The 243,793-nt window shown below is 39.2% G+C and overlaps 6 protein-coding genes, 2 long non-coding RNA genes and 1 pseudogene across 10 annotated transcripts; 3 read left to right on the top strand and 6 right to left on the bottom strand.

Annotated features, from left to right (window-relative positions):
• Positions 1-784: 784 nt before the first annotated feature.
• On the top strand, positions 785-15,305 carry LOC142102214 (cytochrome P450 2G1-like). Its single transcript, XM_075186927.1, has 9 exons — positions 785-997; positions 9,542-9,704; positions 9,864-10,013; positions 11,172-11,332; positions 11,819-11,995; positions 13,050-13,191; positions 13,378-13,562; positions 13,966-14,107; positions 14,978-15,305. The coding sequence occupies exons 1-9, from the start codon at positions 830-832 to the stop codon at positions 15,160-15,162; spliced, it is 1,473 nt and encodes a 490-aa protein (XP_075043028.1). The 5' UTR covers positions 785-829; the 3' UTR covers positions 15,163-15,305.
• Positions 15,306-19,768: 4,463 nt separating this feature from the next.
• Positions 19,769-66,429, bottom strand: LOC142102210 (uncharacterized). Of its 3 annotated transcripts, none has more exons than XM_075186921.1 (5): positions 66,240-66,429; positions 24,364-24,622; positions 22,602-22,635; positions 20,738-20,849; positions 19,769-20,661 (listed from the first exon to the last, which is right to left on the bottom strand). In XM_075186921.1, the coding sequence occupies exons 1-5, from the start codon at positions 66,319-66,321 to the stop codon at positions 20,366-20,368; spliced, it is 783 nt and encodes a 260-aa protein (XP_075043022.1). In that variant the 5' UTR covers positions 66,322-66,429; the 3' UTR covers positions 19,769-20,365. The 3 variants fall into 3 exon arrangements, with proteins under 3 accessions (XP_075043022.1, XP_075043025.1, XP_075043023.1); XM_075186924.1 differs by lacking the exon at positions 66,240-66,429 and adding an exon at positions 64,467-64,910; XM_075186922.1 differs by lacking the exon at positions 66,240-66,429 and adding an exon at positions 29,102-29,268 and having other exon boundaries at positions 19,771-20,661.
• On the top strand, positions 63,520-129,981 carry AXL (AXL receptor tyrosine kinase). Its single transcript, XM_075186920.1, has 20 exons — positions 63,520-64,016; positions 82,183-82,381; positions 84,412-84,506; positions 86,663-86,845; positions 94,228-94,308; positions 98,037-98,152; positions 104,040-104,235; positions 105,699-105,838; positions 107,333-107,477; positions 107,561-107,578; positions 108,364-108,499; positions 108,596-108,687; positions 113,392-113,487; positions 117,257-117,334; positions 118,066-118,158; positions 122,917-123,038; positions 124,244-124,353; positions 124,668-124,827; positions 125,059-125,195; positions 127,457-129,981. The coding sequence occupies exons 1-20, from the start codon at positions 63,923-63,925 to the stop codon at positions 127,866-127,868; spliced, it is 2,703 nt and encodes a 900-aa protein (XP_075043021.1). The 5' UTR covers positions 63,520-63,922; the 3' UTR covers positions 127,869-129,981.
• Positions 82,375-85,852, bottom strand: LOC142102212 (uncharacterized). The gene is made up of 4 exons (XR_012679225.1): positions 84,586-85,852; positions 84,336-84,499; positions 83,882-83,940; positions 82,375-82,835 (listed from the first exon to the last, which is right to left on the bottom strand). It is a non-coding gene; the product is annotated as an uncharacterized LOC142102212 (long non-coding RNA).
• Positions 129,982-130,558: 577 nt separating the features above from the next.
• On the top strand, positions 130,559-132,384 carry LOC142102211 (uncharacterized). Its single transcript, XR_012679224.1, has 2 exons — positions 130,559-130,861; positions 130,972-132,384. It is a non-coding gene; the product is annotated as an uncharacterized LOC142102211 (long non-coding RNA).
• Positions 132,385-147,226: 14,842 nt separating this feature from the next.
• On the bottom strand, positions 147,227-152,895 carry LOC142102208 (olfactomedin-4-like). Its single transcript, XM_075186919.1, has 5 exons — positions 152,785-152,895; positions 149,758-149,904; positions 149,240-149,452; positions 148,913-149,063; positions 147,227-148,309 (listed from the first exon to the last, which is right to left on the bottom strand). Exons 1-5 carry the CDS (start codon positions 152,839-152,841, stop codon positions 147,471-147,473), a joined length of 1,407 nt encoding a protein of 468 aa, XP_075043020.1. The 5' UTR covers positions 152,842-152,895; the 3' UTR covers positions 147,227-147,470.
• Positions 152,896-154,687: 1,792 nt separating this feature from the next.
• Positions 154,688-177,257, bottom strand: LOC142102206 (olfactomedin-4-like; annotated as a pseudogene).
• Positions 177,258-185,567: 8,310 nt separating this feature from the next.
• Positions 185,568-190,625, bottom strand: LOC142101498 (olfactomedin-4-like). The gene is made up of 5 exons (XM_075185953.1): positions 190,520-190,625; positions 189,238-189,384; positions 188,119-188,331; positions 187,786-187,936; positions 185,568-186,638 (listed from the first exon to the last, which is right to left on the bottom strand). Exons 1-5 carry the CDS (start codon positions 190,574-190,576, stop codon positions 185,800-185,802), a joined length of 1,407 nt encoding a protein of 468 aa, XP_075042054.1. The 5' UTR covers positions 190,577-190,625; the 3' UTR covers positions 185,568-185,799.
• Positions 190,626-227,526: 36,901 nt separating this feature from the next.
• On the bottom strand, positions 227,527-236,636 carry LOC142102205 (olfactomedin-4-like). The gene is made up of 5 exons (XM_075186918.1): positions 236,536-236,636; positions 235,768-235,941; positions 234,798-235,010; positions 233,751-233,901; positions 227,527-228,480 (listed from the first exon to the last, which is right to left on the bottom strand). Exons 1-5 carry the CDS (start codon positions 236,590-236,592, stop codon positions 227,687-227,689), a joined length of 1,389 nt encoding a protein of 462 aa, XP_075043019.1. The 5' UTR covers positions 236,593-236,636; the 3' UTR covers positions 227,527-227,686.
• Positions 236,637-243,793: the final 7,157 nt, after the last annotated feature.

The raw sequence follows: 243,793 nt of genomic DNA, 5'->3' as shown, positions 1-243,793 counted from the left end.
CATTATATGTAAATAGTGATATGTGCACCTTTTAGGGCTCATTCACACATATGAACTGACTAAAAAAGCAAGAAGACTAACATCTTATTAACAAGCACTTACATGATGCATATTTAATGCATTTTTCATGTTCTATTGATGCATTGCACTTTGACCAATAAAATCTATTGTACTGACAGCGTCGATTAACACATGAGAAATAGGCTAGGTCACATTCTAAAGTTTTAAACACGGTGTTAAAATTTTAGATCACAATTTTGGGAATAAATCCATAATAAACCATTCATTTTCTTTTTAATGTATTTTTCAGATGTTAGCATCATTAAAAGCGTGTCTTTAATATGGTTTTCAATCCCTTCACATAACCTTTTCTTTTTGTTTTGTAAACTTCAGAATGATTTACTAAAATTGGCAATAACTAATAATGAAATAAATAAAATTTTTAACAATTCCAGTGGTAAAAATGTTTAATTCACAAAACAGTGTAAAGATTGCTGCGATTAGCATGTTATTCAGGAAGAGTATTTGTGAATTCTGCTTACTATATATTTATATAGATTTATATGTTTAAATTAAACACCAATTCTGCACCTTTGTTGCTTCCCTCCTATGTCCTGGATAGTTTTATAATCAATAATGTAGATACTACAACTATTTCAAAAGTACATTCTTTGCCAAATGATTCATTGGAAAGACATTTTCTGTGTGATGACGGCTGATTACATGACCTATGGGTCGCACATTGGGATTACCTGAGGTCCTTGGCAGAGCACTATAAGAGAAATCCTAGTGCACAGCAGCAACACAGGTCTCCAAACTGAGAGTGACCATGTTTCTGCCTATTGCTGTTATCATTCTTGTCCTTCTTTGTCTGGTCTGCAAAGCATGGTTGAAAAAGGGCACAAAGGCCCTTCTGCCGCCCGGTCCACCTCCACTTCCACTGATTGGTAACATTCTCCAAATGAGACCTCAAAAGTTCCTGCTGTCACTCCAAAAGGTAAGAAAGTCATTTGGGCTAATCATTGCTACCAGGTATGAATACTATGGGAGATCCAATATAGGTATAAACAAAACATAAACAATTGTAGAGAGACTTTCATCTCACAATCCATACATACAGATGTTTTGTATCTGTGTGTCAGTTATTAAAAGTGCAGATATAGTATTAGATTTTATGGTAACTTCTGTTTGCATTGGGACTGTTAGGCTAATCGTCACTGTCCCAAATTGTAGAATGATTTAAAATAGGTGATATATATATATATATATATATATATATATATATATATATATATATATATATAAAAATAGTATGTTCCCTATAATATATATTTGCTAGAGAATGTATCTAAATACATATGTGTTCAGTACTTTACAATAATCTAAATATGTAACCTATTTCAATGAAAGCATTATACCGTATATCTGCATCTCAAATAAAATATAATATATGTAGTTAACGTATTTCATAGACACCGTAACCTTCTAAGGAGTCCACATGGAGTATATTGTACCAACATATAGATATAATAGTATTAAATTGTGTTACAATGGGAAATAAATGTGCATTGATTTAATTCAAAATAATTAAACTTTAATAAGGATTTATTTGTAAAATAGATATTACAATAAAGTAAAAATAAGAAGAAATAACAGACACACAAATTACTAAAAATGTAGGTTGTACTCAATCTTTTTAAAGCTAAAGAGTTTTTTTAGAATAATATCTTTCAGCATTTTTGTAGAATAGATAGTATTTTTACATTTGTAGTGAATGTCAATGAGTTTTATATTTTTAGCACAAATATAAAATATGTACTACTGCAAATTTTGCTTAAAACATAAAAAACATTAGGTGGCCATATTTTAACAAGCTCCCTGCTCTCCCATTCTAATTCCTTGCCATATGGACTGGGAGGTTCACAGTTCACTCCCAAAAACATTGAGGGGTACCTGGGGATATAAGCAGGTAAGTGAGGAACACCTTCTTCTGTGACTCCCTTTATCACATTACACTGGAGTCAAGATTTAAAGTATAGGGCGCCAATGGCATTGGCCATCTTGGGCCTAATTTACTATCCAAACTCATTGGAGCCCTTCACCTATGGATCTCAGCACCATTGCTGGGCCATTTGCAGTGTTTATCTGAATGGCGTTGAACGGTATCCTCTTGAGGTGTTCCATGCCCTGTTGAGCTTTCTATACTGCTATCATGTAGACACCTGGGGGTAAATGTATCATACTCCGGTTTGTACAAGTCGCCGGAAATCGGCGAGTTGACAGCTAAAATTTAAAGCGGCGCTGCCTTGTAAAGGCAAGTTTCCCTTTACAAGGCAGCGCTGCTTTAAATTTTAGCTGTCAACTCGCCGATTTCCGGCGACTTGTACAAACCAGAGTATGATACATTTACCCCCTGTACTTTTGTGGGAGTTACATAGTTACATATTTGATGAGATTGAAAAAAGACACCAGTCCATTAAGTTTAACCTATTATCTATCTCTTGCGATCCCTCACTTATATTTGAAATTGATCCAGATTAAGCAACCGCCAATCTTTTTCAATCAGGAAAATCACTCCAGATCCTATATTGCAGTTCTATTTCTCCCTGTATCCACTACTATCCTTCATTTTAATTAACGGTCATATCCCTGGATACACTTTTCAGCTAAAAATTTGTCTAGCCCTAGTCTTAAACATACCAATTCATTCTGCCATCACAACCTTCCTTAGCAGTGAATTCCATATTTTGACTGCCCTTACTGTAAAGAACCCCTTCCTTTGCTTGTTGTGAAACTTCCTGTCCTCTAACCGCGTGTCCTGTGTATAGTCCTTGGGGTAAAAAGTTCCCATGAATGTTCTCTGTATTGATCCTTAATGTATTTGTACATAGTAATCCTATCCCTCTTAGACGCCTCTTTTCTAAAGTAAACATGCATAAACTGACTAACCTTTTCTCATAACTTAATGACTTTATCAATTTTGTCGAAGGGTTGATTGGCCTCCTGGTTGTGCCCAGGAATCATTGCCCTCAGACCAGCTTTGCCACTGCTCTGCTACAAGAGGTAGAATTGCTGACTAAGTGAATGTCGGTGCTGTTAACCTGCTAAGGGAAATTTGTGAGTAATCACTTCTACGCACATCATCTAGCCACTGGTATTTATTCAGGTAGTTTGGCTATAGTTCATATTCAGGCTACATTTATGCCATCTATATGGTTACTGACTATTGGCTGCTAAATACATCGGTAGAATTAGCAGGGATCCTTGTTGGACAAGTGTATTCTATCTTGCAGCAAAATATGCTGCCTCATGGTATTTGGGAACTTAGAATTTAGTGAGCACGCACATCTTCCAACACCTGATGGTATCTACAGCACTAGTTTGTAGCTAACAGCTTGTAGCTAACAGTTACTATTGAGCTTTGGAATCTCATCCACAAGTGGAATCACTTTATTGCTCTAGCAATGCACCATCGTCCATTATACAGGCTGGTGCTACCATTATGGGAGCTTAAAACCTAAACCACTGAATGAGAGAGAATGGAATAACCGCACGGCACCTCCACATGGAGCACCGGCCACTGACATGAAGGAGAAGCAGTAAGAGGAGAGAGAAATATGCATATTTTTTTGTAGCTCACTAACTACAGCGCCACAAGGAAGCACCTTAGGTGTTGCTATTCTGTAAACAATTGTGCACTTATCATCTGTATGATAGAATTAGGGTCTTTTATTATCCCCTAATAGGGCAGTACTTATCATAATAACATAAAGCCCTAAGGATATTCTAAGAGTTACATACTTTGTACTGAGTTTTCTGTGTTAAATCTCAACCAACATTTACCACTGTCAGGACAGAGACAGATTATTATTTGAGGAGTTATAATAAGGGTAATTTTTCACCCTCCACTATTCTCCCAATAAGAGCAACACAGTTTAGCAGTTATATTGCTTTTTAATTGTTACATTCTGTTTTTTTCATCCCTTTGCATTTTTTAACTATTTCGCTAATTATGTGAAGTCTAAATAAAGATTGTATCTATACACATTTTTATGTGTTTTAATAATTATTAATAAAGTTACAAACCCATTCTATATACAAATTGTTAAATTTACTATAATATTAATTCCTTTGAGTGCCCCACTTTGCATATTTCTATCTCCTCTTATTGCTGTTATATTGTTCCTTATGCAAGGGTGCACCTTCTAAAGTGAAATATTATATATCCATAGTGTAAAATCAGTCACTCTAGACTGTACAATACCTTCACTGTCTAATGTGGGTTTCACCCAGTGCGGTACACAACCTTTTAGTTTTAATGAAGGAGAAGCAGCCAGCAGCTTCTTACATGTGCTGCTCCTTCATGTCAGTGCTATGATTGGAGTTTAGCGCATCCCTATGATGTCACAGCCAAGCACCACACTCTGAGTCTGAGGAGCAAAGGATGCTGCCCTCACCTCCCACCTACCAATGTAAGAAGCAGTGCGTGTGTGGGGGCGGGACGTCTGTTCTGGGGGGTGGGGGGGTGGGTTGTGGGCCCCCAGGGCTTGCACCAGTCCTGCCACTATATTATATTTTTATGCTTTGAGTATCTCACTAACTATCTCATTTAAAATTTGAAGTATATCTCTCACTCAACTGTCATATTGCTATCAACTAGTGTGCAACTTTGGAACTAGGGAGGATTTTACAGATCTATACTAACGCGAACATTCTCCACGACTGTCTAGAGTTTTAATTGTTACAATACTTAAATAACTTTACTTGATCTTATTGATTATATTGATTAATTTTTCTCAGCGCTAAAGAGGCGGCTAGCCAAGAGGTAATGCAATCTCTACACATTATCTGTTTGATCATTTACTAAGTGAAGTAGTTATTAATTATCTTGAATTCTTGTTATTTTAAAATGCAACCATTATATTTAGGGAATGTTAGTCGAGTCCCCAAACTGAGATCTCTGAAATATAGGTCCGAGCTAAATATTATAGTGACTTCTATAATAGCTGTATTTTATAACCTGATATCTTTCTGTCAATTAGAGGTCTTGTATCTACTAATAGTTAACTGGGAAGTCTCTGTCCTCCATACAAGTTACATAACGGAATCTGAGGCATGGACAGATGCCTGGATAAACACATGCAATCTAATCAACAATCTTCAACTTCTAAGATAAACAAAAGGCTAAATCTGTTCCCTCACCAAACCTCCCCCCTCCTCGATCAAAAAGGGAAAGTATCCCCTCTTTAGAACCCCAGCCTTCCAAATTATCTACGATACTACCTACATCAAAAGCCGAAGTGGTTCAAGAGTTGTCCAAAGCTATAATACCACAGATTGACAAAAAAATGAGTTTCGCAAATCACCAGTGACAAAGCATTATCAAAAATTGGTTCTAATAGTTCCACCCTAACACATTTGCAACAAAAGGTGAGTGATACTGAAGACAAGGTATGCTCAATACAAGACACTCTGGATAACCATATAAGCACTGTTCACTCAATGGTGGAAAAGGTTGTTGACCCCAAAAATGCTATCATAGGAACAATTTGAGATTCATAGAAATCATCATCATCATCATCATCATCATCATCATCACCATTTATTTATATCCCTGAATCTGCTAAGGGAACTCACATAATTGAGTACCTCACTAAAATTATTTGCAGAACCTTAGTGATACTGGATGAAATAAAAATTCCGCACATAGAGTCCACAGAATAGGTCCAGAAAAACCTTGTAAAACCATCCAGTCATAGCTAAATTCTTAGATTACAGAGCCAAGGATAAAACTCTATTAGCCTATCATGGAGTGTCCCAACTTACCATTGTTGACCAAAATTGTTTAATTTTTCAATTTGTTTATAGTTTCACAAAAAGGAGTTTTCAGAAGTCTGTAGTATGTTACACAAAAAAGAACAAATGTTTAACTTGGCTTTATCAAGATAAACTGAGAGTTTTGCTAGATTGTCAAACTGTATTCTTACACCTCTGACAGAGGAAAAAAGTATCTTCGCAATCATCTCTTGCCTCTAGGCTCAACCAACTATAATTAATCTGGCTAGGCTTACCATTGGTTCATAAATGCATACTTTTTCAAAAAAAGCTATATACTGAGATACAGGCAAATTTAAGTGAAGCACATATTTAAACACTAGAGATGTTCACTGACCCACGTGTTCTGGTCAAATTGGCTTTGGTTCTGCTTTTAGCTGTTTCTGTATTTTTGTATTAATTGCATACTTCTCTACTAAATAATGGTATCAAAAGGAGAGAAAATAGTCACGAGAAGAAGGACGAGCCAGTGGTGTCCCCTATCATGCCTTCTATTTAATTTAGAGATTGACCCACTTTTTAGGGTCCTCCAATCGTGGCCTACTTTGGAGGAAAATTTGGTGGTAATCAAGAAGAAAATCCTTTTTGCAGACGACGTCCTCCTTTACATTGCCATTTATTCTTCCTCATTATTGGTCATTTTAGAAAAAAATCTCAGTTTGGGTAAATATCGGGCCTTACCATAAATATAGAAAAGTTGACGGCTTTTCTCTTAAACTCTCACATAACTCGTTCCTCATGGGGTAATGATATCAGTTCGGATCACTAGGTCTGCATTTTTAGGTATATCATTTGATGAGCGCCCAGCATTATAAATTAATGTTATCAGCTTGCAATGGACACAAAATATAATTCACATATTTGGGAGCACAGATCCCTAATACCCTTTTCATCTTTACGATTGCAACATAATTCAGACAATCAAGAAATTGGAAAGAGAGTTGGGGAGTGGGGCAGTCTCCTCCTTTATTTTACTGGTAGAGCCAAGCTCATTAAAATGGTTTAATTTCAAAGAATCATGGACTTGCTACAATCACTCCCACTAATTCTTATGAATAGAGATGTTAAAACTGTTCTCTATTTAGACACTTTATATGGAACAAGAAAAGACCTTGCATCATTAAGAGGAAATTGCAGCAATCCAGATGCATTGGATGCATTAATTTTCCAGATAGTATATGTTACAACTATGCTGCTGCCCTTAGGTATCTCAGAGACTAGATACATGGACAGGAGATATAAACCTTACATTTTGTTTAATGTCTATAAATCAGTTTTTCTCTCATTGGTCTAAAACCTGGAGTTTCAGAATGGCACGGCATCCTATCCCTTTACTATATGGAAATCCAGGGGGATAAGCACAAAATTTTTACTTATTAACAAAGACACTAAAAAATTATTATCATTTCAGGAAGCGTCTAAAAAATGCTACAAACATCTCCTATTGCGTTTTACAAGCTCGATATTATGTCAGTAAAGTTTTTTTAATGTGTTTTTTAATTGAGATTCATTTGATTGACCCCTCCAATCGATAATACTTAAGCTATATCAATACATTATAATGCACTATGAGAGATAATAAATTATGAGGTAATCCACTCAGGACTAAATCATTGGGACTAAATTACTAATTTCAAGACTAAATTACTAAATTACTGATAAAATAAAATCTTACTCAAAACACTATTCAAATCATGCATATAGTTAACTTCCCATATATAAAATCGTATGTTCAATGTTCCATGTTTTCAGAACATATATTTATCTCCACACAAAATATTCACAATGGGATTATTGCTAAATGACAATTGCCTACATTGTGTTGAACCAGGGACAGACCTCCTTCACTGCTTATGGAGGTGTCTGATAATCAAACGCTTTTGGCTGCTAAGTTAACAGCATTCCAAAAATCATTTGGTGAATTATGTACCTTTTAATTCAGAATGGGGTATACTGGGAATACTCCTTCAGGGACAAAGAATTTCAAGGTGAAGAAGGCGCTTGTTTCTAGTGAGCACCAATCCACTAACTGATGGGGTCTGTTAGCTACAAGTTACAGTCTTGGAAGACATTATGCAACTGTAAAACAAAGTTAATGCAATATGTGTGTACATGTTTTCTGTGGCGATAGCTAACTAATGTGCATTTGTATATATGTGACAGGTCAGATTTATAGATTGTAGAGATGACCATGTCACCCCATTAAGGAATAGTGGGTAGTATAGTCCAAATTCACAGCTCTCAGGCATTCAGAAGGTTTCCAATTTCTTTCCACATATGTTGAAACAGCAAGTGAAATTCAAATCAATAAATGTAACCCTCACCTAATTTGAGTCTAACAAATTTATGTAGCATACATGCCAACATGAAAGTCCTTCAGCTTGACAGGGGGCGTGGACATGTCATGATAGGGGCGTGATCTACGCCTCCAGAGGGCTGTATAGCGCGCTGCCCTTTAGATGTCTCCCATGATTCCAACGTTCCAATCCGCAGGACAAACGTGTCCCTGGGTGGGACAGCGGAACAGAACCCTATAATGTTGACTGTCCCGCTGAAAACGGGACAGTTAGGAGATGTAGAAATAAATCATGTCCTTCTTTGTTCACTCTTCTAAATTCTTTTAAATTATCCACCATGTGAAAAATAAAAAACATATCTAGTGCAGAGTGTGCAGTGTATTATATTCACTATATGAATGAAATATATTGGGCCTGATTCATTAAGGAACGCAAAGTAAACGCAAATTGTGGTCTCTTAAACGGACAGAAAATGCAAGCAGGTATGCCTGTATTCAACAAGGAGAGGATCTCAAGAGTGGAATACAGGTATAAGCATACTTGCCAACTTTTCCTCGTTGGCTTGAGGGAAATCCTGGGGGAGGTGGGCGTGCGGGGGCAGGGCTTGATGAATTGCATCATTTTGGTCACACCCCTAAACGATTGTCACAATTTTGGCTAATTACAGCAGGGGGCGGGGCTAAGATGACTAAATATTTGCCGGGAGGTTGCCCTGCTCTCCCGGGTGTTCTCCCAGAAATGCGAGAGTCTCCCGGACATTCCGGGAGAGTAGACAACTATGCGCTAAAGAAAAGCAACTAATGATTCTCTAGAGAGTGAGATGTCTTTTACATTTCTGTCTCCATTACTGAAGTCATGTTGTCTTACCTGTCAGTCCTTGATTAAATCTTAGTCTCCATGAAAATGGCCACCTCCATTGGCATCAATACATGGACATAAGACACAATTTCTGAACTGTGTCATCATGCCACAGATGGCGAAGCCAACCACGTCTTGTACTGGCTCAGCATCAGGGAGAATGCCAGACTCTTCAGGGAGTGAGGGAGATCACCCCTATTTCAGGGAGTCTCCCTGACATTCAGGGAGAGTTGGCAAGTATGGGTATAAGTACGCTCTGCTACACAGCACTTGCCATATGCAAACACACACTGCAGGGTATACACAATGCGTGTGTATATATAAAGTCCCATCAGAACGTACAGATCAAGTATGAAATAAATTAACACCTATTAATAATATAATCATTAATAAAACAAACATTACACCTATCATTACGTTATTAAGTTGTTATATCGGGCAGATTCCAGGAGTATTAGATATCACTATGGTTTATTAGGACTTTAATAAAAAAATAAGTATGTTTCATATATAAACCTTGATTTCACCCACATGCCTGTTTATTTGTGCAGTGCCAGGAAAAATACGGCCCAGTGTACACTGTGTACTTTGGATCTAAGCCAGCAGTGATGCTTTGTGGATATGATATAGTGAAAGAGACCCTAATAGACCAGAAAGATGTGTTCAGTGGAAGAGGAAAGATGCCATTGGCTGAATATGTGCTGAAAGGATATGGTGAGATATGAAGTCATTTTGTTTATTTTATTTATTTTATTACTTATGTAATATATTGGTATATATTGTACATGTTTCCTATATAATGTGTATAATATACCTAATATATGAAATAGTCATATTTGAGACATCTATCTAGATGAGCATCTCTATTCCCAGGCATCACAGCCAGCAACGGAGAGCGCTGGAAACAAATGCGTCGTTTTGCACTTACCACCCTAAGGAATTTTGGGATGGGGAAGAGAAGCATTGAGGAGAGAATAGAGGAGGAGGCAAAGTTTCTTGTGGAGAAATTTGGAAAAACTGAAGGTACAGAAAGCCTTCATGGCTCATAGATTTGTTCTGCCTCACCCTGCAGTGGGAGGTATAGAGGCCAGGTCCAGTGGCGGATCCAGGGGGGGCGATCGCCCCCCCTACCAGGGGCTTGCTGCCGACAGCTGCACACTGTGCAGGTCCGTTCAGCAGTGACAGTATGCTGCCCGGCTGCTCTGATTGTGTTTTAAACACAATCAGAGCAGCGGGACAGCACACTTTCACTGCTGAACGGACCTGCACATACTGTGCAGCCACCGGCAGCCTTAGAACACAGAAAGGGGGCGGGGCCTAAATCGCCCCCCCCCCTAAAATCGCCCCGGGTAGGGCAAATGTCTGGGTCCGCCCCTGGCCAGGTCTCGCACCTCCCTTTTGTCTGTGTCACACTGCACTGTAAGTTCATGACTTCCAACATTCTACACTTCTGAAGTGCTACGCTGTCACCAACACACTCCCTGCCCCTGAAGAAACCTCTATTGCAAGAGCATCCTTTCAATGCTGCTATACTTTGCAGAGCATTGGTGAGCAACATTACGCTAGTCGGGACAAGAATCTTGACTGGTGGGACGGTCCACTAAGATTGGGACCGTCCCACCTAAAGTTGTGAGGCATTGACAGACTCCATGGGGTATATTTACTAAACGGGGGTTTGAAAAAGTGGAGATGTTGCCTATAGCAACCAATCAGACTCTAGCTTTCATTTATTTAGTGCAGTCTACAAAATGACAGCTAGAATCTGATTGGTTGCTATAGGCAACATCTCCACTTTTTCAAACCCGCAGTTTAGTAAATATACCCCCATGTCTCATAGCTCACAAAACTTTAGGACATGTTATATTCCTAGAATGAAGCATGTTCAATGCATTAATGCTTCAATTTAATGATTTTATTTGTAAAATGAAATGTATAAAACTCCTTATTTTTTTTTATTTTTTTACAATCTGGGCAAGCCCGCTCAAGCACATGCACAACTGCAATATTTTTTTGAATAAGTGATTTCTTTTTATCGTTGTCACAAGTGGTGATAGGAAACCGAAATCGGGGTTCTGTTCATAAACAAGCCCCCATTTCTCACAGCTCCTTTCTGTCTGTGTCACTATGACACCCTGTTGTTACCTGGTGTTACTCATATTAATATTTGGTGTCTGTTGATAGGGATGCCGTTTGACCCCACATTTCTCTTTGGCTGTGCCGTCTCCAACATCATCTGCTCTATTGTGTTTGGGAAGCAATTTGATTACACGGATGAGCAGTTTTTGTCTCTGCTGAAGAATATCAGTGGGACCCTGCGCTTCATGAACTCTACATGGGGTTTCGTGAGTATACTCTACCCAAGGCTACATTTATCAATTAAATATTATCAAATAAATATATAAGGAAACTAGGCATATAGGCAAATGTGTTATACAGAAGCATCATTTGTGACCTTAATATAAATCATAATTTGAAACACATTTTATTCATGTGAATAAACAAGAACAAAATTAAAAGAAATGTTATTTTTTATATACACCAGCCTGACTGACAATAAAATTAAAACGAGCAAATGTACATAGTGACTCAGCGCTGTAAGAACGGAGGAGGCACAAGGTCCTGTAGCCAAACACTGTAGCAACTCAAAACCAGAGCTATGCACTTCTGATGACCCAATTGATCTTGCTGTCCTGGATTAGTTAGAATCTGAAAGACGAGTTGTCACCCTGCCCCTTGGCTGGCCATTAATTGCACAGACAGCTTCTTTAATGTATTTCAAGAGATCTAATCTGCTATTTTAACTGAGATCAATTGACTTAATATTGTAGATTTTTTACAACTTCCATGGGTTCCTGCGCAATATCCCTGGTCCTCATCATGGTGGGATGCGCTGTTTGACAGACCTGAAAGCATTTATCCAGGAGAGGGTAAAAAAGAGTTTGGAGACCCTGGATATTCATTCTCCCCGGCACTTCATCGACTGTTTTCTGACTAAGATACAGCAGGTAAAATACAAATTGCCCTAATATTAAACATGTATCCTATGCATTAGCATCTAATAGGCCATTAGACATCTGTAATGTAAATTCATGGTTACTGCATAGACAGAGGACAGTGATGGAGCATTGCAGAGATACTGTGTAGTGAGAGACAGACAGTACAAGGGGAAGGTCAAGCAGTCATGGTATTGGGGGACACTGGGGGACATTTATTTAAACAGTCCTGCAGGCAGCTGTTTAGAAAAGACAGTGCTACAATCTGATTGGTTGGTATATCCAACACCACTTTTTCTATGCAGTTACCTGGAAAAAACTTTTACATTTCTACTTTTACATCCCCCACTAAAGCCTATATCAGCAGAGATTTTACTGAGGCTCCTCTACACCCAAACAGTAGTCATCTCAATGGGGAAAAGCAATCAGTCAGAAGTTTGTTTTTGCTCATTTTATAACTCATGGCAGATGGAATCTGATTGGTTGCTTTGGGCAACAACCATTTTTTCTACACTGCTCCCTGTAGAAAAGTTTCCATAAATGTCCCCTCATATGTTCCCGGCATCAAACTAACAATCTTGTTTATGTGTAGACATGTGTCATTGGTGATCCTTAGAATCAGTAGGAAGAAAGAGACATAGGGACTGTTTCAGAGTGGGAAACCAGTTTGCATAGCGAATATTGAGTGAAATCACTCTGTGCATGCTAAGAAAGTGGGCGCGCAGGTATACGCCAATGCAGATGTGCGCAATTCTGGCACTTAAGTCTGCTTGCGCCTGAAGAGGTGGGATGGGGGACTGAAAGGGCATTCTAACATTAGCCAAGTACAGTAATGGTGTGTTTCTGCAAATCCATATCCTGAAGGCCTGCAGAAAGATGCATATACGCCTGGTAGGAGGTATCTTATGTTACTGCTATAGAGCAGGTGGAAATACTCGCTGATGAGGATGACTTGTCGTAACACAGGCACATATTCTGCTGATGCGGATGCATAATTTACTTCCATTCTGCAACCAACTCTACATCGCCCCCCTGTGGTTAATATGTACGTGTCTTCTTTTCCCAGGATAAGCAAAATCCAGAAACAGAGTTTCACATGGAGAATCTTGTGGCATCTACATTAAACTTGTTCTTTGCTGGGACAGAGACCATCAGCACCACTCTTCGATATGGTTTCCTCATTCTACTCAAATATCCAGAAATACAAGGTACTGAAGATAATACCGGATTGGCATAATATTGATTGCATTGGAAGAAATGGTCTGTGTCTCATCACTAAAAACAGTTGACTATTTCAGAAATAAAGAACCACCCCGTATTGCTTTTTATCTTCTATATCCCCCTCCCCATAACAATAAGCTAATAAGTTAACGTCAAGTTCATTTATTGTTTAGGTAAAATCCAAAAGGAAATAGACCAGATAATAGGTGATAAGAGTCCATCGGCAGAAGACCGCAGCAGGATGCCTTATACTGAAGCTGTCATCCATGAGATCCAGAGATTCTGTGACATTGTCCCAACTGGACTGCCCCACTGCACAACAGAGGATACCTTTATCCGAGGCTACTTTATCCCCAAGGTTTGTATATCTGTGTCTGGAGAGAGTACAATCTATGTTTATGTCATGCAACATTGACCTTATAATCTAGAATAACAGTGCTCTGTTGATTAAAAACATATTCTCTGACAATGGATGGCTTGAGCTGTAGAGGAAAATACTAGAGAATAACAGTTGTATAAATGACAACTTGGGAAAACTGGGCATCGTGCCTCGGTGGTGTTACTAGTTCCTAGTAAATTGTTATGCTTCATTCTCATGAATATTACTTCTGCCTGGATTCGGTGCAGGTGATGGGTAAACTTGAAAAAAAAATGGAAGACACAAATACTCAAAAATTCTTATGATGAATAAAATTATATTTGGAATATATAATTCATTTAAGCGAATGTTCTAATATCCCTCCCTTCCCTTTGCAAATCAGGGCACAGAGGTGTTCCCCTTGCTGACAACTATACTGAAGGATCCTAAATACTTTCCGCAGCCAGAGGTGTTTTCCCCAGATCGGTTCTTGGATGATCGGGGGGCAATGAAGAAGAGCGAGGCTCTGCTACCATTCTCTGCGGGTACAGTGCACTTTGTGACATAAGTCTAGATAGGTTTTATTGATCAGATTCTGGGTTACGTCTCAAACGTTACTCCAGTAAGTCAAGTGTCATCAAAATTACTATGCATATAATATACATGTAGCTTTCTGTCAAGTTCTTCACGATGGAGCTACTACCACTCGTTTTCTATGAGAGATTGCCAACGACGCAAACACATAGAGACCAGACTCAAGGAAACAGGAGACAGACTTAGGAACAGTGTTTATTTGGATGGAAAAGGAGAGATTTTGGGGAAGAGAGAACTGAGCATTATCTAATAAACAACATAGTTATAAATAAATCTATAGGCTTCGAAGATTGTCACTTTGCAATCACATAACTGAAAATCTGCTCACATCCAAACAATTAATTATTCAATTAGTCTCAGTATAATATAATCAGTACAATCTAGTGCAATAAATAGAATATAACACTGTTCCCTATCCTGGGGTGGGCTGAGCAGGGATATATAAGTTCTGCTCCAATCCAATGCTCTAAATTCAATGCTTTTGGCCAACATCTAGCCTGGAATAGGTTGACAATTAAATTACTTTCCCTCTCTAGTTTCTTAGTGCCCTGGCCTTCACTTATACCTCCTTGCCCGTTGTACCTATTCTCAACTGGGTTGATAACTTACTGCACTTTATTTTAGAATCCCATGTACCACTTTGGTCCATGCTCTATGTACAGAGTTGCAGACAACACTTGATACAATGTTTAAACGAACGACAGGGGCAGCCCTGAGGGGTGAGCAGTTTTAGTACTTATACACTTTTAGATTCCACCATCTAAAGCAAATAAACCATTTCTGCTATGTTTACGCTCACTTTATTGCTACCTTCTTCTTAGGGAGGCGGGTGTGTCCAGGTGAAGGTCTAGCTCGCATGGAGCTGTTTCTGTTTCTCACAATACTCCTCCAGAAGTTCACCCTGACCACATTGGTGTCTCCAGAGGACTTGGACTTAAGCCCTGATATCAGCAGTACCGGACACCTCCCCCGCTACTACAAGATGTCTGCCATTCCTCGTCACTAGCAATTTATCACATTTCGCACTTCAACGTAAAGCACTTATTTTACTTGTGTTAATACAAGTTCTTGCCAATGTAGCCTTTGTTTTTTATTTTTATTGTTTTTTTGTGTGTATTGACTGAAAATAATAAACTATTTATTCATGCAGATGTTTGTTAGGTAATTATTTTAGGGAAATAGTAATTAGAGAAAACACATGAGTCAGAAGTTGAGAGAGATAGTAGTCAATAAAGGAGGACATTTGGGTTACTCTCTGTGGAATAAGTTATAACAATATTCTAACTAGATGTAAGTGTTTATGTTATTTTTAGAGGAATACTATATATAAAACAACAAAAAGACGTTATTTAGTAATACTGCTCAAAGGTGCACTAAAACCATAGCAACCAACCAGAATTAAGCTTTTATCTGTCTAGTGCATGCCAGACAATGAAAGCAAACATCTAATTGGTTGCTCCGGTTTTTGTGCAGATTTACAACTTTGAGCAATATTAGTAAATATCCCTAAAAGTGAAGTGATTAGTAAAAGTAGAGAAGGCAGAGAATTGCCCATTATTCATCTTACTTCTTTGATTTTCCTGGAGAAGGAATAGTTTGTAATAGTTGCCACAGGGTGGAAGGTTTGTCCGTGAAGGCCAATGGGGTTCTTTGCCAACATGATGGCCCTGTATAATTATCTAGAGGTGCAGACAGGATTGACCACTGGCATACTGTATATGTCTATGGATGGTACATGTCTTATATGTATATGGCAAGGACTGCTTCTGTAAACTGGGCATGAGTTGATGGATAGGGAATATTGAACACCGTGATGCATAGGTCCTATTGTAGGGGGTGTTGACATGCTTTGTGTAGCAATTATCTATTTATTCTGTCACTGAATTTCCCTTTCAAAATCTGGTAATCATATTTATGGCTAATAAAAAGACTTCCTAGTGGTAACATGTCATAATATGAGAAAAGTGAAAACATTTTGTTGAATTTCAGGTAATAAAAGACAATAACATATAGCAGTTGTGGTATAAGATGGTCCCTTAAAAAGAAAACTCATCATTGGATGTAAATTATATAACTGAAAAAAATGCAGCTCTGTATACTTGGCTAAATTGTATGCATGCTCTTTGTCCCAACACTGTAGACCAGTGATGCATAACACGCAGTCCTCAAAGCCATGGTTGCTGTCCGTGGGAAGCACAGCTGACACAAGGAGACCCAGGACACTGGGACAGAACTACTACTGTAGAACTTCAGTTCTAAAGTAGTAGTAGTAGGACCCCCTATTTGTGTCCAGCTTTGTACCGTGTCACACACTCTCACTGTGACTGTGAGGGATTACTCCTGAAACCACAGTGAGACCCAGCACTTATCAGTAAGTTCAGTCTGGCAGCAAATCAGACTGAATTAGCTTCACTCTGTTTTGCTAACAGAATGACTGCACAAGAGAGAATAAGGAGGACAATGGTGCAGGGTAATGTGTTGCTACAGGGGGAGAGGAGAAATGTGTTAATATGAAGAAGGGGGGAGGTTATGTATTACTACAGAGGTGAGGGGAAGGTATCAACCTCATTTATGCTTGTTCTGTTTTTATGTATACTTTATTATACCAACTGTTGGCGTCATACTTTTGTGGTGCCTTACATGTAAACAGTGATGATGATTGTTTTTACAGAAAGCTGGCATTTTTTTTTTTTAAATTGCTTAATCCCTCCTCAGTATCCCAAGTATTCTAGATAGTAGCTCATATACTAAATGTAAAAAAAAAATGAAGCCCTTGACAAAATTTCAGATATTTGACGGTATAGTTACAATAGCTATCGCAGTTAAGTGCGCACTTTTGTTCTCTGTTAACCATTTCAGACCAAAAAAGCTGATTGTATTGTCCTGTTATGAGATTATACACAAGACGTTACTGTAATTGGAACAAACCCTCCCTCATAATCATAACTTCATAACTTTGTTTAAAGAAGCTTTAAATAATAATTTAAGGGGCAGACATTGTCACGAATTCGACAAGGCCTTTAAATTCCTATGTTGCATATGAGTTAAACTAAAGAATTCAATTTTTGAAACAGAATCTTTACATTAACTTTCAGGCAGCAAAAGGCATCAAACTCTAAATTATGCCCATGGTATTTTGTCCAGTTTGTTGGTATAAACTAATTATAATAACTAATTAAATAATTTGAGCTTTTATGAACTTTTTCATAGACTCAGCATATTTTTATTTGTTCTGAATTTAATGGCCGAGCAACTAGTTGTTCTAGCTATGACAAGCAGAATGCAGGCTAATGTGAAAGCACTGTCTTCATACAAAGGATTAAATAATTTAGCTAGCACACTATATAATCATTGTTCTCACTCTTTGTAGGGGAGAATGATCACTGCATTTTGTATTGTTCTCTTATTGCATTATTATTATTAATCATTTCAGCAATCCATGCACTATTAATTGTGACTTTGTATTATACACGCATATGAGCAACTGACAAAGTGGGCATAAAGGTCCCTTAAGTGATATGCTATATACTTTTCTTGTCTTTGAGGGCAATAAAGCTGCTCAGATGTGAGCCCTGTAATTAGTACATATGTGTACATCCTGCCTGTGTTTGTTCCAGTGAGTAACAATGGCATGATGGAACTTGTAGTTACACAGCAGATGGAAAAACACGGTTTCCCTAAGCCCGCCATACGATTTAAATAATTCTTCAGACGTTGCTCCACAATGTAACAGTTCAGTCTATTTACCACAAGATGGCAGTAAGTATTTCATATCGGTTGTAAAGTAATACAATTTCAGCAACATTAGAAAACAGTAACAGTACCACTTATTCGCTGCTGCAATCAGGCATCACTCCTAAATGCACACCTTTCAACTAGCCCACCTATTCACTGCAATCAGGCATCACTCCCAAATGCATAAATCATAACTATCCCACCTATTCACTGCAACCAGGCATCATTCCTAAATGCACACTTCCTTACTTTCCCACTTATTCACTGCAATCAGGCATCAAGTTTAAATACACACCTGCCAACTATCCTACCTATTCACTACTATCAGGCATCACACCTCAATGCACACCTCTCAACTAAACCAATTATTCACTACAATCAGGCATCATTCCTAAATGCACACCTCCAAAACTATCCCACCCAGGGAAGGGCTGGAAAATGTTAGCCTGAGGGGGGCAAGACTCGTCTCAGCAGCCTATTTTAAAGGAAAAAAATGCAGGTGGCCCTGTGACCCAGCCACTATTAGCTCACTATGGAACGTGCCTGGGGGTGCAGATTCCCCTCTGCCCCCCAGCCCAGCCTGCCAGTGATCCCACCTATTCACGGCAATCAGGCATCATTGCTAAATGCATATCTTCCAACTATCCCACTTATTCACTACAATCAGGCATCATTCCTAAATGTACACCTCCCAACTATCCCAGCTATTCACTGCAATCAGGCATCACTCCTAAACAGGGCCATCTTTTCCATTGGGCACGATAGGCAGGTGCCCGGGGGCCCCACGGGCAAGGGGGCCCCATAGGCAGGGCTCCTAATTAGAATAAATAATCCTGCAAAAGAAAAAACCTGCAAAAAAAACCCTCCAAGGGTCACTGAGCAAGTACATCTATCTATCTCTATCTCTATATATTTATATCTATATCTGTATCTCTATACATCTATATCTATATATATATATATATATATATATATATATATGTAGGGGCCCCGGTGCACTGCTTTGCCCGGGGGCCCATAATGTTGTTAAGATGGCCCTGCTCCTAAATGCGCACCTCTCAACTATCCAACCTATTCACTACAATCAGGCATCACTCCTAAATTTACACCTCCCAACTATCCCACCTATTCACACAATCAGGCACCACTGCTAAATGCACGACTACTAACTATCCCACCTATTCACTCCAATCAGGCACCACTGCTAAATGCACCACTGCTAACTATCCCACCTATTCACACAATCAGGCATCATTGTTAACTGAATGTATATTTAAGCTGTCCTAATTAGATTGGACAGCACTGCCATCCCACATTTATCCTGGCTGCCAGCAGTTGGAAGGTATGTCCCACTCAGAAGGATGTTCTAATGGTGTTGGGAATTATGTAAATAGATTCTTTAATTTGCCTTGCTTCCTTTTGTGCTTTTTAGCCATGTTTTTGGTACGTGTTCATTTATATTACTTCGGGATACATTACAAATCTGCTCCCTGGATACAATTGCAACTGCAGAGCTCTGTCATAACCAGTAATATAAAGAAACAACTCTGCTTGATTATATAAACAGCACACAAGGAAGCCAAACAAATGATGAACTGTAGTTTGTAAAAGTTGTAGAGGATCATGTACAAGTGAATAGTGAAAGTCATCTGAATTCGAAAGGGGCCAATCTTATCACTGCAACTTATATTTGTAAAAGTTTTAAGGATCACAATGAAACTACATGCAATGAGTCTGGAACTGGTATGAAAGGGGTGAGAGAGATGTAAAGATTTACCTGTAACAAATTTAGAGAAGCGAAGAAACATTTTTATACTTCTTGTGCAGGATCCCTGGTTTGATTTTTCTTGATTTCAGTGTTGCCCTCTGAAGACCATCACACCAGCTCACACATACTCAGTATAAAATTCAGTTTATTGAGCAAATTGTAAAACTGAAGCCATTTTCCGCTGCTGCAATTTTCAAAAGTATACTTTTTAATCACATGTTATGATGCTGTTAAGATTCCTCAATCTAACAAATATAAACACGGTATCGGAATTAGGGGTTAATAAATAAAGGCCGTTGACTTTGTCCCACAATCACTTTGACAAATAGACCAAATTGTGTCACTATACTTTGATACAACACAAGTACTTTCTCACAAATACATCATAGAGCTCTAGAATAGTTTTATATACAGTAAGAGAGTATTATTATTATTATTATTATTATTATTATTATTATTGTAGATTTGTAAAGCGAGACAGTGCTCCCCAGCGCCGCACAGTAGAGAAAACAGAACATATATAAATCAAGGACATACAAGGTAGACAAAATAAATGATTACAGAGCATTGGCAGGGATAAGATGTCTTTGTTAGTGACCAGTGTCCCTTGACAAAGGATATCTGAAGCTCCTGACTAATATTTAGTGGGATTAGATTGACAGGAGGTCACAACAGTCTTGGTGTAGCAGTATAAAGCAGGAGATCTTTAAAAGGCAAATCCACCAAAATCTAAACCATTGAAATCCTGCTCCAAGCCTTCAAAATCCACGTCATACTGGCAGCCTTCTACATCCGCCGAGGGGTGGTATCCTAGCTCTCGGAAATCCGGGGGAGCAGGGTCAATAGAACGAGCACCATGACTTGAGGTGACCATGTAACCCAGAGTTGGACCTGCAGCGGCTCCCCCCATAAGAACACATGCCGTCTTCACCCCCCAGTGCAGCTGAGAACCATGACGGAGGCAGTGAGGTGGACACTTGTCCTTACAATGAGCTGCTCTACCTGTAGGAAACACAATTGAAATGATGGAAGATGCAGGGAGCAGACTCCCAGCCAAGGTATTACCCACCTTCCTTACCTTGAGTTTTGTCCTTGGTTTGACTTGAAACATCACTCCAGCAGCACCTCCGGATGGGGGACATATTGTGAAGTCTGCAACTGGTTGGGGAAAGCGGAGGCTGCGATAGGCTCTGAAGAAGATAGAATGAGGTTTGTGTTATGTGCATATAGTCTGATAGCAGCAAGTCAAAGGGGAAGGGGGGGATTCAATTAGCCGCAAAGTGTCTCCCGAACGTCCGTAAGACACTTCGCGGCAGAGATTTCATTGAAATCGCTCGTTTTTAATCGTACCTGGAACATGAGCAGAGATTTCTACTAGAATCGTTCAATGTGCATGACGCAATGTTCGTGCGCCACATCGCTGGCTGTTGCATTCCCCCCTAAAAGTGGATTCTAACTATAGAACCACAATTTGGATACCATGCTGACCTTGTCATTATCTAAGTTCTTTTAATAATTAATTTTGACTCTTTTTCCAATTACAACTCACACATAGGAGTATATTTACTAAGCTGCGGGTTTGAAAAAGTATAGATGTTGGCTATAGCAACCAATCAGATTCTAGCTGTCATTTTGTAGAATGTACTAAATAAGTGAAAGCTAGAATCTGATTGGTTGCTATAGGCAACATCTCCACTTTTTCAAATCTACAGTTTAGTAAATATACCCCATAGTCTGATTCATGATCATCCAATTTGTGGCGTGTCTTCAGTGAAATATCTCTATGTATGCCCAGAAATGGGCTATATGCCAATGAATACAATTGCATACAATTCATATCTGAATCCAAAAGACAATTATAACTATGACTTGAGAGGCGGAATGGGGAGGGAAATGGCTGACTAACGTAGGCCAAGTACTCTAAGGCTGTTTCAATGCAGATACAGCCAAAAAGTCCTGTGTTTGTTTAGCTTGGTTTCAGATGTATTTTTTGCAGCCACTCCAGGGCAGGTGTGAATGCCGACTGATAGGGATGACTGACATGACATAGGCCTTCATTAGAAAAATGACACACGTGTGAGACACTAGTTGTCACAGACCAACAATATGCAACAAAAATTTGCCATTAAAATGCATTGCATGTACCTTATGCATAGAAAGCATCTTTATTTAGGTAATGCAGGTAAATCAAAAATAATAATAAAAAATAATAACAGAAATATTTTATTTGAAAATAAATATATATATATATATATATATATATATATATATATATATATATATATATACGATTATACTGTTAAGAGATGTTACTTTATTTTATTTTATGATCAAATAAAAGTCTTATGTGTTGTGCAGTATATGCATGTGTGTATACTGGAGTCTGTTCTGTGTGTCTACATGTGGTCGAGTACTGTGTAGGCAGATCGAACTTTCACCCAGATTAAAATCAAAGCGTATTTGAGATGCGCCTGGATTTGAATATGGCGGAACTACGCCCCAAGTTGCATGCTCTGCTTAAAAATGCATCTAACATGTAAGTTACGTTCAGACATGTATCAGGCTGACCGTGTTTTTAATGGAGTCGGTGTAAGACAGGACTGGAAACAATAAAGATACATCTCTAGAATGTGTGTGTGTGTGTATATATATATATATATATATATATATATATATATATATATATATATATATATATATATATATATATATATTTTCAATATTCAGCATCACAAACATTTAAAGGGGACATATTTAATTAGGATTCGCGGCCGCACGGATCCCGATACCACAACATCTGTGCGCACCCCATAGGCTGCGCTCAGAAATCCGCGATGTTGCAGTACTGTAATGGCACTTTGTAGGCGCAGCCGCAGGTAATCTTGGCCGCGAATCCTAATTGAATATGCCCCTAAGTGTCTTATAAATGTGTTGTTACTGACCTCTTTCACTTTCCGGAGAATATTTATCCATTTGCTACAATAAAACAAAGTCAGATAAAAAAACAAAAAAACAAACCTAATAAGTAACAATTTGCTACAATAAAACAGAAACTAAAAAACAAAAAGCCACAAGTGTCTTTTTAACTGATACATAGCACACAAACACATGAACTCAGGGACTGGATCCAAACCCTTTCTAAAGATTAATGCAATCCCGACAATTAGCTTGATTGCCAAACATAAGGATTTATTTCCAAATTAGATACATACGGCCAGCTAATGCTCAGGTTAAGCAATCAGATCACATAAAGGGTTGTAAATACTGAGAGCAGATGTCCACATACACTGGCAGATCATGGATGTCTACTGCCAAATTTACTGTCATGCCCCAGTATAGTCATATGATTTCAATCTAATTTTAGTCTAATTTGGGGCAATTTGTTTGTCACATTTAGTTATATTGTTGTAACTATGACCAGCTTGTAATATAAAACAAACAAACAAACAAATACATATAAATACATATAAATGCTTATAAATGCAATGATTGCTGCCAGGCTGCCCATTAACTTCTTAAAATAGAAGTAAAGTCTTTAGTATAACTAAATTCAATTTATTTTTCGACAGGGTCCACCATTCAGCCAAACAGCTCTGTATATTTAAATCTGTGTTTAAACACATTAGGGCATTAGGGATAATTTATGAAGGTGCAAAATTTGCATCTTCCACAGTGCATATGCAAATGGTTGTCTTTGCTGAGTGCAGAAGAGGGACATGGGGGACTGTGGGGTATATTTACTAAACTGCAGGCTTGAAAAACTGGAAATGTTCAAACCAATCAAATTCTAGCTGTCATTTTGTAGAATGTACTAAATAAATAACTAGAATCTGATTTGTTGCTATAGGCAACATCTCCACCTTTTCAAACCCACAGTTTAGTAAATATACTCCTATGTCTGATTATTCACATATCCACATGCAACAACAAGATTTTTCTCAATGGGCGTTGTCTATTTAAATAAATTTGAAGGGTGGGAGATAGCACATTAAGGGGGATGTTCTCAGTTTAGAGCGCGTCCACAGAGAATGTTTCTGGCCGCAAAGGGCTTGAATTTTTTACACATCCTCGGAGCTAGTGGAAACCAGGCATTGAGTGGCCTATATGTTTAATGGGATGCTTTTTATATTTTCCAAAAACACTGTATACAGGAAAACGCAGTGCTAGATACATTTCGACCACTGTGTGAAAAACTTTCAAACCACAAAAGTGCCACATAATAAAGAAAAACAGAAAAGTTGGGATGAATGAAGGGGGTGGTCCTAAAGTCGTAGTAGGCAGCGAAACGTTTGCTCTTTTCACCTTGCGCAATTCCAGTGCAGCAAAAGTAAGAGCTGGCAGATGTTCTGGGAGCCTATGAAAGCGCCAGGTGGACATATAGGTGGACATATAGGTACATTTGCGCAAGCAGAATAAGCTCCACAGAGGCGCATGTTTTGCACTTTCGGAAATAACCATTTGTCTTTTTAAAATTTGGACTCCAATGTCTAAAGATTTTATTCATGACTGTCCAAGTTTATGTCATAAAAAAATCCTAAATTCCGACTACTTAAGCATCTTGTATTAGAGGGAGTAGGATTGCACACCTGTTTCCCTGCATGTGGAACCCATGTTTCCCTTGTTGTTGAAAAAGGGTGAGCCCTGTACAAAGCTATGGGGCGGATGTTCTTGATAAGGTAGGACTTGTGTCAGATATGTAGATACCTGCACTCCTGTGAATCCGGGGCCAACAGCATAAGTGTCCTCCCATCAAACAGAGAGATCCCTAAACAACTGTTCCTCTGTATCCCAACAGGCAGCTTGGGCATCTCCCCCATCTCAGTGCCCTCCAGTATTGCTTGGCAACGAGTGAGTAGAGGGATCTCTAGATCTGCAGAAGAATCAGGGTCACGGGACAGGAGAAGACTACCTTCCTGGGTAAGTTGAAGATATCGTTCCTTCCATTGCTTGAAAAGGAACCCACCTGAGGAACGTGAGAGAGAGAGAGGCAAGAAGCAGCGAATGTACAATATGGCATCTAACCGTTACTGGTTTACCTGCTCTCTAGCCTTTTTCTTCATCAACCCACCACCTTGCCCACTTCTGCTAAGGTGTCTCTCTGTCAATTCCAGTTTTCTCCTTTCAACCAACATATGGTGCATAGCTTCATAACTCAGATCACCTCCCCTTAGTAGTCTTCCCACTGATGCCACCCATCACACGCTGAATTAAACCCTAAGGTCCTGAGTCAATAAGAAGAGCAAAGCCTTAAAAAGGAGTAACTTTGCCCCTGGGCAAAACCATTTTCCATTTAAGGGGAGGTAAATTTAAAACGTGGGGACAGATTTATAGTTGGGATAGGGCATGTCCTATTTCAACTTTCAATTTCATTGTAAAAATAAAACTATCAACTATTTGTGTGCTAGATGAAAAAATGGCCAGCATTTAAATTATGTTTAAAATAATAAACTAATTTGCACTCTTTGCATCTTGACATGGTTTGTCCCGGAGAACATTTACTCTTTTTTTTGCCTTACTTTTCTTAATGACTCAGGCCCTAAGAGTAGATATCACATCATAAAGAAAAAACAATATTTATTTAAAAAGTATATACAGAATCCTTTACAAAGGATAGTGTTCCAATATAAAATTATAAATTAGTGTTATGGTGAAATGCAATGACAAGTGTTGCTGATGTACCCTGTAAATTACCCGGCATATATTTTGCAAAAAAAACAATGACTGAAACAAAATTGCTCCCTTGAAAACTGATCACTAACCCAATTATTTTTTAGTAATTTCATGGAAGAATTTTACCATTTTATGATGCACTTCTACTTATTCCTATGGATCATAGCACCTTCATACATTAATGAATGTGCCACCTTCAAAACAAATTAACCCATGCAAGTATACATAGAGACATTCCCAGGAAAAGGCCACTAAGTACCAGGTCTATGATGGCAACACATGGGGGGAACAGGAGTGTCCTCACCCTGCCAGTACAGTAGCATGAAAATACCTTTTCAGAATCTGGTACGTATTTGTCTACTTATGTCTCCGGTAGGGTGCTCCAAGTGCACAACCTGTGCAGTCTATCAGAGGGACCTTCTAGAAACTTATAAATATAAATTAGTCCCAAATCTAGTACTGACCGAATTCTAGTCACACATAGACTGCAATATCTGTGCAATTTATTAAAATATAAAAAGGACTCCCATCCTGATAATAATGCAATTGAACTCCTTGGGATCATTATAGGATTTCTTAGTAAAAGCAATTGAAAGATGACTCTAGGGGGTATAGTTACTAAACTAATGAACAGTAAAGTGAAAATGTCAGCACTCACCAATTATAAACAATTCATTTAGAACGCATAGTTTATATAGATATTATATGCATACAATATATTACTATATGTGTATTATATTGTATTTATTCAATTACCTAGCAAATTATTGTATACTGGTGGACATTTTGTTTTGTAATATTAAAAACACTAAACAGTTATAAAAAAAAGTTAAAATAACTATTACCAAATAATACAATGCTACAAAAGAATAAAATAAAGTCTAGGGCAATGGAACACTGCAAAAAAAATAGTAGCTCAGCAGTTGAGAAATCATCGATACTGTTTCACAAAATATATTAATAGACAGATTTGGTAGCAAAATTTTGCATGTTTTTGTGGAATATGGCGATAAGTGCTCCTAGTCCAAAACCAAACATACCACACAGCAGAATTGCTCATTAAACACAGTGTGGAATGACAATCTAGTGCAGGGGTAGGCAACCTGCGGCTCTCCAGGTGTTGTGAAACTACAAGTCCCTGCATGCTTTGCCAGTAGATAACCAGCAGATAGGTGGCAAGGCATGCTGGGACTTGTAGTTTCCCAACACCTGGAGAGCCGCAGGTTGCCTACCCCTGATCTAGTGGTATGAATAGGCCAATCCAGAACTCGAAAATTGTATTGTCTAAAAAATTGACCCTAGTCTGTGTCTGTGTGTGTCTCTCTGTCTCTGTGTCTGTCTGTGGGTGTGTGGGTGTGTTAGGGAATTTAGACTGTAAGCCCCAATGTGGCAGGGACTGATGTGAGTGAGTTGTACAGCGCTGCGGAATTAGTGGCGCTATAAAAATAAATGATGATGATGATGATTGACAGTTCTCTGCACTTCTCTAAAAAGGCCTTTGATGCCAAGAAACTCTATTTGTACCATAACTTGACACAACTTTGCTCATCTCTACTTAGCAGTAACGTCAGACGATGATTTTACTGGAGTTGTACAATGTAAACATGTTTGGAGAAAACATGTCTTTCCTAAGAATAAACTTTTGATAGGTAAATCCAACATTAGTCAGTTTGTCTTTAAAGGGACTTCCAATATTTAAATTTATTAGCTTGTACATAACCTCCTTTTCTAAGTACATTCCTGTTGGGTGAATGCCTAGTCCATTGTTTCAAGTCCAGCCAACTCATTCGGCACAATAAAATTTCTTCTTTATTAAAACTTACAACTCCTACTCCTCAACGACACCAAGTCTGTTTGTCTGTCTCTGTAATTATCTCATCCTACTCCACAACATCACCAAGTTCCTGTAGATATGATGGCCAATGACCACATCTATTTCTTATATTCAATCTGAGCCTTCAGATGTGCGCTGCGGATTACACAAAATTCCCAGAGCTCAGGAGCAGTTCCTATGGATTAAAACACAATTATATCTGTAGCAGTGACACTAATCTTCAGCAGCGCACACAATATGCCCAGGCACGGAACGGCAGCGGGGCTCGATACAGGATTATATGTCATATAACCATATAACATGGTGTGTCCTTCTGTTTACCTAGCAATCGACTATATGTCTTGAATAAGATTACAGCAGTGCTTAATGCAATATATGCAATATATTTCCCAAGGTATATTAGATAATTATAAGCACATATCAAAGAGCTATATAAGATATTGTATTTTTATATAATGTTCTCATTTGGAAGACTTGTTCCTCTACACAGAAGTCCACTTGCGAAGCGCAAAACAGCCGCTCTGAAGCACAAATAAAGTGTTGGACTCGATGTGTGCCTCTGTTTGCACAAGTGCATCTAGATTTTCACCGGACAATGTAACCAATTGCAGACTCCGCACACTGTCACAAGTTCCGCTGTTTAATCTGAAATTTAGATAAAGTTAGAGACTGATTTAAAGTTCAAACACAACAACACTAGGTAGACAGGGCCTTGTGTAGAGTTAGATGCAATTTCTGTCTAAAACGCAGATGGACATTACATCCCAAAAAAAGACACATCTTACGGGTATGCTGAGCTGGTCACATCTAAGCTGACGGTCATCACTATCAGGTTGTAACTTACATCAGTGATCAAGCACCCGCAAGCTTCCCACCTCCTGACCGCCGCATATGCGTCTGCGTCTCATTCTGCATAAATTGTATTTGCGTCAATATGTCCTTATACACCCCCTCCTTCCATCGTTCTGCCTCTTCAATCGTACAAGTGGCCGCAAGCACATATACAACTCAGTCTACATATGGCCACAAACCTAAATAGTATTTTGTGGGCATGCGCAGATGTACAAAAGAGTATTATACCCTGGCAACACAGTTTGCGTCCAACTTTACATGAGCCCCACAGTGGAGATTATTAATGAAAACTGGGCTCAGGATACTTTGCGAAAAAATAACTGTAACCCAAAGCTATCATTTATATGTTTACTATAATTATAAATCTTACTAGAAAATAACACGTGGAATCTGAATGGTTGCTATGGGTAACAACACCTTTTTTTTACATCTACTGGCGCACTAGTTTTCAGAAATGTCTACCAATAAATGTTCACATTGGACAGCATATTTAACATATCTAAAATTCATGAAAACACCATGTTTAAAAAAAGACAAGTACTAACAAATTCTATTTAACAGAGACACATCTTAACCACACAATAACATCATCAAGGGTTTTAGGTGCAACATTCTGTGACTTGTTCATATAAGATTGGTTCACGTGGTGGCACAACTAATAAAAAAGAATACACAAGGGGTGAATTTCTCTATTCATGTAAATGGTTTGGTTTGCAATTGCATTTTATCTCTGCCTGTTTGTGAGCTGTATGTTTTGTTTTTTATAGACACATAAGCATGCTCTATACTATACAAAATGTAATGCCTACATAATCTAGCTGTGTTGTAACCTAATGAGATATTAGGTTACATAAAAATACATTTCTATATGAATATGTTACCAGTGCGTCCCAAGATGTGGTTGCATAACAATTATATTATGATGTGTAGTGTGTAATACCCCAGCGATAGTCAACAACCAGATGTTTGTTATGTAACACATGCACTAGAAATACATGTGTCCCTAGTATTTCTATGCTATTAAATTACAGCCATGTGTATCACCCCATCATGTTTCTGTCTAACACGGTCCTCTTCCCCACTTACCATATTTTTTGAGGTAGCCTTGGTGTATGGGGGACGAATCCATATTTGATCAGATCTTCCATCAGAGACAGAGAAACAGATGGGAGTGGGGGGGAACGCAGGGATGCAGGAATGTGACTGATCTCTTAATCCCACTCGCATCCTATCAGAACATAAACACTCACTGACACAGTAATTCACATAAACACTACAGGCAGTGCTGCATTCACCCCAAAATCTGGCTCTGTCACTGGTAGACATTTCTCTCACCCTTCAAGTACATCTGACCCCAGGAAGGATTCAGCATTGTAATGTATCACTGCCATTATTATACAGTACTCTGGTCCCATTAAACATGTCACTGTCATTAAAACGCTCTGATCCTAGAGGGGACTGGCCCATTGCATATATCACTTTCACTGGTGCAAAAAAAATATTTTCCAAAGAGAGTTAACAGTTGTGAGATTACTATCTTGTTATAGCATTTCATAATTTTTTATGCTATATATTTTTAACACCTTTTTTAGAGATTTCTTTTATTTTTGACCTTTTTTTACTATTTTATTTATTACTTTATATACAGCTTAGGACAGTCGCTCAAAATTGGGATTGACCCACCAGATTCAAGATAGTTTTTAGACAGTCCTGATCTCATCTACTTGTTCTTGCAGTTTTGCGTACCAGCCCCTGCTTGTTTCTTAAGTTTGGTTGCTGCTTTCCTGAATTCTGGAATGTTAGGATCCTGTTTTGAAAATGGATAGGCACCGTACTATTCTTTTCCTGGAATAGCATTCACATTTAATAAATAGCCTACACCTACACCAGCCAGCACAACATTAAATAATGGTTATTCACATTTAATACATAGACACCATTTTGCATTAATAGCCCATATTACTAGTCACTAACATACCCACATTGCAATAATAGTCCCCATGTAACATTAGCACCCCCCACATAACATTAACCTCCCCACACCTTTCACCACATAACATTAACCTCCACACCAAGGGTGCTTTGTAAATTACCTCCAGGAAGGTCAATCACATGTAATTCTTGGGTTTGTACGGCAATGCAGTTTTTATATGATACCAATTATATTTATTTTATGTCCATTTCAGTTTGTGGCCACTAGATGGTGAACATACATAAGCTGAAAAACTCCTATGTGGCTGGAACATACAAATGGCAATTTAGCGCATAGGTGGTGATGTCATTAAAAGTACTGGAAATCCTACAATCCATCGCTCACTACTCTTAAAGCGCTGAGGACTTCAATAGTCATTCTCCGCTACCTATATGTATCAGAGATATTTACTGTTGTTCCATTGCTGTCGGAGAACTGGGTTCCTTAGAACAATTATTGTTCTCACAACTTGCAATAGCTGCCATGTTCAGCCGTGCTACTCAGTACTTGCATCCAGAGTCCCAGGTTCATGTTCAGGATTTTAACTATTGCCTATGTAGTTTGGAACTTTAACTATTTCTCTATATGGCCTATCTATTAGGCCTAAAGTTTGGACTTGTCTATAAACCATCTGAACTCTACATACCTGAAACCTCTTACATACATATATATATATAAGTTAACCCGTGCATGATACTCATGCATTCTAGTCAAATCAAGCTACTTAAGGTCTTAAAAAGGTTCTTGTCATGCATTTGGACCTAGCCCAGGCCTCCTCAGGGGAAGAGCGTTAGTTCCCGACGCAAGCGGCCTTTTTAATGTGTGTTCATGAGGTAAAATTACCTCACGAAAATTAGTTTGACCCCTCAACTCGTAAATTTAGCCTTTACTACCCCTCCCACGGGGGAAAGGGGGGATGATGAAAGTTAACTGACTTGACTATTCAAATCTTTTTGTCAAATAATGTCAGTATACCAAATTTCAGGTCCATTGGATGAGCCCTTTCTGAGAAAATAGTTTTTTCCACACACACACACACACACACACTAACGCACGCCTCTACACATGTGTGTTCATGTGTGTTCACGAAAATGAGTTTGAGCCCTACCAAATTTCAGCCCTTTTTGAATTTTTTTTCACACACACACACTAAGAATTTAGTAGGTCAGTGTATAACTCTGCCCAGCAGGTGGCGCTGCAACTTGTTTTTTTTTTTTTCACACACACACAGACAGACAGACGCCACTAAGCATTTATATATTAGATATATATATATATATATATATATATATATATATATATAAAACAGGTTTCAGGTATGTAGATTTATATATATATATATATATATATATATATATATATATATATATATATCAACGAGCATCAACTAAGTATTTGTGTTGCAGGCCATTTGGTGGTAAAGCTGATCACTATTTCAGAACAACGTCAGATATATGTATCTACTGTATATTACACATATACAGTTAACAATATACATAAGCTAGCTGTGAGACCTAATACTGAATATCAGTCGCCTCCAGCTACTGGGGTCAATTTCACAAGTAAAACAGTACATTGTGACAGAGACAGTAACCGGGAATGTCTGGTTCCTTGTCACTGATGATCTGGGGTTCATGATATATCAAGGCTCCTGATTCTCAAGGTTGTCCTATGATTTTGCCACTCCAAATGGGAATATATACATGCCTCTCCCAACATTCATAGTTGACAGCATTACTGGTAAATGTAGTTTCCCCAACAGTCAATAGCAGTGAATTGTTTCAGGACCTCAGGTGTTGTCTGGGGGTTTGCATGCTCAATTACACCCAATACAGAAGGAGTTACTCCCTTCCTGTGGAGAACTCTGAAATTATCAACTTGTGTATGGAGGGACCTATGACAAGGTTGAAGTTTGCAGATCCTGACTACCTCTATTATCATACACAAACTCATACAAAGCATATCAGGGTGTTTAGCCCTCTCTTTTAGCATGAGACCCCGCTGTACTAGGATCCATTATGTGAGAGGTCTTAGAGGCAAATGTAATGGTGAGAAAAAGCAAGAGACTTTATCAAGTTTTCTACCCCCTGACAATGGCTCTCTTTTGACACATACATTTTCTCGGAGGACTTCTTCTTTCTTAGGTGATTTAGCTAGCTCACCAAAACTTTTGTTCTCAACAGACATAGGTACATCGGGCCTGATTCATTAAGGATCTTAACTTGAGAAACTTCTTATTTAAGACTCCTGGACAAAACCATGTTACAATGCAAGGGGTGAAAATTAGTTTTCTGTTTTGCACATAAGTTAAATACTGACTGTTTTTTCATGTAGCACACAAATATCAACTTTAAATTTCAGTGTACAAATAAGCTATCAAGTATTTGTGTATTACATGCACAACAGAATACTAATTTGCACCCCTTGCATTGTAACATGGTTTTGTCCAGGAGACTGAAATAAGAAGTTTCTCAAGTTAAGATCCTTAATGAATCAGGCCCATCATCTTTCTCACTCAAAAATTTAGATTGTTCCATCTGCCACTGAAGAACATTTCAATTGTCACATGCCGGGCCTTCAAACACACTTAGCTGCTCCACACAGGCAGCTTCCCCAGTGTTAAGTGCTGCGACTCCCTGATTGCACCCGCCATCTTGCACGATTTCCCTTTTATCACCTCCCTGTCTCTTCTAATTGACTCTTTCTCCCCCCCACTGTATTTAAGGCACCTGACATAGTAGTCAGGTGCCTGTATTTCCTCGCTGTGCTGTTCAGTGTCACCTCCTCATGCTCAGTCTGTTGTCCAGTGTTACCCTCTCTGCAGTATATCATCGCTATTGGCTCTACTCGCTGTTCCATTGACTCATCACTGTCCTGTTCGTTGTGTCCTTACCTCCTTGCGGGGGTCCCTGGTGAAGACAGCCTGCCTCATTAGACTTTGTGCTTTTGGGTAAGAGTAGTGTCAATCAAGACATACCCGGGGGATCCAAAGTTGTCATCCGTACTACGTGACACCAATCACGCTAATACTAAACTTCAGAGGACTGAGTTCTATGTGTCTATGTGGTCTGCAACTTTTTCTTCTAGACTTTGGGCTATGCACAACTCTCTTAGAGAGGGTGTTGAATCTTGCTTCTTGGCTAAGTGGCAAAATGAGAGAATGGTAATTGGTTTTGATCTTTCTTTCTCTCTGGCTTTACTGCTTAAGCTGGAACCCTGTTCAGTTTCTCTACCACTAATGTGAATCTTCACACTGATAATACAGTTGCTTGTGCTTGCCAGGCACTTATAAATGTCTTTTCAGGACTCAATCAACACAACCATGGCCATGTGTTGCACATTATTTCTCTTTTCAGACCCTCCGGGAGCAACTTCAGCCAGTCCACGTCCTTCTCTCAACTTTTCTTTCTCCGTCTTTCAAATGTACTGTGGGTTTAGCTGGCACATCGTCAGAGGAGACCCGAAACATTTTTAAATTGGAGGCATTGCTTCCCTACCATACTTCAGGAAGTAAGAGAATTACTCTTGGTGCATTTATAGGCATGAATGGGGTGACTGTCGTGCCTGTTTGTCACGTACTGGTTACTAGCTGGTATTGGCACAGCCATGAGAGGAGGCGCAGAGCCTAACACACTCCTGGTATTCACCAGGAACCCCCGCAAGGTTTTTTGGGCTTTGCTGCAAGGGGGTACGCAGGTCGTGGTTCTCCAAGACGGCAACCAGCGTAGGAACAGAGTAGACGAAGGATAGTCAATCAACCGGCTCAGAACCAACGGACAGCAAGGTACAAAAGGAGAATCCAAAGAATAGTCAGAGATGGGCCAGATATCAGGAAACTGGAGCTGGAGGCAAGGCACAAGGCGAAATCCAAACAGAAGGTCAGAGGGAAGGCGGGTCAGAAGAATGTCAGGAACAGATGTAGGCAAATAGCTGGAGCAAGGTGAGAGCAATACCCTCTGGCACCCTAATGGTGCCAGAGGCTTCCTTAAATCCCCCTGTGTCTCCCCTGATAGGAAGCAGGGTTGCGTTGGTCAGGGACGCTGACCGCAGAGCGGAAGTTGTTAGGCGACCCTTTGCCTAGCAACGAGACGCGCCGGGGACCACACATGCGTGTGCATCAACCCGGAAGTAAGGGGAAGCGTCTCTTGGCTAAGCATTTACCCTTTCTCTTTCGACCAAGGGTCCCCAGTATGCTGATATGAGTCCTGTTGAATTTCTCCTTATTGATGGTAGGGGTGATGTGGTTCTTTCAGATCATGCAGATATTGCACAAGCCTGTAAGTAGACAACTCTTGAAATTTCTATTTTAGTTAGATTGAATTTGAGCTGGGAGGCTGTAGCATACGAAGAACCCCACCCACTTTGGCAACTGTTGAGGGAGGATATCTGGACTCTGGTTAGAAAGGCTTTAGCATATTGTGTGTAGATTGTACACTCTCATGAACAGGGTCCTCTTCCCTCATGTCCTTCTTCATCCACTTTTGTTATCACTGGTATGCCTATGTCTTCCCTCCACTTCTCAATCAAAGATTCTGATTCTGTTTGCTGCAGATTCTATACCGGTTAGAGGCTCAGGTAGTGTTGTTTCACTCAGTTTTATTTTCCCCTTTGCCCTGCCTTATGATATTGGGAGAGGTTATCCCCTTCCTACCTCCTTGGTGCTGGTTAATATCCTATGTCCATATTGTAGTGCTGTGCCTTTAATATCATAGTACTGATAATAATAATAATAATAATAATAATAATAATAATAATAATAATAATAATAATAATAATAATAGTGGTCTGTGACATAAAGTGTTGCTGATTTTACCCTTGGCAGGTTGAACTGTCATAAAGTCTATGCCCACGACTTCCAAGAGTCCAATGCTGGTAATGTGATCAGGGCCACTGACTTGTTAGGTAGAGTTTTTCTCAAGATATCATCTACAAGTCACAGTACTTTTCCCATTGTTGCATTTACTCCCAAAAGTAACCATGTAGAGCATGCAGGACAAAGTACTTAAATTTGGCTTGGAGAACAAGTTGTGTTCAAAATTCTTTTGTGTTTTAGATGGTCTCTAGGTGGAGGAGACTTCATCTGACTGATGCCCTGGAGTCCCCAACACAGTGAGACTCCTGATTTTGGATTCTGTCATGTGATAACATTGGTTGAGGCTGGCTTGGTGCTCTACCCTTGCAAACTCAATCACCATGTCTTGTTCCTATGTTGTCTTAGCCTGAAGGGAACAAGAAGGCCACAGAGTTGCTGTGAAGCATAGTTTCCCAGCAGTCAATAGCAGGACACCAGGAATTGCCTAGGGCTATGCTTGCCCAGTCGTATTCAATGCAGAATATGCACACAGGGCAGAAGGTGGTACACTGTGCTTGTTGCCAGTTGTAAAGCACTGTAGAGTATGCTGGAGCTATATAACTAAATGTAATAATAATTACAATAATAATACTCACATTCAATAATCGCATAATGTAAAACAAGTGGATGTATAACAAAGCCTGTTCATGGACCTAGCCTATACTGAACAAGGAGGACCCTGATCCCCCCTGAAAATGTCACTTACAGTACAAGTAGTTTGCAATAAACACACTGAGCATGTCTTAGGCATTTACTGTTTTTAGAGTTTTTTACATTTTTTTTATTTCAGTATTTGTAATCTTACTGTTACATTACACAGTTGTTAGTCTGTATATAAATGCAGCAAGTCCTCACATTAATTAATGCAACCATGGAAAATTCAGGGGACAGTTGGCATACCACCGTCAGAACATACACTGTGTACCGCTCTCTCTGGGGCTCAGAATGGGCCCCATGAGGTTTATGACATCGTGTTTACTGCTGGATGAGCTTATATCATTGGGACATGTCCCTGGCAACGTTTCTAGAAAGTATTACCTATGTGCCCCAATTAATACAGCCACGTAGATGAATCAAGTTTAGGACCTATATTCCGGAATGCATGAGACTTTGGGAGCTTCAATCAATTCCTAAAATATTCTAAATGGCATTCCTTTTCCTCCCAGTGAAACAAGGAAAAGGCACTTGGTGACAATGTCTTTTTGTCCCCATACTGGTTTTCCAAACTTTCTGGACAACAGCTAATAGATAAAAACAATGCATACCTACTTCCAAATCCAAACCCCTTTTGTCATTTGATTCTACAGCATCACTCCATCTGGATCCTTTTTTCCCTTCCTTATTCCATCCCTCCCATCTCTTCATTTTCTTTTTCTTTTTCCATATTCTACTACACTCCTTCCTCTCTCTTATACTTAGGCGGCCCGCCACGCCGCCCCCCCCTCCTTACTCTCCTCAATCTTACTTCTCTTTCTAAAATTATTGCTTCCCTTGAAAAATTGGGTCAACATCCTTATTAATGCTCTCTTCTAATAAGACGCTGTATGTTTTATTGCATATGTCTTCTTCAGATGTTTATAACACAGTGCTGTACAGAATGTTACTTTTGGTTGACCCTTGCAAAAAATGAAATCTTTAAAAAAAACAAAAAACAATGCATACCTATAAATAATATTTAAATATGTAGATGTTTGTTGAAAGTTTTGTGGACCTGAAAATAAAATAAAATAAAATTACTTTTCCATTCTCGTCATTATCATTTTCCACTTTAATCAGAAAATGCTACAAATGAAAGATCATATCATTTTTAATTACCTTTAGGCATGAATAAACCAGTTCTTTTATGCATATAAATCCCCCGCACAGAACAATAAGCCACAATTTTAGCTTTCAGAAGACACAGAATTCTTCTGGTTCTTCCCCAGAGAAACACTCCCTATGCACTTATGATAGAGGTGCTAAATTTGATACGAAAATTCACAAACTCACCAGAATTTGGGAACAATTAAAAGAAATGATAGAAAAATCAAACAGGTTAGACCATGTTGGTGCTGTTTCCATAATAGTAGGGCTGGTTCACACATGCTCAAACTTGAACACTTTGAAGCTTAAATTGATGCAGGCAGTGGTTGAAGTGGCCTGGCCTATGGTACTATGCCATACCACCACATCTCCTACTGCTTTCATTGTAACACTATCAGATTACATTTTTCATACCACCACTTCTAAATTTCCACTTCGACCACAGCTTACATCCAACCAACAGAGTTAGGCCCAGTAATTTTGGAAAGTTTTCAAATTCAGAGGTCCAAAGTACACATTCCGGGCCTGATTTTGATTTAGGAGCAAAGCAAATAAAAGAAGCAACTTTGCACCTGGGCAAAACCATGTTGCATTAGAGGGAAATTTAAAATGTAGTGACAGATTTATAGTTGGGATTTGGCAAGTCATAGATGAACTTTAATTTTAGTGCAAAAATAAAGCTATCAAGTATTTGTGTGCTACATGAACAACAGCCAGTATTTCCCTTGTGAGCAAAAAACTATGTCAATTTGTACCCCTTGCATTGTAAAATGGTTTGTCCAGGTGCAAAGTTGCTCTTTTTCTTTGCTTTGCTCCTAACTTAAAATCAGGCCCTCAGTGGGTTATACGAAAGGAGTGAGTATTGCAAAAACACAGGAGTTGCTGGAGAAGGGGTAATGTTTTATTGGAGACTTGAGTTATTTAAAATACCCATGGACACATATCACCTTATCACCTTATCACACTTCTATTTATCGCTTGCTTTTGTTTACAATTAGTTTACATTGAATACATGAACCTTCAAAGAGGAGACCATTGCAGAGGGTGCACAGGCTACAGCAGGGAGGTGACATAGCAAAACCAGAACTAAGAGCCCAAATGAGGCTTCAATGCGTTTTTGCTATGGGACTCAGAACTGTGTTACATCCCTTGCATGTACCATACTGTATGTTAAAATTAAATTGGCAGAGTATAAGCTAATGAAATAATATTTTCATCATTTATGAAAGTGCTTGATTATTGATCAAACTTATTCATATTTTTGGTAAACACTGATATAGATAGTATCACATGGGTGATTTGTGTTTAAGTGCAGCACTATATAGAGGCACACATAATATATGGATTCTCTGCCACCGCTATCTAGGTGTTGTGTGTTAGTATAACAAACATTCAATAAGCCAATACATTACTAGGTGCTAGTATATGGAGGAATTAGATGCTGCTTGACACTAAACAGTACTAGCATAGAGCCATCGCAATGTTCCATTTTGTAGGGGTTGTTTCTTACATACAATTCAGCTTTGCTCAAAAAGGGCTTTTGTTGCATGAGGAACGGGAGGAATTGGTGCCCATGCTGCATGGTAATTGATTGATTAATTTATTACCATGCATGTGCGGCATAACTCAGCCCTGTCTCCTCCTCCAGGCACACCCACCACCACCACCACCATGTGCGGCAATGTAAAGCAAACACAGGGAGTAAATACTTAGGCAAGAGTGGAAATGTTCCACCTTTTCCGCCATATTTGTTTTACTAGATAGACCTCTAGGGGGTAAATGTATCAAGCTGAGAGTTTCCGGCGGGTTTGAAAAGAGGAGCTGTTGCCTATAGCAACCAATCAGATTCTAGCTATCATTTTGTAGAATGTACTAAGTAATGACAACTAGAATCTGATTGGTTGCTATAGGCAACATCTCCACTTTTCAAGTCTGATGGAAACTCTGAGCTTGATACTTTTACCGTTAAGTCTGTACATTGCCCAATCTGTAATAGGCACATTTGATAGTCACTTATACAACGCAACATTTCTAATAAAGTATGTTATCCCAATGGAGTATATTGCACCCAGAGACATATTTTAGTTACACTAAATGCAGCTAATTGCAGAATTCAGTACTCTGAATATAAGATGTTACTGGTGTCTCAGTTTAGATTAGTTCATGGACTTCTGGGGGTTGATGGGCATTATAAGAATTGGGTGTAACTGTTGTTTTACGTCTTTCTGTGGTGACGTTCCCAGACTGGATTTCTGCTGACCCACCCAAATGACATAAGAGAGACCCTTGCAGAAAGTTAACTCTGTCCCAACAACCATTACACTTCTGACGGGAAACAGCTGTTTTCAAGAGCTGAGGTCACCACATTGTGAAAGTGGAGCCAGCGATAGTGCCCTGTCAATTTATTGGAGGAGACCCCATTCCAAAATTGAATATGTACTATCTTCTGTTATTTTGCACTAGTGTTCCACTTAAGAGGCTTATAAGAAGCCACCCTGGTCATAAACATTTACACCCTGCAACACTACACCAGATGGAGCTTTAAAAAGAAAAATTCTCATAAGGATATATTTACTAAACAGCGGGAATGAAAAAGTAGAGATATTGCCTATAGCAACTAGAGATGTTCACTGACCCCCTGTGTTCTGGATTTGGTTTTGGATCTGGATTAACTGTGTGTTTTAGTTTTGGTTTTGGATCCCTATTTTTTTTCTAAAATCACATAATGTTGCTTTTTTCCCCCCTACATTATTATTAACCTAAATAACACTAAATTCAAGTCATTTGCAGTCATTTTTGACCATCTCACAGGTCACAATATTATTTTCATACACTTTCGCACAAAGACTGCAGCGACCTGGCTGAATGGTAAGCAATAGAGCAATTTCACAAACACACGGCAGTTCCTAGCACATCTAGGAAACATTGCCACACAGCAGTGGCAGAAAAGAAAAGTGGTGCAAGATGGAAATTTCCTTGGGCCCTCCCAAACACCTTTATGTAAGATATTGAAAAGGACATGTACAGTTTAACAAATCAAGCACTCAAGCGACAAGCAGTGCCACTTTTGTGGCTGAAGTGTTTGGTTTGTTTGAGCCCCCACAAAACAAGCTAACAATAGCTTAGCTGCCTTAAGCCTAACAATGCTGTCAATGAACTTTAAATTATTAAACCATGTCTGATCGTGCTGCATCTTTAATCTCATTCTCCTCTGTGGATACCTCCCTGTCATCCCTGAAGAACTGCCAAATTTGTGTAGACACATGAATGGATATTACAACTGGAGTGGCATTAGATCTGTTTCAGATAGACTGTGACACAGAACATGTGGGCAGCATGGAAACTGTCATGTTGGAATATGCTGCATTGAACAGAGATTTAAACCAATATACAGACACAGTTGAGGAGGCCGTACTTAATTTAAAACGTGACCCACCGGATGAAATCCCAGATTTAAGAGAGCTTGTACACGAGAGATACACTGCGCTTCAGAAGAATAAAACAGAGGAGGCCCTGAGGCAGGACGATACATTTTAAAGTTTGAAGAACAGCTAAGAGAAATGAGAAAACAAATGGGTGTGTCACTGGCCCCTGCAGACTAAGATTTGGAAGATGATGATGAGCAGATCACCGTCACCCTGAGCACATGGCCGGTACAGTGAAACTGGGAATGAATCATGAAATCAGTTATGGTTCATTTGACCGCTCCACCCGTTCCTTGGATAATTGTGGTAATTCTACAGCTCATACATGGACAGAGTGAAGCAGGCGGTCATGTACAAGGAGCCCCTCAAAGGTGGGATAGGGATCCCAGATATCCCCACCATGCTGTGAGCCTTCTTTGTCTGTAACTGCATCCGCAGAACTCTTATTGAAAAGAACATTTGCTCTGCTGGGAAGTCCATGTCTTGCTTTTTCCTCCTGCCTCTTTGGAGGACTCTTGGTTGGGACAAGTGGCACAGCCTCTTCCCTTACAAGTGAACCACACCTTGGTTTTACCTGGATGTTGGACAATTTGTGAGAGAGCACCATCTGGAGGGACTTAAACCAGACTTGTGGAAGCCAAAAACTGTTCACAAGCTCATCAGAGCTAAAGACATTATGGAGTCTGTTCCAGGGCTCTCTGCTGCAACATCAAAACGCATGTGGGAGAATGTGGCCTCTAAGAAGCTAATAGACACAAAGACATTGCATGGATGACTATCCAGGTGGGTCTGCCTCTCAGGACATTCATGCACTCTCGGAACCTGTGCCGATATATCCACTGTCCCTTCTGCATCACCAGAAGGGAAACAGCACAGCGTATTTTTTGGGACTGCCCCACTGCACAGGCACTGTTGCAGTGGGGCACATGAACTTAAAGGACAGTGTGCCCAGATCTTGCGTTTCATACCATTCAGTATTTTATGGATTATTTCCTGGGACCCATATCATTGGGGCAATCCAGGAGGCCTGGCGCCTTATGAACTGCTTTAAGGATGCTATTTGGCTTGCCAGGAATTGCCTCATCTTGAAAAAGGAGAAGATGACCATCTAGGACTGTCGCAGGCTGATCCACAGCCTGCTAAGAGACTATAACACCATTGACAGTCCTGAGGAAGACGAAAATTATTTATCTGTCTCCCTCCTCTCCTTCTCCCCCTATGTGTCTGTTCATTCAATATTACTTTGGGCTTGTGTCTCCCCCTTCCTTACCCGCTCCAAACCATCCCCCCATCACTGTTTGAAGTTTTTGTTGAATGTCTTGCCTTAACTTATGCACCCTTCCCTATATTTGTGTCTGTCTCAATTAAGCTTCGGTCTTCTGTGTACTGCTGTGAATCCATTTTGATAACACAGTACAATGTGACTGCAGATTTAGACCAAGACTGCCAGTCCTATTATTTGTATTTCAGCAATGACAATTGCAATGAAGCAATGGAGCTCTCCTGAATGTCACTGGAGACTTTGAAGAACACTGCTACCCCTCCTTTTTCTGTTCTACCTATGACGCTGCCCAACTGCACTAGAGACTACCCCTTCTGTGTCCCTCTGTGAAATGGTGCTGGATCGCCGTGGAGGGCGGTACTTATAGAATCCAGTACCGCGAGATCCAACAACGTAACAATGATGCTTTGCCTCGTTTTCAATTTCGAGGGTGCGCAAAAGTATCGAGCCGGCTCGGTACTCAGATCTGTTAAGTTCGGGTATTCAGTTCCTGGGGAACCGAGCCTGAGCATCTCTGATAGCATCCAATCAGATTCTTACTGTCGTTTTGTAGACTGTACTAAATAAATGATAGCTAGAATCTGATTGGTTGCTATTGGCAACATCTCCATTTTTTTCAAACCCGTAGTTTAGTAAATATACCCCATAGTGTCTGGTACCTATTGCCAATGTAAATGTCCCTTTGTTTTGTCACACATCAAAACCATTTAGTTTAAAGTCATAAATGTACTATTATTATTCCTAAAGAAGCAACCTTAAAGGGTTTGTCTATTTTTGCAACAACCCGACTAGTTTTTTTGCAGCATCCCCTCCCCATGTGGCTAATAGGGGAGTCTCTCCACTGGAACCATTAAGATAACTGTAACCAGGGCTCACCAAAGTCATAACGTGCCATATTACACTCCGTAACACAATACTTCTCAGGGATTGATTTATCAAATGGCAAAAAGCTCTAGTGCGATAGAGCTTCTTTTCACTTCACCGTATACATGAAAGTGTTATCACCCAATGGTCAGAATAAAGGCTGGAGATGCCTATCTGGCAATTACATGGCGGTACTTGTGCCCCTGCAATACCTGTTCTATTATCGTCATCTCCTAATTTGTTGGGACTTTTCTAGTTTTGTTTTGTTTTTTAATATGTACTGACCACCGTTTGTTTCAAAAGAGAATTCCAACAATATCACCGGTAGGAGGGTAGTGTTCTAGAGCCTAGACGCATTCTCCTTTACGGTGAATTTAAATATACAGCAGATCACAAGGTGTGAGGCACGGTAACCTCCCCAGCAGCAGTTCTGAGATACAGAAGTTAATTTAGATGTCAAGCTCCAGAGTTGCTAAACATAATTTAAAATCCCAATGACATAATATCAGATTTAATTTATTTTGGTCCAGCTATATTTATTTTATATGTGAATGTTTTTATACACGAGTCAAATAAAAGTTATGTTTTATTAGCATTAGAAACGTGATTGGTGTACACACAAAATTCTGTTCTGTTTTCATAAAGAGACTACTTGGTATTATAATGGCATATGGAGGAATGAGTGGGATATATTAATTTTGCATGACACCCAGTACAAATGTTGTGCCAGTGTCATGCAGAATGAGTGACATAGCCTTTTGGTACTGATCTGAAAATTAAGTGGTGACTTGGGTCAATTATTATTTACTTTTTACACATTGATTATATGGGGGCTGGAGGAACTTATTCTAAATTCTATCTGCACTCCAGCACTCCTGGATCTCTTGTAATAAGGAGCAGATGCTAGCTTGCATGCCAGCTAGAATTAGATCACTACTTTTACTGTGGTGAAGACTTATATCACATCTTCTTAGCACCCACCTGGCCCCCCTTACAGGAAGCAGTCCTCATTGGGGAAAACAACGTAATCATGTAATGCTGTCTGCTTGTAATCAACTTATTATATCACTAAAGCACAGGCAGCACAGTGGCCTAGTGGTTAGCACTTCTGCCTCACAGCACTGGGGTCATGAGTTCGATTCCCGACCATGGCCTTATCTGTGTGAGTTTGTATGTTCTCCCTGTGTTTGCGTGGGCTTCCTCCGGGTGCTCCGGTTTCCTCCCACACTCCAAAAACAACATGTGTGTGTGTGTGTATGTTAGGGGATTTAGACTGTAAGCTCCAATGGGGCAGGGACTGATGTGAGTGAGTTCTCTATGCATCGCTGTGGAATTAGTGGCGCTATATAAATAAATGATGATGATGATGAATGAATTTGGTTCTGGGCACAGCGCTACTACTATGCACTGTCAATAACAGCCCAATTCCAGTGCCATGGTTGAGGAGGGACCTACCAGTAGATGCAAGGAACCGTTTTTTTCACGCAAAGAATTAAAGAGCATATTTTATGCATGACAACTGGCTTTGAATCCAACTTTAAATTAGCTCACTCATTTACTGTTATAGGTACCCTAAAATGCTATGCATTAGGTCAGTGATGGGTAACCTCATCTTGTTTGAAGGCCACATCTGTGGCCCGCCCATCCTTCAAAGTGGAGTGAAAAGGAAGTAGTGAGACCACACTGCTCTCTCTCTTCCTCCGTTATCTGGCATTATCTTCTACATTGTACAGAGAAGGTCACATGACATGAAATTCAGCTGCCCCACTTCCTCTGGGATCTCAGGCTTTCTCTAGTATGTAAGGTGTTGTATTACATTACCAGCAGTGCACATGGAAATACACTTACATGTAGAGGCAAAACAGGTCCCTATTAAAAGTATAGCGCAAAACCCAATATTTGCCAGCTCTTTTGTGGACGGGAGTGAATTGGTATGCCCTCATCCAAAGAGCATACTCCAGAAAATGCACTCTATCTACACCTTTATTTCACTTAAATGTTCTCATGTCTACATTGCTCCAAAAATCAAAGTGCACCAGCACCCACTCTGTACACTAGGAATGTCTACACTACACCCATAACCCCCCATTTGCCTGTTCAAACTGCTGCCCCTGTCCAAGTATTTCCAATGAAAATCATATATACTTTATGTATAGTATATACCCTCCATGTATATGTAACACTGCACTGCACCCCCTGTATGAACATATGCAGTGATGTATCCCTTATTTCTGGTTGCATGACTGTGATGTCATCAATCAGATTGAAAGCCACTGCATTACATATTGACGACTACAATATGTGTTAAAAAGAAACTGGTGTGAGGGTGGAGAGCCGAACAATAATGTGCAGGAGGAGCCATGGAGTATGAAGGAGAAATGTTTGTAGTGCGGAGGACAGAGTTTAGAGGGAGAGAAAGGGATGACCTCCATCTGCACTAAAGACTCTTTAGACCATGGATTTATGTCAATGAGAGGCCTGAAAGAGGAAGATCTTTAGCATTAAGCATGAGTGACAGATGATGGAGTTTGACAGAAGGGAGTAAAGAAATTCTAACTATTCATCATCATCATCATTTATTTATATAGCGCCACTAATTCCACAGCGCTGTACAGAGAACTCATTCACATCAGTCCCTGCCCCATTGGAGCTTACAGTCTAAATTCCCTAATATATACACACACTCACACAAAGACAGACAGAGAGGGAGACAAACTATTGACAAGGGGTTTGAACGAAACAGGTAGTTCTATTAGGAGGGAGTATGGAGGTTCGTAGGAAGACTGATGAAGAAGCGAGGCATACAGTAAGAATGTCCTAAAATGAAGCCCATCTCTGTCACTCCGACATTCTCCATTTGTTCCTAGAGTATTCTTGTGATCTGTCTCCCAGTAATTGTTCAGTACTTTTAGATAAATGTTTAAGGACAGGGTGTTGAAAAGATGGACTGTCCACTCCAAACCCCAGCATGTGGGTTGTCCATTGAAATAAATTGGACAACTACTCTTCAGAGATTATAAAGCAGTGATGGGCAAGAGGCTGCCCTTCGAGCCTTCACTTACAGCCCCCAGCTCGTTCCTCATATCCAGTTTTTATTGTTTGCTTTATGCCCTGCTGAGCATCCCTCACAGTCCCAACTGAAGTTTGAATGGCCATAATACAGAAAATAAGCCTGAACTTGACCTTATTATTTGCCTGTAGTAGCCGCGTTCTACATAACATGATTTCCTCCACCCAGTGCTGGGAGATCACATGGTACCAACAGCACATCTGAGAGCACAGAAGGAGGCATGTGCAGTCTGTACTACATGATCTTCATTCTTCCTTTCTTCATTAAAGAAATCTATGGAATATGTAGGCAATCCCTCTTATCCAATAGAGCTGCCCAGATGTTGTCTATTTTTGGTTTATTCTAAAGATATTTGCTATTATAGGGCACGAAACAAACTATACAGGTTGACGGATGAAAACCTCTCACTATTGTGCCTGTCCCAGCCTTACACTTCTGGTCACTCAGAGACACAATACATTTTCAGACATGCTTGTAACACTTATTTACCTTACAGTAAAATGTCTGCTGATATGTTATTATAGGTATTTTTCTTAGACTAAATGTATTGTTTTAACTTTTCATTCACTCCGATTTTGGATAATGTGTGACCCTTATGAGGGTGAGAGGGTAGAGAAATGCACACATAATTATTGCTTCACTCTGAGATGCTTTTAAAAGAACTTGCTAGGTGAACACACTTGTTGCTTGCAATATTATCATACATGTCAACTTTCAAAACTTCCCGGGGGATAAGTCATGTGACAGGGGGTAGGAGGGGGCCCCGTCCCCACTGTACAATGCCGAATTTCACAGCCCAAATCCCCAATAGTGGGGGTTTGCCTACTCTTCCGGGAGTGCAGGAGGACTCCCCGAAATTCGGGAACCTCCCGGGAATTCCGAGAGAGTAGGCAAGTATGAATATTATTATAGTGTGCGATCATACAAAGAGAGATCTTACCTCTTAGTCCATACTGTAATTCATATACCACAATTCTGCATTTATTTTAAAAAATTCCAATCTTTCTCCTGCTCTTACTTATCTCCCCCCCTTACTGCTGCACACCTCGTGACTGAGGCCTTATTTGGGAGGACGAGTATTAGATATTTCTTTGGCTTGTGTGAGCCAAAATACTTGACTGTTTACCCTAGTAACTGATTCCCAGCGGAAGAGAATGACGTATGATAGTAGGAATCTGTTCCTACGACCTATATGCATAACACAATATGTAAGGTGTGATAGGAGACCAGCAACAGTACTGACTAGATGTATACATGTCTTGTAGTAGTGTGTGTACTGGTACTGGACTATGTGTATACATGTCACAGTGTAGTGGTGTCTATATCGGCCTGGACTGTGTGTGTTAACATGATGCTGTGTAGTAGTGTATATTTTGGATCAAGGCTGTGTGTGTAGTTCATATCATGGTGCAGTACTGACTGTACCACAACTACAGCAGGGGCAAACACAGGATTTGTAGAGGGGGGTTTCCACACCACGTCACCAGTGGGCGTGACCAGCATGCATGGGGGCGTGGCTATAATATTAGACAGTGCTTGGCTGCTGTCCAACTCTTCCTATCCCTATAATATACATGGGCAATGCTGCATGCACTACTGTTAGGTGCACGTAGCTCTCCCTTTTCAAGCGGGGGCAGGCACCAGCCACCTCAATTATACAGTGCCCAGGCTTGGAGGGGGGTTTCCAGGCACTAGGAACCACCGCCTCCCTCGGTTTGCCTATGTACAGGGGCAAGCTGGGCTGGGGGGCAGGAGTCATTTGCTCCCTGAGCCAGTACCATAGTGGGCTACCTTGTGTTGGGTCACCTGCATTTATTTCTTTTAAAATGCTCCTACTAGGCTGCTGAGTCGAGTTTTGCCTCCCCAGGCTAAAATTTGCCAGCCCTGCCCTGCACACCTAGGTAGTATCTGTACTGTACACGTGCTGTGACTTCATTCTATGGTGTGCTAGTGAGTATGGTGACTTACTCCGCCTATGTGTATATAAAGGATTAATGGACTTCTCTATATTTTTTTGTATATTGTACTTGGACCCAGCCTCAGTCCTTCCCATGCACGGACACACAATGTGTTATTTTCCCAGCGTATCGCTCTCTCTCTCCCCGCGTGGCCCCCTGCTCCTTTATCTCAGCCTCTTGTTCTTGTACTATCCCATCATACTGAGGAATTTCTAGGTCACAGATCTGTGCATCTTCTGTTTTTCTGTGTTCTGATACGTTCTGTTATTCGGCTTATACACCAGGCTTTACTCTGTATGCGATTTGCCCTCCTCTTTGTCTACGTGCTCTCTCATCCATCTCTTTCATTTTTATGACACATTTTATGTGGACCCTCTACATTGTGTCATTACATCCGCTGCATTTCTTTACTTTATTGCCCCTCTCTCACTAGTTGCTCAATTTCCTTTTGTTTGTTTTTATAGCTTATTCCCCTGCATACGCTGAAGTTTCCTGTTCAGATTGCATAGTATCACTTACTTTATTCTGTATGCAATTCTCAGGGGGCAAATGTACTAAGCATCGGTTTCTGCAAGTCGACAGATATCGGCGACTTTGCAGAGGAAATTTAAAACGACAATTGCTTTCAAGGCAAGTTTTGCCTTGAAAGCCATTGCCGCTTTACATTTCCCCTGCAAAGTCGCCAATATCCGGCGTATTGCAGAAACCAATGCTAAATACATTTACCCCTCAGTATCTGTTGTTATTTATTTGCAATCATGGTCTCAGGACTTGTAGGTTTGTCCCTGATTATTTTCTGTATTTTAATGAGATCCTAGAACAACTTTTGTTGATTACTGAATATAGTATTCAATATCTGTTCCTATCTTCTATGCCATGTAAACATTTATTACAGACATGTATGTGTAGTGTCTGCATAGAGTGTTTCACATACCAGAAGTTGAAGTGGAAATTTAGAAGTGGCGGTATGAAAGCTTATGAAAAATGTAATGGGAGTGTAAGTGAGTGGTATTTGATAGTGTTACAATGAAGGCAGTAGAGAAGTGGCGGTATGGCATACCACCGTAGACTCCCCCACTTCCACCACTGCCACATACAATATACATGTTCAACTGCCCAACCTCAAAGTTATTCTGGAAATAGATTTCAGATATTTTCAAAAATAAATAGTCACAGTACCACTATTTATCAAAGGTTGATAAGCCCTTTCGCAGGAGAAAACTGGGTTTTCATCAGCAATAGAACTTATTTTCCCTATATATTACTATCTTTGCTGGCTATCACAGTCTCCATAGAGCAAACGTAGTTTTAGAGCAAAAGTTAACATCACTATATTTTTATGCATAAGACGTTTTTTTTAAAAAAAAAAAATACTGTATTGCATTTTTGTATAGTAATAGAGCTTCTATTGCCCGGGAAGCTGATTCCCGCATACGCATAGTAACAGAGACTGGCCAGGCAAAGTTTAATATGAATTCTTAATTTTCTTGGGCACCTTTTTTATTCTCAACTGCCTAGGTGATATGTTTTGAAAAATGGTGCTGAAAGTTCATTTTTAACCGACGTGATTAAAAAAAAAGTGCTTACCGCCACAGTGAAAAAATTTCTTATTATTAGAAACAGTTGTTTTTCTTCATGCATTGTTGCACAGTACCTATTATTTAACACTATATGCTGGCTTAAATTCTTAGTATATGTTATTATTCTGCAAATATAGACACTCTGGAACAGACTCATGAAGGCACGCAATGGGCTAGATTTGCTAAGCTGCGGGTTTGAAAAAGTGGGGATGTTGCCTATAGCAACCAATCAGATTCTAGCTTTCATTTATTTAGTACCTTCTATAAAATGATAGCTAGAATCTGATTGGTTGCTGTAAGTAACATCCCCACTTTTTCAAACCCGCAGCTTAGTAAATCTAGCCCAATGTGTTTTTAGAACGCATGTAATTGGGTATTGCGCATTCCTGAACTCAACAAGGAATGAATCGGAAGATATGTGCACTGATTAAATCGGGTATAGGTCTGCACAGCTCTAATACATAAGACACTTTCAAAATCCATGTCATCTAACCTTAATGATAAAACAGTTTTAAAATATATATTTTTTTTCCCCTGTAAATTACATTTATTAGGATGGTCATAATATCTACTGAACATAAAGTAAATATTTACAGTTGTTCCTGATTGCAAACACATGTTATGGCATGTATCCGACTGTCATCACTAGTAATCAGGACTTAGACTAGACCTGTGCCTGGCGCAAGAGATAGGACTGAAAAACAAATACCTGACAGGAGCGCAGAGCTTGAATAGGACGCTGCTACGTGCGCTTGAGATCGGCACGCCCGTACTGTATATTGACTACGGCAAAACACCCATTGAAAGCGTAGGCTGTAGTATGTATCCTTTGCGTTGGAAAAGTAAGTTAGCGTTGCAGCATTCGGTGGCATATGGTCTGGTTCTGGGCATTCCTAGAGTGATTTTGCGGATGATACGCAGAAAATCGCGGTTTACGGCCCTTGATGAATAAGGCCCTCTGTATCATACATAAAAAGTGTCACTAGAATAATAAGAAGAAATAGGGAGACTTTCAGGAAATGTTCCTTGGGAACCAAAGGGATGTGGCCAAAGGGATCAGTCTGGAAGTGGTTGTTCGGTGACAGCAGAATCCTGTTCCATGCTGTAAATCCTCCAGTGTGAGAGATATAGACTCATAAAACACCCATTGAAAATATTAAACAAAATAATCTCATGCATCTCTCCATTCAGTTTGTGATTTACATTCCATGCTATAGCTAGATCATTTCCCCTCTCCACACAATGTACTTAATATAGCAGATAGAATAGTGCCTATTTTTCTAAATGTAAATTTTCCGCATGAGCATCAGATAATTTTATTTGTACAGAATTAGCTGCATCATTATAACTAGTTAGTATTTTTGTGACCATAAAAGTCTGAGATCCACAAGGGACTGTACTTTAGGTATGTAGCTATCCAGATATTTGACCTGTGTCTCATCTTGAAATGGATGTTTGTGTTTGAATGCCGCAGCTAATTCATCCCACCAGTGAAAATAAGATTAAGTGCAACCTAGTGGGTGCAGCAGCTGCCTTCAATGGAACAAATCTACTATTCAGTGACAGGGTGGTCTTTGTTCTGGCTATTGTTGATGATGAGTGTGCCTCAATAATGTACAGCAGCTCCTGAGAGTCCTTCATGGTACCTAAATCATCCTATCGCTCTGTCCTTCCAAACTGTCCTTTTTGGTGTAATGATTTACCCTAAATTGATATAAAACAGTATTTATCTTATAACGTATTAGTGTTAATTGTTGTAGCTTTATACAGTTAAAAAAAAATCTTATTGGCTTATTTATGTAAGTTTATATTGCAGGGATAAATGATTGATAGTTATTTCTGCTCAGACAACAGATGCTGCTCTGTGTAATTAAAAAAAGTAAAACATAAACAGATGGGCAGAACTATGTTGATTGTTCAACACTTTATTAAATATAAAGTCAAATCTTCTTGTCATATATATTGAAGATTATGGATTAATATTGTCTAAAAAGTACTTCAGGGTTGGACTACAAATCATGTAGCTATCAGGGTTCCACACGAGGGGTCAGGGCTTTACGATACAAATCCTAGGGTTCGTACAGTTTAGTGCTACCCTAGAAGGGCACGGAGTCTAACAAGCAGACGGTGTTCACCAGGAACCGCCGCAAGACAGTATGGTCTAAGCTGAGTCTGACTCGTAAGCCACGGCCCCCGCTAAGAGTACTGAGCGAAACCCTTTGGGGAGGTCAGGTGAGAAGGAATGGTAGAGGGAATAGTCAGCACCGCTGAAGAATAGATAAAATACAGGAACAGCTGAGGGAGCGTCAGATCTGCAGTCTAGCCGGTTATGAAGTGGAGAGAATCGGCCTTGAGACAACTGTAGAGGGTGAGCTCTGCAGGCAGATAGAGTAGCACACAGGTACAGCGGATGGAGCGTCAGCTCAGCAGTCTAGTAGAATAGAACACAGGTACAATGGATTGAGCATCAGCTCTGCGGTCTAATAGAATAGTATACAGGTACAACGGATGGAGCGTCAGCTCTGCAGTCTAGCCGGTCACTTAAAGAAAGCCACGTCTAGCACCAAAGGGTGATTAACAGAACAGGCACTGGATGTCCAGGGGAGGTGCCTTTTAAACTTGGTGCCAAATAGTCTGGCCACTGGGAGAGCAGCCAATGGTTTTATATGCAGCGGGTCAGCGCAGACCCGAATCCAAGATGGCCCGGGACGGAGTGGACCGCCGGAGAAAGGTAAGTCTGCCAGGGGTCGGGTGCGCCGCCCGATCACCTTGCGAGTGACAGCAGCCAATCAGCAATTAGTTGTCTATCTGTCAAGTAAAGGGTAGATAATGAAAGCAAAGATCTGATTGGTTGAAATGGTTTCAGTGAAAATGTGAGCCTTTGTCATATTTAATTTTTGCTATTGGTCAGTTGACAGTTTTTTTTTTTAAATATCAGCTCCACCAAACATAAGTAATTAAAACAAAGGACAGCAATAATTTTTAAACAAATATTTTGTTTTTGTAGGACGTGTTATAAAATTTGCTATGTTGTACATGGACTGTTGCCATTTTTACATAAGTGTAGTATGCATAGAAATGCTTTTCTTTGACCAAAGTCATTGTCTGTGTTCCAACCCATGCACGTCCAGGTACGATGAGTCATACGAGACGCGTGTGAACCACGCAGCTGGTTCATCCCCTTCATTTCACCCTGAGGTCAATCTTGGCCTTTGTCTATTGTGTTTCCTCTGACCCCTTTCCCATATTTCACCTGCATGTCACAGAAACAGGTTCAGCACATATTTCACAGTTCCTGTCTGAACATTTCCTGAGAAAGTTCACTAAAAACTTCATGTATTAGTAACTCAATGTCAGCTCCAAAATTCTCACCATCATCCAGGAATATCTCTTCATTATTTAGTTTATTCATGCTAAATTCCCCCCACCCTCTCTACAGCCCTCCCCCTATGATGTAAAAGTGTGGAATCCCCATGTTCATTCAGATCCACAGACACCTCAGCTCCCATGATTCTCTGCACTCACATAGGGACAGACCAAGATTTTTTCTTAAGGGAGAGGGGCCAATTTAGTGTCCCACCCCCTCTTTCCTTTCTAGCAGGTGATCTCTGATTGTGTTTAAAACACAATCAATCAGAGGTGCTAGTCAGGATTCTCTGTCTGCCTCTCAGCCGATGTGGACATGTATATGGTGCCCCAATCGCCTTCCCCCACCTGGATCCGCATTGTGCTCACACCTGTAGAAATTCTAATTGAATCGACTCTGTGGGTGGAAGTTTACATTGAATTGTCCACTAATTGCAATTACTAATGACCTGTTTCTTCCCTTACCATGGCACAGTTTCAGGTGGGGGTTATGGGACCCCACCATTCAATGTATTTATAGGATATTTAGATAAATCTGGGACCTCGGCTATTCAGCTTTGGCTCTAACAGATCTTTTTATTATAGGGAGAAAACCAATTTCATCTCCCTATCTGTCAAGGGATTACCGCCGGCTAACACACAGAGAAGAGTTTCACTGTTTGTTTTTCCTTGAAAAACCATCCCCATCCTTAGGAAGGATTGTGGTGGTTACATATACTGCTGAAATCCTCATATCACTATCACCATCTCAGGATGACCATCGCAGAAGAAGTTACATTAAAGAAATGCTTTATTTAATGAAACAAAGCATTTTCTCAAAGCATAATGACACCATTACTATATTATTTTTACTATCTATTTTTTAACATTTGTAAATCATTTTATTTATTTTCTTCTCAAGGGGAACCGGAAACCCAAGTGAAATCTGGGTCACACATGCTCGGTGATGACCCCTCTTACCAGTATCACAGGGGTGCAGAGGATCACAGCTCAACAACACAAATATTTTTTTCAGAAAGTAAGTGACAGCGCACATGATGTATGTCTCACTTCCATGGCTCACTCTTATTGATAACAGCTTAGCCCTAAAGCCCTTGTGTCTGTCAAAATAGTCCTGTCAAATGAGTCTGAAGCATCCTAGAATCTTAAGTCCTTAATGTGCCAGAATGTGCCACCCAAACTGTCCCCGACCCATTAGCTGGTTAAGAGATCAAATACTTGAGATGCCTTGTCACTTACTGCTAGGACAGAGACTCCGCAGCACCTCTGGGGATAGGATCAAAGTTTATTCCATTCTCCAGGCATCATTCACACCCCTTGTTATAGGGTTAGTTATGTTGTTGTAACCTTCTGGGTCAAGAGGTTAGTTTTCTTTACTGACAGAATCTGCCCAAAGAAAAGCCAAACACAGTATCAGATTTAATAGTTCCCTCCTTAACATGCATGTAGAGTGCAGCCCATGGTGTAAACTGAAGGACATTATCAGCCTAAACTCATATTGCAGATGATTTACAGGGACAATTTGCTGTGAGCCAGTGCGCAAAATACCAAGGGGCACATTTATCAATCTTTTCATAAAGTGAAAAATAGTTTTCAATCCTTATCGCATGGATAAGGATTGAACTATTTCTCAAATTTATGAAAAACGGATCACAGAAACAGCAGTTCCGATAAACTGCTGTTTCTGTGATAAAAAAAATCACACTTACCCCCCTCTTAGGGACGCGCTGTCTCAGGATCTCCTCCAGGTTTTCTTCGTTTCTCTTGATCCTTCAATTGCGCATGTGCATTTCGAAGAACTGCACATGCGCACAAAGATCCCCTCTCTGTCTCTGCAACTATCGTTGCAGAGAGCGAGCGGTGAGTGACAGGGAGGGATCATGTGATCCCTCCACACATGCGCTGTCCAGCTCTGCTCTTCGGAGCAAAGCTGACAGCATTGGATTTTTTCAATTATGATAATGTACGCCAGCTTCAGCTTCGAAAAAAATGTTTTTTCTGAACTTGTTAGATTGCGGTTGGGAGCAGTCACCATACTTTTGAATGGTGACTGCTTGCAAAAACGAAGAGGAATGCAAAGCAGCAGATATCCACGATATCTGCTGCGATGCCCCCTTCTTAAATATGCGAGTGTCACGGAGGGACCTGGATCTCACGGTAAGTGCAAATGTCCTCGGTTCTGACTAGATGGTCCTTGGTGCACTAAGATTTCTCCAGGGTTAGGGCTTGACCTACGCATTAATGGGGATAGCTGTTTTCGCTGGCGATAACACAGTTTCCACTAGCTATTACAATTATGCTATATATTATATATTGCTAAGATAACAATTGTTAAGCAGCAAAAAAAAAAATCTTTTCACCGTGATAGGTTTTCTCCAAAAGTTAGCAGCATCTCAGGATAGCATTGTCTGTAGGAAAGGGCTAAATGCTTTTTTTTTTTGTTTCTTTCTTTTTTAAAGTGGGCGGTATGGTGGCTCACTGGTTAGCACTTCTGCCTCACAGCACTGGGGTCATGAGTTCAATTCCCCAACATGGCCTTATCTGTGTGGAGTTTGTATGTTCTCCCCGTGTTTGCGTGGGTTTCCTCCGGGTGCTCCGGTTTCCTCCCACACTCCAAAAAAACATACTGGTAGGTTAATTGGCTGCTAACAAATTGACCCTAGTCTATCTGTGTGTGTGTGTGTGTGTGTGTGTGTGTGTGTGTGTGTGTGTCTGTCTGTCTGTCTGTCTGTCTCTGTGTGTGTTAGGGAATTTAGACTGTAAGCCCCAATGGGGCAGGGACTGATGTGAGTGAGTTCTCTGTAGAGCGGAATTAGTGGCGCTATATAAATAAATGATAATGATGATGATGAAGTGCAGGCCATATTTCATGCTTCTCCTCATACTCATATTCTCTGACACTGAACTCACAGAAGGAGCAGAGCCTTAGAAGCGATAGAATCCAGTTCTGTGAGCACCCCAAGTAATTCTGCTGTCATAGGCACAAACTATGTATATGAGTGCCATTTTTTAGTCATATGAAGGGGTAACGTGAGTACCCTCAATCATTTTTAAAATCTGGCTCCTATCAATAGAACAATGTTATCACTGCGTAAAAGTATGATTTTTATTCACTATCAGCGTAGTAGAGCCTCACATTTATTTTATATAACCTTCATTTTTATTTGCTGAGGATTATGTAATTACACCCATGTTAGCACTTTGATGTGACAGAGGAATGTTCCCCAGTAGGGTAGCTGGGCAGAGAAAGACCCAAAGCCCTTCATGCAGACCCATTAACTTTTACAATAGATCACCCAATAACAAAAAAAAAAAACCTTTTAGGAGCCTAAAATTAACTGCCAAGCACTAAAACAAACCACAGTGAGAACTATCACCGCTATCACTTCTCCAGTAATGTTGGGCAAAAGCTTTCAGTGTAGAATGAAGTGAATTTGCCAAGACAGAAACCGATCTCCTAAGTTGTTTTAGTGAGTTCTTATTGATAAATTAGGGGGGGGGGGATATCTTTTATATCACTGCAAAAGTCGCCAATAGAAAATTTTTATTTATTGCTGTAGTGGGAAGAATTGATAAATAGGCCCCCTAAATTTCAAAGCTAAAAGAATTAGAAAATGTATAGATTTAATTTGCAGAATAAAAGAAGTTGTACTATGCAGTTGACTGGCACAATAGAGGTGTGCAGCAATGTGCGGCACTTAGCAATGTTGCAAAGCCATCACCCTCTGTAGAGGGTTCCCAACACTCTGATTGACAGATAGGGCTGGTTATTACTCTGATTGGTCGGCACAGTCCACAAATCAGAGTGCCATACAGCCAAACTTCCTCTCCAGTACACAGAATGACAGCTAGGGACAGCAAGTACAGTTAAATATTCTTTTATTTTACGTATTCTTGATTTATACTTTGCTTAGTAGACAACAATAGTCAATAATAACAATTTACAAGGAATCAAGATAGGGAATTTAGACTGTAAGCTCCAATGGGGCAAGAACTGATGTGAATGAGTTCTCTGTACAGCGCTGTGGAATCAGTGGCGCTAGATAAATAAATGGTGATGATGATGATGATGATGATGAATCAATATAGCAATTCAGCAATATAAAAACAAAACAGTTATTAGCGTAAATGAATAACAAATACAAAATAATATAGGTGAAAAACATCTAGACAAGGGAAGGTGGGATATGGGGAAAAAAGAGGGGAGAAAGTGCATAACAAATTGTGGAAGGTATATCAAGAAATCAAAGCGTGTACAATTATGGAATAAACATATATGGGTATCTCATAAATTGGATAATAATTTGAAAGGATATGTATCAAGTCATCACTATGGAAATGTTTTCAGTGTGATAGGAGGGCTCAGGTTAGTAGTGTATGGTATTCATCAGTTTCTTTAAATTTCAACCGGTTAAACCAAGTAGCTATAAACTGTATTGACAGGTAAATATTCTATCGGGGTCTGCATAATCCCAGCGCCAGAGAGTTGCCAGCAGAGATTTGGTGGTCTGCATTGTTAATGTTGAGCTGCTTTGGTGATATTTTTACATAAATGCAAGAAATAAGTGATAATAAAAAATCTAACTTATCGCTCTGTTAATAAATATTCTTATAAGGTCTATAACCTGTCTCTCTATCAGCAGTGTTACTATTTCTTTGTTTTTTTCTTATTGCCTAGGAGCAATATATTATTTTTCCCTTTTACCTTGCAGGCACTCAAAGGAACAAGAAGTGACTTATAAATTCTTGAACTCTCTCTCTCTCTTTTGTTTTATTAGCTGTTTCTTGGCTCTGCAGTATTTGCCTCAGAGCACTATATAGTTTTCCTTTACGCCTCACAGGTGATTAAAGGTACAGGATGAACATACAAAGTCCCCACTTACATCTCACTATGTTGTAGCTGTATGATGCTGAACGTTCCTAAAGACCACCACTTCACTGTAGCGCAGATCCCCCAGCACCCCACACATTACACATCACAGCTACAATTTACATGTTGTACTCTGCATCATCACCAGACATTTGTCACCTGATTCATCAAGGAAGTCAAATTAAATGTGTTTGGCGTTTATTTTTCTTATTTGTTTAAAAATGCAGACATAGGCATACACACGTTCGTACTCAAAAAGGAGCGGATCTTAAGATATATCTCTTGATGAACATGGGCCTAGGTCAGCTCTCCTCTATAATGTTTGTTTTGTCGCTACCAATAAACATTGCCCAATGCGATTATTGTGGTTCCAATGCACAAAGAGATTTAAAGGCAAAATATAGCAGGATTTACAGCAAACCATGATAATGAATAAAAGATATAACATAATACAGGAAAGCATAAACCGAATACATTACATTATGCAAGTGCGTCCTGGGCCCAGGTCCATATTCAGCCTCGTAGTCAGGAAGAGAGAGCTTTACACTGGCCCAGGGAGCTTATATGCAGTTTGAAGTAACATAAACAGTGATGATGTCACAAATATACACAGATAACACTAAGAGAGGATTTCGTTGGTCCAGGGTTAACAATGGTCCAGTAGACTGCTGGTCATAGGTCAGTAAATTTGATCTTCTCCCAAAGGACGGGGCAACTCAGGCCAACTGTTGCCTACGTGTTTTCCCACCGAATAACCAGTTTAAACTGACCCTTAAACAAAGTGCTTTTGAGTATTAATCTCATGCCATTCATAACTTGTGATCTCGGTATGCGATCGTTTATCTATTAACACCGAACTTTAGCTAGTAAAATATAGATTAATATGAGAGCAAACTCCACACATTTCAGTTGATCTAAGCCCTACTTACCCTTACTGTAGTAATATCTATGTATAAATAATCTCTAATACATTTTACTAATAAATTAATGTGGATTGAAACCTTAATAAATGTGTACTATTTACAAGTGTAAGTCTGAATGTAAATGTGTGTGTTGTTAATCCGAACATTTGCGTCATTACACATTTGGCGTAGTAATCGCAATCTCATGGTAGACCAATATTAAATAATTTAGCAGACTTCATCCAGTTATTTGACTGTCACACCTCTAACAGAATACACTGCAGGATACGCCCAATACATATGTGGAATATAAAGTCACAAAAAAACTTACAAAAAAAACCAACTATTCAATTAGGTCACCTGTTAATAATATAGTGAATAATAACAAAACATTTCCCTCCCCCCATAATATATATTTATTAGGATGTTATTAATGTCTACTGTACACAAAATACATTTTTACAGTTGCTCCAGATTGCAAACACATGTTATAGCATACAAACACAGCCGTCATCACTAGTAATCTGCACTTACACCTTCCCTGTAGCTGGAGCAAGTGATACGACTCAAAATCACTTACCTTAGAGATGCCCAAAGCTTGACTAGGACGCTTCTGCATGTGCTCAAGCCTGGCACGCCCTTACTGTACATACGCCCAGTCCCCTCCCCATTCTGCCCCTGGAACTCTGCAATTCTGCTCCAAGATGAATTGGACATTGTTGCGTTCTCTGGTGTATGGGTCATTTCTGGCCATGCACAGAGCGATTTTACATAAAATACGGCACGTATCAGCATATACATGCCTAAATGAATCAGGCCCTTGGTATCTGCATTGTTAAGCCAAAAGAGATTTTAGGGTCCCCCTTCTATAGCAGTCTCCAAAATAGCATTGCCATCGTATTGTGGTTACTAAGATACCCTATTTATTGTATTGGTCACTAACATGTTATAAAACAGTCACCGCATTTCTCCCAACTTGGAACATGATGTGGACATGGCCATACCCTTGTGGACATGTCTTCTACTTTTGAAGCTTTAGGCTGTCTGCTATTCCCCTCTCCTTCCCTCCTAGCACTCTTCTATTGCCGCATGCATATCTTCCAATTTCGAGTGGCATCCGTTCATTGCAGAGCATCGGTAAATGGGACATACCTCCCTACTTTATCACCTGTAGAACAAACATGTCCCAATTGGGATGGTTTGGGCAGAGCCCTCAAATCAGGTCTGTCTCACCTAGATCGGGAATGTTGTTAGGTATGGTCACCAGAATGCCTTCTGTATTGTATATTAGACACTTTAATACTCTTTGTATTGAATAGAGGTTACTAATACTGAATATCAGTCACTAGAATGCCAAGTGTACTGTATATTGTTGCCCACTGTATTATAAATTTATTATTAGCATAAGAATGGGATTGAATAATGGTATACCTGTCTGCATCTCACAGAAATAACAGTTTTCATATAGCGATAAAGCCACATCCATATATGCAATGGTCGAGGTGTGAATATAGGAGTGACGGTATTATTATTATTATTTATTTATTTATTTAGGCACCACAGATTCCATAGCACCGGATACAGAAGCAAGTAAAAAATAGATGGGGTAATACATATAAATTGCACAGATGAATGTGAGTAATGCTATGGAGACTCAAACAGAATGCAGCAAAAGACATGAAGGGATGAACAAGGAAGTCAGACAGTAGACAGACACGGGACAATAGGTAGAGAGGACCCTGCCCGCAAGTGCTTACATTTTAGAGGGAAGGGTGGTGAGAGGCAGCAGGACCATCTGGGAAGAGATGGAGATGGCAGACGAGGAAGAGAAGGTGATGGATAGAATGGTTAGGAGGTGGTAGAATAGGCGAGCTTGAAAATGTGACTTTTTAGTGAGCATTTGAAGGACTTAAGGTTGGGGGAGAGAGGAGTGAGACAGGGTAGAGAGTTCCAAAGATTTGGAACAGCAAGGCAGGTGTTTTTGAGGCAAGCATGGGAGGAGGTATTGGGAGGTGAGTTGAGGCGGAGGTCAGAGGCAGAGCAGAATGGCCAGGTAGATATGTACCTCGAGAAGGTCAGAAATGTAATGGGGAGAAGTGTTGGTAAGGACATTGTACGTGAGGGTAAGAAGCTTGAACTGAATTCTGAAACGGATAGAGAGCCAATAAAGGGATTTGCGCTGAGGGAAAGTGGAAGAGGTGCGTAGGGAGAGGAAGATGAGCCTAGCATTCAGTATGGATTGAAGGTCAGAAATGTGAGAGTTAGTAAGTCCAGTGAGGAGGAGGTTGCAATAGTCGAGACAAGAAATGATGAGTGAATGGATCAGGATTTTGGTTGCTTCCTGAAAGAGAAAGGGATGGATTTTCGTGATGTTACGGAGGAGGAAGTATGGAAATTTAAATGTGGCAGTATAGAAAATAAGTCAATGGAATAGTTTTACAATGAAGACAGTAGAAGTGGCGTGTCGAAGTCGTATAATTGGATGAACGAAAGTATATTGGTTAATATTGTTTTGCCGTGCGATTGCGATCTGTACGCCACTTAACACAGATCCGTACACCACGTAACACGTGGCATGGTGCGATCGCACGGTAAAATACGTACGCACACACTCGCATTACAACATTTAGTTATTTATATAATTCATATTCATATTGGTTCCGTTACACTGTAATTTATGAGCAGATAGTATTTGGTTTATTATTAGTCTATATATATTATGATTATATGTACACTTCAGTGATATTCAAGGTTCAGGTTATAGGAAAGGTATCATGCCTAGTATCATATTAAAACCCTATTCATCAGCAGCTGTCCGGTTCCATCGCCGAAGAGATCGCATATTGCATACTCTAGTTATTGATGTTAGGGAATAAACCTTTGTATGATGCTGGCTATGAAATGCTAATTTACTAAGATGTAACTGGAGCATTGGCGGGAAGAAAGGAGCTCATCCCCTGGAGAGACGACCCCCACCTTTGGATTCCTTAGATTGAATCAGCCTATGACCTGTTTAGCCTGGACCCATCTGATGTCTGGACCTATAGAAGCAAGCCACGTCATTTGCATTGTTCTCTGTAACACTAAATGTGTATATATGATCATAGCTGCGCACCCAGTTCTCAGTCTTCACTGACCGCAGTATTCTAACAGATATACTGTTCACTGGGTCCCGTGGGTGCGCAGCGAGTGCATACGATAGCAGCGGTATGTATTTATCTTTTGGTATTGGCTGTACTGCACTGTATCATAATATAATAATGTATTGAATTGTTGACTATTTACATCTGCTAAAATAAATCACTTTGTGCTTTAGAAACACAATACAATCGCTTGGGTAATGCTTATTTGAAAACGATAGAATTACTTTAATAGGCGGTATGGCAAACCACCGTATATCAGACAATTTCAATGAATGTATACACAGTGCACCAAGTGGGGTGGTATGTGCAGGTATGATATACCGGCACTTCTTCTTCTCACTTCCTTTGAAGCTGCTCACATGCTTGGTAGCGCAAACACATTCACCGCCACCGGCCCAGGCTTTGAGAATTGCACATGACAGGCATTTAAGCTTTCAAGCGCTGTGAGCCCTTTGTGACGTCCTTAGGCCTCCGTGCCAGCCCTGCAGAGCAGAGGAGAAAGGAAGGGGAAGAGACTCAGATAAATGCAATTGCATGCAATTCATGTCCGAACCCAATTGACACTTACAACTGTCTACGACTTGAAGAATGGGAAGGTGCGGATGTATGTAGGCAATGTACTGTTAGAGCGTGCCAAGGGTGTTCTGATGCAGATACCGCTGATTCCAGTCCTGAGTGTTTCGTAAGTATGCTTGTTTCAGTCATATCATTTGCACCAGCTACAGGGCAGGTGTAAGTGGCGACTGATAGTGATAACTGTCACATGATGGTCGTTGTGTTAAAAACTGCACGTAAATAGCACAGAGAGACAATACAAATGCATTATATGTACAGTCTGCATTAAAAACATTTTGCATTATGCATTTAATGTATTTTTATCAATGATTATAGAATTGTTTTATTTTATAAAATGTTTTTTTTTATGCATTCTGATGTGACCTTCTATTACACATATGCATGTGTGTATCCTGCACTCTGTTGTGTCTGTTAATATTGACATGTAATATTCAGGCACAGCATACTTACACCCAGATTCAAATTGAGACGCATCTCGGGTTTGAACATGGGCGATAATACACTCAAGTTCCTTACTTTTTTTTTAAGCAGAATTTGCGTCTAACTTGCGTTCAAATTTGATTCAATCCCTATGTAACTTTCTTATTACTGTGTTGTCACAAATAGATGTACCGTAAATGTGGAAAGGTAATGATTATAGGTATATACTGTGCATCATTTTGTATGGGAGTAGTGGATCCTTTCCAGAAACGTCATTCAAAAGTCTTTAATAGCGTCCAGTCTATCTCCGTGTATTGATGATGACCTATATACCTATATATGCAGTTTATACTTAGGTTCTAGAATTCCTTTACTCTCCTCTACTCGTGCAGAGGTAATAAGCTACGTGCCACACACTCACGTGGCAGCACAACAGTAATAACGCTACATAATCGTCAGTCAACCACCTTTTTGAATAATACAAGGGGCGAATGCAGGATTTGTATAGAGGGGTTTCCACGCTACGATGCCAATGGGCGTGACCAGCATGCATGGGGGCGTGACTATACTTTTAGACAGTGCTTGGCTGCTCTCCAATTCTTCCTATTCCCATCATATACACAGGCAATTCCTATCCTCATCATATACACGGGGCAAGTCACCTCAAGCATATAGTGCCCCAAGTTGGGAGGGGGTTTCCAGACACTAGAAACCCCCTTCGGTTTGCCTATGGAATATGCGCATGAGTGAGCCGGCTAGGCTGTTCCAGTTCCACTAATTCAAAAAAAGCAACAAAATAATTGTAATAAAACAGATTTAAATATTTAAAAAATAGACAAAAAATGCTTATGTTCTTGCCATCTCAGGACAAGGGAACAAGAACAAGTATTGCGGCGGTACATGTACAGCAGTGATGATTGTTAAATAGACTACCCGGCTCAACCATGTGCATATCCCCAGAGATTGGAGCGGCAAAACGTAAGTTAACCCTTACCACTCTGGACAAGTATCAGCTGCTGCAAAACAGATTTTTTGTTTTTTGTTAGAAACCGCGCCAGTAACCGATTTTTTTACCGCTGCGAAAAGATACAAAATTATCCTTATGGCCGCTTGTTAATAAATAAGTACTTTTCTCCTACCATTTAACTAAAGACCAGAGTGTGCTCCATAATGTATACCATATAAGCCAGACAACTGTGATATGCCTTGTGCAAAGCACAGCTGTCCCACTGTACAGTGCATAAGACACATTGGTGTTAGTATAAGTAGGATCCTATAGTCCTCTGATCTTCTCTGAATTACTAATCCCTCCCCTCTTCTGTACTATGAGCTCCTACACAGGAATGCTCCCCCTCCGCTATTGTACAAAGTCTTACAGTGGGTGTGTGAGTCACAAATGAAGAGGCAGACTAAAGGGCTCTGAGACAATCCTCCCCTCTAACTCACCCACCCCATCTAACCGTGCACTCCCCAACTCACTTTTCACAACACTTCCACACAGATTTTCTCTCTCTTTGCTGAAAGTTACCTTTTCAAAGTTCTTTTTTTTGTACTATTTATACTCTTGAAAGCTGGATTTATTTGACACTGTGCTGTATGTTTGGGATGTTTATTTTCTATTTACCATCTACTGGATCTGATTACTTAGTGTGAGAATTACCCACTCGTTTTGGAGTGTTTTGGGATAGCAATAACAAACTGGAATTTTGGGGATATTTGTATTGTTAATGGTTTAATTTACAGATTTTTTGGAAAATAGTTTTTGAGGAGTTTGATTTTTTTTGGGCTCAGATGAAGAGTTAACATCTCAAGTGCCGTCTGGAAATGTGGAGTGGAGAACATCTTGTCACCAGGATGGGAACAATGTTTTGGGTGCTGGTTCTCCTGGGAATACTGGGAGCTGTATTAGCAGAGAATGGTGAGTACAAACAAAACCATTGTCTACCGATTATCAGAGCAAAGACAGAGACACAATGAAAAGAATGTGTAGTCTGAGACCTAGACAGACAAGAGAGACAACTTCACCTCCAAATACACAAACCTCCAACCTCTTCCTACTACATGGACAACAGAACACAGATCTGCCACCTGCTTCTAAAATAAGACATCTCCACTTATTGCACAGAAATCTGGAGACAGACAGACATACATAGACATTAGGGGGTCAATGTATTAACCTGCGGTTTTTGCAAGTCGCCGATATTTAATGACTTTGCACGGCAAATTTCAAACGGCTATATCTTTAAAGGCAAAACTTGCCTTTAAAGACTTTGCTGTTTTTAATTTGCCCTGCAAAGTCGCTGAATATTGGCGACTTGCAAAAACAGCAGTTTTATACATTTACCCGCAGGTCACACAGTCCACTTACCTTCATTTGATACATCAGCACACAGATTTCTCATCTCCTCCTAATGCACAGGTATCAGGACACAGACCTCTCACCTCCTCTAATACACAGACATAATAACACAGTCCTCATACTGCCTCCTTATAGACAGACATCATACCACAGACTGCGCACCTCCTCCTTATACACAACAATCAGGACACATATCTCTCACCTCCTTCTAATATGTAAACATAAGACACAAACCTCTCATCTCCTCTTAATACACAGGCATCAGGGAACAGACCTATCACATTTTCCTAATATATAGATATCAGTGCACAGTTCATTCACCTCTTCCTAATACACAGACATCAGGATACAGACCTCTCACCTACTCCTAATACACAAACATCAGAACACAGTCCGCTCACTTCTTCCTAATACACAGATATGAGAAAGAATTCTCACCTACTCCTAATACACAGGCATCAGGATAGAGACCTCTCACCTGCTCCTTATACACATACATCAGGAAAAGAGTCTTACCACCTCCTAAAACACAGACATAAAGATAGACACCTCTCACCTCTCTCTCATATACATGCTCAAGACACAGGGTCCAATTTATCACAATCACTTATTGACGTCATACTCTGCTCCGCTAACACTGGCCCAGAGCGGAAAGATTTAACTTACCGCTTTGCCGGACCAGTTTCTGCAGTAATGCGCATGCTTGAGTCGAGCATGGTGAGCTTGTGCACACATAGTAGGGGTAAAAGCCCAAATTTGGGCTTTCAGTTCCACTAATGTGGAAAAAAAATAATGAAAAGTTTTAAAACAGATTACAAATATTTTAAACAGAAAAATACTTTTAAAAATTGACCTTTGTAAAAATGTTTTATTCCTTGTAATAAAGCATTTTTTAATTCATTTTTCTTCTGATACATTTAATGTCATGATGCTTGTTAAATCAGCTTCCCCATATAAGGGCATGGGGTAGCTATCACAAGCAGGAGAATCTTACCGCTGGCTGGAGTTATTGACAGTGATAGCAGAGCAAAAACTCACTTTCGCTGGCAATAGGGCTTTTCTCCCAATGAGGCTCACCTCCTCCTTATACACAGACATCAAGACACAGGGTTATATTTACTAAACTGTGGGTTTGAAAAGTGGAGATGTTGCCTATAGCAACCAATCAAACTCTAGCTGTCATTTTGTAGAATGCGCTAAATAAATGAAAGCTAGAATCTGATTGGTTGCTATGGGCAACATCTCCACTTTTTAAAACTCGCAGTTTAGAAATTATACCCACAGACTTCTCATCTTCTCCTAAGACACAAATATAAGGACACAGAACTCTTACCCTCTCCCAATACACAGACATCAGGATACAGATCGCTCACCTCTTTTTTACTACACAGACAGAAAAACACTGAATGAGTAATGTAATGTCGCTCATTCAGGGGTTTTAATGTCCCCGCATTGCACCCACACCAGGAGCGCACTGAGGATTTTTAAGGGGGGGTTTCCCCTCCACCCCCAAAAAAAAAAAAGAGAGAGTTTCGGCAGCACTGTACTACACAGCAGCAGTGGCGCTGTCAAAGAAGCGTCCACGGCGGTGCTGTATAGTACACTGCCGCTATGTAGGGCACTTTTTTAGTGGAGGGGAGGGGTTTCTGAAGACCCAGAAACCCCCCCTGTGTGCGCCCCTGCACACTAAGCACTGGCCGCTAACATGGAGGAGCATGTAAGTGATGTTATTGCCCAGCCCCATTCTCCGAGACTTAAGGGAGCAGAAGATATTGACCTTACCTCCCGACAATCTCTGGAGTGAATGGAAGGGGGCGCTGCCTATGGCTGCAACACTCCTTACACCAGCTCTGTATCCAGACATCAGGATTCAGACACACATTCTCCTTATACATAAACATAAGGATACAGGCCTCTGGCATCATCCTAATACACAGTCATCAGCATAATTGACTTCTCCCCTCCTCCTAATACATAGAGATCAGGATACAGACCAGTGGCGGATCCAGCCTAGACTGTTAGAAAGGGGCGGAGCCTGAAACCCCCCCCCCCCCCCTAAACTGCCCCGGGTACAGTAGTTTTCTAGATCCGCCCCTGCCTCCTCCTAATACAAAAACATCAAGACATAAACCAACTTTTCCACCAGCATAAGACCTCTCACCTGCTAATACCTAATGCAAAGACATCCGGTGAGAGAACTCTCACTTTCTCCTCATACTCAGAAAGCAGTACAGTAACCTCTCATCATCTCCTTATACACAGTCAGCAGGACACAGACCTCACACCTCCTCCTTATACACAAACATTATGAAGAACAAGATTAACACAGCTCAGCACATCAACATATCTGCAATGAGACTACTTTTAGAGCAAGTTTATGGTTAAGTCTGTGCATCAGGTGTGCACTGTTATTGATCTCAAAAGAACAAGATAAGTGAAAATGTCACTGCAAAGCACAGCCTAGTATCACATTTGGCTGCTTCCATTATTAAATTAAATGTTTACAGTTTTTCTCCAATTATACTGCTTGATTGACCCTTATTTTTTAACAAAACTCCTAAAAGTAAAGGGACAGAGTTTGCCTGTATTACATATGACAGAACCTCCCGCAGAACCCCTGATACCTGAATCTGGGATGCCAGTGTGGGCTCATGTGCTGGAGCACTCAGTACAGCCATACCTCTTCATTAGAGCTCCATTTCGCTGCAGCCAAATTAGATGACCTAAAGGGCCTTTTGCAAAAAAAAGTCAATTAGTGCTGCAATTTGCCACAAATATATAGCCGGGGCAGCCCCAGCAATATTGTCTGTGAGTGGTAAGAGATAAGTTAACATTTCTCCGGACCAGCCTGTGTGAGCTGGAAAAACAGCATCAACAGCTGGGCAGCATGGTGGCATAGTGGTTAGCACTTCTCCCTCACAGCACTGAGATCTTGAGTTCAATTCCCTACCATGGCCTTATCTGTGAGGAGTTTGTATGTTCTCCCCGTGCTTGCGTGGGTTTCCTCCGGGTGCTTTGGTTTCCTCACACACTACAAAAAACATACTAGTAGATTAATTGGCTGCTAACAAATTGACCCTAGTCTGTCTGTGTGTGCGTATATTAGGGAATTTATTATATATATATGGCATATGGCATTTATTATATATATATGGCATAGTATAATAATATATTAGGGCAGCACAGTGGCGTAGTGGTTAGCACGTCTGCCTCACAGCATTGGGGGTCATGAGTTCAATTCCCGACCATGGCCTTATCTGTGTGGAGTTTGTATGTTCTCCCTGTGTCTGCGTGGGTTTCCTCCAGGTGCTCCGGTTTCCTCCCACACTCCAAAAACATACTGGTAGGTTAATTGGCTGCAATAAAAAAAATAAAAAAATTGACCCTAGTCTCTCCCTCTCTGTCTGTCTGTGTGTGTGAGTGTGTGTCTATAGTAGGGAATTTAGACTGTGAGCTCCAATGGGGCAGGGACTGATGTGAATGAGTTCTCTGTACAGCGCTGCGGAATTAGTGGCGCTATATAAATAAATGATGATGATGATGATGATGATTATATAAATAAATGGGGATGATGATGATGATGATGAACAGCATCGTCATTAGGGCTTTTGACCCATTGATAAATCAGCCCATTAAGCTCAAACTGAATCCTAGCTTCAGCTAACACTGTAGGGAGTTCTGGGTAAGGGAAGCTCATGTTAAGGACAGGTTGAACAAAAGATGACAACTCCATGTACATACATATATTTATGTGTGTATATTTATGCACATTGGGTCTTATTTGCATCATATTTGTGCCCAAATGAAGCAAGGAACTTAGCTTAAATGATTTGAAAGTACTAATGTCCACCCTGCTGTTCCCTACAACAATAGGAACGCAATGTTCACTGTTTTATGCCATGGGTACAGATCACCGCAAGGAACCAACCATGTCCATTGCAAATTATGCACACCAGATTTATTCACCAAATCTGTTAAAATTGGACGCACTCTCTGCAAATTAGTGCTGTTAATGACAGAAGACTTGTGCTGTGTTTGCAGCTAGTAAATCACTTTTACTGTAACATTGTAGGCAACACACAGATTATTTTCATGGCCATAGTCAGCTCTTGTCTATACTTTGCTGCAATGTTTACATTGTAGCTTGTAACAAAAGATCTTGCCCAGCACATTCTTTTGATAGACGAGGGAGTGGGGGGCGTTGAGCCTTGAAATAGATTGTAACATTTCTACAGAGAACATGTGTCACCTTGTTTGTCGTGTAAGTAAACACATAGGAATATTGGAAACATTTATTTACTAAAAGAACTTCAAATGTGCAGTAACCATTAGTGATCAATAAGAGAATTAGCTTTGATCGATCTGATGCCTGTCAGACAATAAAGACAGATGTATGATTGGTTACTGTGTTAAACATATTTGCACTCTGATAGTAAGTTACCCTCATGGATACTCTAAACAATGTACACCTGTTTCTTAAACAATAGATGTTTCCTTTTTGCCTATGTTCAAAGCTGTGTTCAGCAAGTTTCATATGTCACCTAACTAGTTGGAACAGTGTATCATTTTACACAGCTATGTGATTGTTATCCATGCAACAAATTGATAGGTCTCTTGAGCGCAAGGTTTAGGGAACACAGACTGACTGCCACTTGGGCTATACTGTATGTGTAAGAGATAATGAGGCATGCATTTAATTTTGTCACTGTAAATCTTTAAATGTACATCAATTACCAGCTCTTTGGGGCTTGGGAAGTTATTTCAGTTATTTCAGACCTGCAGTTTCTCCTAAACTTCCTTACTGGTGGCTAAGTAGTTAGCACTTCTGCCTCACAGCGCTGGGGTCGTGAGTTCAATTCCCGTCCATGACCTTATCTGTGTGGAGTTTGTATGTTCTCCTCGTGTTTGCGTGGGTTGCCTCTGGGTGCTCTGGTTTCCTCCCACACTCCAAAAACATACTAGTAGGTTAATTGGCTGCTCTCAAATTGACCCTAGTGTGTGTGTGTGTGTGTGTGTGTGTGCGCGTGCACGCTATGGAATTTAGACTGGGACAGCACTGTGGCTCAGTGGTTAGCACTTCTGCCTCACAGCGCTGGGGTCATGAGTTCAATTCCCGTCCATGACCTTATCTGTGAGGAGTTTGTATGTTCTCCCCGTGTTTGTGTGGGTTTCCTCCGGGTGCTCCGGTTTCCTCCCACACTCCAAAAACATACTGGTAGGTTAATTGGCTTCTATCAAAATTGACCCTAGTCTGTCTTTCACTGTCTATCTCTGTCTGTGTGTATATGTTAGGGAATTTAGACTGTAAGCGCCAATGGGGCAGGGACTGATGCTAATGAGTTCTCTGTACAGCGCTGCGGAATTAGTGGCGCTATACAATAAGCCTGGTGTTTTGAAAGTAAACATTAATAAGGTTTATTTAATGGAATACAAACAAGTATACTAGTAGGTTGATTGGCTTCTATTAAATTGAGCTTATTCTCTCTCGGTCTGTGTATGTTAAGGAATTTAGACTGTAAGCTCCAATGGGGCTGGGACTGATGTGAGTGAGTTCTTTGTACAGAGCAACGGAAATATTGGCGCTATATAAATAGCTGCTGCTGATGATGATGGAGTAATGTGAAATGGTGATTGACGACAGTATTAAAACATGAAGCTTTGAAGAGGGTGGAGCCTTCATTCTTCCAATCAGATTCTGTCGCTCCTGGGGCTAAACACCGCCCCCTTCTATAAAAAGCTCTCCCGTTTTAATTCTGTCAGAACCAGCCTTTGTCTGTTAGCAACACTTGTGTGTACTATTCCTTGTACACTGAAAACCTCATTCACTATCAGAAAAGGGGCTCTGTTTTCTGCGTTGTTCTCTCAGCCCAGTCCTGGTAGAATGTTGGCATTATAAGATCATGCACTTTTTTATTTTAGTCTAAACCTTATAGTTAGAAATACAGATTTTAGCTGTACATGTAGGGAGGATAGTTGATTTACACAGTGAGGACCATTTATATAACAGTTCTAAAATGGTGCTTCTAAAATCAATGCTACGTTTGTAAAGTTTTTTATGCAAATTTTTATGAAAAGTCCACCATAAACCTTGCACTTTTTCTATGTCAGTTCTGTTATAAGAAATGGCTACAAACTTTACTGTTTTCTATTTAATAAAATAAATCATTGTGTGTTGCCAATCTGGTACCCATTGTTGTCCCCGGATTTTTATGCGATATGATAACCCAATTATTATAATGAATCTGAGAGCAATAGAGCCAGATCCATGTATGCAAACTGGTTTCGGAAATGTATATTGGTCCTTAGTTTTGCCATATCTGCACTTTGACGAAGCAAGGAAATAAATTATGCACTCCACATAGGTAAGTTACATCCCCCATCCTCTGACGTCCACCCAATTATCAATACAAAATGCACCAAAATTCATGCTCAGTTCTATAAATATAGGTGCATGCATGGCATATATGTGATGTGATGTCATCACTGGCTTGTGTTGCTTATTCTGTGGCTGATAAATATCCCTTACTGTAACATTGCCGGGACACACAGTATATTTTCATGGTCATCTGCTTTTTCTCTCTTTGTTTTATGATACATTTAATGGTTGCATTGTAATAGCTGAGTTCTGTGTGTTCCTCAAAGCATAGCTCACATTGCTGGCTGTGGCCTATATCTCTATAGCAGGTCAAGTTTACCCTGAAGTTAAAAGTCTTACTGCTTCCCCCATAGGGCCCTTGGAAGTTTTTTTTGCAACATTCATATCTACCATAAACAGCCATAAACTAAATTGTATGGATTGTTTTTAAAGGGATCAGCTTGAAGATGCGAGTCTGTAAGAATTATATTTCTCTTTCCATGTTAAACTTTGACAGCATTGCTTTAGATAATCTTTAGTCATTTTATGTATTGAAATCATTAGTCTGATTGAATCATTCTGCTGGCATTAATCTGAGTCACTCTCCAGTGCTTCTACAACACTGTGGAATGCCAAAGTTTAGGGGAACTCCAACCAACTTCATACAGTAGACTTTTTGTACCTTATTGGGTTTTGGAATGTTCCTCTAACTTTCTAATTTGTAAAGAGGAAGTCATTGTACTCTCTGATGGTGAAAACAACTATATGAAAAACAATTGCTGAAAAATAATGAATTCATAGGCAGAAAACTGCACATTTATCAGAGGACCAGGGTGAAATTGTTTTAGGGTATTTTTATCACATTGGTGCTTATTGTAATTTTAGTTTACAGATCCATATTCAACATGTATATGTGTACTATGTATCTGCAAAAAAAATACTTGTGACATAAAAAGACAAAACAAACAAACATTTGTTTGCTAACTAAACCTTGCCATTCTCTGTGACAACTGGATCAGAAGCGCATTCGGGTGGCGACTGCATAGATGGTTAGATGCAGTGATGGTCCCATGAGATGTTAATCGGTCTCAAAATGTCACTGAAAGCTGCTTGGAGTCCAGTGACAATGGTATATGCTGCCATCAATGTGACTTGGGACTCAGGGACCAACCTTGCTGCGTTCATGTCCAGCATAGTCATACCACAGCCTCTTATGTTGCATTTACTAGCAATTTTCCGTAATGCAGTAGTATATAATATGCATACGATTAAGAGAGGTTAGCAGTTGGAGATTTGCACGGTGGCTAAGTGGTTAGCACTCCTGCCTCATTGCGCAGGGGTCATAAGTTCAATTCCTGACCATGGCCTTATCTGTGCGGAGTTTGTATGTTCTCCCCGTGTTTGCGTGGGTTTCCTTCGGGTGCTCCGGTTTCCTCCCACACTCCAAAAACATACTAGTATTTTAATTGGCTGCTATCAAAATTGACCCTAGTCTCTCTCTCTGTCTGTGTATATGTTAGGAAATTTAGACTGTAAGCTCCAATGGGGCAGGGACTGATGTGAGTGAGTTCTCTGTACAACACTGCGAAATCAGTGGCGCTATATAAATAAATGGTGATGATGATGATGATGATATGAGGCCGACATGGGGCAACCTATGATTCCAGGGGACAAAGAAGTAAACTGGAAATTATATTCTTTCTGTATTGTAATAGAGGGTGTATTGCATTTCCATAGATAGTGTAGATATATTATGTAAATAGGGAAATAGTGGCCATACAATATAGTAAGATAATAAGTCCATTCCTTTATAAAAGTTACAGCTTGGCAATTTATTATTTTAGAGAATTTTGTGAGGGAACAGGAGCCAGTGTAAGGCTGGGTAAACACTACAGAAAATTTCTCCCAATGCGATATCTTAACGATTTTACCAATGTAAAAAAAATAAAAAGTCCCGATCAGCATGCCGATTCATTTGTACACATTAAAGACCTTTTACAAGATTTACCTTCAGATCTGTGCTCTTCATCTGTCATAACCATCGGCTGAAAACATCATTCCATCATTAAATGAGATTTTTAGTTCGGTTTAAAAATCAAATGAAATGATACAATGTGCTTTGGTGCAATAATCGTTCATTGTTGGAGTATACACATTACACATCGGGTGAAAACCCTGTAGTTTGTACCCAGCCTATGGCTCGGCAGAGAGGGGAGGCAGATGTGGAGCGGTGAGAGAGGAAGATAAGTCTAGCAGCAGCATTAAGTATAGATAGAAGAGGAGCGAGATTGGAACGGGGGAGGCCAGTAAGGAGAAGGCTGCAATGGTCGAGGCGACAAATGATTGGTGAGTGGATAAGAGTTTTGGTATCATCCTTGGAGTGGAAGGGTCTGATATGAGCGTTCTTGCAGAGCTGGAAGTGAGAGGATTGGGCAAGAGATTGAATGTGGAAGGTGAAAAAGAGGGAGGAGTCAAGAATGACAACCAGGCAGCGGCGTTGGAGAACAGAGGAGATAGTGGTATTGTCAACAGTCATAGAGAAGTCGGGTGGAGAGGAGACTCAAGATGGAGGGAAGAAAATGAGTTCAATTTTGGCCAGGTTGAGTTTGAGAGCAATGTTTATTTGTAGCTATTAAAGTGTAAGTAAAACTGATTTAAATGTGCAAGAGTTACTTCTCATTTTATAAATAATTTATTAATTTGCTATATTTTAGCTCCAAACTCTTTGTGATACAGTTTCCGGTTTTATTTGTAGAGTATGCACTAAAATAACTCAAAACTGACTCTCTAATTTGGGAGACCCTTATCCTGAATGCCTAAACCCTGTGTTGCCTTTTAGCTTATCCTGTGCATAGTTGGAATCTTTTAACATCACTGAAATATGCCAGATTCATCTGTAGTGGCCCATCACTTATTCATTATACTGTATTATATATAATGATATTGTTGCATCCCGATTTTTGCATGCACAAAGTTCTGAGAAGTAATATCTCAAGCCTAAATAACACCATATAAGTTCCAAGACATGTTACTGTACTGTAAGGGCATCTGTCCTGTAGACACATTGGAGGTGATCATTTTGTGAACTCATCTAATAGTCATGAGAATGCAGCCACTATGAATAAAGATGTTGTGATTCTGAATATTTGGTAATACCATACATGCCAAAGTTTTAAGATACAGGGGAGAAGTCATGTGACATGGGGTAGTAGGATAGTAGGTGGGGGCGTGGTGACATTGTCACGACACCATAGCCCGCCCACTATAAAAAGCCGAAATTTACGGCATTGAATGGAGGGGGCGGAGCTTAATGACACAATTAAGCCCCGCCCCCTCTATTCACTGCAAATGCGGGAGTTTTGCCTACTCCTCCTGGAGTCCGTGAGGACTCCCTGAAATTCGGGAGCCTCCCGGGAATTCCGGGAGAGTAGGCAAGTATGGGTAATACGAAGGGCCTCAGTGAGGCCACTGATTGCTAGTTAATTGACTGACTGCAGTTTGGGAATGTTGAGAAGTATGGGATTATAAAATAGTCGTCAGGGAACCTCACCTAATAGCTACAATGGGGAATTCAAACTAGTGATGGGTTGTCCGAAAGTGTACCGCTTAAAAAAACCAGATTATGTTACAAAACAAGAAAGCACTTGAGAACTGATGAACTTTGAAAAAAAAAACAAGGGCTTTTGTAATTGACTGTCTTGCTATACTGTATACTGTCTTGCTATACTGTATACTGTAGTTTAAAAACAGCCGATGAGCCATATAATTCCTAAATCTGCTCTAGATGTAGATATGTTACTTCTGAACTACGTTGTAGTGAGCAGCTAGTTAATCTGGACAAATTTAATGAAGCCTGGAGGTCACTTTATTCTTGGCATGTTTTGGGTTCTACAAGGGAATTTTCCACTTGTGCCATGAGAGGCAAAGTACAAGAATCACAAAGTAAGATCTTGAGAACTGGCTGATTGTTTTATTAAAGAATATATTTAACAGAATTTTCCATCTTATTTTGTAACATATTTTCAGTTGATTACATTAAAATGGACCACTCATTTACATTTAAACACTCATTGGTGTCTTTTAAACACAGAATCAAGATTTTAGTAGTTGACTTTGTGCTAAAAACTTAAAAACTTGTGCAGTTGCCATTTCTTTCCTCCCCCGAAGCAAAAACCATCTTTCTTTTTAGAGTCCCAGAATTGTTGGTGCCTTTGTTTTCGCTTATTTGCCTGCTGTGCAACTGAAAGTAGGGGAGGGCTGCTAGTAAAGACAATAGAAGAGGCAGTTTCTGGCTAGTGGCTAACATGATAATGATACAATATTTGAAAATTATAAATCTTGGTGAAAGGTACAATCAAAAGTTTTCAGTGGTTATTTGATGCCAGTGCAGTTGATTTGTTTATGTTAATTTATATTTTTACCTTTTTACTCCCTTTTAATGATTAGAAAATGATGAACATTTAAATAAAAACTCCTATTTTAGTGTAAACTATATATTTAACATACTCTTAAGTTGGCCTCGCATCCATCTATGGCAAAATTTGTGTAGCAGTCCGACGATGCTTCTTTAGCCTTCCAATCAACCGCTCTCCTTTCAAAAGAATGTGTCGGTCTGGCGCATGCTCAGAAAAGTCCTCCCCTCTGGGGGTTTCAGATGGGGTGAGTTGACCCAGCATTGGCCCCCACATCCCCACCTCTGGTCTCCATAGTAACTGCACACCCTGTAGTGCTGCCACTGGCTCAGGTCAATCGGTCATCCACCAGATATTTGACAGATTTGGCAAAATCTTTTCAAAGTCAACTGATTTAACAATCAAACTAGATCTGCCATAGCGGCAAGCAACTTCCGTGTTCTGGTCGGCCCCTCGCACTATACATGTGCCGATGTATGTCATTGTCCAACCAGATTTTCTATCTTGTACATATAGTTCTGATCTGTTTGGATTGGATTTTGATTGAAAGATCATCTGTTTGGGCTTGCATGCTACAACCAGGGCCATCTTAATAACATTATGGGCCTCCGGGCAAAACAGTGCACCAGGGCCCCTACCTTGCACCCCCTTCTTCTCTCCTTTTCTCTTATTCTGTGTCTTCTGCTTTTTTGAATTCTTCTTTGATCCATCGTGGCTCTTTCATGCTGCGCTCCTCAATGAAAATGTCGGACGTGACGTCATCACGCCCGACATCCAGTGCGAGAGCAGCACGGAGGAGGGGAACAGGGAGGGAGCCGGATCGCCACCTGACCGCAAAAGGTAAGTTTGTTTTTTTGCAGTATTTTTTTTTTTGCAGCATTATTTATTCTAATTAATTATTCTAATTAAGAGCCCTGCCTATAGGGCCCCCTTGTCAGTAGGGCCCCCGGGCACCTGCCCATCGTGCCCAGTGGAAAAGATGGCCCTGGCTACAACTCATCAAATCAAGCAGACTGGCTATTTCAAGGGTTCTTTTTATTAACTGAGCACCCTGCTCATGTCCTTCACTTTTTGTGCTATGCTCTTTAAGATTTGTACCTAAACATGGACACCTATGGGCCGATCTACCTTCTCAGCCCGATACCAAGAAACTCGATCAGTGTCCAGTTTGACTATCTGTAGATCCAGATGACTTCCCGTGCAACTGTGGTCCATTAGTGGTGACCTCACACACAGTCCCACAGCGGTGTCTTCTTCCAACCAGGTTTTCCATCAGCCCATAAATGATCTGATCATTTTTTTTATTGAATTTTCAATATTTTGCCCATACTTTGCTGTAAAATAAAACTGATAGCACAATCCTGGATGACAATATTGCAGAGTTTGTGAGCAGCATAATAGCTAGTTTGCATTCAATATATTCTCAAGCTCCAAATCAAACTGATAACACTACACTGATAATTGTTACACTGTTCTGTTTAATAAGATTAAGTATCTAGTCAGTGATAATTACAATAATACTCTATTGAATGTTAATATATGCCCATTTACGTTATAGTGAACATGTTGCTGTGTATAGCAAAGCAAGTTTCTGCTTCCACTATGTTAATTTTTGCCGGCAGTTTACAAGTAATATGTAGAAATTACAAGGAAAACTAGAGACAATGCAATTCCATTGTGTGGTGAGTGAGTCAGTAGGTCTTTGGCAAGACACACAAAGCTAGTGCATCAGGAAGCCCATTTATCGTTAGAGAGACAAGATTGATTTACTCATAATGCATTATCGGTCAAAGGCTCAGTCTTCCATCACAGTGTTACCCTAGGACAATGGGATCTCTCTACACAATGGAGGTTATTTGCAAAGTTCAACAGATAACTCTGGTTCTGCACTATTTCATTGCCCAGTGAACTTCAAGCAGCATGTCTACTTCTCTGCTCTTTGGAGATATTGGCGCAAAGTGGAAGTGCACCTTGGCTTGCAGACAGGCAGAACAAATGCCATATTAAAGTCCGATCTCTTACCACTTTAGAACCAGCCCTTTAATTACATAAACATTTTTCTCCTAAAATACTACATGCTTATCTACTCTCCCAAAATGTCTGGGTGACTACCAAATTTTAGGAAGTCCTCTCTGGAGTTTAGACCATCCGTCCAGATCTCATTTTGCTTAATTGTGAAGTGGGCAACCTTGATGCGATTCATGTCATCAAGCCCCACCTCCGCTGTGTAGGATGCCTGATAATGCAACTTGCAAGTGGGCCCAACCCCAGCTGCATGATGATACAAATTGGGTCATTGCACCACTTCGGCCGTCTATCCAAAAAGTAAGCAAACATGGGGTGGGTGAATGGGTGTTAGTATGGGGACCTCAATTCTGCAATTTGCTGAGAATTGCCTCATTTTGGGCCCACCCTCCCACAATGCTGCATTTCACTATGGGGAAGGCAAAATGAAGCAATTTGCAGCACCCGCCCCCTGGGACCTCCCTTCCAAGATTATTAAAGTGGGCAAGTACAGATACGTTTCACTGCAGAATTGCAAAAGGGGTGTGCAATGTGTGTCCCATTATAAGTTTTGGACGAGACCCAATCTCAACCAGCTCTGAGCTGATGCAAAAATCAAGTGTTTTTGTGCATTGGAAATAGTTGTGTGTCCTTCTGCAAAGGATTGTCCTAAAAAAGCTCTTTCTCCTTTTATTTAATTTTAATAATCTTGCTCCACAAAACAAAATAATGTCTTTGCACCGCTCTGCAGAATGCGGGAGACCTATGTGCCTATTGAAGTGTATTTGCATGTAGTCCTATTGAAGGGTAATTGCCTGGATCCTTATAGTTGCACACATCTGATAAAATATCCAATATTGATCCTAATGGATGTATGCAGCTATGGTGGCAATTGCCAGTGAGAAATTCGCTTCCTGGCTCCAATTGGGCTATTTATGTTTTGGAATAATTTATGGTCTCTTCAGACATGATTGCAATTGTTTCATGGATGCATGGTAAGGCGAACATCTGATTCTCTAACCTTATCTCTATTCACACTCCCTCCCACCCACTGCGATCGTCCAATGATCGTCGCCTCTCTTCCCCTCTGATTACCTCCTCTCACGCACGTATCCAAGACTTCTCCCGCGCCGCTCCCCTCCATTGGAACAAGCTCCCCCGCTCCATCAGAACTTCCCCTAATCTGTCCTCTTTCAAACGAACATTAAAAACCCACCTTTTCCTTAAAGCCTTCCAGTCTCATGCCTAAACTCCCACCCGTCGGCTACCTCTCTTTCTCATCCCTTCTTCCCTTCTCCCCCTTCCTCGACTCCGTCTCCGTTTCTCCCGTCTCTCCGTCTCATCCATGTGTCTGTCTGTCTTCCCCTCCCTTTAGATTGTTCGCTCCTTTGAGCAGGGCTCTCCTACCTCCTGTTTCCATCACTTTTAACTGCGCTCTCCAGCTACTCTGCTCACCTCCTCTCAGTCCCTCTGCCCTCTGTCTCCTCTCGCTTCTCTCCGCTCCCCTCAGTGACTCTCAACCTGTCATCCGTGCCCACCCTCTTGGGCCATAGTAACCTGCCTATACTCACTTTTCCCCTCCCTCCCTCTCTTTCATGCTGTGCCTGAGCCCCCAGAGTTATAGTGCTTACTGTTACTTGTACTGTGCTGTTTCACCTTGTACTGTGCCATTGTTTGTCCTTGTACGGCGCTATGGATACTTTGTGGCGCCCTATAAATAAAAATTAATAATAATAATAATAATTCAGCCGAGATTTGGAAAGATATAACCAAGGAGCCGCAAGTTTCCGCTATAAGCGTTTCTGTGTTTTCCTACATGGGAGTGATTGTATCAGCTTCTTCATGCATTCAGAACCTTTACTTGACTGTGAATCCTTTATTTCATTTTATAAATTGAAGGACGCTTCTTTTCAGTTCTAATCGCCTAATACTATAGGACTCACGAAGACGTTGGCTGCTATCTGCTCATTAGTATCCCTTGCTCTCAGCAGTTTTATTCCAATTATCTTATTTTATTTAGGTTTTCCATTCTATGTGGGATTTTCTGCACTTCCACCTGAAGAACTTAGCTGTGCCTTACACATGCCGGCGGGCTGTGGGGTAATAGTACTGATATTATTTTTAAAATTGGTTTAACATTTATTCAAACATTGTGGGTGGTTTCCTTCTAACCTTGTACAGCAATTGTATATTGTAATATATATAATGGTACTAATAAATGATGTTTTTTAATCATAGCATTAAATACAAGAAGAATAGAGGTTTATGATTTTTATGTTTGTAGAAGTAAAGGTGTTTCTGGCTTTAGCGCTGTATATTTTTCTATTTTGAGTTTAGGGAGTTTCTATCCTGTCCATTTAATTCTGATATGTTTGTTTTGGATTTTGATTGGCTGGCCATCCAATTGGCTATGCATGCTATTACATCAATCATTTGGTACAAATCAACCAAACTTACTGGTATCATTTGTGCATGTATAGTCACCTGGAGGGTTCTTTTCAATATTTGCCTGGGTCCTTCACTTTTTAAGGTACGCTCTATATATTGTATCTAAACTTGGCAACATATTGGCCAACCTGCTTATCAGCCTGGCACCAAGCAACAGAATGTCCAGTTTGGCAAAAGATGGATTTGAATGACTTCTGACATAACAGTGGTCTGTTAGTGTTGTCGGAAGATAACCGCACAAACAGGCCTATAAGGTCTTCTTCTGACCAGAATTCAACATGCCTAAAATTGATCTGATTGTTTTTGATCACACGAGCTAATTGCATGACATTCATCATCATCATCATCATCATCATCATTTATATATACATTGCTAACAATGCTGCCCAATGTGTTTGTTTTCAATGTTTTCTTACGCTTCAATTCAAACTCAGTATGCTTTGTACACGGACCACCCCTAATAGCAGCATTTAACCAAAGTCACTTTTAACTTCTCCATGTGGAAAGCTATTTGTCCTACCACTTAGGAGTTCCAGTCTCTGTAGTAAGCTAGCTGCCTTCTAATTTCTTTACATTTCATAGTATATCTTGTTTAAGTCCAGTACTAATAATGACTACACTGCTCTGAATAATAATATCCTACCTTAGTCCTGATTTTGGTGAAACTATCCTAATTCTTGGACTCCTTAGGGAGTGGGTGCCTAATGGAAACTGACCGCAGCTTTGGCATAATGTGGATGTAGTTGGGAAAATCAGGGTTTGTGCAAATCGAGTTAATACTGATTATATATGTGGAAATGTTCCCCCTAATGGGAAATATAAGACTATTAGAAGTTAGTGAGAAAGCTGTCACACAGTTTTGGCAGTGTAATATCTGATTGAGTTAAATATGATAGAGGAAGACAGGAATGAAGAAGAGAAGCTGAGGGTATTGTTTAAATACAGTGAAGAACTGTGAGGAACATTATCTCGTCCACTCTCAGACATAAAGTGATCATTCCAAATGTGGACACCATAGTGGAATAGATTGTCCTTATCCATGACTAGTGAGTGGCAGAGTGTAGCACAATTAAAGATTATACTGCAAACAATCTATACATGGATAATGATTGTCCTGCAAATAACCTATACAGTCTGTTTAATACTATTAAGTAACTAGACAGTGTTAATTAAATTACATGCTGTAATATTGATTTATGTTCATCTACTACATGATACTAAATGTGCTGCTTTGTGTAGTAAAGAAAAAATAATATAAATCATATTTGTAAATAATTTGCAATAAAGAAATGGAAATGGAATAATGAGAAGTAACTGCTTCTGCTGTGCACATTACTGCCAAAAGTTAGCCGGTAATATAGAGAAATATCAAGGAAAACTATGCTCAATGCATTTGCACTGTTTGTTGAGTGAGTCAGTAGATCTTTGGCAAGACACACAAAGCTAGTGCATGAGGAAGCCCATTCATCATTAGAGAGAAAGGAATGATTTAACCACAGAGCGTTATCGGTCAAAGGGTCAGTATTTCATCACAGGGTTACCCTGAGACAAAGGAATCTTTACACACAACAGAGGTTATTTATGAAACACTCTGGAAGTGCTATGGAAGCTGCATTAATTTTGCTTTTGTACCGGAGAATGGTTTGCCCAGCGAGCTTCAAGGTGTGTGTCAACCTCTCTGCTCTTTGGAGATGAACTAGATGTGAGACATACAAGTTGAGAAGACATTATTATTTATTTGACATTTAGGGGGAATTCAATTGGCCACATTACTTGAAAAAGTAATGCGGCCTGCACACTTTTACTGTTAAAAGTGCACGTAAATAGCGTTATTACGGTAGTTTTAATGCCGGCTTTTGCCGGGTTAATATTACCGTAATAACGGTAATACGTTTAACGCAGCGGTACTTCGGGGGGAATTGAATTCCCCCTTATTATTTATTTGAATGTAACGCAGTTCTTCAATGGATATGGCTGTATCTAGAGATTAGTGGCATGTTATATCCCATGTACCTAAAAAATGAATAACTTTCTGCTTTGAAAGTAAAGCCAAACATTTTATTAATATTTACAGGACAGCCAAGAAGTTGAAATCATAACAAATCCCTTTAAGAAAAATAAGTTTTATCTTCATCCTGTGGTCAAATCTTTTTTTTATTTGATTGTATTTTGAATGAAACATCTAAAATGTCACACAGGTGAATTAAACAGATATGTTCATTTCTGGCTTATAAATAATGTAAAAAAATACAGAGGCTCTATCATCTTAAAGTAATTGTGAAAAACATAGAATAAGTGACATTAATGTCAGAGAAGAACATGGAGTAAGGATCACTGGGCTGAGTGATCATGAGATTTTATCCATAAATGCTGTTACCCTAAGATCTCTAAATTCCCTGATATTTCTCAATTCTCAGATATAAAGACACATGATGCAAATTATTTCTGGGTAGCACTGGGTCAATATCACAATGGATCTAGCTAACTACATGATTTTTTGCCGTAGACATTTCTTTCACGCTGAACCCGTCCAACATCACCTCTTCACTCGGGAAGGACATTGTGATTCGGTGCACTGTGAGTGGTGACGGCGAGATGCCAGATATAGAATGGCTAAAAGATGGGGAGTCTTTGGACATTGCTGATATCAACCAATTCCAAATGCCACATGGAGATGACACCTGGTTAGTCATCAGTGAACTCAGGTTAGTAAAGTTCTTCAGCTATATCCATTGTCATTGGGCAGTCATCTATCATGGGTCCTTGAGCAACCTACCACGCTATTTGAAATTTCTCAGCTGCATTCCTAACTTGTGTGACCGTACATTAGAGGTGGCCACACGCACTGGCTAAATCAGACCAATTGAGTGGGTATGGTTCTACTGACCACTAATGATGGGTGAGAAAAACTGAAATCCATCTGAATATCAATGGTTCCCAGCTGAAATTGCAGTTAGAATGTAACTATGACTACTTTGTGTTTATGGTCCTGTGCTGACCTAGTAATGGAGTTCATTGGTATCCAGCTGTTGGCCTATCCAATTTGGTGATTAGGATGGACGGACACATCTTAACATGTGTGGCTACCAGAGGTTCTCATCCTTCATTGAATCAATCAAGGAAAGCAAAAAATTGTCTGGTGGGGATGAAGAACGGCATCTGAAAATAAGCAGTAGTTAAAAGAGCATATGACAAATATCAATACTACAAATAACTAAATGTCTTGTCACCATCATGCACTGTATACTACGAGGACATTCTGTAATCCCAACAGGAATGTAAGGTCTTAACATATCTAGTTGTGGAGAATTTCATTAATGTAAACATGAATGGTCTGAGCAGAATGTAGGAGGGACATAGATTTCAGACAAATAGAAGTGTAGAGCAAGAGATCAGAACAGAAAGTGGAAGGAAAATGAAGTAAGAATATAGGAAGTCATATCCATTAGTAATTGTGGCCGGACAGCGTTGACATTACGCTTATGTTCTATCCTGTTTTGCATTCCTGTAATAATCCTGCATACACAACTGTGACACTAGAGTTTACTCTGTCATCTTTGCTATGTATGTGTCAGTCACTGGCACACAACTCTGTCACTACACTGCCAGCTGTATTACAGCTTCATCTTGGCCTCCAGCTCTAGTATCCCTATTCTAACCTATACCACCACTATACCTGTTCTGTCATTGCCATGCAGGGCCGGATTAAGGGAATGGAGGCCCCCAATGTGAGACACCCGCCGCCCCCCGTACCCCGTGAGGGCCCCCCCCAAGCGCTTACCTGTCACTGTAGTCCTCCGTCCCCGGCGCGCTGTAAGCTCCTTACTGAGGAGATCTCGTGAGAGTTCACTCGCGAGATCTCCTCAGTAAGCAGATTACTGAGCGCCGGGGACGGAGGACTACAGTGACAGTGCTCAGCAGCATTGATCGGGCTGGGGGCGCCCCCGCCCCCGGACCGATCAATAATGCTGCTGAGGACTTTGAAGGGTCCCCTGGATGCCCGAGGCCCCTGGGCTATAGCCCAGTTAGACCTCGGGTTAATCCGGCCCTGTTGCCATGTCAGGATGGCAATAGCAGATTAAAATTCTTAAAAAAAATGCCTTATTCTGTTAATAAAGCCACTGAGGGCTATTTATCAAATGTCTATGAATCTATCTTCGGCAAAAACCCTACATATCAAGGGGTTTTCTGGCAGTAATATTTACCAGCTCTCACCGGCGAAAGCTTCCCCATGCAAAGCACAAGCACCGCTGCAATCCATCTTCTAAGAAAGTAAAATGAATAAAAATTATCAATTTAAATAACGTATATTTTTCAATTGGGAACACTTTTTTAAATTTAAATATATATTTTTTATTTTTTTTAATACTTTTTTAAAATGTTTTTACTACATGTAACTGAAAACCCAGATCTGGGCTTTCATTTGTACTGTGTATGTGTGCAGCGGCCAGCCCAGGTCACCTATACACATATGCCCTGAGACTGCCCCTGCGAATCGGTGAGTCAAAACCAAAGCAGATATCTAGCCTGTCCTGCAGCTCTTTCTACTATTCTTGTTCTAATTCCACCCCCAACTCACACACTGCACTGTCACTACCCCTCTATCTGACACTGCCCCCCCCCAAGAAAAACCACACACAGCTCAGTCTGTCACTATACCTTCATCCTCCTTGAAAGTATTGACATCACAAATTGCTTTTAACCAATGCCATTTCCCCTTTCCATCTCTTCGCAGTATCCATTCAGTACAGTTGTCAGACTCAGGCTGGTATCAGTGTTTGGTCACGGAGAAGGACATCTTTTCTGATGCGGCATACCTAAAACTGGAAGGTAAGATGGGATTTATGTACAATAAAACACATACGTGCAATTGTAACACCCCTGGGGTCAGGTGTTAAGAGGATTGTACCTGGTCCCTGGATGCTCTTCTTTCGGTCACAGTAGGGCAGTGGACAGAGAACCCTCAAGCCCCCAAAACAAGTAGGACAACAAATGAATGAATTAGCGTCAGATTTATTATGCAGAAACAATACGTCACTAAATAATTTCTGGACAAAGAATAATTAGCAACAAGTACAATCTGAATACAGTTTTCACAGGCCTGAGCTAATAGAGGTGTCAGTCATTATAGAGGTGTATAGTGCATTTAACTTGGAGTTGCTATGGCCAACACTATCGGGCCATACTTTAGAATAACTATGGCAATATTCCTATATGCCAATACTTCTATAACGTGCACAGTTTGTTTACAACGAAGCTTCACAATACTGGGCTTTTTATACCCGTCATGTGACCAGAGACTCAGCAGCGTTCTGCGATGTGGCCGTTTTTACTCTAACCCTAGAATATATGAGGCCACATAAACTGTTTCAGAATACAGTAATACAGTTCTTGTCCCAAATATCATAAAGAACATTCATTTCAAGCAATACAACACAGGCAGATGATATCACAGTCAATGACTCCCCTTTAAATAAGTCCATCCTCAGCAGTGCTAATTAGCATAAATGTTTTCACTGGCCAGAGTTTATGTATGTGTACCCAGTTAGAACAGGACAGGAGGCACACAATTATAATGACAGTCTTGTAACTTCAGTACAGCGATCAAAAACAGCAGTTACTGCCTCAGGCATCGCACAATGCAGAGTGTTGTCGGGGCTACTATCACTGTGCTTTAATCTGAACATGCAGGAGAAAAGTCAGGAATGATGTTGTGCCTTTGCTAGTATATTCAGGTTATTATTGGCTAAATGATGCTCTAGATACAAGTTTACTATCAGAGTGGGCACTGGTAATTAAATCTGTAATTCTGGCATATCTGGGGGTCATGCTGCGTGTAACAGTAGGAGGTTGGGTAATGCTTTTCACTTGTTAAGCAAATGTCTCTGTAAATCTACATCACAGTTCTTAAAATTTAGGATATACTGTGTAGTGAGTGAGAATACACAGTCAGTTTGATGACACAGACCTGTTTCCTGTTGTGTAGATGGTTTTCAGCTACATCTTCATTATCAGTGGTTTCAGCTCTTGTGTTTAGTGACAGCCTCTCTGTAGCCACTATAGACACAGTATTATGACTGGCAACACATCTTAGCCCTCTGCAGCAGTTTAACACTCACACTTGCCTCACTTTCCTCACAACGGCATAGCACAAAAATGTGTCTCTTTTAACAAAATGTTTGGTCAGTACTCACTCACTCTCTTAAGGCTCCTCCTCTCAACAGTCTCTGTCACATAAAACCCTTTCCAGCAGCCTTGGTTTTCCCTGGGTCCTATAGTGTCTCATATATTACATTGTGTGACACAGTCCTGTTAAACGTGGTCCTAATGCCCTGCAGTTTCTGGCTGTCACACAATCAACATATGAAAAATGTTTTAGACTTCCTGCACTATAAACTTCTTTGGTGATTCTACTGAAAGGAAATTGATGGAGTCAGTCAGAGTTCTCTATTTATCATTGGTGGCTAGTGGCCGGCAGTAAGTATCATTTTGTATCGCTGCATAATACAGCGATACAAAATTTACTGCTGCTTGTATTTACGAAGGGTGGATCTGACCCGTGTGTGACTATTGCACATGCATGGCTAAGCTCAAGCATGTACATAGTGATGGGACCTGGCGATTGATCCATTGTGCCTTCAGCACGATATAGTCCGTAGAACTGCATCAAAAAGGCTAATGTCATCTTCAGATAGCGTTATTTTTTTTAAGACTGGCAGTAAAAAGCAAAAGCTATTCAGCAATAGTTTAAATGGGTCACATTGCATTCCCCATATATATAAAAGTAATCCTGACATCTTTTCATGTTGGATCAACTTGTCTTAAATGAAACTATTGAAAGCAAATAAACTAAACTCAAACTATTAACATTTAATAATTTGATAACCTGTTTTTTTTGGTGGATTAGAACAAAGTTTAATGTTCTCCAGTATGTGCATGTATCAGTGTGCGGTAAGCATGATATTATTATACCTTGTTACACACAGGTCTGCCGATCTTTACCGATGAGCCGCAGGACATGCACATGAACCCCAATTTGCACTTTAACCTCAGCTGTGACGCACAAGGACCCCCTCACCCTGTGCGCATGATATGGCTGCAAGACGGGGTCTCGCTGAACTCCCTGGATGATGAATTGGCATTAACGCCTTCGCTGCTTCAAGTGAGAGGTGAGAGGCCTGTCTACCGGTGCTTATTATCAGTATAAGGTACAGAGGCTTGTCAGACATCCTTCTCCTGGTCTTCTCGCAGATTGATTGTACAGCGTTAGTTCTTTATCTTGGAATACTGCTCAATACTTCTTCTCTTGTGTATTATGAAACATACAAAAACAGTTCAGTAGGTTTATGTTGTCAGTTACCTTTTGAGCAGATCAGTCTGTCTAATATGTAAAAGGAAACAGCCAACACCCACCCAACAAAAGTTGTCCATGATTTAATGCAACAGTCGGTGAATATAAACCTGATACATAGGAAGATCACCTCTTTGCAAATATCTTGTTTACATTGAAATAAAAGTAAACATCTTATAATGTGTGCAGCATACCACGTTTTACAGGGGGTTGAGGGCATAGCAAATAATCAATAAAAATAGGGAAGAAAATAGGGAATACAATGCTCCAACTAGCACGCCAGGGAGCAGGACTGCGACTGATCAATCAGGGCAGTGAAGTGAATCCTGCGGCACTTACACATACAATGGCAGTGGCAGAGCTGCGTGTTTACTGGTGAAAGACCACACAGCTAGATTCAAGCTATGGTTAAAATACTTGTGGCTGTTGATAGATTCATTTTAATTTCTCACCTGACACTGCATGCAGAATAGTGTATTAACATTATTAATGTGTTTTAGTAGATGTGTAAGTAAACAAAGCTGTTTCATTTTTGAATATTAATAGTTCTTTTATAGTTATTAGGCTCAATAAATATATTCATAATAATAGGCGGCTTTCAACAATTATCTGGTTATAATTAAAAAAACCTTTTTTGATTTCGGAGAGTGAACAGAATATATACTTTTGTGTTTTTTAATATAACATTGAGTCATTTGCCACCCACAAGCAGTGGTAGATTACCATTTTGCTGGATACCTCTTATAGAACAGCCCAGGAGAACCCATTCCAATCAAAACCCATATCCATTCCAATCAAAACCCATATCCATTCCAATCAAAACCCATTCCCATTCCAATCAAAACCACTTCATCCCGCTAACTCCTCCGGTACCATCTAGGATCCCTGTAACGGGGTTGAAGAGTTGTTACCACTTTTAATTATATTTTATTATTGTCAAATACCTCATAAAGTCTACCGCCAGAGATTGCCGGCCAATCTCTTCGCCAGCGGAAGCCCCTGATAGAGAGGTACCTTATCTCCGGCGGAAAAACAAAAACATTTTAGCCGGAGCTAGGGCTTTTCTCTAGTTAATTAATAGACCCCATAATATACCACTCTCAAAATGTAGTATGCAAATATAATAATTGTATTCAAGTATCGCAGATATTTCAGTGTGACTACTGCCTGTCTTGTCGGTGTGGTGCACAGATGACTCTATAGGACCAGAATCTTGTATTATTATCATGTAGTGATATCTTTAATATATGACCTGTTGAGAGGGTCTAGTAACTTATCTATAGTGATGTTAGCAATTAGGATCATCAGGCTGGACCGGAGACTGAGCTCTTTCCTCTTACCCCCTTATTACTTCAGCCCATTTTATGACTGTGTTCCAGGGACTTTTCCATTCTCATCCTGTTTCTAGATCTCTTATATCTCTTTGTTTTCTCTGGGAAATTCAAAATTTCCACTGACATCTGTCTTAAAAGACTAAAGGAAGCTGAAAGTTTGCAGAGTTGGCAAATGGGAGGGAGTAAGAAAGAAATATAAACCAGAAGCACATTGCCTGCCGGGGAAGGGGGGGGGGGCGGGTTGAGACCTACAGAGATCCCCAAAACTCAATGAGCAGCCTTATTTTGATGAACAATGTTTACAAATAGCAATACCACATGGATCAGTCCTTCTCATCCCTTCTGTGTATTAATAACAATAGCATCGGCTCTTTTTAGGACCATATAGTGTATTTATATAAAAACACATGACAAGACAGGAGGTTCATCAGGTAAGCCCCTCTGTTAATCACAGACAATAATGTAGACCAGAAGTATTATATAAAATGCAAGATATGATGGGAGTTCTTTTCCATAAAGACGTCAGTGGGGTGACCACAAAGCAGCTGTGTTGTTGTCTCTATTGCTCTGTCTAGGGAGGGGGGCAAACCTAGGTCTGATCAGTCCCAGATGCTTCAATCCCTTCATAGCACATCTGGCAAAAAATTGGAGATCTGGTGGCCAGCTGACAGAGGAGAGGGGGGGCAGGCGGAAAGGGGGGTTTCTGACCATTTTGCCCAGGAACATGTGTGTATGATAGTCTTATGTCCACTACCAGTGATAGAAGGCATGTGTCCGCGATGAGTCTTGTGTGTTAACTCTCTCCTAGTCTCTGGCATTTAAATCCCCCATAAACCCCCCCTTCCCACACTTAGCTTCCCCATGTCCCACCCCTTACTCATTGTCTGTTTCACATTCCTTTCTCTGTGGTATTTTCAATCTCACGCTCTTTGGGCACATAGTTATTAAAAGCATTTCCTTCCAGCTAAATTTACACAAAACCAATTAATGCAATTAAAAGGCTAAAAACAATTAGTTTAACCCATAACCTTCCTAATATTAATAACCATTGCAGCTCAACGCCCTGGCATGTACTTGTACACACAGTGCAGGTTCAATCAATACATCTTCTATAGTGTGACCTGTATTTGCACAGCCAAGGTACACTACATCTGATATTACACTGTTACATGTCTTAATGTTACATACGCTCAGTACCAGTGCAGAAGCTACATTTAATGTTATACACAGGCCATGTTATACACACATCCCAACTCCAGTGCACACACTTCTACATTGTTATACACATGGCCTAGGTATGACCCTACTCCACCCATAGTTGGCAACAATAGTTCCCAAACTATGCTGCTAAGCCGGTGTTTCTGAGCACACCACCAGCGAATCTGTCTCTACAATCCCCATCATGTCATGTTTCCTGAATTTTATTATAACATATGTTTTTGGCATTTTAAATATGCCTCTTCAATAAATACAAACTTATAAGGACCTTCAAATATGGAATGGTGATACAAATTGCATCAAAGAGGCAGAAAAAAGAGAACATTATTGTACAGTTGGTCAGTGTTGAAAAATAAGAACATTTCCAGTTACTGTCTCTAGAAATTAGGAACAGTTGCCAAGTATGGTACACCCTGACATATATACACTAAGCCAAGTTACAGTGAAGGCACTAGTACACCCTGACATGTATACACTAAGCCAAGTTACAGTGAAGGCACTACTACAACCTGACATGTATACAGTGCAGGCACTACTACACCCTGACATGTATGCAGTGCAGGCACTACTACACCCTGACATGTATACAGTGCAGGCACTACTACACCCTGACATGTATACAGTGCAGGCACGACTACACCCTGACATGTATACAGTGCAGGCACTACTACACCCTGACATGTATACAGTGCAGGCACTACTACAACCTGACATGTATACAGTGCAGGCACTACTACACCCTGACATGTATACAGTGCAGGCACTACTACACCCTGACATGTATACAGTGCAGGTACTACTACACCCTGACATGTATACAGTGCAGGCACTACTACACCCTGACATGTATACAGTGCAGGCACTACTACACCCTGACATGTATACAGTGCAGGCACTACTACACCCTGACATGTATACAGTGCAGGCACTACTACAACCTGACATGTATACAGTGCAGGCACTACTACACCCTGACATGTATACAGTGCAGGCACTACTACACCCTGACATGTATACAGTACAGGCACTACTACACCCTGACATGTATACAGTGCAGGCACTACTACACCCTGACATGTATGCAGTGCAGGCACTACTACACCCTGACATGTATACAGTGCAGGCACTACTACAACCTGACATGTATACAGTGCAGGCACTACTACACCCTGACATGTATACAGTGCAGGCACTACTACACCCTGACATGTATACAGTGCAGGTACTAGTATACTGTGATATGTACACAGCCCTGGTTCAGTACAGATGCTGTGTGAGGTTGATGCTAATGTAAAATGTCTATTTAAGGGCTCTACTTATTAAAAGGTGAAAATCCCCTTCTCTGACAAAACTGGTGTTTTCATCTGAGATTGGGCTTAACCCTATTTCTCAAGGGTTCACTCTTGGCGGTATCACAGCTTAAAGTTTCAATGAGTCTTTCCAGCGAAATCCTCCCCATGCACAATCAGTCTTGTCACTGAAGATTGATAAATAGACTGAAAAATGTTTTGGGGTGTATTTATGACCCGGCATGGTAGTCATCAATATTTTAACCGCAGGAGTACATAAAGAAACACTGCTGTAATTAATTATGCCGGGGCCGCTCTGGGATCCCTGGCATTGAACCCCCTTCTAAATGAAAACTTTTGTTCTGTTTACCAGCAGCCTAACGCTGCCGGCGAATGGAGAAAGTGCTATGTACATAACGCTTTCTCCGCGAAGCAGGAGAAGCTTCAACTGGATTGAAAATGACCTTTAACCCCATCCAGAGATGGAGTTACTTTGCTGTGAAAAGCTTTGCTTAATAGATTAGAGGTCTATGGGGACATCGTTAAGTGTCGGTAATTATACTAATGCCGGAAAAAACTATGATTTCTCCAGTGTTAACCCTTTGATAGATTAAAAAAAAGTGATGAGAGAGCCTTTTGCTGGCATCTTCACCACTAACTAGACCCCTTATCTATAGTCCAGTCCTACTTGCAGTGTAAAACACAGCCTAAGGTCACAGATCCACACTGGGTATATACACAACCCTTATCCATACAGCATTACTTATCAGTCACAGCAGAGTTACCCTATTTCCATTCATAGAACTTGAACTAAGGTGACTGAAAAATGAAACTTGTTCCCTGGTTGGATTACATAGAGCAACTTGATCAGGCTGTTATTCTCAATAGTATTTTTTCTTTCCATTTTCATATTCCTCAAGTCCTCTCTGCTGTGGGGGCTGACGCAGAAAGTGACGTGCTAATTGTTTATTTTGGAGTGTTTCAGTTATTAGATCATCTTAAATAGAAAAGTTAGACATTTCCCCCCCCCCCCCCCCCCTTTCTTAGAGAACGACTTGAAACAAAATGACTTCCCTAAGGGAGAAGTTCTATATTCATGCAGTGCCTAAACTAACATTAGTTCAGAGAACAGGAGAGGAAGGGGGGCAGCTGTGCCAGCCTCATATTACCAGCGATACACACAGAATAGATGATTTTTTTCAAACCTGCTTCTTTCCAGTACAAACATATTAATGTTGCTATATTTATTAAGGGAAATCTTAATATTATATTTAACAATTTTGGTCACATAATCTGTCTATCAGCCATCCTTGTATATTGGTTTAGCTTTCAAAATGGCTGCCTCCAGCATGTTTTGACAATGCATGAATTTTAAAGGGCAACTTCTGCCAAACTTTTTTCTCACCACATAGGCCACCAAACACCACTAACAGATCCACGTCTCATCCTGTCTTCCGTCCTGCTGGGCCACACCAGATATCTCTCCGGGATGGTCCAGGGCACTCCCGAACACTCTTTGTTATAAAGTGGGCAGAACGAGACACAAGTCGCCCATCATCATATAAACTGTACATAGACTGTATGATTGGACGGTCCTCATTCTGCGATATCAGTCACAAGAAAAGGATACTAGAGGGAAACTTTATCGGGTTAGGAAGTCTGCATGCGGCCCATCACAAGTGTAGGTGTAGCCCTCTAGGGATTCGTGCACAGCTGCATAGAAAAACAATACTCATTGAAGCATAGGTGATTCATACCTCGCAAAGTTTCAGTGGGACACAAATAAACCCCTCCCATAATCTGCCTACACAATGCCCACATTCACACAAACAATGCTTTGCATGGTTGGGGAAACCTATTTATCAAGGGCAGCGGTGATACAAATACCGCCAATGTCCTTCGATTGCTACCAACGTCTCAGGATGGCGATAGCCGGAGGTGCCACAGGAAAAAATACTTTATTACTACAACATTTTTCACGTTTTTTGTTTTTTTTTAAATACATTTTTTTGTTCAATGTTTTTCACATTTTTTTTTTCCAAAATTATTTTTTTGTTTTTTGTTTAACGAATCAGGAACTGAAATCCCAAGTCCGGATTTTGAAATCCAGTGGGCATGCCTGAACCAGCCCGCCGGCTCACACATATGCTGATGAACCTTGTACTGATCTGCCGAGCGATAACAGTCCTCTTACCGCTGACAGCTAGTATCACCGGGGAGCTGAGCTTCCATTACGTATAATATATAGTCCACTGTTTTGGGGGAACTGGATAGATATTGCCTGGATTGCTATGATATATAGATAAACTATTCAAAAAAATGCAAATCCAGTCGTAGGCAGGAAACAAGCACATTGCTGAAGAAGGTTTCCTGGGAAAATGTACAAAAATAAGCCGTTGCTACGCTATAAACAATCCATGTTATACATGAGAGAGATGGCTTATATCATGGTGTGAGGCTGTGTTACTGCGCTCTACATCTGTTTGTAATAAGTGTGGTTATTAGTGTGTATGCTGTATTTAGTATGTTTATTTTTGCTCTTCAATAAAATTTTCATCTATTTTGCACAACCCTGGAATATCCCAAACATTATTTTTGCCTAATATAATAGGTGCTGTATAAATAAACAATATTAATGTTTTTTTTGCTCAGTTAGAATTATGATATTTGCCTGATATATCCCACCTGCCAATTTACATGGTCGCACTGTGTGACATACAGTTTGGGATAGTGTATTTTTATTATATTTATGTATTATTAAATCCCAGCAATAAGCAGGATTTTTAAAATAAATAGCTCGAGCTGGTGTTATCTCCCCTCTGGGAATGTAACTTTCTCTGTGTTGAATGAATCACAAGCCTAACTTCCTATGCAAAAGATAAAATTATCTTATAAGGTCTCTCGTCGCTTCACCGTGACCCCGCCCCTTGCTATGAAATACCAAAATTCACAGCATTTCATAGCAGGGGCGGGGCTTGATTACGCTAAGCCCCACCTCCACAAGACCCAGGGGGATATATACTCTTCCGAAATGTGGGATCCTCACGGGAATTCCAGGAGAGTAGGCAAATATGAATTTAAGACGAGCTTGTTCATTGCATAATAGTTTATAGCGCTAGTTCTTATTTTCATTATAATTCTAGAAATGTCTTTTTTCCTGTTAAAGCTTTGTACTCTATATTAAATAATGAAACAACTTAAGAAAGAAAGCCCTCAATGTCTTGTAATATATTGTATGGAATTCTGAGTCTGCTTATAGCATGAACAGGGATCTGGTTGTAAATCTGTGTATGATTATGTGTATGGTTATTGTATTACTGTGTAACAATATATATATTGTTTCTTAACCTCCCCTCTAGGTCTCAATAAAACCTCTTTGTTTTCCTGTGAAGCTCATAATGGGAAAGGTGTCACCACATCCAGAACCGCAACTATTAAAGGTAGGTTATAAAAAGGAGAGATATCAGATCCTTTATGTACAGTGTTAGAGGTAATCAGATCCTGTATTATACAGTGTATCAGTCCTTGTGGTGTGGTGGGGTCATATTCTATTGTATAGTGCGGGGGAGATCAGACTCTGTATTGTACAGTGCGGGGGAGATCAGACTCTGTATTGTACAGTGTGGGGGGATCAGACTCTGTATTGTACAGTGCGAGGGAGATCAGACTCTGTATTGTACAGTGTGGGGAGATCAGACTCTGTATTGTACAGTACGAGGGAGATCAGACTCTGTATTGTACAGTGTGGGTAGATCAGACTCTGTATTGTACAGTGTGGGTAGATCAGACTCTGTATTGTACAGTACGGGGGAGATCAGACTCTGTATTGTACAGTACAGGGGAGATCAGACTCTGTATTGTACAGTGTGGGGGAGATCAGACTCTGTATTGTACAGTGTGAGGGAGATCAGACTCTGTATTGTACAGTGTGAGGGAGATCAGACTCTGTATTGTACAGTGTGTGGAGATCAGACTCTGTATTGTACAGTGTGGGGGAGATCAGACTCTGTATTGTACAGTGCGAGGGAGATCAGACTCTGTATTGTACAGTGTGGGGGAGATCAGACTCTGTATTGTACAGTGTGAGGGAGATCAGACTCTGTATTGTACAGTGTGTGGAGATCAGACTCTGTATTGTACAGTGTGGGGGAGATCAGACTCTGTATTGTACAGTGCGAGGGAGATCAGACTCTGTATTGTACAGTGCGGGGGAGATCAGACTCTGTATTGTACAGTGCGGGGGAGATCAGACTCTGTATTGTACAGTGTGTGGGAGATCAGACTCTGTATTGTACAGTGCGGGGGAGATCAGACTCTGTATTGTACAGTGTGGGGGAGATCAGACTCTGTATTGTACAGTGTGTGGAGATCAGACTCTGTATTGTACAGTGTGGGGGAGATCAGACTCTGTATTGTACAGTGCGAGGGAGATCAGACTCTGTATTGTACAGTGTGGGGGAGATCAGACTCTGTATTGTACAGTGTGAGGGAGATCAGACTCTGTATTGTACAGTGTGTGGAGATCAGACTCTGTATTGTACAGTGTGGGGGAGATCAGACTCTGTATTGTACAGTGCGAGGGAGATCAGACTCTGTATTGTACAGTGCGGGGGAGATCAGACTCTGTATTGTACAGTGCGGGGGAGATCAGACTCTGTATTGTACAGTGTGTGGGAGATCAGACTCTGTATTGTACAGTGCGGGGGAGATCAGACTCTGTATTGTACAGTGTGGGGGAGATCAGATCCTGTATTGTACAGTGTGTGGGAGATCAGACTCTGTATTGTACAGTGCGGGGGAGATCAGACTCTGTATTGTACAGTGTAGGGGAGATCAGATCCTGTATTGTACAGTGTGTGGGAGATCAGACTCTGTATTGTACAGTGCGGGGGAGATCAGACTCTGTATTGTACACTGTGTGGGAGATCAGATCCTGTATTGTACAGTGTGGGGGAGATCAGACTCTGTATTGTACAGTACGGGGGAGATCAGACTCTGTATTGTACAGTACAGGGGAGATCAGATCCTGTACTGTGCAGTGCGGGGGAGATCAGATCCTGTATTGTAGAGTATACATCAGGACCTATGTTATACAGTGTGTTTGTGTGATATAAGACCTGTATTGAACATAGTGATACAGTCAGATAATGACTACGTCTACGTGATATACAGTAAGGTGTAGGTTTAAAGACCGATTCATGAACCCAAGACCTGCGGTTTCCCACTAATCATTCCCACCTGTCTCTTTAGCTGGTGACACATCCTCGCGGAAGATTCCTGCAGCAGGAATGCGGCTGATTCACTTGTTTAGATCCAGCGTGGCCTGACTCAGTGCCCACTAACCTCTCTGGCATCTGGGGGAGGATATGAGGGGGGCAGCAGCCAGTCCTGTGTTAACTGTTTGTGTTAACTCGTCTTCATTATACACTTGTGCGCTAGAGTACTGATAGCTTCTACTAGCGTTTAGGCTGATTTACAATTAGGAACAAATCCGACTACAGGATGCAAAATTTGTACCTGGAAAACCCCTTTTGTGCTGCTGAAGGGAGGGGGGTGTATATTAAATGCACAAACATATTTAGATTTGTGAGGGGGGCAATGCAGTATAAAAATAGAGCTGGCCAGCATCTGTGAGCAAACAGTTGTTGCCCTCCTTGCAAAAATACAAAAAGTTTGCATATGTACCCCTTGCAGTGCATGGCTTCAAATTCTGCACCTGCCCAAATTTTGCTCCTAACTGTAAATCGCTCACTTTGTACTTGTAAATTCTGTATTTCTTGAAGGATCATTAAACTAAGATACATCTTCCATACAATATGAACAGGTTTTTTCATTAACATTTTCAATCAACATTTGTGTAGAAGATTGAAGAACTTTTCAGAACTGAATATACTTAACCTTAGTGCAACCTATTCTCCTCTGCTATCAGCTATATTAAGTACCAAACAAGTTGGATGTAAGAAGTTTGTTTCACATGGAGGTGTGTGTGCAGAGCCGGATTAACGTAATGGGCTTTCTGGGCTATAGCCCAGGGGCCTCGGGCAGCTGGGAGGCCCTATCAAAGATTTTTACTTAATAAAGCCGGGAATTGGGTCAGAGGCGGCTCTGCACCCAACTGTCACTGCCATTGCTTCCCATTCATTCAAGTTAGGTAGGCGCAGCTAACAGCAAATCTAATGCTATTAGCTGCCCTGCTGTCAGTGCGGGAGCGGTGCGCTGCTTAGTGAAGACGTCTTATGAGACTATTAGGGGCATATTCAATTAGCTTTTTGATTCGCGGTAACGCGCGTTGCCGCGAAAAGTGCGCGTTCTTGCGGGTATTACGGTACCGCATTAACGCGGATTTTCGTTCGCAACCCTATGGGCTGCGAACGAAAATCCACGTTATTGCGGTACCGTGTATTACGTTTCGCGGCTGTTCCGGCGCGTTACCGCGAATCTAAAAGCTAATTGAATATGCCCCTTATAGTCTTACAGGACCTCCTCACTAGGCAGCATGCAGCCCATCACGCCTGCACTGACAGCAGTGCAAAAAGAAACAAGAGGTGACATTTGAAGCCTACAGGCAGGAGGAATGGATCAGGTAAGTGCTGTTTTTCTATGTATGGGGGATAGAGAAGTGGAAGTGATACATTGGGGCTGAGGGGGATCATGACTGGGGGTGGGAAGATGAATTGGATGCAGGGGGGACGGGTGCCTCTACAAATTACTAGGGGCCTCACAGTACCCTTAGCCCAGGGGCCTACATTGTCTTCATCCTGCCCTGTGTGTTTGACACAACAGTCTTGCCTCGTTCATTTAACAGAAGGCAGCTGTTAGCTTTTACATGCTTGAATTGGTTAAATATTGCACATAAGTTAAATTCTGACTCTTTTTTCATGTAGCACAAATACATGAAAAAACAGTCAGTATTTAACTTATGTGCAAAACAGAATACTAATTTGCACCCCTTGCATTGTAACATGGTTTTGTCCAGGAGACTGAAATAAGAAGTTTCTGAAGTTAAGATCCTTAATGAATCAGACACCTTGTGACCATTGTTAGTTGACTAAACATTCTTGGGAAGAACAGTTTTTTAGACAGCCAGGAGTACACAATATTTAATGGTATGTGAGGTCAGTATGTTTCTGGTTACAGTTACAATTTACTCTTTCTCCGCTCTATATAGTTCTACCCAGGAGGCCAAAAGATCTGAAATTGGTGACGTGGAGTACAACACAGCTGGAGATATCATGGCAGCCTGGGGAGAGTGGTGTTCACCAAGTGAACGTGTGCACTATACAGGTGGGTGCAGGATAGTGTAAAATTTACTAACAGCAAAAATATTGGTGTAAGAGGCAGTGGGACTAGTAAATTCCTCATTTCGGACACATCACTATTTGGCCCTTACAGTTTATTGTCAATGTTTATTACCATGTCCTACCCAAAGGCATAAAATAACTTTTCTGTAGCCACATCTGGATGCATCAGGGCCAGCAGTGTTTATCAGTGTCCTTGTTTCATTGTCTAATCTTTATCTTAGGTCCTTTTATAGAAGTGTAACAATGACAAACATATCTAATGGTTCAGTCCTTCCTAGGACCAGAATGTTCTAATAACAGTACTAGTTTAATGGATCAGTCCTCTCTAGGGCCATAGTTTACTCATATCAGTGATATATATAATGGATCAGTCCTTTCTAGGACCACAGTGTACTCATATCAGTGATATATATATAATGAATCAGTCCTTCTTATGACCAGAGTATACTAATATCATTGATATATATAATGGATCAGTCCTTTCTAGGACCACAGTGTACTCATAACAGTGATATATTTAATGGATCAGTCCTTCCCAGTATCATACTGTACTTATGACAGTCATAGGCTATAATTGATATCGCCTTTGCTGTTCCCCTTGCTCTTCTCTACTGAGTGACCAATTACCAAACAATGGGATCTAATTACATTGTTACATTCCATGGGCGGAGTTGTTTTTGGTGAGGATTACATTGGTGAGACAGGGATAATTACTACTCACTAGACAATGGTTTCTGGCAAATTTAGCAAATCCCCAGTGGAGATCACTCTGTCATTACATTCCATGTCCTGGGCTGCGGGAGGGGAGAGCAATTGGGGGGTTGACATGTTTAGTCAAGTTGGATCAGATAAAATGAAAACACATTGTCGAGTACAGGGAGGAACATTGAATTAAAATGTTCACCAATGCATTGATTTGGTTTTACAAAACATTGTTTTTTTTTAATGAACTAAATAATAAAATATATACAGAGTAACCATAAGGGGTATTTTTAAAATATTAACATGCATAAAAAGTGGCTTAGTATAAATTTACTTGCAATAATTGGTAACACATTAGGGGGTAGTTAGTATAAATGAACACTTTCGAGGGTTCTTGGAAAACATTTACTAACACACAGAGGGACATGTTAAAGGAAGGTCAAGAAGCCGTGATCTACAGTTCAGAAAGTGTTATGTGCACGAGTTAATCATTTGTTCCTTAAATGTATCTTGATTGCAAAACAAGCTGCTTATTAAAAATATTAATGTAATGTCTATGTTTACATTTAAATGTAGTTGCTAGAATTTAAAAAAATAATGCATACAAGAAATTACTACGCCTGTGTTCCAGTAACGGTAGGGTTAGCTGATACTGGAGATTGTAACCTAGATCACCCTGTTTGTGGGCCAAAAATAACCCTTATTGGACATACTTCCCAACATTTCAGTACCTGGCATCGGGACAGAGGCGTGGTCATGGCACGATGGCCACTCCCCCAAATGGCTGCGCTACCCCATAGAAATCTCCCCTCCCCTTTAAACACTGCACCACACACATCTGCTTGCTATGACCTCTGCTTGCTATGCAGAACAGCTGTGAATGGAAGATACCTCCCAGCATTCCCACACATGGGCAGGGGCGGATCTAGAATATTATTTTATGGGGGGCGCTTTAGGATACTCCCCCCTCCCCCTTTTTGACAGCTAAGGCTGCCTGTGGCTGCACAAAGTTGCATGCTGCCCGGCCACTTTTATTGCGTTTAAAACACAATCAGAGCAGCCGGGCAGGACTCTCTGTCTGCCTGTCTCTGTGGAACGGACCTGCACACAATCGCCCCCCTTCTCATCAGGGCTGGAAGTGGGGGGCGATTGTGTATGATTGTGTGCGATTGCCCCGATCACCCCGATCGCTCCCCCTGGATCCGCCAGTGCACATGGGGCAAACAGGTCCGTGGGTGGAACAGTGGGACACAGACCTAAAATCCAGGCTGTCCCCCTGAAATTGGGAGAGTTGGTTGGTATGTATCCATAAAACCAATTCTGACCATAGTTACAGGTCTTGAGTGCTTTGATTGCCTGGCCCAAATTGCTGGACCCCATTCAATTTGTCTACCTACGTGAGTGAATAAATTTAACATTCATCCCGTTGTTTGGTACGACAGTCCATTTATGGCGACCTTTACAATCGCTGTCCTGTTGGTGTATAACTGAATACTATACAAAGACTACTGCATACTGTTTAAACAAGCTGGAAATAGGATGTAATACACTTCAGTGAATGGCAAAAAGAAGTGATTGATTATGGAGCTGCCAGAAAGATAAGGAGATGAGTGAAGAGTGTACATTTAACGAGCAGTGGGACACAAAGTACAACTTGCTTTATATAAAATATATCCCAATAAATTTCACAATGATAAAATGAAACATTTCAGCAAGTCAGATATTCAAGTAAAGTTGTTCATTATGGGCGAGAGGTTTTTCTTATGTACATCAAACCTCCTGCCTGTACTATAGTACAGAGCCTTTTACACCTTAAATGACTATAGAGATAAATACATTCCTACCATATTATTGGAACATTTACATAAACATTTGCGAATGTCACAGGATGCACCAATGTTACGTTAGTCGTATTTGCCCATATTGATTCTGCAGCCCACCCGCTGTGGTTGATTTCTCTGGGTAGATGCATGTTGGAGGTGTTGGCTCCAGTATAGTTGGGGAGCAGAAAATCAATCAGTAGAAAAAAAGCATTGTCCACCTTTAATGGGAGGAAAAGAGGTATGTAAGAAATGATGGATGAAGGAATAATCATAGGACAAATAGGATGTATTTGCAGGTGCTCTAAGATCTATGTGTGATATAATCCACACAATAGACCAGTAGGACAGAAAACAAACCACAACCCATACTGGGAAAACAAAACTTACACAATGCGTTCATGAATGAAAAGTTGCAGGGATCAGGCTTTGTGTCCCTGGTTTATAAACAGGCAGTGAAAGAGGAAGCACTGATTGCTGAGTGCAACTTCTTACTTCTCCATTGAGTGGGTACTTTAAGTTGAAGGGAATTGCATCATGTTTATTGGTATCATATCCTGTGTCTGTATAGAAAGTGACATATTTATTAAGTCCATTGGTCAGGTCACATTGGGCACTTTAGGTTTTGTATAGAGTGTATATAGTGTCTGTATAGAGTCTAACAGAGTTGAATTATGGTAACATAGGAAGAAACCATACACACGAAGTAACGGCTCCCACAGTGGGTCAAGTTTTTAAACAAATTTTTATTTTTTCATTCTCTATTCACTTTAATTTTAATATTCTTGCCTTTGCAGACCAAAAAAATTAATTGATCACAGTTTTTAATTTGTGAAATAATAAAATTTGTTTTATAAAAGTCTTTTGGACTAGGAGTGCTCTGGAGACCAACCTTTTCTCATGTGGTTTATACCACATGAAAATGTAATTCTCCAGAATTGTATTATGTTCAGGTCCTGTGGTCAGGTTGTGTTGGGGGTGTAGTGTCCTATGTCTGTATAGGGTTTAATAGAATTGTATTATGATCATGTCCAGTGGTCAGGTCATGTTGGGGGTGTAGTGTCCTATGTCTGTATAGGGTTTAATAGAATTGTATTATGATCATGTCCAGTGGTCAGGTCATGTTGGGGGCGTAGTGTCCTATGTCTGTATACAGTGTAATAGAATTGAATTATGATCTTGTCCAGTGGTCCAGTCATGTTGGGGGTGTAGTATCCTATGTCTGTATAAAGTGTAATAGAATTGTATTATGATCATGTCCAGTGATCAGGTCATGTTGAGGGTGTAGTGTCCTATATCTGTATAGAGTGTAATAGAATTGTATTATGATCATGTCCAGTGGTCAGGTCATGTTGGGGGTGTAGTGTCCTATGTCTGTATAGGGTTTAATAGAATTGTATTATGATCATGTCCAGTGGTCAGGTCATGTTGGGGGTGTAGTGTCCTATGTCTGTATACAGTGTAATTGAATTGTATTATGATCATGTCCATGGTCCAGTCATGTTGGGGGTGTAGTGTCCTATGTCTGTATCGGGTGTAATAAAATTGTATTATGATCATGTCCAGTGGTCAGGTCATGTTGGGGGTGTAGTGTCCTATGTCTGTATACAGTGTAATAGAATTGAATTATGATCTTGTGCAGTGGTCCAGTCATGTTGGGGGTGTAGTATCCTATGTCTGTATAAAGTGTAATAGAATTGTATTATGATCATGTCCAGTGGTCAGGTTATGTTGAGGGTATAGTGTCCTATGTCTGTATAGAGTGTAATAGAATTGTATTATGATCATGTCCAGTGGTCAGGTCATGTTGAGGGTGTAGTGTCCTATGTTTGTATAGAGTGTAATACAATTATATTATGATCTTGTCCTGTGGCCAGGTCATGTTGAGGGTGTAGTGTCCTATATCTGTATAGAGTGTAATAGAATTGTATTATGATCATGTCCAGTGGTCAGGTCATGTTGGGGGTGTAGTGTCTATTGTCTCTATACAGAGTAACAGAATTGTATTGTGATCATGTCCAGTGGTCAGGTCATGTTGTATTATCATGCTGGCCACTGGTTATGTCATGTTGGATTACCAGTGAACAGAAAAGCTTCATAAATATTGGTTCTGCTGACAGAATGGCTACCCTCACTCTGTGTTGGTGATGTGTACATCATACTTCCTTACTATTTGTCATCAGGCGTTGCCTCTGTGGTGTGAGGACACGATCCAGGGGATATCCAAAAATTAGGCAAGTATGATGTACATTTTATTGTGAAGCCTCCTAAACATGGCATCACTTACTGTAGCTTCCACTGTAGTATATGGAGGACAAAGGACTCCAGTTTCTACTTTTGTTTTCCTCTTTCGCCCCCAGTTCCTCTTTTCCTGTGAGCTGTGGTTCTAGTGGGACTTTTCATTCTATCAATATACAGAAAGAAGAACAAGAGTGACATTATACATAAATCTTTCTGTTTCCTGAAAACATGACCTGATTCATATGTGCACCAACTTTAGTCAAACCAATAATTCTGTTTAAAGTAATGAGTCATTTGTATTGAACTTTGGTAACACATCAATAGTGAATGCTTCTGCTACTCCATTAATTTTTAGTGTTATGATTGATTACGTGTAACACAACACAACCACACTTAACACAAAGTAATAACATGACACATGTGAGGTGTTGTTTTATGTGGGGATCAAGCTATATATTTACATAATTAACACTATTTGCTTAGTAACAGTAACACAGATTCAGAAGCATGAATGTTACATAAACTTTATTATATACAAACATGTTAGGATCTTTGTCCCTAGTGGTTGTATGCTATGTAAATCAGTGGGAGTGATACACTTTGGGGGCTGAATGGTGCGGAACTCCAGCCTTCAAAAGGGCCGCACATCACCCTTAATCTCAGTAATAAGTTAAAATAATATAGTTAATGAAAGAAAGAGACTATAACTATAAAAAACAATTATGAAAATAAAGCAGGAAGGAGCTGGGGCCACAAGTGGAGGCTTGTAGGGCCACACGCGACCCTAGAGCAACCTGTTGCCCACCACTGCCTTAGAGAAAGCACATGGATTAGCTGTATGTTGTTTCTAGACTGCAGTCTTCCAGTTGACAGTTGACTGTGATAGAGGATGAATAAGAACACAATTAAACTTTACTCTTTAAAAAATCTGCAAGCAAGACTGGACAATGAGAGTAGAAATGTATCGTAACCCATAGTAACAAAACTAGTCACATGTCTAATGAAAGCTAATACCTGAAAGCTTGTGTTATGAAATATGATGGAGATCAAATCTGTATTGTGTCGTCTAAGATGCATATCTTACTCTCACTTCATTTACTTCTTTAGGCCACTGTCTCCCACAACCGCCTCAGTGCAGCCCCCCACCACAAGATCTATAACCAGAACATCAATGTGCCCCCACATAGCCATGTGATCAGTGGCTTGGACCCCTACACTGTGTATAATGTCCGTGTGGCCTGTCTGAACAGCGAAGGGGTATCCCACTGGACTGAATGGGTTGCCATGGAAACCATGGAAGGAGGTAAGAACGGGTGGGAGTCTCTAGGTTTTGAGTTGGACAATGTTGGAAATTTGTCAAGAAAAAGTATTGCACACAGTACACGGGCGAGTACCGACGCGGTCCTTCTTCTGCCAAGAAGGAGATCCTAAGATGCCGATAGCAGGAGAAAATTAATGCATAAATGCTTTATTATTTCAATTCAGCTTATTTTAAATCGTTAGTAGCATTAAAATTGTTTTTTTTATATATTATTATTTATTTATGTTGCATTAGTGGAACTAAAAGCTCAACTCATTGAGTTCCACTGCACATGCACAAAGCACATAACCGTTCCCGGCCAGTATAACTGTCACAGAAATATTTTATTAATACATTTCTGCAATAATTGATATCCTATCATTGCGATTAGAGATGATAGAAAATCAGACTTATCGCCACCGATATATAAATAGACTCTTTTGATCTTTGCATTTCTCCCTTTATCTCTTTTTATCTCTTCTTTCTTCATCTTTGTGTCTCTATTTCTTGTTGTCTTTCATAGCCCCAGTCACTATTTGTTAGGCCTCTCTCCTGTGACCACGTTCTCTCCCTGTCTGCCCCTTCCCTGGCAGAGGATAGAAAGCAACCGAGCCTTTCACAGGGGCTTCTGTTCAGCCTTGGCCCCTCATGATAATTAGTATACAAGACACAAACAATTCTCTCTGTGTCAGCATTCCTGCACAGTCTCGGTAGCTGTGGGCTCGGTGTCTTTCCACTTCTCCTTCTGAGATGTTAAATTATTTCACTTCAGCTTTTACCATTACCCCCACTACATGTTGTTTTACCTCCTTCCGTGTCTCTCCACAATTTTCCTCAAGCACAGAGTAATAGAAATGTCTCTCTTTAGTCTTAGAATACTTGAACAATTGCTACAAAGCAACACTTGATATCAAAGCATTTAACTGTGTCATTTCCTATTTCATTTCAACCGGTGTAAAATCATAGTGACCTTACACACATTAAGGGAGACACTTGTATTGTGTTTATTTTTTGTGATCACAAGGTTGATAAGCTATATAATGGTGTCTCTTATTATTATTTTTTACTACTGGAACTAGTTCAGTTCCATTGAGCATGTGCGAGCCAGCTAGCCAGGTAGCGCAAGTGCATATCCCCGAGACTGACCTGGCAAAGCGGTAGGTTAAGCTCTACTGCTCCCGGGCCGGTATCACCAGGCAGTTGAGTTGCAACGGACTTTCTAAAGGTTAAATTGATATATTATTTAAATTAAATGACTATTGGTGAAGGTGTGTTTCGGAATAATTGTTTACTGTTCCTGGACCAAAGCTGTCTGATAGGTATGGGTCGTTCCAGTTAAAAAGTTATGGAGACAGCACACTATGTGCAGATGGAAGCTCATGGAGCGAAATGTAGACTAAGCAGCTTCTAGTGCCTTCGTGTTCATGTCATGTGCTTATCATAGATTCATTTTCCTCTTCCAATAGTTCCATCTGGTCCTCCTGAGAATGTAACTGCAATAAAGAATGAGACTGTTACATTAGTGACATGGAGAGAGCCAAGTACATCATTGAATGGAGTTTTAAGGGGGTACAAACTGGCATATCAAACCAAGGACCAACCAGAGGTGCATAATTCAGATCAATTCAATGTATCTGGTCTCTGTGTATACATGGTGTAATGTTTGTACCCATCTGGGATGTCATGTTGGAGTGTCTGCACTGGACATGGAGGCTGTTTGTAGCAGTCACATTATAGTAGTGTCTGTATTGGACCTGGGCTCTTTGTATACGTGTCATGGTGTAGAAGTGTCTGTACTGGACCTGGGCTGTGTGTATACATGTCATGGCGTAGTAGTGTCTGTACTGGACCTGGGCTGTGTGTGTACATGTCATGGTGTAGTAGTGTCTGTACTGGACCTGGGCTGTGTGTATACATGTCATGGTGTAGTAGTGTCTGTACTGGACCTGGGCTGTGTGTATACATGTCATGGTGTAGTAGTGACTGTACTGGACCTGGGCTGTGTGTATACATGTCATGGTGTAGTAGTGTCTGTACTGGGCTGTGTGTATACATGTCATGGCGTAGTAGTGTCTGTACTGGACCTGGGCTGTGTGTATACATGTCATGGCGTAGTAGTGTCTGTACTGGACCTGGGCTGTGTGTATACATGTCATGGCGTAGTAGTGTCTGTACTGGACCTGGGCTGTGTGTATACATGTCATGGTGTAGTAGTGTCTGTACTGGACCTGGGCTGTGTGTGTACATGTCATGGTGTAGTAGTGTCTGTACTGGACCTGGGCTGTGTGTATACATGTCATGGTGTAGTAGTGTCTGTACTGGACCTGTGCTGTGTGTATACATGTCATGGTGTAGTAGTGTCTGTACTGGGCTGTGTGTATACATGTCATGGTGTAGTAGTGTCTGTACTGGGCTGTGTGTATACATGTCATGGTGTAGTAGTGTCTGTACTGGGCTGTGTGTATACATGTCATGGTGTAGTAGTGTCTGTACTGGACTGTGTGTGTACATGTCATGGTGTAGTAGTGTCTGTACTGGACCTGGGCTGTGTGTATACATGTCATGGTGTAGTAGTGTCTGTACTGGACCTGTGCTGTGTGTATACATGTCATGGTGTAGTAGTGTCTGTACTGGGCTGTGTGTATACATGTCATGGTGTAGTAGTGTCTGTGGTGTACCTGGGCTGTGTGTATACATGTCATGGTGTAGTAGTGTCTGTACTGGACCTGTGCTGTGTGTATACATGTCATGGTGTAGTAGTGTCTGTACTGGACCTGGGCTGTGTGTATACATGTCATGGTGTAGTAGTGTCTGTACTGGACCTGGGCTGTGTGTATACATGTCATGGTGTAGTAGTGTCTGTACTGGGCTGTGTGTATACATGTCATGGTGTAGTAGTGTTTGTGGTGTACCTGGGCTGTGTGTATACATGTCATGGTGTAGTAGTGTCTGTACTGGGCTGTGTGTATACATGTCATGGTGTAGTAGTGTCTGTGGTGTACCTGGGCTGTGTGTATACATGACATGGTGTGGCAATGTCTGTGGTGTACCTGGGTTGTATTTGCATGTCATGTACTGTATAGTGTTCTGTATTTCTCAGGTTGTGATGGATGCAGGGTTGACCAATGCGGTGACACTGGAGATTTTGCACCCGGTGGATAACCTGACTGTCCGGGTGTCCTCGTACACAGTTGCTGGGGATGGTCCATGGAGTGACCCAGTAGTTGCTTCAGTCACAAGTTATGGTAAGTAAAATGAGCAAGTTGATTGTTGTTTTGTACATGTCTTTTATTGTCTGATATCTGATGTGTTTCTGTTTTTCTTTCAGCTTTAAATCCACCAGAAGGTGAGGGACAGAGCTGAGCATTCTGGGAGTTCTTATCTGTGTATCAATCAGATGCCCCTTCTGTCTGTTTCAAAGGGAATGAACAGTGTCATGTCTCAATTGTCCACCCTGCAGTAAGATGGACAGACTCTATATCTCATCACTCCCTTCTGTATGTGTGTCCCTGCAGTGGGAGGGACAGACTCTATATCTCATCACTCCCTACTGTGTGTGTGTGTCCCTGCAGTGGGAGGGACAGTTTGAATATCTTATATCTCCCCTCTTCTGTGTCACCCTGCAGCAGGAGGGACAGACTCCATGTCTCATAGCTCCCATCTGTTTGCTTGTTGCCCTGCATTGGGAGTGACAGACCTCACAACCACTTTCTGTTTGTGTTATCCTGCATTGAGACTCCTGGGGGTAAATGTATCAATATGCGGGTTCTTCAACACCCGCGTGTTCAGCCTCTTCCGCGATTAAATTTCAAGCGGCGCTGCATTGTAAAGGGAAGTTAACCCTTTACAATGCAGCGCCGCTTGAAATTTAATCGCGGAAGAGGCTGAACACGCGGGTGTTGAAGAACCCGCATATTGATACATTTACCCCCTTGTCTCATTACTTTATCTCTGTGTCACCTTACAGTGGGAGGGACAGACTGCTTTCTATCTGTGTGACCCTACACTAGTAGAGACTCCTTATCTTCTCTTCTGTTGTGGAACCTTGCAGATAGAGGAATATACTTCGTATATACTCTGATTGAGTCACCCTTCTGTGGATGACACAAATACATTTGTCTTTTTCAACAGCTGTCAGAGATAGTTCGACTTCACTCTTCTCCTGGCACTGGTTGTATGTGGTGCTTGTGGTTGCTGTGGCATTTTTTGGTGTCGCCATAGTTGCTATCTTCCTGGCACGTCTTCGAAAGAAGGAAACGCGATATGGGTGAGTGTGGACAGTCTTCGTGTAATAAGACACGTGGGAAATGTGACACAAATAATACTAATATTGATGCTGGTCCTATTCCATATCTGTTTTCAGAGAGGCTTTTGAACCAACTGTGGAGCAAGGAGAACTTGTGGTTCATTACCGAGTGAGAAAATCTTACAGCCGCAGAACTACAGAAGCTACTTGTAAGTCAGCAGTTTCGATTTAATAATAAGCAAATTGCTAAAGTTAAAAAATAGCAAGTTGTGGACACATCTTTGATCGTGAGCACACTCCTCCCCCAAACACTAACATACGCCCAATCACAAATTGCTGACCAGTGGCAATGTCCCAAATTCATGAACCTGAGAAGCACATTTCTCACTGTCACCCAATATACAGCTATGAGTTGGCCTCTAAAGACCGTTGCTTGAAAATCTCTATTCCCTTTATCAGAATGCTGATTTTTATATAACACCCAGGCTGTAATGTAATGCTACTTCCGACCCTATGACCTCCATGTTATTTTTGTGCTATCTAAAGATTTCGGGCACACACAATGAAAGAGTCTTTCTGCAAGAAACTCTAATAATGCTTGGCTTCCTATAGGGTCTGTGAGGCCAGTAAAGAGTAGTCCATACTCACAACTGCTAACTGAATGAATACATAGGTAGTCCATTCATTGGGTGGTCCATTCGGGATTCTGAGAATAAGGGATTTAGACACTTCTAGTGTACCTACAAATTGGATGTTTAGTTAGGATGAGCACAACAATGATGGGGATCTGTGAATTGGGGGTGTTTGCACCTGGGGCTTCGTGATTTTATGGGGTTTGTGAAAACTGTCTACTAATGGGCATTTGGGAAAATAGGGGAGGGGGACTTTGGAATAACAACAATCTGTACAATAGATGGTCAAGCTCATTTGAAGGGGGGCAATCATTGCCTTTATGCATTAAACGCACAAAAAAGACTATACTCAGATATCCTTACTAACACAATAAATATTCTTTTTTTTTTCTTTCCCTTGTTCATCGAAACATATTTGCTAGTCTTAGAGCACGTTGACATCTGAAGCTCGCATTAAAAACAGATAAATGTTTTTTTTTTTCATGGGCTCATTCCCACCGTTGCATTCTAAAATTTTAGAATGCGTTATGATCTATTTTAGAATGCAGTATGACCTATTTATTAAGCATTAACCTGTGCTACCAGTAAAATAGTCTGTATTGGTAAACGTGCACAGCAATTAAAAAGCACATGGAAAGCGAGTTCAAAGAGTATTCATTTTAATGCACCCATTTTCTTAAAACAAATGTGTGATATTTTAAAGTACAATGTCCCATATGGATACATAAATATGTTTAGATGCTCTATTTTAGAATGTTGGTAGGTGTGCATGGTATGCATGAAAAAATGGCAAATATACTCTATTAATAAATATGGTTTGGTGTTATTTTATGTTATTTTATGTTACTATACACATTCTGTGAAACATTTTTATACATTCACCACATAGAACTTTTTACTTTGAATATTTGAATTTCCTAGCATAAGTTGGGAATCCACCTCTGCTCCGCTTCCTTTATCGGTTGGAGTACCACAAGGCTAACCATTCTTCCACTGCTGAGCCACTCTGTCACTCTCTACATTGGCTGCCTGTTTTTCAACGAATCCAATATAAAACTCTTCTACTAACATACAAGGCCGTTAACGAAATTGCACCGACATACATCTCCTCACTTGTCTCAAAATATCTCCCAACTCAACACCTCCACTCTGCACAATATCTGCGTCTCTCTTTTCCACTCTCATCACATCCTCCCATTCCCGGTTACAGGACTTTTTTCGGGGTGCACCTACTTTGTGGAATTCGCTCCATCGCACAGTAAGACTTTCCTCTAGTCTTCAATCCTTCAGGCGTTCTCTGAAAACCCACCTCTTCAGACAAGCTTATAATGTTCTTCAACCAGCTTCTTAATCTCTCTAGGTTACCCTATTACTACTCTCTACACAGCTAACACAGAACCCTCTGACCAACATTGCTGTGTGACTGATCACACAGCCCACTCAGAACTTTTACCTTTGCATTCTAGCTGGTCCAATGTGCAATATGATGTAGCACGTGCCCTTTTGTATCAAACTTACATTGTCCCATAGAGTGTAAGCTTGCGAGCAGGGCCCTCTTACCTCTCTGTCTGTATGTATTACCCAGTATTGTTTAATTAATGTTTGTTTCCAATTGTAAAGCGCTACGGAATCTGCTGGCGCTATATAAATAAACAATGATGATGAAATATATATAAAATAAGCATATGAAAAAAATTACAAATTTAAAATTAATCAGTAGATTAATAATTTTCTGATTCTAGTGGTCAGTGACTCCATGTGTTTAACATACTTTGCACTGTACATTTCATCAGTTGACCTTGTGTAGGAGACACTGGATTGTTCCAGTTCAAAGCAATCAGACAGCCGGCTGCTCTTAGGATATGATTAACCCACAGTCGAGCTTAATGTTTCAATCCTGGCTTGGTCCTGGCAAGTAAATATACACATGGATGAAAGGGATTGGATAATACTAGAACATGCACAAAGAAGTTTGGATATCTCTTCCCAGTCACTTTAAGTTTAGGACATAATGGAAAAATATAAAAGCAAGTTTGAATTCTCTTGGTTTCTGCTTTTTTTCCCCCCTCACCCTCAGTATGTTTTAGTATAATGCTTCTTTATCGCACATTTGAGAGATCTACAACAGATACTCTGATTTCAGAAGCAGTATTTATTTCAGCATAATGTCCATCAGAGGTATACACCGATCATTGTACAATTTACTATATTAAAGGGTCTTTTTATGACCAATTGCAAATTGCATCATATTAATTATCTTTTCTTATCGCGAAGATGAGACAATTTTATTAAAATTGATTAGCCGGGACAGAGCCTCCTATAGGAGCCTGTCCTGGCAAATGGTCTACAATAAAGTATCGCCATCCTGTTGGGAAGTGATCTGAAGACCCCTCTCCTGCCATGCTCTACCCATCATCATCATCATCACCATTTATTTATATAGCGCCACTGATTCCGCAGCGCTGTACAGAGAACTCTTTCACATCAGTCCCTGCCCCATTGGAGCTTACAGTCTAAATTCCCTAACATACACACACAGACAGACAGAGACTAGGGTCAATTTTGATAGCAGCCAATTAACCTACTAGTATATTTTTGGAGTGTGGGAGGAAACCGGAGCACCCGGAGGAAACCCACGCAAACACGGGGAGAACATACAAACTCCACACAGATAAGGCCATGGTCGAGAATTGAACTCATGACCCCAGTGCTGTGAGGCAGAAGTGCTAACCACTATGCCACCGTGCTGCCCATAGATATAACGGCTATAGGAGTCAAGCTCCAAATTTTGGAGTTTGATAAATAGGGCACCCAGGGGGGGGGGGGAGAGATCGGGGCAATTGCCCTCCCCCTCCCCCCTAGCAGGGGCTTACTGCCTGCAGCTGCACACTATGTGCAGGGCCGTTCGGCAGAGACAGGCAGACAGAGAGTCCTGCCTGGCTGCTCTGATTAGGGACCTGCACATAGTGTGCAGCCGCAGGCAGCCTTAGCTGTCAAAAAGAGGACGGGGACTAAATCGCCTTTCCCTAAATCGCCCCCTGTAAAATAATATTCTAGATCCGCCCCTGATAGGGCATAATCGCAGTCCCTATAGACAGTTGTTTTGCGATTGAAGAGGCTAGGACCACAGCATATATCTCTGATATCTGCTGCAATCCTCTAATAATAAATAGCCATAAATCTTGAAAATGCACCAATTCCCCGAAAACTGCAGTTGTCATGGGCCTTAAACCTCTTCGGCGTTTCATAAATATCCTGATAAATTTCAAATCCACAGACTGGGGTTCCAAACCATTACAGTAAAATAAAACTACGGTCAGATGGATAACCATTATGTGGCACGTGGGCTGTGCACAGCTAACACTACAGGGAGGAAATATCTGTGAGTTGTTGTGTAATGATTTAAGCAGCCTGTCAACCTGACGCCCCTGATGAGGCCAGCTCACTACTGACCAGAGTATCTAGTAAACATACTGGGAACAGTCTGTTACTTTCTAATAAAATAAATTGCAGATTTGAGTTGAATGCACACTTATGTAACATCTGAATATTTCATGACTGTGCTCAGTTTTGCTTGTTGATTCATCTGCCAGATGTCAAGAGAGCCCCATGTGTGTGTTTCGAGAAGAGGGTCTGCAGTGCAGGGAGTCAGCGGTGGGATAGGTGGGGTTCCCTGCTAGACCAGATTGATGGACGCATGATCTGGAGGAGTCTGCAGGGAATCTGTGCTCCGTCCACTTGGCTGAACATCAGGAAATTCCTGCTCATGTTTTGTGTTGTATAACACTGGGATTCAGACTGCTCCATAGTTACAGAGAGAGACCCTCCTACCAGTGATGGTCTCCTCCACAGTAACTTTAGTGCATGTCTGTTCTGGGACCAGGGGGGAAGGAGCTGGTTTTCAGTTGGTGGATAAAACCAGTTTTGCTGTAATAAAAAGGAATTTACACCTATATGACAGAAACCAAGATCTTGTTTTTCACTGTGATCAGCTGGGAGAGGTTTGAAGAGTGAGGGTGTTTAGGGCACTCTTTGGCTCTAAATGCTTTTCTTTTCAACACTCTGCTGAGTGATCACGGTGAAAAAAAGCAGTCAGCATTTATGGCAGGTTGGTTTACAAGCCCTTAAAATGTTCCCACCTGTACTGAAAATCTGTACAGTTTAATTACTAGTCTGGACGTTTCTACATAAAAATATGCCAATACTTGACTGTGCCTCTGTGTTAGAACACGTGATTCCAGCTTGTAACCAAATTAACTATAACCTTTCCCTACCTTCCAGTGAACCGGCTAGGCATTAGTGATGACCTCAAAGAGAAACTCCGAGACGTTATGGTGGACCGCCACAAATTGACACTTGGCAAGACCCTTGGGGAAGGTGGGCAGAGACACTGGTTTGAAAATTGTGGCTACTTATTACTGTCTTAATGAGTAACAACTTAATAGCAGACCTGCCATCGGCTGAGCTTTACTGGTTAATTAGTCTTTCTTGTTAATAGTTGGCAAATCTGTGTCCTAGTGAATGTAACTGGTTACCAGTATCTAAATTTTGCATTATACTAACTGGTTAATAACCAGTTTGTTTCCTGCCAAATGTAAATGGTTAACAGTAAAGGGTCATTTACAAACCTAAAAAGTGTAAAAACACAACTCAAATGTTCTTTAGTGTTATCACATGTCTACTGGTGGGTAATTGCACTTGGTTTTATTAGGAAGCACAAGGATATGGGCAAAGATGGCAATGTGTGCTGAGATGCAAAGGTTTCACTGGCCAATGGGAGTAGTCCTAGGAGCACTGCAATGTAAAGAAAAACAGAGCAGTGTTTTAGGTAAAAATTGGAAGGTTTTAATAATCTAGTGGCTTTAAACGGTATAAGGTTGGATTTGATTTGACATTTTTACCGTTTCCACTGTGCACATTTTCTGACTTCCGACAATCATGAGTGTGCACCAGAAATGCGCTTGCTGTACAAGTAGATGCACTTTTATACATTAAGAAGCATTTTGTGTCTGCAGAATTTGCAGTTTGTAAATGACCCTTAGTGAGTCTTTAGCATCACCGGATGCAGGTTCCCATTCAGTATATTTGCTTCCTAGTAATTGTAACAAGTTCCAGTAAAAGAGACAACACTCTACTGAGCAAAACAAATGTTTACTGGAAATTATACTGTGTATATTGCCTGTTCCCATTTCTGCAGTTAAATATACATTAATAATAATAATAATAATAATATGTCTTAGTGTTTAGGACATAGAAATAAGTGTGAGAATACGGTCTGTTTATTATATTCTGTGTTTGGATAAAAACATACCTCTCTGTCCCATTCATCTCTCCTTCCCATTCTCCTCTTCTCTTCTTCCCATTCTCTTCTCCTTTCCTTCCCATCCTCTTTTTCCCATTCTGATATCATCTTCTTCCCATTCTTGTATCCTCTCTGTTCTTTTTTTCCTTTCCTTCCCATTCTCCTTTCCTTCCCATTCTCCTTTCCTTTCCATTCTCCTTTCCTTTCCATTCTCTTTTCCTTCACATTCTCCTTTCCTTCCCATTCTCCTTTCCTTTCCATTCTCTTTTCCTTCCCATTCTCCTTTCCTTCCCATTCTCCTTTCCTTTCCATTCTCCTTTCCTTCCCATTCTTCTTTCCTTCCCATTCTCCTTTCCTTTCCATTCTCCTTTCCTTTCTATTCTCCTTTCCATTCTCCTTTCCTTTCCATTCTCCTTTCCTTTCTCCTTTCCTTTCCATTCTCTTTTCCTTCACATTCTCCTTTCCTTCCCATTCTCCTTTCCTTTCCATTCTCCTTTCCTTTCCATTCTCTTTTCCTTCCCATTCTCCTTTCCTTCCCATTCTCCTTTCCTTTCCATTCTCCTTTCCTTTCCATTCTCTTTTCCTTCCCATTCTCCTTTCCTTCCCATTCTCCTTTCCTTTCCATTCTTCTTTCCTTCCCATTCTCCTTTCCTTTCCATTCTTCTTTCCTTTCCAATCTCTTTTCCTTCACATTCACCTTTCCTTCCCATTCTCCTTTCCTTCCCATTCTCCTTTCCTTTCCATTCTCCTTTCCTTTCCATTCTCTTTTCCTTCCCATTCTCCCTTCCTTTCCATTCTCCTTTCCATTCTCCTTTCCTTCCCATTCTCCTTTCCTTTCCATTCTCTTTTCCTTCACATTCTCATTTCCTTCCCATTTTCCTTTCCTTTCCATTCTCCTTTCCTTCCCATTCATATCTCCTCACTAAATAGATGTCTGATAAAAATGAAGAGTGTTTCTATCTATAGCTGAGAAGGGTTGTAGTGCAGATAGTGTGTGTGTGTATGTGTGTGTGCGTGTGTTGGGAGTCTGACTAAGGGTAGGTACACACTGAAAAATCTTTTGAACAATTTGTTGTCGCTAACGATTTTACAAATGACTGAAGTTCCAATCAGTCTGCCGATTCATGTGTGCACACTATACATGATTTACCTTCAGACCTGGGTTCTTCCTCTGGTCCAAGAGCAGTGTATTGGGTTATTCCTGTCACACTGTTTATTACACATGCAATAAACTGACTTTTCCACAATGTCATGATACATTTCGTTAGTTTCTGTGACTCTGAAACAAAATATTCCGTCTCAGAATGAACAGACGAATTAATCCACCTACAGCACTCTGTACATTTAACAACACAGACACAGTGACAGGTTCCTACTCTGTCTCTTGGCCGACAGTCGTGTGAGTGCGTACACACTGCAGGATCGGAAGCCAGTTGGAACGAGGGGCCTGATTCATTAAGGATCTTAAATGAAGAGGATTCTTATTTCAGTCTCCTGGACAAAACCATGTTACATTGCAAGGGGTGAAAATCAGTATTCTGTTTTGCACATAAGTTAAATACTGACTGTTTTTTCATGTAGCACACAGATACTTGATAGCTTATTTGTACACTGAAATTTGAAGTTGATATGTGTGTGCTACATGAAAAACAGTCAGTATTTAACTTATGTGCAAAACAGAATACTAATTTGCACCCCTTGCATTGTAACATGGTTTTGTCCAGGAGACTGAAATAAGAATCCTCTTCATTTAAGATCCTTAGTGAATCAGGCCCCAGATTTTTAAACAGTACGACCAATCAGATGAAGCGTTGACCTTACCCACATAGGAGAGGGTCTTATCTGGAAAAGATAACAAGAATAAAGGTGATGCATCAGGTAGGCTGCTTAACTGCTGTTTGTGGAAGGAATGTAATAGAACTGGTTAACAGTGAGTCCTTTAAAACAACCTGAGGCAGATTCCTATTTAGTGCATTTGCTACATACTTAGGGCTAGATTTACTAAGCTGCGTGTTTGAAAAAGTGGGGATGTTGCCTATAGCAACCAATCAGATTCTAGCTATCATTTTGTAGAAGGTACTAAATGAATGAAAGCTAGAATCTGATTGGTTGCTATAGGCAACATCCCCACTTTTTCAAACCCGCAGCTTAGTAAATCTAGCCCTTAGTGTAACTATTAAAGAGACAACACTCTACGGATTAAAAGGGACTTCTGCTGAAACTCTATTTTAAGACTGCTTTCACCAGGTCTCTACTGTCAGACTCCCTTTTATTGCAGTTAATGAGACCGGTTCCTGCTGTCTAATCCACAGTGTGTTTTCCTATGTGTGGGAACGGTCACACAGTAACACGAGCCTTGCGTGTTCTGCTTCCGTTCCCTGTCTTATCCTACACAGTCTGGAAAAGCTATCGGAAAACAGCCCTTGGTCTAATGGCTTCCTCTTGTTCCCTCCTGGGAGATTGATCTCCAGCCAGATCTGTCTCAGCTATTCCTGCAGGGTAGTTCATTAACCCAGCGGCTGCTGTCTTCTTATGTGTCTCAGCAAGCAGTACATAAGTTTATGTGTAAGGAGTATAATAAACCTGTGACACATATTTAATATTTAAATCACACTTTATGTATGTAAATACCATTAACCCTCTCAATGGCCAATTGTATATATTCGGAAACTGAGAGAAGAATGACAGCAGAAATTAATATTTTCTTTATGAACATTTGTCTACATCAGTAAGTAGCGGGTGTCTGAGTGTATTATTACATAGGAGTGCTAGGGTGCGGTTACATGGGGAGGTAAACAATGGGAAACAAACTCATCTGACTGTACATCTCATCTTATTTCTCAGGAGAGTTTGGCTCTGTCATGGAAGGTCAATTAAATCAAGATGATTACATCCTCAAGGTGGCTGTGAAGACCATGAAGAGTAAGTGACAATATGTCTCGTAGTTCCCTTCTGACTATAGCTGGGTACACACTACACGGTTTTCGTCCAATAATCGGCTAAATCAGCCGACATACGACCGCTCGTTCAAAAGTCGGGTCAGTGTGTGCAGTGACAGGACGGTCGAAAGTCTGCCCAAATGGACGATTGTCGCCTCATTTGGTTGGTCGTACCGTTTAAGATTTTCGTTCCAATCTCGTTTCCGCTGTGTAGTGTGTATAAACTTCCAACCGATCCACAACAGTGAGTACGAAATTACAGTCATTGCTCACGACAACATGGCTGTAAAAAGTCGCTAAAGGGATGTCCGCTCTTCCCTTTATCGTACTAAACAAGGCTAGTGTGTATGCAGTCCATGGACCGAGCGATCGGAACATCGATCGCATTTAAAATCGCTTGGCATAAAAAGTTGGTAGAAATTTCTGTAGTGTGTACCCAGCTTTAGTTACCCTCCCCTGGGCGGAAGATTCCATATCTCATAACACCCTGCTTACTCTGTCACCCTACAGTGGGAGGGGTTTACTCAGAGTCGCATAGAGATCTACTGTCTATATCACTCTGTCACCCTGCAGTGGGAGGGGTGGACTCAATGTTGCATAGAGCTCTACTGTCTATATCACTCTGTCACCCAACAGTGGGAGGGATCTTGCATGTTACATGTATTACTACTTTTTTCTTTTTTTTGTAATTTTGAGTGTATTTTTCCCCTCTAGTTGCTATCTGCACCCGCACTGAGATGGAAGACTTTTTGAGTGAGGCCGTCTGCATGAAAGAATTTGATCATTCAAATGTCATGCGTCTTATAGGTGAGTATAGGCACAAATCTCATACTAGCCACAGGGGAAACGGAAGAGTGATATCCCCAATTATATCATGCCATTGTGCCAGAGCTCTATAAAGAGATAGATACATAGATAGATATTAGTAGCAAATAAAGTGGTATTGAACACAGAAGAATAAATCTTTAAACCAAGTGATCCTGTTAAGGCAAACTTAATGACAGTGCCCAAGCCATCTCTTAATTTTTTATTTTTTATTTTTATTATTATTTACTTATTTATTTATTTATTTATCTATTTATTTTATTTTATTTATTTATTTTTTATTATTTATATTTATTTTTATTTTTATTCATTTTTATTTATTTTTATCCTCAGTCACCGATCAACACACATATACTAATATTAAAATTCAAGAAAATATTGTGTATTATCTTGAAGGACCAATAATAACAATCTCCAAATTCCCTTTTATAACATATAAATAAATGATCTTCACAGCGGATTAAATCAAAATTAATATGGTGACTTTATCCTGGTATGTCATTAGATGTATTTTATAGCGATTTAAACAATAACTTCTAGGTACAGATGACAATCCCGGGATAGCATTATGTAGATATCTATAGATAATCAATAGCATACATATTCTAAATGTACCTTACATATTATGTATATTTGATATATTCTCTGTATCTAGATGTTTATAAGTTTGGACTCTTTCCCAAAAAATTTTGAATAATTAATTATCAAAAAACAGTCTTTTATATATTTGTTCCTGTGACCTTATAGTAAACACATTAAAAAATCTTAATTGATAGGTTGAAAATGTGTCAATCAAATTATATCGAGCTCATTGGTGGATATTAGTTTAAATACCCAACCCAAATTACACACAGGTTGCCTCCTAGTAGAAGCTAATAGTGAAATGTATGTCAGGTGTATGTGTGTTCAGGGAGTTCAAAGTGTAGCTGGCTATTACAGCCCTTTCTGATCAATAATATGAATTCTGTTTAAAAGGATAAGCTCTTTCTACATGGTATTAATCCTAGATTATCACAGATATAAGTAATTAACATAATATAACAATAGAAGCTGATAAACTCAGTCCTTGTATTCGTGAATGATTCCAGTAATTAGACCAGAGCTGCAGTTCACCAGCACAGCCCTTTTACAGGAGCTGAACCTCAGATTAGATTATCACAAATAGTCATTTGTTATGGTACTAATATATTAGATACAAACCTCATTCTGTTTTTAACAACAATATTGAAACTGCTATTTATCTGTCGGGCGAATGTCACATGCATATGCTTAATATACTTCAACTATGAAAGTCTTTCAATGAAATGATGTGAAAAGAACATTAGCAATTTACATGGCATTAACCCTAGCTTACAACAGATACAATTAATTGATACAATATAACAGAAGTTGAAAAATACCTTTTCTTTGTATGTTAATGCTCTTAGTAATCAGACTTGAGCTATGCACATCAACACAGCCCTCTCATGTGAGCAGAATCCTAGATTGTTATAAATGTAGCAATTTGAAACATTAGAACACAACTTTATTTTGTTTTCAATAATAATACTAAAGCTGCTATTTATAGAACCAAGCAGTTCTCTGAGGTGAATGCTAAATGTATATGCTCAATACTCTTTAATCATAGCCCCTCAATGAAATAATGTGAATATACACAAAGTAATTTGAGATATATATATTTTTCCTAAGCATCTGTTTTGCCATAGTTGGTCAGTGAATAATAACCCTATATAACACAGTTTACAAAGGGTGACCAGCTAGCCGGAAAATTATATGTGGCCACTTTTCAAGTGAGAATAGAAGGAATATTTAGCATATGTGGGGTTGATAATTACTAAACCCAGATCACACCTGAAAATATACAGATATAGATATATACTTTTTTCTACTGTTCATTGAGGATCTGTGAAACTGATACATTTACCTTGATCGCGATCGTGTCCCCGGACATGTGTATGCGCGGTCACGCATACATTTCTCTCTGCTCACTATGAGAAACATCATTATAAGCTAACATACTTACCATCCACACGAGCTTCGTATAATTTATTACAAATAAAAAATAATAATAACAAGCTGATTTCAGAAATAAACCGGTATCACGAATACACCGTTGATCTTTACAATATTGAACATATATTTACCAACATTTAAGGACATAGAAACAGAACTTACATTCAGGAACTTAATCTATATTAATTATATACATCATTAGATATCTGTGTTACCAACACAATATAAAGATTTATTCATTCAGATGACCTGTGCAGTTTGTGATCATGTTTGATGGTTAATTAGGGATTCTCACTCTGATTATCGTGAATAGGGAGATACATAACTATAGGTGATTCTACCACCACTACGCTCTCATGTGTACTCCCATCTCATTTACCTGTCCCAGACTCCAACATTTTAATATTTCGCGTTTTAATTATTAAATTCATTTTTAATGCATATCAATAAAAATTTTGGTTTTATGAGTTATGTTTATGTATTATCCATCTTCAAAAATCCCCTCAATGATATGGAATAATTTCCCAGTATTGAACTAAATATTTATGTCTTTAGTGTGCCTTCGTTGGAAGTAGTACTGCTTTTCTTTTTTATTCTACTGTGGTATATTACTACTAGAAGTAGCAGCTAATAGCAACGACCTAAATTTTTGCACTGCCCTTGTGTGTAAAATATTATAAGAGAAAAAGAGAAAAAAAATTCTTGTGCGGGGGATATTCTCTAATGATTATCCATGATAAAATGGATGTACTTTTCCTTTAAAATACTGCAGACAGAGGTAGAGGTAGCCATTTAATAGGGGGAACTAATATTCATATAAATGAAGCCTGACTGCAATCAATTCACTAGAAAATAATATCATATAGTGTCCTAGGAATATGGCTGCTTCCATTGTCTCTAGGCAACAGGTGTCATCAAATCCTCTGAATGTATGTAGACCTTACAGCCTCTGCAACTGACTGTGATGAATGTGAGACGACTCTTATCATCCCGCTATCGGCTCATTCTTGTTAAAGGATTAAAATGCATAACAAATTAGTACCAGAAGATGTGTAGAGGCAGCAAGCTACAAAATTGTAAAATAATAAATACTAAAATAAAAATTGAAAACACTTGTGTAGTAAGCACATGAGCTTGAAATGGATTCAGTCCTTCAAAAGTCAGGTTGTGTATACAAAACAGTGTCCTGTCCATTATTGCCATCTAGTGGTAGAACTAATATACAGCACCTCATAGTTAGCCAACATCTACCACTGGTTAAGCCCTTTCCACCCTCCTCCCCCTCTACAATCTATCATTCCTGAGGACAGATCCCTAGATTCTAATGAAATATTTTTCTACAGTTGAAACCAGCTGATTTTGGGTGGGTCTGCATTACCGCAGTGTTTTTCAGTTTAGGTCTGGATGTGTTTACACACATCATCATTTTGTACAAAACATCTACCCTTTCAAAAAAACAAACTAAGTAGATGTAAATATATTTTTTGTTTTTTTTAAATAAAAAACACAGCATTGTTAAACAATGTCAAATACAATTAAAGATATTATGTTTTTTCTGGTTTAAAATATTTCATAGTGTAACTACTGAACATAAATTATTTGGTGCTCTATAATTTCATTGAACCCACAGTTCTTACTGCAGTTTAGGATAGAGTTGGTATTGTATGACAGTCTGTGTAATGGAGTGTGAGACACAGGAACCAAGGATTTGGTGTACTGACCAAAATGACAGCAGCCTCCTGAGTGGACATATGCCACGGCCAACCAATCAGTAGCAGGATGGCATTTATACCCATGCGTCTTATGCTTCAGCTGTGCCAGCGCTTTACAAGAGCTTGCCAACAGTAATTATTATTATTATTGATGTTGAGGATTACTATAACAGATTATGTATAAGACAGGCACATACAAGGTAGATTGTAAGCTTGCGAGCAGGGTTCTTTTACCTCTCTGTCTGTTTTTTTTACCCAGTATTGTTTTATTAATGTTTGTTCCCAATTGTAAAGTGCTACGGAATTTGCTGGCGCTACATAAATAAATGTTGATGATGATGATAATGATGTTGACAGGCACATACAAGGTAGTCAAAATAAATCTAGATGTAAAGAAAATAAATAGGAAGGGCCCTGTTTCAGAGAGCTTACAATCTAGTCGGAAAAGTACAGAGCTAAGGCAAGAGAAAGAAGTGTGGCTCAGAGATTGGGATAGTATTGTAGTTTTGGATACAACTTTAACAACAGATACTCAGTGACAATAAATATTGCATGCTGCTTCAATGGAAAATGAGGAATGCCCCAGGGAAGACTTTCCAGTGAAATAGCAAGGTGTGGGTGGGTATGAACTCTTCCCCCTATCCTAAAGGTAGAAAATCCCTTAAAAATTAAATCTGGTCCTAACAGCATTTTTTTTATTTTAAAAAATTTATTTATGTTTGTTATTTATTTTATGTGAACTATTGTTATTGTTTTTTTAGTTCGTTATATGCCAGCATATAAATGCTACACATTGTACGAATAAGAGTGCATACTGTTTTTTTAATTGTTTTGTAATTACACATAATTAGCAAGTGTGACACCTGAATGCCTGTGTCCCAGTTACCCCGGAAAATCCCTGTTTATTGCTTACTGTTTATTAATGAAAACATGAAATGCTTATTTTCCCAGAATATAAAGAGACAGAGGTTGGCTGTTGCTGTCACTACAGACTCATACTCTCTCTATAATCTAGGTGTGTGTCTTCAGAATACAGAGAATGAGGGCTACCCATCACCTGTGGTCATTCTTCCATTCATGAAGCATGGGGATCTGCACAGCTTCCTCTTGTACTCTCGGCTGGGAGACTCCCCCCTGGTGAGTAACAACTCCAGCGCCATAGTATAATGCACAAGAAATGGTAAAATAAGTGTAAACTCATGTAAATAATATAATGTCATCACTGCAGTATTGATTAGGAAAATGTGTATATTAGTTATAAACGTTTACAGTTTATAATCTATATGAATCTGATCACTGTGACAGCTAGTCACAGTAATCACATTAGACCGGCTGTCACAGTAATCACATTAGACCGGCTGTCACAGTAATCACATTAGACCGGCTGTCACATTAGACGGGCTGTCACAGTAATCACATTAGATCGGCTGTCACATTAGACCGGCTGTCACAGTAATCACATTAGACCGGCTGTCACAGTAATCACATTAGACCGGCTGTCACATTAGACGGGCTGTCACAGTAATCACATTAGACCAGCTGTCACATTAGACCTACTGTCATAGTAATCACATTAGACCGGCTGTCACATTAGACCGGCTGTCACAGTAATCACATTAGACTGGTTGTCACAGTGATCACATTAGACCGGCTGTCACATTAGACTGGTTGTCACAGTGATCACATTAGACCAGCTGTTACATTAGACCGGCTGTCACAGTAATCACATTAGACTGGTTGTCACAGTGATCACATTAGACCGGCTGTCACATTAGACTGGTTGTCACAGTGATCACATTAGACCAGCTGTTACATTAGACTGGCATTTACAGTGATCACATTAGACTGGCTGTCACATTAGACTGGTTGTCACAGTGATCACATTAGACCGGCTGTCACATTAGACTGGTTGTCACAGTGATCACATTAGACCGGCTGTCACATTAGACTGGTTGTCACAGTGATCACATTAGACCAGCTGTCACATTAGAAAGGATTTCGCAGTGATCACATTAGACTGGCTCAGGGCCATAGCTAGGGCGCAACGCTGAAGGGAGACGCAGTTTACAAATATTTTAGGTTCATTTGGTCAAAATTGAGGGCTCCCAACACTGAAATTTTAAGTTACAACTCTGGGCTGGCTATCACAGCTCTCACATTACACCGGCTGTTACAGTGGTCCCAATAGAGCGTTATACCAATCTGCATTTAGCAGGTTGAAGGTCCACTCTTGTAAGAATCCACCCCTCTCCTGGTAGTGTAAAGAGGAGATATAATTTAGGCCTCTGCTACAGGTGTGCTTGATTACTCTTTGTGACACTTCATAAATTATCTTTTCACAGTTCCTCCCAACGCAGACACTAGTGAAGTTTATGACGGATATAGCTAGCGGTATGGCGTATCTAAGCTGCAAGAACTTCATCCACAGAGACCTGGCTGCCAGGAACTGCATGTGAGTTCTTTGAGAGAGACATATGGTTCTAAACCTAGGGTTATCTCTGTGATTTCTTGTAACGCCTCTCACAGTCTCTCCCTACTCTTCTGGCGCCATCCACTGTTCTGTAATATGTTCAGACTCTTCACTGCTTTTCTCTCATCATCTCCTGTTCCTCATCTGTTTGTCCCTCACCTTGGTCTACCTGGCTCTCATCACTCTTCCCTGTCTCTTTGGTGTGCCGGGCATAAACCACTTTCCTTCAGTGTCTTTGGCCTCACCACCGTACACATTGTTAATGGTTGTTCCCCACACACTATGCCTCCACCCAGGTTAAATGAGAACATGAATGTCTGTGTGGCAGACTTTGGTCTGTCCAAGAAAATCTACAATGGAGATTATTATCGTCAAGGTCGGATTGCCAAAATGCCAGTCAAATGGATTGCAATAGAGAGCTTGGCAGACCGTGTCTATACCACCAAGAGTGATGTGGTGAGTAAAACTACTTAGGAGATGGGTCAGTCCCATGTTGGGACATTGTATGAGATATTATAAGCAATCTGTGGCTCTCCAGCTGTTGGACAAATCAAAGTTCAAGCATGATCTTCCAGTCAGAGTTCTTCAAGAGCAGATGATCCACAGATTGCCCACCCCTGATGCATAGGAGATCGTCAATCAAAACAAGGGTCATTTAACTTCACCAACTCCTTTCCTTATTCTCAGTGGTCCTTTGGAGTCACCATGTGGGAGATTGCAACAAGAGGCCAAACGCCTTATCCTGGGGTGGAGAACAGTGAAATTTACGATTATCTGAGACAAGGAAATCGGCTGAAACAACCGCCGGATTGTCTGGATGGATTGTGAGTGTTATTACAATGGTATTTGTGATACATATATTAAACACTAGGGTCAGTCACTCCTCAGAAATTGTACATTGAGTGTTAATTACAGGTAAAGACCGGCTGATTCTTGTTGTCTATTTGTTACTTTTTACATATGTTTATTTTCAGGCCAAAGATGTGTTTATCCCAACAATATTTAAAGGACAACGCCACTGTTGCGCTTTTAATAAAATGTACTTATCCCTATGTGAAGATACTGGGTTTATCTGGCCCAGTGCTACCCACTTCACACTGGCTGGCCACCCACAGGTGCCTTCCTATGCCAGGGAAGTCTACCCAGTACCTTCTAGGATTCGTATGGTCACTCAGGCAAAATGCAGTTATAAAAATACAACAGTATATTTATTGTAATACAAACATCACTAGAATATTATGTACACACAGGCAGATTTACCACATCATCCGTCCCTTACCCCACTAGCTTAAGGAAATATAGTCACCTGGCTGTCCAGACTTCACGGCCCGTGGATCACTCTCAGCTGCATATATAGACTGCAGTTAGAAATTGACAATTCAAAACTAAATCTTGCACCTTCATGAATAAAATCGCAGAATGAACCCCCTTCCCCCCTGGAGTCGTTCCTTATATCCCAGGTCTAATTTCCACAGTCTTTTTCCTCCCTGGGCAAACCCCTGGGTCTATTCTTCTTAACCATTGGTCAGTGCAGGACTAGGGGGTTTGGACAGGGCAGTGAAGATGAGATGTCCTTTCACAGAAGCCCCCTGCTGGGATGCAGACAGAACGTCTGGACTAGTCCTAAGGAGAACAATTGATGCTAATTGGCTTCCCCTACTTCCAAAGATAAAGTAGCAGTGAGCCCCTCCTAAAATTAACCCCTTACACTACTTTGTGATGTCACAGGGTCTCCAGCTGTTCCATGCTTCCTGTAGAGGAAGGAGGGAGGAGAATGACTGCAGCTCCCGCCCTCTCACCTGTAATGTGGACACCACCTGATCTTTACCCATTACCCTCCTGGCTTCAGTTTAAGGACAATGAATAACATTACTGCAAGTCATCAATATATAATACACAATATACATATTTACATTGAACTACAATGTCCCCTTAACCACATGTAATTGGACAATGCAGTTGTAGTCTGGTGAGCTGGGGAACAAAAGAAGGGCTATAAAAAGTATTTGCTATAATCCACATTATGTGACAAACGAGAAACAGAATGATTAGCGTATCACATTCGTTTCGTCACACCCTCTTTAGAAGATGCTTGATGGGAGTCCTTCCCCTGTGTTCACCGATCGGCGCTGTGGTATCTCGTTAGGTTGGGATTGGTAGAGTAGATTGCAGCATGTCGAACCCTTCTCTCCAGTTCTATTATAACGCTGCCTGATATAATAACATCTAAAAAAATATTAATATAAAATCTGGAAACTCGATTCCTTTTTCAAAACAATACCTGCACCCCATAATATTGTGCACACTGAATGGGGTCTACTACTAGCGAGATCCACATATAATAGCTTCCTATGGGGTAATCACTAATTTATCCCAGATCAGTAAATGGCTTCTGCTGTGGACCTGAGCCAGAATGATAAATGGGTTATTTTCCGAGCTGAAAGACATTAAACCACATCCAGTTGACATTGCCTAGAGATTCATGGAATAAATATTTGAAACCCAGGCTACTTGTTTACTAGTGTAACACGTACATGTGGGTGAAGTTTTCCCTCACCATTCTTCCAGCTTTTTTATATTTAACCAGAATTATGCAGCACTATAGTTCACAGACACCTGTGTATACATCAAAGTACTAATTCTAATTATGTTACATATTGCTATGTTAATGTTTATATAACTACTTGTCAGTAAAGATTATTTATGAATGCAGAAAAATTGCTGAGATGCAGCACAAAGTGTATTTTTTTAATCATATATTGCATCTATTTTTCTCGTTAGCACCTGTTTTTATAGGTAGACACATAGATCGTCACATAAAGATGGCACCTTTTGACGTGCCTGCAGATAGAACAATGGGCAGGTCTATATATTTGAGGCTCAAATAGGCATGACTGGCGCTACCATTAGGTGAACCTATGGTATCAATTGTTACCAGGCACCTAATAATAATATCACTTACTTAATGTTCTCAATGCCCCTGCCACACCTCCATATGGAGTTATTTTATTATTTCAGTTTGCATAAACAAGCAATGCAGAAAAATGGCAGCTGGTGTGATCAGTGATGTCTCTCTTCTCTCTAGATACGATTTAATGTCCAGTTGTTGGCAGTTGAATTCCAAGGATCGACCATCTTTTGAAACACTCTATGAAGAACTGGAGAAAATTCTCAAGAATTTACCCCCAGCCAAAGACCCTGAAGAGATTCTTTATGTTAACATGGAAGAGGCCACCTCCACTTCCTTCAGAGATGATGCAGAACTCGGAGCTGTCGGTGGTTTGGATGTGAAGGATTTAGGTGATGACATTTTCTCAAAGGCCAGTTCTATCACTGCAGACGTTCACCAGCCTGAGAGCACCAATCGGTACGTCATGTGCCCAGGACGCGAACCAACAAGGCTCCTGTCAACAGTGTCCATGGAACAGCCGCGCTTCAGCTCTGCTTTAGAAGAGGGGACATTGGAAGAGCTGTTGGCTGGCCAAGGATCCAGATAATAGACATAAGCCTGATCATGTGTGAAGTCTGTGTTAACAAGGATTAGATTCTCAGCATTGTGTTTCTAACACAATTTCAACAGAGTTCTAGTCTCCACTTAGCTTTCTTACTAGCCTCTTAACCAATTCTGCTGAACATTCCCCTTCCATATAAAGGCATTTACGTAGCAAGACGTCTCGCTGGTCTTCCAAGGAGGTACTTTACTTTATAAGGAGGTTCCTGTTCCAATTCACTGAGATGACCATCAGTGCTAAGTAGAAGATATGATATCCCAGTGTTTTCTGGGAATATAGACATGTGACCAAAGACCAGGGATGACTCCTGAGCAGCCATGACAGCAATGCCCTGCTAATGGCACGACGAGCCATGTTTATTATGGTACATACAATACATTATGTAAATTAATTTGTGTTGACGCTGAAGCTATCAACAGACTCTCAGAGCATTCCTATAATGCAAGGATTGAAGGTGCATTGAAAGATTATTGGATCACGATGGAACAGTAACGCTCTTTTACAATTTCCAATGCACAACAAAGACTGTCTTCCATCTTGGATCATCAAATGATTTTACCACTCTCACCTTGCTAGCGATGTTTATAAGGGCCAATTCCATGTTGTATAGAAACTTTTAATGGATTTAAATTCAATTGGTCCCGAGTAGGTCCTAATTACAGTATTGGCGGGAAACACTCATGTCAATATGGAATTTCTTTCTTTTTGATTGTTTGAAAGAAGACTGTTTTGTTATCCAGCAGAGGTTTTAGAAGAAGTATTTTTTGAGAACCTCACACTGCCTTATATTAATATTAATTTTGTTCCATCTGCTCTCCTCCTGTGTTAGTCAGATAGTCCCAAGTGTCAGTATCTGCGAAAATAAGGGTTATAAAAACGTATTTCTTCACCTACAATTTCTGATGCTCGAAGCATGAAATGATCAGCTTCATCTTTAATGCCTGAGCACTTTTTATAGAGTTGCTTATAGGGAGGAGAGATGTTTCATGTAACCCTGTCCTCAAGCAGGACCACTTCACAGGAAAGAGAAATCCAGGAGGGTGGCCTACTCTTCCAGGAGTCCAGGAGGACGCTGCAAAAATCTAGAGTCTCCTGGATATTCCAAAAGAGTAGGCAAGTTTGTGTAACCCATAGCAACCAATCAGATATTAGCTTCCACCTGTCTAGGTCTGGCCAACCTGTGGCTCTCTAGGTGTGAAACTACGAGCCCCAGCATGCTTTGCCAGTAGATAGCCAGACGATAGCTGGCAAAGCATGCTAGGACTTGTAGTTTCCCAACACCTGGAGAGCCACAGGTTGACACATTGATTCTGACAGCTTGGGCAAACATCTGCCGTACACAACCACATGGCTCCAAAGGATCAGGTCTGTCCAATTTGATTGTACATGTGTGTGTTGTCCAAATCGTTCATAGATCTGGTTGTTTGGATCTGCCATATATGAGCAGCTTTCACTAATGAAAATTTGATTGGTTGTTATGTACAAGGTAATTAAATAAGAAGCCATATAATCTATGTACAAAGATCAAATTAAAATCACATTGGGCCACAGTCAGAAAATAGGAGTTAATAAAAATGGTGTTAAAGTTATGACTCTTAAGAATAACTCCTTAACTCACAATGTCTAAAATATTTTTTTATGAATTTGGCTATATATAGTATTTTTTAAAGTTGCTATTTAAAAGCAAATGTAACATATTTTTGGTGAACTGGGCCTATAATGTAGCTGTGTGAGTAGCACTTTAGCAAACATCATGCACTCTACCTGCTTTGTGGGTTAAATGATGTGTATTCCTACTCTGATAAGATTATCATACTTACCATCTTTTATTTCATCCCATCCGGGATCTCTTCACTATATAACATCAAGTACAATCACCTGTATCCATCAACGTTTCTTGTAATTCTGCACAGAGAACGGCATTGCACTAAGATATATTTACTTTTTGACATAATAACGATCTGCTGCATTTAGGGAATTAGAAAATGCAAGAAAAGGGAACAATTTACATCTACTTTTTATTTTATTTCCTATAGTCAGTGAGAGATGGAACATTTAGAGTTGGGCGCAAGTGCGTTTGCACTGCCTTAATATATGCCTCACACTGTAATATGTGTACATCTAAACCAGTATTTTCAGCTGCATGTATCTTAACACTTGCGGACCCATGCAAGTACTCTCAAATACTGTACAGTAAGGGCATGCAGGTAAGCCCGCCCCTTTGAAACCCTTCCTATTTTTGGTTGCACGTATCTTTTAAATACATTCCTTACTAAGATTAAATTCTGCGCCAACAATAGTTTCCGTTTTTGAGGTTAGACTCCATGGGGTATATTTACTAAACTGCGGGTTTGAAAAAGTGGGGATGTTTCCTATAGCAACCAGTCAGATTCTAGCTGTTATTTTGTAGAATGTACTAAATAAATAACTAGAATCTGATTGGTTGCTATAGGCAACATCTCCACTTTTTCAAGCCCGCAGTTTAGTAAATATACCCCCATGTGTCATAGTTACTTTCTGTCTGTATCACTCTGCAGTAGGAACAGCAGACTCCGTATCTCATAGTTACCTTCTGTCTGTATCCATGTAGTATATTTACTAAACTGCAGGTGTAAATAAGTGGAAATGTTGCCTATAGCAACCAATTAGATTCAAGCTATTATTTATTTAGTATATACTACAAAATGACAGCTAGAATCTGATTGGTTGCTATAGGCAACATCTCCACCTTTTCAAACACCTTTTCAAATTTTATGTAAATATACCCCTTGTCTCATAGTTACCTTCTATCTGTATCACACTGCAGTGGGAGGTGACAGACTCCAGTCTCATAGATACCATCTGTCTGTATCATCCTGCAGTGGGAGGTGACAGAATCCATGTCTCATAGGTACCTTCTGTCTGTATCACCCTGCAGTGGGAGGTGACAGACTCCAGTGTCATAGGTACCTTCTGTCTGTATCACCCTGCAGTGGGAGGTGACAGACTCCAGTGTCATAGGTACCTTCTGTCTGTATCACCCTGAAGTGGGAGATGATAGACCCCAGTCTCATAGTTACTTTCTGTCTATGTCAGCCTGCAGTGAGAGGTGACAGACTCCATGTCTCATAGCTCCCTCCTGTCTCTATCGCCCTGCAGTAGAAGTCCATTGGGTAAATGTATTAAACTGTGGTTAAACTACATTTTTTTGACGTTCTTATTTAAAATGGCCTTTAATAAAATTGCTATTTTAAATATGGTCGTCCAAAGCGCAGAAAAGCGGTGATTTGGCGAAACAGCAGTTTAATACATTTAACCTCTTGTCTTATATCTCTATTTTGTCTTTGTTCCACTTTTTTTTTATTTAAAATGCATGTAAAACCGGCTAGGTGACACTGCCACACACCCAAGCTCCCTCTTTGCATAGAGTATTTCTTATCAATTGTCTCAATTTTATCTCCAATTATTTAATTGTTACACCCAGGACTGCACTGTACACAGGTACAATCACTAACCAGACAATGCCTTCCTCCCATACCTAGTCGTGCCACAGGAGGGGTAATGTCGGTACTGGAGAGAGAATCGCACAATGGGCCACATTATGGACCGATCACGAGTAATTTTTTCCATGTACATTTTCGGATTACCCGTGATAAGGCCAACACAGCCTCAACCAGCTTATTGTATAACATGCTGTATATCACAGTTGCCATGTATAGCGGTACAGAGACCTTTATCACATAGTGATCACACTGCTTACTATAATAGTATTGAGTATGTGCATCTGTAGAATACAGTGAGCTGAACAATGACACTATGGGGCCATTTTCGGTACCGAGCCACGATGCCTAAGAGTACAGACAATAAAGTCAATGGTATCACTAGTTCCTGATAGTCTGCAATATTGAATATTAGTTCAGCCAGCAACATTGCTGCTTACACTGTGTGCAGATGACCGGTGCATTTCAAGGGCATTGTATAATAGATATAATTTTGTGTTGCATTCTACTAATAGGATGTCAGATCATTGAAATAGCTGCATGAGTGCAATCTGATCAAATATTAATACTTTCACAACAACAGAGGAATGGGATCTATTTTCTGGAATGACTGGTTTTCCGATAAGGGGTTCTTTTGTAATTTGGCATTCATATCTTCATTAAATTGTTTAGCAGAGCTCCTTACAGTGACTGCAGGAATATACATTTTGTGATTGTGCATGTGTACAGTATGACAATCACCAGCATGCAGCAATAATGTACTTTTTTTCATTCTACGTTCTGTAACTTCCTGAAAAGAGATCCCATACCTGTATACAAAGCCTCTTTGGGACAATGTGACATATTTACGTTACAGATAGAACTATCCATAACCGGATATTCTAGTTACGTGTTAAAAATCAATTTTGTTACAAATGTATATACATATTTTTTGTATCTGAAATGAAATATATATATATTTCTTTACACTTTGCTGATAGAAAAGCTTGAACAGTCAAATAAATGCTTATTTTTTAATCAGATTATGTTAATCTCTGTGTTCAATACACTTTTTGAATAAAGGTTTTTCCTTTTCATTTATTTTTTTTAAATGTCTTATGAAACCAAAGAAAGTTTGAGAGGAAGTCGGGGATTGAAATTTACATGTCCATACCAGACTGTCAGGTTTCTTGCTGTTTTTTTTCCTTTAGAAAAAAGCGTGACAGACATTAACGTTCTATAGTTTAAAGTGCACCTATCACCTATGACAGTGTTGGCTAATCTGTGACACTCCAGGTGTTGTGAAACTACAAGTCCCAGCATACCCCTTCAGCAATAAACTGTTATATATTGTCAAAGCATGCTGGGACTTGTAGTTTCACGACACCTGGAGTGTCACAAGTTGGACAACACTAACCTATGACATACTTAGGGCAAGTGGGGGGGTGGGGTGGGGCGTTATGATTTTGTTCTCGTCATCATGGCCACGATGACACAATTCAGCAGGGCGTGACAACCGATGTACAATGTGGCAGATCCCATCCTCGAGTAGTGGAGGCGAGCCTAAAGACACAAATCGCATCATCAAGGCCCCACTCACTTTGCAAGAAAGAGAAGCGGGATCCGGGACGGTGGTCTGCGCTTCTGGACTCCCCAAAATTCTGGAGTCTCCCAAATGTTCTGGAAGAGTAGACAAGTATGACAAATGATCAGTGGACTTAGACCTAGAGCAGTGGACTTAGACTTAGAGCAGTGGACTCGCTGCTCTTCATTCTGCCGCCGTCTGCTCCTACCTGTTTCCTCCCCGTTCTTGTATATTGGTTCAGCCCAGTTTGATAAATGGTAATAGCTGACTGTTTGCTATGTCTTACAGCTCATGCGAGCTCATTGTACTAGAATGGTAAATAAGTTCTTAGCTGCAGTCGTTGTTTACTATGTCTCGATCTATGGAAACCATCATGTCACAGGCTAAACCTCTTCATTAAAGGCACTCTTGTTGTTCACACCAAGACACTTGTTTCTTGGGAGTTGAATCATCATCATCACCATTTATTTATATAGCGCCACTGATTCCGCAGTGCTGTACAGAGAACTCATTCACATCAGTCGTATAGCCTTTTTCAACAATTTGCCCTCGCCTACAAAATATGTATGGCAATGTTCCATCTGAGCATTAATCATAGAGAATATAAAGAGACAAAATATAAAGCAATTACAGCAAACAATACCATGTAATCATTCCCAAGGGATAGAGGTTTTCTTTTCTAGGGCTTTACCATGTGAATATCTGCACAGTAAATCACTGGCCTAGACTAGTTTTGGGACTATGGACAGGGGACCCTGAATATCTCCATGTGTGCAGGATTTTCTCAATCAGGGAGTCAGTGCAAAAGAAAGCCATGGTTTATGCTTAAGTAAATCACTGTACACCACCGTACATAAAGTGTTAAAATCACACTGTTATCAGCAAATTCGCAGACGCACACACACATACAGTGATATCAGAATGGTCCTGTTTCCACCATGAATCCACAGTCTACAGTAATTGTCCATAAAAGATGATGCCTGGGCAGGGACATTTTATTATTTAGTGGACCTGTGTGCCAGAATAGTGCTTGGGCACCTTTCCTTTAATATGTGACATGGGAAGAATGGTGGGGGAACATATGTGACCAAGGGGAGGGTTTGGAAAGCATATGTGACATATGTCCTTTCCACTCTCCCGTTGTCACATATGCTTCTCCTCTATTTAGTACTCCCTTTTTATAGACAGTTCTCCTGGAGACTTAAACCAGCTCTACGCCAGATGTCTCTCTCCCTACAATTTGGGATGTCCATTTGATGGAAACTTATCAGCATTTCTGTTGCCAAGAAAATAGAAGAAATAGGGATTACTGGAATCAAGGATTGGGACGATTAGGGCTCAGCATCAGATCTCCCATTAGTAGAAGTCGCTCAGCTATTTAACATTATTGAGGGGCCAACTCAATTCAATCAGATACTCTTCTGGCTAGCAAATTACAACAGCACCAGTCACACAATGCAATAAGATCCATCAGAGACTTAAGCGGTCTTTTAACTTATGACCCTACTAAAATCATGGAAGAATTTCACTCTGTTTACAATAAACTTTATAACCTCCCAAAATCAATGGGCCCTTCTCAAGTGTTAGCAGGGCCGCCATCAGGGGAGGTACAGGGAGTACAGCAGTATGGGACCCAACAGCAGAGTAGGGCCCCACCAGCCATGTGCCCAAACAAATTTATTAGGGGAAGGGACTTCGGCAGTGAATTAAGGGAGGTAGCGGGTGCAGTTTCTAGGCAGCAGCTGCTTCTGAAATATAAGAGGTGCTTTGGGGGAGACCTTTGCTCATAATAAAAGGAATTGGTAGCGAGACACCTTGTAGCCAGTATGACTTCCAAGATGTTGGGTCCCCACAGCTGCTGCCATTTGCTCCAGTCCCAGCCCCCAGTCTCCAGCTCCTGGATAGAGAGCTGCGACAAGGCAGAGAGGCTCCCAGCAGCATCGCTGTTGCCATGTAATTAATAACTTCACAGCACTGTCAATATAGAGGAGCCGAAAGGAGACAGCAAGAAGAAGCAAAGAGGTAAGTAAACTGCAGGGGTTAGATGGAGCCAGGGATGGGCTTACTTTAGAGAATGTGGCGGAGGGGGGGCAAATGTTGAGCAGAGAATAATTAAAAAATGAGGGTGGGGTGAGAGAAGGAAGGAGTGGGACCCTGCTTGTTACATTTGTACAGGGCCCCGTAATTTCTGGTGGCATCCCTGAGTGTTAGTAGCCAAAATTGATGACTGCCTGGGGAAATGTTCCCCTTCCAATTTAAGCCATGAGGCTATTAAATCGCTCAATGCTCCAATATCCATAATCCATATAAGAGACCTTAATTAGTTACTATTAAATCCATGAAGTGAGCTTCAGCCTCTGGCCCCGATGGTTTTCCAGCACTCTATTATAAATTTGTTTGAAATATTCTATTCCCTGGACTCAATGAGCTCTTTAATTTGATTAATGATGGCTCCTCTTTTGGTTCAGCCACAACCACTGCTACTATTTCAGTTATTCATAAGGTAGGTAAGGATTCTTCTCTTTGCGGAAGTTACAAACCAATCTCTCTCCTGAACATAGAGCTAAAGATATTTACTAAATTTCTTGCCAATAGGCTTAACATTTGGCTCCCTAGATCGCTCTCCTGGTATTTTCCAGAGTCTATCACCAAGTGACAAATACATGGGTGACAGACTCTGGAAAATACCAGGAGAGCGATCGATCGGGGTCACCCGATCAATCAAAACTCTCTCGCTACTAATGGTCCAAGATGCCAAAACGGAGTTTGATCGCATTGGTTGGTCCGTTATGATTAAAACTTTGAGGGTGAATTCCTCACTGGGTTTCTAGCCTTCTATACAATCCCTCTGCCTCAGTTTTAGTCAACGGGTCTCTTTCCTCGTCTTTCCCCATTACAAGTGGCACCCGTCAAGAATGTCCGCTCTCGCCCCTTATTTTCACTCTCATAATCAAATCACTAGCCACCAGAATTTGACATAATCCTGAAATTTCAGAACTTAAAATAGGATGTGGAGAGTACAAATTAGCAATATATGCTGCTGATATTCTTTCTATCTCCAAACCATTGGCATCCTTCCACATGTCTTCAATGAGCTACACCAATTCAGCTTCCTTTCAAACCTTAAAATCAACTCAGACAATGCAGAGACCCTGGACTTGTTCCTCTCAAAAAAATAAAATAAAATTGGAGATCAATTTTCAACTTAAATGGCAATTATCTAAATTTGAATATTTAGTAATTTATGTCAATGGTGGGTAAATGTATTGGGCTCCGATTCTAGAAAATCGGCAACTTTGTCAACTTTGTCGACAAAATTTAAAATGGCAATGTGCTTAAAGGCAAAACTTGTGCTGGAGAACCACAAAAAATGTACTGTAGTCCAGAGAAGGAAATGATATATGAAAAAGAATATATAAAAAAAGAATAAAAGAATATGATAAAATATTTTAAAGCGTCTATAGCAGATTTGCTCCCTATATTTATGGACAGCAGAACAGTACAGCTTTTCATGCTCTGCATGTTGTATGTTAACGCCAATGAAGGGTCATGGCCAGCTGTCAGTGGGGGTGTGGCTGGCTACCAAAGATACATGGTTATACACTGGAGGGGGGGTGGTTAGCCCACTGAGGACATGGCTAGCACCATAGTGTAGCATATAGTGTAGCATATAAAATAAAAAAAATACCCTGCATATACCCTGCAATACCCTGCATGTCAGCTCTTCACAGAAAACCTTGGTGGTGGCATAATTCAGAAGGCAAAGCAGCTCTCCTCCCCCATCCAAAAAACTTAATACAAATACACTCATAAGATAACCATTGCCCCTCCAAACTAACACCAAATATTAAAAGGCTAGGTCTAATCACCAAAACCAGAATCATAAAATAACGCCCCCTAAAGAGATCGCCCTGCTAAAACTAGCATATCCAAATATCACCAGCGATCTGTGCCACAAAACAATCAATTAAACCCCCACCCACCCATTCCATAATTTTATATAAACTTAGTGGTCCACCCACCTATAACCAAACAAATCCCATCTTACCCTGAGCCCCATAAACCCCCCGAGTTCTATAAATAGAACACACACTGTAATAACTCCCACAACCCTACAACTTCCACCAACACAGACACATTACAGTATAATCAGAGCTATAAACATTCCCTACCCCTAAGTACACCACAGCTATAACACTAGCTCTGAATAACACCCAAAAAAATACCAAGAGCTAGACTTATAAGAGCTATAAACTACGCTATAAACACCTGACATTTCTCTACAAGAGAAAGAAAAGAGGGTTCACTAAACCAAATATCCCCTTTACTATACAGTCAATATACACCGCACTAGAGCTATAGACATTGAGCAAAAGAGCTGTAGCATTGAAATCTGCAAAAGCTATAAACACCCGACTGCAAAAAAGCACGCTAGTATATTGTCTGTTCAAGTACCAGTCTATCTCTGTTGTTTTCTCCACCCCCAACCCCCATCTCGTCTCCCCCCCACACCCTCTTGTCTTTCTCCCCCTCCAGGATCACCAAGTTGCGCCACGGCAGAACCAACAAAACAAAAGCTAGTGTGTGGCATAGATAGGGAAGGATTTATTAATTTTAGACAGGCCAGGTGGTTGTTTTTGATTATCTCTTTGTTACACACACATCACGCAGGCTCAGGTGAGTGCTGATCATGACAAATTGGTGGCAAGATTGTGGGATATATTTAAAATTTTTTAAGAACTTAAATGAATTAGGGTTGTGTGATTCCAGGAAATACAGACTAATTTACCAGTGAACTCAATGCTTAAAACAGGCGTTCCCAAAGTGTGCGCCACAGTTCCAAGGGGTGCCGCGGCGCTGTCACATGGGTGCCGCGGCCAGAAAGATTCCTGGTCGCCTGGTCAGATTGTTCAGCTTCTGCATGTACCCAGTCAATGTAGATTGGTAACTTTGTATATGGAGGGGGTAATAAGATTGTATAAATACATTTTTCTCTCTTTTGTGCCTAAAAATGGAAAGCACTAATTTGAGGAATTAATAGACTACAACAAAAATCTCTATTCATAATTGAATGCGTATTTATGTACCTATTCATAAATTAAACTTTAATAAATAGTTTACTTAATTATCTTACATTTTAATAGTATATTTAGAACAATTCACTAGGAATTATTGGCTACAAACCTTCTGGGGGGAAGTTATCTCCCCCCGAAGTACTGCCGCGTTAAACGTATTATCGTTATTATGGTAATATTAACCCGGCTTTCAGCTGGCGTTGAAATGACCATAATAGCGGTATTTACGTGCACTGTTACTGTAATAACGGTAATAGTGTGCAGGCCATGTTACTTGAATTTCCCCCTCTTGTATGTTTGTTCTCTTTGCACCTTAGAAATCTCTTGTTTCCCACTTATGCTTAAATCCTGATTGGAGATCTCCAGGGCTTCCAAACGATCTGCTGGGAATGTACAGTCTGGAAGGATGACAGAGCAGTGACAGACCCCTAATTCATCCAGAAACCCTGTTGAGTTCACCTGTTTAAAGAAATTAAACGATTGAAGATAAAAAAAAATAGATATCTGTAAAATTATACACACAGAAAGCATTAATGAGACTATAGAACTAAATGGTTTTGCTTAACCAATTAAAAACTAGAGATTGACTGGTTACATAATTTCTGGAACTGCAGGAAGATTAGTAAATTTTGGTATAAGGTTAACTTTATTAACAACACATTCAAATCAGGGGTGGCATTGGCCGCAGAACTACTTTTGTTGGCTGACTTCAGCAGTTGGAAGGAAGGCCTACCCGTCTCTGGGATATTACCTGCTCTGACAGTAATGGTTACGGTAGCAAAGAAATTGATTCTGCGATTTTGGGCATCGCCAGTGCCTCCATCTCTAGAGATACTCAAGATTGAAATTTTTAATATTATTTATTTGGACAGAAGAGCCACTCTTCCAGACATAGAAAAAGGTGGAGAGAGATTTCAGAAGAAATGGGGCACCTATATTGAGTCGCTAGAACCCTCGGTCCAACAAAATATCTATAAATTATTTGAATATACTACTTGGTATTTACTTAGACAATTAAGCTAATTCTTGACCCGCCTAATGAGAAAAATCTTTTCTAGTCGACAGATACTGCTTATTCTCTTTAATACTGAAGACTTGAATCCACTATGAATATAGAGAATATTACAAAAATATTCTCTAGACTTATTCCCTCTACAATCCCTTAAAGACACAGGCAACTATTAGGTTGGAAAAAGATTGATCTGTATTGTTTGTCTGACTTCTGCTCGCTAAAATGGCAACTACTGACCCTCCCCCCTTTTTTTTTTTTCCTGCCCTCCCCCTGATTCCAGGTTTCCTTAAAACTGTGTTTTTATTGTTCTCCTTAATGTAGATTTTAAGTTGATATAAACATAACGTTATACATAATGTTGATGTATAATTTAAGCAAACTCAGTCACTGGACTAAAATTTTGAATGTATATGAACGCATCTAAATAAGTAATTGTTATTGTAAACTTTGTGTTTGTTACTGTTATTGTCATTTTTCTGACTTCTGAGAAAAACGAATAGAAAGATTTAAAAAAAAATAGAGATTTGCTTCTTCTCATAGTCCCAAGGATTTATAAGAGTCTTTATTTTGTTTTTACAAATGAAGTATGGGAGTATACAGATTTTATAATTTATATAGGATAAATATTAATTATTAGATGATTCTAGAACTTGTGGTTTGAAGGTTAAAGTTGATAATCAACGTGTTACAATGTTTCATAGTTGTCCTTTCATGCCTGTCTATTATAAAGTGCCCTCTACAGGATGTATTTGATAGAAATATTTTTCTGCTAACAATTTCCAGTGTAGACATTTTAATTATATAATACTGTCATCCTTAAAGGTGTGATTTGTTTTCAACATAGTTTGCATATTTTATGAGAATGGCCTTGCTTTTAAACAATCATGTTTTTGATCAGCTGCAATTTAATTAATAATTTTCATGAAGTGATATATACAAGTCCAGCGATAAGTATACTATTATACACCTCTAAAGACATCATGGAGTGTGGTGAAACGCGTTAGTCATAAGTATTATCCAGCTAGATCGGTAAAGACTTTATTTTTAACCTCATGCATACTGCATCGAGGAGTGATGAATTTATACATTTATATAGAGCATAACTGGATAAGAGAGATTATCTCTACTACTGAATTTCGAAAATATTATCAAGTTGTTTTCTCGGATTATGCATTGCTAAAAAGATTGAGACTTTCATATGCAAAAAAATGTCAGTTTCATCTGTGGATTTATATGACTTCTTGGAGATATCTGGTTCCTATTAAGAGGTTAACATTTTTCAAATGTTCATATTATATCAGATGTTTAATCTAAATGGGAACTGCTTGTTTAGGAAAATTCTGCTTGTTTAACTGAAAAATTCAGTTTTGGTAGAATCATTCTTTCTTGTTTAGTATAGTCTACTCTATATGGGCAGCAACATATGTTTATTTTTTAAAAATTCAGTGGAGTGGTAGTTGTATTTAATGTGATGGAATTAGAAAACTGTATAGACTAGTTAATTATTTTTTTAATTGAATCAGAGAAAGCAAATGCAACAATGACAAAGTTACAAAATCCTTCATTAAAACAAGAGACATAAAGCCTCCACTAGAGGACACAATGTTAAATGGTGCAAGTCAAGATGACATTGTCCTTGGAATGTATTAATGAGATCATCCCATTTAACGCCTTCAATTACATTCTATAAACCCTTGATATAAACGCTATTAGCAGATATAATCCCTACGTAAAACTCTCCTATTACTTCATTTATATATAATTCCTCCAACTTCCTAATAAACCTTATTTATTTGCTCTCCCCTTATTGTTATCAGACCTATTAAAGAACTTTGTCATTATTAAAAGTTGTATTACATTATAGGCTGCAGACTTCCTGCCAGGCACTCCACCGCCGGCACCATATTGGCTGAAGCTTGGGCGCACTGTCTAACAATCAACCCACTGGGGATGAGACTCTGCACCTACCACCAAAGCAATGTGAGACGGAGTTGGTGATCAGAGGTGAGGGCCCCTTCTAGGAGCTGCCTGCAATCCAGTGACCAACTTCCTGGTTTGTTTGAGGGAGACAGTGGAGATTGGATGTTGCATGAGAGAATCATGTTGATGTGAGTTACATCCTCTCTAGTGTATTTGCATTGCCATGTACCCACTCTCACACTCCAAATCAGCTGCCTGTCTTTTGCACCTGTGCAACAGGACTCTATTAACAATGCAGGTATAAAATCTACAAACCCAGTGCTGACACGTATGTCAGCAGTGCCCTCAACTTAGTGTCCTTTTTATTGTTCCTTACTCAGTTACAAAACTGTGGACCAACATCACTAGGGCCCTATCACCCTGAAAAGTTGTCACCTGGGCTCTATCTGTGCTGGAGTAGTCTTTTTCAGTGTACTACAGCTGTGGCATGTACACCACTGCCACCTAGTGGTGTAAGCTTTTACTGCAGTGATTTTTTTGATCACATTGTTCCTGCTTATTTCAGGCCCCTCTACAAAGGCCTTTAGGTGTGCATCCCAACTTGTGACCTTTATCAAGACTCTGTGCTGGTCTTTGACCCCCGCTGCACTCCCAGCACACTTTTCTTCACAATCTCAAGCATAGCAATTTGTACTTGCTTCTACTTCAATCATGAATAAGTCAACAGAAACAAAAAGGCATCGGCCGCTGAAATCACACACCACTTTCCCAGACAAGACAAACCTCAATCTGCAAGTCCCTCATTCCCCCGAAACCAAACTTCATTGGAGGAGGACCTTGAGGCGGACGATATCCCTGCAACTAAGATAGATATATCTGACTTCTACACTCTTCTTGTGGATCTTAAACAAATCCTCACCGCTGAATTCCAAAAAACTGTGGGGGAATTAAAGAAGGACATTTCTGATCTAGGCCAGTGCACTACTTATTCTGGAACAGTCCCACACTCACTGCCAGACTTTTCAAACCGAAACAGGCCTGGACTTGGAATATTTCAGTAGATAGCTTGACTTTCTTCGGGACAAAAATGAGCACCTTGAGAATCGAGAGCAGAGAAGTGACCTCAAACTGAAACATTCCGGAGGACATTAATGCACCATCCCTGGAATTGTATTTGTTACATTTCTTTGTACATTTGGTGCCCTCCCTCTCTGACTCCCAGTTACTTATTGAAAGGGCCCATAGAGCTCTTCGCCCTAAACTGAAAGACTCAGCTCCTCCGAGAGATGTCATCCTGAAATTCCTTTCATTCAAAATTAAGGAATAAATCACCCTAAGCTCCAGGAACTCCAACTTTATTTTCTTTGATGAGTCCAAACTACAAATCTTTCAGGATTAGCACCATCTACAATTGCTAAGAGATGCGATCTGAGAGAAGACACCTCGGCATTGCAGAACCAAGGCTATAAATACCACTGGGGATTCCCCTTCTGAAGCAGGGGATGATTAAAACGCTGGATGATGGACGACAATTTCTACGCCAACTCCATCTTCGCCTCTCCCCGGATCTGTGCTGGATGAGGAAGTTTCCGGCTCACAACCATCATAATAACAATACCTCTTTACTTCCTTTCTCTTCTTTGTTTAATTGTTAGGTTAGGACACAAGAAATGGGCAGATATAGAAAATGCTGTAACCTCGGACATACCTTTACATCACTTTCCATGGCTTCCTAAGATCCAAAGGCCTGCCTTGGTTTACACATGTCCCTCTATCTCTTTCACTTCATCCACATGGGATCTGGCTAACCGTTGCCATTATTTAGCCCCCTACCCATCCCCTCTGACACCAATCTGGACCTATCCGTTGTTTCACCCGGACACTCGAATACCATCACTCGTTGATGGAAATAATAAGGTTGACCAATTTCTCCACATCATGGGTGAATCAGCCCATTTGTCCTATGAAGACATATGCTCCAAATGCCATCCTCATCCTTCAACACACTACCAATATCTCCAAATTCAAGGTTTTATACAATCCCAAACTCCAACTAAAAAACTCTAACATTAATGTATCTACTCAGTTGGCCGCAGAGGGAATATATCACTCATGTACTGCTCGATCACAGCCACCTCTAATCAACCTCTCACACTGTACGAATATGCATGGGAATGTGACCTTGGGCTCACCCTGGACAACAAGGAATAGTCCATCAGCTGCACCAAAATATCCAAGGTCTTCATTAATGCAGGTGTTCAAGAGAACTGTTACAAAACTTATGTACATTGTTAGATGATTCCAGACAAATTTCATTGTATGTACCCTTCGGTGACTGACCGCTGCTGGCTGCTCTGTGGAGTTAAGGGCACTTTCTTTCATATCTTGTGGGAATGTCCTATTATTCATGACTTTTGGGACCTCACCCTGGATATTGCTCATCAAGCAACTGGAGTACAAGTTCCCAGGGCACCTCTAAAAAATTTTGCCTAACCAACCAAACCCTGGTCTTAGCAAGCCCACCGACCATTTAATCATTATTATTATTATTATTATTATTATCGTTTATTTGTAAGGCACCACAAGGTTTCCGCAGCGCCGTACACGGTACAAACAGTAGACTATACAGGGTAAAACAGTACAGAACAATAAACACAAAGTACCAGTACTTCAGAAACTCCAGGAAGGCAAATACAGTAGAGACGGAGCGGAAGAACAGGTATGGAGACATGAGGGAAGATGGGCCCTGCTCATACGAGCTTACATCCTAAGGGAGGGTAAACAGAATCAGGTACATAAGGGAGCCAATGAAGCAACGGGGAGAGAGAAAGGGGGCAGGGGAGAACCAGAAGAGGTGAGAGGTTAAGTGGATGGTTGGTAGGCCTTAAGGAACAGGTGAGTTTTAAGTGCCCGCTTGAAGGAGCACAGATTGGGTGAGAGACGAATGGAGTGAGGGAGGTCGTTCCAGTGAAGGGGGGCAGCACGGGAGAAGTCTTGTATTCTAGAGTGGGAAGAGGTGATCAGAGTGGAGGAGAGGCGGCGATCATTGGCCGAGCGCAGGGAGCGGGCGGGAGTGTGAATCACACACATATGCCAGGCCTCTAAATTGCTCATTGCTCAAGCCTTGAAATAGTCCGCCTCTCCTTCGTGAGCTGAGCTACTGTATTGCATATAGAAGATTTCCTGTATGAAATACATTACTGCTCTCCTGAACAATATTATCCCTAAATATCAAGCGGGGTGGACTCCTTGGATCCACAAACACAACTGTCCAGTTCCTGGGAATGTTGCACATTTCACCTCGATCAGTGCTAAATAGGCTTGCTCTCTTGGCACCAGAGATAAGGCTTTTCACTCTATAGTAAATAAACCGCTGAATAATTAGCTGCTGGCAATTACCTGTAAAAACCTGATGCCCTCTATATTAACTTCAGGTATATATAAGCAGCTTCCTGGGAACAATTCAATGCTAGTTTAGTGAGCTTGTCTCTATGATCCACACTTTTAAACTAGTGCTCCTTTTACTTTTGGATTGTTTACCTGTGTTTTGACATTCAGCTTGTACAACTACCTTTGAATAACTGAATAACAAGCTGCTGGCAATTACCTGCAAACACCTGATGTTCGCTTTAACAACTTCAGGCCTATATAAGCAGCTTCCTGGGAACAATTCAATGCCAGTTTAGTGAGCTTGTCTCCATGATCCACTATTTCTAAACTAGTGCTCCTTTTACTTTTGGATTGCTTACCTGTGTTTTGACATTCAGCTTGTACAATTACCTTTTTGGCTTTTGACAATTTTTCTCTGTGGACACCTGCCCTTCAGACTCTTAAGCATTTTATTTGGGCAACTACTCTGCTGGCTCTTGACCACTGATTACCCTATGGACTCTTCTGAAGGATTAGTTTGACTCTCCAGCCTGGAAAACACCCTTACACCTAAAGGTACTAAGTTTATATTCTACTGCAAATTGGAATTCACCTGTTAAAATTGTGTACAATTGCAAGGTCTTCCAGACCTTATACTCTCTGGGCCTGATTCATTAGGGAATGCATTCTGAGCACAACTTGCGCTCTGTATTCTATGCATGTTCTATGTATATCCAATTGATTTCTTTATCAGCAGTCATAGATTTTTATTAAGTCCAAAAAATTATATTTGTTGGCAAAAATAAACCACCTGAACAAAAGCAGCAGTTGCATATTTGTAGTATCATTATTAGAGAGAGAGAGAGACCTTTCACTTACCTCCGCAGTGGAACGAATGTGCGTTCCACTGTCAGGAAGTTCGGCAATTGGAACGCAAGGTTGCGTTCCAAATGCCGGACTTCCTGTCAGTGGAACGCATATGCGTTCCACTGCGGAAGTTAAGACCTGAGGGACCGGAGAGGTAAGTTCACTTGTGTATAAGCCGAGGGGGGCTTTTTCAGCATAAAAAAATGTGCTGAAAAAGTCAGCTTATACACGAATATATACGGTAATTACAGTACACATATTATTTCTAATACAGCAGGGATTGATGGTGCTAGAATAAATTTTATGAGCTTAAAGTTTGCAAGAGAATTGCATACTGTCCAGATCCAAATCATCACCTATAAAAATAACAACAGTGAACCTAAGGTCTGTTTCTCAAGAGATAACACCACTGCAGTTGTCAATAGAGCCCAGTCATTGTGAAACCATCTGATCACTTCCTCACAGTTCCCTGTTATCATTGACATTCCTTTGTTTATGACTCACAATCCATGAGACACGGGCTTTGACTTTTTATTCTAAAAGTTGCCACCTTAACTGTCATGCTAAGACACACTCTGATTTCTTTGTGGGTAAACAGGGTATTACAAGTGTATCATGAGTTTTGAGATGTCTTTGATAGAAGAATGTTGATTAACTGATTCCTCATTGACCTTATGAATTTCCCATTGAATTTATGCCAGAAGCGTCAATATCTTTTGGTTGTATCTTTTCTCTCTGAACCAAAGTTAACTAATGTTGAGGAATAAAACAAGTAATAAGTAGTGAACCCCCCAAGCGCACAAGTGAATGCTGCCTAACATATATCGAAAGTGTCACCCACCTAATTAAACAATCAACAAAATCATGCAAATATGCAATGACGCACACACTACCACAAAAAATGCAATGGTTCTTGTTACCTAAAATGTGAGTAAACCAAGGTGAAGTGTAACCGAATAAAATAAAATATATAGAGTAGACTGTATGCAACAATAAAAAAGTGAACTCAATGTGTGACAATAATAATAAAGTGGAATATTAATTCCCACTTTCAATGTGATGTACAACTGTGTTCTCTAGTGCTCTTCTACTGACACCCTTTTGTGATTGCACTAAATTTTCATCTCTTTTTAAACATGTCAGAAAAAAAGACCATTATCTAAGAAGGAGGGTATCCTGATCAATTACCTGTAAACAACTGATGCTCTCTATAACAACTTAAGGCCTATAAAAGCAGCTTCCTGGGAACAATTCAATGCTAGTTTAGTGAGCTTGTCTCCATGATCCACTATCTCTAAACTAGTGCTCCTTTTACTTTTGGATTATTTACCTGTGTTTTGACATTGAGCTTGTACAACTACCTTTTTGGCTTTTGACAGTTTTTCTCTGTGGACACCTGCCCTTCAGACTCTTAACCATTTTATCTGAACAACTACTCTGCTGCCTCTTTACCACTGATTACCCTATGGCCTCTTCTAAGGGATTAGTTTGTGGGCAAAGGCAGGTAACCTGAGTGTGAAGGGAGTACATGCTAGTATTGTAAGTGTAATGGGTCACAATATGGTGTAACAGGGTCACAGGCTGTCAATATGTGATGGGCTTGTTAATGTTAGTTTGATAATATATAATATTTTGGATAACTATGTGCTAGTCATTATTACAGATGGCGCTATGTTACTTGCCAACATGCATCCCCAAACCCCAATATTTGCTTGAATAAAATTGTAAGGTGTGTTCTAGCTCCTAAATTTTGCAGAAATTAGTAGCTCTGATATAGACTAATAGAAGAAGTTACAGGAAATGGCTATATCAAGTAATAATAGCAGTTATAGGAGGAGGTATGGGAGGATTTAAGGGGGCTATATGGTCTAATAAGAGGGGTTATAGTAAGACATTATATTGAAAAATAGGAGGAGCTTTGTAGATATTTAATTGACATATTCCTAGTTATTCCCGTAAATGAGGAAATAAATCTTTGGCAGGTGTTAAAGCTCCATCACAAATATCTCTAAATTCTAAAGAAGTAATGGTAAAACATTGAAATGACAAAGAGACTATTTGAGAATTTACCAATTTTATTAGTGAACAAAATTTGTCTAACAAAGTTGTATTCATTTTGTAAAATATACTAGTGCTACATCAAGAATCATTATTTAGGATATTTTAAGGAAATGATGCTGGGGTGTATGGGAAAGAAAAGGACCAATATGAACAGAGCGATAAAGAGCCTCTTGTTTAATCCACCCTATTAAACCATTGCTTCTCTGACAGAGGGTTTTTATTTCAGAAAGTATAGTCTCTTTAGGCAAAAATTGGAGTTGTCTTAAAGTAAAGATCATAAAAGACTTGGTAGCCATCATTGTACATGTAGAGCTTGCGATCATTGGAGTTGTACGATATACTTTGCACATTCTCCATCATCTTGTCAAGGTTGATACTCAACTGCCCCTCCTTGCCTGTGTTAGTGTCAAACATGTAGAAGATTTCTTCTTTCCTTGTGTTGAGGGCCCTAGTAGCATACAAGACCCCACAGACCATGAAGGTGTTTGTGGCACCAAGCTTGTACTGGGATGTAGACCAAGTCTTCTCCACAGTCAGGGAGATGGGGTTGAGTTTGCTGATGACAATGTTTCCAGAGTTTTTCTCTGTAGAATAAATGACCCAAAGGCCAACTTCATCACTAGCCAAGTCAATGTCTTGCCAAGTGGAGGATGCATAGGAGAACCGGTTATTGAAGGAGGCATCTGGAAGAGGCTTACGCTCCACCCCATTGGTATCTACATGTAACTTGCAGATGTCCCTGCTATTATAGCAATTATAGTACATTGAATTGTTAAACATGATCATGCCACCACCCTGGCCACAATTAGAGTAGTCGAAATTATTGTATGACACAGTCTTAGGGAGAGACTTATCAATGGGACGTTTGTAAAGCAGGAGATCATCATAAGTAGGGTAGAATCGTAGAATGTTCATCATTCGAGCATCAGTTGTTAGTGGGGCCACCCAGTGCACATCTTGATTAGCACCGGAGAAAGAGTCTTTGCCCCAACCTCCAAATTTATAGGTGAATCCCATCCAGTTCAACTGTACCACAAATGGTTTGCTAATGTTCACAAGCCCCCCATGATTACAGGATCCTGTAGACATTAAAGAGTTAAAAAATAATAATATTTAGAATTCATTAAATGGTTTAATACTTTATTGAGCATAATTTCTTAGTTCACATATTCTACCTTCACAGTTCAAGACACTCAATGAAAAATGTATATAAAAAAATATAACTTTACCCTATGTTTGTGCATGAGCTTGGAAGGCGTGGGAATTTATTCTGAACAATGCATTTCAAATGAATCTGACAATCAGTTTTTTAAGCTACCATATGACTTCATGTTCTCCACTGTACTGTGGTCAATATAATTCACTTATATATTTTTTTGCTTGATTGAAAATAGCCTCAGGAGATTACTCACCTAAACCGTTTTATCTAACAGTCTATTTCTAAGAACTCTTCTAAAATTCTCTGAACACAGGCACAAAATCTCCAGTACAATCTCTAGTGGGAGAACAGTCCTATTGTAGGGTTTAAAGCATCCTCCTAATCTCTTCTTCATATCATCTACTTTCTGGTTATCTAGAGCTACTCTCATCCGCTGATTATCACAAGCCTATGTCTACTTCATTCACTTGTTTTGCAAACAGAAGTGTAATTATCAGTTTAAACACAAATATCATTGACCTACCATAGTTGATTGGCGGTGGGGTGGGTCTACCCTGGTTTATCTCACACTCCTGCAGCCTCTTACGCAGGGAAACAATCTCCCTTCTCACAGCCAGGACGTTGTTCTTATCGTATGACTCCAGTTGGTTCACCATGACTGAGATATTATGGATCTGTAATTAAGACATAGAAACAGAGAACATTAAACAATTGTATAATGCTTAGATTATGGTAAGTGACATATTTGATGTGACCAAAATATTTTCTAGATATAAAATATACTGTAAATAAAGAGTTGACTTCATAATTCTAAAATACTGTTGAATCTTAACACTAATTGTATAATTACCTCCACAAACAGAGTTTCCACCAGAGTATTGGATCCAACAATGGATTCCCTGAGCTTATTCACCAAGGACTCCATCTCTCTGATCTCCAACTTGAGCAGCTCGAAGTCCAGCTCTGTGTAAGACGCTCCACCCATCTCTATCACCTCCACCCGACTGGTCAGATTCTTCAATTTCTGCATGTACCCAGTCAATGTAGATTGGTAACTTTGTATCTGGAGGGGGTAATGAGATTGTATAAATACATAGTCCTCTCTTTTGTGCCTAAAAACTTATGGTAGAAAAATGAATAGGTAACAAACTGACAACAAAAATCACTATTCATAATTGAATGTTTTTGCACCTATTTAAGAATTAAACATTAACAAATAGTTTACTTTATTATCTTACATTTTAATAGTATAAGGGAGTTTATAACAAATTCAATTGAGGCAACCGTTTTGTTGGCTAAACCAATATTCAGAAGAATTCACTAGTAATTATTGGCTATACAAATCTTATATGGTTGTTCTTTTTGTACCTTAGAGATCTCTTGTTTCACACTTATGCTTAGATCCTGATTGGAGATCTCTAGAGATTCCAAACGATCTGCTGGGAATGTAGAGTCTGGAAGGATGACAGAGCAGTGACAGACCCCTAGTTCATCCAGATAACCTGTTGAGTTCACCTATATAGGGAAATGAAATGATTGAAGGTAAAACAAAATACAAATCTGTAGAATTATACACACAGAAGTCTTCAATTAGACTATAGAATAAATGGTATTGTTTATGCATTTCAAAACTAGAGATTTAAAAACTAGAAATATGCTTCTAGCCATAGTCCCAAGGACTTTAATAGGTGTATGCATACTTAATTAATAATTAAGAATAATATTGCTACGGTATTTATATAATTTTTTTATTTTTTTTACAAATGGGGTATGGGAATATACAGATTTTATAATTTTTATGTGATAAATATTAATCATCAGATGATGTTAGCACTTGTGGTTCCAAGGTTAAAGTTGATCATCAATGTGTTACAATGTTTCACAGTTTTCCTTTCTTGTCTGTCATTTATGAACCGCCCCCTACAGGATGTATTTGATATAAAAACTTTTCTGCTATCATTTTCCAATTTAGAAGTTTTAATTATATAATACTGTCATCCTTAGAGGTGTGAAGTAATTTAGAACATATATTATGAAAATGTCCTTGCATTTTAAAACAATCGTGTTTTTGGTCAGCTGCAAGTTAATTAATAATTTTTATGAATGATATACAAGTCCAGCAATAAATATACTATTATACACCTCTGAAGACGTCATGGAGCGTGATGAAACACGTTGGGTAAGAAGTAATCTCTAGATAGATCGGTAAAGACTTACTTCTTAACCTCATTCATACTGCATCGAGGAGAGAGGCATTTATACAGTTATACAGATCAGAGAAATTATCTCTACTACTGAAATTTTTAATTATTATCAAAATATTTTCTCGGATTATTCATGCCTAAACAGGTTGGGACTTTCAATATGCAAAAAAACTATCAGTTTCATCTGTGGATTGATATAACCTCTTGGAGATATTTTGGGACTGGTTCCTAATAAAAGGTTAACATTTTTCATGTGCAGATGTTCATACTTATATCAGATATTTGATCTATATAGAAACTGCTTGTTTAGGAAAACTCTGCTTGTTTAACTGAACATTCAGTTTTGGGTGGTTCATGTTTACTTTAGACTGCTCTATATGGGTAGCAACATAGGTTTATATTTTAAAAAAAAATCAGAGGAGTAATAGTTATATTTAAGATTGTCAGTATCCTAAAGTTAAATGCTGATTTGACCCAAGCAAGTTTATTAGTACTGTCATACAAACAAATATTAATTTTGCCCATGTCAACTCTTTTACAGGCTCCATAGAAAGATTTATCTACAGCCAACAAGGTTAGCATTTAATAACTGCAGATTTAGATATTTGCTTCTTTCCATTTTCCCAAGGATTACAAGAGGTGTATGCATATCTAATTAATAAATAATAATAATATTGATAGGGCATTTATATATTTTACAATTTCTAAGGGTTTTTATTAACAAATGGGATATAGGAAAATACGATTTTAGAATTTTTATATTATAAATATTAATCATTAGACATGTTACAATCTTTCTTGCCTGTCATTTATGAAGTGCCCCCCTACAGGATGCATTTGCTAGATAATCTTTCCTGCTAACAATTTCCAGTTTAGAAGTTTTAATTATATAATACTGTCATCCCTAGAGGTGTAAAGTTATTGTGAACATATTTTACATATTTTCTGAGACTGGCATTTCTTTTAAACAATGATGTTAAACAATCAGCATCTGCAATTAAATTACTCATTTTCATTGTCATACACCTCTGAAGACCTGAAGAAGTGCGATGAAACTCGTTAGTTTAAGTGATCTCCAGCTAGATCGGTAAAGACTTTGGGCCTGATTCATTAAGGATCTTAAATGAAGAGGTATCTTATTTCAGTCTCCTGGACAAACCATGTTACAATGCAAGGGCCTCAAATTAGTATTCTGTTTTGCACATAAGTTAAATACTGACTGTTTTTTCCTGTAGCACACAAATACTTGATAGCTTATTTGTACACTGAAATGTAAAGTTGATATTTGTGTGCTACATGAAAAAACAGTCAGTATTTAACTTATGTGCAAAACAGAAAACTAGTATGGAGAATGCTAATCCTGCAAAGAAGAAATTACAAATATCAGTGTTATACATGATATTAAAAAATCACACTTTCCAATTAATATTTTGTCAAGAAGACATTAAAGCTATTTGGAAATGATGGGAGAATAAACATTGAATGCATATCAAATGCAATAATGACACATTTTTTAAATCTATAGCATTGTATTGTTTGTATACCTAGACTTGTTCCAATGGTACATGTCTCTCCTGCTGCCACTTGTCTGATGCAAACATGAGTATGGGGAAGTTCAGAGACTAGGGATGTCAGCAACAACTGTTTTAGTAGGAGAGAGGAGGGAATCACTGGACCATTGGATAACTCAGGTGACCTGTTGGATCACGGACCCCCAAATGATTAGAACTATGCATTCTAGCATAGCTTAATGAGGTCTACTCAAAACTAGATTGTAAGTTTTGGATGAAATTGGCTTTTAAGCATAAGTTAGTTGCACATTTTAAATTGCAATTTGTGGATAAACTTTTTATTATAAAATGTATTTATTGAAAACTGTAGCATATTTTATATAAACATCTAAATGGTATGTTTGAAAAAGAAAAAAGTACAAGGAAGAGCTGAACATAAAATAAATGTGCTTAACATAATTTTACTATTTATATTTTTTGTAAAACATATTAGCATATGAGCAATAAACTAAATGAATGTTATTTTTGACTTACAAATTCTCTACACTTGACAATTAAAGATCAAAAATGTACTTAATTTTGAATAAATTTCCTTGAAACTGATGCGTTCTTTTATTACTTATACCTGAAAACTATGGATATGGATCTAGTTATAGTAGTTGTACTGCGCACATACTCACCAGAGAGGCAGCTTGGCTGTGCAGTACACCGAGTGCAATAATCAGTAACTGCAGCATCTTGTCAACAGACCTGACTCCTGTCCTGTCCCTGTCTTCCACCTGGAGCCTGGCAGCTATATTTATTAGGACAGATTTAGGAGGGAGTGACATCTAGGAATTTCCAAATTGTCCACAGATGAAACCACCCCCTTCCTTTGAAACACACACACATCCTATTTGTGCCCTATGTTTTGCGAAATCACATTGTTGACATAGGTGTAGTAAAGTCCTTTGAAACCTATATTTGAAGTAGTCTTAGTAGTAACTAAGAGAATGAAAAGGACTATCTTAACCCATTACATGCTAGGGAGCCACAAGCTAATGCACTGCGTTCCAGAGAATGATAGAGAACATGAATACATATTTTTATAATGTCTATAGCTGATTTGCTCCCTGATAACTGCCCTTATTGTAATAAAGTCTACAGTTCCACCCCACTAGTTATATATGCCCGATATATTGTAATTCTCAGTATGTATTCTCACTCTTTATATGTGAACAAATGCATCTCTTTTAATGTACGTTGGATTTAATGTTTATCATCTTCTTTCTTATCTTTATGTACGGATAAACTTATGGTACCACTTATTTTACTCTGTGTGCCAGCTGTAATTTCCAGAATCTGTTCTCTATCTGTACTGTATTTTTGGACAGCAGAAATGTACAGTACAGCTGCATATTGTATGTTTTTCTCAATATCTGTTCTTTCTATGTATGAGGACATTTTTAGGAGGGAAGGACATCTAGGACAGTCTCGGAATGGGGCACGAATGTCTATGCTCCAAAACTGATTGGAGAATTCCATATATGTTACCCAAACAAACAAGAAAAGGTAGTCTGGATCACATCTCTGACGAAGATGTTAGATGACTAATATCAGACTCTGAACCTGCCAGGGATTAATCCCTGGATGTTGTGTTTCTGTTCTGTCGATTTGCTTGTATGTCACTTGTTGAGAGTTTGATGGCAAATGTGTGTTTTCCAAATTGGCCATAGATCCAGTTGTTTGGATCTGCTAATATATGAGCAGCTATAGACTAATGAATGTCTAATTGGTTGTTATGTAGTATGTAATTAAATAAAAAGTCATATAATCTCTGCATAAAGTAAAAAAAAAAAATTGCCCCAAAGTCGGAAAATAGGAGTAAATGAATGATATGATGTTGTAAGAAAAACTCTTAGGCCCTGATTCATTAGTGCACGTATTCTGAGTACAACTCACGCTCCGTATTCTTGGTATTCTACGCACCTATATTTTTCTCCCGAATTTGTGAATACAGTGATAAATTGATTGGTCTTTAGAAAACTGACTTAATATATAGTTGCAGAATCTATTATCCAGAATGCTAGGATTTTCCTCTACAGGGTTTTTCTATAGTTTGGAGGACCATTGGGGAAATGTACTAAATTGCAGTTTTGTTAAACCAGCATTTTTTAAATGATTGATAATATATAATATTTTATAGATGGTGCTATGTTACTTGCCAACATGCATTACCAAACCCCAATACTTGTTTGAATACATTTGTAAGCTGTGGCCTAGCTAATAAGTTTTGGAGAAATTTGTCCAGCCCTGATATATAATAAATAAAATAAGTTACAGGAAATGGTTATATGGAGTAATAATATAAGTTAAAGTAGGAGGTATGATTTGGTTTAAGCGAGTTATATGTTCTGATAGGAGGAGTTGTACTAAGACATTGCATATAAAAATAGGAGGAGCTATGTGGATTTTTAATTGACATATTTATATTTATTCCCATAAATGAGGAAATAAGTCTTTGGCAGGTGGTACATCTCCATCGCAAACATCTCTAAATTCTAAAGAAATAATGGTAAAGCAGTTAAGTGACAAAGAGAATAATTGGGTGTTTAACAAATTTATTAGTGAACAAAGTTTGTCTAACATAGTTTTATTCAGTTTGTAAAATATACTAGTGCTACATCAAGAATCATTATTTAGGATATTTTAAGGAAATGAAGCTGGGGTGTATGGGAAAGAAATGGACCAATCCACCCTTGTTTTAACTACCCTAATAAACAATTGCTTCCCTGAGAGAGAGAGTGTTGATTTCAGCAAGCATAGTCTCTTTAGGCAAAATTTGGAGTTGTCTTAAAGTAAAGATCATATGAGACTTGGTAGCCATCATTGTACATGTAGAGCTTGTGATCATTGGAGTTATACGAAATACTTTGCACATTCTCCATCATATTGTTAAAGTTGATACTCAACTGCCCCTCCTTGCCTGTGTTAGTGTCAAACAAGTAGAAGGTTTCTTCTCTCCTTGTGTTGAGGGCCTTAGTAGCATACAAGACCCCACAGACCATGAAGGTGTTTGTGGCACCAAGCTTGTACGGTGATGTAGACCAAGTCTTATGTAAAGTCAGGGGAAAGGGAGTTGAGTTTGCTGATGACAATGTTTCCAGAGATCCTCTCTGTAGAATAAATGACCCAATTTCATCACTAGCCAGGTCAATGTCTTGCCAGGTGGAGGATGCATAGGAGAACCGGTTATTGAAGGCAGCATCTGGAAGAGGCTTACATTTCCCCCCATTGGTATCTACATGTAAATTGCAGATGTCCATGCTATTATAGCAATCATAGTACATTGAATTGTTGAAGATGATCATGCCACCACCCTGGCCACAATTAGAGTTGTCAAAATTATTGTAAAACACGGTTTTAGGGAGGGACTTATCATTGGGACTTTTGTAAGCAGGAGATCATCATAAATAGGGTAGAATCATAGAATGTTCATCAAACGAGCATCTGCTGCGAGTGGGGCCACCCAGTGCACATCCTGATTAGTATAGGAAAAAGATTCTTTGCCCCACCCTCCAAATTTATAGGTGAATCCCAACCAGTTCAACTGCACCACAAATGGTTTGCTGGTACTCACAAGCACCCCATGATTGCAGGATCCTGCAGACATTAAAGAAGAGTTAAAAAAACAATTATATTTACAATTAAATAAATGGTTTAACACTTTACCAGGCTTGATTCTGTTTTGTAGAATATATCTTATTATCTAACAAAAGTACCTAATTGTAGTAAATTCCAGTTTAAGTATTCTCCCTTCTCAGTTCAAGCCACTCAATGAAAAAAATAAAAATAAATAAAAATAAAAATAGATAGATAGATAGATAAATAGATAGATAGATATACAGCCAGATTGTTGGCACTCCTCCTTAAAATATCTCACTGCCTGGGTGCCCTGCTAGGACAAAAACTTTTAAAAAATACATAACCACAAGGGGGTGGCACTCCTTGGTCTTCCAAAGAATCTATACACAAAGTTGTTCTTATTCCAAGTTTTCAATAATGTTTAAGGATTTTCCTCAGGGATAAAACATAATACAAACATTTATCTTAAATAGGCAGCCACACCATGTGCACATCACCCAGCAAGTCCCCCGCCCTGTTCGTGTCCAATAGGTGGTTTTTGGACAGTTATTGAGCGGTTTTGATCCAAGTTAACTAAGAAGATTTTTTCTGCTTTAGCTCTGCATAACTTGGTAGATATTGCAATGCTCATTATTTGTGGCATTTTTGTGCTTATATTTGTCTATGCGGATCTAATTGTAGGATTTTCATATCCTCAGTAATGGCTTCTGTGTATGGACTCCCTGGTTTGCAGGGCACTATCCACTGTCGGATTAAACTTATGGATACTACTGTTTTGTTGGACTTCTGATTAAAGCATGTAAAATAGCCCTTATGTGGATCCTAGAGTCAATTACAGCATGTAATATGTTGTTTTGATTGTGTTTATGATAGCTTTTGCAGTTCTATATCATGATTGTGGTTTTGTTATTGGTGGAGGGTGTTTGTATTGGTTTTATAATTAGCAAATGGACCTGGGGGTGTAGTGTGATGATGTCGGATGTGATGCACAGCAGAGGGTGTGGTGCATTAGGATGTTGTCAGCCCACTTCCAGAGGTAGTTGCTGGGTGATGTGCACATAGTGTGGCTGCCTATTAAAGGTAAATGGTTGTATTATGTTTTACCCCTGAGGAAAATCATTAAACATGATTGAAACGCTGGAATAAGTACAACTGTGTGTATATATATATATATATATATATATATATATATATATATATATGTGTATATATATATATATATATATATATATATATATATATATATATTATATGATATGTTTTTTGATGGTAACTAGTACAAATTAACACAATTTTTATCCAGTAGGGACACCCTTAGCGAACAAGAAATCTACCTCCGCCATCATATCTTCATCACAAATATCTTTGGTTCTAATAAGCACCTGAATTGTTTACATATATATCATTGAATGGCACTTTTGCTGTGACTTTTATATACTGTATTTTACATTTTTGGACCGTTTTACAAAATAGTCTGTTAGCTATAATTCAACACTGGGGACATGATTCTGTGGCACCACTGTACCATATGTTTGTGAGTGAGCTTGGAAGTTGTGGGAATTTATTCTGAACAATGCATTTCAAATGAATCTGACAAGCAGTTTTTTAAGCGACCACATGACTTCATGCTTCCACTGTACTGTGGTCAATATCATTCACTTATGTATTGTATGGTTTGATTGAAAATAACCTCAGGAGATTACTCACCTAAACTGTTTTATCTAACAGTCTATATCTAAGACCAGTTCTCAAAGTCTATGAGCACCATATCTCCAGTACAATCTTCATGAAAGGACAGTCCCTTTGGTCTAAAGCATCCTCATATCTCTTCTTCATATCATCTATCTTTCTGGTTATATAGAGCTACTCTCATCCGCTGATAGCCACAAGCCTATGTCTACATCTTTCACTTGTTCTACAAACAGAAATGTAATATTCAGTTTAAAGTGGAATATCATTGACCTACCATAGTTGATTTGCAGTGGGGTGAGTTTAACCTAGATTATCTCACACTCCTGCAGCTTCTTACGCAGGGCAGCAATCTGCCTTCTCACAGCCAAGACGTTGTTCTTGTCGTATGACTCCAGTTGGTTCACCATGGCGGAGATATTATGGATCTGGATTTAAGATATAAAAAGTGAGAATTGTAGATGACAGAAGAATGCTTAGAGTACTGGTAAGTGACATGTTTGATGTACACTGTGTGACCAAAATGTTTTCTAGATATTCAAATATACTGTACATAAAGGGTTGACTTCATAATTCTAAAATGCTGTTGAAGCTTAATACCAAGTGTCAAATTACCTCCTGAAAGAGATTTCCCACCAGAGCATTGGATCCAACAATGGATTCCCTGAACTTATTCATCAAGGACTCCATCTCTTTGATCTCCAACTTAAGCAGCTCGAAGTCCAGCAATGCGTAAGACGCTCCACCCATCTCTATCACCTCCACCCGACTGGTCAAACTCTTCAGTTTCTGCATGTACCCAGTCAATGTAGATTGGTAACTTTGTATCTGGAGGGGGTAATGAGATTGTATAAATACATAATCCTCTTGATTTGGCCTAAAATCTTAAGGTAGAAAAATGAGGAACTAACAAACTGACAACAACAATCACTATTCCTAATTGAATGAATATTTGTGCACATATTTAAACATTTTCCCAAATAGTTTACTTAATTTTCTTACATTATAATAGTATAAGGTAGTTTACAATGCTCATAATAGAGGCATCCGATTTGTTGCTTGACTCAATATTTAGAATAATACACTAAGAATTATTGGCTGCAAATGTTATGTTTATTTCTTTTTGTACCTTAGAAATCTCTTGATTCACACGGGTGATTAGATTCTGATTGGAGATCTGCAGGGCTTCCAAATGATCTGCTGGGAATGTAGAATCTGGAAGGATGACAGAGCAGTGACAGGCCCCTAGCTCATCCAGAGACCCTGTTGATTTAATCTGCATAGAGAGATGAATTTATTAAAGATTAAAAAAATCACATATCTGTAAAATTATAGACACAGGCCTCAACGAGACTGTATAATTTTACAAATACTTGATAGCTTATTTGTACACTGAAATTTAAAGTTGATATTTGTGTGCTACATAAAAAAAACAGTCAGTATTTAACTTATGTGGAAAACAGAAAACTAGTTTGTACCCCTTGCATTGTAACATGGTTTTGTCCAGGAGACTGAAATAAGATACCTCTTCATTTAAGATCCTTAATGAATCAGGCCCTAGATATTTGCTTCTTTCCATTTTCCCAAGGATTATAATAAGTGTATGTATATCTAATTAATAAATAATAATATTGCTAGGGCATTTATATATTCTACAATTTCTAAAGGTTTTTATTAACAAATTAGATACAGGAAAATACAGATTTTAGAATTTTTATATTATAAATATTAATCATTAGACATGTTACAATCTTTCTTGCCTGTCATTTATGAAGCGTCCCCCTACAAGATGCATTTGCTAGATAATCTTTATTGCTAACAATTTCCAGTTTAGAAGTTTTAATTATATAATACTGTCATCCTTAGAGGTTTTTATATTTATTTTGAACATGTTTTACATATTTTCTGAGACTGGCCCTTATTTTAAACAATGATGATAAACAATCATCATCTTCAATTTAATTTCTCATTTTCATTGTCATACACCTCTGAAGACCTGAAGTAGTGCGATGAAATGCGTTAGCCAGTGATTTCCAGCTAGATTGGTAAAGACTTTATTCTTAGCCTCATGCATTTTGCATTGAATAGTGAGGAGTTTATGCATTTCTACAGAGCAGAGCTATTATCTCTAATACTGCATTTTGAAATAAATATCAAGTTGATTTTTTGGATTATGCATTGCTAAAAAGGTTGGGACTTTCAATATGCAAAAAAACTATCAGTTTCATCTGTGGATTGGTATGACCTCTTGGAGATATCTGGGACTGGTTCCTAATATTAGCTTAACATTTTTCTAGTTCAGATGATCATACTTATTTAAGATATTTCATTTACATGGAAACTGTTTAACTGAAAAGTCAGTTTTTGGTGGCATTAAATTTTCATGTTTACTTTAGACTACTCTATATGGGTAGCAACATATGTTTATCTTTAAGACATTCAGAGGAGTCATAGTATTATTTAAAAGTGTCAGTATCCCAAAGTTAACAAAAGCTGCTTTGAGCCAAGCAAGTTTATTAGTACTCCCGAAAGTACAAATATTAATTTTGGCCCATATCGGCACTATAATCTTTTTCAAATCTTTTTATTGTCATTGATTCTAAAACGATAAATAACAATAAAACACAAGGTATATCAAAATGCGCTTACCATGACTTTGCCACTAGTCTCTAATGCTGGTATTGGTCCTTTAACGGGCTCCACAGGAAGATTTGTCTACAACCAACAAAATCTCAATCAAAAGTATCATATCATGTACCATAAAATGTAAGCATGTAACTTGTTAGGAGAATGCTTATCTTGCAAAGAAATAAATAAAAAAAAATCAGTTTTGTACATGATATTAAAATACATTTTGCAATTAATATTTTATCAAGAAGAATTTAAAACATTACATGCAAATTTACTGCAATCATGGCAGATTTACAAATTCCAAAGCAATGTATTGTTTCTACACCTAGACTTGTTCCAAGGGTACATGTCTCTCTCCTACTGCCAATTGTCTGTTTCGAACATGGGAATGGGATGTTCAGAGAATAAAGATGTCAGCAACAACTGTTTAAGTAGGAGAGAGGAGCGAATCACTGGACCATTGGATAACTCAAGTGACCTACTGGATCATGGGCCCCACATTTTTAGAACTATACTTACGAGCAAAGCTAATTGAGGTCTACCCCAAAAATCATTTTCATCTGTGGATTTATACGATCTCTTGGAGATATCTGGGACTGGAGATATCTGGGACTGGAGATATCTGGGACTGGTTCCCAATAATAAACATAGGCCAAATATTGATTTTGGCCCATATTGGCCCTATAAAAAATTTTCACAAATCTTTTATTGTCATTGTTTGTAAAGCAATATTAACAATAAAACACATAGTATAGGAAGAGAAGTGGACATTGTCCTTTGTGGTAAGTCAATTCAGTTGCTTAAGATATATTAGATAAGGTCACACTGTAATTTCAGAATGTGTACATCATGAGTTCACCACTAAATATACAAAACATACAAAAAGAAGTGTAAAATTATTGTTATTTATAGGTCAATACAATTGCTTAAGGTATTTTAAATATGGTCACATAGGTATATCAAAAAGCGCTTACCATGACTTTCCCACTAGTCTCTAATGCTGGTATCGGTCCTTTTACGGGCTCCACAGGAAGATTTGCCTACAAACAACAAAATCTCAATCAAAAGTATATTATCATGTACCATAAAATGTAAGCATGTAACTTGTATGGAGAATGCTTATCTTGCAAAGAAATAAATAAAAAAAAATCAGTTTTGTACATGATATTAAAATACATTTTGCAATTAATATTTTACCAAGAAGAATTTAAAACATTACATGCAAATTTACTGCAATCATGGCAGATTTACAAATTTCAAAGCAATGTATTGTTTCTACACCTAGACTTGTTCCAAGGGTACATGTCTCTCTCCTACTGCCAATTGTCTGTTTCGAACATGGGAATGGGAAGTTCAGAGAATAAAGATGTCAGCATCAACTGTTTAAGTAGGAGAGAGGAGCGAATCACAGGACCATTGGATAACTCAAGGGTCCAACTGAATAACGGACCCCAAGATTTTAGAACTAGACTTACGACAATAGGTAATTGATGTCTACTAAGAAAAATCAGTTTCATCTGTGGATTTATATGATCACTTGGAGATTTGTGGTACTGGTTCCTAATAATAGGTTAACATTTTTCATGTTCAGATGTTCATACTTATTTTAGATATTTCATCTATGTGGAAACTGCTCGTTTAACTGAAAAGTCAGTTTTGTGTGGAATTATCCTTTCATGTTTTGCTTTAGACTACTCTATATGGGTAGCAACATATTGTTTATTTTTAAGAAATTCAGAGGAGTTGTAGTATTATTTAAAAGTGTGAGTATCACAAAGTTAACAAACGCTGCTTTGAGCCAAGCAAGTTTATTAGTACTGCCGAACGTAGAAATATTAATTTTGGCCAATGTCGTCCCTATAATATTTTTTTCCAAATCTTTTTATTCTCAATATTTGTAAAACAATAAATAACAATAAAACACAAGGTATAGTAAGAGAAGTTGTCATTGTCATTTGTGGTGACTACAGTTGCTTAAGTTATATTAGATAAGGTCACACAGAAATATCACAATGTGTACATCAAGACTTAACCACTAAATATACAAAACATAAAAAAAGAAGTGTACATAAATGATATTTATAGTTCAATACAATTAATTGCTTAAGGTATTTTAAATATGGTCACATAGGCATATCAAAAAGTACTTACCATGACTTTCCCACTAGTCTCTAATGCTGGTATTGGTCCTTTTATGGGCTCCACAGGAAGATTTGTCTACAACCAACAATATGTCCTTCAAAATTATCAAATCGTGTGCCATAAAATGTAAGCATGCAACTTGTATGTAGAATGCTTATCTTGCAAAGAAGTAAACAAAAAAACAGTTTTATACATGATATTAAAATACACTTTCCAATTATTATTTGATCAAGAACAATTTAAAACAAGACATGTAAATGTACTTCTAATCATGACAGATTTACAAATTCCAAAGCATGGAACATTTTTCATGTTCAGATGTTCATACTTATTTTAGATATTTCATCTATGTGGAAACTGCTCGTTTAACTGAAAAGTCAGTTTTGTGTGGAATTATCCATTCATGTTTTGCTTTAGACTACTCTATATGGGTAGCAACATATATTTATTTTTAAGAAATTCAGAGGAGTTGTAATATTATTTAAAAGTGTCAGTATCCCAAAGTTAATAAACGCTGCTTTGAACCAAACAAGTTTATTAGTATTGCCAAACATACAAATATTAATTTTGGCCCATATTGACCCTATAATATTTTTTCTCAAATCTTTTTATTGTCATTGTTTGTAAAAGAATAAATAACAATAAAACACAAGGTATAGGAAGAGAACTGGACATTGTCATTTGTGGTAAGTCAATACAGTTGCTTAAGATATAATAGATAAGGTCACACCGAAATATCAGAAAGTGTACATCATGACTTCACCACTAAATGTACAAAACATACAAAAAGAAGTGTACATAGTTGATATTTATAGGTCAATACAAGTGCTTAAGGTATTTTAAATATGGTCACATAGGGATATCTAAAAGAGCTTACCATGACTTTCCCACTAGTCTCTAATGCTGGTAATGGACCTTTTACGGGGTCCACAGGAAGATTTGTCTACAACCAACAATATGTCAATCAAAAGAATCATATCATGTGCCATAAAATGTAAGCATACAACTCTTATGGAGAATGCTTGTCTTGCAAAGAAGTAAATACAAAAAATGAATATTAGTACTGTCGAACATACAAATATTAATTTTGGCCCATATCGGGTCTATTATATTTTTTTCCAATTCTTTTTATTGTCATTGTTTGTAAAACAATAAATAACAATAAAACACAAGGTATAGGAAGAGAAGTGGACATTGTCATTTGTGGTAAGACAATACAGTTGATAAAGATATATTAGATAAGGTCAAACTGGAATAACAGAAAGTGTATATCATGAGTTCACCACTAAATATACAAAACATACAAAATGACGTGTAAAGAATTGTTATTTATAGGTCAATACAATTGCTTAAGGTATTTTCAATATGGTGACATAGTCATATCAAAAAGTACTTACCATGCCTTTCCCACTATTCTCTAATGCTGGTAATGGTCCTTTTCCGGGCTCCACAGGAAGATTTGTCTACAACCAACAATATGACAATCAAAAGAATCAAATCATGTGCTATATAATGTAAGCATGCAACTTGTATGGAGAATGCTTATCTTGCAAAGTAGTAAATAAAAAACCAGTTTTATACAAGATATTAAAATACATTTTCCAATTAATATTTTATCAACAAGAATTTAAAACATATCATGCAAATTTACTGCAATCATGACAGATTGACAAATTCCAAAGCAATGAATTGTTTCTACACCTAGACTTGTTCCAAGAGAACATGTCTATCTCCTACTGCCAGTTGTCTTTTTCAAACATGGGAATGTGAAGATCAGAGAGTAGGGATGTCAGCAACAACTGTTTAAGTAGAGGACCGAATCACTGGTCCATTGGATAACTTCAGTGACCTGCTGGATCATGGGCCCCAAGGTTTTAGAACTATATTTACGAGCATAGCTAATTGAGGTCTACCAAGAAAAATTTGTTTCTTCTGTGGATTTATATTATCACTTGGAGATATCTGGTACTGGTTCCTAATATTATTTAAACATTTTTCATGTCCAGATGTTCATACTTATTTTAGATATTTCATCTATGTGGAAACTGCTCATTTATCTGAAAAGTCAGTTTTGGGTGGAATTAATGTTTCATGTTTACTTCAGACTACTCTATATGGGTAGCAACATGTGTTTTTTTTTAAAGAAATTCAGAGGAGCTGTAGTTTTATTTTAAAGTGTCAGTATCCCAAACTTAATAAACGCTGCTTTGAGCCAAGCAAGTTAATTAGTACTGCCGAACATACAAATATTAATTTTGGCCAGTATCAGCCATATAATATTTTTTCTAAATCTTTTTATTGTCATTGTTTGTACAACAATAAATAACAATAAAGTACAAGGTATATGAAGAGAAGTGAACATTGTTGTTTGTGGTAAGTCAATACAGTTGCTTAAGATATATTAGATAAGGTCACACCGGAAAATCAGAAAGTGTACATCATGACTTCACCACTAAATATACAAAACACAGAAAATAAAGTGCACATTATTGTTATCTATAGGCGAACACAATTGCTTAAGGTATATGAAATATGGTCACATAGGCACATCAAGAACAGCTCACCATGACTTTTCCACTAGGCTCTAATGCTGATATCAGTACTTTTACGGGCTCTACAGGAAGATTTACCTACAACCAACAATATGTCAGTGAAAAGTATCGTATCATGTGCCATAACATGTAAGTATGCAACTTGTATGGAGAATGCTTATCTTGCAAAGAAATATTTAAAAAAAACAATTTTATACATCATATTAAAATACATTTTCCAATTAATATTTTATCAACAAGAATTTAAAACATATCATGCAAATTTACTGCAATTATGACATATTTACAAAATTCAAAGCATTGTATTGTTTCTACACCTAGACTTGTTCCAAGAGAACATGCCTCTCTCCTACTGCCGGTTGACTGTTTCCAACATGGGAATGGGAAGTTCAGAGAGTAGGGATTACAGTGACAACTGTTTAAGTAGGAGAGAGGAGTGAATAACTGGACCATTGGATAACTCATGTGACCTACTGGATCACAAGCCCCAAGTTTTTAGAACTATACTTCCAAGCATAGCTAATTGAGGTCTACTAAGAAAAATCAGTTTAATCTGTGGATTTATATGATCACTTGGAGATTTGTGGTACTGGTTCCTAATAATAGCTTAACATTTTTCATGTTCAGATGTTCATACTTATTTTAGATATTTCATCTATATGGAAACTGCTCGTTTAATTGAAAAGTCAATTTTGGGTGGAATTATCTTTTCCTGTTTACTTTTGACTACTCTATATGGGCAGCAACATATATTTATTTTTAAGAAATTCAGAGGAGTTGTAATATTATTTAAAAGTGTCAGTATCTTAAAGATATAAGACGTTTCTTTGAGCCAAACAAGTTTATAAGTACTGCCGAACATACAAATATTAATTTTGGCCCATATCGGCTCTATAATATTTTTTTAAAAATCTTTTTATTGTCATTGTTTCTAAAACAATAAATAACAATAATAGACAACGTATTGGAAGAGAACTGGATATTGTCATTTGTGGTAAGTCAATAGAGTTGCTTAAGATATATTAGATAAAGTCACACAGAAATATCAGAAAGTGTCCATCATGACTTCACCACTAAATATACAAAACATACAAAATGCAGTGTACATTATTTATATTTATAGGTCAATACAATTGCTTAAGAAATTTTAAATATGGTCACATAGACATATCAAAAAGTGCTCACCATGACTTTTCCACTAGTCTCTAATGCTGGTATCGGTCCTTTTACAGGCTCCACAGGAAGATTTGCCTACAACCAACAATATGTCAATCAAAAGTATCATATCATGTGCCATAAAATGTAAGCATCTAACTTGTATGGAGAATGCTTATATTACAAAGAAGTAAATAAAAAAAAATATTTTATACATGATATTTAAATGCATTTTCCAATTAATATTTTATCAACAAAATTTAAAAATATATCATGCAAATTTACTGCAATCATGACAGATTTACAAAATCTAAAGTATTGTATTGTTTCTACACCTAGGCCTAGATTTACTAAGCTGCGGGTTTGAAAAAGTGGGGATGTTGCCTATAGCAACCAATCAGATTCTAGCTGTCATTTTGTAGAAGGTACTAAATAAATGAAAGCTAGAATCTGATTTGTTGCTATAGGCAACATCCCCACTTTTTCAAACCCGCAGCTTAGTAAATCTAGCCCCTAGACTTGTTCCAAGGGTGCATATCTCTCTCCTACTGCCAGTTGTCTGTTTCGAAGATGGAAAGTTCAGAGAGTAAAGATGTCAGAGACAAATGTTTAGGTAGGAAAGAGGAGCGACTCACTGGACCATTGGATAACTCAAGTGACCTACTGGATCACGGACCCCAAGTTTTTAGAACTATACTTACGAGCATAGCTAATTGAGGTCTACCAAGAAAAATCAGTTTCATCTGTAGATTTATATGATCTCTTGGAGATATCTGGGACTAGTTCCTAATAATAGGTTAACATTTTTCATGTGTATATGTTCATACTTATTTTAGATATTTCATCTATGTGGAAACTACTCGTTTAACTGAAAAGTCATTTTTGGGTGGAATTAATGTTTTATGTTTACTTTAGACTACTCTATATGGGTAGCAACATATGTTTTTTTTTTAAAGATATTCAGAGGAGACGTAGTATTATTTAAAAGTGTCGTATCCCAAAGTTAACAAACGCTGCTTTGAGTCAAGCAAGTTTATTAGTACTGCCGAATATACAAATATTAAGTTTGGCCCATATCGGCTCTATAATATTTGTTTCCAAATCTTTTTATTGTCATTGCTTGTAACACAATAATTAACAATAAAACACAAGATATAGGAAGAGGAGTGGCCATTGTCGTTTGTGGTAAGTCAATACAGTTGCTTAAGAAATATTAGATAAGTTCACAAAGAAATATCAGAAAGTGTACATGATGACTTAACCACTAAATATACAAAACACAGAAAATGATGTGTACATTATTGTTATTTATAGGTTAACACAATTGTTTAAGGTATATGAAATATTGACACATAGGCATATCAAAAAAAGCTTACCATGACTTTCCCACTAGTCTCTAATGCTGATATCAGTACTTTTACGGGCTCTACAGGAAGATTTACCTACAACCAACAATATGTCAATCAAAAGTATCATATTGTGTGCAATAACATGTACGTATGCAACTTGTATGGAAAATGCTTATCTTGCAAAGAAGTAAATAAACAAAACAATTTTATACATAATATTAAAATACATTTTCCAAGTAATATTTTATCAACAAGAATTTAAAACATATCATGCAAATTTACTGCAATCATGACATAATTACAAATTCCAAAGCATTGTATTGTTTCTACACCTAGACTTGTTCCAAGAGAACATGTCTCTCTCCTACTGTCAGTTGTCTGTTTCGAACATGGGAATGGGAAGTTCAGAGAGTAGGGATGTCAGCGACAACTGTTTAAGTAGGGTAGAGGAGCGATTCACTGGACCATTGGATAACTCAAGGGTCCAACTGAATCACGGACCCCAAGATTTTAGAACTAGATTTACGACAATAGGTAATTGATGTCTACTAAGAAAAATCAGTTTCATCTGTGGATTTATATGATCTCTTGGAGATATCTGCTACTGTTTCCTAATAGCTTAATATTTCTCATGTCCAGATTTTCATACTTATTTTAGATATTTCATCTATATGGAAACTGCTCGTTTAATTAAAAAGTCCGTTTTGGGTGGAATTATCCTTTCATGTTCACTTTAGACTACTCTATATGGGCAGCAACATATATTTATTTTTAAGAAATTCAGAGGAGTTGTAATATTATTTAAAAGTGTCAGTATCACAAAGATATAAAACGTTGCTTTGAGCCAAACAAGTTTATTAGTACTGCCGAACATACAAATATTAATTTTGGCCCATATCGGCCCTATAATATTTTTTTTCAAATATTTCTATTGTCATTGTTTGTAAAACAATAAATAACAATAAAACACAAGGTATAGGAAGAGAACTGGATATTGTCTTTTGTGGTAAGTCAATAGTTGCTTAAGATATATTAGATAATGTCACACAGAAATATCAGAAAGTGTACATCATGTCTTCACCACTAAATATATAAAACATATAAAATGCAGTGTACATGATTGATATTTATAGGTTAATACAATTGCTTAAGGAATTTTAAATATAGTCACATAGTCATATCAAATAGTACTTACCATGACTTTCCCACTGTTCTCTAATGCTGGTATCGGTCCTTTTACGGGCTCCACAGGAAGATTTGCCTACAACCAACAATATGTTAATCAAAAGTGTCATATCATGTGCCATAAAATGTAAGCATTCAACTTGCATGGAGAATGCTTATCTTGCAAAGAAGTAAACAAAAAAACAGTTTTATACATGATATTAAAATTCATTTTTCATTATTTTATCAAGAAGAATTTAAAACATTACATGCAAATGTACGTCTAATCATGACAGATTTACAAATTCCAAAGCATTGTATTGTTTCTATAGCTAGAGTTGTTACAAAGGTACATGTGTATCTCCTATTGCCAGTTGTCTGTTTCAAACATGGGAATGGGAAGTTCAGAGAGTAGGGATGTCAGTGACAACTGTTTAAGTAGGTGAGAGGAGCGATTCACTGGAACATTGGATAACTCAAGTGACCTACTGCATTACGGACCCCAACTTTTTAGAACTACACATACAAGCATAGCTAATTGAGGTTTACACCAAAAAATCTGTTTCTTCTGTGGATTTATACGATCTCTTGGAGATATCTGGGACTGATTCCTAATAATAGGTTAACTTATTTATATCCAGATGTTCATACTTATTTTAGATATTTCATCTATATGGAAACTGCTCGTTTAACTGAAAAGTCAGTTTTGGGTGGAAATAACCTTTCACGTTTACTATATGGGTAGCAACATATGTTTAACTTTAAGAAATTCAGAACAGTCACAGTATTATTTAAAAGTATCAGTATCCTAAAGTTAACAAATGTTGCTTTGAGCCAAACAAGTTTATTAGTACTGCCGAACATACAAATATTAATTTTGGCCCATATCGGCTATATAATATTTTTTTCCAAATCCTTTTATTTCCATTGTTTGTAAAATAATAAATAACAATAAAACACAAGGTATAGGAAGAAAAGTGGACATTGTCGTTTGTGGTAGTTCAATATAGTTGCTTAAAATAAAGGTCACACAGAAATATCAAAAAGTGTACATCATGACTTCACCACTAAATAAACAAAACATACAGAATGGAGTGAACATTATTGATATTTGTAGGGCAATACAATTGCTTAAGATATTTGAAATATGGTCACATAGGCATATGTAGAAGTGCTCACCATGACTTTCCCACTATTCTCTAATTCTGATATCGGTCCTTTTACGGGCTCCACAGGAAGGTTTACCTACAATTAACAATATGTCAATCAAAAATATCATATCATGTGCTATAAAATGTAAACATGCAACCTGTAAGGAGAATGCTTATCCTGCAAAGAAGTAATGAAAAACAAACAGTTTTATACATGATATTAAAAATACATTTTCCAACTAATATTTTAACAAGATCAATTTAAAACATTACATGCAAATTTACTGCAATCATGACAGATTTACAAATTCCAAAGCATTGTATTGTTTCTACACCTAGATTTGTTCCAAGGGTACATGTCTCTCGCTTACTGCCAGTTGTCTGTTTCGAACATGGGAATGAGAAGTTCAGAGAGTAGGGATGTCAGCAACAACTGGACCATTGAATAACTCAAGTGACCTACTGGATCACGGACCCCAAGTTTATAGAACTATACTCACGAGCATAGCTAATTGAGGTCTACCCCAAAAAATCAGTTTCATCTGTGGATTTATACGATCTCTTGAAGATATCTGGGACTGGAGATATCTGGGACTGGTTCCTAATAATAGGTTAACATTTTTCATGTCCAGATGTTCATACTTATATTTTATATCAGATATTTAATCTAAATGGAAACTGTTTGTTTAACTGAAAATTCAGTTTTAGTTGGAAATATCCTTTCATGTTTACTATAGACTATTCTATATGGGTAGCAACATATGTTTATTTTTAAGAAATTCAGAGGAGTGGTAGTTATATTTAAAATTGTGAGTATCCCAAAGTTAACAAACGCTGATTTGACCCAAGCAAGTTTATTAGTGTAACCATAAAAATCTCTTTCTCGTAGTCCATTGGGGGACAGTGCGATACATAGGGGTATAGTCGGTGGTCCCAAGAGTGAATCCACTTAAACGATTAAATCTGCACTCAGAGCAAGAATAGGCACGTAGTGTTCCCCAATGAACTATGAGAAAGTAATCCTATCCTACTACTCTGACAGGGCTGCATTCAAAATCTTAGAATTTCACAAGGGCGTGGACAGATGACCATGTAGCTGCCCGAGACAGCTGTTCGGCTGAAGCTCCGTGATACGCCTCCCAGGAAGCACCTACTGCCTTTGTCGAATGTGCTGACAAACCTCCTGGCACCGGCCTAGCTGACCTCATGTGAGCCAATTTGATGGTGAAAGTGATCCAGTTGCGCTGACCTGCAGTGCGGGCTACATAGCACTTAAGGACCCTGACCACATCCAATAGTAACATGGACTGATCCAAAGACGAGAATTTGGAGCGAGAGCAGAAACTAAAATTTCTTGATTCAAGTGAAAACGAGAATCAACTTTAGAAACTAATGAGGGCTTAGTGCAAAGCACCACCCAGTCCTCATGAAAAACAAGGAATGGGTGGAATACAAGACAACGCCCCCAATTCAGATACTCGTTGTGCCGAAGACACTGCCAGTAGAAATGCCACTTTCCAAGTGAGATATGCTTGAAGAACAAAGTTCAGATCCCATGACCGGGTGTACAAACAGGGGAAGAACATGAAGCGCACCCTGTAGAAAAGTGTGAACCTCCGGCAGGAAGGCCAACTTGCACTGGAAATAAATGGACAAGGCTGAAACCTGCAACTTCAAGGATCCTAAACACAATACCCTTCTAAACCTGCCTGGTGGAAGGCATGCAACCTGGAAAGGTTAAAATGCGATCCTATAATAGTTGTCAGCAGAAGAAGGATTCCTGGCTTTGATCATGGTTTTAACCACAGCTGCAGAAAACCCCTTAGCTATCAGTATCATGGCCTCAACGGCCATGCCGTCGAGGCCAGCCAGCCTAATGAGTGGCATCGAAGAGGACCTTGCGTGACAAGTCTGGCCTTAGAGGCAATCTTAACTGAGGTTTTATTGCCATTCCTAGAAGGTCCAAGTACCAAGCTCAGCTTGGCCATTCTGGAGCCACCAGGATGGTGGTCACCTTTTCCTACTTCAACTTCTAATAAGAAGATGAGGTGAAACCTCCACGGAATCACCATGGCATCCACAAATCCTGCAGCGGGATCCATGGATTTTGCATAGAAACGTAGAACTTTGTAGTTCAACCATGATGCCATCAGATCTATCGCTGGGCAACCCCATAATTGAATTAGGAGATTGAACACCTCCTGATGTAGGGACCTTTCTCCTGGATGGACCTTGTTGTGGCTTAGATAAGCTGCCTACCAAATTTCCACTCTGGGAAGATTGCCGAGAGCACAGGAATGTGGTGCTCTGCCCACAACATTATCCTGATTGATTCCTTCATGGCCCTGCCACTGCAAGTGCTGTCTTGATGGTTTATGTAGGCGACAACTGTCACATTGTCTGACTGCACTCTGACGGGTTTTCTATGCAGAAAACTCTGTGCCTGGACTAGTATAATGTATATTGCGCTTAGATCCAGCATATTGATGGGGAGAGATGTATCCAGAGGGTCTCACGAACCCTGGAATCTGAGAGTTGAGCTGAACCATCCCCATCCCAACAAACTGTCGTCCGTGGGCACAATTGTGCAACTCTGAAACTCGGAAACTCTGATCATCTGCCTGTCCAAGTGCAGATGGGAACTGGTCCATTTGCATAGTAGTTCCCATTGGAATGCCCGCAAATGGAACTGTATATAGGGCACTGCCTCGAAACACTGAGACTATTGTGCCCAGCAGCTTCATACACCTCAATAGAGACACTTCTCGTTTCCTCAAGAGGTTCCCGGTTCTTCACTGGACTAAAAGAATCTTTTCCTCTGGAAGGAATACTTTCTGACACCTGGGGATATATTTACTAAACTGTGGGTTTGAAAATGGAGATGTAGCCTGCAGCAGCCAATCAGATTCTAGCTGTCATTTTGTTGAATGCACTAAATAAATAAAAGCTAAAATCTGATTGGTTGCTATAGGCAACATCTTCACTTTTGAAACCCGCAGGTTGGTAAATATACCCCCTGGTGTCAAAATTCAGCCCTAAAATGCGCATTGTCTGCAATGGGATCAATGAAGATTTTGGCAGGTTGATTATCCAACCATGAGCCTCCAAGAAAGACATGGTTATCTGGATGGACAGCTTTATCAGTCATGGTGCATATATAAATGTATATGTATACAGAGATATATACCACCAGAACATGGCCACACAAAAAAAAATTAAATATGCTCTGCTGAGGAAATCAGTAGTATCAAGCAATAATGCAGGAATATGTATGACATTATAATATGCAATAAAGCTGTATTTTTGTGGGAACAAAGGCTCATGGATATAGTTCAATGCATATCTGGTGACCCTGTATATTGAGACAGACTCTGCAATATACAGTGGAAATTATTAAATATAAAAACACACTCTTTAAATCGCCAGTAAAAATGGCAGCCTCATGCACACACGCACACACGCGCACACACACACACACACACACACACACACACACACACACACTCTTTCACATAGAAAGTTGGGAAAAGATCGAATGTAGGACTGTTAAACCGGTCCTGTATGGAACTCAGCCTTGAGCAGTGTGTCTGAAAAATGGTTCTGAGCCGGGGGAGGAGTTCTAATCTCTTCCTGTCAGTAAAGATGGCCGTTCCACTCTTCCCCCATCAGTTAATGCCCCTCCTACATGAGGAACAGCCACAGCTTGGCTCTCTGATCCAATGGAGTTCTTGCTGTAGCTGTCCTAGATCCCCCTTCTTGCTGGCAATGCTCATTGTCTAGGGGGGAGGGGGACGTGACCACATCATCTGTTCAGTGTGCTGTGGTCTCAGCTGGCAGGGTTGACAGCCTGTTGTCGGCTGCACAGAATGTAGTAAATAAACTCTGTGACCCTGCATATGCTGTGGGTGAGATAGCTGAGACAGCTACTCTCCCTGGTTCAGGGACCCAGGGTGGAGGAAGACCACAGTCTATCCACCCACTGGGAGGCATCCCTGTGCTCCGCATCTTTTTTTTCCATATAAACAAATAATATTAAAATAAAGAAATTAAAAAAAGTAATAAAAGTAACAATAATAAGTCCAGGGCAGGAGCTCTGCACCAAAGGGCACTAAACTAAAATTGAGCACTCCTTCCTATGGTAAGGGTATAGTAAGGGTGGAGCTAAACTCACAGATTTAATTGTTTAAGTGCCTTGACTCTGAGGACCACCGATTATACCCCTATGTATCACATTGTCCCCCAAATAGGACGTAAGAGAAATATTTATTTTGGCCCATATCTGCCAAAAAAAAAATATTTTTATTGTCATTATTCTGTAATAAAACATAACAATAAAAAAAAAAGTTCAGAGGAGTGGTAGTATTATTTAAAAGGGTCAGTATCCCAAAGTTAACAAACGCTGCTTTGAGCAAAGCAAGTTTATTAGTACTGCCAAACATACAAATATTAATTTATGCCCATATCGGCCCTGTAATATTTTTTTCAAAATCTTTTTATTGTCATTGTTTGTAAAAATAATAAATAACAATAAAACAAAAGGTATAGGAAGAGAAGTGGACATTGTCGTTTGTGGTAGGTCAATATAGTTGCTTAAGGTATGTTAGATAAGATCCCACAGAAATATCAGAGGGTGTACATCATGACTTCACCACTAAATATACAAAAAATACAAAAAGAAGTGTATATTATTGCTAAATACAATTGCTTAAGGTATATGAAATATGGTCAATTGCAAAGCGCTACGGAATATGTTGGCGCTATATAAATAAATGTTGATGATGATGATATGAAAAAGTGCTCACCCTGACTTTGACGCTATTCTCTAATTCTAATATCAGTCCTTTTACGGGCTCCACAGGAAGATTTACCTATAACCAACAATATGTCAATCAAAAGTATGATATCATGTGCCATAAAATGTAAGCTTGCAAATTGTAAGGAGAAAGCTTATCCTACAAAGAAGTAAAGGAAAATATCAGTTTTATACATAATATTAAAAATACATTTTCCAATTAATATTTTATCAAGAAGAATTTAAAACTATATGGAAATGATGGGAGAATAAATATTACATGCAAATATACTGCACTAATGACAGATTTATAAAATCCAAAACATTGTATTGATTTTACAGGTAGACTTGGTCCAACGATACATGACTCTCTCCTATTGCCAGTTGTCTGTGTCAATCATGGGAATGAAAATTTCAGAGGGAAGGTATGTCAGCAACAACTGTTTTAGAAGGAGAAAGGAGCGAATCACTGGACCACTGGACAACTGGTGACCTGCTTGATCACAGACCCCAAGTGATTAGAACTATACTTACGAACATAGCTAATTGAGGTCTACCCCAAAAATCCGTTTCATCTGAGGATATATGTGATCTCTTGGAGATATCTGGGACTGGTTCCTCATAATAGGTTAACATTTTTCATGCCCAGATGTTCCATATAAATATTTCATCTATATGAAAACTGCTTATTAAACTGAAAATTCGGTTTTGGGTGGAATTATCCTTTCATGTTTATTATAGACTACTCTCTATGGGTAGCAATATAATCTTATTTGAAAAAAAATCAGAGGAGTGGTAGTTATATTTAAAATTGGCAGTATCCCAAAGTTAATAAACACTGATTTGACCCACGCCAGTTTATTAATACTGTCGTACATACAAATATTCATTTTGACCCATATTATTATTATTATCATTATTAGCCTTTATTTATAGGGCGCCACAATATTTCCGCAGCATAATAATGAGACAGGCATAAGACCATACAGGGTAAAAAACAGTATTGAACATTAAACAAATACTACCAGGACTTCAAACACGCCAAACATAGCTTTCATAATGAAGTAGGAGCAGAATAATTGGTAGAGAAACATGAGGGAAGAGGGCCTTGTTCATAAGAGCTTACATTCTAGAGGGTGGGTAAAAAGACAGGAGGCACAAAGGGAGTCAGAGGAGGGGATCAAGCACAAGAGGGGGGGAGAGATAAGGTAAGGTCTTCAAGTATGGCTAGAAGATTAGTTGGATGGCTGGTAGGCTTAGAGGAAAAGATGAGTTTTGAGTGCCCATTTGAAGTAGCACAAACTAGAGTATAGTCGGATGGATCATGGGATGATGTTGCAATGAAGAGGGGCAGCACGGGAGAAGTCTTGGATTCTGGGGTGGGATATGATGATCAGGGTGAATGAGAGGCGATGGTCATTAGCCAACCTCAGGAAACGGGATGGAGTGGGAATGGAGAGGTGGTTAGAAATTTAAGAAGCATTGGAGAAGGAGGGGGCTTTGTGGGTGAGTGTATTGAGTTTTCTCAATATCAGCCCTTTTTTTTCAAATTATTTTTATTTTCATTGTTCTGTAATAAAATATAGCAATAAAATACATGGTATAGGAACAGAAGTGGACATTGTCGTTTGATGTAGATCAATAGAGTTACTTAAGATATATTAGATAGGGTCACACAGAAATATCAGATAGTGTACATCATGACTTCACCTCTAACAATACAAAACATACAGAATGAAGTGTACATTATTGTTATTTATAGGTCAATACAATTGCTTAAAGTTTATGAAATATGGTCACATAGGCATATCAAAAAGTGCTCACCATGACTTTGTCGCTTCTCTCTAATTCTAAACTCTGTCCTTTTACGGGCTCCACAGGAAGATTTACCTGCAACCAACAATATGTCAATCATAAGTATCACATCATGTACCATAAAATGTAAGCATGCAACTTGTAAGGAGAATGCCTATCCTGCAAAGAAGTAATTAAAAATATTAGTTTTATACATGTTATTAAAAATAAGTTTTCCAATTAATATTTTATCAAGACGAATTTAAACTTATATGGAAATGACGGGAGAATAAACATTACATGCAAATGTACTGCAATAATGACAGATTTACAAAATCCAAAGCATTGTATTGTTTCCACACCTAGACTTGGTCCAAGGATACATGTCTCTCTCCTGCTGCCAGTTGTCGGTTTCACACATGTAAATGGGAAGTTCAGAGGGTAGGGATGTCAGCAACAACTGTTTTAGTAGGAGAGAGAATTGAATCACTAGACCACTGGATAACTCAGTAGACCTGCTGGATCTCGGACCCCAAGTGATTAGAACTATACATACTAGCATAGCTTATTGATGTCTAGCCAAAACTAAATTGTAATTTTGGATGAAGTTGGCGCTTAAGCTATTGTTAGCTATTCATTTTTTTTCAATTTGTGAATAATATTCTTATTATAAAATGTATTTATTGCAAACTGTAGCATATTTTATACAAAAATCTAAAAATATGTTTGAAAAAGAAACGAGTACAAAGCAGAGCCTAACAAATAATAATGTGCTTAACATTATTTTACTATTTATAGTTTTTGTAAAACATATTAGCATATGAGCAATAAACTAAATGAATGTTATTTTTGTCTTACAAATTCCCTACACTTGACAATTAAGCATCAAAAATTAACTTAATTCTGAATTAATTTTTCTGAAACTGATGCGTTCTTTTAGTGCTTACACCTGACTACTATAGATATGACTCTAGTTATAGCAGTTGTACTGTGCACATACTCACCAGAGAGGCAGCTTGGCTGTGCAGTACACCCACTGCAATAATCAGTAGCTGCAGCATCTTGTCCCACAGACCTGACTCCTGTCCTGTCCCTGTCTTGCACTTGGAGCCTGGCAGCTATATTTATTAGGACAGATTTAGGAGGGAGTGACCTCTAAGAATTTCCAAATTGTCCAAAGATGAAGCCACCCCTTCGTTTGAATCACGCTCTCCCTATTTGTGTCCTATGTGTTGAGAAATCAAACTGTTGACATAGGTGTAGTAAAGTTCTTCGAAATCTATATATGAAATAGACTTAGGGGCAGACTAATTACCCGCGATGTTCTGAGGAACATCGCGGCCGCTGGATTTTTACAGAAATCTATACTGACTTTTCCTTGCGCCCCATAGAGGTGTAAGGAAAATGAGTGGATAATTTACTGCAGCAATGGTAAAAATCCGCCGCCGTGATGTTCTGAGGAACATCGCGGGTAATTGAATCTTCCCCTTAGTAGCTAAGAAGCGAATGAAAAGGGCTTTCTTAACCCATTACGCGCTAGGTAACCACAAGCTAATGCACTGCATTCCAGAGAACGATAGAGAACATGATCACATATTTTTATAATGTCTATAGCTGATTTGTCCCGTGACAACTGCCCTTTTTGTAATAATGGCTACGGTTCCACCCCACTTGTTATATATGCCCGATCTATTGTAATTCTCAGTATGTAGTCTAAGGGCCTGATTCATTAAGGATCTTAACTTGAGAAACTTCTTATTTCAGTCTCCTGGACAAAACCATGTTACAATGCAAGGGGTGAAAATACTTGATAGCTTATTTGTACACTGAAATTTAAAGTTGATATTTGTGTGCTACATGAAAAAACAGTCAGAATTTAACTTATGTGCAAAACAGAAAACTAGTTTTCACCCCTTGCATTGAGATTTATTTCCATTGGCGGCCAATACTGTCAATCATATTGAGTTTTCTTCCATGAATGGCTTAGATTTAAGACAGGGAGGTCCCATTATCATCGTGAATACCATTGGTAATCAACCTTGTCAATCATACTACACTCCTCTTTAAAGGATATCATGTGGTGTTTTTGTGAAAGAAATTGACACTACATGATGAATCCCTATTACACTATGCCAACTTTAATTGTTCCTATATGTAGATGAACGAGAAACATGTACTCGCGATGACATGATCATTAAGCAAGAAGGTACATCGTAGATATCTGATCGGTGTAACCGGCGTATGAAAATAGGTTTATATGTACCATAACCCTGTGTATAGTTCTAAAATGGGCACAGGGGATTTTGACAGACTGATATAAATACTTATAATGATAATCCGAGAGAGTGGATAACTGTGTTATACAAGTACTCGATTGCAATTCAAATAGCGTATACATAGTGAGGGCGGAGTTAAGGAGGATCTTCTGACCATTGGCGCATGTCGATGCCAATCATCCTTAGATACTCACTTTTGATTGGCTCCTATTAATGACATCATTCAGTTAGCTCGGAACTGACAGTATATAAGAACTGTCAGTTCATTCTGTTGGCTTGCCTTGACTAAGCAACACACAGCGAAACGCGCGTCGGCGTTATCGCTGGGTGCACTTTGTTTGTTTATTTATTTGGAGAAGTTTTGATAATGCAGATTTACCCCTATAACTCCAGAGCTAGAGGGGAAACTGTTAGGTAGTTAGCAATACACTACCCATAATATTGTTCTACACGGAGGTTACTAGCTGGTGTCTTATATTGACACTTACAGACTGATCCCTATTAATTATGTAAGGGAAACTTATAAGATAGCCTCAGTGTATGTATCTAGTAGGTACCTAGTGTATTGTAGCAGCCAGATATCCATCTTGATTGTAATGCAAGCTTAGATTTGTTATCATACCATTAAGCAGTTATGATCTAATATCAATTGATTTCAAGATGGATACTATACAACGATCTGAGTAGGATTTGACTACATAATATTACAGTTTCTGTACCTCTTGGTTATATGGTACCCTGATTATATTTGTATCAGTGATAAATTACAGACCCCTGTACTTGAGTACCATATCTGCATATTATCTATACCTATAATGTCTCCTTACCATATGTTCTTTGGGATTAGAACATATAGGTATAGAACACTCAGTGCTCCCAGTTTTAAACTTTTATTTTAAACTAATAGAGTGATATCAACCTATATTTCGCTTTTAATCTTACCCAATAAAAGTTAGGTTTTAAGGGGATGGTTTAATACTATTATGAATACATAGATCCATTGTGCACCTAGCCTCAACCAACTACTGTTCTTTCTCTCCAATTACCAAACTATACATATTAAGATTTTTTACCGGGTAAGTTTTGTGCTGTAGGCCATGCCCCATTTTAGCTGCTCTTCTTTGTACAGATAAAAGGCCTTATTTGTACAGTCTAAGAGGCCTCAAATCATTATGCCATAATTGGGGCCCTCAGGAAATGGGGCCCATCAGAGAATTACCTTAATACCCAGGTATCTTAGTTGGCCCTGTGTATATATAACTGGACAATACCTTAGTATTCCAATTGTTGTATTTTTGTGGAATATGTTTGAAACTTTAAAACAATTGTTTACTGCCCAGTATCCTAACCTTTTTATGAACATCGACTTTTCATTCCAGAATTATGAACCACTGATTACAGAATCAGTGGTTCATGATTCTGACCCTAATACATAAGAAAAGCTCTGTTCCCCGACTGCTGAAGAAAAAGCTGATTTGGTTATCCAGTAAATGTTTCATCTCCACGGCACTCCAGATGAAGTAGCTTCTGATCAAAAAGTTAAAAGTACTTCAAAGCTATTGAGAAGTTTGTACTAAACACCGGCAATAAGATTTTCACCCTTATTCTAATGGCCAATATCAAGCTCCAATCAAACACTGAAGAAAAACTGATGATGATTTAGTAGTTTCCTACATGATGACTGGATGGATGTTTTTCCAACAGCAGTTTGTTTATAATAATGCTCAACATAGTTCCTCTTTCCAATACCCTTTTTTAAAAAATAAAAAAAAAAGTTGCACCTTGATTTCTGGTTTTCCCAATGATACTTCAATTTCAGCTGTGAATAACAGATTTGCAGAGTTACAATAGAGCCAAGATCTGCTCAATGCAACTCTCCAAGAAGATTGGGCATGCTATAAAAGGGCATCTAATATACAGAGCAGAAATCTCTACAATTACCATGTGGGAGATAAGGTTTGACTATCCACAGTGAATATTAAATTAAAGATTCTTTCCTTAAAATCGGGTCAAAAGCTATTGGGTTCTTTCAGATTTTAGCACAAATAAACCGTGTCATTCATCGTTTGAAAGTCTTGATCCGATGAAGATACACACAGTTTTTCAGACAAGTTTATTGAAACACTTTTCTGGTCACTCAAAGCATGCACCTGATCCAGTAGGTGCTGATGGATAAGCTGAGTATGTTGGGGGAAGAATTTTCCATTCAAGAATGGTTTGAAATAAATGTTTGGCCCAGATGAGAGATCTTGGAGCCTGATGATTGATTTGAGAATTCCATATATATGTTACCCAAACAAACATGAGAAATGGAGTCTGGAGGACATACCTGAAGAAGGGGGATTAGTATCTGTCTTAGTAACAGAAGAAGGGGGATTAGTATCGGGATATTGCCGGGGCACAGGGCAGTATAGATAAGAAGATTCCCGGGTCGGGCGGGTTCATACTGCACCTGCCCGACCCGGGTTTTAGAAAAAAAAAAGTGTAAAAAAATGTTTTAATTACAAAAAAATACATAACAAATGTTTACTTAACTTATTTTCAGCCAGCGGTGTCTCCGGTGCGTTGCCGGCTGTCAGGGGGACCTCTGGGTACTAAAATGACGTCATTTTTATTTTTTACTTCCCCATTTATTTTTTTTTACAGTATGAATGGTGAGACCCGGGAATTACACGGGTTGCACCATTCATACTGCAGGCGAGCGGGGTCCAACCCGGGAATTACCCCTCGCAAAATCCCGGGTCTAAGTCCCGGGATTTTAGACCGGGATTTTGTGGTTGGACTATTCATACTGCACCAAGACCCGGGTTTTTCAGCGTGCCTCTGCAAAAACCCGGGTTTTTGGTGCAGTATGAATGGGGTATAACTGGTCTTCCCATGATCAGACACAAACCCCTATAATGTATTTGGCACACAGAGGCTAGATTGATTTTCCTTGCAAACTGTTCTTACATTCTGTCAGTCTCTTCATTAGTAGCCTGTTTTTCAACGAATCAAATATAAAATACTTCTAATAACAGATAAGGCCATCAGCAAAACTGCAGCAACATACATCTCCTCACTTGTCTCAAAATATCTCCCAACTCGACACCTCCATCCTGCTCAAAATCTGCGTCCCTCTTCCACTCCCATCACATTCTCCCAATCCCGGTTACAGGACTTTTTTTTGGGCTGCACCCACTTTGTGGAATTCCCTCCCTCGCACAGTAAGACTTCCCTCTAGTCTTCAAACTTTCAAGCATTCTCTGAAAACCCACTTCTTCAGACAAGCTTAAAATATTCCTCAGCCACCTATGTTTCGCTATGTTACCCTATTACTACCCTCTACACAGCTAACACAAGACAACAACCCTCTGACCATCATTGCTGTGTGACTGATCACACAGCCCACTCAATACTTTTACCCTTGCAGTCTAGCAGGACCAATATGCAGTATGGTGGAGCTCTTACCCTTGTGTATCAAATTCCCAATGACCCATAGATTGTAAGCTTGTGAGCAAGGCCCCCTTACCTCTCTGTCTGTATGTATTATCCAGTATTGTTTTATTAATGCCTGTTCCGAATTGTAAAGTGCTGCAGAATTTGCTAGCGCTATATAAAAACTGCTAATGATGATATATGCAATGATAAACTCCTAACCAGACATAATCAGGTGGCATATGAGAAGTTAACATTGGAATAAACACAGAGCAATGTCATGGATTAATAACAGCAACAATAAAACAAGGAATTTGATGTTCCAATGGCCACTTGAAACAAGTTAGTCAAGAATGGACAAAGTACAAGCAAGTTTCTAAAAGTCTTTGAAAATGCATTAATCCTTGAATCAGCAAACAGAAACACAAACAGAAGTTATAACATAAACGCCAGACAATGTCTGGCATTTATTTAAACAATGAAAACTATTTGTCCTCATAAATAGTTTGAATGGGAACACACGTTTAAATAAAATTGGTGGACCTGGGTGAATGGGAGAGATATGTATTACAAAGACAGATAGAAGTAATATTGTGAAGAACTTGTTAAACAGGTCTTTTATTGTATATTTTATGAAACTTATCTTGAACAAGACAGATATAAGAAGTGATAAGTAATATTGTCAAGAGATAAGATGTTAAAAAGGGTTACTTAAATAAATATTTTTTGGACTCACCTCAGAAGACACTGATATAAAATAGGATAAATAATATTTTAAAGATGTAACTTGTCGAAAAGGTTTTATATATACTTTATGTATATATATATATATATATATATATATATACACACAAGTTAACCCGTGCATGATACTCATGCATTCTAGTCAAATCAAGCTACTTAAGGTGTTAAAAAGGTTCTTGTCATGCATTTGGGCCTAGCCCAGGCCTCCTCAGGGGAAGAGCGTTACTTCCCAACGCAAACGCCCTTTATAATGTGTGTTCATGAGGTAAAATTACCTCACGAAAATGAGTTTGACCCCTTAACTCGTAAATTTAGCCTTTACTACCCCTCCCACGGGGGGAAGTGGGGATGATGGAAGTTAACTGGCTTCACTATTCTAATTTTTTTTGTCAAATAATGTCAGTATACCAAATTTCAGGTCAATTGGATGAGTCCTTTCTGAGAAAATAGTTTTTTCCACACACACACACACACACACACACACACCGCTAGGCTTTTACTTTTATATATTAGATAATGCTAAGAATTTAGTAGGTCAGTGTAGTATATAACTCCGCCCAGCAGCTTGAGCACTCTGTCACCGGTAGTTTTTTACACACACAGACTAACACACGCCGCTAGGCTTTTATATTATAGATATATATGTCAGGTATTTAATTAAAGGTGAGGTTTAATCTAGAGCTGAGCAGATCAGGTTCTACTGAATCTGACAGCTGTGAGTTTTGCTAATCTGAGTCAGTGCTCAAACTGACTTGGAATTCCTCGCTCACCCTGGAACTGAAAGCGAGGCAAAACGTCACATACATATCATTGACTTGTGTTCCCTTATGTATGGAGAAGGAGAGGCAGAACAGAAGTAGGCAGTGACAGGCAAGCACAAGCTGATTATGGTAAGGACACTTACAGTAATGCAACATAATTAGATGTGGACACATTGGTGTTAGAAGGAATCTAGCGAGTTCTGGACTTGCGAGTTTTTGCAAGGGAATATCCATGGAATTGTGTAACATATTTAGAGGTGGATCTGGAGGTGTTCGCATTGAGCGACTTTATATATGGATAATGCGACTTTGGCATTTATGAATAATACTGTCAAGACAATGTTCTCCTTTGTGCATATGACAATTCATTACATTATTATATTGTATACAAATAAGGTAAAGCGAATTTAGTATTTACTACTAGCGCTAGCAAGCCACATCTCTACACTATCATGGGGCATACGTATAGAAAATTGTAATAGAAGGAATGACAGGATAGGGTTTCAAAAAGTAATAACACTAAGGGCTAGATTTACTAAGCGGCGGGTTTGAAAAAGGGGAGATGTTGCCTATGGCAACCAATCAGATTCTAGCTCTCATTTATTTAGTGCATTCTACAAAATGACTGCTAGAATCTGATTGGTTGCCCTAGGCAACATCTCCACTTTTTCAAACCCGCAGTTTAGTAAATATACCCCTAAAAGAGCAAAAAGAGAAAAGGAATACTTTGTGCGAGAAGCACTCCTTTAGTTGGGGTATAGGTTTGTGAACATATAAGTTTAGATTATATAGATTTGTGACACCCCACTTCGAGACATTGAGAACAATCAATATATATTACCATCATGAACAGTAAGTTTCAAGGGCAACATTTTGATTTTTCTCAATGCCTCGAAATGAGGTATCGCACATCTACATAATCTAAACTTATATGTTCACAGACTTGTACCCCTACTAAAGGAGGGTCCCTCTCTTCTTGATATCTCTCTCTCCCTCCCTCTCTATTTCTCTTTATATATATATATATATATATATATATATATATATATACACATACATATACACACACATACATACACATATATATATATATATATATATATATATATACATACATATATATATACATGCATATATTTTTATATATATGTATATATATTGTAACAAAAGGAGGCATTTAGCTGGCAATATGCAGAGAAAGCAAGGAAGTAGAGTAAAACATTGGCACAGTTATGTACCTAGGTGGAGATTAAACCAGGTAAAAACATATGTGTAGTTTAAAATTGGTTTACTTACATGATTTAAAAGCTGCTTCCTCTCAGCAAACAGACAGGGTGGGTCTGATAGTCTAAACAAAGCCAGGGATGGGCATTTACTTTTAAAGAGAAGGTGGGTGTGTCACCTGTCCATCAAGCTAGGCCTGTGGGAGGAGTGTCAGGTATAAAACCCTGCTTGTTTCATTGTTCAGGGAGATCAACGCTGGGCTAGCTGGCTGATCTGGACAGAGAGCTGGACTATGTATAGTAAGCGTTGAGGGTCTCCATAATTGCTGTGCAAGTATACGGTGTCAAAACATTATTACCATCCTGACAATAAAGAACCATAAAAAGGAAGAAGTTGTACGCGTGTGCTTCTGCAGTAGCGGGCTCTTGCCACAATATATATGTACATATATATATATATATATATATATATATATATATACACATACATGTATATATACATGCATATATATATATATATATATATATATATATATATATATATACACATACTGTTGATGGAACACCCTTTTTGAAGGATCGACACCAATATAAATAATAATATATATATAATTTCTAAGGGGTAATCTACAAGCATAGTTATTATCTAGTGTGGAGGGTCCTTTACCTTTTTCTTCGAGTAATAGCAGTAGATAATTGGAGAGGGTTCTATGAAGTGATAGGATCAGTTACATGGAGGAGTTTATGATGTTATAATGAAGGCTATAAGCTGTGCTTCTATGGATTAATAGGAGAAGTTATAAAAAGATTTCATATAGAACCGTGGGAAGAGCTCTGTGATTGTTAACTAACATTATCTCTTTATTCCCATACATGAGGATAATATCTATTTGGCAGGTGCTAAGTCTTCATCTCAAACAACACAATTTTAAATAAAACGTTTCAGTAATCTCTACTTCAAACTTGGTACAGATGAATAATAAAGTGCCAAAAACTAAATGAACATTTACAAGTTTTATTAGTAAACAAAGTTTGTTTAAAAAAAAGTAATACAATATACTGGTGTCACTTCAAGAATCATTATTTGGGTTTATGAAATAACAGGTCCTGAAGTATACGAGAAAAGAAGATAAATATGGATATAGTGTTGGAGGTCATCTTACTTAAAAACAAAACATTACATCCATTGTTTCTTTGAGAGGGAGTGTTTATTTCAGTAAGCTCGGTCTTTTTAGCTTTGCTGTGGTATCGGCTGAAAGAAAAGATCATATGAGACTTGGTAGCCATCATTGTACATGTAGAGTTTGTGATCGTTAGGGTTGTAGGACAAACTCTGCACATTCTCCATCATCTTGTCAAAGGTGATACTCAACTGCCCCTCCTTCTCTGTGTTAGTGTCAAACATGTAGAATATTTCTTCTTTCCTTGTGTTTAGGGCTCTAGTGGCATACAAGACCCCACAAACCATGAAGGTGTTGGTGACACCATTCTTGTACTGGGATGTAGACCAAGTCTTCTCCACATTCAGGGAGGTGGAGTTGAGTTTGCTGATGACAATGTTTCCAGAGTCCTTCTCTGTGGAATAAATGACCCAAAGGCCATTTTCGTCACTGGCCAGGTCAATGTCTTGCCAGATGGAGGATGCATAAGAGAACCGATTATTGAAGGTGGCATCTGTGAGTGTTTTACGTTCCACCCCATTAGTGTCTACATTTAACTTGCAGATGTCCCTACTGTTATAGCAATTATAGTACATTGAATTGTTGAACATAATCATGCCACCACCTTGACCACAAGTAGAGTAGTCAATATTATTGTAAGACAATGTCTTAGGGAGGGACTTATCTGTTGGTCGTTTGTAGAGCAAAAGATCATCATAAGTAGGGTAGAATCGCAGGATGTTCATCATACGAGCATCTGTCGCTAGTGGGGCCACCCAGTGCACATCCTGATTAGCACTGGAGAAAGAGTCTTTGCCCCATCCTCCAAATCTATAGTTGAATCCCAACCAGTTCAACTGCACCACAAATGGTTTGCTGATGTTCAAAATCCCCCCATGATTACAGGATCCTGTGGTAAAGAAAATAATATTTAGAATATTTAAATGGTTGAATATTTTATTAAGCACAATTACTCAATAATTAAGCTCTATAATTAATTATGTGATATCATATGTGTATTGTTTGACTTTGAATAAGGGAATAGATGGCAAACGTGGCTTAGTCCGGCAGCACATAATTAGGGATGCTGATGAAAGCAAATCTTAATTATTTGTTTAATTATTAAGATGTTTTCTATGTTTTGTATAATATCTATCTTTTACCTAGCAAACGTACTTAATTGCACTCATTTCCACTTTATGGCTTCTTTAAAAATACAAGAGTTTATGTATTCGCCCTTCATAGTTCAAATCACCCAATGAAAAATGTAACTATATATGAAGGTATTTCTGTTACCTGAATATACCAGAGCCAGCCATTGTGTGTGCTGAAACAATATTTAGCTTACATCAATTCAGTCACTGAGGCATGAAAACCTGATCTGCATTGTCATATATACATCTATAAATCTATATAAAACGGCTGCCCCTTAAGAGAAAAAAAAACACCTTTGTTCTCTAGTAGGAATAACGTCAATGAGCCTCTAGAATAAAATGGCAGGTATCTGATGTGCAAGGGACGATACATATGTATTGGTGAATGTTGATATTGCTGCTACTTCTGTTCCTTTTGACCCTTTTACAAAATGGCCTATTTGCTGTAAACAAAAACCCAATTTGGGGACATAATTCGGATGCAGCTGTATGTTTGTGCATGAGCTTAAAACATTGAATTTTAAATGAAATCAGATAACCAGTTTTTTTTAAACTACCATGTGACTTTTCCATTGGTCTTTGTTCAATTTCACTGTCTTATGTATTTTATGGTTTGATTGAAAATAACCTCAGGAACGTAGGCAACTAAACTTTTTCCTCATATCTAGCAATGTATAAATAAGACTTGTTTCTGAACACAAATATCCAATGCAATCTCTAGTGGAAGTAAATGCTATGTTTAGGATCTATTTTCTTCTTTTTCATATCATCTTTCTGGTTATATTGAGCTACACTCATCCTCTGACTCATCCACTGATTTCCACAAGCCTATGTCTACTTCAACCATTTGTTCAACCAACAGAAGTGTAATATTCAATTTATAGTCAAAAACTGTGGACCTACCATAGTTGGTTTGAGGTGGGGTGGGTTTAGCCTGGTGTTTCTCACACTCCTCCAGCCTCTTACGCAGGGCAGCAATCTCCCTTCTCACAGCCAGGACGTTGTTCTTGTCGTATGACTCCAGATGGTTCACCATGACGGAGATATTATGGATCTGTAATTGAGACATAGAAAAAAAGAACATTAGACAATAATATAATGCTTAGATTACTGATAAGTGACATGTTTGATGTATGTTATGTGACCAAAATATTCTCTAGATATAATATATACTGTAAATTAAGGGTTGACTTCATAATTCTAAAATACTGTTGAATCCACTAATTGCCAACTTACCTCCACAAAGAGAGTTTCCACCAGGGTATTGGATCCATCAAAGGATTCCCTGAGCTTAATCACCAAGGACTCCATCTCTCTGATCTCCAATTTAAGCAGCTCGAAGTCCAGCTCTGTGTAAGACGCTCCACCCATCTCTATCACCTCCACCCGTCTGGTCAGATTCTTCAGCTTCAGCATGTACCCAGTCAATGTAGATTGGTAACTTTGTATCTGGAGGGAGTATAGAGATTTTATAAATACACAGTCCACTCATTTGTTCCTAAAAACTATATTTACTAAACAGCGGGTTTGAAAAAGTGGTGATGCTGCCTATAGCAACCAATCATATTCCACCTGTCATTCTGTAGAACGTACTAAATAAATGACAACTAATATCTGACTGGTTGCTCTAGGCAACATCTCCACTTTTTCAAACCTGTAGTTCAGTAAATATAACTCTTAGGGGCATATTCAATTCCGATCCGATTCGCGGTAACGTGCGTTACCGCGAAAAATGCGCACAACTGCCGGTAATACAGTATCGCAATAATGCAGATTTTCGTACGCAGCCCTAGGGGCTGCGAACGAAAATCCACGTTATTGCGGTACCGTGGATTAGGTTCGCGGCCGTTTCGGCGCGATCCCGCGAATCGGGATCGGAATTGAATATGCCCCTTAGTGTTTTAAAAAGAGTTCTAGAAAGGAACTAACAAGCAGACCCCAAAACTCACTAGCCATAATTGAATGACATATTATTGTGTATCATTTTAGGCATTGCACGTTAACACATTAACAAAATATTTTTTTTAAAATATATTTTACAATTAAATAGTATAAAGGTATAGTAAAAAAAAAAATCCCCCAACAACACTACTGTGAGCCAGTAATATAGAGCTACTAGAATACCAGCTCTTTTACTGGTTCACAGCAGTGTTGTTGGGGAATTTTTCTCTGCATTTTTTCCCATTCTGGTTAACCCCAATCTTTCAAGACCCTATAAATTGATTGAACAACTTCCATTCTGTATAATAGTATAAACTTATCTAAAATACACCTACTATCTGCACACAATAGAGGCAATAATTTTAGAGGCAGTAATTTTGTTGACTGAACCAATATTCTTGGTTGTCATTGTACCTTGGTGATCTCCTGCTTCACACTGATACTCAGATCCCGGTTGGATATCTCCAGGACCTCCAAACGATCTGCAGGGAATGTGGAATCTGGGAGGACGACAGAGCAGTGACAGACCCCTAGCTCATCCAGAGCCCCCGTAGAATTCACCTGTACAGGGAAATGAAATGGTTGAAAACAAACCAATGTCATATCATATATGTAATGCAAAGCCAGGAGTGTGTGGCATGCTGAGCATTTTCTTTGGGTGCAGAGAGATGGGGGCACGGCGGAAGGGCCCTCCTGACCAACATTCATTTCTGTCTCTGTTTTTTATCTCTCATGTGGCAAAAATTGGTGATTTTTTATTTATTTATTTTTTAAAAAAATAATTATTTTTACATAGTAAACCTTGATGAATTTGCTTAAAAAATAATATGTTGCAACCCTCCCAACACTTCTAAGGTGGCGGATGGGCACAATTTTGCCTTGGACATAGAAATGTCTCACCCTGACCCTGGCTGTAATGTATAGCAAAACAATGGTATAAACAGTATTACCGAGTTCACTGATATATTAAAACTTGTACATGATACAATTATTATCACAAACAGTACTTTTCTATTTACCACGTAGCAACTATATTTATATTCACAGATACAGCGGGTAACAGTGTAGTATTACTCCTTCAGTTGTTCAGTACAGCCCACTCCCCATTATTCAATTAATTCATCTTATTGCCACATATATCTCCTGCTATTGTTTCATTTAATCACACTGTTACTCCTTGTCCCTCTTCATATGCTCCTCCAAAATCTCCTCCTGATTTACATATCCCCGTAATGTCTCTCAATAAGCCCAATAAATCTCTTATCACCAATCAGAATAACACATCCATTCAACTCCTCCAATCATATCATATAAAACTTGGATAATATAAACTCTCCTTTGTACTCTATATAACCAGTCTCCATCACTCTTATATTATTCCACATAATCCCCGCCCCCCCCCTCATAACTAAGCAGATATAACCCCACCCTATAACTCTCCTATTACTTAATATTATTCCTCCCTATAACTCCTCCTATTGTCTAATAAAACGTATTAATTTGATTTCTCATTATTTATCAGACCTGTCACTGAGCCATTTCATTATTAAAGCTAACGGTTTGTATTTTCTTTCCAGTGCCAGCTTTTTAACATTTATTCAAGATATCTTATATATAATAAGCAATGCAATTGACTATGAATACGTCACCTGATACTATTCTCTAGTTCTAGCAGTTGTACTGTGCACATACTCACCAGAGAGGCAGCTTGGCTGTGCAGTACACCCACTGCAATAATCAGTAGAAGCAACATCTTGTCCCACAGACCTGACTCCTGTCCTGTCCCTGTCTTTCCCTCGGACCCTGGCTGCTCTATATATGAGGATGGATGTAGGAGGGAGTGACTTCTAGGAATTTCCAAATTGTCCACAAATGCAATCCCCCCTTCCTTTCAAACACACACTTCATTCTTGTGCCCGTTTGTTGAGAAATCATGCTGTTGAAATAGGTGTAGTAATGACCTTTGAAATCTGCACATGAAATAGTTTTGTTGTAAATGAGAGAATGAAAAGGACTAGCTTAACCTATTATCTGCTTCGGGGATCTTCACAAGCGAATGTACTGAGATCCAGAGAGAACAATATAGAGGGATAGTGATCATCTGCAGTTACAAAAGAAACTATAAACTATGTTTTAAAATGTCTATAGTTAGTTTTGCCCCAGACGTTGATCCATCTTTTAATGATTACCAGAGCACCACTTCTATTGTTATTTAAATGCAATATGCTGTAATTCTCTATATATACATAATTATTTATTTGTGTATGGACAAATATATCTCGTGTTGCATATTTTTCTGTATATATGAACAACTGCACAATACAACTTCTCTTGTTCTCTTTGCTGGATGTGGCTAAATCTTCCTGTGGTCAAATTTATGGACCATTACTGTATATTGCACTTATTGTCCTATTTTTCTGGATTTAAAACAATTACTCTGTGCATCATATCCTAATCCATAATACATCATTACCCCCTGTAACTCCTTATTTCCTGTTAAACTAATAGGATAGGATGGATACAGTAAAACTTTTAATGGGTAGATGAGAAGTGGTAATATTCTCAAGAAATAAAAAAGGACTCAAATGGTTCATTTGTAATTCTCAGTATCTGTTCCTATTTTGTACGGATTAATAACATCACAGTACCATTAGATCTGCATCTAATTCTCGTTATCTCTTCTCATTCACTTTTTATGCAAATCCACATAACTTTACTTGTCTTGTTCTGCGTAATTCTCAGTATTTGGTCTTTTTCTTTGCTTACGGTTCACATAAATGGACACTTTACTTGTTGCCACTAACATTATATATCCAGGGGCACTGACAGGGTGGTGGGACCGGTACAGACATCTCTGGCCTACATCATTGTCCCGACAGTGGCAGATTATTGTAGGGTGGATAGTGCCCCAACCAGGTCCGGAGATTACTCTCTGAAGCCCTGTACTTATCTGTTCATATTCTGTATGTATGAACCGCTGCAGAATGCCATGTTCTGTATGCTGTATAAATCAAGAACTGAAGGTCTGTATTAATTATTATTATTCTTATTATTATTCTTATTAGTCTTTACTTATAGGGCGCCACAAAATTTCTGCAGCGCAGTACAGAGACAGACAAAGACCATACAGCGTAAAGACAGTACCGAGCATTAAACAAATACTACCAGGACTTCAAACACTCTAAACATAGCTTGTATAGTATTTCAGAGATGGCGGAAAAATATTGACTATGTCCGGTGGTCAGGTCATATTGAGGGTGTATTGTTCTATATACAAACGTGATGTGTATGTATGTATTCACTTCTCAGAGGCAATAACACTCAAATATTTGAGGTTATGGTGTGTAATAAGAACAGGACAGTTTAACGGTATGGACCCTTGAATGCCTCACTTAGTAGCGTCCGGTGCTCACAGCATCGAATGGGGCTTATTAAAGGGAGGGTAAAGGGGCTGATGGCGGCTTAATCCATGCCTCTGGGGGAAGTGACACACCCAAAGTGGCATTGCAACCCCCCCTCTCCGTGTTGCAGGAGCATGTCCCTTTAAGCACAGAGCGCGTAGAGTATCCTGATTTCAGAACACCGAAGGTCGGGGGTATGCCTATCTTAACAGGCCTTTACCAAGACTCTTACCTGGTATATTCAGGTCGTGAAAATAGTATACACACTATGCTTAACATACTTCACCATATGGACAGTTCCTTTTCACTTTCTACATAGATCAAAAATCCGACTAGCAATAGTCTATGGATGGCTGCCCTCAAGTTCTTCTAAAGGAGTGAAAAAATATTTTTGCACACACCTCACTAACCTCATATTGACATTATACATGGTATTGGAACGGTGGCTGACACACTGCATAGCGCTTACTGAGATTTGAATTAGCGCCAAGTATCTTTTTTCTGTTTTGTTTCTCTACTCCATCAAGTCTACTAAATGTATAAAGGTCTTTTTGTATTTTCAGTGTTCCAATACAACTATACAGATAGTGAAAATTGTGGATCGCTTAAACATTGCTTTAGATATCTTTGACATAATATGTCGATTTAAAGATTCATCAGCTCATTCTAAATGTATTGATAAATGTATCAAGTTTATTCTATATGTTTTTTGAGTATTGTGCTTATTGTAATTGGTACTGTAGGCAGCCCTCAGCGCTGTACTTTTTTACCATTTATCTTTTAAACTCAATTGGGAATTCACATTTTCCTTGTATAGCTGCGGGCGTTGCGATATATACTTTGAGGACTACAATGAACCCACTAGAAGGTCATTTGTGTTTCTTGTATACAAATTTCTAGTTGTTTGTATTAGAGGAGAGAATGGAACCAGTGTGAATATCTCTTGAAGCACTGTGTGTATGTCCCTGTTGTTGATACACGTTACTGCTCTATTTGCATAGTTAAGAACAGGTAAGCATAAAACATGCTTACAAAAACATACTAGTAGGTTAACTGACCAATGAAAGCAATGTGTATTCATGTTGGAATCTTATTGACCTGTAGGCAGAGACTCCTGTTATCTATAATAACATCCTGCTGAGCTGTGCCTACTAAGTAACATCAAAGGCTAAACAAACCTTCCGGGTCTCAGAATGTGGAATTTCCAGGTATTACTCTGCTTCCCATAAAACTATCCCTGACCATTATGCTACCTATGTCAGACCTCATTATCCGCATTACAGCAGTGGGTGAAGCAATAGACTCAAATGACAGCTATGCAAATGGGATTTCCCCGAAGTCTATTCTTCTGATAATGAGTGATTTATTTGTTTTTGTCTCCAAAGATCTCCTGAACTCCATTCATTGGTTCAGTGAGGTTGTTTTCTGTAACTTTATGTCACACAATGTTGATCTTTATTAAAGGATTACTTAACTTAAAAATTATCTTATATGAGTACAGTTGCTGCTAAATTTCAAAACATATAAGTATTGTCAGGATTTCGGGATTATCAGTAGTAAAAACACACAAAATGAGAATGTAATCATGGTTGGGGAAATTTTCTTCTGCATAGATTTCCTAGCAGTAATCTCACTTAAGGAGTCAGCTTTTGCCTGAAATGCATGATAACACCATGGCTTAGTGGTTAGCACTTCTGCCTCACAGCACTAGGGTCATGAGTTTGATTCCCGACCATGGCCTTATCTGTGTGGAGTTTGTATGTTCTCCCCGTGCTTGCGTGGGTTTCCTCTGAGTGCTTCGGTTTTCTCCCACACTCTAAAAACATACTAGTAGGTTAACTGGCTGCTGTTAAATTGACCTTAGCCTCTCTCGGGCTTTGTGTGTGTATGTTAGGGAATTTGAACTGTAAGCTCCAATGGGGCAGGGACTGATATGAGTGCGTTCTCTCTATATAAATAGATGATGATGATGACATAGTAATTTACACTTAACAAACATAGCAAAATATAAATAAAATGTCAGGATGCAGCATTAATTTCCCCCCACTGCAAAATTACGCTATTTGCTGTGCCCCGCCCACCTCCGTCCTCACACTTCACCTTCCCCCCCGGGATCTATAATTTGTAACAATTGCTTAAAATGCTGCTGATATGTTATTACAGGTAGGTTTCTCTCTCTTTGAGTAAATCTATTGTTTTAACTTATTACTGATTTTAAGGGTAAAGTGTGGCCCCAAAGTGTATCAGGTAGCCCATCACTGCTCTAGTTCACACAATATGTCACATCGTTATTGGTACCACAATTGCCTGCTTAGAAGAGGTGGGCATGGCTTGATGCCACCATTTGCATCATCAAGTGGGTGGGGTCAGACTACGATGATGCAATTTGTGTTATTACAGAATTTATATCTGCTTATTTCACTTTTTTTTTATTTTTTATTATTTTTTTTAAAAACTCCAATACTGGGAGATATATGCTAGAACTCAACATTCAGTAGAGAGCTTATAGCTTCTGCTATTCATTCATGGGTAATTTCCAACTTTACCATTGATTACAAAACTAAACAGATAATCTTCGCTTTGAAATGTAATTGTTTTGCTGGCAGACCTGTGTAAGGAATGTAAATTCCGTAGCCTTGGATGTATAACGAAGCCAGTTTGCATGGCTTGCATCTGATAACAAAACAGATTTTGAATATTGATGTTCTGTGTTGAACATTTACAGGTGAATAGTTAAACTAAAAGAGTAATTCACCAACATGCAAAATTGTGTAAGCACAGCACAAACTCTGCATCATGCAGTTGCACCCTTATTTAATGATCAAGCACATTGAAAAAATTTCCACCCTGAATGTAAACAGGATAAAACGAATGCATGAGCAAAGCACATTTACGTGCAAATGTTCAGTTGAACACATCTCAAGGTGCGTAGAGCTGTACATCACTAGCAGCTAGTGCTGCTGATAAGATAGGAGTGCCCCCACATATGAGAATCTTTCTTCTTTTTTCACAATAGTGCTGTTGATCGTCATCGTCAATACATCTCGTTGCACCAGCCCTCCGACACCTGCAGGAGAAACGGGTCAGTCGCAGTTACACAAACACGTCCTTGCTGTACTCGGCCTATGCTCGCTGCTCATTACCTATTCCGCCCCAGTTTCCCAGAAATAACAAATTGTAAGTGGAAGAATGCATACTTTTTTTTTATGCATGCACAGTAAGAAAATTTATATCTGACGCAAATAAAAGAGAGATACATCCAACTCTACATGACCCCTTAATGAACATTGAAAGCAACAGTGCTTATTTGATGATCTTTGGTACAGAGAACTTTCATGGGAACTTTTTACCCCAAGGACTATACACAGGACACGCGGTCACCCCCTTAGGTTAGAGGAGAGGAAATTTCACAACCAGCAAAGGAAGGGGTTCTTTATAGTAAGGGCAGTCAATATATGGAATTCACTGCCAGGGAAGGTTGTGATGGCAGATTCAATAGATATGTTTAAGAAAGGGTTAGACAAATTTTTAGCGGAAAAGTGTATCCAGGGATATGACCGTTAATTAAAATGAAGGATAGTAGTGGTTATAGGGTAAAAATAGGACTGCAATATTGGGTCTGGGGGGATTTTCACAATTGAAACAGATTGGTGGTGCTTACTCTGGATCAATTTCAAATATAAGTGCAGGATCGCAGGAGATCCAAAATAGGTTGAACTTGATGGACTGGTGTTTTTTTTCAACCTCATCAACTATGTTACTATGTTACTATGAGGACTTTCCTGGCTGAATGCAAGCTCTCCGCAGTACTGTGCCTGACACTGTGTCTATTACAAAAATGAATTGCGTGTTGAGGGGCAATTATATTGAAATGAGTTCCAGGGGGCGGATATTATGTATTTAAGGGTAGTGTTCTGGGGTTCTTCCTACCAACAAAGCATTTTTAGGGCCACTCAGCCTTTACTTTCAATGTAATGCCTTCTGCACCATCCGTGCTGACTACAGAAAAACACACTATTATGTACACAAAAATCAATGCAATTAAAATATACAAATGAGGTACATGAATTAAAGCCATATTCCCATGTCCTCTTGGTTTCATGACTTAATTTAGATATAAATGCGGCTCCAACAAGCAATATTTTAGGACAAATATGAATAAATTTGCATTTAATTAAGAGGTTCTTTCAAAAATCATTGTAGGCAATAAGTTGAAGTGACATTTTTAATTTGGCTAGTTTGCAAAGGACCTGTCATCAACAGCCACAAAATCCATTTGGGTTGAAGTACTTACAAAATGTTGAATGGGGATGTGCACCTGTAAATGCACATAAAGACCAATTGGGAAAATCACACTAAAAGTATTTATTAAGCTGTGATGAGCCAAAAATCCGGAGAGAACAGCTGAATGACCATCGCAGCTCTTCTTTCACTTTATCAAGGAGTTCAAGCTGGGGCCTCAGTCTATTTTATACTGGTTACTGCGGTTTCCATAGACGTCTATGCAGACTGCGTTGTGACCCAATTTAACAATCTAGCCTTTAAAAACTGACGCCACCTTGGGGCACATTTATCAATATTCACATAAAGTGAAAAGTAGTTTTCAATCCTTATCGCAATGATAAGGATTGAACTACTTCTCACATTTATGTACAGCCCTGCACAGAAACAGCAGTTCCGAAAAACTGCTGTTTCAGTGATAAAAAAAATCATACTTACCCCCTTCTTCGGAAGCGCTGTCTTCGGGTCTTCTCTTCACTCTTCAATTGCGCATGTCCAGTTCCAAGAACTGGACATGCGCACACAGATCCCCTCTCTCTCTTTGCAGAGAGAGAGCGCTGAGTGACAGGGAGGGATCAAGTGATCCCTCCACACATGCGCTGTCCAGCTCTGCTCTTCGGACAGCATTAGATTTCTTCAATTAGCTTCAGCTGGCGTACATTAACATGACAAGTTCCCGAAAAAACATTTTTTTCGGGACTTGTTAGATTGCGGCCAGGAGCAGTCACCATTCTGTTGAATGGTGACTGCTCCCAAAAACGAAGAGGAATGCAAAGCAGCAGATATCCATGATATCTGCTGCGATGCCCCCTTAATAAATTTGCGGAGGACACTGTGGGACCTTAATGACCCGTTAAAAGCACTATCGTGCTTTATTAAATATGCCCCCTTGTCTCCATCTCTGTCGGAAAAGCCGCTGTTGATATATCACCGGATCCGAATGATTTGCATATGTAAGACCTTAGCTGCGCATGCGCAGTAGTCACATGGTGGTCACTTCCTCCTGTTATCGGTAGACCATGGTAAATACAAGCGTCAGTACTGCAGCGATACAAAATGATAATTACTGCGGCTCATTGGTCACCAATGTTAAACAGACCCCTTATTGTGCTCTATGTGAAATGTGAAAGGTTTCTGTAAAGCCACAGTGAATTATATTTTCGTGTAAAATCAGTAGATTAGTAATGATCTTTATTATGTCTGTAATTACACACAGGTGTTTGGATGCAGGCAGCTGTTTGGCAGTGGACGTAGTTTAAATTACATAATTGGGGATAACTGATGACCAAGTGCTGCATTGTAAAATTGCACATCTCATTTAGCTTGGGTAGACATTATTTAGGTTCATACTCCCTTGGGCAAAGTTAATGGCTGTCTCAAAGTTATTGTGTGTTTGTCCCTGTACTTTCCCAGTTCATGTTGCATAGATAGAAAGATCAGATTACAGCACAGCCTACGTCCCTGGTAGGATTCCCCGCTTGATTAATTTGAACTTTTCCAGCTACCTTTATAATATTTAATTATCTGGTGCATTACATTTTAAACGCAAATTGCTTCCAACTCTAAGGACCTTAATGTATAATTTAGACAATTTTCCTCAGCAAAGTGTCCTTGTCTTTTCTTTTCTTCTTTTTTTTTTTCAAATGTCGGCAACTAGGAATAATAATGGTTAACTAATTCTAAGTACTGCATTCCATTAAGCTGGGTGCACACTACAGAAAGTTTCTCCCAATGCGACATCGTTAATGATTTTACCAACGACCAAATGTCCCGATCAGCATGCAGATTCACGTGTACACACTATACACGTTATACAGGATTTATCTTCAGATCTGTGCTCTTCATCTGTCATAACCATCGGTTGAAAAGTTTGTGACTCTGTAAAGTCTATTGAGCTCTGCCTACACTGCTTTTTGTGAATTCACACTGCAGAATTGCAACATCATCGTTCACCAAGATATTTATTCCGTTTATAAAATCAAATCAATTTATATGATATGCTTTGGAACAATAATTGTTGATTGTGGGAGTGTATGCACTAATGCGATATTGGGCCAATCACTGGGGCGGATCTAGAATTGTATTGTATGGGGGTCAATTTAGGGGGGGGGGGGATTTATTCCCCGCCCCCTTTTTGATTGTTAAGGCTGCCTGCGGCTGCACACTGTGTGCAGTTCCATTCGGCAGAGACAACCTGGGAGTGTGTGCTGCCCAGCAGATCTGAGAGGCTGCTGCCCGGCTGCTCTGATTGTGTTTTAAACTCCCAGGCAGCACACTCTCCCTGCCTGTCTCTGTCGAACTGACCTGCACATAGTGTGCAGCCATCAGCAGCAAGCCCCTGCTAGGGGGGGGGGGGGCGTTCGCCCAGATTGCCCCCCCCCCCTTGATCCGCCGCTGGCTAATTAGTCATTTATTGTGTGATTGGTCCGATAATCCAGTGGAAAAACCTAAAGTGTGTATCCAGCCTTAATTCCCGGTCAACTCCAATTACCACTACATTCACTAGCTGGGCGAGGCAAGACTCCTGTGCTCAGACAATAGGCTAAGACAATAGAGCAACCAGTAACCTGGGGGTAATTGAAGGAAACATGACCAGTGGGCTTTCATTTCTTTCTAGTAAATGAGGCTTCACATGGACAAAAAGCTCTAAGGAAGTATTTTCTGTTCTCACTGCCCTAGAGACAGAAAGTCATTCAGCCACAGAACTAGTGAAGGATTTATATTCAATGGGTAATTTTCTGTGACTAGACTTCCAAAAACATAATAAAGTGAAGTGTGGTAAACAGAGATGTAGTTACACATCAGTTGAACTACTATTTGTACATAACACTTAATATGTTATCTAATGCTATCCACAGGACAGTTCCAGGAAATCAAGATAACCATCTAATTTTTAGAGGCTGGTACACAATAGACATTTGGGGTCATACATGAACTGCAAATATTGAGACAAGCTCAGTTTTTCAGGTGTTTAAAGATATATGCTCAATTCCCAGTGTTTGCATTGCCCCCATATTGACTTGCATTTGTGTGGGTCTACCTCAACAGGTGCATAGTAGAAAGAGTAAATATGTCACACCTATAGCCATTTTATCACATTATTCATCACACTATTAATTTTAACATGTATGTCTTAAATCAGGGGTGTCCAACCTTTTATCTTCCCTGGGCCACATTGAAAGACGACGAGTTGGTTTGGGCCGCACATAAGATACACTAACAATAACGATAGCTGATCATCCAAAAAAACCATAGAAAACATAGTTAACATATATATATGAGAAAAAAAATATAAATATATATATATATATATATATCACTTTTTTTTTCAAATCCCCCTATACTTACCTTTCAATCACCCTGTTAAAACAATCCTCTCTAGTTATTATACTATAATCACTTTTTGTATTGTTTCGATGCAATATCAATAAAGTGCATTTAAGCCAGGTATTGTATATGAGGGTGCCCTGACCAGGCCTGCGGTACCTGACATATACATCACTGTGACCCCAAATTGTGACCTGTTTTGCTAATTACACCACTATGTTAGTTAAGGGATAACAACTTATAATGGGCCAAAGAGAATAATATATAATGCCCCATTAGTATTACAAGTAGAAGTATGTAGCAGGGAGATAAGATCCATGATGCTCCAGGACCAGGTGACTTTTATTCACTGGTCAGCGTCCCTTGAAATAATAAAAAAAATCCCCCTTAACTTACCTTTTAATCGGCTTGTTCTACTGTCCTCTTCTCTTCTCTTCTTTTCTCCAATTCTGTGCTGCTGATTGTTCTTCTCGCACGGGTGACTCCTCTGTGCTGCGCTCTGCAATGGATGTTGGGTGTGATGACATCACGCCCGACATTCACTGCGAGCACCGCACGGAGGAGGAGACAAGGGAGGGAGCCAGAGTACCAGCTGACGTGATAAGTATTTTCTTTTCTTTTTTTTTTGCAGGATTTTTTTTTCCATTAACAGTGCTGCCCCCTTGCCCCAACCAAAACTCCTTCTGGGCCACATTTACACGCGTGCTGGGCCTGGACCATGTCTTAAATTAATCGCGAGAGTGAGAGAACATTGGATCTTTATTATATGTGTCAATATTGTATAGTAAATAATTGTATAGCCTCCAACTCACCTTAAAATGTATGTTCACGTATAATGTTTGCCTGGAAGGTGCAAAGGCTATCTCACTAAAAGTATAAGGCTGGGTACACACTACAGAAAACTTTTCCCGATTCAATATCTATAACGATTTTACCAACGACTGAAAAAAAGTCCCGATCAGCATGCCGATGTATGCGTACACACTATACACGTTTTACAAGATTTACCGTCAGATCTGTGCTCTTCAACTGTCATAACCAGCGGCTGAAAAGATTGTGACTCTGCACACTCCAAGAGATCTATGGACACTGCTAGCTGTGAGTGCATACACACTTCAGAATTGGAAGATTGTTATTCCATCATTGAATGGAATTTTTAGTTGTGTTTAAAAATCAAATGAAACGATATGACAAGGGCAGCACAGTGGCTAAGTGGTTAACACTTCTGCCTCACAGCAGTGAGGTCATGAGTTCAATTCCCGACCATGGCCTTATCTGTGTGGAGTTTGTATGTTCTCCCCGTCTTTGCGTGGGTTTCCTCCGGGTGCTCCGGTTTCCTCCTACACTCCAAAAACATACTAGTAGGTTAATTGGCTGCTATCAAAATTGACTTAGTCTGTGTCTGTCTGTCTGTCTGTGTGTGTGTTGGTCTCTCTCGGTCTGTGTGTATGTTAGGGAATTTAGACTGTAAGCCCCAATAGGGCAGGGACTGATGTGAGTGAGTTCTCTGTACAGCGCTGCGGAATTAGTGGCGCTATATAAATAAATGGTAATAATAATAATAATCTTACTGTTCAGAAAACATGGATGCTCTCAGCTCAGTTCTGTTCCAGTAGATTGATGAAGATCTTTGGGTGACCTGATTGCCTGTCCTAAATGATTGATTTTTCAAGCTCAAAGTTGTTAACAGTTTAGTTTACTTTTTGGACTTAAGACCAAGATAAGAGGCCTATTTATCTATAAACCCTTTATTCCGGCGATAAGTATAATTTTTACACCATATTTTATCAAACAACTATCTCTGGGACAGCTGAACAATACTTAAATGTGTGTGTAGTAGGGAAATTAGAGTGTAAGCTCCAATTGGACAGGGACTGATGTGAATGACTACACATCCTCTCTACAGCATATGCAAAATATTGGTTCTGTTGCTCTACTTCTTCTGTGTGCTCAGTCAGAGAATAGGGAGAGGAAGAGGGGCAAGGGATCAAAGGAGCAGACTTCTGGCCCCATTTATTACAGCAACTGTGAAATGATGCACATGGGATGATGTATTGATCTTAGCCTTGTTAGAAACTTGACCCGCAAAGCCCATGGATGTGAAGAGACAGAGCTAGACAGATGGAACCCTGAAGAGAAGGTAGTTACTAGCACACACATACTGGTACCCGTGGAAGAGAACTACACCACACATTAATTGGTATTTACAATTTCATGCCAATGATGTGCAATGGTTTAAACTATGACTTAATAAACTCCCTAATTTTATGAATCACAAACATTTAGCCACGTTTTAATTTTTGTCTATCGCCCAAGAAGTTAAACAATGTTTATGGACAGGACTATATGAGTGACAGGACAGAGAAAGAGAAGTTGAAATTTGAGGCTTCTCCCAAAATATTCAGACACGATGTTACAAGAGGAACTAGTGGTTAAAATAGAATGCTAAATGCGTGCAAAACATTAAAAGACCTTTAGACAATCCAAATAATATCCATGAAATCTGAGAGCTGGGCAGAAGTGAAACTTCAGCTGCAATGTATTGTGAAACTAATAACAAATATGTGTTTAAGGCTAGTGGGGGGGGGGGGGGGCAAGTAAAAAAATAACATTGGTAGTATTGCGCCCTCAATGCTTTGTCCAATAGTTTGATATCTACATTCTCTACCAGAGTATATCTAGCACTTACCTGTCCTACAGTCTCTCCATCTTTGGGATTGATGGGGGGTGGCAGATACACTCTCTAACAAATGATAAGACACAGCTACTCCGAGGAGTTATTTCGGCTATTAAACACTTAGGATCTAATTGCAAAATTTGTTAATATAACATAAAATACAAAGTTATACTTATCTTCTATTTTGTATCACACTGATCTGGCAGGTCACTCCTGTATTCTATTCCCACTTACCTGATTCAGAAAAGCAGTAGTGTTGCTGATGCCTTTTCCTGAGAATTTTTTGTTCTATGGGTAGCAAATCGAATCCCTAAATCTTCATCAGATAGAATCTACAGCACATCTTGATTTAACACCTTGATCTTCTCTTAAATCGAAGATCCGGTTACTACAGAAAAAAAAATGTTCTCTTTTTCTGCTACAGTCCATGCATTAGAAATAAGAAGATATAGGAAGAAAAAAGAAGAAAAGAAACAATCATCCTACCATATCCAAAGCACCTAGGTGGTGTAATCTTTTACAAGACTTTTATGCAGCGGTCACAAGACCCAGGTAAGATCTTTCGCCAATCTGCACAAAGTTGGTCAAGGCGGACAAGAAGTTGTTCTCTCTTCTGCCCAGCTAGACTGTGCATATTTGAAGGTCAATATTACAAACACTTCACTTTTGCTGCAGAACCTCAAGTCATTCTGGAGAAAAACAAGGATAAAGGTGAAGAAGTGGAGTAATGAACAAATAAGAGAATTTTAATTATTACTTAGTTAGACTTACTATACTTCATGAAGTAGGCAGCATAATGTTCTGAGTGATATTAACAGTGTATAACGTTTTAAGATTTCTGCAATGCATTAGTGCAATCACCACCCCTTATCAACGCATTAACTCAGGGTTTTCCAAACCCAGTCCTCAGGGCTCCCTAACAGTGCAGGTTTTTCCATATCTCCTTGCTGGAGCACAGGTGTATTCATTACTGACTGACACATTGTAACAGATCCACAGGTGGTCCTAATTATGTCACATGTGATCCGGAAAACCTGCACTGTTGGGGAGCCCTGAGGACTGGGTTTGGGAAACCCTGGATTAACTCCTTCCAATCCACACCATTTGAAATTTTCCAAATTTTTAGCATGAACTTTAGGAAAGTGATAGAAAATCTTCTGCAAGTCTGAACGTTTCTTTATAAATCCTGCTCCTAAGCCATCGGGGGGTGTGGCCCATGTATCGGAGTCCACAAATGCGGGTAAGCTACAATTAATACATCTAAACAACTTATCTGTGGTATTGCTATACCTAAAGTTATTTTTTCCTGAAGTAGCAATTAATACTATTGTTTCTCCTATGAAACAAATTTAAGATTGAGTTGAAGTAAATATGAATTGGTAAAGGTTTCTGTAAAAAAACATTTGAATACATAATTTATTACATAATGTATTAAGTCACAACTAATCCTCCTCTCCCAACATTCCTCTTCTGCTGTGCATCTCTTCAAATCTGCATCTTTGCGTTCACCATTCCCTCAAGAAATACTCCCCTACTCGCCCACTATGTTCCGTCAATGACTTTCACATCTCCTCCTTGCCTGTAATGCATACAGCAAACTTAAACCGGTTTGAAATTTTCTAACATCTCTAGAGATAATGAAGGGTTCTTGGGATTAAAGATTGGTGACGAAGAGAACAATCAAAGCAGTAGGAAATGGAATACTGGCGGTATGGCTTACCACTGTATACCAGCTCACTTCGACCACTACACATAACTGCAAGAAGATTTTAACAAGGCTGTATGCAGCTAGATATATCACACTAAGGGGTAACTCCAATTTCCAAACAAGTCTTGAAAACAGTTACTTCTACCAATGACAAGACAAAGGAAGTTCTATTGTTAAAGGTGTTTTTTTTATCTTGCGCGTCAGATGATGTAAAGCTTCCAGCAAATAAAGGTAAAACTATCTTTGGCCGCTATACAATTTTACATGTTATTGCAACTTCGCCATTATGTAACGTCCCTAGGTCAAGTCAGTATTCTTAGGTCAAGTCAGTACATCGTTAAAAATCTCAGATAAACATCATAACTACATTTTCTGTCAGTTAATACATTTAGAATTCAATATCTGCATAAATAAAATATATATCTAATATCTAATAAGATTATTATCCACAAGTTCTGGAACAAACCTGTCAGAGAGACCTGGCAGAAAGATATACCTGAGTTCACAGACTCCTCTGTTCTATTACATATATTTTGAATGTATAATAGAACCTTTACTTTTATCCTTATATTAGACTAATCTGAGGCTAATTAACAGGACCAACAACTCCCAGGCACAATTAAAGCATAGGACAGAGGATGAGAAATGCCTGAAATGTAAACCTCTTAAAGCAAATGTTTACCTTTTTGTTTTCTGGGGATGTGGCCAAATTAGGATAAGGACATTTTTAGACAAGGTAAGTATGTTTATAAAACATTTAAAATCCGGTTACGCAAGAACCAGCTGGCACTCTTATTTTATTTAATGGAGAACATTTACCTCCGGATGCCATTATACATATTTTGACTGTCATACTGGTTTTATGACTACCATTTATAGGAGAATTAAAGTCCACAATTGCAGAAACTTGATATTTTGATAGCAGAGCAGGTACTCCCTGATATAGAAAATGGTGTGGAGATGTCTTATGTTAAATGAGGACCTTATATAAGAATGCTGTATAATACTGGATGGGATCTTATTAGGTAGGATAGTTGTGAAATGGGAAATAAAGAAGTCTTTTTTAATGTGGCTTTCCAGATGCAATGTCATATTTCTAGTATATTTCTAGTATATTTCCAAAAACATACTTGTAGGTTAATTGGCAGCTATCAAAAATTCGCCCTAGTCAATCCCTCTCTGTCTGTCTGTCTGTGTGTCTATATTAGGGAATTTAGACTGTAAGCTCCAATGGGGGCAGGGACTGATGTGAGTGAGTTCTCTGTACAGCGCTGCGGAATTAGTGGCGCTATATAAATAAATGATGATGATGATGGTACTGCGCTCTCCCTTTTAAGCAGATAAAATAGATGTCGGCCATCCCCTCCCCCTTTATGTCCTTAATACAAGTTTTGCTTTTACATGACATAAGTATTCCATTACAAAAGTGAGGTGCAGGCACTCAAGTGTCTGCTTATTATTTATCTATTTTTCTTTGACTAGGTTGTTCAACACTAGTTAACTTCCATGTGAAGGCTGTCATCCATCATACAGGTTAAATTACATAAACGGCACATCCTGGATGCCTTTTCTTTCCCTTCACGATAACCTTTTATTGTCATATCTTAACTACAATAAAGACACTGAGACAGTATAAAGCGGCTAAATAGGTCACAGTTTATTAATAATTGAAAACTTGGTGGCGGAGAAAGTGCACTGAGGGACAGCTGACCAGCTGATTACCAAAACCAGGTGCTAAATCTGGTGTCAGACTGACCACACCCACTCTAAACTCACAATGACGTGCCTATAAGCAGGTCATGGGATCCTTCACAAGAAGGACCAAGAGTCACCACTACCTCGAAAGGTGCAGTGACCTGCAGCCAATCACCATAGCGCAGTTTGTATCAGCAGCTGATCGCAGTGAACTTCCTACCAACTGTGCCTGCTCTGTGATGATGGGGAAAAGATGTGGTTAAAACATAGAATTTGCATGAGCAGGCCAAACCGTCACCAGGGGTGGGTAGGCAGATCTTGTGAAGAATAATGAGACCGGCTAGACAGCCAGAGGAGACCTGTATAGAAATCCAAGACACTCCCACTTAACTACTATTGGTTGGCCTGGAACAGGAAATATTAACTCTTTGCAGGTGAGTGTAAAGTTACAGAGGCACACATGTCTGCGTTTAAATGCTTTAATCTATAAGGACTCTCTTGTCAATGTATGACATATAATGTTCATATATTTTGATTGTGTACAAGTAATCTGTATTCTTATTTTAGCATCTGGAAAATATATTTTTCAAAATGATGATTTGGAATCACAATATTCTGGTATATATAATGTGAAATCAATACACTGCATGCATGTATTAATGTAGTCATTTCCTTCATTGTAAGTTGATATTACTAAATAAAGAGAACTTAGAAAAACAGTCAGGCCGAAACGGAGTAGTCAAAAGGCTGGCAATTGGCTAAATCACAGTAAATCATGGTAGCATGCCCAGGTTTGCTAAGCACAGAAGGTGCTGTGTTTTGTAAGAAGTCCATTGTGTTAGGCTGGCCACCAGTACCATTGTGGGCAGAAAGAATATGTCTTGACAATTGGATACAATTTGGAGAGCAGTCTACCCTATTTTTACTGGATTGTGTATTAAAGAGAATGAGCCAAACTCTGACCAAACTGGTTTCTGGTCCTGTTGATTGCAAGACACTCCATATTTCAGATGTCAACAAACTCTTGGCACCTAACAAAGATTTTATGCACATCTGTGGCTTACACATAGTAGTATTATTATCATTATCATTGATTTCTAAGGAACAACAGTATTTACAGTAGTGCCAGACAGTAGGAAAATAGAACATACATAATACAGAGACATACAAGGTAGACAAAATAAATGCAGATATGAAAACAAAGGGTAGGGAAGGCCTTGTTCATGAGAGAATTTACATTCTAATTGGAAGATGGTACAGCTAAAGCAGAGGAACAAGTCTGGCTCAGAGCAGAGATTGTGTCAGTTGTTAGTGTACTTTAGTATTGGTAGTATAGGTGGGAGTAGTTTAAATCTATTAGAGATAGGTTTCCAGAGAGTGTTTAAAGATTTGAAGGCTCTGGGAGAGTCTGATCGGTTGTGGTAGAAAATTCCATAAGAGGGTATCGTCACATGAGATGTGTTGTAGGCAGGAAGGAGATGTGGTTACCGGAGACGAGGCACAGATCAGTGGTAGATCTAAGAGGGCAAGAGAGAAAGAGTATTTTGAGATGAGATTTGAGATGTATAAAAGGGTGCAGTTGTTGGCTTTATGGTTAAGGGTTAGTAATTTCAATTGAATCTGAAGAACAAAGGAAGCCAGTGTAGAGCGTTGAAAAGTAGTACGGCATTTAAGATGGATTAAAGATTAGGTAGATGGATGAGGGGAATGCCAGATAGCAGAAGGTTGCAGTAGTCATAGTGGGAGATAATGAGTAAGTGAATAAGAGTTTTGGATTCTTCTTAGGTAAGAAAAGGGCTTATTCTGGTAATATTGCTAAGGGGGAGGCGACAGGACTAGGAGATAGACTGGAAGTGTGGAATCAAATATAACACCAAAGTATTGAGAAGTATTTGAGGGGAAGTGGTGACTCTAAGAGGAGAGAAGATGATGAGCTCTATTTGGACATGTTGAGCTTTAAGAAGCATTGAGACATTTATGTGGAGGTATCAGAGAAACGGTAACACATGATAGTAGAGATGGCGAGATGCCAGGGGAGGAGAGGTAGATTTGAGTTTTATCAGCATAAAGTTGGTACTGGAGGTTGATTAATTCCCCAAGAGAATAGGTATATAGAGAAAAAAACAAAGGGTCAAAGGGTCAAGAACAGAGACCACATATAGAGAGAATAAACAGGAGGATGTACCAGAAGTAGAGACATTAAAAGAGTAGTTTAATTCATAGAAAGTGAACCAGGAAAGACCTGTTTCACAAAGGCCAATGGAGTGAAGAATGTGCAGGAGAAGAGGGTGATCAAAAGTGTCAAAAGCAGCAGAGGGGTACAGGAGGATGAGTATGGAGAAATGACTCTTAGACTTTGCTGTAAGTTGATCACATTTGTGGATGCAGTCTCAGTGGAATTTTCGGGGTGGCAGACAGAATGCAGAGAGTCAGAGGAGGTAAAGTGATATAGGAAGTTGTACACAAGTCACTCAAGTGGTTTGGAAGCAAAAGAGGTGGATAGTAATAGAGTAGTAGTTGAAAAGAGAGGTAGGGTCGAAAGATTTTGTTTAGGATTGATGAGATTAGCACATGTTTAAAGTAGTATGGAAATTTGCCAGTGGACAGAGACAAGTTGAAGAGGTAAACTAGAGGTGGTCATGCAGTGTGGGAGAGGGAGCGGAGAAGATGGTATGCATAGGGTCGAGGAATCATGTTGTAGGGTGACATAATGAGATGAGTGTAGAGACTTCATCTTCGGTTACTGGAGACAATGACCTGAAGATGCATTTAGGAATGTAGGAGAAAGTGAGTGGGGTATGCAGAATTTGGCATGAGTAAACATATTATTGAATGATGTCAATATTTTTTTGAAGTAGGTGGTAAAATCATGGGCTGTGAGACAGATTGGGAGCAGGTGCAGGTGGGCAGAAGGTGGCAAAGAGGTAAAGGGGTTAAAAGACTTGGTGGATATTAGAGAAGTGAAGTATGTTTCTTCGGATAGTCAAAGACTATGGGCCTGAGTCATTAAGGTGAGAAAAGTAAAAAAAAAGAGAGCATGCTCTTGGACAAACCATGTTGCAATGCAAGGGGTGCGATTTAGTTTATTATTTTAGATGCATTTTCATGTAGCACACAAGTACTTTATAGCTTTATTTTAACACTGAAAATTAAAGTTGATCTAGGACATGTCCTATCCCAACTATAAATCTGTCCTCACATTTTAAATTTAGCTCAACCTTTAATGCAATGTGGTTTTACCAAGGTGCAAATTTACTCTTGTTTTATGCTTTGCTCTACTTAACATATAGGACTTAGGCGCTATATGTGATGGCTTGAGCAGCATTGTCTAGGGCTGAACTGAGTGTTTTGTTGTAGAAAGAGGCAGCCTGATCAGGGCTGGACAGTATAGTAATATATATAATGGAGAAAGTAGTTATTTTAATGAAAATGAGAAATGGATAGGGTCAAGAATATTCAAGTATCACTGTGTGCATGTGGATTTGGGAGGGGGGAGGGCATGAAGTAAGATGAGGCTGAAAGAAAGTATCATCTTACCTCATCATCATCATTATCATCATCATTTATTTATATAGCACCAACATATTCCGTAGCGCTTTACAATTGGGGACAAACATAGTAAACTAATAAACAAACTGGGTAAAACAGACAAAGAGGTGAGAAGGCCCTGCTCGCAAGCTTACAATCTATTGGACAATGGGAGTTTGACACATGAGGTTAAGTCTACATTTGCAGTCGGCCCGCCAGACTGCAGAGGTAAAAGTGACTCATAAGCTAAATGATCCTGTCACACAACAATGTTGGTCAAGGGGTAGTTGTACAACGGGTGGTAATAGGGTAATGTAGTGAGGTCAAGAGGGTGGTTGAGGAATACTATAAGCTTGTCTGAAGAGGTGGGTTTTCAGAGAAAGCTTGAAAGCTTGTAGACCTCATGCTGTGAGGAGAAGGGGGAAATACACCATATATCTCCCCCTTCTCCTTGCACCACCAGCCTCCTGTACTCTCTTACTGTACATGATGAAGGCCATCTAGTTATAAGCATGGAACACATGACACATACTCTGCAGTAAAACATGAACTTAAATGAAAATACAATACTTTGTTCTGTACATGTTGTAATGAATGTTGTAATCGGTGTAAGACCTGTACTTGTACTTGTGAAAGTTTCAAAGTCGGAAATTGTTGAAAGATTATCTAATCTGTGTTTGCTAAACCTTGAAGGTAAACAGTAGTTTCTTAAACATTTCTACATATTGAAAAATTACTTAATGTTATTGCATTTCTTCTTATCATTTTATTCTGAACTGATTGTATGTTTATCTTATTTTCATTTATAATCAATGAACTGAACATTAAAATCATTTCAACATTTAATGAAAAGTACTTTACTCTTTATGTAAGCCCAAATTTATTTAAATCTGTCTCTGGTGAATAAGTTAAATTAAACTAGATAGGATGAGTGACTTTGGTCAACCAACATAATGATGATCAGTAAAAAATTCAACTTTCTCAAGTTGGGGGGTGGTTACTTTCTGTTTGTGTTTTGACATCTGCTATCAGGATGAGACACCACCAAAATCTGGCCACATATCCCTGTGCTCCTATAATATATGTGTATCTGTCTGGTGAGTAGTGAACAGTCTTTTAAAAGACCTTGAAACAAATGTATCTGTTGTGTTATTCTGATTTTTTTTTAGCCCTGGTGATTATGAGAGTGTGTTCAAAATAAACCACCCTTGCTAGACGAACAAGCTATCATACGCCTCTGATACTGTAGACCCTCTGGAACTGCCATAAGTAGATGAGAGCGAATCAATCCACCTGATGTTGAAACTGGTCAGAATTTCGTAAGTACAGAAAAACAGGATCAATTCACAAATCAGACCAACCAATCAAAAATCCCCCCTGGAGAATCAAACCAATAACAGTAAACTTTATGGAGGTATAGCCAATTAAAACACCAGTCATCATCACATGACCAAAACCCGATAAGAGAGTCCTGTAGCCAGTTCCCTACTCATTTTGCCATCTTCTATGAAAGAAGAAATGGCTTTCATTGTCTTTATGGTGACTTTTGACTGTCTTGCACAGAAATGCTAATTGATTAGGGTCACAGCAACAGTAAAAGTTGGAAATTTTGGAATTGTACTTTTTCTTCATCAGACAAAGGCCAAAATAATGGAGTTCAACTCAAGGTAATGTAATATACTGTATTGTACGTTCAACAGAAAATGTGTGTTTTATAAACTTTTTTTTCACTGATAAAGTACAGTAGGTAGGTTGAAAAATACTTGCAAATTATATTTTACTACAAGAGTGATAGCAGTTCCCCTCTAGGTGGCAGTGCCTCAGTAGATAAACGGATATTCTGCAATTAATATTCACAGTGCACATACATATCAAGTGCCAGTGATAGCAGTGACACTGCCCGGTGCATTGCCACAGACACAACTCATTAAATGCTGGAAAGCCATTAAAAAATGGCAGCCAAAATACGTGCTGATGACCACAACAACAAAAATCCAAACTTATGCAAATATACCATTACAAAGATTGATAATAACACTACAACAAATGAAAATTCATATGCATAGGGCAAAAATGGTTAAAAATCATCACTGGATCCAGATTTTGGACCTCATGCAGAGTTGATATAATTTATTCCAGAACTGTAGACATAAATTATGTCCGGTAAAATTACCTAATTTACTTAGTACACATATCTTAAGATCTGTGCATCTCTGCATAGCACACAAATTGCATATCTTATACCATGGGGTATAACCCCAAAAAATAAATCAATTTAAAAAAACATGAGGGGGCACCTCCCCAAAAGCCAAACCAGCTTTAGAGCTGCCAGCCTAGGCTGGTGTCGGCAAAACCAGGAAGACAAAAATCGCAGTGTCCCCTCAAAAATGCCAATACCAGACTAGGCTATGAGAGCTATTACTGGTGGCGCTATAGCAGGGAAATCCACAGCGTGGGAAACCCCATGGCATAGTATCAACAAGCCCTGGGATAGTCAGCACAGGACTAAATTCTCTAGGGGGATAAGGCCGGCAAGAAAATGCACCCCCATGCTGATAGCACTAGGGCATGATGGTGCTTGTAGGACTGCAAGCACTAGCATACCCATGGCTGCTTGGTTGAGAAACCACCAGTGCAGTATGCCCTAGCACCAAGGGGTCGCTGGGACCTGTAGTGCACTGTGAAAAATCTTTTATTTTTTTAAAACATACACTGAATTTTAAAAAAATGATTAGAATAAATATACCCAACACTACACTCTTTAGATCCTTTTATTTCCTGAAGTATAAAGGATGGCACCTCTGGTATCTTCTTCTATCAATCCGACCTTGGCAAAAAAATAAACCCTAATTACGGCACTGAACTCATGGTGTGAGAAATTTCCCACTTATAAATATTACTACACTGTCGTTAAGAGCTCATCTGTGCTCTGGCTCCCATGTGAGCAAGTTCAACATCATCAATGATGGTTTATTTTTATTATTTTTCCAAGATTGACACATCCTTTATCACATCACTGAGAAATCCAGCTTAAAAGCCTGAAACGCGTAGTTATCTCATATGTATGTACTCTAACTACTCCATCTACCTCACTTGCAACAGAGAACCACTGTGCCAGGAAAGAGACAAAATGCACCTTTCACTGAGGTGGTACTATCACCCGGAGGTACACCAGAATAGCTACATACTGCAATATATTCCATTTCTTGGAACATTTTTCACCTTTCACCCAACACAACCAATGGACTTGGAGAGGGATTATCCAACATGCATGTGTGGGAACTTGAAGCACGTGCATATGTGGGAACTGGAAAGGAATAGGACCAAACGAGAGAACCACGTAATACGATAAGACGTACCCCTTGTGCTGTGCAAATAGAAATATATATATACTGACTGCATCTTTATTCCAAAATAAAACTTTCTCTGTACAAACCTTACATAAGGATTTCTGAATAGAAGTGAAGTGGGCAGAATGGGAGCCTTAAAGAAGCAATTTGTGGCCCCGCTCCCCATGACAAAATTACATTTTCGTCGAGGTGATAGGGCCAAAATAACGTGACTGACCGCGTTCCGCCCACTCCTGGTCTCCCGATAAGCCCCTGACTGGGATTTCCTGGACTTTTAATTATTAAAGCTGGCAAGTATGCATTTATGGTTTCTACTATTTTAAGGTATTAGATGGTTCTGAATCATTATTTATTGTTTAATAAATATAGATAACCCTAAATAAATTTCAGTCCTTGTGAACCATCTTCCTTAGGTGTTACCAATGTATATTTAAACATTTAATATTGTCTATATTACCAATAAATGTATTCACTCATTTATCAACTGTACTATTACATAAACAATAGCTCTAATAATGTTCTAATGTTGTGATTGGCTGCAGGTTAGTTCTAGCCCTGGGAACGATCTGCTTGGCTAGTTTAGCTTATCAAAATGTATGATAAGTAAAAAAAATAAGGTCCACATGTTGCAATCTATTTTGTTGAGAATGTTTATGCGTAATCAGCTTATTAATATTTTATTTTACTTGTTAAAAAATGTTAAATAAAAGTGTTATTGTAATAATAGCCTAGTGAACGGCGCTGCGGAGCACTGTGGCGCCTTACAAATCTACAATAATAATAATAATTATTCTGCTCAGAGAACCCCATCTTGCTGCATATTTGCATTTCACATTTTTTTTTAATGTACATCATTCACCCCATATTGCAATTCCAACACTTTAAGCCCCCAGTCACATAGGTCAAGACCGCCTTGTAACAAGCAGGTTCAGAAGTATTAAGTTCACAGTATTAAAGCTATTAATCTATCTGATAAAATTGTTCATAGCCACAAAAATATTAATATTTGTTCTGTACATGTTGTTACACATTTTGTAATCAGTGTAAGATATTTACATTGCAGGAAGTATTGGTTTTTAAGTACATTGCAGAACGATTTTGTAATCTGTGTTTGCTAAACCTGAAAGATAAATAGAGGCTTTTTTTTTTATAGTATTTCTACATGTTGTGAAACTCCTGTATTGCATTTCTTACTCTAATGTTGTATATAATAGCTGATATTGTCTTTGAACTGAACAAAGAAGTCAATTCAGACACCTTTCATGCAAACATGTTACCCTTACAGAACAAGTTAAACCCCTATTTAACATATTTGAGTGTTGTTTGCTTTTCGATCTGTGCATCCCTCTTAGTCAGAGGTGTCCAAGTTCACTCCTCAAGGGCTACCAACAGATCATGTTTTCAGGATTTCTGTCTGTAGGAACAGGTGGGATAATTACTGTCCCAACCTAACAGATTAACTCACCTGTGCATGAGTACAGAAATCCTGAACACATGACCTGTTGGTAGCCCTTGAGGACTGAACTTGGACACATCTGCTCTAACTGTTGTTATCTAATGTTGTATGGTAAGGTTTTGAAGGTTTCTAGCCCACTATATAAATATAGCTTGTACCTAACTCTCAGTATTTCGATACTCTAGATATTTTAAGGGAGAAACTGTCACTTGTGTGTATAAAAGATCAATGGCCACACATAAAATAGATAAGACATATAAAAGGTGACAGCAAATTCATATATTGACAGAATAACACTTCCATGGATGAAAGCTAGTACAGCTGGTGAACTATCGCAACTTCCCTTTGGCAATAGGCTCAGTTAGAACCTAAGACTTCATAAATCTGTATTTCATAAACATTTATGACCTCATTTAGAGTCGGACGCAAAGTCCGTTTAAGAAGTGTAGGAGTGGGAGTGTGCCGCAGCTTGGTAGGGTATTACGAGTGGCAAGCAACCCCAGTTGCGTCCCATTTTTAATACCCTATCGAGCTGCGAGCAGTTCCTGCAGCTAGCTAACTGCTTGCGCCACCTAATTCCTGCCGCAGAGCTTTAGCCCTGTTTTGACGTGTGTTGCGTCTGCGCCTCACTGCGACTAGGATTTATTTACATGGTCACGCCTTCACAATTCCGCGTTCCTCCTATGCTCTCTTAGTGAGTCCGCAAGCTGTGGCAAGTGTTAATTGCGTCCAAGATGCAGGCGGATTTGGGGCTTTCTGTACATGCATGATAGTGTTTATTTGTTAGATGCCTCTAAAACGGACTTTGTGTCCGACTCTAAATGAGGTCCTTAATGTATTTGCATAGGATCAAATACATCAAATAAAATTTCAATACAATTAATAAATTGGACAATGAAATTCATACATGAAAACTATACACTTTTGTGAATGTACAATAATCCAACAGGCCACATCCCATATTAGGTCCAAGAGCTGTGACAGGGCTACCAAAAGCAGCACTACTGAAATGTGTTTCACAGTGGTGTAATCATCTGCTTCATTTTGAAAATATTAGGTGGTATAAGACCTAATAACATATTTCATCAGGCAGCCTATTACCATCTTGATGACAGTCCTTCTGGTAGTGGTAATTCCACAATTAGACCTAAAGATTCCAACTTACAAAGGTTATAAAAGGTCTGCAGATAATTGGTGAGGGGGTCACAATAGAAATTGCTGTATAGTGACTGACATGCAAGGTCACCAAAGGTTGCAGGATGATTTCCTTGGTTTATCCAATTTCTGGATGGCCCATAGATTTTGAGTGATGATGCAGCCACATAACTTGAAGCTAGGGATGCTATTCATATCGGGGACTCATGCAAACATGAGCGTAATCGATCCCTATAACCTGTGCAATCGGCACAATAAACAACACTAGTCTCAGAACTGAATAGCTCCCCTGGCGTTCTGGGCATATAATTGAAATGCAAGTCAAGGCACATTTTTTAAAAATACCACAAGTGAAACATTGTCATGCCATCTTATGTTTAATCAGTTTAGACATGAAATCACATACATGTAACTAAATCCCTTCTTACAAGTGAGCATTGGTCTTTTAGAAATTGAAAGATAAATTTTACATCTGAAATTGTTTCAAATATTGTTGCTGTCTTGCGATCAGGACAAATATCAGACATCCCATGTTTTGCTCAGGAGCTTAACCTATATTTTGAATGCATATTAGTAATGTCAAGATAAATCTGTGCTAATCTGTGTTAACTGTAACAGGTCATATCGCCAGGGCCGGATTAACCCTAGGGCTAACTGGGCTACAGCCCAGGGGCCTCGGGCATCCAGGGGGCCCTTGAAAGTGCTCAGCAGCATTATTAATCGGTCAGGGGCGGGGGCGCCCCCGGCCCGATCAGTGCTGCTGAGCACTTTCACTGCGCTCCTTCCCCGTCGCGCTGTAGTCTCCTTAATGAGGAGATCTCGTGAGTCTCACTCTCACGAGATCTCCTCAGTAAAGAGCGTACAGCGCACCGGGGAAGGTGGTAAGTGCCAATAGGCTGACCAGGCTGCAGCCTGGGGCGCTGGAGCCTGGGGGGCGCAGCGTCACGGAGATTAATTTTTTTTCACTGCCTTTTTTTTTTTTTTTTAATTTAGGCAGCGCCGGGCCTGCATCATCGGGATCGCCCCTGGTGTAAAGGGGGCGGCCCGACTGTCACTACTACATGACAGGCAGTCTGGCAGCGATCGCTGCTAGCTGCCTGTCAGGACGGCCGCGGGAGCTTCTTACTGGTGTCACGTGAGATCAGGACTTCCGCATCTCACGTGACCACAGTAAGAAGCGCCCGTGGCCGTCCTGACAGGCAGCTAGCAGCGAGGTGGGGGAGGCGGGGGGAGGCCGGGGGAGGTGGGGGGAGGCGGGGGGAGGCGCGCTGCGGCGGTAATAGCCTAGGGCGGCTGGTACCCTTGATCGGGCCCTGGCCTTGGGGGCGGCTCGGATCACAGGGGGTGGCTCGAATCACGGGGGGAGGGCCCTCACGGGGGAATGGAGGCCCCCTTAGCCCAGGGGCCTTCCTTCACTTAATCCGGCCCTGCATATCGCACAAGATGCGCGATGCTTCATGCATGGTATAAAAATGGAATTGTGTGGGTGTGATCTTCCACATACATTGAATTCAACTGTGGATATGCTTCAGAGACTGTACATGCAACAAAAAGCTCTCAATCGCTATTCTATGTTACATCCAAACTTATGCAAATGTCTTTTAATTTTACTCAAGGTAAAGCCAATGTATGTACAGTATATGTATATGTACAGTTCTTCAATGAGGCCAATGATAGCAGGGATGATTGTGTCATTAGCACCATTTTACACATTTGTTTTTATCTAGAGCAGTCATTAAGCTGTATGCGGCAGGATAATGAGTGTGGTCACTGCAGCTAGATCCAAAGATCACATACATGTACATTTTCAAGCCACTGCAATGATGATGAAGAAGTTACTTGGCTCTGCTGCCCTCCAACCTGGCACTCTCCTTGGTCCTGTCATCCCAGTTCATGCCAGCAGGAACCATAATCCTTAGTAATTCCTTGCTTCAACACTCCCAACCAAACTCAGAACTCCCTTGACTTACCAGGCCTGGGACTTTTATGTTCTCCCAATTTCCCACACTCTCCTCCAAAGGGGGAGAATGTGAGGATTCCTTCAATTTTTCAATCCTGTTGGAGGGCTAACCACTTGCCTCCATTCCTCTCTCGACAAGTGCGCTTGACACCATAATCTTTCTGAAGCAGTTTGACAGCAAAATCACATCCCTATTTTAGAAATGTTAAGATATCCAGATTGGCTACATGTTGGCATTGCCCCTTCCACTTTAAATATGCTTTTACATAAACACAGCAGAAGAGGCTGAACTGAAATTTTTGATAAACTATATTCAAATGTGAAGACAACAAGTTACCAAAAGAGTCAAGGGGTTTGAAATGCACATTAATAAAGGACTATATATCGAAATCAAAATTAGGTCAAAAACCATTTCATTTAAACCATCAGTATGTACCAATTTCAGAAATGAATTTCATTTCTAACCTAGCTAATATTTCCTTATTAGTAGTCTTTCTTCAATTTCCTTCCTCTAATTTGATACCACAAAACTTGATGATGGAGTTAGGATCTTCATTCTGTACTTCTTTACAATGGGCAGATAAAGAGTATAAATTGGATGCTTTTTAATTTTCTGAATATGATTAGCTCATCTTTCCTTTAACTTCCTTGATGTTCTCCCTAAATTCTGTGTTTTGCCTTTACATTCAATAAGATATGCAATTTTTAATATCATGAGTAATTATTTTCTTCACCCGTTGCGGAAGAGGTAAACTTGGTAATTTTCGAATCTTGACTAAACTGACTGTTGCCTCTTGTATTTTTTTGTTTACTGCAGAAACTTTTCACAATCCTAAATTTTTAAGTTAGTGATATTACATAAAGTTACAGTCCAAAACTAAGTGGGATAACATGTGCAGCTACAGTATGACCAGATATGTTGATATCTAACCATATCATCATCATCATCATCATCATCAACATTCCGTAGCGCTTTATAATTGGGAACAAACATTAATAAAACAATACTGGTTAATGCATACAGACAGAAGGTAAGAGAGCCCTGCTCGTAAGCTTACAATCTATGGGACAATGGGAGTTTGAAACAAAAGGGCACGTGCTGCATTTTATTGCACATTGGACCAGCTAGAATGCAAAGGTAAAATTATTAAGTGGGCTGTGTGATCAGTCACACAGCAACATCGGTCAGAGGGTTGTTGTCTTGTGTTAGCTGTGTAGAGAGTGGTAATAGGGTAACCTAGGGAGATTAAGATGCTGGTTGAGGAATATTATAAGCTTGTCTGAAGAGGTGGGTTTTCAGAGAACGCTTGAAGGTTTGAAGACTAGAGGAAAGTATTACTATATTCTTGGGGCATGTAAGGGTATTTTAGCAGTAGCACAGATCTTGACTAGTTGTGAACTACTGATCTGTTCACACATCTACAAATACACTCCAAAAAAGTCTTAAAAATAACTTTGCTGTTTAAACATGTCCCTGCCCATACAAAACATTGGTTTTATGGTGACACCTTTCAGAGTAACAGACTCTACACACCCAGGTATATCGCTTTTGAATGAACACAATACACTCCTGAAATGTATGAATGGATTGCCATTATGTGTCTTTGGACCACAAAAAAATAATATGTCAGTTTTAAATGTGTACAACCAAAAACTCAAATAGCAAATAATTAATATATAATGCCAAAGAACCCAACAGATTCCTTTCCAATCTTTTTGCATCCTCAACTGCTTTATTTTTCCCACATTATAACCTATGTGCAAAAACTGTTGGTTCATTATGTATTGACAATATCAATACATACATTAGGCACACACACTGGGAAAGATGGTATATGCACATATGAATTCTGTATTCGGATTTCAGGTCTCTAGGCTAGAAGGATATATAATACAAGAAAAAAAAAACCAATAGTGCAGATCATAAGCACAAATTGTCCAATCTGTAATATCCCACTGGAATCTGAACCCGTGTGTAGATACAACTACTGCACACCACACCCGTGTGTTCACTCCAAACTCCTTAGGGTGTGCGCTTACTTCACAATGGAAGTTTTCAAGCCCTCAGAGGTATTGCTGATATTAGATTCTTTCCGACTCCATCCTGATGGTCTCTTGCACTCATAAACAGTGAAGATAAAAACAATCTGGTGCATTAACCTTTTTAATTAAAAACAAATATTATCTTCACTGTTTATGAGTGCAAGAGACCATCAGGATGGAGTCGGAAAGAATCTAATATCAGCAATACCTCTGAGGGCTTGAAAACTTCCATTGTGAAGTAAGCGCACACCCTAAGGGGGATTCAGTTTGGAGTGAACACACGGGTGTGGTGTGCAGTAGTTGTATCTACACACGGGTTCAGATTCCAGTGGGATATTACAGATTGGACAATTTGTGCTTATGATCTGCACTATTGGTTTTTTTTTTTTTTTTTTTTTCTTGTATTATATATCCTTCTAGCCTAGAGACCTGAAATCCGAATACAGAATTCATATGTGCATATACCATCTTTCCCAGTGTGTGTGAAGGCAGCGCCTAATGTATGTATTGATATTGTCAAATTGTTATGTTATATGAAGTGTTTGGTGACACTTCACTGATACAGGCAGGGCGGCACACCTGAGTGAAGCGCTACTAACACAGTTCAATACTGTTATATGAATTTCATTATGTATTGACTTGAGTTTCAAATATATTTTTAGAGCAATTTCGTCTCACTTGTAACAATTTCAGCACTTTTCAGCCAATGTTGATAGTGACAACTGTTGATCGATAGATATGAATTTGAGTCAGTAGGTTTCATATAATTAGTAGACTGTGGCTTGTCTTCCTTCACTCAAAAAGTAAAATTCTGTTTAAGTGCATGTTCTTTATGTCATTGATCTTTTATGTGTACCTTATGGGAATTGTGACAGTCAACAGTATCAGCTAAGTGCACGAGGTTAAACACTTTTTCACAGACTGTTGCTCTGGTCCATTAAAGACCCTGACCAGGGTGAGTTCATAATCACAGATTCTCATATAAAGGATTTTTTTTTCATATATTGCAAGTGGATTTTAACTTTGATCAGATTTGAACATTGTAGTTAAGAAATTTTAAGTAAAACTCTACAATTTGGTCTCATTGTTTGTCAGTGGCAGCGCCAATTGTTTTATTCCATTTGTATACTTGAACTATGTTTTTATGGGAAATTGATGGAATCCTAGGGGTAAATGTATTAAGCTGAGAGTTTTCCGACGGGTTTGAAAAGTGGAGATGTTGCCTATAGCAACCAATCAGATTCTTGCTATCTTTTGTAGAATGTACTAAATAAATAATAGTTAGAATCTGATTGTTTTTTCAAACCCGCTGGAAAACTCTAAGCTTGATACATTTGCCCCCTATAGTGCTTTACGAGGGAATCTATTGATTGTTGATTAAAAAATAAGAGTTTTTCACCATCACAGTTCTATTTTTTTAAAGGCCTCTTTATCTTGCTTTTTCAGGGTATTATATTTTCCCCACCTTTTCAAACTCTTTTCCTGATGACTATAACCTCATTCCTCTACTCAACACTACCACCTACACTCCAACACTTCATTCCCTTTCAAAATACTTCCCATCGGCATTCGCACCGCTGTTACATGACAAATTCCCTAGCTGTTGCTGCTGAGTCCGTTCACAGGTAAAAACAAATATTCAGCGACTACAAATATGTAGAAGCCAAGTGGCTGTATTGATCAGCTGCACCCAGAGGACCAAGAACTGGAGGATTTAAATGGTCAGTAACACAGTTAACAGAACAACAGCGCACACATTTGCAGACACACATTGCAACTCTTACCCCTTACCGGGAACAGTGACAAGCAGAGAGGGCCTACAAAGAGAGACTGTAAGCATAAGAAATATACTACCCTTTTTGGTCTTTCTACTATTGTCTTGTGCTAGCAAAGATTTATGTTGGGATACCTTTCAGAGGGAAACACTAAACCCCAAGCTGCATTGCTGTAGGGTACAGTGAAGTCCCTCTTTCTTGCATTTGAAAACTCTCTGTTACCTAACTGTATTGCTGTGATATATAATGAGGTAGACCGCACTGTCAAAAAATGATGAAGCTATGAAATGGCGTTGAAGGAAAAATTTAGTAAACTGTTCCGTTATTGTTACTATTATTGTGTCGCCCCTCCTTCCAGAGCAGCATCATGTCAAGTAACACGCACACTATGTTACAGTCATCACATAAAGGTACAGTCCAAAAGTGGGATAACATGTGTACAATATGACCAGAGCTGTGGAAATGTAATGGTATTCTTCGGGGCATATTCAATTCTTTGAATTCCCTGCGGCGTTATCAATCTTGATAGCTTTACTTTTACACTGAAATTGAAAGTTGATCTACAACATGCCCTATTCCAACTATAAATCTGTCACCACATTTTAAATTTACCCCCCCCCCCCCCCTCCAATGCAACATGGTTTTGACCGGGTGCAAAGTTACTCCTTGTTTATGCTTTGCTCCCCTTAATGACTCGGGCCCCGTACCACGTTAGTCAATGCAAGCTTATCTGTATTATACTCTTTTTGGATTATTTTTGCGCTTTCTTCAGTTAAGGTGGATGTATACCTTACACAGGGAGAGGGCACAAGCAAGAGACCGACCATACAGTGTAGTGTTTCCTTAAATGAAAACCTTTAATGCAACCTTATTTATTAAATTAACGGTTTTAATTTAACAAAGTACTACAGTATATGTTTAGTCTATTGCTTGTGTTCTTCCCCTTTTTAAGGTATGCATCCATCATAGTTGAAGAAAGTACAACAAGGATGCAAAAATAATATTTGGTACAGGACCACTTTGCAATTTATTTTTATTGAGCACTATTTGTAACAATAATATACTACAGTAGAGGGCGCCCACCTCACTTTCTCTTTTCATGATAGTGAAGTTAAAGAAATATTTGCATTGCAAGTATTGATATACTTTTGCACAGTCAAACTTTAGACACAATAAAAAAAATAACTGCAACTTCAAGACCTCTTGTTTTGTGATTATTTCATATCTTGGGAGATCAGTAATACAAAAGTTTGGTGATATGTGGTTCCAAGCTCTATTATCCTATTTATATTCAGATCTAGATTGAAAAACTAAAATCTTTAACTTTTCCCAAAACCCATTAGCCAAACTGTACATCTTTAAACTATATAAGCACTTGTAGTGAACAGGATAGTGTTGCAGGTGATGGACATACATTTATTTGATGGCAATCAACTGTCTGTCTTATAAACACATTATGTCACTCAAACAAATATTATTTTAATATACATATTTCTAATTATGACAGACAACTAACTGACTTATACAGTGGTAGTCAGCATATCGATGCTGACTACCCTGACAAGACTTACCCCGACATCAGGATTCTGAAGGGGCTGCTTCCCGACCTTCCCCGATGACGACTCCTCTTCACCCCGACTTCAGCCAATGACGATGAAGCAAAAAGGCGGCTGCAGTTGATGACGTCATTGAGCATGCCAACGCGATTATCGTTGTTGTTAAGGGGGTAATGTAAGTATGCACCCATGTACAATGTAGAATCCTATGTAAACTACATTGTACATGAGTATATACTTACATTACCCCCTTAACAACAGTCGCGTCGGCATGCTCAATGATGTCATTAACTGCAGCCGCCTTTTTGCTTCATCGTCATTGGCTGAAGTCGGGGTGAAGAGGAGTCGTCATCGGTCAAGGTCGGAAAGCAGCCCCTTTGGAATCCTTAGGTCGGGGTAAGTGTTGTTGGCCTAATCGGCATCAATATGCCGTACCCCACCCAGATTTGGAGTCCCGCTCTACACTCGCCAGAAGATTTGGAAGTCTACTCAAACTAGCCAGTAGATTGGGGAGTTTTCTATTCACTAGGTAATAGGTTTGGAAGTTTTTTCAACACAACTAGTAGAACAGGAATTCTTCTGTATACTAGTCACTGGAGTGGGGATTCTGCTGTTCACTAGCCAAGATATTTGGAGGTGTGTTCTACACTATTCAGCAGACCAGGAGCTCTGTTAAACACTATCTTATATGGACCATTCTGAGATAAAACTGCGGTGTGATGCTTTACATGAAGCATTCTGATGCAAACAATCCTTGTGGCTGATGTCTACTCCCAGACGTTACTCAGCCATTTCACATAACATTGCTGCATCCTTGTGTTTTGATGGCAAACCCCAAAGGGTGCAGGGGATTTCTGGCTCATCTTTACCTGCATTTCAAAATACCAGAAGCATCATTCTTCATTGAGTGGATCAAAGTGAGACATAATTTTCCTGCTGACTGGCCAGGTTTTGGTCTGAGCCACACCACTCTACAAGAAGAACGATCTGTCAATGGGTAACCGCAAGAAGTTTTTGGCCATGTTGAGGCTGATGTTTTATTCACCAGATTGCACCACCAATGCCCCTGCAAGACTTGTCTACATTGAGCAATGTGTGCTCAGTCATCCAGTATGTCATTGCAGACTGAACTCTCGCAGCAGAGACTGGATTGAATGATGAGCCATTAGTTGCCTCATTTCAGAAAGAATTTCCAGATAGCATTACAGACAAGCTCACTTGCTACAACCTTCCCACCTCCCAGGAGGGACTCATTTCCATTTGCATTAGGCTTGAAACCTGCATTCAGAAGCATCAGCTTCAGTATAAAGAGACAGCTATCCATCTTCCCCATTATCTCAACAGCTACCAATGATCCTTGCTGTGACACAATGAAAGCAACAACTTTATGTACCTTTATTAAAAAAGAGAGGAGACAATTTCCGGACCAGAAGGGCTGCCTGAGGAGTACCAAGATTTCAGTAGGCAGAAACTACCACCCCACAGATAATGTGATTGCCCAATTGATCTGCTGAATGGCACTATGTCACCAAGAGGCAGGAAATACCCACTATGTGAGCCTGATAAACAAAGGCCATGATCACCTACATATAGGACAAGGGTTTATCATGGAGTCCAGGTCACTGCTCAGTGCAGGGTTTATATGGAGAAACAATACTGCTACCATTACCCAGCATCAATTATTGGGAGCTCAAAGAAATCACAATGAAAAATCGGTACCCCATCCTACTAATCTCTAACCTCTTCGAGAGGCTCTGTCAGGATCATCATCATCATCAACATTTATTTATATAGCGCCAGCAAATTCCGTAGCGCTTTACAATTGGGAACAAACATTGATAAGACAATACTGGGTAGTACATACAGACAGAGAGGTAATAGAACCCTGCTTGCAAGCTTACAATCTATAGGACAATGGGAGTTAGAAACACAAGGGCATGTGCTACATCATATTGCACAATAGACTAGCTAGAACGCAAAGGTAATTGAGTGGGCTGTGTGTGTTGCAATGTTGGTCAGAGGGTTGTTGTCTTGCGTTAGCAGTGTAGAGGATGGTAATAGGGTAATCTAGGGAAATTAAGATGGTGGTTGAGGAATATCATAACCTTGTCTGAAGAGGTGGGTTTTCAGTGAACGCTTGAATGTTTGAAGACTAGAGGAAAGTCTTATTGTGCATGAGAGGGAATTCCACAAAGTGGGTGCAGTCCAGAAAAAATCCTGTAACCGAGAATGGGAGGATGTGATTAGAGTGGAGGAGAGACGTAGATCTTGTGCAGAACGGAGGTGTCGAGTAGGGAGATATTTCGAGACCAGTGAAGAAATGTATGTCGGTGCAATTTTGTTGATGGCCTTGTATGTTAGTAGAAGTATTTTATATTGGATTTGATGAAATACAGGCAGCCAATGTAGAGACTGACAGAGTGGCTCAGCAGAGGAAAAACAGGATAGGTCTTCACCAAACTGGATCTGCAAGGGACCTTTAACGACCTGTGCCCAGGAGGGGAAACAAATAACTATCATTGGTGCAGTGCACCGGGTGGGAGGAAGTGGTGTAGAGGCCTGTACTGCTCTATAATAATGAGGAGTTTCTTTCCAGGCAGGAACTCCTCAACAGCCTCTGCTGTGACATCACACAGTCAATCAGCAATTGGAGCACAAACACCCCCTCCTATCTACACTGCCCTAGCCATGGAGGACGCTGGAGCCAGGCACTGTAGGAACAGGTAACTGTGCAGGAGTTTGTACGTCAGTGTGTGCCTATGAAAGAGAACGTAAGTCCGTAGGTATGAGAAATGTTTGCATGTATGAGAGAGTGATTGTAAGTCATTGTGGGTGTGCTCTCTTTTTTGAAAATTATTTTCTTGGAGTCCTTAGGAATAAGGGGTGTAGGCATCAGTGACTGGCTTACATCACTGAGTGGGATCTTTATATTGTCAATTGGGTTTATATCATTATTTAATGATTAATGTGAATCAACCTTAACCTTGGTAGAAGTGGTGTCGGCAGGGGATAGACTGGTTTTGTTGATAGCGAGAAGGTTGAAGGAATTAGAGATTAAGATTCTTCAAACAGATTAGAATGTACGGTATCCACTATGTTGCTTAACTATATATGCACATTAGGCCACATTCTAACCTGAAGCATTATTCTTCTGTATATATTCTAAAGATTTAAAAATAAATTCTAGGAATTGTCAGGTATCCATAGTTATAACTGGCGAATTCCAGTGGCAGGAGAAATAATGCAAGATCTCTTGGTGTAAAAGCTGTTTACTAAATAACTGTAGTAGTAACAGGCAGTTTAAACAGTGAATGGATATGCTATTAAAGTCTCTGTACCAGCACAAGACCTTGGAAAACAGAAAATGCAAAGAATAGCCAGAGGGGCAAAGCTAGGTGTAGGGGGAGCATCCAAAGCCAATGGGTCAAGATCTGGTTCATACAAGGTGGCTCAATAAAGTGGCAGTGGGTAGTTCCCAGGAAGCTGATATATAGACCTGGAATTAGCACTTACACCCTGTAGCTGGTGCAAATGATACAGCTAAAAAACATGTTCATATATGCAGAGCTATTTCACACAAGATACGGCACATAAAAGGGACTTACATCCGATCATGAATCCATCCTTTATGTCTTTCTTGTTTAAGAAGAACACTGTTGGTATTATTTGTTTAGTTTTTTATTTCTATTAGAGGCTTTGCAGTACCTATTTTCCGTGTGTGTGTGTGTGTGTGTGTGTGTGTGTGTGTATGTGTGTCTGTGTGTCTGTGTGTGTGTATCATCCCCAGAGCTATCAGGAACTAATGACTATGGAAATCTGCTCTGTTTGATTTCGTAGCAGTTAAACGGGTATAGTACCAATTAACGGTACTGACTACCCCGACAGAGGACAGAACGGCATGAGGAGTGCGATGACCTAGTACACCAAGCTTGAAAGAAAACTACTCCTCAGAATCCATATTACTTCATATCCCGATTGGCTGTCGTGTACACTGCTGAAAATGACGTTATTAGAAACACCAACTTCCCTTAAAGCGGCGCTGGACGGACCCGCCTGTTATATATTTCCTGTAAGTATTATCCTAGGGATTAGGGGTGTTAAGGATAGAAGTTAGGGTTAACCTTAACTCCTAACTCTAACCCTAACACCCCTAACCCCTAAGATAATGTCAGATCTTCCCTCGGTGCATGCATGAGCCAGCTAGCAGGTTTGGGTTTTCATATCCACAATATTTGCTTTCTTTTTAAGTAAACAAAATATATTTAAAAAAACAAGTTATCATGATTTTCTCTGCCACAATACTTGTTAAATAGGTTTCCCAATGCAAAGGGCTGGTTGAAAGCCATCATCAGTGAATCTTACAAACAGCAGGGATCACCACATGGGGTTAGAGAGTCATTCCCACTTTTGCCCGCAATGTGACCTTTTGTCCTTTGATAAATCAACCATTAAAACTTACAATGACTAAAAATAAATAACTAAATTAACTAATTTCAATTTTTATCACTGCCAACAAGGCAAAAAAATAATATTCCGAACAATGTGGTTGTCATTTTTGGTCATTCGTGCTATTTGTTACTTGGAATTGATATTGTTTATTTTTACTCAAAAATCATGTCCCACCAATTTGACAAATAAATCATTCTGAAACTGGTATAAAATAGAATGCTTAACTGACAATCAACACAAAAGACACTGGGATGTAAGGATCACTTTAATCAAATTTGTTTAACTGTATAAATCTTTTGACCGTGTGTTTAATTAAATAAATGAAAAGAGCGAGTTAGCATCTGCAAATATTATATTTTTATTGTATTAATATAATTCAGATTATCTAAGCTATGTAAAGGAATATGTTTACTGTGATATTGTAGTACACTTGATAAGAAAATTGCAATTATATATAATATAAATGTGGAAAAAAAAAAGAATATCAAACGCAAGAGTGCCTCTAAGAGATGGTTTTGAAAGAGAGATCATAAAGGGTCTCATAACCATCATTGAGCATGTAGAGCTTGTGGTCATTGGGATTGTAGGACAGGCTCTGAACATTCTCCATCATCTTGTCCATTGGAATGTTCAGATGACCTTCCTTACCAGTGTTGGTGTCATACATGTAAAATATCTCTTCTTGCCTAGTATTGAGGGTTCGTGTGGCATACATGACCCCACACACCATGAATGCATTAGTCATGCGAAGCTTGAAAATTGAGGTGGTCCATATCTTCAGCAGATCAAGAGAAGTTGCATTTAGTTTTCCAATAATTAGGTTTCCTCCAGCCTGTTCTGTTGAGTAGAGAACCCAAAGGCCAAATTCATCCCCAGCCATGTCTATGTCTTGGTGCTGGGAGGATGCGTAGGAGAATCTGTTGTTGTAAACTGCATCTGGGAGGGTCTTGCGATCTATCTTGTTAGTGGCCATGTTGAACATACAGATATCCCTACTATTGTAGCAGTTATAGTATAAGTAATTGTTATACAGTATCATCCCACCACCATTGCCAGATCCAGAGACTGTTATGTCTTTAGCATTCTTGTACAGCACAAGATCATTATAGATGGGATACAACCGTACACTACTGAAGTAGTAGTTGCTTTCAAGGAGGGATACCCAATATAATTCTTTACTGGATCCAAAAAATGAGTCCATTCCCCACCCACCAGACTTGTAGTTGAATCCTCTCCAATTGAGCTGGACCACCAGTGGCTTGCTAATATTCACAATCCCACCATGTTCACAAGTGCCTGAGGAGAAGGATAATAGAATATTAGCAGTGAATACATTTTATGTACCATTACCAACAATATAATACATTTTCCAGAAATACTTTAGAATGTTTAGTACCATAGCATGTTGAGTACACTTTGAATTACAACAATTTACATGGGCAACCCATAAAAGGGGCCTAATAATGGTGACTTTAAAATGCATTTTCAGCTATCAGCAGTAATTTAAGTCTTGATTTTTTTTAGCATTGAAATACACGTACTTGTTTGTACATTTGAATTAAAGAAACTAATCACAAATAAATCAATTTTAATATTTATACCCATTCAAAAGCAACTTTACTACTCTGTTTGTATACTCATGCAAAAGAGTTTGTATTCTTTAAAAGGTCCACAGAGCCAAGGCAAAGGCTTACAGAACAGCTGCTTTCTCTGTTTATATGGCCACATCTTATATCCTCAAATACTTTGCTCAGGCACTTTCTAACCTTATGACCCAGCAGAAGAAGGCCCTGATGGGCCTTGGATCTGCTTCCAAATAATTGACTAATAGCAGCTTAATTTCCTTAACTTAATTGTTCTTAATTTTATTATTGGCTGATAGCATTGAGTTTCCTGACCTACACTGAGGTCCAATTGTATGTCACCGTTCTGTAAAAGAAAGTCAATGGAACTGTTACCAGCAATAATAAATGAGGTACTGATAGAAGATAAAAGACCATGATGAAACATAAGAGGGGGGGGACTTAAGTACATTGTATACTAATGACCAGAGAATAGGGTCTGCATTATATACAGATCATTAGCCACTGGGCTCTGTAATTGACATTGGTCGGCAGGTAAAGGGCTCTGTATTGCACATTAATTACCAGACAATGTGCTCTATACTGTACATAAACCGCAAGCAATGAGCTCTATATTATATGCTATCCACAAGGTAATGACCTCTGCATTGCACATTGTGCTCTGTATTGTACACAAGCCATTAGAATGGACTCTAGTGTACAATACAACAGAAGGATAGAAGTAGCCACCAGAGAATGGGACTTGCACAGAGTTACTGCAGAAGTACAGCAGGAAGTTACATAATTAATCCCATTAAAAATATAAGGACAAGATCTTTTGTTGGTTGAAAAAAGGCTGTGCGCTCTCGTTTAAAACAGGGAATACCCCTAAATGTGCATTCTCCACCTCCTTATTTAACTTACATAATGTACTGCAAAACAAAATCTTGTTATTCATGTAAATACAAATGTAGAAACACTCATGTACTTGTTGTCACGAGCCGCGGCGGCCGCGGGCACCGCCGGGACTCAGTTCCTGTTTCTTCTGACGTCCCGGCTGTCGCTATGGCAATGGCCAGGGCAATGGCCGGACGCCGAGAACTTTACCCAGGCGCTCTGGGCGCAATAAACAGCTGGGCACATGCGCAGTCTATCGCAACCTATAGGAATTAATCAGGCCATGAGTTCAATTCCCGACCATGGCCTTATCTGTGAGAAGTTTGTATGTTCTACCCATGTTTGCGTGGGTTTCCTCTGGGTGCTCTGGTTTCCTCCCACACTCCAAAAACATACTGGTAGGTTAAATGGCTGCTAACAAATTGACCCTAGTCTGTCTGTCTGTCTGTGTGTGTGTGTGTTAGGGAATTTAGACTTTAAGCCCCAATGGGGAAGGGACTGATGTGAGTCACTTCTCTGTACAGCACTGCGGAATTAGTGGCGCTATATAAATAAATGGTGATGATGATGATGATGGGTTAGGATAAAAATATTTCCAAACAGAAGGGGTGCTTTTCTAATTTTATGCCCTGGATGGTAATGCGCTTATCATGGGCATGAGGTGGTACCACTGGTGGCTGCCTTAGTTGTTATTATTATTATTATTATTATTATTATTATCGTAGATTTGTAAGGCGCCACAGTGCTCTGCAGCGCCGGCAATAGGGAAGACAAGGACATACATGAAACAGTACATACGTAAAACAAGAACAGACAAGGCAGACAAAATTAATAGAGACATGAAAACAAAGGGTATGGAGGACACTGCTCATTAGAGAGCTTACATTCTAAGGGGAAAAGGGCACAGCTGAAACCAGAGGAGCGAGTGTTGCTCAGAGTGGAGATTGGGATAGTTGTGAGGGTGCTTTAGGGTGAATAATGTTATCGAGGATAAGGTCACCTCTAAAAAAGATTTGCGTTTTTAAAGAGATCTAAAGATTTAAAGGCTGTGGGAAAGTCTGATTAAGCGTGGTAGGGAATTCCATAAGTGGGGAGCAGGATGGGAGAAGTCTTGTAGGCGGGAATGAGAGGTGGTTATCAGAGACGAGACAAAGCACAGGTCAGAGATAGATCTAACATGGCTGGTGGGAGAGTATTTTGATATGAGATTTGAGATGTATGCAGGGGTAGTGTTGTTGAGGGATATGTAGGTAAGGGTAAGCAATTTGAATTTGATTCTAGAGGACACAGGCAACCAGTGTAGAGATTTGCAAAGTGGTGCAGCAGATGTGGAGCTGTGAGAGAGGAAGATCAGTCTTGCAGCAGCATTTAGGATGGATTGAAGTGTGGAAATATGGGTGTCAGGAATGCCAGATAGCAGGAGGTTGCAATAGTCAAGACTGGAGATGATGAGAGAATGGATAAGAGTTTTGGTAGCATGTTCAGTAAGAAAAGGGCGTATTCTGGCAATGTTTTTACGGTGGAGTCGACAGGACTAGGAGAGAGTCTGGATGTGAGGAATAAAGCAGAGGGCGTAGTTAAGTGTGACAGCAAGGCAGCGGGCGTGGAAAACTGAGGACATTTTGGTGTTATTGACAGTGTGGGAGATTTGAGGGCAAGTGGTGACTCTGGCAGGACAGGAGGGAAGATAATAAGTTCTGTTTTGGACATGTTGAGCGTGAACAAATAATGGGGATTGTACGGTGACCAGGCTTAGGCAAGATATCATTAGCAGCTTTGAGAAGGAGCAGGGTGAGAAAGAGGACATGCAAGGAGGATTTGTGGTTATGAGGTTTGCTTCTGTTTATGTAGGCTGGTGAGTATGGTGTGTGCAGGACACAAAACAGTTCATGTGTACAGACTAGCGAGGAGGGAAGTAGTGAAGGGGAAATCATAATCGGGGAGGGAGGAATAGGATGATGGAGAAAGAAAAGTAGTGTGGAGAGAAGTATAGTGACAGTAAATAGGAGAGCCTGTAATTTCAGTAGGTGCTTGATGGAGAGATGGGAATGAATGTGTATTAGTTAAGGTAGGTAATGAGAGAGTAAAAAGGAACAATTGATCCAAATTGTCTGGGGCAATGCAAGAGGTGAAGGATACTTTATCGCCCCTGGTTGGGGTTAATGGAGTAGGCAGTTTCTGCCGCTCTGACACGACGAGGTCCAGGAGGATGCTGACAGTTGGATGCAGAGGGTCTAGTAGCCAAACAGAGATGGTAACAGCAATCACAACTGAGCTCAGTGAGTAGCTGAACTGAAACAGCAATGACAGTTGAACTCTGTGGGTCCCACAGCTGGACAGAGATGGTAGTTCTGTAGATCCTAAAACAGCCTTGTTCAACACAATCAACATCCTCCTCATTATCTTGTTCAGTTACTACACATTAATTTTCAGATCCACAATTATCCCCCTCATCCTCTTGAATATTTGCAAGTTCCAAAGTAGCATCCTCTATTTTTATGTCTAAATCATTATTAGTAATTCTACTATTCATCCTCACATTTCCAAATTTGGAAAGAGGCTGCTCTATAATAAATCTGAAACGTCAGACTCACATATAGCACTCAGGCATACTCTTCTTAGACACTCTTCAGGATTCTATGAGTGCCCAAGTTGTTCTACAGCCTCAGTTTTATTTTCAAGCACTGTTTTGGAGGTGACAGACCTACACTCGAGAGCGAGAAGGTGGTGCATAAAAAGTGAAGGAAGATGTATGATCGTGCTGGACACTCTGTTTTGCAATAGCTAGAGTGCCCATATGTGTTGCAGTACCAGCAGTAGCAGGACCCCTACTAGCAAAAAGTGGTCATGGTCTGAGCCTGGTGTTGCCACTGCAGGTGGTGTATGGAGTGTTAGCTATTTTCCATTTTTTGTACAGTTTACTACATTCATAAGAAAATGTTCTCTTAATCCTCCTCCTTACATCAAGAGCTGATGTTTACTTTGACATTGACAAACCATGAATGGATTTTGAGGATGCTTTCTTACACTTTGTTCCAGCATGACCTTTGTTACTAGAAGAGGTCGAAAACATACTTCTACTGCCAGTACTGGTACTGGGATGCTCCTGATCTTTAGAATGATCCAAGGTTGACTTTGACAAGAGTAGTAATGCTACTTGAATTTGGAGTTACATGTAGCTGCCACCACACCAGCTGAACAACCAATAAGATAGGGAAAGAAAGTAATTACCTTACAATATTTTGACACTGCCCCACAATTGAAATTTAGGCAATCGTTTCTTAAAAAATATTTTTTTTATCTTTTTTTGGGGAGGGGGAGTGACTGCTCACTAACTCCCTTGTTTTTGCACATTTAAAGAAGAAGATGACACTGACTACCCTAACAAAAATAGATTTGACTAGTAGAAAAACACTTGGCATTTTAATGAAAGAAATTAAGAAAAATATGTATTTTTGGGGGGTGCTGCAGATGCTCACACTCCACCAACACCCTGGTTCTTGCCAGCTTAATAAATAAGATGTCACTCACTGCCCCTGACAAAAATAGCTTTGACTGGTAGAAAAACACTTAGTGGTAAATATGTTAACCTCCGATTCTAGTAAATCGCCGAGAGAAAAAAATGTAAGAAATCTTTGTGCTTTTGGGCATGCTCTGGATGCTTACACTCCACCAACACCCTAATTTTTGCACGCTTAATGAAGAAGATGCCACTGACTGCCCCTCACAAAAATTGATTTGACTAGTAGAAAAACACTTGGAAATTAAATTAAGGAATTAAAAAATATATGTATTTTTGTTAATGAAAACCAGTAGCCACTACTCAGTCTCAACTCTCTGACACCCTATTGATCAGCAGCACACAATTCTAGCAGACTTATCTATACATAAAAAAAACTAACTTGAAAATTGCATGTGTAACTGAGACGGCTCGCGGACCGCCTCTGATCCCCAAAATTAGCATCTATCGGATCAGACAGAATCTGAACTGTTCATATCTACGCTACACTTTAATGCAGTCTACCAAAAAAATACAAGAATTGGTAAAAAAAAGAACCTGTGATGGCAAATGGACCTATAACTACATTTATTAAATTCAGATCTTACCGTAGTCCACTTGTGAAGGTGTAAACATTGTCTGGTTGCGTTTACACTCATCCAGGCGTTTCTGTAAAGAGGCAATTTCCCTTCGGACTGCCAGGACATTGTTCTTATCGTACTTTTCCAGTTGGGTCACCATGATGGACATGTTATGAATCTGTCGACATAATGAAATATGGACAAATTTAAAATAGCAGCATTAAATTTTACTCAAAAGGAAAGAGTAGTGCTAGTTACTAGACCACTATAAAAATTGATGCTATAACATGAACATACGTGCAGATATTGGATGTAAAACCTTAAATATGTCCATTTGTAAATATACAACAAAACAACAATAAAAAGTGTTCTATTACGAGCATAATAATAGTAAAAAACGACGAAAGGAGTGATTAAATCAACACTTTTATGATTGAATTTCAAACCAATCAACTCAAGCTCCTGAAACATTTATGGTTTTGCCACATTAGTAATATTACACTCATAAATAGAATTCACAGCTCAAATTTAGACCCTCCAAAGAAATGGGTTAGTGCAACACTATGATATAATCCAGAATTCCACAGTCCCAATCAGAGCACATCTATTGTTCCATATGTCATCATCATCATCATCATCATCATTTATTTATATAGCGCCAACATATTCCCAGCTCAGTTCTTATTTTTTTGTTCCTGTGACCTCTTGATAAATCCCAAATGTTATTCTAAGGGTTAATATCCACTTGCTGATGTTAGTATAGAAAAGTATTAAGTTGTTAGCAATAGCATAATAATTGCATAGGAAATGCCAATAGTTGTGCACAAGATTAAAATCCAATCATATATGCTATTATGGCAAAGTTAAATTATCAACAGTAAAGACAAAAATCCAGACTCCCATTAATGAGTACTTATTAATCATATGTTGATTCCAATTGGGAAGCAACTCACTATTTTCAACCAATTTAGTTGCTCTCTTAACTAGGAAAACTGCACTTAGATGGTATTCATCAGCATTTACCCCTCACTTATCCAGCCCATGATTATCTGATGGAGAGTGAGCAGCACTTACCTCCACATATAGCGCTTCCACTTTCTCATTAGAGCCGGTAAAGGATGATCTGAGTTCCCCCACTAAGGACTCCAGTTGTGTGATCTCCAATTTTAAAAGTTCAAAGTCTAGTTCAGTATAGGAAACACCTCCCATCTTCATGAACTCCACCCTTCTTGTCAAGTTCTTTATCTTTTCTATGTAATCATCCATTTGCTGTTGGTAGTGTAGTATCTGGTGCATACAAAATTGTTAGTATATAAGAAGTTAACATGTAAAACATAAAACCCTCTTTCCCTTTCAGCCATAAATAGTAAGTTTATACCTTCCATTAATTATATCCATCACAAAATCAAACCAATCTTACTCTCCTTCTGTTTTACTTGTCTCTCCCTCTTTTGCTCTCTCCACTAGAATTATTCATATGAAAGTATTGGATGCTGCTGCACAACAATATTGCATGAGGTAGATTGGATGACCAGTCACCAAAGGTCTCTTGTGGGACCTGCTATTTGTGCTCTTACCTATTGTAAAAAGAGTTGTAGTTTGATGCCCTAGCCTTGTTCTCTTCTATGACTTCTCTTGTACGTCGGTCACTTCTTCTTGTCTGACACTTATTCTTCTCCTTCCTTCTGACTCCTATTTTTTCTATGACTTCAATTTTACCTCCCTCATCTACTTTTTATTTTTCTCTCTGACTCCTCTTGATGTTTCTCCTTTTTTCTGATACATGTTTCTTTTTTACTTGCACACCTTCTTCTCTCTGTCTTTACTTTGCTGCCTATTATGCTTTTTTCACACTCTTCTAACTCTTCCTTTCACTCTAGACACTATTCTTTCTGCAATCCATCTTCTGTGATCTTCTTTTTTATTAAATAATTCTGTTAAAAAAGACCCTACTCTAATTATATTAAGCACTGATGGCTATATCCCCTCTAGAATCAGCTGAGCTCAATGTGCTCTCATTGCTCTTTCTAATAAAAAGACATACCTTAGTCAACTCCTGCTGGATGCGGAGACTTAGGTTATAGTTGGATGTCTCCAGAAACTCCATGCGATCTGCAGGGAAGGTGGGATCTGGCAACACAATAGAGCAATGACAGACTCCAAGGTCATCCAGAGACCCAGTCACCAACTTCTGGCTTGAATGGGATGGTCTTGGATTCTAGAGATGCAAGAAAGAGTAACAGAGGCTCATGATAGAACATACCTATGTTTAATTTATAAGTTTTTCAAAAAAATATATTGTTGCTTTACTGTAATGCAATTAACCAACCTGGCACCCTGTGGCTCTACAGCTGTTGTGGACCTGAAGATTGCAGGGCATGTTGAATTCATAGGACCACTTCTAGTGATCAATAGATTATATCTATGTGAAGCAGAAATCCCCTTTCTAATTAACCTCATGTAGTAAATGACCGACAGTGTCCTCTCCTCCCTTATTGTGTGCTATCCATCTCTTTCCTTATCCACATATCCATTTCCCTCTACTATTTCCTACCATCCTATCCCTTCTCTACATCATGATTGCAGGGATGCTGAACTTAAAGGACCCCATCTAGCGATCAATAGTTGATATCTATGTGAAGCATAAATGCCCCTTATATTTAACCTGATGTAGTATATGACCTAGAGTGTCCCAACATCCCTTATTGTGTGCAATCTATTACTTTTCCTTATCCACATATCCATTTCTCTCCATTATTTCCTACCATGCTATTGCTTCTCTACATCAATACTTTTTACATCCTATACATACCATAGTCACAGTCTGAGCCTGGCAAATCCCCAGATTCAAGAGAAGCAAGATCAACATTCTGCTTTTTCATTTGTTCTATGTGTGTCTCTCAATATCATCAAGCTTACTTTATATACATCTCTCTGTACTGGAAGGTGTGGCATTCAGTTCAGGGTGAGACTTCACAAGTCCCAACCTTTTCTGGACCTGGTAATAAAAGTTGCTTACTGCCTAATAGTATATGACACGTGGTTTAACTTGGATTAACCAATTAAAGGGAGTTATTGTTGATCCACAGTGTTTCCATGGGCAACTCAATCTTACTACTACTGTCCTTACTTACACTTACAACTTGATTGTTAAATAAACAAAATCTAGCATAGTTTCTAAGTTTAGTAAGTAAGGTGGGTGAGCTGGTTGGGGGAGAGAGAAAGACAGCAAAAGTGTATTTTTCTTTATGAAACACAGGGAACAAAATGTAAACATGAAAGGGTACAGAGTTATAATAGTGAGAAAAGCTTCTCACAATGCCCATGACTGACAGGGCATGGATAAAAAAAACAATTATATCTTAAACTGTTACCAATCTGTATATATGATGAGCTGTGATGTCATCAGATATAATCGGTATTGTCAGGCGCTGTCCCGCTCTGCTGTCCTCGGGACGGTAGTCTGTCTCCTCTGCTCGCACTTCTTCTGGTTGCTCAGCAACCAGACGCACTACTTCCACGTTCCTGTTGCTTAGCAATAGAACACAAGTCTAAACACGGAGGTGGCAGCTGACATCACCGCCCCCGGTAATTGATCCCTCTGTTCCCTCTCTATTTAAGGAACGCTCTGGCACCATTATGGTGTATAATATATGTATTGTTACAGTTGACACCATTGATTGTAAGTGGTCGTGTGTAAATAATACACAATGGCAATAATGCAGTGATTATTGTGAGATAATAGGCCTGAGTCATAAAGGAGAGCAAACCAAAAGATAGGAGTAACTTTGCACCTTGACAAAACCATGTTGCATTAGAGGGGGTGGTAAATTTAAAATATGGGGACAGCTTTATAGTTGTGGTAGGACATGTCATTTCAATGTAAAAAAAAAGTCATCAAGTGTTTGTGTGCTACATGACAAAAAGCAGCCAGTATTTTCTTTATGTGCAAAATAATAAACTAATTTGCACCCTTTGCATTGTAACATGGTTTGTCCAGGATCAAATTTACTCCTTATTTTGCCTTACTCTCCTTAATGACTTAGGCCCAATATTTCTTGTGGCAAGTGGTTACACAAGGAATACGTAAAAGTGATAGAACTGAAGTTTATAAATGGAGCCGAGATGAGGTCATTTAGCAATAAAACTGGAAGAGTGATACATTGACATCATTTTAGTGTAGTTAATAGACAAATGGAGTTATTTACGAAGAAAAAAAGTGTGTTCATGTACTGCTTCTTTATGTGTGCGAGTCTTGTTGAGTTATCTATTTAAGATGCAGGGGAAATGCGAAACAAATTTGTGTGTTCCCTAGTTGGACTTTATGTTTTTTTAAGGGTTGCCTTATTTTAGACAATTCCCCACTTTAATTAAACACCACATGTTGTTGTCAGGACTGGCCGACTTAACCCACCCTAACTATTCAATCATGTAGGACAGAGTGTGTTCAGTGTATTTGGAACCTGATTGGGTTGCCTGCATCTCCATTCCAATCGGGTACAGTACACACTAAACACCTTCAGCCTGGGCTGTTTAATACACCCATCAAGCTATGCTGACATTACTCTGCTTTCCACACTCAGGGACCACAGAGTGGCACTTCACAACAGGTTACACTGGGGTTACATGCAGATTGGCTAAAGAGCTGAGGTTGCCCAATCGTGGACTTCGATTAACTCTTCATTACATTTACTCTTTTTCATATTATCCTCTGATTGTATATATTGGGTCCCATCCAGTTCTTTTCCAGGTATCTTACTTTTGAATCTCTAATGAAATATAATACAAATAACACAGGTGTTTTACATATACTGGGTCCCATCTTAGTTTTATTCTCTAATTAAGCCGATAAACAAATAACGAATCTTTACGGATTTCCTTATTTATTTGTTCTATTGAAATTGTGACAGGTGTACTGAGCGCACAGGATGTGGACACTCAGAAACAATGAGATTTGGGACACAGAAGAAACTTCCTCATTTGACACTTTCTGTGTATTGTGTAACTGATGTGTGACTTGTCTGTACTAATTAATTATATTCATTCCTGTTTAAATATAAACTTACATAGAAGTCATAGGACAAGGTTAAAGCAGGAAACATAGGATAATAAATAAGAAAGCATAATCTTTCAAATGTATCTAAAAATGTAACCTAAGTATGTTCAGGGATAAACTGAACAAGATCACAGATACAATTTTTGTGTGCTTTATTTAAGGTTACTTAAGACTACCTGCATACTAAGAAACGTTTGTCAGATATATACAGTGACTGCACATTAATTGTGGCCAACAAAATATTCCCTTGCAACTCAAAATCTTCAATGTATTTTAACAGTGTAGTATCTTAAATATAAAGGGAGTCCTAATATAATTTTATGAATATATCCACACGTCCTGAAGCACGAGAAACTAATAAACTATTTTCCTGTATTAATAGTTTCCCCTGGATGAATAAGTAGACTTTGTGAGAAGAAGAGAATCTTTGTGAGATAATAAAGATAAGAAATAGCAGGATATTTTTCCATAAGACACTGAAATTCATTTTCATTAATGACCCCGTTCTTAAAGTTAATAGTTAAATATTTTATTAAAAAACTCACAAACTATTTGATTGGATCTTCATTCAAACCTTTATTAGATTCTATATCACCTAGAAGGGATTTTTTTAACCTGTACATCAATTCTTATCCACATTTTTGATAATTAAATATTGTTTTTATATTAAGTTCAGGGGTTGTCTTTCCAATGGTAAATTATTATTTTTCACCTTCACAAAATCAATCATATTTCAAAGACTTTTTTTAACCATATCATAAAAAACACTAGTAATACTTCCCTTTTATTCTAGTTGACACAATTTAGATAGTGTTTTTAACCCAGATTTAGATAGGCCACATTGGTTGAGTGGTTGATTTCTTAAAAGGTAGAGAGGTTTTTATTTTGTTTTGTGTTTTTTTAAGCAAAGTGTCTTTGCTTATTGGAAGATCTCTTATATTTTTTTTGTTTAATGCAATAAAATTTTGGAAGTTATTAGGTTTTTGTGTGGGTACGGAGGTGAAACATTTAACTAATAATGTAATTTCTGAATTGGATAGCTTATGTCTTGAGAGGTTAGAAATACCACGTTCTATGAGGTCTATTGAAGTAATTATAAATCCCTCCCACTGTTTACCTCTTCTTGGTATCTTCTAAGCAGTGAGACCAACCTTATATTTTCCCGTTTCATGCTTTCGACGGGAATCCCTTGTGAATATGGTGAAGGCTGGGGGTAAAAAAAACTCATGATTAGTAGAATCTAATTTTTCTAATGGAGTAAATCTATTGGTATTTTTAATTTTGGGAACAAGAGGGAATTAGTTAGCCTAATGGTTTTCTCTAAATGGTCTAAAATTTCTCAAGTCTACAATACAGCTGGTTTATGAATATTAAATCTACTCCAGATTCTATTATTGAAGAAGAATATATAATTATTAGAAATTAGAATTAGGTTTTGGCTGTTGAGACAGGCTGCATGCTGGTAGCACTTCTTGTGGCAAGATAACTCCACCCAGGAAAAAGGTATTTAATATCGTGTAACACACGGCAGAAAGGGTTTTTTTCTGCCCTACACTGCTCCCTGATGGAGCTGATGGAGTGTGCAAGCTTTATGCCATGGAGGTCTGTATATGTGATGTGAGTGAGAAGGCAATTTATATGGAAGCTGGCTAGTATGGAATATAATGGAGATTGAATGGAATGGATGGAGGTGGTTGAATCTAGATATATATGTGGATTGCAGATGGTTAGTTTAAATGAAAAATATGTATCTGCTTGTCTTGTAATACCCCATTCATACTGCACCAAAATCCCGGGTTTTTGCCGGGGCGAGCTCAAACGACCCGGGTCTTGGTGCAGTATGAATGGTACAAGTCAAAAATCCCGGATCTAAAAACCTGGGTCTTCAACCCGGGATTTATCGAGGGGTAATTCCCGGGTCGGACCCGGGTTGCCTGCACTATGAATGGTGCAACCCGGGTTTCAGTGTAAAAACAGCCTTTGTCCATTTCTTTGTATATTTGAATTTCTAGTTCTACAGTCTATGCAGGCTGCTTTTTTTATATTCAACTACAAGTGTAGGGCGGGGGGGGGGCATAGATAGCCACCAAAGTAACGTGGTCCATTTAATTTCACTTTCTAGCTCCACAGTTTGTGCAGCCTGCTTTTTTTTATCTTCAAAATATTTACAAGCCTTGCAATCTAAATTAACTAGAGGTAGTGACGTGCTAGAACTCCACCCTCTATATGCTGCAGAGGATGGAGGAGCATCAAAAGGCCATTCAAGCCTACACAGCCACCTACGACATAGGAAAAGGAGTGGGGATGCGCCTGAGTCAAGCGCACTGGAGAATGATTTCCGTGTTGTGCAAGGTTCTGCAGCCATTTGAACTTGCCACACGAGAAGTCAGGTCCGACACTGCCAGCTTGAGTCAGGTGATTCCCCTGATCAGGCTTTTGCAGAAGCAGCTGGAGAAAGGGAGGGAGGAGCTGGTACACCATTGCGATTCCGCCAAGCATGTAGCTCTTGTGGATGATGCCCTTCGTACGCTTTGCCAGAATCCGAGGGTGGTCAGTCTTTTAAAGTCAGAGGAATACATTCTGCCCACCGTTCTCGATCCTCGGTTTAAAGCATATGTTGTGTCTCTGTTTCCGGCGGACACAAGTCTACAGCGGTGCAAAGACCTGCTGGTCAGGAGATTGTCCTCTGAAGAGGACCGTGACATGCCACCAGCTCCACCTTCATTTTCATCACTGTTTGTGCAGTTCCAAAAAAGAGGAACTGCCATTTCTATTGCTACCTTCTTTCTTTCTATATTTTTTTTAAAAAAAAATAACTGCCATTTCTAGTACTACTTTCTTTCTTTCTCTATTTAAAAGAAACTAAATAACTGCCATTTCTAGTACTACCTTCTTTCTTTCTATATTTAAAACAAAAAAAAAATGCCATTTCTACTACTACTTTCTTTCTTTCTCTATTTAAAAGAAACTAAATAACTGCCATTTCTAGTACTACCTTCTTTCTTTCTATATTTAAAACAAAAAAAACAAACTGTCATTTCTATTACTATGTTAATTGTTTGTGCAGTCACAAAAAAGAGGAACTGCGCCCTTAACTGCTATGTTGGTTTTAGACGTCCATCCGGTGTCCGCCATCTGTTCCCTGGAATTCAGACCAGTTGAGGCTTTTTTTATTATATTGTGGCCCCGGTATCAAATTGGGTACCGGGACCACTCCACTACGCAGTCCAGATACTTGTTTGGTGGAATTGAGACCAGTTGAGGGTTTTTTTATTATATTGTGGGGACCACTCCACCACGCAGTCCAGGTACAATTTTTGGTGTAATTAAGACCAGTTGATGGTTTTCTTATTATACTGTGGTGACCACTCCTCTACACAGTCCAGGTACAATTTTTGGTGTAATTAAGACCAGTTGATGCCGGTTTTCTTATTATATTGTGGGGACCACTCCTCTACGCAGTCCAGGTACAATTTTCGGTGGGATTCAGACCATTTGAGGGTTTTTAAATTATATTGTGATGACCACTCCTCTACGCAGTCCAGGTACAATTTTTGGTGTAATTAAGAGCAGTTGATGGTTTTCTTATTATATTGTGGTGACCACTCCTCTACGCAGCCCAGGTACAATTTTTGGTGTAATTAAGACCAGTTGATGGTTTTCTTATTATATTGTAGGGACCACTCCTCTACGCAGTCCAGAGACAATTTTTGGTGTAATTAAGACCAGTTGATGCCGGTTTTCTTATTATATTGTGGGGACCACTCCTCTACGCAGTCCAGGTACAATTTCTGGTGTAATTAAGACCAGTTGATAGTTTTCTTATTATATTGTGGGGACCACTCCTCTACGCAGTCCAGAAAGATACCTCGTTGCAACGTTTTGGACTAATAACAATATTGTGAGGTGTTCAGAATACACTGCAAATTAGTGGAAATGATTGTTATTGAATGTTATTGATGTTAATAATAGCGTAGAAGTGAAAATAAGCCCAAAAACTTGATTTTTTAACTTTTTATGCTTTTTTCAAAAAAAATCCAAATCTAAAGCCTTAAATCCGAACCAAAACCTTTCGGCAGGTGTTTTGCGAAACAAATCCGAACCCAAAACCTCAAGCAAATCCGAATCCAAAACACAAAACACGAGACACCAAAAGTCGCCGGTGCACATCCCTAATTACAACACAGGATAAATATGAGGGCAAATTTTACAATGCGGTTGAGCGTGTAGAACAAATAAAACCATTGTGTCAAGTTCCTGCGTTTCTTGTTAGCATAATGATTACAGTCCACACATTAGTTATGGGTATGCTTGGTATTTGAACTCATGCCTGCTGTGTTGTGAGTCCAAAGTGCTAACCACTGAGCTACCTGTGAGATTGCTATTTTGTCAGTAATTTGTGTGGATAATGAATTGTCAGTTGCCTGTGTGGCACGCATGCTGTATTGTTGGTGTTCTTCATGTATTTTCAAATCTCAGGTTGTGCTAGTGTGTAGATGTCCCACTTTCCATAAAATCATTCATGAGTTCTAAACCAGACAGAAACCCTTTATCTGTGTGGAGGTTGTATAAACACTTGTGTGTGTGTGTGTGTGTGTGTGTGTCCTTTATGGAAGAGTATGCTATGCATTTTCCTGAAAATCCAGATGGATTTCTGCTACAACATACAGTTGAAAAGATTTATTATTTATGTGCTTTTTAATAAAGCCATGTCCATGCATTTTGCGTACTATACGGCGACTTGAAATCCAAAACACAGAAAGGCCTTCAACAATGTGTGTTTTAGTTAAAAGTGTGTATTACGCTAATTACTAGCAAACGAAAACCATCGTTCACAGTGTACCACATCATTGCTATTTGCCACTGATTAATGAGTAAAGAGCTATCTCGTGAAAATAAGCCACAGGCATTGTGTTTTGCTCTGTGTATACAAACTGTTCGGACCTCCCATATTGGGCGGGACGTATACATTTCTTAGGTTCACGACAATTGCTTGAGATTCGTCGCTTGTGCT

Source organism: Mixophyes fleayi, chromosome 9 (assembly GCF_038048845.1).
Source record: "Mixophyes fleayi isolate aMixFle1 chromosome 9, aMixFle1.hap1, whole genome shotgun sequence".
Taxonomy (NCBI): domain Eukaryota; kingdom Metazoa; phylum Chordata; class Amphibia; order Anura; family Limnodynastidae; genus Mixophyes; species Mixophyes fleayi.
Note: the sequence above shows the minus strand (reverse complement) of the source record. Positions and strands in the feature narration are given on the sequence as shown.

Coding starts and splice junctions, on each gene's coding strand:
- LOC142102214 (XM_075186927.1), top strand. CDS start 830: ATGTTTCTGCCTATTGCTGTTATCATTCTTGTCCTTCTTTGTCTGGTC. Junction 11,996..13,049: donor TTCTGACTAAGATACAGCAG/GTAAAATACAAA, acceptor TTCTTTTCCCAG/GATAAGCAAAATCCAGAAAC. Junction 13,563..13,965: donor GAGGCTACTTTATCCCCAAG/GTTTGTATATCT, acceptor TTTGCAAATCAG/GGCACAGAGGTGTTCCCCTT.
- AXL (XM_075186920.1), top strand. CDS start 63,923: ATGTGGAGTGGAGAACATCTTGTCACCAGGATGGGAACAATGTTTTGG. Junction 64,017..82,182: donor AGCTGTATTAGCAGAGAATG/GTGAGTACAAAC, acceptor TTTTTGCCGTAG/ACATTTCTTTCACGCTGAAC. Junction 108,500..108,595: donor AAGAAGGAAACGCGATATGG/GTGAGTGTGGAC, acceptor ATCTGTTTTCAG/AGAGGCTTTTGAACCAACTG.
- LOC142102210 (XM_075186921.1), bottom strand. CDS start 66,321: ATGTCTGGATACAGAGCTGGTGTAAGGAGTGTTGCAGCCATAGGCAGC. Junction 22,636..24,363: donor CCGGATTCACAGGAGTGCAG/GTATCTACATAT, acceptor GTTTTATTGTAG/CAAATGGATAAATATTCTCC. Junction 20,662..20,737: donor AACCAAGGACAAAACTCAAG/GTAAGGAAGGTG, acceptor TGTTTCCTACAG/GTAGAGCAGCTCATTGTAAG.
- LOC142102208 (XM_075186919.1), bottom strand. CDS start 152,841: ATGCTGCAGTTACTGATTATTGCACTCGGTGTACTGCACAGCCAAGCT. Junction 149,453..149,757: donor TGAAACAAGAGATCTCTAAG/GTACAAAAAGAA, acceptor TACCCCCTCCAG/ATACAAAGTTACCAATCTAC. Junction 148,310..148,912: donor CCCACCGCCAATCAACTATG/GTAGGTCAATGA, acceptor TAATGTCTACAG/GATCCTGTAATCATGGGGGG.
- LOC142101498 (XM_075185953.1), bottom strand. CDS start 190,576: ATGTTGCTTCTACTGATTATTGCAGTGGGTGTACTGCACAGCCAAGCT. Junction 188,332..189,237: donor TGAAGCAGGAGATCACCAAG/GTACAATGACAA, acceptor TACTCCCTCCAG/ATACAAAGTTACCAATCTAC. Junction 186,639..187,785: donor CCCACCTCAAACCAACTATG/GTAGGTCCACAG, acceptor TCTTTACCACAG/GATCCTGTAATCATGGGGGG.
- LOC142102205 (XM_075186918.1), bottom strand. CDS start 236,592: ATGTTGATCTTGCTTCTCTTGAATCTGGGGATTTGCCAGGCTCAGACT. Junction 235,011..235,767: donor TCCAGCAGGAGTTGACTAAG/GTATGTCTTTTT, acceptor TGTATGCACCAG/ATACTACACTACCAACAGCA. Junction 233,902..234,797: donor TGGAAGCGCTATATGTGGAG/GTAAGTGCTGCT, acceptor TTATGTCGACAG/ATTCATAACATGTCCATCAT.